Source organism: Cupressus sempervirens, chromosome 7 (assembly GCF_028749045.1).
Source record: "Cupressus sempervirens isolate cs-2001-9-10 chromosome 7, ASM2874904v1, whole genome shotgun sequence".
Classification (NCBI taxonomy): domain Eukaryota; kingdom Viridiplantae; phylum Streptophyta; class Pinopsida; order Cupressales; family Cupressaceae; genus Cupressus; species Cupressus sempervirens.
Window position 1 is genome coordinate 834,792,916 of NC_143124.1, and position 260,157 is coordinate 835,053,072.

Here is a 260,157-nt window from a genome sequence, read left to right on the forward strand (position 1 = left end):
GACATATTCGAATTATTCATATGGGTCAAAGGGGGTCATAGGGTGCCCTATGACCCTCTTTGACACATTAAATGATGACATATGTCTCTAAGGGTCCTAAGGACATATTCAAATGGGCCATATGGGCCAAAGAGGGTCATAGGGTGACCTATGACCCCTTTTGACCCATTAAACGACGACATATGTTCCTAGGGGTCTTAAGACCGCTAAAAACATATTCGAATCGTTCATATGGGTCACAGAGGGTCATAGGGTGTCTTATGACACCCTTTGACCAATTAAACGATAACATATGTCCCTAGGGGTCCTACGACCCATAGGGACATATTTGAATCATTCATATGGGTCAAATGGGGTCATAGGGTGACCTATGACCCCCTTTCACCCATTAAATGACAACATATGTCTCTAAGGGTTCTAAGACCCCTAGCGACATATTCAAATGGGTAATATGGGTCAAAGGGGGTCATAAGGTGACCTATGACTCTCTTTGACCCATTAAACAATAACATATGTCTCTAGGGGTCCTAAAACCCCTAGGGACATATTCGAATGGGCAATATGGGTCAAAGGGGGTCATAGGGTGACCAATGACTCTCTTTGACCCATTAAACGATAACATATGTCATTAGAGGTCCTCAAACCCCTAAAAACATATTCGAATGAGTCATATGGGTCAAAGGGGATCATAGGGTGACCTATGACCCCCTTTGACCCATTGAACGATGACATATGTCTCTAGGGGTCCTAGAAACCCTAGAGACATATTCAAATTGTTCATATGGGTCAAAGGGGGTCATAGGGTGACCTATGACCCCCTTTGACCTATTAAACGATGACTTCTGTCCCAAGGGGTCTTGGGACTCCTACGAACATATTCAAATCGTTCATATGGTTCAAAGGGGGTCATAGGGTGACCTATGACCCCCTTTGACCCATTAAACGATGACTTATGTCCCTAGAAGTTTTAGGACCCCTATGGACATATTTGAATGGGTAATATGGGTCAAAGGGGGTCATAGGGTGACCTATGACTCTCTTTGACCCATTAAACGACAACATATGTCTCTAGGGGTCCTAGAACCCATAGGGACATATTCAATGGGTAATATGGATCAAATGGGGTCATAGGGTGACCTATGACCCTCTTTGACCCATTAAACAAAGACATATGTCGCTAGGGGTCCTCGGACCCCTAAGAACATATTCGAATGGGTCATATGGGTCAAAGGGGGTCATAGGGTGACCTATGACCCCTTTTGACCCATTAAACGATGACAGATGCCACTAGAGGTCCTCGGACCCTTAGGAACATATTTGAATGGGTCATATCGGTCAATGGGGGTCATAGGGTGACCTATGACCCCCATTGACCAATTAAATGATGACATATGTCTCTAGTGGTCCTATAACCCCTAAGGACATATTCGAATTGTTCATATGGGTCAAAGGGGGTCATATGGTGACCTATGACCTCTTTTGATCCATTAAATGATGACATATCTTAGGGATATATTCAAATCATTCATATGGGTCAAAGGGGGTCATAGAGTGACCTATGACCCCCTTTGACCCATTAAACAATGACATATGTCGCTAGAGGTTCTCGGAACCCTAGGAACATATTCGAATAGGTCATATGGGTCAAAGGAGGTCATAGGGTGACCTATGACCCCCTTTGACCCATTAAATGATGACATATGTCTCTAGGGGTCCTAGAACCCCTAGGGACATATTCGAATTGTTCATATAGGTCAAAGGGGGTCATAAGGTGACCTATGACCCCCTTTGACCTATTAAACGATGACATATGTCTCTAGCGGTCCTATAACTCCTAGGGACATATTCAAATCGTTCGTATGTATATGGGTTTAAAAATGAAAAGATATATATATAGTATTTATACTATTTTATGATAATAGAAATAGACATTAAATATTAATATTATCATATCTATAGTAATAATAATAATACTATTATAGCTATAATAATAATATATATATTGATACTATATTGTAGCATAATAATAGTAATAATATAAATAAACACTAAATATCTATACTATTATATCTATAGTAATAATATTAATACTATTATGGGTATAATAATATTGATACTATTCCTATATTACTACTATATATTAATATTACTATATATTAATACTATTATATATTAATACTATTGATACTTTATATTAATACTATTATACTATTAATACTATTATATATTAATACTACTATACTATTAGATTAGTAATAAACCAAAGTCAAAAATTTATAACAAGTTTTAATTTTGATAATATTAATATAATTATGGTAAAAGAGGGAAACTATAGCAAGTTTTCCCTCCAAAAATTCACTTTGCTATATCAGATATTCGATTTCAAATCGGATATCCAATTTTACTGACACCAATTCCCAATAATTCCCTGTCCCTGCAGACCCGACAATATCACTTTTCCACTTTTTTTTCACGAGTTTTGAAAAAAGTCACGTTTTGGGGCCCAACTAATCAAAAAAATTACGAAAATATAACTTTAGGTGTTCGAATTTGTCATCTGAATGGGGAGCAGCAGTCGTCGAAAGGATAAACGAAAAAGGAAGATATCCAATGAAGACATTGCGACATATAGAGAAAGGGACAAAATGGAACACCGAAGAAAAAGATAAGGTATGCTAAATATCAGTCAAGTTGACAATGAATTAATCAAAGGTGAAATCATAGAATCAGATAATGAATATGTACAGTTGGGGAATGAAAATGTACCTATTGAAAATGATAATGCCGAAATTGAAAATTTGGTAAATGAAAATTTTGAAGAAGAAATGCCACCAAGTCATAACCCAAATTGCATAATTGACCATGTCGAAGATGACAATGCATAAGAACCTAATGCACAAGAACCTTACATATCTCCTAATTATAATTGGCATGAAGGTTCTAAAACACCAAAATGGATAATTGAAATTGAGGAAACGATTATTGCTAGTTTGGATGGAAAAAAATCAGAAAGAACCATTCAGTTATGGGCTTCAAGACTATATCAGATATTTTTTGGCAACAAGACAGTGGTAGAGCAATGTCATCTTTTCATGCACTTATTAAAGATGCAAAAGATGAGACCTATGCTTTCCAAATTGAAGATTCATGTCAATAAAAAGTTGGAAAGAAATTCCATTATCGTGAAGAATCTTTTCAATGCTCTCAATAACATTGGAAAAAATGTAAGGAAACTTGGCAATAAAGAATATAACCGTTTCCACATTACCCATAATAGATTTGAAATAAAAATAGAATTAAAATCCACATGCAAGAGAATAGACAACATACCCACAAAATGTGACACAAGATATACCCTGGAAAACCCTTATTGAGAGAGAAACCCAGCCTCCAAAAGCATCCATCACCATGTATTATTCAGCAAAAAATACCATTGTCATACAACCATGGAAGCCTTCATGGCCATAGCCACAACCGAGAAAACTATGCGAACAAGCATGAATCCACACATCCCATGCCATGCTTTCAACCTTCACAAATGCTCCCTTGGCTAACCTGTCAAGCCTTGTCCCGCTCGACTCTTGCCTTTTGTCTTCTCCTTGTCACTCTTACTCTCTACAACAACTACCCTTGTGGCTGCTTATATAGTAGCAAGTCCCACAAAACCACTAAGTGGTATTACATAAACCATGTGCTAAAACCATGTGCTACCTAACCCACTGACCCCACATTTAATATTGAGAATTTAATTCTTTTCTCCAATATTAAATAATTACATAAAATATTATCACAATATTACAATACAACTCATCAAGAATATCCCATGGGAATCTTTACAAGTTACACGTCCATCTAGGCACAACATTACATAATAAAATAAAATAATAAAATAAAAATATTAAGCAATGTGTGCAACACCCATTATCTCAACAAAAAATAGCAGAGAGAAGGATAATAGAGCTGCTCAAAGGGTCATTACAACCTCTTTGGTAAGTCATCATTTGAGAAAGGGTAGATATATGAGACAAACTTGTATTGATTTGAATCTAAATAGTACTACTATGAGAAGAGCACTTAGTCGACGAGAGAAAATTGATGATCCTCTTCAAAATGAAACATGGGCATTTGCTGGAAAACTTGCACGTTTTGATAAGAAGCTATCCGACGATGTGAAAGAAGAAATTACACAATATTGGCACTCTAACTCACGAGTATCACCCAATGCTAAAGACGTCTTAAAGTTGAGAATTGGCATCCGAGATCGCACGCCACATCCTAAACACCATTTAGAAGTAAGTCAAACTATGTTGTTCAAACAATTTAGAGAGAGTCATCCAAGTCTTAATATACCACAAAGGGCTTTTGAATCTTTGAAGCCATTTTATTGTGTTCCACTCAAAATTCAAAATACATGTTGTTGCAAATATCATGTTGAGTTTTCTATGCACCATGAACTATTATGCTCCATCCGTTCTACTTTGCATAGTAAAGAAATGTTGGAGGATTGTGGGGCTAGTGGGCTTCCACAATCATCAAGAGACTTGCTAGATCAACTCTTATGTCGTAGAGTTGATGGTTGTTCCTTTTATAGAAATTCTTGCTTAAATGAGAAGTGTTCAAAATGTGGTGGCTTATCCAAGTTTGACACATGTTTCCATGAGGGGTGCGAACAAGATCTTGGAAAGACAATACTAAAAAAATAGGTATATGAAATGGTGAAATACACATTGAAGAGTGGGAGTGAGAGCTCTAGATGTGAATTGGTTGGAAAAGATATCAGTGTGGCTAATTTTATTTCAAATTTCAAGGCAAATCTTTTTTACAAGTATGCAAGACATAGTCACAGGTCTCAGTGGTTGGATCAACAATTTAGAACGTGTAAGGAGACTTTCCCCATTGGCACTATTATATCAATTGTTGATTTTGCTAAGAACTAAACATTGCAACCTCAAAATGAGACACAATCTCAGTATTACAACTCCATTCAGATTGCAATTTTTGTTCACATAACATATAGACATGCCCCTGATAGTGCGGAAGATAATTGAAATATTATTAGAGAGTATCATTTTTATATGAGTGATGATAGATCTCACTCTCACGAGTTTGTGCAACATTTTTTTGAAAAAAAATTTGACTTCTTACATGAGCATGCAATTACTATGGATAGACATATCATTTGGTCAGATAACTGTACAGGTCAATTCAAGAATGCTCGCATGTTTTATTGGTTGTGTAGGATGCACGTAGAGAGAGGGGTGCCTCATATTTGGAGTTTTTTTGAGTCCAGCCATGGAAAAGGGGAACATGATGGAGTAGGGGCATGTGTGAAGAGAGCTCTAGTTAATGAGCAACTAGAGATTTCAACAACAGAGCTTCTTGATGCTCGTAGCATTGTTGATTAGTGTAGTTTAGCATTATCACAGGGGGGGACTCTTGATTCAGTGGTATGCAGGTTCTTTTGGTTGGTTGAGGAAGGGTCCATAGGTGATAAATCAGATTGTGCTACAGTGAGAGACTCATCAAAAATGCATTCATTTCGGAGCTCTAATTCTAGTACATGGACCATTTGGACATGACAACTAGCTTGTTTTTGTCGTACTTGTTTTTAGTGTGATTGGGATCACTGTGAGTCAAGTGAGTGGGTGGACACATGGGCTCCACATTATCTTACTCCATTGTCTATCATACCCTCTATCAAAAATGATGACATGGAAAGTTCACTTGAGCATAACCATCTATCAGATCTACTTCAGCCAGGACATGTCTTTGCATTGTTTGCACCATAGGGGAATGATGAGAAATTCGATTATTGGTTAGCACGTTGTGTAAGAGGCAAACAAAAACTTGCACAACCGATCACAAATGATGATGGATTCACGTATCCTACTGGTTCAGTGGTTGTTGCTGGAATGTGGCTACGGACATACATGCTTAGAAGGAACAGAATTCCTGCATTCGAAGACTATCAAAAGTACAAAGTAATTCTCATATATTCACATCTTATTATAGCAACAAATGTAAAGTTATTGAAGCATCAAGGAAGACCAAAAGTAAAAGAACTTTTTACTATTGCTAATGTTGATCATCAAGCCCTGTTGGAGACCCTAAAATAGAGAGAGGACCCTATTGGAATACTCAACTAGGTATATATACTTCTTATGTTATTTTTTTCATAATGATTTAATGAATTGATGATTATCTTGTTTAATACAATAAGTTACTAATTTTTTTATGATATTGGAATGTAGGTACATCATGAAGAGTTGGAGGAGGGTGGTATTGGGGAGAATTTCTAAAATTTATGATGTATTATGATGTAAAATGTGTAGTTTTTTGTATATGGTTTTTGTATTTTGGTAGGTTCTTTGTAAGGAATTATAAGAGGAAGATATTGAACAAGTTCTTCCAAATCATATTTGCATGTGATACAAGGCTATAACGATAATTTTAAGAGCATTTATAACTATATGAAAGATAATTGCATGTGGATATCTTATTACAAATTTGGTTTTTTATTTATTTGACATAAAGCTGACATTATGATTATTAAAACTATTTTTATCGAACTAATCAAATAAGAAAAATTTAGAAAGTACGGATGAACAATTAGAATACTTGATTTCTTCCATTTTGCAACCAATCATAGCATTTGAAAGCATAAAGAGTCATAATATTGTATAATGTTTTGAAAGACTTTCATATTGAAAAGTTGTATGAAGCACATTTGGGATAAGCCATGAAATCCATGAAAGAAGATAGCATGAAGGATAAGAAATTAAAGCCAATAAGCAAGATAGCACATGCATAATGACATGATATGAAGTTGGATATGAAGGCTATGAGTGGATGAGAAAGTAAAATAGGGTACGCATGGTTAGCTTGATTTTCTTTTAGTTGTAACCCTTAAGGGTACGCATGGTCTATATGGAAAGAATTAGGTTCCTTGTTTGGTGGAGGCATTTTTGAAAGCTTTGACACTTTAGGAGCTTCATTAGTGTTATAAGAGGTGAAGGTGTCAAGGAAATCATCACTTGACATAGGTTCATCAGCATGATCTTCTGACACATGAGTCATTAGAGGTATCAACAATCCCATCATAAATGAGATCTTGGATTTTATGTTTCAACACTATGGAATCTTTAGTTTTATGAAATTTTCTTCCATGGAGATTAATTTAAGAATGCCCTGTGTGTATGTAAAGGTCTTAAGGGAGATTAATTTAAGAATGCAATATTCTCTTGTAACCTTTTCTCAAGTTTAGAATTGATTTCTATCATGTTCTAAGAGAGATGAAGGTAAGAAAGATTATTTGTCTCTTCTAGCTCTTTGTATTGAACATAAAGAAAGAGAGATGACAAGTGAACAAATTTAAGTGTAGTCAATAGATCAAGGAAACCATTTAGTGAAATAAATTCTTAGTATGCATATCATAGACCATGAAGTTAGAAAATACCAATAGCTCTAAGACCAAAGAACCATTTTAAGCATGTTCAAGCACTAGAGACATAGAAAATCAAAGTCAATTTATGAAACTCCCCTTAGCAAAAAATGCAAACAAATATTTGCATTTGACGTGTTGACTTGGTTGAAAAAGTTTGACAATAATTGATAATATTGCAAGCTTGATGTTCAAAAGCAATTTTTTTTCCAAGAAAGATAGTGACACATGGAGTAGTCTTCAAATAATCAAGCAAGGCACAAAGCAACCTTTCTTGACAACTTTTCAAAATCAAACTCCTAACGGCTACAAGTTAGTGCCATTAGCTCTGAGTGGGTGGGTGAACCATAGTGAGACCCTTGTTCCAACCATGTAGACCATCTATCGTCCGTGGCCACCCCGTACCGAGGAGTCTCCAAGGTGCTCTAAGTGCATTTTGAGGTCAATCTTTCGAGGGTCATAACTCAGAGCTCGTGAGGGCTATCGATGAACTATTGAATGCTATAGGACAGTGATACTGAGGCCTTAAATAACCTATCTCATTTTTGAGAGATCACATTCTGTTTGGATTCAGCACAACGATCTCGCTCGATGCCAAAACTCACAGTGTGCCTCAGTTCATAGGTGCACCACAGCATAACTTTGAAACCACTAATCTTGGCATCGAATTGTCAATGCCATTAGCTTCGGATGGGCTGGTGAACCCTATTCACACCCTTGTTCTAGCCACGAAGACCATCCATCATTTGCGGCCACCCCGTACCGAGGAGTCTCCAAGGTGCTCTAAGTGCATTTTGAGGTCGATCTTTCGAGGGTCATAACTTAGAGCTCGTGAGGGCTATCGATGAACTGTCAAATGCTACAGGACGGTGATACTGAGGCCTAAAATAAACTATCTCATTTTTGAGAGATCACATTTCATTTGGATTCAACACAGCGATCTCACTTGATGCCAAAACTCGCAGTGTACCTCAGTTCATAGGTGCGCCACAGCATAACTTTGAAATCGCTGATCTTAGCATCGAATCATCAGTGCCATTAGCTCCAAATGGGTGGGTGAACCCTAGTCACACCCTTGTTCTGTCCACAAATACCATCCATCATTTGCGGCCACCTTGTACCGAGGAGTCTCCAAGGTGCTCTAAGTGCATTTTGAGGTCGATCTTTCGAGGGTCATAACTCAGAGCTCGTGAGGGCTATCAATGAACTATTAAATGCTACAGGACAGTGATACTGAGGCCTAAAATAACCTATCTCATTTTCAAGAGATCACATTCCGTTTGGATTCAGCACAGCGATCTCACTTGATGCCAAAACTCATAGTGTGCCTCAGTTCATAAGTGCACCACAGCGTAACTTTGAAACCGTTGATCTTGGCATCGAATCGTTAGTGCCATTAGCTCCAAATGGGCAAGTGAACCCTAGTCACACCCTTTTTTTGGCCACGATCCATCATTTGTGGCCACCCCGTACCGAGGAGTCTCCAAGGTGCTCTAAGTGCATTTTGAGGTCGATCTTTTGAGGGTCATAACTCAAAGCTCGTGAGGGCTATCGATGAACTATCAAATTTTACAGGATGGTGATACTGAGGCCTAAAATAACCTATCTCATTTTTGAGATATCACATTCTGTTTGGATTTGGCACAGCGATCTCGCTCGATGCCAAAACTCGCATTGTGCCTTAGTTCATAGGTGCACCATAGCGTAACTTTGAAATCGTTGATCTTGGCATTGAATCGTCAGTGCCATTAGCTTCGGATGGGTGGGTGAACCCTAGTCACACCCTTGTTCTGGCCACGAAGACCATCCATCATTTGCGGGCACCCCGTACCGAGGAGTCTTCAAGGTGCTCTAAGTGCATTTTGAGGTCGATCCTTCGAGGGTCATAACTCAGAGCTCATGAGGGTTATCAATGAACAATTAGAGTTTTTGCTAAAATAAGTTAGTGGGAAGGCTTTATTAGAGGGTCTTGGCCAAACTAGTGGGGTGTTTGCCCACTCTCTAATTTTAGAGACAGGTAGGTTTTGGAGGGAGATTAGGGGAGCTCTACTACAACTATCCTTACCCTAGCTTGGACCAAGGTTGGTATCTCAAACTTGCTTCTTTTCCATTTCTTTCTTTTAGCATGGTTAAGAAAATATGCAAGTGTGGAGTTTATCAATGGAGTATGAATTGCATTGCAATGTGGAGTAGCATTCATGTGAGTGCTTGAATGGTGTTCATTCCATGTAGATTAGTGTGACACCATTGTGCATCTTGTTGTATTGTGTGGAGTATTGTGAGTATGAGGTTTGGATTTTGTCTATTTCCTTGTTGTATTATGGGTGTTGATATTGTGTTGTAAAAATGTGATGTGCTCTTGAAAATTTCTTGTTTTATTTCTACTTGGTTTTGTTTTCTTGTTTTGTGCTTGAGTATTCTTATGGGCGTGGGACTTACACTCACCCTTGTGGGAAGGGAAGAGAAGTCCAAGGTGAAGGGCTTAAGTTGGGTTCGAAAAATGTATTGAGAACCTTGGAGTATGGGCTCCATTGTATGCCATAACATTTCATATCTTGTTGGGGGTGATAAGGAAAGTATGGTGTAGAAAGGAAGTTTGAGGAGTTACAGCTAATGGTAGTGGGTTTGGAGGAGGAAATGTGGAGGCCCTGAGAGGGCATTAAATGGTTCATTTATGATAGCCCCGAGAGGGCATGAAATTTTCTAAATTATGATAGCCCCAAGAGGGCATGAAAATTGTTTATTGCAAATATGGTTTGGTATGGCAAGTCTCCATTTTAGAACACACCTTCACCCTATGTTTATGGTTCCATCTATGAAGCCATTGTGAAATAGTCTTGGGGGGAAATTGTTCAAGTTTGAAATGTAATGTTTATGCATTGAAAGATTGTATGTGTATCCCAGTTTGAGCCTTGTTCCCTAGCGTGGGGGTAGTCTCTTTGAGGCCTATGGTTGGGTGGAAAGCACCCATGGTCCTTGTTATTTTTTGTGTTGAATATGCAAATTTGTGTCCAAGGGAGCAATGGAAATGGCTTGGAATGATCATCTTGCAGATTGATGTTGGATGAGAAAACTTGACATTGTGCCCTCATTTGTGAAGGAGGATTCACGAGCTTGTTCATGTTCTCAACGATCATGTTGGACAATGTTCATGCTACTCATTGTCCATATCTTTCAATGTCCATGTTCCTTATGATTTTGAAAAGTCCCTTATGTTGACCCATTGTGATGGAAGGAGATTGTATCATTGTTACCTAATGTACGTGTAGAAGAAATAATTGATAAGGTTGTATATGCATGTTTCATTTGGAGTTTATATTGTTATGAAAGCATTGGTACGAGTCACAGATTTGCTTTGACATCATTGTTATCATTTGAAAATGTGAAAGAAAGTTTTCTTCTTGTGGTATTGTAAATGACTAGTTGATAATAACAATCCATAGATGTTATGTGATACCATTGATTGTATAAATTTAAAACTTAGTAGACTGCTTACAATCTTGTTGTGCACTCAATAATTTAGAAGGAAAATTTTATGTTCATATCACATGCATGGATAACATTGATTTTAATTACCAAGCTTAATGCAATTCTAAGCAAGGAAATCATCAAATTAATTTTATGATATAACAAAATGAGGTTTGTTGTAAGAGAAGACATAATAAAATCTATGAGATACATTGCTATAGGCATGCGTTTTCCTCTCTAGAAAATGTATGGTAAAGGCAAATAAATCCCTTCCTTAATAGAAAGCAATAAAATATTAAAGAATATTCCCAAATTCTAGACTACTATCCAATAAAAATAAAAATAATAATAGCATATAGACACTAATGAGTGTCCTAGACTAATATATTTTCTAAGTGACAGAATGGTACACATTACAATCTTGTGACCTCTAAGTCACATCCAAAACTCAAATAATAAATTAGTAATTAAATAAATAAAGGCATATTAGTGTGCATGTTAGAGAATATGACAAATTTAAATATTTAACTCAAAAATAAAATAAAAGCCAAGATTGATTGGATGTACATATAATAGGGTTAATATGAAGTAAATTGTCGGGATGATGGGATTGAAGAATCAAGGATAAGGATGGATGGTGGATTAAAATAATAACTCAAATCTAGTTTTATCTAGTCAATAAAGCACATTGATACATTTATGTCAGAACGACAAGGTATGTTATATACAAACCTTATTTATATGCTTGCACCTAATCCTTGCATAAACAATTCATCTAACAAATTTGTCAATTTAGTTAAGTACTTTGAATTGGCCAATTATTGAGTTAAGTACTTTGAATTGGCCCTTAGACTTACTAAGAGTTCCTCATTTTATGTGCTTACTAATTCATACTATGAAACTACTTTGAATCTTAACATGCTTTGATAATAATAATATTGATAGTGAGAAAGTGAGCTTATGGTGAATAATTAGATTTAATTTAATGTAAAAAGTAAATGTAATAGTATAGTAATTATAGTAATTAAAATAGTAAATGTAAAAGCATGGCAATGTAGCTAGATTAGTTAGTAGTTGATGAGCTAGATAGTTAGGAATTGTCTTTTGTTAGAGTGAGTTTAATTTATGTATTGAAATAGTAATTTTTGTGTTTAGAAAACTATAGTGAGTGCTAGTTTGGTGAGCAAGTAATGTTGATAGAATGCATAAGGATGACTAAATAGAGTAAAGAGGCAGAAAATGACTCAGTATTGGTCCAATCTTCGAGAGGACCTGCAACCAGTAAGATATGGATGCAAGCACATGATACACGTTTGACACATAAAAAAAATTGTTTATTCCATAAGTTGTGTAACTAATGTGTTGAATGATGGATACTATCAATGCAAGTGGCGCTAACTTGAGTGTTGTATCTTGAACTTTCTCGTTTGACTCATGATGCTAACTTGAACTAGACTGTCATCCAATCTATTTGAAAACTACTTGTGACTAAAATGTTAACACCTTCACACTATTCACATGAGTCTTGAACTCCTATTCAATGATAACCTTGTTTTACAATATGTAATTTCTTATGCGACTTCATAAGCTACAAAAAAAATAAAAAATTGTTGTGTTTTTACTAGTAAAATTTAGGGTATGACACATGATCCATGATAAATTGAACAATACTAGATACTAAATTAATATGTATATCATTGTGCACGTAAATGACAAAAATATATATCAACATACATGTATCCATAGACAAAATTTTACACAAATATATATATCAAAGATCATGTATCCATAGATAAAGTACTCAAATATATATATATATCAAAATACATAGATCCATATACAAAATGTGGCTAATCCTGCCATCAGAATGTGTATGATATCAATGTTTCTGTATACAATGTGGCATATGCCATCTCAAAATGTCTCATGATGCATCTTACGAAAACTATACTATCCTAGGGTGCTGGTGGATGATCAAAATGCAACCTCTTCATTGCACTAGGTGGATCAGATGCCTCCTACATAAACAAAAAAGGAAAACCCAAAGTTAGACTACTAAATTTATATGATTCTACGTATCTAACATTGAATTACTCAAATGCATAATGATCTTTTCCATAATGGAGATTAATACTATCAAAATTTCATAATAAATACCTCTCTCGTCGACCTCCTGCACCGGTCAGGAGTCCTCTCGTATGCCCTCGGCAATGCTGGTACCTCTCTGATTGTGGGCTGTATATGTTCAAATACCTTTGTCAGATGAATCTACAATTTAAAATATAACATTATAATTCATAGCATGCTAAATTTATAACATATTTAATCATGAATTCAAACTACGACTTACTATTGTAGGCTCCTCCTCAGGAGTGAGTGGTCGCGTCATCAAATCTACATAACCGTCCCATCGAACCTCATGTGCACTAGGAGTCTCCTATGAGATACAAAACAGTAGTTGTTAATATCATGTAAATTAGTTTTGAATTTATTTATGAAGATAAGTGATGCAGGAGCATCATTACAGAGGTCATGGAACATCTCTTGAAGTCAATTGGGCAATCCTTGCACCAATTATGGCTCATGGAAGCATACAAAGTTATAATGTTGGACTCATATGTGGAAAAAAGTTGTAATTGGGCATGAGATAGGATTTTAGGATTTCATATGGTAGATGAGTCATTTTATAGGTTCATGTAGGTTGTCATGATCATATCTTGTCATTAGACAAGTCAAAATGTTCTAGAATTGAGTTTTGGGGTTTGAACAAGCAAGCCCTGGTTTTCAAGCCATTTTAAGGAGGGTTTTGAAGTTTGGGTGTTTAGGAGTGTGACCAAGACCTATAATCTTGAAAATCCTTAGTGTGTTGGTCCCTTTGTTGAAGCCTTGGCGTGTCTAATTCCTCCTTGTGTGTCCCAGAGTTGAAAGGTACATAAGTGGTGTCCGGAGATTTCTTGGTGAGGAAAGAAAGAGAATCAGTGAGTTGGCCCTTGGGAAGGAAGAAAACTTGTTATGAAAATGCCTCATAAAAATCAAATGGCTAGAGAACTTGAAGAATTGAGAGAAGAGTTGGAAAAAGAGAAAAGAGAGAGGAGAGAACTTGAAGCATCTAGAGTGAGGGAAGAAAGACAAATGAGAAGAGAGAGGCTGAAGCTTATTGCAAGGATAGAATCCTTAGAAAAGGAAAGGCAAGAACCTAGAGGAGAAGAGGTTAGAGGAAGAAATCATGGAGAGAACCATGAAGAAGAAGAGGTTGGTAATGCAAGGCAAGAGCATGAGACAATAGATGATCCTAAAGAAAGGAGATTTATGAGAATCATTAAGGCAGTACAAGGTAATGGTGGGAAGAACCATATTGATTTTCCAATATACCAGGGTAAAATGGATAGTGAATAAGTGCTAGGGTGGATAGAGGCCCTTGAGAACTACTTTGATCCTGAAGACATAGAGGTAGATAAGAAGGTAAAAGTAGCAACAACAAGACTGAGAGGAACATCACTCACTTGGTGGACTAGTATTCAGAATGAGAGAGAGGAAAGGTGGTGCAGGGCACCTAACCTATGTGGCAGGGGGGAACAAGTATCTATGTTGCCGGACACCTTGCCACTCCATGAAAGTGAGGATTCAAGTAGATTAGGAAGTTGGAATAAAGGTTTGGTCCATATTTTACAAGTTGGTCTACATTTTGTAATAAAGGCACATGTAAGGCCCACAAGAATTTTGGTGTGGTTATAAACCAAGTGACTCCATGGGACCAAAAGGCCTTAGAATAGGGTATTTAGAGTCTAAACAGTATTAGCAAAAAGTGGTTGTTTGTTTGTTTTATGGTTGGAAATGCCTATATGGTTATTCCAATGGTCATGTAGACCTTTATATATGTCATATGTGATCTCAGTTGAAAGGGGGAGATCAGAGTGTACGGTGGTTTGGAGAAAAAATAATAAAACTTCAATTTTCTAGAAATTTACTGGTAATCACTCAGCTGTTACACTGGTACAGATCCGTACGGAAATTTTATGATTTCTAAGTGTATGAAATAGTTGCAAGGGTGAGTTAGGAAACTTTTGGTTTTGGTTTGACTCAAAAAGGAGTTGGGGTTTAAAAGTTATCTGCATTTTAGTAGAAGGTGGTCTGAAAAGCCTTGTTTCCTAGACCCTTCCACAAATGCATCCCTAACTTGCATTCCCACCAATAGCACCCTCTAAAACTGAGGGATATGCAATTTAGGAGACTAGGCAACATAATTCCAGAGGTTGGAGGCCTGGGGAGAAGGGAAACTATTTTTCCAAGTCGGCCCTAGGTCAAGCAAGCCCATGTGCTTGACCGGTTTTTGCAAGGTAATTGGTGATAGTCATGGTTGCAAGCACTTCTGATCAGTTTGAGTATTGGAGTTGGATGCATTGACTATTTTGGATATTTCCTTAAGTGTTTTTGGTCTTGGGAACCCACCTTTCCCATTCTTCCTCGAAGCCCTAGCCTAACTTGATCAACTAGGCCTAGGTACCAAGAAGCAGTTTGGAGGGTGTTGGAGCAAGATCAGACCAAAAGCTTTTGGATTCTTAGTAAGTGCCAAGAAGGGTGTTTGGACCTATGAAAAAGTCCCTGTGCTATTACGAGATACTAGGAGAAAAGTGCAAAGAAGCTAATTGGAAGGCTACAAGGTTTGTAGGCCTAGAAGTGCAAAGGTGTGTTGGGAGTTTGGTGGAACCAAACAAATTGATGAGTTTGGGTTCAAATAGTATGTCCATGATTGTATCCATTTCTGGTGACAGTTGGTGAGGCTTTTGAAGTGGGATTTCCTTGTTTGGCTTGGAGGTTGAGTATACTCGGAGTGAGTAAGAGGACTTGTGAGAAGTCCTAGAATCCTAAGTTGGATTGTGACAGCCATTTATTGGCTTGTGGAAGGTAGTTGTTGCAGACACTGCATCAAAATGGGATTGAATAAGATTTCAAATTAGGAGAGAATGAAGACCATGGTGAGAAATCAATTCTTGCCATCTGATTTAGCAATCCAAATTTAAAGATAAGAAGGAACAATTTGAAACAGAGGGATATGGATGTCATGTCCTATACTGAGAAATTCCATATCCTGAGTATTAGGGGAGGATTGGAAGATGAAGATGAGAAGGTGGCTAGATAAATTAATGGCCTCAAGTACAATATTCAAGATGAAATAGGATTGAATGTACCAAGGACAGTTGGAGAATTTTTTCAGTTGGCAATCCGAGCAGAGGAGAAGTTGAAAAGAAAGAATGAGAGGCAAGCAAATCAGCGAGGAGGTGGAACAATGAGAGGAAGAGGTGTAAGAAGTTAGTTTGACACTTCAAACAATCAAGACAAAGATAAAGGAAAAGAGATTACATTTGAGACAAGAGGAAGTTTCAGGGGAGGAAGATTTGGAAGTGGAAGAGGTAATAGTGTTTTCACAGGTAAATGCTTCACATGTGGAGGAGTAGGCAATCAATCCTACAAGTACCCTGAGAAAGGTGTGGATTTCAGGAAGGAGGAGAGGAGAGTCACCTTGACCCAAGGAGAAGAGGAAGAAAATAAGTACGATAATGCAAACCCTGAACTTGAAGGAGAATCTTTGATGGTGAGAAGAGGACCACAAATGCAGTAGCAAAAGGAGACTAGACCATCCATTTTCAAGACAAATTGCATGAGCCATGGTAGGATTTGTAAGATGATAATAGACTCTAGTTCCTTTGATGATTTAGTGTCTTATGAAATGGTAAATAAACTAGGATTGAAGAAGTATCCTATTGATAGACCATATAGGGCATTTTGGGTCAGTGATGCACAAAATATTGTTGTAAGGGAGCAAGCAATAGTAGATTTCTCTATAGGAGAATATAAAAGATCAAGCTATATGTGATCACATTCTAATGACATGCTGCCATGTAATCCTTGGAAGGCCTTGGCAAGCCTCAAGGAACACTATTCATTTTGGCTCATCAAATGTTTATATAGTACACAAAGATGGTGTGCAGTTTAAGCTAAATCCTTTGACTGGTCATGATGAGGAAAGAGTTATTTGTTTTGGAAAGAAAGAGTTTGTGGACTTGTAGGAGCAGAGGGAGAGTAAACATGATATGACAGATCTGCCATTGAAGCCATCTCTTTTGGTTAAGAAGGATGAGATTGTTCATGACAAAACTCAGAATTCTGCTTACAAGCAGACAGTGACAGCAAAAGGAGTGATGATAGGAATAGTATGGTGTCCTTTGGTGATGAGAGTGAACAAAGAAGTGAACATATCCATGGAGGATAAGAGATAGGGTCAGCATGACCTCAGACAACAAGTTATTCAGCCTTTGTCAAGGATAAAACATGACTGTTCGCAATCAGCAGGCAGCAAGGTTACCATGAATGGTAACAAGGATCCAATACTTTTTGTTTCTAATGATTTGTATGCAGGTGTGCAGAGTAATACATTGCAGGTGCAAAGTTGCAAACATCCCTCTAGAAGGATGGGAGGAAAGAAGATAGTACCCCTTAACTCTTGGGACAAGAGTTGCTTTGAAGGTGGGGTGTTTGGTGTAGGGGCACCTATTAAATCATCTAAGAGAGCCTTGGTACCAGATGAAGATAGAGGATCAAAGACATCATTGATTGTTAATTGGGATATATTAAAACCAATAATAGAATTATGTAATAAACAATATACTTTGAAAGACAAAAGTCATAAAAGTCCTAGTAAGGACCTAAAGGCAACATGATGTAAAATGGCCAAAAGAGCCATATGGGGTAGTCTTAGGATAGTTTCATACTTAGTTGCATTTAATAAATCCATATGACCAATTTTGAGTCAATGGAATAGTTTAGAAAGTTAGGGAATGCATAAAAACTATAGTTTGAAATTTGAATTTCAAATTCAAACGGTCATATTAGTTTTGGAGGGAAAGTAGTAATTTGGTATTTGTTTGATTAAATAAACCTTTGTAACCAACTTGGTCGGTTGGACAGGTGCATATAAGCCTATTTAAGTTGTAATGAACATATGCAAGATATGAATCATTATTGGTACAGAAAAAATCACAGAAATTGTATAGAACAACAATCATACTTTCCTCTACATCAATTTAAAAAATAAAAAATAAATGATACTTATACATACAGTGGGGCTCTCTATGCGAATGAAAATCCCTAATGATCTAGGATGTCGAATCTATACAGGCTCATTGCCAATAGCCACACCCTATATACAATAAATAATGTAATTAAATGAGATTACCACAAACATTTTACAAGAATGCATCAATATTTAATCAATTAGAAAACATCTAATTACCTTTCCTTTGTCAATGCATGCTGGCTCACCCCCCGCACTTTGTCCCCCCAGGGCAGGTGGTATATGCAAGATAAAAGAAAGATTAGCAACCATATATGCTACAATATCAAATAGAAAAAAAAAAATGTGAACACAACATAATGTACCGTAGATGTCTCAAGGCAAAATGAAATGGCCGAGAGTGTAGCATCATCTATCTGTCTAAGCTCCTCCTCGGTCATCAACTAAACATGAATGAAGATCACATACATGTAAAAGTCAGTATGGATTAAAAATTAAAATTACTCTATTATAAAAATTAACTTTAAATCACATATGTCATAACAAAAAAATGTATACACGTACTGACACTGAAGGAGTCCATGCCTCTGCATTCCCCTCCTCTCTCGCATCAGGGTCTGTAGCCTCTATACGTGTGTCTGGTGTATCCTTGTCTAATACAAAATGATACTCAAGAAGATTACCTATGGGACCCAGAAAAATATATGCAAGTGTGAGGCACACAAAAGTGTGATGAGCCAGCCGATGATGAACTGGCACCAACATCATCAACACGAGGAGGCACGACTGACCTAGCCTAAGATATCATTAGGCTACTCAGCCTATGAATGGCTCTGATGGTCTGAGAGCTAGCCTTTGCCATAATATCTGGATGCTGCACTCAAAGAGGGGGGGAGATATCAAGGGGGGGTACAAAAGTGCCAAGTTTCTTCCGCTGGGAAGAGGGTCTATCCTGAGGAGCTCCTAGTCCTAAGCCCATGTTGGGCTTCATGCTCCAATAGTTCACTTTAAGTTTCAACACAAATTCTGCATATAATTTTCTAAGGAAATAAAATGGTATGTCTAAATTTCCATGTGGAGGGATATCAAAGACCATCCACCAACGGTCCCAAAAATTTGCACGTATGGCGTCATTTGTGCACCATTTAATCGATAGTTTGGTTTTTTTGGGTCAACTGGTATACCCGTCTTTGGGTTAGCAAAAAGGCTAGCCAAATCATCTTTGGTTATGTTGAGGGCCACGACCTCATCATAATCCAAACCATCATCAAACATCTGGTGCATTTCATCACGCCAACGAAGAGCAGCATTTTGTTGGTTTGTAAGGGTTTCAATGTTATCCACTATGGTGTTTAACGTGGATAACATAGGAGCCAGTGCAGGTACATTATTGTATGTTCTATGCAAACCTCTCAACTCAGTGAGATTTTCATTTATCAAATCCTCGATTCGAGGAGGGTTTTGAGGAGGTAGAGGATCATTTGGTGGAGGGTTTTGTGGGGATACTAGATCGTTTGGTGGTGGGTTACGAGGAATATTATTCCCTGCCTCAGTGTCATCATTTTGATCAGCCATTCCTATTGAATTGCAAAACATAATATATATTAAAAAAATCTAAATTTTAAACATTTTTGTCAAAAAAACCCTAGATTCAATTAAAACAAACAAAATCATGTTAAAATCTATTAAATGAGTCGGGGGGGGGAGGGGAACATACCTGATATCTGATATCCAATTTCGTATCTGATATATGATCCGTGATGGCAAACTGGCCCCAAATTCGCGTAAAATGAGGGCCCGCGAGTCTGTGATTTTATTTAATCCAATGTACAGGTATCGGATATCCGATACTATATCGAATATCCGATATAACATCGGATATCCGATATGACAGAATAACATAAAATGAGTCCAATATATATAATATAACATATAATATATAATATATATTACATTTTATATATTTTTATATTATATTTTATATTTATTATATTAATTTACTATATATTATAATATAAAATATTATATTATATAATAATATTATTATTATATTATATTATTATAATTTATAATATATTATACTTTTTTATTATATATTATATTCTAAGATATTACTTTTTATTATTATATTATATGTTATATATATATATATATATATATATATATATATATATATATATATATATATATATATATATATATATATTATTATATGTTATATATATATATATATATATATTATATTTCATTACTATATATTATAATATATAAAATATTATATTATATTATTATAATATAATACATTATAATATTATACGATTATAATATAATAATTATATTATTATTATATTATAGTATAATAATTATTATAATAATATTAAATAATAAAATTATTATTATAATATAATAGTATGATATATTATTTCATATTATTTTTATTATTTAATATGATATATTATTTAATATACTAATAATATTATTATTATTTAATATAATAATATTATTATTATTATTATTTAATAATAATATTATATTAAATAATAATATCATATTAAATAATAATAATATCATTAAGTAAATATTAATATTAAATAATATTATTATTATCAAATAATATATCATACTATTATATGATTATAATTATTAGTCGGATATTAGATTTAAAATTGGATATGCGATATTATCGGATATCCGATGTCAAATCGAATATTCGATATCATATCGGATATCCGATATTATCAGATATCCGATGTCAAATCGGATATCCGATATCGTATCGAATATCCGATAAGGCTCGGCTTAACCTTCCAGGTTTGGTTCCTGGATAGGTAAAAAAAAAAGTCAGAGCAGATTTTGAAGCACTTCAGGCATTTTCAAACTCTCTTTTTTTCACATCGCCACTTTTTGGCACACCATGATCCTGCACATACCCACATGTGTCCTAAAATTGGCAAGTTAAGTGAAATAGAAAGTTCAATATAATTAATTTTACAGACTCCTAATTTCATCCCCTTAAGACAAGTGGTGTTCGAATTTCTTTTCCTCAAGGTGCACATGTCAAGTAATTAGTGTACACACATACATATAAGTTCATAATTTCTATAATTAGTTACTTTATGACAATTTGAATTCAAGACATTGAGTTAAAAATGAAAGAGTAAAAGTTCAATTTAGAAAATTAGTTATTCCACCAAATTTCAAAATTGATCAAATGATTGTTCACCCAAATTTTAAATAGTTTGAACCAAATTTCAAATTGATCAAATGATTGTTCAACCAAATTTCAAATTATTCTTGAATTACATTTCAAATTAGGAGTTGTTTCTATCTCATATCAAGTGGATCAGCTCGTTCTTGGATAACATTTAATATTTTCTGATGATCATCAATATGGAGCCTCCACTTACGTATTCTAGGTCCTTTGACTGGATGAAGAGTTAGACCAATGGCAATAACATGGTTACTATATTGATATACTTTATTGTTAGGTTGATAATCGGTGAAATGAATCTCATTTTTAAGTACTTTTCTTTGCTTCAAATATGTTCCCTATACAACAACAGAACCTACACATGTACACATTTAAAAAATACATCAATCTTGAATTTAAGTCAAAGAATTTGAATTCATAAAAAACATAGATACTTGACATACATGTACATAATTCAACTATATACTAACATGTGGGAAAAATAATTTCATCAATTATTTCAGTCTTTGTTAGCTTCTCTCTTTCCATGGTGCAACATAATAAATAATAGCTAACACCTTCTACATTTTCTGATTCTGCCATGACTGCAAAAATATTTCCTACACAAACTTATATATGTCAAAATTCTGGATACATGTCATGTACATAAGTACATACATATAATAAAAATCAACCAAAATTATGAAAAAATTATACATGTACATGATCCAAGTATATATATAGTTCATACATACCAACTCTAATCAATCCTGAAATATGGTTATAATCACTAGAAATCAATGGAATATCATCATAGTTTTCATCCTCAAACTCATTCATATTAATAACATCTAGTGGCACCAAAGTCCATTCACCCACATATCCATGTTCTTGATTAATGCAAACATCATAGTCTTCATCAATACAATCAGGACAAAAACATGAGTATTCTCTTGTGTACAATGACCACACATTACTATTTGTACTCATAACTGAATGCAAAGACCGTGTCTTCTCTACCCTCTTACATGCATGCATTGATCTTCTATCAACACCTGAGTGTACACAAGGTCCATAATCTAGTTAGAGATCATCTAAGGTAACATATTAAATATAAATTTAAGATTCAATTTAAAAATATGAACAAATTAATTTATATATACCTGATACATCCCAAAACACTCTAAATGGTATGACTTGATCTGCTTGTGATGATGTGTTATCTATATTTGTTAGCACCGAAAAATGTGTTTTGCACCACTCAACCACATCATGAGCATTAATAATGTGATATCCTTTATAGTCCATTTGATACTTTCTTAAAGCACATTTGATACAAGCTCCTGCACTATCATGCTCACCCTTTCCATGTCCACTCTCAAAAAAACTCCAAATGTGTGGTATATTAAGGTATCGATGATATCTACATAATGCATAAAATGGTCTAGCTAATTTAAATTGTGAGGCACATCCATCTAACCATACAAAATGTTTTTCTATTTTAATGTTTTTGTTTTTCAAATATTCAAAGTCTTAAAACAATGTTCCACAAAATGTGTGTCATGTTCTTTGTCATCACTAATGTAAAAGTGATACTCTTTTTTAATGACTCGTGCTTGATCTATACTTTCCACACCATCCAGATCAATTTGTGCATGTCGATAAGACACTTGAACCATAATAGTAACCTACTCTGTATAGTAGTATTCTGCTTGAAGTTGTTTTTGAGATTTGAAAGAGCAATTCTTTGCAAAGTCAACAACAGATAGAATTGTTCTGAGTGGAAAAGTTTCTCTTAGTGTTTGAAATTTTTCTGCTTGCCACTTAGCAAAAAATGCATGGCATATATATGGTTGAATCAATTTATAAAAATTTGACATAAATTCTCCAACCGATATCTCATCCTCTACATATTCTAACCTTGTTGATTCTTTTCTAGCTCTTGTTTCTGACTTTATGTACTTATATCTCTTACATTTTACCATCCTTTTCGTATTAGTATCTTCTTCTCTCAAAGGAAATTTAGTCAAGTTACCACATTTTTCACAAGTTCCTCCTATGCAATCTATTTCACCTATTGCACAATCATTTGGTTTGTCACATAAGATTGATATTATGAATTGACTCGGTCATTTAGGAAAAGTATTTTGAGAAGTTCCACCACTTTCTTCTATCATCTTTCAAAACCCTTCATAGTACAAATCAAATTCAACATGATATCGACAACAAAATGTTTCAAAAGATTTATTTATCTTTGCAAAATAGGGCTTCAATCTTTCAAACATTGTTTGTCCAATCTTTATGTTAGGATTTAAATTACAAAATGAGAGATACAATTCATGTTGAGTGACATCCAACCAATGTTTTTCATTTTGAATATATTCCTTAGGCCCAATCCTCTTCTTGATGATATCTCTTCTATTTGGTGAAGGACGATTTTTATCAATCCAAAATTGAATAACTAAGTTCTTAACTATTTCCCCAATCTTGTCAGATCGAGGAGCTCTACACATTAGTGCCCAATTGCCTTCTAATGTACTATCATTCAAATTATTTCTCTTTTTCAGATAATGTAGTACTATCTTTCGACTATACCTAAAATGAGATGATAATGAAGAGATTTGTCTATTTTGGGATGTTTTCTTATTTAAAATAGATGTCAGTATCACTCTTCATGCAATGGATTTATCTACAGATCTAGTTATTTTCCCAATGGAATGTAACTCTTCCTTAACACTTTCAACAATATCTTTTTCTAGTTTAGAAGTCCTCTTTTTTATACTTGTATCTATACCCAATAGTCTCAGTGGCTCTTTTAATTCATCTTTAAGAAGTGAAATTGATAATAGTTGAGTTTTCTCCACTGTTGATAGATTCTCAAATTGTGCAATTATGTCTTTAGACTTTTTATTCAATTTCCTCTTCGTAGTATGTGTAGGTTGATTAGCATATTCTCTCAATTTTTCGACATCCATTTCAATTAAATGATCTATGTTTCTATGATTATTTTTTCTCTTCAATCTTTGAGCTAGATTAACATTCTCATTTGTTGTTTGATCTCGGGCTGCACAAGAAAAAATGAAACAAAGTCATAATGCAATCTCTTTAGGGGACATATATACATTTTTAACTTGAGTGAAATATTATGTACTTGATTAAATTATCTAACCTTTAGATGGTCCTTCTTCAATATCCATTGCTTCATCTTCAATTTCCTCATGTCCAACATTTTCATCATCTACTAGAGTTGCATGTGCACGATATAAAAAATAAAATCAAGTAAGTTTATAAGGGGAAATTTCGCTCACTAAATTTAAAAATTAAAGATATAAAGTTTGATAGGGACCTAGAAATCTAGAGAGATCTATATTATATACTTGCAAGAGATGCACATGTACCTATTTGAACTTGGGATGAACCTTCTCCAATGTCGATAGGTTGTCCTGATTGACTACATCCTCAATAAATTCATTTATTTAAATTTAATCATAATCTAATAAACCTTAATGGACTATAAATTATTAACATAATTGAATAAACAAGGTAATACATGTGCTAAATAAATTCATAATTTAAATTTATTCATAATGTAATATTTACCCTAAGGACTATATATGGACATAATTGAATAAACCCTAATGGCCTAAATATGAACATAATTTCAAATAAACTCTTAATATTAAGTTAATAGTAATGCTAATTTAAGATAAATATCATATTCCTAATTGGATTTAAACCCTAATCCTAACTAAATAAACTAATTAAATACATTGAAAAAAAAATTGTGCATGTGTACCTGATCTAAGATAGTATCTTGCTAGCGTTTTTTGACAATTTTCATCTTCTTGTTCCTTAGTTCTTCTTCTTGCATATTTACTTTCTCTTTTATCTTTATTTCCCATGTCGTAAATTCTTCCTCCAAAATTTGAAAATAGGTTGAAGTTTGTCAAATATTTCTTTCTTCCCAATTCAAAAGCCAATAACTTGATTTCACATAAATGTAAATTGAAAAAAATGAAACACATATTTATATATTAAAAAAATTCTTTAAAAAAACCTCCTTATTAGTTGACTAGGGAAAAACCCCTAGGCGCCGACTAGAGGAACACCCCTAGGGGCAGACTAGGCAAGATCCCACACCATGTTTCCATAGTTTCGATCGAAACTAGAAAGCTAGTTTGTTAACTAGCCAGTTAAACTGCCCATAGTTTGAATAGAAACTAAGTGATTTAGTTTCTATCAAAACTTTGGAAAAAAAATTGATTGAAACTAGCTAGATAGAAGGCTACATGAATAGTTTGAAGTTTTTTCAGTGATTTCCTTTCTTCAAAGCTGAATTACCAGGCTCAAATGGAGCACTAAAGACCTGAAATTTTGCATGACTGAAGTACTCTAAACTAGCTTTCTAATGACTATGAATTTGTTGTTTTTCAAATTTTTAAGGTATATATTTTTTAACATGAATTGAATATAGGTTTATTATAAAAAATAAATTGAGATATTCGATGCTCATGGAAAAATAGTAAATAAAAAAATAAAAAAATTTGAAAAATAAGTATGGTCTTTGTATTTGAGTTACCTTTCAATCAATTTTTTTTTTTTGAAATAGGGTAAATATATAATAAGTTACATATGTCAAAAGCCACATATGTCTAAATTAGTGTTATGCCAACTTTAAACTACAATAAAATATGAAATACTAATGATAAAGGTATAAGACCAACTCTACGGTTTAGGTATGGATGTTAACAAACTAGATTTGAAAGAATCACATTGATATCTATTGTAGAAAAAAAAATTATGTGTGTCAAAAATAGTGTCACTCTTTAAAAATCAGGTTTTTGATATCATACCAATTTTCGTAGGAGAAAAAATAATTCAATAAATTAAATTTTTTTAAAATTAAAATAAATATATTTAGAATCTAGACACAAAATCCTAAAAGACTCTAGTTTAGTTCATCTTCAAATTCCTAACCGTTAAACAGGAATTTGCATTTGAGAGTGAAATTTTTCTTGAAAATTCAAAGTTCAGTGTCAATTTAGGCAAAAAAGTGTAACCATTCCCATAGTGGACAAATGATCTATTATGGTCTGCACCAAGCAAGGTGAGAAGAAGGAGATTTAAAATGTGTATTTTGCCTCCAGTATGAAGCACAACTTGATGAGTGTTGGACAACTCATTCAAAATGGTTACAAGGTACTGATGGAAAATGACAAATGTGTCATTCATGACAAGGATAGGAGTAATATATTACTTGTAGCAGTCCAAATTTGACAAAGAATCAAATGTTCCCGTTGAAGATAGAGACATGTTTCTCTTCTCAAGTCAATGTTGCACCTCCCAAGCATGCATGTACAGTAGTATATTAGCAATAATCTATTAGGAGCATGATTGAAGACCCCTCCAAGCTTTGGCATCTCAAGTACAGACATCTTGGCTTTGTTGGTTTAAATTTTTTGTTTAAGAAAAGAATGGTAGATGGTTTTCAAGCATAGTAGTTTCATATGACAAGTGTGAGGCATGCATTTTGCATAAGCAACATAGGCTTCCCTTTAATTCTAGAAATTCTAGAAGGGTTAAAGCACCATTAGAATTGGTGCATTTTGATTTAGTAGGCCCTATGCAAATTACTTCTATTGGAGGGAGTACTTATTTTATGACATTTATAGATGATTTCACTCATAGGACATTGGTGTATTTTTTGAAGAAAAAATCTAAGACATTTGAAAAATTTGTTGAATTCAAAGCCTTGGCTGAAAAAGAATTTGTACACTATGTAAAAATCCTTAGATTAGATAGAGGAGGGGAGTATACCTCCAATATGTTTGTAATTTTTTGCAGGCAGAAAGGCGTAGAGAAAGAGCTTACAACTAGTTATACTTCATAGCAAAATGGAGTGGCTGAGAGGAAAAATAGGACCATTATTAAAATGGCAAGAATCATGATGAAAGAAAATCCCTACTGAATATTGGGGAGAAGCTATAGCAGTTCAGCAATATATCTGATCAATAGGTGTCCTACAAAATCAGTTCGTGACAAGATTCCTCTTGAGGCTTGGTCAAGGAACAGATGGATAGTTGAATGATTGAGAGTGTTTGAATGTGTAGCATATGCACATGTGCCTAAGGGACAAAGGAAAAAGCTAGATGAAAAAGGTGTGAAGTGTATCTTCATAAGGTATAGCTCAGAATCAAAGGCTTATAGGCTATATGATCCAATTGACAAGAAGATCATAATTTCAAGAGACATGTAGTTTCTTGAAAATTAGTCATGGGATGGCTTGGTAGATGAATCCTCAAGCACTTCAAGTAGAGTTCCTATTATTGAAGAGGAAGAAGATGACATTGGTGATTAGCAAGAAGATGGAGTAGCAAACATGGATTGCAAACAAAGGCAAAAAGAAAAGCAACCTTCAACATGTCGAGAAACAGCTCCAAGCACATCAAGATAGTCTTGAGCTAGTATGTAAAACAATAGCAGCAACAATACTAAGAATTTAAATCCCACTCTCGCTTCCTATTACCAAGAAAGACTAAAAGTCTAAGGGAGATATACCAAGATGAAAGGTATGAGGAAGATTATGATGAGAGTGAACATTTTGCATTATTTTGTCATAGTGATCCAATCTATTTTGAGGAAGTTGTGAATGAATGAAAATGGTGTAATGCCATGGATGAGGAAATGGATGCCATTCAAAGAAATGAGACATAGGAGTTAACTACTTTGCCTCCCAAGAAACAAGTAATTGGAGTGAAATGGGTATACAAGACCAAGTGCAATGTTGAAGGAAAAATAGATAGACATAAGGCACGATTAGTGGTCAAGAGGTACAAGTAGTAGTATGGCAGAGATTATGACGGGACATATGTACCCCAATTGCAAGAATGGAAACCATGTGTGTTGTCATAGCAATTACAACCCAACACAAATTGAAGGTATATCAAATGGACGTGAAGTATGCCTTCTTGAATGGTGTATTGAAGAAAGAAGTTTATGTGGAGCAGCCACCTAGTTAAGAAGTTTTGGGTGAAGAACACAAAGTGTATAGATTGAAGAGAGCTCTTTATGAGCTCAAGAAAGCTCCACGGGCATGGTACAGTGGGATTGACTCATATTTGATGAGCAATGACTTTAGTAAAAGCAATGGTGAGCACACACTATACAACAAGGTAGAAAATTGAAATGTGTTGATTGTTGTCTTGTATGTAGATGACTTAATCTTCACTGGAAATGATAATTTCCTGATTGGTGAATTGAAAGAGGCCATGAAGAATGAATTTGAAATGACAGACTTAGGTCTCTTGAAGTATTTTTTAGGAATAGAAGTAAAACAAATGCATGATGGCATTTTCATCTCTCAAGAAAAATATGCAATGCAGATCTTGGAGAGATTCAAAATGTAGAATAGTAAGACAGACCTAAAACCAACAGCAGTAGGTCTGAGGTTGAGCAAGGAAGATTGTAGCAAAAGTGTAAATCTGGCACTATACAAGTTTATGGTTGGAGAGTGTGATGTATTTGATTGCAACTTGGCCAGGCATGATGCATGCAATAAGATTGATCTCTATATTTATTGAAACACCAAAGGATTCCCATTAGCAAGTGGGAAAGAGAATCCTAAGGTATGTGAATGATACCAAGTGATTTGGAATTTTATATACTATAGAAATTGATTTCAAGTTGGTGGGTTATACAGATAGTGATTGGGCTTGAAGTTTAGATGATAGGAAGAGCACTTCTGGATACATGTTTCATATGGGATCGGGTGTAATTTCATGGGCATCCAAAAAGCAACCTATTGTTTCTCAATCTATAGTAGAGGCTAAATACATAGCATTGAATGCAACAGCATGTCAAGCTATTTGGTTAAGGTGGATCTTGACATATTTGAATGAAAGGCAAGAGGATGGAACCATAATTTATTGTGACAACATCTCCTTCATTGCACTATCTAAGAATCCATTATTCCATTGGAGAAGCAAGCATATAGAGATCAATATCACTTCATCAAAGAGTTGGTGGAGAATGGGGATATCAAAATGAAATTTTGCAAGTCTAACCAACAGCTAGCAAACATACTTACTAAACCTTTAGGCATTAGAACATTTGTACACCTAAGAGAGTGTCTTGGTGTAGTTGATTTGGATTAGGAGTGATACTTTTTTGTTTGGCTCAGGATAAAGGGGGAGTGTCAAAAATTTAATGCAGTAGGTTGGTTTTCCCTGGAGCCAAATGCCCACCTACCCGCCTGACAGCATTCAACACAGTAGGTTAGTTCAAATTTGAAATAAGAGGGAAAACATCTTTTGCTAGAAGACAAAAAGGAATGAATGTGTTTCATTCGATTAGAGTAGAGCAGAAGAGTTGGATCAGTTGTAGAGCAGAGTCTAGGGTAGAGAAGAGGGATTGGATTAGTTGCAGAGTAGAGCACAAAGCAAAAAAGGAAGTTGATTAGCGGATCAAGTTAGAATTTAGAAGATAGAAGGAAGTTTTGGTTTTGTGTTTGCAATTGCATGTGTTGGACTTTTTTTGTCATTTTATAAGTTCATGTTTTATTTGTCCTATGAAGTAGTGATTGCTCTAGGCATTGTTGTATGCAGCTATTAGTGTTGTAAGTTTTAAGTTTTAAGTTTTATCAGTTTGAAGATTTTAGGATTTTTTGGTTGAAGCCAAATGCTCCCAAATTTTGTAATAGTTTTATCTTATTTAAATAGAAAGAAAGCAAGAAAGAAGCCATACAAATCCTTGTTGTCCCATTCTATTCATCATTGCATGGTATTTTTCATTTTAGAAGTTCATATTTGAAAGCTTCATCCTTTAGCTCTCTACATTTTAATGGTGGAAATATCCAGGTTGTAATTTTGGTCTATAGCCCACTCAGTTTAAGTCTTAACCAAGTTCTCTCTCTGTTTTTCTCATTGAGTTCATTTCATATCTTTTGTTGATTGAGTTTACTTGACAACCATTCTACTAAGCTCCACCTTGCAATGGTGACTGAGCTCACTCGACATCCCTTGCTGCCAAGCACACTCAACATAAATTGTGTCGAGTTTCCCTTAGTGTCGAGTTACTTGGATCCTTCATGTGCCAAGTCCACTCAGCACCTACTGCCTATCACTCAACATCCATTGTGTGCCAAGCAAACTATTACTTGGCATCTTCCTGTGTCGAGGGAAATTATTAAAGGTTGTGATTTATTTTTCACAAAGATTCCAAGCTAATTGATTTTTCCAATTAACCATATCCAGTTACGCTAAATAAGATGGATGTATTACACTTATTTTGAAATCTATTCACTATTCTTCGCATATGAGTATCCTTTTAAAAGTTTTGGCTTTTATATGGTAACTTGATCCAAGTTTTGCTCAAAATTTACTTAGCCAATAAACAACACACCCATCTAGATGTAAGAAACATGTCCTATTAAATAAATACCACATCAAAGAAATGCCACATCACATAAATATGAAAAAAATGTGGAAAATAACCAATAAGAATAGAGTTGAAAAATCAAGTAAATCATTCATTATCAAGAAACTAAATTTAAACAATAATCATTAGTTTGTCATCTATTATAAAAAAACAATGTCTTTGGTGTTGATCTACACATCCAACATCCATTGAATTCCCATCACAAGTATGATAAAACATACATCACAATCTTTATGATTACACTATCCATTTATCAAAATTACATCAATTGTACATCACCATATTCATCATCAAGATGAAGGTACAAAGCCATGAGATAAGTTACTCAATCTTGGCATCTATTCTTCAGTGCATTTGGTCTTCAAAGTCATTGGATGTCGTCCATCTGCTATCTGAGACAAGAGTATGGCTCAGGCACTTTTACCTTGCCAACCACAAAGTATTTACTCCCCCGGGATTCTTCTTGACACAAAGAATGCACTGACACTGGTACGAGAAGCCTAGCTTCTCGGAACAAGATGGATCAGATGGATCTAGTACAGCCGTGAAACATACTACCTACAATCATGTGCATAATAGCCTAATCACAAAATGTGATAGGGAAAAGGAAAGAACTCTACACATCTACTCATATGTAGTGAAAGAAAACCAGTAACATATATACCCACATGTACATTTCTTTAAATTAAAGCATATATACTCATATGCAAGATAAAAATAAGCATAGTCACACACATATGCTTTATGTCAGAAACAACATTACCTAAATGCAATGATAAATGGCTTAGCCAAGCACTAAATTCGTCAACATTACTGAGATAGAGACAAAACATAATGAATCATATCTTCAAAATCTAACAGGTTGAAAGAAGAAAAACAAAATGCATCCATCCTCACCCTCTCATTTTCCACATTATACCCAACCATTGAGGAGATAAACACCTAACACTTAAGGCCAGCATTAAGAATTTACAATTAATATTGTCAATCAACATACAACAACCTCAATTGCTTTAAATAAGTTTTACCTTTCCTAGTTAAGGTAATATCACTCAAATCAACACATAGATCTATGAGAAACACCATAATTTCAGAGTGTTGGATCTGATTAAACAATAGTAAGGTAAATGACATAGTTTCTTTTAAAGAGAAAATATACAAACCCAAGAAATTTGACTGTTGATAAGAAAACTTGGTCGTGTTTCTGATCATGATTTCACATCTCATATACACCAAAACCAAAAGAGTTTACTTGATAATGTACACCTCTGAAATAGAGCTCACCATAAAACAATTCCATCATTATGTATCTATGAGGAGTTTTTCATTAGTAAGGTTTTTATTTTGCTATAAAATCCATATAAGTTTATCCACAGATTACTCTAATGTGTTAAGAACCAAGCTTGATCTTTCTTGAATTTGCATTGCTTATACTACTACCTGACATAATGTCAAAAAGGAGTGGAATAATGATGGTTGCTCTTAGGTAGTCAAAGATGCTCAAAGCCAACAGAACGGTTAACACAGCTGAACATTCTAATTTTCACTTATTTGTGACACCCAATAACAACCCAACAAAAAATAAGCAACTTAATGTATACATTCATATTAAGAACAATGTTTTTCCTAAGAATCCTATCAGAACTTGTCTCCCAAGTTTTAGACTTGACACTGAAAATGTAAGCAATAAATTGAACATTAGTGGTTAAGCCAAATATCTGATGTTCATCTCAAACTACCAGCTTCTATTGTTTGGAATGGAGGTGCAAACAATCACAAGCAATCAAACAAGTGCATTCCTAAGTGAGATAGAGGAAAATTAATGCAAACCACATGGCATCCATTGGATGGGACATTACCAAGAGTGATGCAAACAACCAGTCATTCTTTGTTTCTATTGTTCATGCCTACAATTAACTCCTATAGTTCGGTTCACTTGTTTATCAAACGGCTTAGGAAGAACCCACATAATACTCGAAAGAATGTGATTAGTTCAAGTTTTAGTTTTTAATTAGTCTCAAAAACTATTGTGGATGCCATCACATTCGGAAACCTCTAAATCTCAATGCTTCAAATGTTTCAAAGGCATCCGCATTTACAGAAGGTTTTTTATCCTATTCCTATAGGCTTCTTGTTTGCTACATGTTTAGCCTAGGCTTCGCAAAGAACAATGAAAGCATTTATCCTATTTCAAAGAAGTAGATTAGAGAGACCAAAGTAGATTAGAAGCATTTATCCTGCGGGAATAGGAATAACTATTCTGGAATACGTATTCTGGAATAGAAAATGGGGCTATGTATTCCTATTCTCTATTTGGTTCAGCCAATATTTGATGGGGAATTTGTGGACCCCAAAATTTATGTTTTCTAAAATAAATAAAAATGGAATAGGAATACATATTCCAATAACACCTATTTAGATGGAATTGCAAAACCTCATTGTTGGGCCAAAATTGGAATACGTATTCCTATTTTAATTCGTATTCCAATATTGATTTGGTGCATCCAAACGAAGAATTCAAAATTTTAGGAATTTATATATGCCTATTCCTATTCCGCTTGTATTCTCGTTGCCAAACAGGCCCATAGGCTTCTTGTTTGCTACATGTTTAGCCTAGGCTTCGCAGAAAACAATGAAAGCATTTATCCTATTTCAAAGAAGTAGATTAGAGAGACTAGATGTGCGATTTCAGGAGTAGACTTGCACACCATAAATTACAAACTTTTCCTTATAAACAAAGATATGCATAGAAATTTAGAAGGAAAAGGAAAGAGAACCTGGAGAATGAAACTCTCAACTAAAAGAGCACCTTCCCCAAACCCTGGTCATTGTTGTCTCCTCCCCTTTCTTCCTTAGTTGAAATGGTTATATCCCTTCGAATCCGTAACTGACCCAATTGAAGGGTTCATTTTCTCTCTCTTTTTTTAATTAAAAAAATTGACACTTTTCAAGACACGCCAATTCTTATAATGCTATATAAAGAAAAGCGGAAAACATGTTTTTAACAAGTTGACATCTTATTTTACCTTCATGTCGTGTTTCATTAAAACAATTAGTAGGAAAGATAAAGCAATACACAAATGAAAAATTGAATTCGAACTCACCATACACAGGATTTTTATTCAAGGGATTTGATAAAACTTCAAATGTCAATACTAGGTAATATATTTTTATTTCTTATTTCCATAGCATTTTATCATTAAGAGTAGTAAAGTGGAACGAAAGTATAACTAAATTAGATCATCATGTCTATTATATTTGATGAAACATGATGGAAAAGAACTTGGAATTCAACCAAATGATATTCCTAATTCCCTATTAAACATCTATGTGGTGTGTGTGTGGGGTTGCTCGGATATCTGTCTGTCCCCTTCTAGAAGGCTAACCCTCTCTTTCATCTCGTCGATCCTACATCCACTCAAACACTTGCAACAATTTCATGAGTCAGTAACATGAGCATATATCATAACATTTAAATCATTAAATCAACGTACTCAAAGATGATATATCCAAATTTTATCCACATTAACAACATAGTTTCTTGTAACGTCATCATAACATGATTATTATGAAACACATCAAAATCATACATTTATGCTTGGAGTAAAACATATAGTTTTGTATATGAACTAGGATAATGAGCTTTATTTAACCTTAATCAAAGTTCAAAAAAAAATTGACTAAGTCAACAGTGGCTAATCGCCACATAAGCAATAAACTAGATAAGTCAAAGAGTGAGACAACACTAGATCATGCCCTAATTTTCTATTTCGAAGGCTCATCCTGAATTCCACTGCAAAGTCACGAAATTAGTAAGCACTATAAAATATATGTATTGGGACCCATCGAATGAAAAAATCATAAGATATTATAATGAAATTAGTATTGCAAATGCACACTTAATGAGAGATCAATAATAATATATATAGATATACAAAGAATCCTATTTGAAGAAAAGCATATTGCTTTTAATTTAAAAAGGATAGAGCATGAAAACTTTAAAATGGATCTTGCTATATCGAATTTTTGCATTTGATAAACATGTCCCCTTTCAAATTTGAAAGTTGTATTACTTTCAAATTCAAATGTTCTTAATCTTCAATAGCCCTACTAATAATATATAATTATTATGAAGAACATTAAAATGCATTGTTGGTAAAAGAATTCAATTTTATAAATGCATATAAAATGTTGACATTCCACTTCCCTTTGGATGGTGCAAGAATTTGATGAACTTGCTGCTCAAGATAAAGCTCCTTGTTGTATTTCTTTCTATCTTAATAAATTTTTACCCCTCTTTTTCCAAAAAAAAAAATGTTGACATTCTATCTATTAATATTAGGGAAATAAAATACAATGAAATTTTCAAAGAAAGCATTTGCATATTAAAGATACTTCTTTGTTTGGGTTTGCAAAAACCATTGTGAAGCAAGATCATACTGAAAATGTCATACACATCTTCACTTGATGCAGCCACAAATAATGGACAGAAGATATTGTGATGGTCACTTCAGTAAAACTTTCATTCTAAAACTAAAAGCTATGATCAAATAAAATAACAATGTATTTGATTACACCCAAATTGTACTGAGATAAATTAATCATGTATTTCAAATTTAAGGAATTATGTATACCTGAGATGATATATGTGCATAGTTACATACTTGGAAATGTATCACGAAGCTTTTCATAGTTGATGTAAAAGCTTGCTTCTCAATCATTGTTAAAAACTTAGAATTTGTGAAAAAAAAATTAGGGTTCCACCAACAGTGATGCAAACTAGGTAGGTAATGTAGAAGACTAGAAAAACACTTCAAGGTATTGCGTTAACATTGGATTAGGGATTGTCCCTTGGTACAAAGGGAAGAAAAAGTTTGTTGCATGAAACTTTGCAGAATTACAATACATAGCAATGGGCATGGCTACATGTAAGGCCATGTGGCTTCAAAAGATACTAGGTTGATTGATCAATGGAAGAAATCAATTGTTATTAACTAAGATATTTAGAATTACATCAAGCTATCTAAAAATCAAATATTCCATGATAGGTCAAATCATATTGACATTAGATACTATTTTATTAGGGATTGTGTATAACACGGATCAATTCAATTTACAATGTATATCTACATATCAACAAGTAGCATATATTCTAGCAAAGGTCGTGAATAAAGATTCTGTTGTAGAGAACAATTTTCTTGCTTAGAGCTTGAGGATTAAATTATATATATCTTGTCAATTGTTCTAGACTTGAGAGGCATTGTGTGGGGCATGAACACAAAGGAATGTGAATTGATATCAGTTGGGAGTCTAAGTTGTTGCCATTAGTGGCTCATCAATTCTTGAATGAGAAAGTATATGTAATGAATTAATGAGCTATATTGATACAAAAAATTATTGGAATTAATTGAGTTTTCAATTAGATAGAGAAGAGACTTTTAGTAGTGTAAGGAGAAAATTTCATCTTCTAAGTTCCAATAAGGGGTTCAACAAGTGGCAGAGGGAAATTGATTATTAATATTTCCAATATAGAAAAATTGTTGCAACAATTCCTTAATAGCAAGTTTGCTACTCCTATTAATAAAACACTTCAATCTTGAAAAACAATTTTCCCCATATTAAGCTTTTTCCAAAGACATTTGTCTAGATTATTTGTGTTATCTATGAATTTGATTTCTCTTCATTTTCTGCTGTAGTTTTTTGTTAGTGCTAACTCACTTTATGCAACTCATACCCACTTCAGCTAGTTAAAATATATATATATAATCTCAACTTCCTAACCTCTCCCACTAAATTATTTTATAGTCTACCACCTTTTTGTTTGAACAAAATGTTGTCCCTATAAACATTTTCTCAGAAGAAAAAGGAAGAAAGAAGCTGAATCAATGTGAATTGATTCAAAGAATATTTCTTGCCACTACTAACAACAACGATAATATATCAAAATTAATAATTATAGTTCAGATTTTTTAATCAATTAATCAAAACAAACTTGAACATCAAATTCAAGCACTCAAAACCTCTTTTTTAAATTTATTATTTTTTGATGAATAGTCCTTTTCAATTAATAAAATTTACCAAGATTACAATTCACAAAAAAAAACCAGAAAATATAAGATAAATTTATTATTTTATAAATGACTTTTCCCTCTTTTGCTCACGTGGGAAGACGTGCACTTTGTACATAAATTTGTCTTCATTCTTGTTCAGCTGCTCAAATATACTAGTGTCTCCTTCCTTTACATCGTTGTCATCTGTGAATAATTTCCACCCCCCACTAAATGTAGGGTACATGTTCTTAATAATAAATTTTACTTTCCACACCTTCCACTCTCCATTCAAAAGTAGTACTTCACATCTTTGAGTTGGAAATTGTATTGGGTAATCCCGTATTAGTCCTTTGTTAAACATCTGAATTACCAAACCATCACAAACAAAATCCGAATTACTTAATACATTCTTCTTAAGCTCCACAATTCACACAGATGCAGAAATACATCGTAGACCATTAGAGATCTAGCAGAAAAATGAATAACAAGAACAAATTGGCACTTTGTTAGATCTTTAATGTCGTTTTTCTATACCCTTTACTCCTATTTGAAATATATGCATATATGAACAAAGAAAGCAGAAAAATTGATCTTACTATATAATATTGTCGATTTACATTCCATGATTTCATAACCATTCTGCAAAATGGTTTATCTGATTTGAAAGAAGCCGCAGATTCCACAGGCGGGTCTTTCTGTTTTAAATCAGCAGATTCCATAGGGAGATCTTTCTGAGAGGAGAAACAATGCCCAGGGTTCCGGGATGAATGACCTGCGGAAAAAATTTGCTTTATTGTTACACAGATTTTCCTAAATGCAACTTACAGATTAAACAAATTCTATAAATTTTTGACAAAACTACTGCTTACCAAGAAAAGAGGACTTCCTTTTTCTTTTCTGAATTTTAGCCAGAGCTTCAGACTCGTGGTTATTTTCCTCATCAGAAACCAAGTCAATCGGCGATGTTTTATCTGCAGCTTTAGGAAAAATATGTACTTTGAAGATAAATTTGTTTTCATTGTTGTTCATCTGCTCAAAAACACAAGTGTCTCCTTCCTTCACATTGTTATCATGTATGAAATTTCTCCACCCCCCACTAAATGTAGGGTTATTGTGCTTCCTAACACAATTTATTTTCCACTCCTTACAGTCTCCATTCAAAAGTAATACTTCACTTTTCTGGTTTGGAAGTCGAATCATATAATCCTGTATTAAACTATTGGTGAACATCTGCATTACCAAACCATCGCAAAATCTGAGCTATTAAATACACTCTCTTAAGGTCCCCAATTCACATAAATGCATACATAAATGAAAAACAATTTAGTACTTTGTTAACTTGTTAGTGCGTCTTTCTACACCCTTGATTCCTAATTTAAATTTGAATATATATACACATATATACAATCAAAGAAAGCAGAGTATTTGATCTTACTAGATAACTATTTACATTCCATGATCTGATAACCATTCTGCAAAATGGTTTATCTGATTTTAAAGGAGGAACAGATTCCATAGGCGCGTCCTTCTGACAGGAGAAACAATTTCCAGGGTTATGGGACGAATGACCTGCAAAAAGAATTCGCTTTATTGTTAATACCAGTTCTTCTAAATGTTGCAAATTTAACAAGTTCCATATAGTTTTGACAAATATACTGCTTACCTCGAAATGAGGACTTCCTTCTTTTCTGTTTGTCAACCACGGCTTGAGGCTCATGGTTACTTTCCTCATCAGAAACAGAGTCAATCGACATTGTTTTTCCCGGTGTTTCATTTAAACTGCACATCTTGTTAGGAGCGGATTTCTTATTTGAATCGATGTTTGGTTTTTCAAAATCAACAACACTGGCACTTTTTGCACACCCGGACCTTCCAAACATGTGAACCTCCATGTACAACCTCGCTGTGTAGTAAAACACAACAAAATCTCCCATTTGCAGGCTGTGGTAATGGACGAATTTTTTCCACCCATCTCCTCGAAATTCCAGTTTACTATTTATATTCGATAATTCGATCTTCCACTCCCGTCCATCTGGGCCTTGCAATACCATATGTTTGTCTTTTTCATTTATGAGTTCAGAAGCAAATGCAGGAGGAACGCACTGCAAGAAACATACACTACAGAGTTTGTAAAAGAGACCTAAAAGGAAAAAATGATTGTAGAAGTAACCATACAAAACTCACCAGTTTTTCTTCAAAGTCCCCAAGAAGAACTTTGAAAAAGGAAGCAGAGCCATCAAAGCACCGTTTATCATGGTATTTTCCATGTCTTTTAAAACACTTTTGACTGCATTCTCTGCATGGTATAAACAGTTCCCCTGTTTCTTCATCCTCCATGGCAAACGTACATGCAAAAGCCTATAAGAATCAAGGCAGACGAGGACAGGGTGAACGAGACCTTTACACTGAATGTTGAATGACACCAAGATCATAGAGTCAAACTTCTATGGTGCAGCTACTGGCTGAGCGTTCATGTGTATGGTTTTCACAATGTTGGGTGGGAACAAAACCCCCTCTCACATCAATGAATATACTGTCTGAAACGGCTGATGTGCACTTGAGTTTGGTAGATGTGAAGTTTGAACAAATGAATATACATCAATGTTGATTGGGACTAATACCTGCTCTGACCTGAAGAAAACAGATTGCAGTCAACGATGATGTATTTTCTCGTAATCATGAAGAAAGTTACCTCATGAACACACAAGGTCAAGAAACCAATATTAAACATATTTCCCAACACTCGCAATAAGCGCAGACAGAGCATATGGCAGAGGACGGGAAGAAAAAAACTAGCTGAATATTTATTAACACCAAGTAAAATGTACCTGTAATGCCATACACCCTTCCACAATCAAGTAATGTCCAGCCCTTCCACTTGGAGACTTGGCTAGTTTCTATACTTCAAGAGAAACAATTTTAAACCAGAAAAGAACTTTGAAGTAGAAAAGGCAGATACCAAGAAATTTGCTAAATGTCAGAAACATATAGAAAGGGTTCAAATTTTTGGAAAGGAGAAATGCTTCCAGGAGATAGAAAAGGATTTCTGACCTAACAGAACATGTTTCTAATTGTCTAGATTTGTTTAACTTTGTGTTCAAATTACCATTCTGCATTTGCAAAATCCATTCAGAGAATTAGCATGAAAAAAGAGGAGCTGAAGGTATATATGGAATAAGAATCAGAAGATTGAAAGCTGATATGTTCATTCTATTGTAGGCTTTAGAACGGAGCTACATATTGCTGTTTATTCATTGTAGTTTGTGGGGAAAATCATCATAGTTTTAGATTGCCACACGCTTGGTTACATAACTTGTCATTAATTATACATTATCTAATATCTCAACCTAGTTTAATTACTTATTTTATACCTTTTCTTGTACTGTATATATTTCCACCATAACATCTATGTTTTATAACCAATAATTCTGAATAAATTATGTTGCTGTCCTTCTGTCTTAAACAAGCATTGACCAATATTTATGAAACGAACATTCCATCTCAAGCCATTCAGAGATCAGCTGTGAAAAGTTGGACAACATTATTTCTCGGCTCAAAAAATCTGCTGTGAATGTAAGCATGATCTCTTGAACCATTGTATATCACAATTGATTGATTCTGAAAACCAATGTAGAGGATATGACATTTGTTGTCACAACCCACTCTCCCCTTACCCAAATAAATTAGTACCCCACTCCACGTGGAGGGAGAATGAATCGACTTCCTAAATTAAAAATTAAGATAATGTTAATAACACCTAAAATTAACCATAAAGAACCGTTAACAAAACAGAATAGGTCAGTTCCATCCGTACTGTTGGAAGAGTGGTGTTAAAATAGGGTTTGGGAATAATGAAACACACATATACATAGCCAAGCAAAGGAAGGAGAACGGCAAGAAGGTGAAAGTGAGGGGATTGGCAGTTGGGGAAACACAGTGACAAGGGCGGCATTCAACGAAAGAGGACTGTAGGAGGAAACGACAGCAATCAGGGGTCTTCAGATTTCAGGTTCTTTCTAGTTAATGTCTTCCTCTGTCTATATCTGCATTTGCTTGTGAATCTCTTGAGAAAGAATTGCTTAGTGAATGCAATTTCTTAACTTATATGCCCTGTTCTCTTAAATCGTTTTTGGAAATCTGCACATATTTAACGTCTGGCTTGAAATTTAGAAGAGACCCCAATTTTTGCTAGGGCTCGGGTACGGATCAATGGGAAATATTTTTTAAAATAACAATATTAACTTGGAACGTTACTACCATTCTTGCATTGTTTTTAAACCCTTACGCTGTCACAGTACATGATGATGCTTTTGAACATGGTGTCTGCCTCCATTGTTGGCGTTGCTTTAAACAAGGTGTCGAGACTGTCAAGGCTTAGGAAGACAAGACAGTTACCTTTCAATGAATGTCACTACTATGTTCCTGCTTAAAAATGTTAATGCTGCTACATTGGAAATCTTATTGCCGTGCTGTTGACAACCTTAATGCTGTTAATCTTGAAACGTTATGCTGGAACTGTAACTACTGTATACATCAACACTGTTACCCTTATTTCGTTCAGTTCATATTAAATTGCTGTTCTTTAAAATGGTATGGTGATACTTTTCCTTTTAACATTGGAGGCTTTATGTTGTTTTTGATGTTGAACAGTTGTCACAAGTTATTTAACATTCAAACTTTTTTGCTGCCACTTGGTAAACATTAAAATGTCATGGCAGATAATGAATGCCTGTTGATGATGTATCTTTAAAATGATTTTTGTCTTTACCTGTGGAGAACCCACACTGACATTTCACTGTAGATATAATTATAAAATGGGTTCTAAAAGTACATTGCTATTACTGTAACGTTGTTACCATAAACTGGATGGCATTAAATTGTTATGAGATAGGAGATTTGGACACAGAGTTTTGTACTATTCACTCTTCTTAGAATAAAATGTTACTTCACTGTACCTCAAAACCACTTAATGATTTTGAATTCTCTTGGTACCCCCCTGTTTTTTCGTAAGGTGTTGCAAGTTATCTTGTCTGTTACCAGCGTGTCAAGCTATGTAACACAGATAAATATATTAAGCTTAAGGCAACCATAATGGTTATTTTCTGAATATATAGATTCAGCAACTAAACCATGGCTGAATCTTACTTATAGATGATAAATCCTGGACTTTTGTTTAGTTGGGCTGATCTATAACATAGAAATCGGAAGTGTAATTTTCTATAATTCATTTCAGTAGTATTGTGATATGCTGATATTGAGCTATAACTTTTGAACCAGGACCTTATTGCAAGAAAACTTCCTAAGACTTGATGTAATTGTGTTGTTGAGAGTTACATGAAAATGTTGCTTTTGCCAAACTTATTTAAACTCAATCTATTATACCTGCAGTAGTGATAGGATTAGGCAATCTATTTTATATAAACTGCAGTAATAATGTGATCCACAATTACTTGATGGGAGTTTAATTAAGGGTTGTACTAGTTTTCTCTTGTGTAAATTGATTGAACATGAAAACTTAAAGAGCTGTGTTGCTCCTTCCAGAGCTCTAAGTACAAAATGGGCTTTATACAGAAATATATTAAGAAAAGTAAATTATGGAGCTTTTGATATCTTCAGTAACTAAACCTCGCTACAAGAATAGTATTGCTATGATCAATTGAACTATCTGACAATTAAAACTTGTGGATTCCAATGTTCATCATTCTAGTAATTCTATGTTTAGTTATAGTTTGATTTTTCCACTTTTATGTTATTGGCTCTTTTCCACATTTTCCGGTTGATGATGATGTAGCACAGTTAGTCTAGAATTGGTAATATATGATGTGTGCACCGTGAGCATTATAGATGCATAATCATATTAGTTAGTTGGCTTGTTTCATGTGAAATAAATAATTGGATTAAGAGCATTGCCTACATTGGATTAGATATCTGGTAATATTGAACATAGAGATAAGTTAAGTGTTGATATGGAAATATTTAGAGGTGAAGTCCTTTATTTTTTGAAAGAGTTTTCCTTACAAGGTGTGATATGCCTTCCTGATGGAATTATGAGAAGACACCTATCAAGCTTTATAAATTTTCCTATATAATTAAATGTAGACTATGTGTTGCACAATTCCATTACTCTTCTAAGTTTTACTTGTTTAGACTATCTCGTTGCCAAGCTGGGTATCTTTCATGTCAGGAAAGATTCCAGGGAAACTTGACAGCTTCGTGGTAGGGTGGAAAAGCACTCCTACAATATTCTCGCCCTTGTGTTCTTAGACAGGTTTTGGAGCTCTTTTCAACTTGGTTGTCATGGTTAGACCACCTGGTGTCTGGTATTTGGTAATCTGGTAACGAATTTATAGTTTCTTTTTAACTTGAATATATATATGTATATGTATCAATTTAATTAAACTTAATGATAGTTAATCAACAAATGCTGACTAGTCAATATTCAAAAGACTTCGACTCTCATTGATTTTTCCGAAATTTATGGAGATGGCTGATGTGGCATTGGTTTTGCAGGGGCAGTCCTTACATTTGTATGCACGATTGGAGCATCTGATTTGTACTATTTGATCTCATACGTGTGAGCTATTATTATTCAAAATTAAAACTGAGTGATCCATTTCATAATCAAAATGCTTGCACTTTCTCTGAAAATCTAGACTCTCAGTCATTTATTTGGTAAACAATTATATAACTTGGCACAAAAATAGTCCTCCGTTCTCAAATCTTCTTTTTACTCAGTATCTCCTAGCAGGACTTGAGATATTGCGTTTGTCCTTTTTTAATCTATACTCCCTTTTCTACTTCGTCTACCCTAATATCATTAGAATGGGATTTAATCTTATGAATGTAAGTATTTCCAAGCCCTAGGGAGGTGTATGTGACCCATAACAAGTTAAGGCCAGAGAATTAGATTTCATAGAGGGCAGTTTTAACCTCTTATCATGTCCATGCCAAAACACTGGACAATAAGGTTGATTTTATACTTCGATATTATGTAAGCCCTTTTATATTTCAGAATCTATATGCTAGAATTGTTTTATTTCTATTGCTCTGCCCACTCCCTCCTTTCTATCCATTTTTTCTTTTTAAAAATGGACTACATGTTGTGACCGCCAATCACCATTGCCCCAGCCGGGGGCCCCCCCTTTCTGTTTTTTAAAAATTTTGTTGCCAGCTTTTTTTTCCTTCTTCCACGGAGCACAGTTTTGAAGAAGTCACGGAAAAAGCTAAATCCCTCATTCCTTGAAAATTCCGCTTTCTATAAAGCATGGAGCGCAAATCCAAAGAAGTCAAGGAAAAAACGAAATCCCTCATTCCTTGAAAACCCCGACGCGAAAATCGTGGAGCACAATCTTAGTGAGGCATGGGAATAATATCATTGAAGCAATGGATATCCAATGAAGCCAGAATAGTGGAAAATTTTGAAGCTTGCAGGTCAAATCGGGGTGATCATGAGTACCGACTAAAGATTTTTGAAAGACGCCAAACAATCCCTACCTGTCATTGCTTTGGAGTCAGTGTTTGAAGTCTCCACTCTTGTCAACAGCACACTCACCTCTACTGTGCTACCTCAGATAAAGGTGTCCTCCAAGTATGGAGGAGTCATGCTATGGGCTAAGTACAATGACGAGCAAACCGGTTATAGCTCAGGATTAAAGCTTCTATCTGATCAACTTTGTTTCAGTTCCCACACCAAATAGTAATGAGGCGACTCATCACACAATATTTTCAGTTAGTATATCAATGGCTTCTTCTTTTGCTTCCCAGATTGAATATGTGTTGAGCCTGCATCTTTGCCTAAACAATGCTAGTCCAGCGCGAAGGTGGGCTTGATTGTGTGGCAGACTTTTCAGAGGATAATCTATATTGTAGTCTGCCCAAAGTTAAATGCATTTCTAACACAAAGAGCTGCCATTGCTACTCTATACATGTTTATTATGGTGAATGGAAGGTTCAGAAGGAGGCGGAAGAGAAAAACTTGATCCTTATACACACGATTACTCTATTTTGGGATTCAGGATTCTCGAAAATCATGGAGCGCAGGTCAGCGGAACCAAGGGAATGGTCAACTAATGAAAATCTCCAATAATTTTAAAATTGCATATCCCTCATTCCTTGAAAAAGCCAATCCCTAAAATTTTGGAGCACAATCGTGAGGAAATGAAGAAATGTTTTGATGAAAGAATTTATCCTTCATTCCATAGAAACCTCGTTCTTGCATTCAGAAAAAGCCAATTCCACAATTTGAAAAAATGCAAATCCAAGGAAGTCGGGGAAAGAATAAAATCCTCCACTCCTTCAAAATCCCGACCAGCAAATCATGGAAAAGATCGCTTTGGACTACGGAATGCAGTTGTGGCAGAGAAATATTATCATTGAAGCAATAGACATCCAATAAAAAACCGGAATATTGAAAATTTTGAGGAAAAATCCAAACTTTAAAGCAAGAGAGTGAAAATTCTTATGAAGTGAAAATTGGATTCAGAGGAGAAAAGCGAAAAAATAATTTTTCCTTCAGAAAAAGTTTTTTGGATTTACATTTAGAAAATTAAATATTAGTTTTACTAATATTTAATTTGATTTCTTTTTAAAAATGGAGAAAAAGTTGCAAAAGAATTTGATTTTTTTTCATTTAAAAATGGAAATTAATTGAATATTGATTTTTTTTTTAAATTGATATTTAATTAATAAAACTATAAAAAAAAAATCAAAATAGAAGAGTACTTAGCTTCATCATGAAGCTAAGAGCATAAAAAATAGCAACTTTTTTAATCAAACAGCAAAAAGTGACAAGTGGCACAAAAAATGGAAACCTTAATGGTTAAGTAAAGCAGCTGCTTAATTTTAGTCTGCAGCTTTAAAGGCATTTTTTTTTAAGGATGATTTATATAAGAAACCCTCTCATTCATTCAGGCTCACACAGAAATTTGAAAAGCAAATCAAGAATAGGAGTAAGATTTGAGGAGTTCAAGGGAACAGATTTTTTGAGAAATTTTCTGAAATTGTTGAGGAATTTTCTAAGAATTCACGACAGAAGATTTTGAATCCCATCAGAAAGGAATTTTTTTTGTAGAGAGTGAATCTTGAAAGGAGTATGGAAATTTTGGCGAAAATCCAAAATCTTTGTCTTATGGACAAGTTGTATCTGTTGTTTTAAAATACTTTCCTTGCATAGTCTTATGTATGTACATTTTCTATTTTGCAGGAAAGGAAAATGGCAGAGCCCAGGGGAACAAGAGAAACGCGAGGACAACTGATAAAGAATGAAAGGAGAGGATTCTATCCTGAATCCAAAATTGTGTCAAAGTGGGCAGAAATCGGAGATACAAGCCTCGGCGGCCTTGATTTGAAAGATTTCAACCGGAGAATGCTCGGATACAATGACCATCAACCGACACACCTAGCCACAAGAATTGTGAGAAGTGGAATTTTTGCTGCAGCTGCTTTCCCCCCTCCTTTCCTTCTTTTCAGCATCTAGAATTGATCGTAGAATGTACTAAGCACTACAGTCCTAGAGACAGAACCATCCGGGATTCTGAACGAAATATTCTGGCAGATTTTTCTCCGGCATCCATTTTTGAAGCATTTGGAATTCCTTCAAATCCAAGGATGGTCACAAAAACACAAGAGCAAGCACTGAGAATCTATACATCTGGAATCAATTTTTGTGAAGAAATAATCAACAAAAAATGGCTGAAAAAGAATAGACCGCATCAGTCCAAGATTCCTAAAGAAATAGTATGGCTTGACTTGCAGAGGGAATATAGTGATATGGTCATGATGTTGAGTCGCATATTTGGCATGCCTTATTCTTATAGGTTTGAATCTTGGATGTGGTATTTTGTTGAGCAGGTAATGGAGGAAGGTGACAGAATAGATTGGGCTGGGCTCATAAGTGATAACCTAAATGAACAGTTGATGAATCTAGAGCATACAAAGAAATTTTACATGAGCTCCTATGTCATCTACATGCTAGCACGAAGGACAAGTTATGATGGACTACGATGCAAAGGACCAATTGGAAGCGGAAGCCAACACCTCAAAGTCCACGAATGTTACTCGCAGTTGCATTTGTATTCAAAGGATGATTACATGAGGGTTAATGATATATTTTCCATGCGCATGGTAAGAACACTACAAAAGAGGCCACATGTAAGAATGTCAATAGGTGCAATGAAGTTGGTTGAAGAATATGGTGCCTGGTTCATTCAGTTTCCTACCTTTTCATACATCCGAGTTCAAGGATTCTCCACGGAGCCATACAAACTTCTCAGGTATCCAACAGATAAGATGGTCTTGTTAGAGCTTACTCGACAACTTACTGCCTATGACAAGATTCAGAAAGGGAAGAAGAAGTTGGGATTGCAATTTCCAATTTCCATAGGAGAAGGAAAAACTGAGGTATGCCCATGTCTAAAAGCTGTAGAGAAATCATCAGATGAGCTCCACTTCTTTCGCCTTCCGCTTTATCCAAAGAGGAACGATTTTGATCCTTTCAACAAGATCTCATCAGTAGGAGGGTCAAAGTACCAACACAAAGTTCACCTTGAAGACTTTTGGGCAAATGCAGTAGATGAGAACAAGATTAGAAAAAGACTGCATTCAAGACTACCATTGAACATTATTAGAACATGCAACATATTCAAGGTTCCTGATCAAATGGAGGAGGACCCAAATGTGATGCGAAAAGGATTCAATCCAGAAAAGACAGCTCAACCATTTGATTGGAAGAAGAAAGAAATTACAGATCTCGAAGCCCTTTCAAAACCAGTCTTAGATTTTACAAAGTGGTGGATTGAGTGTAAGCTTGAAAAACTAGTTGCACCAGTAAATGGATTCACATATAGGTTGCTTGGCCACAGACCACTTAGGGATGAAAGATCAAGACAAATATCTGAAGGGACTGTTGAAGAAAGGGGAACTCCATCTGAAGATGTAGGAACCAAGAAAGGGAAGGAGGTACCTCGAGAAAAGCATCCTAGGATTGAGGAAGTCATCCAAGAATCTCAAAATAAGAAGCAGAAACACGGAGATGCTCCCTCTTCTCCAAGTCGAACTCCAAGTGTCCAAGAGATAGAAACCTTTGAAAGGCAGGATGTGGGGACAAGTATAAGGAGATTTGAGCAAGAAGAGAATTTGGATAGGCCAATTCATGATAGGTTGAGTATAAATGCTTATGAAAAATCCATGCAAGAAAGAGGGAGAGATCAAGATATTGATATAGAAGAAAGTCTTGCCATGATCTTAGAGCGAGAAATGATTAATGATGGAGATGGTCCACTAGAGGAAGAAACTCCAGGGGTAGCAATACATCTTTCAAGTGTCGAAGCTATAGTTCCTGAGGTTACAATGGATAGTCCAGGAGGTGAAGAAGAGATTGACATTCGAGCGGTCCAAAGGAAAGAACAATTGGTAATTCCGGGGGACCAAAGTATACCCATTCTGGAATGGTTGAGACAACGAATTCAATTGCATCAACAAAAGGAGATTGATCCAGCAATTGAATTACAGGAAATTTTGGACCGATCAAAAGAACAAGGGAAAGCAAAAAGATATACTAAATTCATTAGAGGAGAATCAGGATCCAGAATCTTGCAGATTGCGACTCCCATAGTTGACAAAGGGAAAAATCAGATTACTCCAGATGAATATCATGTTACAGAAGTAAATCTTGGTCGGGCCTCCCGAGAGCAAATATTAGAAGAATTTGATGACTCCACATAGGCTTTGAAGGATAGGCTAAAGAAAGCAGAAGAAGGGTATGAAAAGCAAAAAAGAGAAATTCGGGCCTTATGTCAGTACATAAATAACTTGCCTCATCCAGTAAGAGAGGAAGGTCCATCATTTGTCCCTCCAACAGGTGTTTCCAGTGAAGTGGTAAGTGATATTGATAGAATCAAGCAGATTGCTCAAGGTGCAAAGGTTTGGATCGAAGGAATTCAAGAGTTAGCCTTCAAACATGCAGAAGAATTAGTGCAAGTGCACAATAGGGCATTGGCTGCAGTCTCTAGGATTCAGTGCATGGAGGAATCATGGGTGGATAAGCATATTTACCAAGAAGAGGTGATTGCCGACATTCAAAGTCTGATGGATACCCCAAAGCAAGAATTGATTGATGGTCGAGTTATTAGCAAGGGGGATTTCTATGATTTTATTCGATGGTACAGTGCAGTGATCATGGCTAAGGAAATGTTCGAGAGCTTTACCAGGGAATCCAGTCAATGGAAAAAGATTGTTGATAACATCAAGCAAGGAATATCAAATGCAGTTTCATCCTTGTTATCACAAAGATTAGGGGAAGAGGAAATGACAACTGATAATCTAAAAGTCAAGCTAGAGGAATTCTTTCAGCTAAACGTATATGGAAGAGATGATTTTGAGAACTTCTCCATCTTCTCAAATACAATGCACACTACTAAGGACTTACCACCAGATTGGGATGAAAGCTTGGGAAAAGCAGAAAGAGCAATTGCAGTTCTAGAATTCAAGCAAGAATCTGCACCAAGCATCAGAACAGAGGAGTTGGAAATAGTATTAGATCAATTTCGATCTTTCAGGTGAAAAAATCAAGGATAGATGCATTAAATGCAGAGTGGGTATGCATAGGGATCATTTATTACACCCACTCCTTAAATTAGCATGCATGGTGGGCATTTATTACCCACTACAGTAGTGGATTCCTTATGGCATTAATGTAGATTCCTTTCCATTGCCCTAACCCTAATTAGGGCTGATGTGGTATGATCTCGGCCATCAGTTATTGTGATCATTCGGGCCAACCATTGTAATCAAGGACCTATATAAAGGCCTCATTTCTCATTTGTAAAGGGGGAGATTTTTATGAGATTGTTGCTATGAGTTACTGAGATAATAAAGTTTTCATTGGAGTTTGGTGAATACTTGACGTATCTTAGTTCTTGCTTATTCTCCTAAAATTTCTTCAAGTAGATTAAGTTTAGCATAGTCAATGTGTGGTGATTACAATGGAGAATATGATGGTGTATTGATGAATTCCTTTGGTTCATATTTTTGGTGTTTTAGTGATTCTAATTCGTTGTGTAAAGTTAGCCTGAACCTCTTTCATGCATATGCTCAACTTCTATCATTTGTATACATTGTTCTTTATGATGGTGTATGCGGTGATATGAAAATCTTTGGCATAACCCTTGAAGATTGCACTGGTTCATGCTTAGTTGTAGTATAACTTGGCGAAGCTGAATTCAGTAAATTGAGGAATTTGTCCACTAGAATACTATTTGTTGTTATCACTACCCTTAGGATTAGAATAGAATTCCTGAACCCCATCCTATTTAATTTCTACATATTCTGTGAAAAATATAAAAAAAAAAGCGTTTCATTGCAAAACTTTAAGATAGCTCCCACATCCAGTATGGCTTGAAATGAATATGAATAAACACGTAAAGCCCCTTGTGATCATCAGCAAATCACATCAACCACCGATCTTATCCACAGTCAAGACCTGGCATTAAAGGAACCTTGAAGTCATTGTATGATCTTCTAGCAATCTTAGCATACACAAGACTTTATTCAAGAGAGGATAAGATATTTCGGTATTTTGTTCTACTGTTTGGTGAGTCATAAAACACACATCAACACTACACTCATCCATTAAATTTCTGAAAGAAGAGAAAAAAGAGAGAAGAGATCTATCTTCGATTGGCTGAGCTAAGAGATTCTAAGCCATTTTTAAATTCCATTTTTTATGCCTCCTCTACCATCTGATGTGTGAGATTAATTCTGTGGGGAAATTGCTAACAGTAACAAGGTTTACATAAGATAGTATGTGAACTCAGCTTGTTCACTGGGGTTGTTAGATTGAAAGGAATGGATAAAGAATGAGAACGGCTGGATTGATCACACTTTCGTGTTTGCTACAATCAATGCTAGATGGCATTGAGATATTGATCACTGTTTATATAATCTATCGTTGAGATGTACCAAGATGAAGTGTGTTATCAAAAAAAAGTTGTAGAGGTATGATTCTGAGTACAGAGACAATGGAGAAAGATATTAAAGCTGTGAAATGCACAGGCTAGATGCTTGCACTTGGGACACCTCATTCTTCTGCTTTCCATTTCTTATTGATTTTTGAAGTTCTGAGCTGAAGGGTATTTTTTTGAGGGAGCGTTAGTGAGGCACAAGTGTCATGTATACAGGTAACAGTATGAAAGCGCCTCCGAGTTAGTTTAATTGCTTTTTCAATCTCGTTTCCCTAAAGATAATTGCATTTGGCAATCAGAGGCACACATCTCCAAGGCTAATGTCAAGTCTTCTCATCTTTGCAATAAAAGCTTATGTGGGATTGAATGGATAAATGACATGGTGGAAGCAGTCTATGGGATATACTAAATAGCACACACTTCATAATATTTTCTTAAAATCACAAGACAATTGAAACTTCTTCGAGTCTTTTTTTCTAAATTTTGATCAATAAGTTTATTAGACTGTTTATCTGTATTTCTTTAAATAAGGCACCTAAATTGTCAGCTTCCAAAATATCTTCATAGCTAGAGTGGATGTTTTTGTATGTTAGACACTACGATAAAATGTTGCTCTATCTCTAGCACTCCTATATTGCAAAATAGACATATTTTGTATTTTCAATCTTCCTTAGGTATCATGCATCTACCCTATGTCATTCCTCAAAGGGTAAGAACTTTTCCTAAGTTGCGATATAAGTAGTTTTACTCCCCATTTAATATTTGTTCTAACGTACGCTTTCTTCTTATGATCCTTATGAGTTAAATTCTTTGATGCTGTAATTTTATGTACACCCATTTATTTTCACTATGTAACATTCCTGAATTTTTCCGTCACAAACTTCTCTATTTCTTCATTTGTCCAGAGTCTCTAGACATTCATGCTTATTAAAATTCTATTTTTTCATCCATTTGAAATTTGTTTCATCCACATATCCTTTCTTCTATTTAGTCTTTGATCCCTAATCTATTTAAATTTTAGTCCAATGACTTTTTTCCATACCTTAAGTTTTTTTTAAAAATAATTTAACCATACTTATCTATTATTATCATATTCTTTCCTTTATATCAATAGGATTTGGGGTGTCACTTGCGCTAAGTAGACTACCTGAGGTTGTTTAGCTTATTTGGTTGCACAAATTTTATTGCTTATATGCAACTTTGATAGACAATGTTAAATAACAAACTAAACCAATGTATTTGCATCCATAACATATTCATATTCATATTATTATTATTAAAAATACTACCCAAATTATATTCATTAATACAACTTGTGGTCATATGTTATTGATAATATTCAACTAATTTATTAACAATATAAGAATATGCAAGAATAAGCAAATAGTGTTAATAAATTGTTTGAAATTTTGAATCACTCGTCAAATTTTGAATTACTCATTCCCAATCTTTGGCAGACAGAAGGGAAATGAACTAAAACACATATCTTACCAAAGGGGCACATGGCTGTTTTTTCATTCCTCTTTATATTACTAGGGTGTAGTTTCCTATTTAGCCACTACTAGGGATATGTTGACAGAGGTTGGCTTATTCAAAAAAGACAAAGTTGGAATTGTCTTGTGAAAAAAATTTTAAATTAAATTCAATAATTAATTGAAAAACAGAATACAATAGTATTTGAAAGAATGCAGTTATTCTCCCAACAATATGCACTTTTCACTAAAATTTTAAAATTGGAAAACACAAGATATTTTAATGGTTTTTAACATTTTCTTCACCAACTTGCAATAAATTGTGAAGTTCTTCAATATGAGTGTGGAGAGTTGATACTTCCCTCTTCCTCTGACGTGGCTAGAAGCATTCTGCATACGTGGTGGTTAGGTGGCACGTTTCAAAATTTCTGTGGCACCTCTCGATTGTTCCACGTGTTACATATCGACTGCTCTGCGTGTTACATAGATAGGCATCAAATCTGATACGGCAATAGATTGTTTTGGATAGTTGTTGAGGTCCATTTCATACATAAACCCCAATTCAAATCGAAATATCCTTCAAGTCCGCGCGTTGTTAAAAATACCCAAATTTTCCCCTGCTACAACAGTTTACCTCATTCTTGCCAATGATCCGTTTGTACTTGTGATAATTTCCCCATTTCATAGCGGTTTACTTAACCCTCGTCATACACTCGTCTATTTATCTTAGTTAGCAACACAACGAAAGGAAACGACGGTTTATTCGTTTCTATTTTATTTTATGTTATGTTTTTTTTTCAGATTCTGAGATTTCTGTGTTTTCTGGAAACCACAGAGAGATATGGGTTTATCACCCAGCCAGATACATCAACGAGTTGGGCATTTGTCAAAACTGGGTATCCTTGGTGTAAGAATATGTATGTATATTATCTCTGGCTGGAATAACATGCCATAATAAATAATAAATGGTTCATGGGGTTTGTACACTCGAACCCTACCAGAAAGAGAAGAGAAATCCTGATGGGCAAACAAGTAACCGTGGTTGATAAATTTTTCATACAAACTATTCCATCAACATTGTTTCCTTGTATTCTTCTGTTTGATTTTATAAATATACGCATATACAGCACTGACAAGAATGAAGAATCTAGGAGGATGACCACCCTGCAATATGACATCATGGATTCCTTTAAGATCACTGCACAATCCTGATAGTCTAGGAATACTAAAAACGTGTATAAACCATTACAAGTTTTACACATATTGGAAGGGCACCCCAAAGTTCCTATTTAAAATCTTACTATGAATGACACATGACGGTACCAACTAGGAAACAAAGAGCAGAGAAGGAACTTATTTAGCCAAATAAATATTTGCACTCAACTAATTTTTGGTAAAAGAGTGAAGAAAAAGAGCCTACCTCTCAAACGCTAGTCTCGCATGGGGAAAACTCTGGCCGCAAACGTGGAATAAAAAATCAGCTGAATTCTTTTATCATATTTTTTCCTTGCCAACCAATTAGGCCTCGTTCAAAATAAGTGAAATCACTTTTTAAATATGTTCCACAATGCCTTAACCCTAAATACTTGGGTTGGGTTAAGATTTTGAAAATGGTCTAATGTGTTACATTTTGACTTTTGTTGATGGCTCTCAAGCTGACTTAGACGTTACAATTATTTAAAACACATTTGCTTTTAAAAGCGATAACTCGTGACAGCTTAAACTCGGCAACCGCTATGCTACCAACACTCACTCCGTGTTTCAATTAATTCCAAGGCATTAGAAATGCTAAACACAAGAGAAGAAGTATAAGAGAAATTAACGACGAAACTGAGACCTTTTTTTGAACTACTACGAAAGGAAATTAACTTGAACATTGCATAAAGAAATCATAGTTGTTTGCTTATCATTAGATTAAAATAATTACATGCTAATATATTATTATTTTACATACATAAGTCACATACTAATTTTAGAGCACTTAAGATTATATAGATAAATTGTATGCAAATTAATATCAAGTAAATATGAATAAAACCTGCAGCATAACTAAAAAATAATTTAAAATTAGTGTGACAAAATTCAAAATTCAAATAATTTGAAATTAGTGGGACATAATTCAAATTGGAGAGGGATGAAGAAATATATATATATAGAGAGAGAGAGAGAAATGTAAGGATTTAAAGGTACATGAGGGGAGTGATGTAGAGAGATGGATGGATAGAGAGTAGGAGATGTGTTTAGATAGGGAGGGGTGAGAAGAGGAAGATAGAGATAAAGATGAATATGGAGTGAGAGACTAGGGGAAAAATAGATCGAGAGTAGAGGTAGGTCAAGGTATAAAGATAGAAATAGATCTAGGAATATAGAAAGGGAGACATGGAGAGGATGAGATGACAAGGAAGATCTTAAATTGCAAAATAGATTAAAAGATAGGTAAGAGGATGTAGGGTGGTATCATAGAGAGGCTTAAACATCCATTCTCAAGGTAGATGAGATCCCATGAAGAAGAGAACTAATTATTAGAGGATCATTTCGAAAAAAAATTAGCAAAATGAGAACTCCTATTGTTAAGGGCAATATAATTTAGCACAAAAAAATGGTGGGGCTAGAATTTGCTACACCATCTTGAAATAGGTATAGATGTTTAGGAAGAGAGGGGGGGAGAGGGAGGGAGGAACGAATAGAAAGAGGGTGACATGTTTAAATATAAAGAGGGAGAAATAAGGTAAAATAAAAATGTCGATCAATGGTCCCATCTTTCCAATAGCTCTTGGACTACAAAATATTAAATATAATTGCAGCCCACTTTATAGCCTGGTCTTCCAAATAACTAATTTGTCTAATTAAACATTATGTCAACAAATTATTTATGATAGAAAGAGATTATTTCAATTTTCATCACATCGGTTAGATCTTAAGGGAGAGGATCAAGTTTAAAATATTTGAAAAAATGTTTACAACGCCCCTTCAACTTTTTTAGGCATACCCCCTCCATAGCACCTCATCTATAGTAAGGATGAGAGGGAGAGACAAATAAAACAACAAATACTTTGTTGATCCTCCATAACTATACAACATACCTATTGCACACTAAGATGCATTGCTTATTACAATACATATGAATTATCAACTAAACAAGGCTAAAATCCCAAGCTAACTCTAAGATCTCCCCATAGTGAGTTCATCAGGTACAATTAGGAAAGCTAAGCCATAAGAAGATCGAGAGTTGGAATCTGTTTGGAAGGTGAATGTCGTGTGGAATGAGGTGTGAGTTTTTGTGTCGGTTCCAACATTCAGTCAAATTGAACCATTACCTTCATTCTAGAGGGAATAATTGCATAAAAAATGCTAAGTATGATATAAATATAACCGAACCGAAAAAATACATCAAAAATATGTCACCATTTTCAAAAGCATGTATTATCTATAAAAATATACTCTATATGATCTTGAATCCAACTTTTTTTATGGAACCAAGTACAAACTAAATGAATAATATTTAGCTGAAATAAGGAATACTAAACTGAACACCCTTTCCCCTCAATTAATTTATTTTAACCGATAAACAATTGCAATTATATTTTGGAAGTACAAAAAGAAAAAAGTTTTGCTTACACAGAAACTTGTTCAAAATTAAATGGAAAGAAAAGTTTTGTACAACACCTTCAAGTTAGCCACACCAATGCACTTGCAATTCTCAGAAATAACCCTATGGTGGTAACTAGAAAGAGAATCTAGAAGTGGCGCATAGGTGTAACCCAAGGTAATGATGGTAACTAGAATTAGAAACTAGAAATCAATGAAATGATGGTATATGTGCCTAAGATGGGTATTGCATTGGTTTGTATATGAGAAACCTCGCACATTATGCCTAACTAGGGGTTTGCTTGAGGCAAATGTGATACCAAATTTACCCTCTTTGAATCGCCATCTGACCTACTAAAAACTCTCAGGGTAAAGGCTTAATTCCTAGACTAAAAGTGTTAAATAGTCAAAGTTGACTTATTTTTCCAACCTTAATTTCTTCCTTAGTATATGATGTCAGGCATTTTTTATTGTTTAACACTCATCATTTTGTAGTCAATCACAAAAAAGTATTTGGGAATAAATCATTGTAGAATACTATATTTGATGTGGGCCATTTGACTGTAGCAATTTGGTTCGACGTTGGTTTTGGCTCTGACTATACTAATTGTTAGTTAGCCTCTTCTTATGTTCACCTAGTATGACATTATTTACTTGGTTCTAATGATCAACCCATAGAAAATTGTGGTCCAAGTGTTAGAGGGGTTTCCCATGAGACAATACATGTATGGTTGGGAGTCCCCTTCCAAGGAAAAGCCTATTGCCTTAACTAGCACTGACACTAAAAAATAAAAATTGAAGAGATGTAAATTAAAATAAGGATTTCAAATTGATAGTATAGAATCAATTCTTTATATAGAATTGAAGCATAAAGACATACCTCTTTGGAGGTTTAGAAATCGTACAACTTTAATATATCATTTAATGTAATTTTTTAACTATAAATACAAAACAAATTGGAATCATATCTATGGCAAGAAACAAAAATATGTACATAAAAAGGAAAATAAGATTGATTGATAAGAGGAAGTACATATGAGTCATTTTTATAAAATTTAGAATTAGCAAAATTTTAAAAGCATTGAAAAAGTATTGATCTAAAATGGGAGTTAAAATGGGAATTAACTTTTCAACTGTTAATCAAATTAAATATCATAAAACAAGCATGGACTCTTTGTCTTCAAAAAATAATAACAAAAAATTATGTAAGGTAATATTTATAATAGTTATCATAAAATGATTTCTAAACTATAATAAAGTACAAATGATAAACAAGAAACGTAAGGCATAGTAAAATTTGAATATTTAGATTAATATATAATAACATTTTTATTTTATAAATATATTCTTAATTTTTAAAGTATATATTTATTAATATTAATATATATCTTCCCCGTGGTGAATGAACCTTTAATACTTAAGCTATCACATTTATTCTCCTTAATTCAATCCTCTTTTAGTGAGGATCCCATAATATAACTATTAATTCATTTACTTCCTCCATTCATATACATAATATTAAATCATTAAATCCTTGGTCACTTCAATTTATCTTTGCTACATGATAGTTGGTTTGGAATAGGTTTTTACTTATGCTCCCTTCAATAATTCAGAGGGTCTATTTCAGAAACTATAGCACTTTATGTCAGACCCCTCTCTGATAAGTTCTAGTCTAGAGGCTCAAGAATATATTTATTGGCCAGGTACTTAACTATCCAATATTGTGAAGAAATAAACTTATATATTAGGATTAGATACTCTTGAAAGAATTTGACAAGCATTAATTGTTTAACTATAGTTATATTCAATAAGAAATTGTGGCCAATTGCCACAACTTATTCAGAGAGTTGTGTGCATGTTGTGTTGGCTATTTGTTAAAAAAAGTTGTAGACAAGCAGTTAGATGTATTAGTTTATATAAAACAATGTCTTTGTAATGCATTTTTTTATGGGCATACTTGTTCTTCAATATAGCATAATTTTGTCATTTCTCATAATTCACAACAATGGTTGGAAGGCATCTCCAAGAAGTTGTTAAAGAGGTGCTGATCACTTATGTAAAGGGTGAATTTGAGAACATGGCTAATATGGTAATAATAGGCCTAACCAATAAATATTCTCTGTATATCCATAATTTAAAGAGCCCATCTAATGCTTTTTTATCTATCCCTTGCATTTTGATTAAGTAAAACCAGGTTTTAAAGGACCCAAAACCTTACATCAGCAGACTATTAAAAAAGTATCATGAAAAGAGAACAAACAAACAACATGAAATAGACCTCAGAAAACATAAAGAGGTCACAGACAACATTGCTGGAAAAGACAGCAAAAGACCAGCAAAGGAATAGTAATCGACTAGCTAAGGAGTATTAATTAGATGCACAGCTTGGTCCACCAGAGAATGCATAATCTCAACAGCAGCATTCACCTCATCCTTCTTAATGGTTTCCTCCATCTTCTTTGAATTGGCTCGAGTACGCTTGCTAGGACCTTGAGAGTCTACCCCTAGGGGAGAAACCTGACCTTTATCTACCTCATTCTTTTTCAGGAAGTTGGTCATGTTATCCCCCAATTGTCTGAGTTGTTTATCCATGTTACCCAGCCTGGTTTCAAATTTAGATACCTACCCCTGGATACTGCTAATGTCCTTGTCCATCACCTTCTGCTTGGCTTCCAACACAAGGATCTTATGCATCAAATTTTTCACTTCTTTCGCATTACCTATGACCTCCGAGAGCTTGTCAATATGTTGACCTAATGTTCTTTCCCCTCTGGCCGTCTTGCTAAGATGCTCCATTTCTTTGTTCAACAGCACCATTTTATGTTTAAGAATGTCAATGTCCTTATTTATAGAACCAGGGTTACCAAATAAGCCTTTAGAGGGCCCGATTCCACCACCAACACAATCACCTCCATCAGATTTGGACCCCTATTCACCATCATCAGTAAAGTTGAAAGCCTCAATCCTTGTTTTCACATTTTTGTTTTCCTGTCGCCGTAAAGACTTTCCTTTTCTTTCCAAACATTTAGCAAGGGGCTCATCATCCAACAAAGGAGAAGCCCTCTCATCAATACAACCTTTGCCCTTCCCTTTGCTACATCCCCTATTTTTTGCATGTTCTCTAACAATTTCATCAACAAAATCACTCTCCCTCTCTCAATCAGAATCATCCTTCTCAACACTCTATTTTTTTTTTCAGTGCTACCACCCAAACCTCTTTTAGGACTAACCAGACCCCCTTCTGCCTCATCTTGTGTCTCAGAGTCATAGCCCTTTTCCTGAATACTTCCCTCAGTATCTTGATCTTCCCCTTTAAAATTTCTAGGTTTCGAGATTTTTTTAGATTTCAGCGCATTCATAATCAAAACCATTAATCCTTCATGACAAACATGTTCACCAATCGGGTCACGCTGAATAGCTAGGGTAGAATTGGAGAGAGATTCCAACAAGTATGAAGGAAATTTTACCCTAATGTCATTACAAAAATGATTTTCTAACACAAAATGGTAACCATACAATTTTGTATATCTTCCATCCAAATTCAAATATTCCATAATAACATAGAACACAAACTGCCACGGACGAGACATAGAAGCTGGGTTAAAATAAGAAGTACCTATTTTAACTAGTTGATTTCTTTCCTATTCGGTCTTGGCAAAGTCATCAATCACCTTATCTGAGATCTTCCTTTCCCTATAGAAATTCATCCCATCCAACTCCAAACCCATAGCCTCCACAATGATTTCTTTCGTAACCTCGAGCCTCTGGTTCCCAACCATAACAGAACCATCCTTCCAAGATTTCACAAACTGGTGCGTAATAGATGGATTGTTACCTTTGAGTCTCTCGATGTAACCAGTAAAATTTCCACGCCTAAGGATATCCCACACCTCGGTTTTCTTCTTCCAATCCACGTAGCTAGGTGATTCGACCCGTTTCCTCTTATCTCCCATGATCTCTGCAACAAAAGTACTGGTTTGCACGCTGAAAGCCCCCAAAAACTCTGTGAATACCACTACCTAAGCACAGATAGAAAGAGGCAACCCATAAACCATGCGTTCTGCCCACATTTCTAAAAATAATTGCCCACCTCACTCCAAAGGAGTTAAAATCATAATTCTCTAACAACATCATAATTAAAGGATTTTTGTTGGGATTTCCATTTGTCCTGCTTAACATGCTTGCGGCCATCCCTTGCGTTTATTGCTATAGAAATACACATTTTCATAACTCAAAATTTCTCAACAATAAACACAAGAAAAATGTGAACTTGAGGCTACGATAAGTTGAGGTTGATCATGGATACTGCAGAAATGGTGGATATAATTTGAGGTTAATTGTGGATACTGTAGAAATGGTGGATACTTGAAATATGCTCACTATTTAAAGACCCAATATGCATCCCAAATTCATGTTTTAACAATAATGATGATTGATTCATGTAAAACTAAATCTCTTCAAATCATTCCAATCTAACAACCCTAGTGAACAAGATGATTTCATAGAAGAGTTACTATTGATATCCATCAAATAGTAGATTTGAGAGTAAATGGAAGAGTTAATGTGTATGCCTCTGATCGTAGGAAATAATGGGTAACATGTATGAGGATGAATAGAGATTTTCTGAAATGATGTGAAATTAATATAAAATATAGTCGAGAAATAGTTTGTTGATAGTTGTTTTGGGTCAGTAAATGGTATCCTGATAGTTGTTTTAAGATGCAAGAAAACCTATCGACTAAATATACCAAATTCATTTATGGATAGCCTCTATCCATAAACTCACCTCATCCCATCGATACCCGTATGTTTCATACTTGCCTAATTAAGATTTAGTGATTTCTTGTCTTTCCATTGGACAATCACTTAATTGCACACTTAGTATTGTTAATTTGTATAACTAAAATAATGTTAATAATGTAGAAAAAAAAAACTATGTTGAAATTGTAAAATTGCTTACCTCATAATTTCTTTAGCACATATCTTTGGTTTCATGTAGCAACTTGTACATTTAAGCAATTCTTAGTACTTATCAATAATTATTCTTATACATTCAAATTAATGAAAAATATTAGAACTCTTATCAATGTCATATTAAAATTAAAAATAAATTTGGACATAATTTAAAGTGTACCACACTCTCAATAACTCTAATTTTATTCATTAATCAAGGCACTATTCCTCCTACATTCAACTTGAGTAATCCACATACGTTAGTTTAACCCACAACTATCATTCCCATTTTCACACAGTATAAAATGGAAAAAATAATTTTTAATTCAGAATATATCAACAATAATGATCACTAAATTTCATGTACAAGCTAAATAAAAATAAATATCATTTCAAACATTAAAACATATTCATCTATTAAATACCTTTTTTTTTTCCTAAAAAAATCTTCTATCCAAATCTTTAAATACATATTTAAATTTCCTTTAAAATATTTTCTACATTATCTTCAACTTAAATGAAGAGACATTAATTTTGTGTGTGTGTGTGTGTGTGTGTGTGTGTGTGTGTGTGTGTGTGTGTGTGTGTGTGAATAAAAATATAAATTTTTATTTTTATTTTGAAACATTTCATTTGACTTATTAGATGAATGTTTGACTTTCAATATCTCTTCCATTTAATTTATTAGATATATGTTTTGTTGATCTCAGATTGGTTTTAACAATTGAGTGTCAACATACTTAATGCATTCACTAAGTTCATATTGAACTAGTAATGCATGTCGAGTATAATATGTAAATACAAACAATGTCGAGTTGCAATGAGTGTCGAGTCACTCAAGTGCCGAGCAGATAGACCATGCCAAGTGATTCAAGTGTTGAGCAAGATAGTTGATGTCGAGCACTTCAGGTGTCGAGCTAGAAACAAAATTATAGTATGTGCTGAGCATCAATAACATTAAGCGTCGAGTAACACAGATTGGACATAGTTGTTTATGATGGCACAAACAACTATATAAACCACTTTTATGCCAATTTATGGATAGATCTCAAAGCTTTAAAGATAAGGATGAATCTATTTGAATTCCCTATGCAATCACATGTAGCCAATCATAAAATAGGAAGAGTTAAGCGACAAAATGGATGAATCTCAGCCATAGATTCATACCTAACCCTAAGCCACCAAAGTCTTTATAAAGAAGACGATGCCCCAACATTTTAGACGATTGAGAGAGTAGAAATATCAAAGGGGTGAATGACTGAATTATTGAGAAAGCATTCGAGGTGACTTAGTAGTGTGAAAGAATTGCAAAATCAGTTTATAGAATAGAAGATCAAAGACATAGCATTGATATATCAGATCAGAGAGGATCAAGAAGGACATAATTGTGAACTGAAATTAGCAAGATAAAATTGTAAGTTGTATTAGATCAAAAGCTCTACTATTACTTTCTAACAACTGTCTCAGTTAGGGTAAATCCATTAGACTAAGGTTGACTTAATAGTCATTATCAAATCCTTTAAAAGGGTGACATTCCAAGTGAATGTTCTAAAGTCCTTTAAATAGGCAAACATCTAACAAGGTGTTAAAATCGTCTAACAAGGTGGGACTTAATAGTACTTGTAAGCCTTTAACAAGGCATGCCTTTCACAGGGAAAATCATGTATCATGATCAAACTTATTGTAACCATAATTGGTGACACTTTATTGTTGTAGGAGTAAATTTTTGTGGGTGTCATCCCCACCCCAGTTTTACCTTCTCATTTGGAGGGTTTCTAGGTAATCATGTTTGGTGTCAAGTGTATATGTCTTACATGTTTTGATGCATTTATTTTACATGTTATTTTAGTTTATTTATTGAATGCATCTAATAAAAGGTAAAAGGTTTTAGTTTTTGAAGTTTGAACTTCTGATTCACCCCCTCTTCTCAGAAATATATGGTTTTCATTTGTAATTTCAACATGTTTGACTTTCAATATCTATTACTTCAAATCTTGATCAATACTTTGATAAATAAATATTTGTAGCCAATGCATCAAGATAAATATTGCCTTATAAGTCAACTTGCATCTTGGAAAATACTCATAAACCACACTAAAACAAGGATAATAAAATGTCATTAAAATTCAAAGTCAAATAAATCATTAAAATTCAAAGTCAACAACATGAAAAAAATCATTTAAATATATGCAAATTGTTGAAGACTTTGATTCCATATTGCCATTTCAAAGCCATTGAGGCTATAATATATTGCCAATTCGATGGGTGATGAACTAGTTCTTAAACAACAATACAATTTATCAAATTAATAAAAACCCAACAAAATTAAGCTTTGAAATTTCTTGTAATCCTTGGGATCAGTTGAAATGTATGCTTGACCTATATAAATGAATGACACATTTTGTGAAGAGAATTGTGGTTGGACGATTCTCCTACCAATTTATATAAGGCTACTATTGGAAACTACAATTGAAAGAATTGTTATGTTGTCATTGATGTCTAATCTACTAATGAGACATGTTGTTATCTTTTCTAAATGTCATATCTATTTGATTGATGGAGAGGATTTGGGAAGTTGCTCATAAGAAAAGTACCTAGATGAAAGGTTGAGTTATGTAAAGGAAGTTACAATGGGTGTTTGATTAGTTACAACTTGACAAGATAAATTAATTGTTTACATTATGAAGACATGAGAAGAGATTGACAGATTGCATAAGCTTGACCAAGGAATACAACAAAAGATTAAGGAACTTGAAGTTTATGCTGAGGGATGCTAGTGTCGACCAAGCACCAAAATAGAGCAAGTCGAGTGCCAGTACAAGCTAAGTGAAACTTAGTGTTGACCAAGCACCAATATCAACTAAGTAAACAATGTAAGTGTCGAGTAAGTGATCCAATGATGACTGAGTGCTAGAACCTAGTGATGACAGAGTGTTAGAACCCAATAATGACCGAGCGACAGTATTTTGAATGCGTATGAGAAATCATGATTTCCAACCAACTCAGTTGATTTCTTGGGATATGGAAAGCATGTTGAAGATAAGGATTGATGCATTGGATCATTTAATTCAATGAGAGGATTAGGTAAGATACCTAATGAATAGATTCCATGAGAAGTTTCTAGAAGAGAAGGAGATGAACAGATACAATGAATCTGTTGGATCAATTCAAAAACCCTAAGATCTATGGTGATTATACAAAATGATAGAGGACTAGAATTATCTATTTAAGGACGCATAGAGGTGAACTTTAAAACAAAAGAAGGGGATATATACGAAGAAGAGAAGAGAGCAGAGAAGTTGTGCACATTTGAAAGATTTCTAGTGAGATGGAACAAAGTTGCTAAGGTTGATAAGAAAATCTAAGCAGAAGGATTAAGTTTGTTATGAAGAGAAGGGTGATTTCTTGAAGGATTGCCAAGAAAATCAAGGACAAAGGTGACAAGGAAGGCTTATCAAGGAATCAACACATGAACTGAACAAAGATCAAAAACTACAAAGTGAGTTATAATCATACATATCAAACCCTACTATTTTCTTTTTAATTATCGTAAACATTTTGTCTTCAAATCCTTTTAATTAGTGATTGACCCAACAATTATTAAGGACTTAATAGTTTGTGTAAATCCTTTAACTGGGTGACATTATAAAGGAATGTTTTGAAGTCCTCTAACAAGACCACTCTTAAGAGGTTGATTAAATCTTTTAACCAAGTCACATTTAACAATGTGTATTGTAACCTTTAACAGGGTTGGCTCCTAACATGGCTCACTTCAGAAGAGTGAAAATGTGGTCACATATTGCTGATGGTTTTTCTCAAATTGTATTTCCATGTTAAATCTAGTGTTAAATATTTTTATGGTGTTTTAAATTTCAAATGTTTACATTCTGCAAGATTGCTATCTAAAAATCAAATATTCCATGATAGGTCAAATCATATTGACATTAGATACTATTTTATTAGGGATTGTGTATAACAAGAATCAATTCAATTTACAATGTATATCTACATATCAACAAGTAGCATATATTCTAGCAAAGGTCATGAATAAAGATTGTGTTGTAGAGAACAATTTTCCTGCTTAGAGCTTGAGGATTAAATTATATATATCTTGTCAATTGTTCTAGACTTCAAAGGCGTTGTGGGGGGCATGAACACAAAGGAATGTGAATTGATATCAATTGGGAGTCTAAGTTGTTGCCATTAGTGGCCCATCAATTCTTGAATGAGAAAGTATATGTAATGAATTAATGAGCTATATTGATACAAAAACTTATTGGAATTAATTGAGTTTTCAATTAGATAGAGGAGAGTGTTTTAGTAGTGTAAGGAGAAACTTTCATCTTCTAAATTCTAATAAGGGGTTCAACAAGTGACAGAGGGAAAATTGATTATTAATATTTCCAATATAAAAAAATTGTTGCAACGATTCCTTAATAGCAAGTTTGCTACTCCTATTAATAAAACACTTCAATCTTGAAAAACAATTTTCCCCGTATTAAGCTTTTTCCAAAGACATTTGTCTAGATTATTTGTGTTATCTATGAATTTGATTTCTCTTCACTTTCTGTTGTAGTTTTTTGTTAGCGCTAACTCACTTTATGCAACTCATACCCACTTTTACTAAAAGAGGGGTAAAAAATTTATTGAATACCAAAGAGAGTAGAACAACACAAAAAACAAAGAGAACTACAAAGCTTTATCTTGGTCCACAAGTTGAACCAACATCTAAGATAAATCAAGGGGAAGCATCCTATGATCAATAATGTTCCGATCCGGTCCATGCTCAGAGGCCCATTTAGCCAGACAATTAGCACACTGTTCCACTCACAAGGGATATGCATAAAAGACATAGAATCCAAAGATTTGTATAACTGAATGATTTGTTGAATAACTAGAGCCAAATGCCAATCCACACACACAAGGTTCTGACTATTCAATAAATTCATAACCACCTGCGAATCAGTCTCACATATACTTTTCCAGCCATTTTGACAGCACAGTTCCACTGTAACCAAGATAGCTAGGGCTTCCATGAGGTTATTAGTATGGTGGCCCTTCTATATAGAAAACAGAAATTGAATATCACCAGAACTATCACACCCAACTCCCCCAATACTAGTCAAACTAGGATTTCCCTAAGAAGAACCATTAGTGTTGATTTTAAGAATGCCTGCCTCAGGGGGAGACCAATCCCCCTCATGATTAACATGCTGAGAGTGTTGCCTAACTCTATTCCCAAAGTGGTTGTGGGGGACCGAGGGAGTGTTGCCCTGAACAGGAAAGGAAAGGTGTGAGTAAATATCAACATCTCTAGGATCCATACCTCCACCAATCTCACATTCAGCTAGGAGTATTTCATGAAGAGAATTAACAATTTTCCCCCACAGGTGCTTGATCTCAAACTGCATATCGTGAAAGATCCTCCTATTCCTCTCAAGCCAAACATGCCATAATATAAGGGAAGGGCCAATAGTCCAAGAAAATTGAAGAAAAGAAGTCTTGGAAGGGGGATGGCCCAAGCAGTCGAAGAATTCAAACAAAGAGGAAACACCCCAGCACGTACATCCCCACGCACTCCAGTAGAAGTGCCAAATCTGTTTGGCAAAGGGGATCTAGAAAAAAAGGTAAGAAACAGTCTCTTTACTTTTGTGGCATAAAACATAGATGGAAGGCCCCTGGAAGCCTCACTTGCAGAGATTCTCCCAAGTAAGACAATGATTGTAAACTAGAATCCAGAGGAAAAAGTTACCCTTAGGCCATGAAAAACTATTCCAAACTTTCTTCCACCAAGAGACCTCCACCTCAACAAAAAGTTGCTTCGTCAGCGCAAGGTAACCTAAAGAAATAGAATACTTACTAGAAGAAGCACCTCCCCAACCCAAAATATCATGTTCCTACAGAGAGCTGCACTCCCTAAAAGCCAATATTTGAGATAGTTCCAACCAATCCCCCAAAGAGCCACCGAGCGGCCAATCAAAAGAATTCTTCCATTTGTAACCCACAACAAGGCCCAGATTATAAACCTTCTTATAATGAGCCACCTTATTCCATACAACAAAAAGGAAAAAATGACAAAGAGACTACAAGTGTGGATGAGAGGATAAGAGAGGAGGATGCCCATTCCAAGAATCACTCCAAAATAGAGCCTCAATGCCTCTGTTAGAGATCCAAAATAAACTTCTCTTCACCAGGTGAGCACCAATCTTGAGGGTATTCCACACCATAGAACCTCTTCCCTCAAGAGAAAACTTGGAAATATCTAAAGGTTCAACACTAGGTAAATAATTGTGTGATAAGATATGAGCCCAAAGCTGAGACTGACTAGAACACTAGCGCTAATAGAGCTTGGCAACAAGAGCTTGACAACACAAGATAGAAAAATGAAGGCCAAGGCCTCCTTCCTTTTTTGTCTTGTAAATGGTATCCCAATTGATGAGGCTCCATTTGGTATTTTGCAAATTGCCACTCCAAAGAAATTGGTGAGAGAGAGCATCAAATTCCTTAAGAAAATAGATCAGGGCAGCCTGAACCATGCTTCTATATATGGGAAGGGCTTGAATGATTGATTGAAGGAGTGTCACCCTACCAGCAATAGAGAGCCACCTATGAGTCCAATGATTGACTTTTTGTTGAAGTTTGTTGAGCAAGCTTTGCTAGAAAAGCCTAGGCTGTCTACCCACAACAATAGGGACCCCCAAGTAAGTTAGAGGGAGAGACTTAATCTAAAATCTCAGGACATTAGCAATCCTCCACTGGATAGGCTCAGGAGTGTTGAAGAAAAAAATAGAGGACTTGTGGTCATTAATTCTCTACCCAAAGGTAGCCAAATAAGTATCCAAGGTGAGCCGAAAGGCTTTAGCTTCCTGAATCTGAGCTCACCCAGCAAGGGTCGTATCATCAACAAACTAGAGGTGGGAAAGAGTGGGCAAACCATTTTCACATTGCCATCCTTGAATCAAATTTTGGGAAACATGAAACTTGATAAGTCTGTCAAGTCCCTTAGCCATAATGATAAACAAATAAGGAGAGAGGGGATCTCCCTAGCAAGGACCTCTAGATGCCCCAAAAAGCTCCATTGGTTCACCATTGAGAAGGATCGAGAAGGAAGGAGTAGTAACATAGCTAAGAACCCATCTAACCCATTCCTGACTGGAGCCAAAAACCAGAAGAACTTTTTGTAAGAAATCCCAATTGACTCTGTCATAAGCCTTAGCCATATCAAGCTTAATGAACATGGCTTGTTCCCTGGAAGTACACATAGAGTGAATAGCTCCAGAAGTAATAACTGTTCCATCCAAAATTTGTTTTCCTACCATAAAACCCCCTTTTTCCTTAGAGATAACCATGGGAAGCAAAACTTTAAGCCTCTCTTCTAGGAGCTTAGTAATGATTTTATAGACCACATTACAAAGAGCAATGGGCCTAAAGAAGTCCAATTGATTAACTTCTTCCTTCTTCGGAATAAGGACTAAGAAAGTAGAATTTAAGGCTTGAAGCATTTCTTGGTTGGAATAGGACTCCTGAACACATCCAAAAGGTCATGATTGATAATATCCCAAAATTCTTGAAAGAATTCAACAGGGAAGCCATCAGGCTCCAGAGCTTTGGCTTTCCACAAGGTGAAGACCACCCCGTCCAAGTCAAACATACTAATAGGCCTCATAAGAGAGTCATTCGTCTCCCTAGTCACAACAGAGGGAATGCAAGACAAGGTTGTATTCTCCTCAATCTCTGCTAGAGGTAAATCATCTAAAAAGATAGCAAAGTAAAACTGAATAGCTTCCTTGGATACAGCTTGAGAGGAGGTCAAACACATCCCATCAAAAGTAACAAGAGAAGAAATGTAACTCCTATTACGTCAAGCTTGCAAAGATTTATGGAAAAAAGTGGTGTTCTTGTCCCCTTCCTGAAGCCAGTCAACTCAAGCCTTCTATTTCCAATAAATTTCTTCTTTAATATCCCACTTAGCTAAATCAGTAGAAGCTCAAGAATCTGCTATGCCAAGAGCTTCAGAAAAACCCAGATCCTAAATCTGCCTGGTAATAACATCAAGACGATCCTGAGCCCTCTTCTTCATAATGTGGAGATTACCAAAACAATTTCTGTTCCAATGCTTCAACTTCCTTTTAACATAGTGAAGCTTTTTAGAGAAGGAAAACATAGCAGTGCCATAAGTAGGGCCTCCCTGTCTCCATCAATGAGCCATTAAGTCATGAAGAGAAGAGTCTCGAAGCCACATCAGGCTGAACTCAAAGGGAGGCTTCTTGGGGACAGCAACATAACTAGCTATAAGCTTAATAGGCCAATGGTTAGAACCTCTCCAATCAGGAATTTCAGAAGAGAGAGAAAGAGATCCACAATTCCAAAAGCAAGAAAAAAGGAACCTATCCAAGCATTTTGAGATGGCATCAGTTCCAACCCTTCAATTGTTCCAAGTAAAGAGCCCATTGAGAGGTTTGACATTAGAGAGATGTAAAAGGTCAATATTTTTTCGAAGAAGCTTAGAAAAAGGACCCAAGCAAGCCAGCCCACCCCTCTTCTTCTCCAGACTAAGAACAAAATTGAAATCTCCAGTCACAATCCAAGGCAAGAAAGGATGATAGCTTCTAACATGCCTAATATGTTCCCAGAGCTTATGCTTGCCAGGGAGATTAATAGGAGCATACACATTAGTAACAAGAATAATCTCTCTAGTTTCTAGAGAGGATGCAACCATTGAGAGAGTTGAGAGGCAAGAGACCTAGTAAAGTGGTGTAACTTTCCTAGGATCCTAGCAAATGGCAAGACCATCAGAGCTCCCCAAAGCACCAACACACAGAAATTGGCCTAGAAACCAAATTTTAGGAGCACATCTAAACATGGAGTCCACTGAAAGCTTGGTCTCCTAGATACAAAAGATATCCAGAGAATGATCAACCACCAGCTCATGAATAGCTTTCTGTCTAGGGATACTATTCAACCCCCTCACATTCCATGAGAGAATAATCATTGAGTAGAGTGGGGAAAATGCTCATCCAAGGTCCTGACAACCCTAGACTCTACTAGTAAATTTCCTCTAAGTTTAATTTTTTCTTGATCCTGCTTTTGCCCAACTCTTGAGGGAGTAGCAAAAGAGACTTTCTTAAATGGTCTTTTCATCAAGCCCAAAGCAAGAGAAGATCCCTTTCCTTTACCAGAAACAAACACATCTTTAACCAAATTTTCTTAAAGAACATCCTTTTCCTGTGGAGTAGGAGAAACCACAAGGGCACCAGACTTAGGGCCAATAGAAGTCTCTGACAACTATTGAACTACAACATCATGGTTGCCACTAAGAATAGAACTCCTCCCCTCTGAGCCAATAGCTGCACACTAAACCTCTACAGGAATACCTTCTTCTATGACCATGTTGTTAAGAACCTCAAAATGATTGAACCCTGAGTCCACTTGCCGATCTAGATGAGATCACTTCTGACCCCACCCCTTAGCACAGTTTTGAGCTAGGATAAAACCATCCTTATCAGGGCTAGTATTACTGGATGGCCCTTGCCCCTAACTTGAAGTGTTCATTTGAGCTTTCCCTTTACTTGTACTATTAGTATGAACATTTCCTTTTCCAGTACTAACAATTTGACCATTCCCCTTACCATCATTGGCCATCCTTGGGCCAGAGAACCCACCAGGGGTACCATTGCCTTTGGAGGCTTGAGGGAATTGACACTGTAAATGACCATATGCATGAAAAATGCGGCAATAGAAGGGAATAGATTCATACTCTAGCTGTTGGATCCAAGAAGAAGAGCTTAGGCAAATTTCTAAAGAATCTGGCATAGGATTATTTAAATCAATTCAAGAATTTTGGGATATACAATTGATTGATTCTGAAATCGAATGTAGAAGATATGACATTTGTATGCATGATTGGAGCATATGATTTGTACTATTTGATTTCATACGTGTGAACTATTTTTATTCAAAATTAAAACTAAGTGATCCATTTCATAATCAAAATGCTTGTACTTTCTCTAAAAATCTAGACTCTCAGTCATTTTTGGTAAGCAATTATATAACTTGTCACAAAAACAATCCTCCATTCTCAAATCTTCCTTTTACTCAGTATCTCTTAGTAGGACTTGAGATATTGAGTTTGTCCTTTTTAAAACTATACTCCCTTTTCTACTTCTTCTACTTGAATATCATTAGAATGGGATTTAATCTTATGAATGTAAGTATTTCCAAACCTTAGGAAGGTGTATGTGACCCATAACAAGCCAAGGCCAGAGAATTAGATTTCACAGAGAGCAATTTTAACCTCTTATCATGTCCATGCCAAAACACTGGACAATAAGGTTGACTTTATACTTTGATATTATGTAAACCCTTTTTATATTTCAGAATCTATATGCTAGAATGGTTTTATTTCTATTGCTCTACCCAATCCCTCCTCTCTATCCATGTTTTCTTTTTAAAAATGGACTACACTCATCCATTAAATTTCTGAAAGAAGAGAAGAAAGAAGAGATCTATCTTTGATTGGCTAAGCTAAGAGATTCTAAGCCATTTTTAAATTCCATTTTTTATGCCTCCTCTACTATCTGATATGTGAGATTAACTCTATGGGGAAATTGTGAACAATGAGAAGGTTTAGATAAGATAGTATGTGAACTTAGCTTGTTCACTGGGGTTGCTAGATTGAAAGAAATGGAAAAAGAATGAGAACAACTGAATTGATCACACTTTTGTGTTTGCTACAATCAATACTAGATGGCATTGGGATATTGATTATTGTTTCATATAATCTACCATTGAGATGTACCAAGATGAGTCTCATCTATAACATAGATTAAGTGTGATTTCAAAAAAAAGTTGTAGAAGTATGATTCTGAGTCCAAAGACAATGGAGAAAGATATTAAAGCTATGAAATGCACAGGGTAGATACTTGCACTTGGGACACCTCATTCTTCTGCTTTCCATTTCTCATTGAGTTTTGAGGTTCTGAGCTGAAGGGTATTCTTTGAGGGAGCATTAGTGAGACACAAGTGCTATGTATACAGGTAAAAGTATGAAAGCTCCTCTGGGTTTGTATAATTACTTTTTCAATCATGTTTCCCTAAAGATAATTGCATTTGGCAATCAGATGCACACATCTCCAAGGCTAATGTCAAGGCTTCTCATCTTTGCAATAAAAGCCTATGTGGGATTGAATGGATAAGTGATATGGTGGAAGCAGTCTATGGGATACTCTAAATAGCACACACTTCATAATAGTTTCCTGAAATCACATGACAATTGACACTTCTTCGAGTCTTTTCTTCTAAATTTTGATCAATAGGTTTATTAGACTGTTTATTTGTGTTTCCTTAAATAAGGCACCTAAATTGTGAGCTTCATAAATATCTTCATCGCTAGAGTGGATGCTTTTGTATGTTGGACACTATGATAAAATGTTGCTCTATCTCTAACACTCCTATATTGCAAAATAGACATATTTTGTATTTTCAATCTTCCTTAGGTATCATGCATCTACCCTCTGTTATTCCTCAAAAGGTAAGAACTTTTCCTAAGTTTTTATATAAGTACCCATTTAATATTTGTGCTAATATATGCTTTCTTCTTATGATCCTCATGAGTTAAATTATTTGATATTGTAATGTTTTGTATGCCCATTTATTTTCACTATGTGATATTCCTGAATTTTTCCCTCACAAATTTTTCTATTTCTTCATTTGTCTAGAGTCTCCAGACATTCATGCTTATTAAAATTCCATTTTTTCATCAATTTGAAATTTTCTTCATCCACATATCCTTTCTTCTATTTAGTCTTTGGTCCCTAATCTATTAAAAATTTTGTCCAATGACTTTTTTCAATCCTTTAATTTTTTTAAAATAATTTAACCATACTCACCTATTATAATATCATGTTCTTTCCTTTTTATCAATAGGATTTGGGATGTCACCTATGCAAAAGTGTGAGGTCAACTCAGAGTAAGAGTAGACTACCTGAGGTTGTTTAGCTTATTTGGTTGCACAAATTTTACTGCTTATGTGCAACTTTGGTAGACAATGTTAAACAACAAACTAGACTAATGTATTTACATCCATAACATATTCATATTCATATTATTATTACTAAAAATACTACCCAAATTATATTCATTAATAAAACTTGTGGTCATATTTTATTGATAATATTCAACTAATTTATCAATAATATAGGAATATGCAAGAATAAGCAAATAGTGTTAATAAATTGTTTGAAATTTTGAATTACTCATTCCCAATCTTTGGCATAGCAGAAGGGATATGAATTAAAACACATATCTTACCAAGGGGGCGCATGGTTTTTTTTAATTCTTCTTTATATTACTAGGGTTTAGTTTGTTATTTAGCCCGTACTAGGGATATGTTGGCAGGTTGTCTTATTCAAATAAGATAAAGTTGAAATTGTCTCTAGTGACATCAAATGCATGTAAAAAGAATTTTAAATTAAATTCAATAATTAATTGAAAAATCGAATGCAATAGTATTTGAAAGGATGCAGTTATTCTCCAACAATATGCACTTTTCACTAAAATTTTCAAAATGGAAAACACCAGATATTTTAATGAAAATTTTAACATTTTCTTCAAGGCATCAACTAACTTGTAATGAATTGTGAAGTTCTTCAATATGAGTGTGGAGAGTTCATTCTTCCCTCTTCCTCTGACGTGGCTAGAAGAATTTTGCATACGTGGTGGTTAGGTGGCACGTTTGAGCTTCAATACGATGCACACTTCTCAAAAATTTTGTGGCACCTCTCGATTGTTCCATGTGTTACATAATTGACTGCTCTGCGTGTTACATACATAGGCATCAAATCTGATACGATAATAGATTGTTTTGGATAGTTGTTGAGGTCCATTTCAGATATAAACCCCAATTCAAATCAAAATATCCTTCAAGTCCGTGTGTTGTTAAAAATACCCAAAATTTCCCCTGCTACAACAGTTAATCTCATTCTTACTACTGATCTGTTTGTACTTGTGATAATTTCCCCATTTCATATCGGGTTGCTTAACCCTTGTCATACACGCCTCATCTATTTATCTTATTTAGCAACACAGGGAAAGGAAATGAAGGTTTCTTTATTTGTTTCTATTTTATTTTATATTATGTTTTTTTTTTCTTCAAGATTCTGAGATTTCTATTTTTTTGGAAACCACAGAGAGATACAGCAACGAGTTTGGTATTTGTCAAAATTGGGTATCCTTGGTGTACAAATATGTATGTATATTATCTTTGGTTGGAATAACATGCCATAATAAATAATAAATGGTTCATGGGATTTGTACACTCAAACCCTACTAGAAAGAGAAGAGAAATCCTGATGGGCAAAAAAATAATCGTGGTTAATAAATTTTTCATACAAACTATTCCATCAACATTGTTTCCCAGTATTCTTTTGTTTGATTTTATAAATATACGCATATACAACACTGACAAGAATGAAGAATCTAGGAGGATGACTACCTTGCAATATGACAGCATGGATTCCTTTGAGATCACTGCACAATCTTGATAGTCTAGGAATACTAAAATCGTGTATAAACCATTACAAGTTTTACACATATTGGAAGGGCACCCCAAAGTTCCTTTTTAAAATCTTACTATGAATGACACATGATGGTACCAACTAGGAAACAAAGAGCAGAGAAGGCACTTATTTAGCCAAATTAATATTTGCACTTAAGTAGTTTTTGGTAAAAGAGTGAAGAAAAAGAGCCTACCTCTCAAACGCTAGTCTCGCATGGGGAAAACTCTAGCCGCAAACGTGGAATAAAAAATTAGTTGAATTCTCTTATCATATTTTCCTTCTCTTCTCTTCCTACCAACCAATTAGGCCTCGCTCAAAATAAGTGAAATCACTTTTTAAATATGTTCCACAAGTGCCTTAACCCTAAATACTTGGGTTGGGTTAAGATTTTGAAAATGGTCTAATGTGTTACATTTTGACTTTTCTTGATGGCTCTCAAGCTGACTTAGATGTTACAATTATTTAAAACACATTTTCTTTTAAAAGTGATAACTCATGACAGCTTAAACTCGGCAACCGCCAGGCTACCAACACTCACTCAGTGTTTCAATTAATTTCAAGGCATTAGAAATGCTAAACACAATGAGAAGAATAAGAGAAATTAGCGAGGAAACTAAGACCATTATTTGAACAACTATGAAAGGAAATTAACTTGAACTTTGCACAGAGAAATCATAGTTGTTTGGATATCATTAGATTAAAATAATTATATGCTAATATTGAAGGGAAATGAGAGCATCCCAAAAATTCATCTAAGATCAGTATGCACATCCTGTATCCAATAGTTCATTGAACAACTTCTAATAAGCAAATACAAGTGCATACCACTATGCCATAAAAGCAGAAACAGATATAGTTGATTTTCCATAATTAAAACCTTAAAGGAAAGTGATTGCAATTTACCAATCTAAATAAATTTCAACAGCATTTCAACATACAGATTATTATTCTACAATCATGAAACTAGAAGAATGGGATAGAATAGAGAACATAGATGTATGTGGGGAAAACCTTTCTAGGTAAAAAACCCACCCTCTAAACCATCAAGCTAATATATTATTTAGCAACAAGTTACAATAGATTTTCAGCCTTCACATGGAGATTTATATCTTGCTCCATTCTAGAGAAAATCTGGTAGCATAACCTTGTGCAAATAACTTCTCATTTCTCTATCTTAATTCTTTACAATAATGCTTTGTACTTATAGAGTTTTCATGCAAGAGGAAACAGTTTCTAAAGTGTCTACATTCAATGCATCTACAAATTATTTTAGAAACTTCCTTATGCATAACCCTTGCATAAAAATAAAACATAAGAGAATAAATTACCAAAAAATAGAAGCTTTCTATTTTTCTACTCCAAGTATTTTCTTGTGGAAGAATCTAGCTTCATTTAGCAGCTTTCCAAGAAAACATGTAAATAAATCAATAAATCATCTTAAGGCTGAGTCACCTTATCCCAACAATCTCCCACTTGATGAAGACCTTACAAGATTCAAACTGATGAAACTATATCATCACAGCCATCCATGAAACAACATAAATCATAACATATGCTCTTGTGCTCTAACTAAACACATGTCCAAATAACACAAGCATAAGATCCATGTGATAACAAAGGCTACACATGCTGCTACCACTCCACTATGCTCATGAGCTACACAGAAGCATTAGAAACATCAACTTCTTCGCCCAACAAAATAGTGAAGTCATCCTCTAGAAAATAAGATAAAACATCAGCCAGAACAACAACCAATCTAATTGGTCCAATCCAACTGATAAACCCATCAAATTGAAAATAACATCCACAGTAAATGCTAACTCATCCAATCACCCATACCTCAAAGGTATCCAACACCAGAAAACTCATGCCAACAACATAACCAACCCATAAATTGCAACCTCAATCTTTATGTGGAAACCAATCGATGAAGATCAAACACATACAAAAACTCCCACTACATGGGTAATGTCAAATCTAAAAAATCAAAAGCATACTGAGTCTATTGATAACAATACAAAGAAAGTATAACCATGCAGTACCAAGGACCATCCACAAAGATATGCAAATCCTATAGGAAAACCACTGCAAGAAACATCTCTCTCATCCAATCTCCACAACTCTCCCATGTTGTCCACATCCAACAAAGAAAAGAGATAAAGGAACCACCTTGTCATCACAAAAACAATGAAGAACAAGTGATAACAAATGACCACAAAAGAGTGATCACCACCATAGCTCCAACATATCTAAAAAATAATGTTATGTGAACCAAAACATCCAAGAAGATAACCAAGACCAAAGAAAGAAATTGTAAATCATAAGCATGCAACATGTCCTTCTACAAACACTTCTAAATGTCAATTGTGCCAAGTATGATCTCCTTCACAACCCCAAGAGAAAAGCCACAACAACATCCAAAATTGTCCAACCTCAAGAGATAAAACATAACATGATATCATGAATCTACATGGATGTAAGCCTCTCAAAGAAGATCAAACAACTTCATTCCCATTTTAGGAAATCAGCCCACTACCATCTCCTATTTTCATCATAAATGAAAGTACACCTCAAGGAGATAATCATGTTATCCATCTCTCACAATGAGTCCTCCAGAACCATCTAACTACAGCTCAAGATCCACAAATATGAAAAAAAAGATAAAGCACCTAAAAGTAACATTGGGCAATACCCTTCAAGTGATAAACTGCCAAGTAGACCAAGAGTGGGGAAGGAGAATGATCCTCCAAGATATGCAAGTCATCATGTGACTTATCCAAGGACAGTCTCCTCATAGGTCTATATTGAACTTGCATCCAACAAAGGTGTAGGCTCCTCAGACTTTCTATTGAAATCTCATCAAGAGTATACATCTCAACAACATGTCTCTCATTTCAAGAGAAGTCTAGCCTCACCTAAGTCTCCAAGTATCCATAAGCACCTATAATCAATCAATCCATGCAAAACTCCACTGCAACATAGCACTGTCATGAAGTATCAAGAAAGTGATCAAAGTACTTAATACCAAGAAAGTTAAACAAGATCAATGTCAAAGTTCCAACCATGGAATCAGGAACATAAACATGACATCATGATCTAAACCATCTCCTCCAAAGAGATAACATGCTTCATCTGATCATATCAAATAATAGCATAAACAACATCTCTACCAAGGACCCCTTGGATCCTAAAGATGTCAACATCTCCAATCACAAGAAGGTACCATCTCCAACTAGTGAACCAACATATGTGAAAGACCCTTCTGCAGCAACAGGATCTAAGGCATCCTCCAACAAATGTGAAAGACCCTTCTATAGCAACAAGATCTAAGGCATCCTCCAACATTTGCAACACTAAAGAAGATCATCCATCACCATATGATGGAAAAATACAGCCACTACTAAAGTTCCTGTTGAAGCATGATACCAAGCTCTCCAAGCATATGACACACCATCCTCTAAATCTAAAAATCATCCAGGCCCACACATCACACTAGGTGAAACCAAGATCTCCACACTAAGGAAATTCACCATGCTTTAGGACTCCATAACTGACTATCCAAGTACTCAAATATCATCCATCCTCTCATCTTAAAGGAACCACGCAAATGTACAAGTGGCCATAAACAAGGCCAGCTAACTATGTCTACATCAAGCACCATAGTCTAGGAATCCAACAAAGCATAGCCATAGAAATGCTGAGTGATTGATCACATACCAACATCTCCATGTAGAGAAAGAAAAACACCTCCTCTCACCATGCACAAAGAATGCATGCATGTAGAACTACAACTATCTCATTTGGCACCACTCTAAAGGAACAAGTGTTCAGAAAATAGCTCTTTAGTAGATCCACAAAAAACTACAAGTTTTTACTTCAGCATGCAAAACCTAAAAAATATTGTGTTTAAGAATAACCATGCACATCCACACCCACTTCTCATCTTCAAGACTCAAAGTTTGAATAAAATACCAAACAGGTGAATCCAAAATAATGGATTATCATAGATGAACATTGCCATAGATGTTTTTTTAAGAAAAATCTATAAACCCCTCAGATCCAATGAACAAGAATCCAAGCCATGCATGTAGAAACATCCAAGAGGAAAACATAGTACTGGAACGCCAGACTCACTTGTAGACCAATTCCACAACCACTACTAGTACATGCATCTAAGAGAGATATGTTATCTAGAAGCTTCCAGATCATCCAATGATCAACTCCATAGCCTAAATGCATTCTAGGTAACAAAAGAGACACCTCCAAATACCCATGCATCAAGAGTTATTTTGTTGTCAACCAAGAGCTCCAGATCAATGTCATTTCAACATGACCAACTCTATTTTCTCTATCTTCACCATCCTTCAAGAAATGTCTGTTGTCTCCTGAAAGAATAAATCAACTGCAAGACTTCCACTCATCAAAGGATTAATTATCAGTTAATTTCTTCAAAAAAACCTTCTTCAAGCTCTACAAGCTAAGAAATCTTAATAGAAGAAATACCTAGAACCATAAAATCTATGAATCTTCACATGCAAATGCAATTCACAAAAATGGGCTCTGATACCAATTGAAGAGAAATGAAAGCATCCCAAAAATTCATCTAAGATCAATATGCACATCCCATATCCAATAGTTCATTGAATGACTTCTAATAAGCAAATACAACTACATACTACTATGTCATAAAAGCAGAAACATACATAGTTGATTTCCCATAATTAAAACCTTAAAGGAAAATGATTGCAATTTACTGATCTAAATAAATTTTAGCAACATTACGACATACAAATTATTATTCTACAATCATGAAACTAGAAGAATGAGACATAATAGAGAACATAGATATACGTAGGGAAAACCTTTCTAGGTAAAAACCCCACCCACCAAACCATCAAGCTAATGTATTATTCAGCAACAAGTTACAATACATTTTCAGCCTTCACATGGAGATTTACATCTTGCTCCATTCTAGAGAAAATTCGGTAGCATAACCTTGTGCAAATAACTTCTCATTTCTCTATCTTAATTCTCTACAACAATGCTTTGTACTTATAGAGTTTTCATGCAAGAGGAAACGATTTCTAAAGCATCAAGCTTCCTTATGCACAAGCCTTGCATAAAAACAAAGCATAAGAGAATAAATCACCGAAAAATAGAAGCTTTCTATTTTTCTATTCCAAGTCTTTTCTTGTGGAAGAATCTAGCTTGATTTAACAACTTTCCAAGAAAGAACAAATAAAGCAATAAATTGTCTTAAGGCTGAGTCACCTTATCCCAACAAATATATTATCATTTTACATGAATAAGCCACATACTAATTTTAGAGAACTTAAGATTATATACATAAATTGTATCCAAATTAATATCAAATAAATGTGAATCAAACTTGCAGCATAACTAAAAAATAATTTGAAATTAGTATGGCAAAATTCAAAATTCAAAAAATTTGAAATTAGTTGTGGCATAATTCATATTGGAGAGGGATGAAGATATATGTGTCTATGTGTGTGTGTGTGTGTGTGTGTGTGTGTGTGTGTGTGTATGGAGAGAGAGAGAGTGTGTGTGTGTGTAAATATACTATGAGGATTTAAAGGTAATGAAGGACTATCTTTATCAGAAGGATTTATGGAAGCTTGGAAGGAAAAATCAAGAATTAGGTGTTGATCTCAAATTGGTTTTGACAATTGAGTGTCAACACACTTAAGACATTTACTTAGTTCATGCCAAACTAGTAATGCATGTCGAGTAAAACATGTAAATATAAGACCATGCAGAGTTGCAATGAGTGTCAAATCACTCATGTGTCAAGTCACTCAAGTGCCAAGCAGATAAACCATGTTGAGTGATTTAAGTTCCAAGTGAAAAGTAGATGCCAAGCAATTCGGGTGTCGAGTCAGAAGCAAAATTGTAGTATATGCCAAGCATTAGTAACAACATATGCCAAGTAACACAGATCAAACATATTTTTTTCTTATGACACAAATAATTATGTAAACCATTTTTCAACTGACCTAAGGATAGTTTATTATCTTTAGAGATAAGGACGAATCTACATGCAGATTCCCTATGCAATTACATGTAGCCTATTAGAAAATTGGAAGGATTAAGTGGCAAAATGGATGAATCTTAGCCGTAGATTCATACCTAACCCTAAGCCATCTCAGTCTTCTTAAAGAGGATGAAGCCCTAAATTTTCAAGAGAGTTGAGAGCATTGTAAAGGGGTGAATGATCGAATTGGAGGAGCGAACAAAACAATTTGCAAAACATTCAATGTGACTTAGCAATAAGAGTGAATTATAGAATCAGTTAAGTAAAGAACAGAGGATAAAGGATACAACATTGATACATCAGATCATGAAGGATTAATCAAAGATTGGATAGAGATGATATGTTATTAGGAAAGCAAGTGCCAACCACAAGATCTATGCTGAGACATTTTGATAGGTGATTTCAGTTAAATCTCCTAGGTGGATTAGTCCTAACATGCTTTACCAAATCCTTTAACAGGGTGACATTCCAAGTGAATGACTTAAAGTCCTTTAACCAGGCACACTTCTAATAGGGTGTTGAAATCCTCTAACAAAGTGAGACTTAATAGTCTTTGTAAGATTTTAATAGGGCAGGCCTTTTACAAGGCATATTATGATTCATGGTCAAACCATTATAACCTTAATTGGCTATACTTTATTATTGCAGTAGTGAAGATTTGTGGGTGTCATCCCCACCCTAGTTTTACCTTCGCATTTGGAGGGTTTTTGGGTAATCATATTTGGTATTAAGTGTGTGTGTTAGATTATATGTTACATGATTGATGCATATACTTTATATGTTATTTTCAATTTATTATGCATGTGATGTATGAAAGGTGAAAGATTTATGGGTCCAAGTTTAAACTCCTGATTCACTACCCCCACCCCCCTCCCCCCCCCGCCTTTTAGAAGTTTACCTTTCCCACTTGTAATTCCAACAATTGGTATTAGAGTCCAATTCTCATAACAATGTTGGAGATTGCTTCATCGCTAAGCTATAATAAGTTTGATGACATAAAAGAATGCAAGAATGCAAAGAAAATGTGGGATAAAATGAAGACCATATATGGAGGAGATGAAAATGTCATGAGAGCCAAGTCAAAAAGATTGAGAGGAAAATTTGATGAAATAAGAATGATAGAAGGTGAGAATATAGGTCAATGTTGTGCAAGAATCAAAGAGTTTAGTAGTTCTATTAAAGGTGCAAATGGAAAGATTGAGGAGGAAACAATAATAAGAAAGGTGTTGAGAACTGGACTTCCTATTTATGCTATTAGGGTTTTTGCAATGCAAGAATTGAGATGTACACTAGGTAATGACCTAACTCTAAAAGGTGTGATTGAGAGGCTTACTACTTTTGAGATGTCTAATTTTGATTATTATACTCCTTCTACAATTGAATCTATGTTTAAATCGCAACTGGTTCTTAGCAAGAAAGGAAAAGGAAAACATGTGAAAAGTGACAATGGTACTTTTGATGATGAGCTTGAGGCACTGATAGCTAGAAGACTTGAAAGAGACAAAAGAAAATACAAACTTCCTATAATCTATTTTTCATGTAAATAAGTTGGTCATATTGCTACAAGATGTCTTGATATAGAAGACAAGGATGATAGAAAGAAGAAGATATGACTTAGACAACAAGATGAACAAGGACTACAAAGACAAAGGTAATAGATCTTTTTATATTGATGAACAATAAACTAATACTGAATCTAAAAGTAATGATGAAGTAGCCTATGATGCTATGAAAGAAAATTTTGATGAAGATGAGAAAATTACATTAATCTCTTATGTGAATAAAAGTGATTATTCCATGATGTGGATCTTGGTTATGTGTTAGATTTAATATTAATAAAACTTAAATGTGATTCAACATCATGGGACCCTTAGGAGATGTAACCTAGCTATGATGGTTGTATGTATATGAGTTATTGCTTCCATTATTTTATCTCTTGATGTTATTGCTTCCGCTATATATTTATCTTTTATTTTTAGTTTATTATTATTAAAAAAAAATTGACAAACTTAGTGAAACTTTAGGTTAATTTATTTTGGGTTCCTTGGCGAGGCGTTAAAATTGAGGGGAAGTTTTTCAAAAGAAAACAAAGCAAATAAGTAATAATTGTAATGTATCTAATTGAGAAAGGAATGGAAAGGATGCAATTCCAAAAAAAAAACTTTTTTATTCAGGGTACTAGCAGTAATGAAATATTTTAGGTAGACAAACAAGCAGGATGAAAGAAATTTGGAGGTAGAGACAACAAAATAAAAGAAACACCAACATATTCTGTAACTGCACACTCACTTGAGCTTCTAAATATTGAGGCCAAAAGTGATACATGTACGAAAAGTCAATCTTTTGAAAGCTCTTTTTATTACTAATGGCCTATTTGTACATCACTATTGAGACATTTTTCTGCCATCATTTTTAAGTGAAGGACTAATTGTACATATTTGAATGAGTATCACAAACAAATGGTTACTTTTTGACTCTTGATACTTTACAATCCCTACGAGGAGTTTTTCTGATACCAAGAAGCCATAAACTATATTATAAGATATGAAATCACAAGCCTAACTTAACCGGCACACTCAAAGCTTTGACTTTGAGTGTGGCTGGCTAGTGTGACTTCAAGTGTGGTTGACTAGTCAATCCCTATTAACTTAACCTCATTCTAGTACATTCGTGTAGCATTTTCTTTTATACTGTTTGTTTGAAATATTTTATTCATAATTACATTAACACAATTTTTGATGTGAAAATCCAACACACCCCAAACATTTTAATGATATGCATACTACCCACATTGTTTTCAGATATAAAACTATTTTATACGGTGCTAATAAATAATAGCAATATGTTCTAATATAATATTTTATATATTAATAATATAATAAATATAACTACCCCTTATAATATAAGATTTATTTAGTTGCCCCTTCTTGCTTTACTAACATAACTTTAATTGCATCAACTAGTAAACTAATTAAAGATATTTACTTGGTTTTGGTTTTAGATATGGATGGAAACATTAAGACAAGAAGTTCTAAATTTCAAAGAGAATTATATTCAAATTCAAGTGTCCAAAATATGAATAAATAAATTCAAATTTGAATGAAAAAAATTATTCAATATAATAATTAAAAAATTCAAAGATAATTATATTGACATTTTAAGAATTGAAGTTTAATATTAAAAAATTAGTTAGCTTTTTAATTAATTAATTTAAAATTTTAAAAATACATTATCCAAAATTCTAAGCAATCTAAAATATTAATTATTGTATCTTCAATTTTTTAAACATATATTCATTTGATAAGTAGGATATACCAATGAAGTCTTTAATTATTAAATATACTAATTCATATATTAGTTAGATATTTTATTTTATATTAAACATATATTAATTCATATATAATGTAAAATGTTTATAAATGTTTATTTTATCAAAAATAGAATAGTTTATTAACTCTTTTTTTGTTCATCGGTAAAAGGCCAAAACCCTATAGACTATAAAAATAATTGAAAACATCTCTACTCAAACATGCATTGTTAGGAAAGAACGGAGAAGAAAACCTCTAATCTTGCTCGAGACTAAAGTCCTTCACAAATTTATAGATGTGAATGGGGCATACCCTAGTTTCTAAAGTCTAATGATGGACATTGCTTTTAAAAAATTGCAACCTTACTTATTTAATTTTTTAAATTTTTTTTTAAAATTAGGCACATGTACCCTTGTCCTTTAATGATTTTGGAAAAAGTTTTCTAACCTTTCATTTAATGCTATTAATAGTATAAAAGAACATATTTGTGTCACCTTTTAGGACCTCCAAATGTGTTTTGGTCAAATCTCATTTCTCTATGAAAACTCAATTTTTTTTCAAAAACTAAAAAATGTCCTTTATAGATCTCAATGTCAATATCATCATTATATCAATTTTATAGTGTTTTCATGAGTTATAATGTGTATAATTTCAAAATATTATTAGTAGGTATTTTAACATTTTAACCTTACTCATTTGATTTTATATTATTAAGGTTGAGGGTATCGATTACTCCGAGACCTTTTCTCTTATTGCCAAGATGAATTTTATTCACCTTGTACTCTCTCTTGTAGCTTCACAGGGATGGACAGTTTTTTAGGTTGACATGAAAAGTGTCTTTTTGCATGGAGACCTTCATGATCAGATCTATATGGAGCAGCCTCATGGTTTTGTGCAAAACTCTTCATTGGTATATAGGCTTCAAAGGTCTTTATATAGTCTCAAATAGGCCCCTCGGGCTTGGTATGAGAAGATGGATTCCTTCTTGCTTGCTTCACAATTCACTTAGTGTCATTCTGATCCTATTGTTTGCATTCAGTGTCATGGAGCTGATTTATTGATACTTGTGCTTTATGTAGATGATTGCATCATTATAGGTGGCTCATCCTCCATGATACAAAGAGTTCAACGAGCCTTAAGAGAATAGTCTGAGATGATGGACCTTGGACTTATGCTCTATTTTTTCGACCTATAAGTTGTTCAATCTTTGGATGGGATAGCCATATTCCAACAAAAGTATGCTCTTGATATGATTCAGAGATTCAACATGCTTGATTGCAAGCCTACTCCCACACCTTTTCAATCAGGTGTTGTTTTATCTACCACCTGCACTACTCCTATAGTGGATTCCACTTTATACAGACAACTTGTGGGTTGTTTTTTGTACTTGACACACACACATGTCCTAATGTTTCCTTTCTGGTTGGACTTGTCTGTTGAATCTCCCATGATATAATATAGGTGTATCTTTCCTCTATACCACAGTTCCTTTAGAAGGGAAAAAATTTTGTATATAGAAGAATAAATAGGTTAAAAGAGAACCAAACTTACACGAATTATTCTTGGAGACTTGAATACTTTCCATGTTTTTTCACAATTGACTCAATAATAGCTCGGCAAGGTCAAAAGGCAAATTGGTTTTCACCACTTTCAATGCTAGGTCAACTACTTCATAGGAAACATTGTTCAGTCTATATATCTTGTGAGCGATCACATGTATCCCAAAATTGATTTCCATGTCTATCACTCCGTTAAGTTTCATTCCTCTGCCATCCCACTCGGCAAGAGTTCTCTTCACTAATTAAACCCGACCTAGCGTTTTTTGTATTCTTAGCTTTATTCCACGTTGGCAACCCGATAATCCTGTGTATCATCTTCTTTGTGATCTGGACAAGGTGATCCAACCACAAATGCATCTTATGAACTCTGATTAAGATGTATCTGATCCATTTCCCTTGGAAATCTCATGGGATATGCATAATATGTGTCAAACCCTTTGTCTCCAAATGTTTATGCTCAAATTTTAAAGAACTATCCACACATAGTTCATTGAATGTCTGGTTCATTTCTAGGGTTTCAATCTCTTGAATTGAACAATGATAAAATGACCTGATATTGTTTATAAGAAGTACCTTTGTAGGGATTTGATAGAGTGCTCCAACTATGTCAAGTGCATCTGTAATTGCTAGTGTCAGTTTGAATGCAAGAGCCTTGCAATCCACTCCACGAATCAATATCTTTGAACACTTTTCCGCTTTTTTGCTTGAAGACACCATTTTCTTGATTAATTCTTGAGCACAAAAATAATCTTCACCAAATATTGCTTCAAGTCGTTCAAGGGCTCTGAAATTTCTCTTTACTCTTAGCTTTGGAAAATTCACAGTGAAATGATTCAATGAATTTTCTCCTTTTAACAAAATTTTGTCTTTACAATCACCATTAATGCTTTGTACAAATGTTTGCTTGGTGATAGGCTATCATCCACTCTGTTTGGTCTTTATTGCTCGGAAGACGCCTTCAACTCGGTAAGGTTACCACCACTCGATTTGAACCTAGTACTCGGCAGAGTCACCAACACGACATCTTCATCTACATCCATAACTTGATAGGTCTAGTGCATCCTGACCTTGTTCGGTAAGGTCTTGAATTTTCATCATCACTTGGTGATCCTTGTGCATCTTAAATGCTGATATGGATCTTTTTGCTTGTTGGCTGGAACTGATGTTAGATGACTTCTTCCGAATCACAATTCCAATAACCTCCATAGAAACTAAGTTAAAATGGTTGAGTCACCCAACTCATTGACATGGGTGTCAACAATTTCAGAACTTTCGCTTGCATTCTTTGGAGATTTTTGCACCCAGTTTTGCCTTATTTGTTTTCTGATATTGTCAGCCTTGATTTTCTTTTCATCTTTGACTCTACCTTGATTCATATAGTTCTTGGCAATATGTCCAAGTTTTGTACATACACAACATCTTTTGGTAGTGTCTCTTTTCCTCATGTGATGTTTTACACGATTTTCTCCAATGTGCCCAAACTCACCACAATAGTGACATCTACACCATGTCTTGTAATCCCAACCAAATATTTCTTTCACAATTTTCTCTGTTGGGTTCCACTTCGTGGTCTTGCACTTTGAAGATTTGTGTCCTTGTTTGTTGTAATTGTGGCACTTTCCTTCAAACTTAGAGTTCTCTATGCATTCACTTTCTTTATTTCCATGCTTATTACAGTTGTATGTGCTTTCCATTGAATTTTGCTTTACCAGGGCTCCGACACTTATTTGATGTGTGACCTATCTTACCATAATGATTGCAAGTAGGTCTTTCATTCTTTTAACCTCCTTGCTGAAATGATTCACCTTCATCTGTATACCCTAATCTAGCTTTTCCTTTGTGTCTATAGTGATTTTGCTCATTCAATTGATTCATGCTTTTTTGAGGTTTCATCATTCTCTCATTGGTTTGATTTTCAATGTTGAGATCATTCTGTAGTCTTTCATTCCCTGTCCTCAGAGTGATCATTTCTTGATTTGCATCATTGATTTGATCAATAAAGTCTGTTTGCTGAAGAGATAGTTGATTGATTTCATTGTCTTTTTTTTGTATCTCTTCTTTGGCTTTGTCCTTCTGTTCCATGACTTCACACATCCCGACTGATTGGATTTCTTGCTCTCTTTTCAGCTTTCTGACTTCTTCTTGAAGATTGAGATTCCTCTCAAGTAGGTCTTTGATTGCTATATCAGCATCACAATTCCCAATTGAATACTGTGACAATCAGTCTATCATCCATGGATTAGAATGTGTATAGATCAATCTGAGAAATAGTCCCTAAAAGGACAGAGGTAGACTGTTTGACAAAATGTCAACATAGTTTAGATGTCCAATGATGCAACATGATACCATTCATAATCAAATAATAAGTGAATTGCAGGATCTCTGTGTGTAGTCGTTCACTGTGATAGTCACGCAACCAAGCACGAGCTCAGTCATGGTGGAAAGAGACACATAATGAATTGTTCAAAAATCCACTATGGTCATAAACCTAATGACAAGCATGGAACCAAAGGAAGATCAGTAGTCAAAATAGCAAATCTTCAAAGGCTTGAATTGTAGTTAAAAAGTGATGAACCCAAATCATGGATTGGAGTACCAGAAAATATTCACATGGAGGATCAATGAATCAAAGCCTTCGATAATGGTAGATGACCATTGAAATCATCTAGCTCATTCAAATGATTGTTGTTCACCATATTTTTTTTAGAAATGTGTAGATTGGCAACTGTCAAGACAACTTGTTGATTACTATTCACGATATCCATTGGAGAAGCAAAACCAAGAGGCATCCTCGCTATGACAATTAAATGAGATGCCCAGACACTCAATAGAAGTTGGTAATGTCCATACTCAAAAGTTCATTGTGATGTGTTGTATTGCAATGGAATTTGAAGGGGAAGGGACGGAATTGGATTCAGATGACAAAACACCCTTCTGCGTGCAAAAAATGTGGCAAGTGGAGATCAGAGGAGAAAATGTAAAATAAGATTGATATAAGAAAGGAGTTGGGTACTAAGTAAATGTGGAAGCATCTGTAAATGGTGTTTTGGGAGACTATGGACATGTTCATCACAAGGACGTGCAAAACAACAACGCATTTCTTGCTTCTCCCCAAAATACAAAGAGATGAGATGAAACCCATCTAAGTGCCATTGATTGTGGAGTTGGTGTTGTAAGTGTCTCCAAAATTAAAATAGAAGAATGGGGTTGCCACAGGATGTTGTTAAAGGATCCAATGAGAATGGAACTCGCTTTGTAACACCTACCACAAATGTTTCCAATGGACGATTTCTTATGTGGAAATAGCGTAGGAATGCACTAGAAGTTACTAAACTAGCAAAAGTGGCTAGCAAATGTGTAGAGGATATATCAAGGGGCCAATCAGTGTAAATGAACGGTCATGAGCTTCATAATTCCCTGATATTGAAGATCACATGCCATCGATTTTAATTCTAGAGATCCCCAAAACCTCCTATCAAGGTGCATCTTCTTCTCATTCATTTTTCATGAGGTCAACCTAGTTGAGCCACTTTCACACTTTCTAGAGAGTCATTGGGAAAACTTGAAAATTGACAAGCATTCCAAAATAGAGGCACAAAGGGCAATAAATTTTTATTTACATTCTTGAAGCAGGCAAGTATGATTATATATGGATCCAATGGTGTATTGACCATCTTATAAATACCAATTTAGTGGAATTTTTCAAGGGAGTCAAAAAAGGTTTGAAACTTGAGGTTTCTATGTATTAAAGGAGAATATTGCAAGACATGATGCATACTTTTGGATGCTTTTCAACCAAGCAGGTTAAGATTTGAACCAAATGAAAGCAGAAAAGGTATTTCATCAGAAGCTACTTCTAGTTCATGAAGGCAATATCAATTATTATCTTTATGATGATATTAATATTGGGTTTGCTGCATTTGCATACTTTTATTTTACCTAGCAGAGCAAAAGTGTATCTACATGTAATTTTCATGTGATTTGTCATTTAAGGCATTATTGGATTTTAGATTTTCTATTAGATATTTTCACAACCATTTGGAGATTTCTCTTCATTTTGTTTGCTCAGAGAACTAAGTTCATTGTAATAATTTGTTGTTGTAATTTAGGGTTATCTTTTTGAATTCTTTTTTAAATGAATCTTTGAATCCAATTTTATATAATATAATTATATAGTGGATGTAAGATGTTTATTATGTTGTAACAATGATATGTATAATAAATATATATATTTGGTAGGTAAGAATATGAATGGATATAAAAGAGAGGGATATGGGGAGAAGAAAAGAATGATAAAGAGAGGGGTAAGGGTTGAAGAGAGGTAGTAGAGAGAAAAAGATGAAAATAGAGATGGAAAGTGATATATATAAATGGAGATAGAGAGGGAGGGTTATAGGGACCAAGAAAGATGGTATAGATTGTGTGTGTGTGTGTGTGTGTGTGTGTGTGTGAGAGAGAGAGAGAGAGAGAGAGAGGGAGGGAGGGAGGGACGGATAGTGAGATATATTGGTAGAACGAGGGGGAGGTGTAAAGGGAAGAGTAGAAGAGAGTAAGGAGATCAAGATTGAGAATAAGAGTGATATGAAAGGGAGAAAGAGTTAGATAGTGGGAGTGTAGATGTAAATACAAACATATAAAGAAGAGAGAATGAGAAAGGTAGAAAGTAATATAGAGAAATGTAGAAAGGGGGAGAAATATAGGAGTAGAGAGGGATAGGTAACAAGATATAGAAAGAGATGGATATTGGGAGAAGAAGATAGAGATATAGATGAATATAGTGGGATGGGAGAAAACTATATAGAGAGATATAGATATATTGAGAGGTGAAGATAGAAATATATGTAGGGAGATATAGAGGGTGACATAGAGAGGGAGAGATGGTGACAAAGAGATATAGATGGTAAGATATATTGATAAAGAGATAATGAAATATAAAGAGTAGGGCAAGAAGAGACTTGAAAAGGGAGAAATACTTGAATGGTCTTCCCTACCTCTATGGCGTACCTAGTTATAAAATATTTATATTTGATATATTTCTTTAAAATACAATATATTTCTTTAATTAATATTTTTTAATTAATTAATCAAAACAAACTTCAACATCAAATTGAACTACTCAAAACCTTTTTATAAATTTATTTTTCATCAAGTGACTTTTCCCTTTTTCATCAAAAGGAAAGATATGCACTCTGTACATAAATTTGTTTTCATTGTTGTTCAGCTGCTCAAAAATACAATTGTCTCCTTCCTTCACATTGTTGTCATCTGTGAAAAATTTCCACCCCCCACAGAATGTAGGGTACATATCCTTAATAATAAATTTTACTTTCCACGCCTTACTCTCTCCATTCAAAAGTAGTACTTCACATTTTTTAGTTGGAAGTTGAATTGGATAATCCCGTATTAATCCTTTGTTGAAAATCTGCATTACCAAACCATCACAAAATCCGAAATATTTAATACATTCTTCCTAAGCTTCACAGTTAACGCAAATGCAGAATTACATCGTAGACCATTAGAGATCCAGCAGAAAAATGAATAAAAAGAAAGCATTGGCGCTTTGTTAGATTTTGAATGCGTCTTTCTATACATTTCACTCATATTTTAAATTTCAAATATATATATATGAGCAAAGAAAGCAGAAAATTTGATCTTACTATATAAGATTGTCGATTTACATTCAATGATTTCATAATCATTCTGCAAAATGGTTTATCTGATTTGAAAGAAGCTGCAGATTCTGTAGGCGGGCTTTTCTGTTTCAAATCAGCAGATTCCGTAGGTAGATCTTTCTGACAGGAGAAACAATGTCCAAGGTTCGGGGATGAATGACCTGCGAAAAAATTCGCTTTATTGTTACACAGATTTTCCTAAATGCAACTTACAGATTAAACAGATTCTATAAATTTTTGACAAAACTACTGCTTACCAAGAAAAGAGGACTTCCTTTTTCTTTTCTGAATTTTAGCGAGGGCTTCGGACTCATGGTTTTTTTCCTCATCAGAAACCAAGTCAGTCGACGATGTTTTGTCCGGAGCTTTAGGAAAGATATGCACTTTGAAGATAAATTTGTTTTCGTTGTTGTTCAGCTGCTCAAAAACACAAGTGTCTCCTTCCTCCACATTGTTATCATGTATGAAATTTCTCCACCCGCCACTAAATGTAGGGTTATTGTGCTTCATAACACAATTTATTTTCCATTCGTTACACTCTCCATTCAAAAGTAATACTTCACTTTTCTGGTTTGGAAGTTGAATTGGATAATCCTGTATTAAACTGTTGGTGAACACCTGCATTACCAAACCATCGCAAAATCTGAGCTATTTAATACACTCTTCTTAAGGTCCTCAATTCACATAAATGAGAAACAATTTAGTACTTTGTTAGCTTGTTAGTGCGTCTTTCTAAACCCTTTATTCCTAATTTAAATTTGAATATATATGCGTATATACATAACCAAAGCAAGCAGAGTATCTCATCTTACTAGATGACGATTTACATTCCATGATCTGATAACCATTCTGCAAAATGGTTTATCTGATTTGAAAGAAGTAGCAGATTCCATAGGCGCGTCCTTCTGAGAGGAGAAACAATGTCCAGGGTTATGGGATGAATTACCTGTAAAAAGAATTCGCTTTATCGTCAATACCAATTCTTCTAAATGTTGCAAATTTAACAGGTTCCATATATTTTTGACAAATATGGTGCTTACCTCGAAATGAGGACTTCCTTTTTCTTTTCTGTTTGCCAACCACGGCTTGAGACTCATGGTTACTTTCGTCATCAGAAACAGAGTCAATCGACATTGTTTTTCCCGGTGTTTCATTTAAACTGCACATCTTGTTAGGAGGGGATTTCTTATTTGAATCGATGTTTGGTTTTTCAAAATCAACAACACTGGTACTTTTTGCACACCCGGACCTTCCAAACATATGAACTTCCATGTGCAACCTAGCTGTGTAGTAAAACACCGCAAAATCTCCCATTTGCAGGCTGTGGTAATGGACGAATTTTTTCCACCCATCTCGAAATTCCAGTTTTTCATTTATATTCGTTAACTCCACCTTCCACTCCCGTCCATCTGGGCCTTGCTATACCATATGTTTGTCTTTTTCATTTATGAGTTCAGAAGCAAATGCAGGAGGAACGCACTGCAAGAAACATTCACTACAGAATTTGTAAAACAGAACTCAAAGCAAAGAAAGATGGTACAAGTAACCATACAAAACTCACCAGTTTTTCTTCAAAGTCCCCAAGAAGAACTTTGAAGAAGGAAGCAGAGCCATCAAAGCACTGTTTATCATGGTCGTTTCCATGTCTTTTAAAACACTTTTGACTGCATTCTCTGCATGGTATAAACAGTTCCCCTGTTTCTTCATCCTCCATGGCAAACGTACATGCAAAAACCTACAAGAATCAAGGCAGACGAGGACAGGGTGAACGAGACTTTTACACTGAATGTTGAATGGCACCAAGATCATAGAATCAAACGCTACTGGTTGAGCGTTCATGTATATGTTATTCACAATGTTGGGTGGGAATAAAACCCCCTATCACATCAATGAATATACTGTCTGAAACGGGTGATTTGCACTTGAGTTTGGTGGATGCGAAGTTTGAACAAATACCTGCTCTGGCCTGAAGAAAACAGATTGCAGTAAACGATGATGTATTGCCTCATAATCATGAAGAAAGTTACGTCATCGACACACAAGGTCAAGAAACCAATATTATTAAACATATTTCCCAACACTCGCAGTAAGCGCAGACAGAGCATATGACAGAGGATGGGAAGAGAAAAACTAGCTGAATATTTATCAACACCAAGTAAAATGTACTTGTAATGCCATACACCCTTCCACAATCAAGTAATGTCCAGCCCTTCCACTTGGAGACTTGGACTAGTTTCTACACTTCAAGAGAAACAATTTTAAACCAGTAAAGAACTTTGCAGTAGAATTCTTATAGAAAAGGCAGATACCAAGAAAATTGCTAAATGTTAGAAACATATAGAAAGGGTACAAATTTTTGGTAAGGAGAAATGCATCCAGGAGATAGAAAAGGATTTCTGGCCTAACAGAACATGTTTCTAATTTTCTAGATTTGTTGAACTTTGTGTTCAAATTACCATTCTGCATTCGCAAAATGCATTCAGAAAATAAGCATGAAAAAAGAGGAGCTGAAGGTATATAGGGAATAAGAATCAGAAGATTGAAAGCTGATACGTTCATTCTATTGTAGGCTTTATAACGGAGCAACATATTGCTGTTTATTCATTGTAGTTTGTGGGGAAATTCATCATAGTTTTAGATTGCCACACGCTTGGTTACATAACTTGTCATTTAATTATACATTATCTAATATCTCAACCTAGTTTAATTACTTACTTTATACCTGTTCTTGTACTGTATTTTTTTTTTTTGACTAAAAGAAGTAAAATTTTTATTGAATAACAAAGAGAGCTAAACAACACAAGAAACAAGGAGAACTACATAGCTTTATCCTGGTCCACAAGTTGATCCAGCATCTGAGATAAATCAAGGGGAAGCATCCTAGGATCAAGAATGTTCCAAGCCGACCCCTGCTCAGAGGCCCATTTAGCCAGACAATCAGCCACACCGTTCCACTCACAAGGGATATGCATAAAGGACACAGAATCCAGAGAATTGCATAACTGAATGATCTGCTGAATAACCAGAGCCAAATGCCAATCCACATGCACAAAGTTCCTATTATGCAACAAGTTCACAACCACTTGCGAGTCAGTCTCACAGATGATTCTTTTCCAGCCACGTAGACAACACTGTTCCACTGCAACCAAGATAGCCAGGGCTTCCATGAGGTTATTAGTATGGTAACCCTTGTATATAGAAAACAAAAACTGGATATCACCAGAACTATCACGCCCAACTCCCCCAATACCAGTCGGACCAGGATTTCTACGAGAAGAACCATCAGTGTTGATTTTAAGAGTGCCCGCTGTAGGAGGAGACCAACGTCCCTGACAATTAACATGCTAAGGGTGTTTCTTAGCTCTATTCCGAGAGCGGGTGTGGGGGATCGCTGGAGAGCAACCCTGAAGAGGAAAGGAGAGGCAAGAGTAAATACTAGCATCAATAGGATCCAAACCCCCACCAATGTCACATTTAGCAAGGAGTGTTTCCTGAAGAGAATTAACAATTTTCCCCCACAGGTACCTGATCTCAAACTGCAAATCATGAAAGATCCTTCTATTCCTCTCAAGCCAAACATGCCATAAAATAAGGGACGGGCCGATAGTCCAAGCAACTTGAAGAAAAGAAGTCTTGGAAGGAGAATGGCCCAAACGGTCCCAGAATTCAGACAAAGAGGACACATGCCAGCATGTGCATCCCCACACACTCCACCAGAGGTGCCAAATCTGTTTGACAAAGGGGCACTGGAAAAAAAAGTGAGATATAGTCTCTTCACTATTGCAGCAAAGAACACAGATGGAAGGCCCCTGGAAGCCTCGCTTGCAGAGATTATCCCAAGTGAGACAACAATTCTAAACCAAAATCCAGAGGAAAAAGTTACACTTAGGCCATGAAAAACTATTCCAAACTTTCTTCCACCAAGAGACCTCCACCTCACCAAAAAGTTGCTTTGTCAGCGCAAGGTACCTAGAAGAAACATAATACTTGCAAGAAGAAGCACCTCCCCAAGCCAAAACATCAGGTCCTTGCAACGAGCTGCACTCCCTAGAAGCCAATATCTGAGATAGTTCCAGCCAATCTCCCAGTGAGCCACCCAGAGGCCAATCAGAAGAAATCTTCCATCTATAACCCACAACAAGGCCCAGGTTAAAAGCCTCCTTATAATGAGCCACCTTATTCCATCCTGCAGAGAGGAAAGAATCACAAAGAGCCTGCAAGTGAGGATGAGACGAAAGGAGGAGGATACCCATTCCAAGAATCACTCCAAAATAGAGCCTCATTGCCCCTATTGCAGATCCAAAATAAACTTCGCTTCACCGGGTGAGCACCAATCTTGAGGGTATTCCACACCATAGAGCCTCTTCCCTCAAGAGAAAACCGAGAAACTTCTGAAGGTTCAACACCAGGTAAATACTTGTGTGACAGGATACGGGCCCAAAGCTGAGATTGACTAGTACACCAATGCCAATAGAGCTTGGCAGCAAGAGCTTGACTGCACAAGATAGCAGACCGAAGGCCAAGGCCTCCTTCCTTTTTTGGCCGACAAACAGTATCCCAATTGACGAGGCTCCATTTGGTATGTTGCAAATTGCCACTCCAAAGAAATTGGCGAGAGAGGACATCAAATTCTTTAAGAAAGTACACCAAGGCAGCCTGAACCATGCTTCTGTATATGGGAAGAGCTTGAATTACAGATTGAAGGAGTGTCACCCTACTAGCAGTAGAGAGCCACCTGTGAGTCCAATTATTGACCCATTGTCGAAGTTTGTCTAGCAAGCTTTGCCAAAAAAGCCTAGGCTGTCTACCCACCACAATAGGGACCCCCAAGTAAGTCAGAGGGAGAGAGGCAATCCGAAATCTCAAGATATTAGCAATCCTCCGCTGGATCGGCTTAGGAGTGTTGAAGAAAAAAATAGAGGACTTGTGGTCATTAATTTTCTGCCCAGAGATAGCCAGATAAGTATCCAAGGTGAGCCGAAAGGCTTTAGCTTCCCGAATCCGAGCTCTCCCAGCAAGGGCAGTATCATCAACAAACTGAAGGTGAGAAAGAGCAGGCAAACCATTTCCCCATTGCTATCCTTGAATTAAATTTTGGGAAACATGAAACTTGATAAGTCTACCAAGTCCCTCATCCATAATGATAAACAAATAAGGCGAGATGGGATCTCCCTGACGAAGACCTCTAGAAGCCCCAAAAAGCTCTGTCGGTTCACCATTAAGAAGGATTGAGAAGGAAGGAGTAGTAACACAGCTAAGAACCCATCTAACTCAATCTTGACTGAAGCCAAAAGCAAGAAGAACTTTTCGCAAGAAATCCCAATTGACTCTGTCATAAGCCTTAGCCATATCAAGCTTAATAAACATAGCACGTTCCCCGGAAGTACACATAGAGTGAATATCTTCAGAAGCAATAACCACCCCATCCAAAATTTGTTTTCTTGCCACAAAACCCCCTTGTTCCTTAGAGATAACCATAGGAAGGCAAACTTTAAGCCTCTCTGCTAGGAGCTTAGTGATGATTTTATAGACCACATTACAAAGAGCAATGGGCCTAAAAAAGTCCAGCTGATTAGCCTCTTCCTTCTTCGGAATAAGGACTAAGAAAGTAGCATTCAAGGCCCAAAGCATTTCTTTGTTGGAAAAGGACTCTGAACCACATCCAAAAGGCCATGATTGATAATATCCCAAAATTCTTGAAAGAATTCAACAGGGAAACCATCCGGCCCCAGAGCTTTGCCCTTCCGCAAGTTGAAAACCACCCCTTCCAAGTTAGACATACTAATTGGCCTCATAAGAGAATCATTCATCTCCCTGGTCACAACAGAGGGAATACAAGACAAGATAGCATTCTCCTCAATCTCTGTTGGAGGTAAATCATCTAAAAAAAGAGTAGAGTAAAACTAAATAGCTTCCCTGGAAATAGCTTGAGAAGAAGTCAGACGCATCCCATCAAAAGTAACAAGAGAAGAAATGTAACGCCTGTTACGTCGAGCCTGCACAGATTTATGGAAAAATGCAGTGTTCTTGTCCCCTTCTTGAAGCCTGTCAACTCGAGCCTTCTGTTTCCAATAGATTTCTTCTCTAAGATCCCACTCAGCTAAATTAGCAGAAGCTCAAGATTTTGCAATGCCAAGAGCTTCTGAAAAACCCAGATCCCAAATCTGCCTAGTAATAACATCAAGACGATCCTGAGCCCTCTTCTTCATAATATGGAGATTATCAAAACAATTCCTGTCCCAATGCTTCAACTTCCTTTTAACAAATTGAAGTTTTTTAGAGGAGTATATAGCAGTGTCATAGGCAGGTCCTCCCTGTCTCCACCAGTGAGCCATTAAGTCATGAAGAGAAGAGTCTCGAAGCCACATCAGCTGGAACTTAAAGGGAGGGTTCTTGGGGACAGCAACATAACTAGCTATGAGCTTAATAGGCTAGTGTCAGAATCTCTCCAATCAAGAATTTCAGAAGAGAGTGAAAGAGAACTAGAATTCCAAAAGCAGGAAACAAGGAACCTGTCCAAGCGTTCTGAGATAGCATCATTTCCAACTCTTCGATTGTTCCAAGTGAAGAGCCCATTGAGAGGTTTGACATCAGAGAGATGTAAACGATCAATATTTTGTTGAAGAAGCTCAGAAGAAGGACGCAAGCGAGCTAGCCCACCCCTCTTCTCCTCTAAACTGAGAACAGAGTTGAAGTCTCCAGCCACAATCCAAGGCAAGAAAGGATGACGGCTTCTGACATGCTGAATATGATCCCAGAGCTTAGACTTGCCAGGGAGATCAATAGGAGCATACACATTAGTAAGAAGAATCATCTCGCCAGTCTCTAGAGAGGAAGCAACCATGGAAAGAGCCGAGAGGCAAGAGACCCAGTAAAGTGGCGTAACTTTCCTAGGATCCTAGCAAATGGGAAGACCACTAGAGCTCCCCAAAGCACCAACACACAGACATTGGCCTAGAAACCAAATTTTAGGAGCACATCTAAACATGGAGTCCACTGAAAGCTTGGTCTCCTGGATACAAAGGATATCCAGAGAATGATCGACCACCAGCTCATGAATAGCTTTCTGTCTGGGAATGCTATTCAACCCCCTCACATTCCATGAGAGAATAATCATTGAGTAGAGTGGGGAAAATGCTCATCCAAGGTCCTGACAACCCTAGACTCTACTAGTAAATCTCCTCTAAGTTTAATTTTTCCTTGATCCTGCTTTTGCCCAACTCTTGAGGGAGTAGCAAAAGAGACTTTCTTAAATGGTCTTTTCATCAAGCCCAAAGCAAGAGAAGATCCCTTTCCTTTACTAGAGGCAAACACATCTTTAACCAAATCTACTAGAAGAATATCGTCCTTTCCCTGTGGAGCAGGAGAAACCACAAGGGCACCAGACTCAGGGCCAATAGAAGTCTTTGGCATATGCTGAACTACAACATCCTGGTTGCCACTAAGAGTAGAACTCTTCCCCTCTAAACCAGTAGCTGCACCCTGAGCCTCTGTAGGAATACCTTCTTCTGTAACCATATTGTCAAGAACCTCAAAATGATTAAACCCTGAGTCCACTTGCCGATCTAGATGAGATCGTTTTTGACCCCGCCCCTTAGCACGGTTTCGAGCCGGGATAAAACCATCCTTATCAGGACCAGTAGAACTGGATGGCCCTGGACCCTGACTTGAAGTGTTCATATGAGCTTTCCCTTTACCTGCACTATTAGACTGAGCATTTCCTTTACCACTAACATTTTGACCATTCCCCTTTCCATCATTAGCCATCCTTGGGCCAGAAAACCCAATAGGGGTACCATTGCCTTTGGAGGCTTGAGGGAATTGATGCTGTAAATGACCATACACATGACAAAGGAGGCAACGAAAGGGAATAGATTCATAGTCTAGCTGTTGGATCCAAGAAGAAGAACTAAGAGAAATTTCTAGAGAATCTGGCAAAGGATTATTTAAATCAATTTCAACACAAATACAAGCATAGGAAATAACCTTTTTGTCCAGAGATTGGTGGGCTATAGCAGTCTGCTTTCCAAGCACAGCGGCAATCTGTTGCAAGATATCCTCATGCCAGAACTCCAAAGGAAGTCGCAGCAGGCGGACCCAAATAGGAACTCTCGAAGGAAGATCCTTAGCAGAATTGAACCCCGGATGCCAGGGTTTGACAAAAAGACCTACTTTGTCATAAAAATATGGGCCTCCCTCAAAGACCCGATTTCGATTTGAGATGCAAGAGAAATTCACCAAAAAGTAGCTATTCCCAGCCAACATAATGTCCATATCACCTTCCACCTGCCATGAACGGTGAATCCAAGCTTCCAGAGCTGCTAGGGAAATCCGAATACCAAGAAACTTGCATATCAATGCATGTGTGGCCAAATAGTCCACATCCTCCATTATTGCTTCTGGAGGAATAACCAGCACATGCCGATCCTGGCTACGCGGAAAACAACCATTAACTTTATTTAACTTTTGATGCTCGCTAACATAAAATGGCTCCTTCTCCTGTGACTGCACCCCAGGAGAAGATCCATCACAACCAGAGGCTCCAGCAAGAATGAGACTTGTGGAAACCCACCTCGCAGCCATAATAGCCAGGCAGACAAACTTTGAAAAAAAGCTCTTAAAATTTGTTTTCCACAAAAAACACAAACCCTGCACAACAATAATCGTCCAATATTGAATCTACAAAAGGTCTCACCAGATAGAAGAGAAATGGGGCGCTCTCCCTATGCATGCACAGCCCAGCGGCAGCAAAACAAGCTTCTGAAACCCTCACACACAGCCGCTTCCAGTTCCTATCCTCCCTTCACCCTTCCTCATCACATCCTTCTTGTATTGTATATATTTCCACAATAACATCTATGTTTTATAACCAGTAATTCTGAATAAATTATGTTGTTGTCCTTTTGTCTCAAACAAGCATTGACCAATATTTATGAAAAGAACATTCCATCTCAAGCCATTCAGAGATCAGCTGTGAAAAGTTCGACAACATTATTTCTCGGCTCAAAAAATCTGCTTTGAATGTAAGCATGATCTCTTGAACCATTGTATATCACAATTGATTGATTCTGAAACCCAATGTAGAAGATATGACATTTGTATGCACGATTGGAGCATCTGATTTGCACTCTTTGATTTCATACGTGTGAGCTATTGTTATTCAAAATTAAAACTGAGTGATCCATTTCATAATCAGAATGCTTGCACTTTCTCTGAAAATCTAGACTCTCAGTCATTTTTTTGGTAAGCAATTATATAACTTGGCACAAAAACAGTCCTCCGTTCTCAAATCTTCCTTTAACTCGGTATCTCCTAGCAGGACTTGAGATATTGAGTTTGTCATTTTTAAAACTATACTCCCTTTTCTACTTCTTCTACCCGAATATCATTAGAATGGGATTTAATCTTATGAATGTAAGTATTTCCAAGCCTTAGGTAGGTGTATGTGACCCATAACAAGTTAAGGCCAGAGAATTAGATTTCATAGAGGGCAGATTTAACCTCTTATCATGTCCATGCCAAAACACTGGACGATAAGGTTGATTTTATACTTCGATATTATGTAAACCCTTTTATTTCTTTTGCTCTGCCCACTCCCTCCTTTCTATCCATTTTTCCTTTTTTAAAATGGACTACACTCATTCATTAAATTTCTGAAAGAAGAGAAGAAAGAGAGAAGAGATCTATCTTCGATAATTGCATTTGGCAATCAGAGGCACACATCTCCAAGGCTAATGTCAAGTCTTCTCATCTTTGCAATAAAAGCTCATGCGGGATTGAATGGATAAGTGACATGGTGGAAGCAATGTATGGGATATTCTAAATAGCACACACTTCATAATAGTTTTCTAAAATCACATGACAATTGAAATTTGTTCGAGTCTTTTCTTCTAAATTTCTATCAATAGGTTTATTAGACTGTTTATCTGTGTTTCTTTAAATAAGGCACTTAAATTGTCAGCTTCCAAAATATCCTCATAGCTAGAGTGGATGCTTTTGTATGTTGGACACTATGATAAAATGTTGCTCTATCTCTAGCACTCCCATATTGCAAAATAGATATATTTTGTATTTTCAATTTTCCTCAGGTATCATGCATGTACCCTGTGTCATTCCTCAAAGGGTAAGAACTTTTTCTAAGTTGTGATTTAAGTAGTTTTACTCCACATTTAATATTTGTTCTAATGTATGCTTTCTTCTTATGATCCTCATGAGTTAAATTTTTTGATAATGCAATTTTTTGTACACCCATTTATTTTCACTATGTGATATTCCTTAATTTTCCCCTCACAAACTTTTCTATTTCTTCATTTGTTCAGAGTCTCCAGACATTCATGCTTATTAAAATTCCATTTTTTCATCATTTGAAATTTGCTTCATCCACATATCCTTTCTTTTATTTAGTCTTTCGCCCCTAATCTATTTAAATTTTCGTCCAATGACTCTTTTCCATACCTTAAGTTTTTTTAAAATAATTTAACCATACTTATCTATTATAATATCATATTCTTTCCTTTATATCAACAGAATTTGGGGTGTCACTTGTGCAATCCTGTGAGGTCAACTCAGAGTAAGATTAGACTACCTGAAGTTGTTTAGCTTATTTGATTGCACAAATTTTACCGCTTATGTGCAACTTTAGTAGACAATGTTAAACAACAAACTAAACTAATGTATTTGCATCCATAACATCTTCATATTCATATTATTATTATTAAAAATACTACCCAAATTATATTCATTAATAAAACTTGTCATCATATCATATTTTATTGATAATATACAACTAATTTATCAACAATATAATTTAATCTCACTCTTACTACTGATCCGTCTGTACTTGTGATAATTTCCCCATTTCATAGCGGGTTGCTTAACCCTTGTCATACACGCCTCGTCTATTTATCTTAGTTAGCAACACAGGGGAAGGAAACGAAAGTTTCTTTATTAGTTTCTATTTAATTTTATGTTAATGTATTTTTTTCAGTTTCTGAGATTTCTGTGTTTTCTGGAAACCACAGAGAGATATGAGTGTACAACCCAACCAGATACAGCAATGAGTTGGGTATTTGTCAAAACTGGGTATCCTTGGTGTATAAAAATTATGTATATTATCTCTAGCTGGAATAACATGGCATAATAAATAATAATAAATGGTGCGTGGGGTTTGTACACTCGAACCCTACCAGAAAGAGAAAAGAAATCTTGATGGGCAAACAAGTAACCGTGGTTAATAAATTTTTCATACAAACTATTCCATCAACATTGTTTCCCAGTATTCTTCTGTTTGATTTTATAAACATACGCATATACAGCACTGACAAGAATGAAGAATCTAGGAGGATGACCACCCTGCAATATGACATGATGGATTCCTTTGAGATGTCTGCACAATCCTGATAGCTTGAGGAATACTAAAAACATGTATAAAACCTTACAGCTTTTACACATTGGAAGGACACCCCAAAGTTCCTATAAACCCTTTCTTAAATCTTACTATGAATGACACATGACGATACCAACTAGGAAAGAAAGATCAGAGAAGGCAATGGCTAAATAGTCAGAATAAATATTTGAACCGGCTATTTAGCCAGTGCCCTGGCACCATCTATATTTACAAGTAGTTTTTGGGAAAAGATTGTGAAGATAAAGAGCCTACCTCTCAACCTCTGGTCTCCCATGTGGAAAACTGTGGCCGCAAACGAGGAAGACAAAATCAGCTGAATTCTTTTATCATATCTTTCCTTGCCAACCAATTAGGCCTCGTTCGAAATAAGTGAAATCACTTTTTAAATATGTTCCACAAGTGCCTTAATCCTATAAATACTTGGGTTGGGTTCAGATTTTGAAAACGGTCTAATGTGTTACATTTTGACTTTTCTTGATGGCTCTCAAGCTGACTTAGACGTTACAATTATTAGTTTCTGCCTAGAATATAAGACCAATTAATTCGACCGAGTATTTTTTAAACATATGAGTTGTTCCATAGTTTTGTATTTTTTTTATAAAAAAGTCAATTATCTGATTTTCTATTGGTTGTGGAGAAAAAAGGCAAGGAAGAAAATGAATTTATTAACCAAAAATAATAAAAATTAGAAGTATCAGGATGTGGCACTTCTCCATTACCCAAATCATCTATTTGTGAAGGTGTGATTGGGAGACCAATCACTGAGGGATCCATGGATCCAAAGAGATGACGAACTTTGCTAGATTGATAGAAGAAGAGTAATCATCAAAGAGACAAAAAATGAGTACCAACAGGAGCGACATAATCATCATGTTCATTCTTAATTTAGCCCACATAAACAACCGAAAAACATGTGAAATTTTATATACCAAGTTTGGTTCACTTATAAATTTCTCATACAAATAAAAGTATTTGTACGACATGGAGCGCACAAATAATAGTAGACCCTTTGACGTGGAGTGCACGGACAATAGTAGACGCTTTGAAAATAAAACTGTTACATTAGAAAAGGAAGAGAGATGCAAAAAATGTGGAAAATTAATATAATCTAACAATCAACACATGTTAAAACTTTTTCATATTTCAGATGCCTAAAACGTCTAAAACTTTTTCAGATTTCAGACCCATTTCATTGTGCAACACGGTGTATAAAATAATCACAAAGGCAATTTACATGAGATTACAAAATATCTTAACCAAAATTATATCTCCAGAGCAAGGAGGTTTTGTGCTAGGTAAAGAAGTAATGGAAGGGGCCATTATTGCACATGAGACTCTACACACAATTCACTCCAAACAATCTCCTGCTGTGATGATCAAGCTTGACATGACGAAAGCATATGATCAAGTGCAATGGCCCTTTTTGTTTAAAGTTCTTAGAAGTTGGGTTTCAACACAAAATGGTGTAAATGGATCAAATCATGTATCTCTAGTGCATTCTTTTTAGTCATTATAAATGGTGAGTTAGTTGGTTTTTTCAAATCCAGCCAAGGTGTACGACAAGGTGACCTGTTATCTCCAGCACTATTTATCATTATGGCTGAGACATTTAGTAGAATTATTAAAGCTAAACAAGTTCAGCAAAGATGGGTTGGTATTTAGATCGAAGGTACTCCTTTTGCAATTAGGGCATATGCACCGAGTTGTGGTGCCAAAAAGATGACAAGTTTTTTTTTTTTTTTTTTTTTTTTTCTAATTTTCAATAGCGCGTACGCCCTATAGCGTGTATGCGCTATGGCTTGGGTCACCCAAGCCATAGTGCGTACGCGCTATTCTAATGTCCAAAAAGTTATATGATGGGTTACAGACCCGCGGTCCATCATTTTCATTTTGTTTTTTGACTCTCCAACAGCGCGTATGCGGGTTTGACAGCAAAAATTCACCACCATTTGCCAAAATGCCTCCTCACCGACGAAATTTAAGACAACGAGCACACCCACGACGACAAGGTAAGTGATATAAACATAACTTTGCATTGTTTAATATGTTTTCCATATTGTTTTATTGGTTTTTGATATTCTTTTTTAGGGTTTTTACAAATTTCATTTAGATTTGTTTATTTAGTTGGATTTCAATTGATTTTTTATCAGGAAATGTCCATAATCAACTGAAAAATCCACAAAACCCTTAAGAACCTCAAAATCAAAACCATCCTCAAGAAGAACAACAAATTCCACAACCCGAACCAATTGCAAGACCTCCGCCAGGCACACAAGAAAATATAAGAAATGAAATACAGAGAGCCAAAACTGAATTAGAAAGACTCATTGCTCGGTTGAAAGAATCTGGACAAACCAATCCAATGAGGGCTCAATTGGCATCATCCCTTGAATCCATTAACACTCAGATAGCCTCAGTTAGTGGTCAGTTAGATATTTGGCGGGCTAAGAGGGATGAACAAAAAAGATTTTATGCAAATAAATTGTCATATGAAGATGTTAAAAAATATATATATATCAAAAGGTAGTATATGTGCATTATTTAGAAAACCAGGTGAGCCAAATACTGTTAGAGAGGGTACTAAACGATTCCCCATCCAGTGGTGCATACACGATGCTATTAGAAATAATTTTGAGGATAGATGGTGGATGGTTTTTGATGCCCCTCCTTGCAACAATCACGAGGTCCCCATGTATTTTTTGAAGAAATTATAATGTGAGTTTGTCCTTGGGGAGATCTCCAATTATTTTGATATGTTAGACTCCTAGGCTAGAGGTGGGGGGTCATCATTTGAGAGGCCAGGAGCACGTCATGACCCTAATGTAGTTAAGGCACCTGTGGTCCATCCACAACACGAGCATGTGATTATTCCTTCAGTTTTGAAGGAACATGTAGAGGCCAGCACTCTAGGGACCATTAATGCTTTGACGCAGACCCTCACCCATTCCACGAGCCCATTAGTTGAGGGGGAGCCTTCTATGCATCGTGGTCGCATGTGCACTTCATGCGGATCCCTATGCACATTTGGCACTCATGCCGAAGATGGTGTGGATGATGGGCTTGTCATCAATGAGTTCCTGAACGAGACATTTGGCATTGACATACAAGTAAATTACTAATTTGATCACATTTCATATGTATAGTGAATGATTAATTAATTAACATTTATTGACATTGTTCAAAATTTAGGGTCAAAGTGTTGTTGGGCCTAGCAGCGATCCTCCAGGCCCATTTTTTGTCCCTTTGACGAGTTCTGAGGTATGTATCAATTTAATCATTTTAATTAATACATATATTTATTACGTAATCATATTAACGATTGACAAAAAAAATTATGCATGTGCATCAGTTCTCCACAGGACCCTCAACCTATACCACAGAAACAGAGCAGAGACATCATACGAGCTTCACACAGGTACAGTTGTTTCATGTTAATTTAATTCATTTGATTATATTTATTCCATGTTTCATGTTAGATATAATGTGTATTGTATGACATGCAGCTCATGATGTCAGACACACCTCCTCATCTACGACAGTCTGTTGATAGTGGAGTGGCCGCAGCTGTGGCTAGCTCACAGCCACTGACGGAGGTATGAAATAATTTTCTTCGTTTTAGTTGTTGTTTATAATAGTTAATCTCAAAATTTCTAATGTTATTTATAAGTGATTATATTTATTGAATTGTTGTAGGGTCTTGTCATGCCTGATCGTCCACGAGCATTTGAGGTGGACTTACAGAGTGACTATTTGTTGGCGGTAAGAAAATAATTGATTTTGTGTGTACATATATTTGATTTCAACGTATAATAAATATTGATTCATATCTATTTTCTTTGTATCAGTTGGACCTGGAGAAGAGCCTCAACAAGAGGTCAAGTGAGCGTGTCAGGAGGGCCCCGTCATCTCCATTGTCTCCCTCCACATGATGGCAGAGGACATCGAGAGACTTTTTTCCTTCCCCTCGTGGGAAGGAAAAGATGTAGTTGAGATATTCGATACATATATATAGAGAGAGAGAGAGTTGTTTCCTTCCCCATGTATATATATAGGCATCAGAGAGACATATTCGACATAGATTTGATGTACATATGACATTCTATATTTGATGTATGACATTATTGGTTAATATATGATATGTTTGTTCATATACGATATTATTGGTTATCCTAATATATTATGTGTTTGTTAATGTATATGCCATTATTGGTTATAATTTTATATTATATGTTTGTTCATGTATGACGTTAAATTAGATATGTTCGTGTATGACATTAAATTAGATATGTGCATGTATGAAATTAAATTCAATTGCTAGAGAGTTGCCATTATGTCTACCAACTAGTAGATGTTATTTTTTACTTTATTAGTATTTCTCAAAAATTGCAAAGAAGTTGTTTCTGGTGAATAGTTGTAAACAATTGTGATCATCGACTTCATGTACTCATGGCTTTGGTTGCGAAAACTCATAACTTTGGCTATAAGCATCCATGGCTTTGGCTATGTGCACTAGTGGCTTTGGCTGTGAGCATTTATGGCTTTGGTTGTAGGCACAATATAGCCTTGGCTGTAGGTTGTCTTTCTTGTTGCATGTCAAAGTTATCTTCAAGAATATCATTAGTCTAAGATCATTACAATTAAAATACTATGACATAATACCTTGGAAATAATAGTCTTTAACCCATTACTTTATTTGTTAAAACATCATGTAGTATCTACTATAGTGCTTCTACTCAAATATGTTTTCAAAAATACTTAGTATGGCAAAGAAATGTCTATGGAAAGCTTGTCAAATAGGATATTGAAGAACTAAATGTGGACAATCATTAGTACCCATCAATAAGAACACAGACATCTTTCTCAAGCAAGCCATATGACATTAGCTTAATTTATAAATTTCCTTTGCAAATAACTAGAAGATGTTATGAATCTTAATACAGAGTTAATCACGAACTCATTATTCCATCCAAGAAGCATATATCACCCTAAGCCAATTAACCGACAGGATAAAAATTAATTCAATTTCAACAATATTTTGAGTATAACAAGCATCTTAGGGATTCTTACAAGAATTAACATGATGTTCACAAGAGCATTACAAGTTCTCGTTATGCTATTTCACATATTGTAATCATATTCAATTTTGAATGGGCATTTGTGTTACAAGCATAAATTTTCTTTAAGGTCTTTTAATTCTAGACATGAATTTTATTCTGAAGCTTTTCTATGACAACCCACTAAATGCATATATTGTTGTTCCACATTATGCTGATTTGACTTTCATTGGTTGATTTGGGTCTAGACATGACGTTATTCACTACCTTTTTTATATATTATTTTTTTGTAGTGAGGTTCTAGCCTGAATGAATGTATTAATCATCGAAGTTGTGAACCTTGGTCGAGATCTTTACAAATATATTTTCAAATTGGACCTCAAATAGTTTTCTCAGTCACCCCCTATACATAGATACTAAAATTGTAGTTAATTACAAAATTAATATTGAATTAACACAAGTTTAATTGAGAAGTATTATGTACCTCAATAGGCTAGATTATTATTGACTGGGAAGCTTTATCTTAGAGCAGTTGGTTTCCTAAATCTTTAGCGCAATGACACTCTTATGGAATGTGGAATTAGGTATGCTAGCTAAGGAACATTCTTTAAAAGGAAAAGGAAACCGAAGACTCACATGTTTCCAATCAATATAAATGTTTAAATCGCTTCTCTAATTTTTTCTATTTATGATCTTCTTAAAACTTAACTTTCTAAATGCATTGATGGGGAAATAAAGATCTTCTAGGAACTAAAGGCTAATCATGTTTAATACTTACAATTCTTTGTTTTTATCTAATAATTTAAAAAAATTGTACAAGTGTTTTCAAAGAGAAACACTTGTCACTAACATCATAAGAAGGAATATCCAAGGAGAATTACCATTGATCCCCCACCACCAAATTCAAGAGAAAACAAAAATCCACTACTAAAGACATAGTAACAATGATCATCCCTAGTCTCTCCCTTATCAAAAAATGATTACCATCAAAATTGCATTTCCAATTGTGTCATGTGCGTTGAAGCGATAGTAACATTTTCACTCTCTTACCTAATGTCTCCCATTTCTGAAACTCTTGGGGAAGGGCAAGGCCATCTTCTCAGTACTTCAAAATACAACGAGTTCCATTTTTTCCCATATTGAGAATCGTTGACTTAATGTATAGTCAAAGTATTGACAACCCATACGAACTCAACCTTTGAACATCCCATTTGTAAATGACCTCATAAAGAAAGTTCAATAAACCCACATGAAATAGTGAAACAAAAGTTGCATACTTGTGAAGATGATCAGACTGCAGGTGATCAATATGTGTCAAATCTATATTCAGTTCTTTTACTATGCATATAAATGGTTTGTTATATAAAAGAATTATATCCACTAGATAAATAATCATTTTCTTACTATGATATCCTTATCCTTGGCTGATCTCTGGTAGACCATTTCTTAACCATCCTCCTTCGATCTATAGGTCACTGTATTAATCTGGTTCATCTTGTCTCTACTCAAATTAATAAGAATTGGCAATCTCAGGGATTGCCAAAAGAGGAATGGGTCCAAGTGGAAGATAGGATTTAGAAGTGAGTTTAATTAAAACATAATAAATATTGTATTAAAAAAAGGAGAATGGTATGTTCTTCACAATCTACTCCCTTATATATTCTATCAATGTTTCACATTGAACCTGATAGAGAACATCACAACACATAACTAGCAACATAGAAGATACCTCCTAGCCACCTCAAGAACATAAAATTTCAAAAACCAAAGTGCACAAGTTTAAATTCAAAGCCTCAAAGGTCAAGAGCACAACAAAAAAAATAAAATAAATAAATACGAACAAAACCCACATTTGATGGAATCATAGAAAATCTAGTGGCTAGATAGTTACAAGATGATTCAAGCTAATCCTTCATCACCATTAAGCTTGAAAATAACATAGCCAATTGAAAACCAATTTACATATACAAAGTGACTAACATTACTCACAAAGAGGGAGTAGAAGCTACACACTACCTTGCATCCAAGGTGCGCTAAAGAACATAACCAAACTCTTGGAGATCATATAATCCTAAGTTTACATAATTTGGTAGTAACACATTTCATTAACTTATGAAACATTTACCAAGTTCCATGATTTGTCTTTCCAAAAATGACACGCTAGATACGCTTTTCAACAATATAATTAAGATACGCATCACCCGAGATGGCATTGTAGAATGAAAATGGAATGGGATCTCCAAAAAGAGAGAGAGGTTATTGTAGGTCTCTGCAACACGGTCCTGTAGGAACTAGAATCTCATCCATATCTCGCACGAGCTTCGAGATATGCCCCGTCAAAGATTGCAGCCCTGTGGCATTTAGTGACCCTTAGGGACATTCCGGTTGAGCGTGCCTGAGAACGTTCGAGAATTGAAGGGGAAAAGATGAGGTTGGGGATATGGTTTACCTGGCCACCGAGAGCTAATGGAGCAGACAGTTTGATCCCACGACGAAAGATGAGAGAGATTTGGCAGTTGGAAACTTTGTACTGGCCAACACCGCAAGTTTCATCATCACCCGAGATGGCATTGTAGAATGAAAATGGAATGTGATCTCCAAAAAGTGAGAGAGTTTATTGTAGGTCTTTGCAACATGGTCTTGTAGGAACTAGAATCTCATCCATATCTCGCACGAGCTCCGAGATATGCCCCATCAAAGATTGTAGCCCTGTGGCATGTAGTGACCCTTAGGGACATTCCAATTGAGCGTGCCTGAGAATGTTCGAGCATTGAAGGGGACAAGACAAGGTTGGGGATAGGGTTTACCTAGCCACCCAGAGCTAATGGAGCAAACAGTTTGATCCCACGACGAAAGATGAGAGAGATTTAGCAGTTGGCAACTTTGTACTGGCCAACACTGCAAGTTTCAGCATCACCCGAGATGGCATTGTAGAATGAAAATGGAATGCGATCTCCAAAAAGTGAGAGAGGTTATTGTAGGTCTCTGCAATACGGTCCTATAGGAATTGGAATCTCATCCATATCTTGCACAAGCTTTGAGATATGCCCCATCAAATATTGCAGCCCTGTGGCATTTAGTGACCCATAGGGACATTCTGGTTCAGCGTGCCTGAGAACGTTTGAGCACTGAAGGGGACAAGATGAGGTTGGGGATAGAGTTTACCCGGCCACTTGAAGCTAATGGAGTAGACAGTTTGATCCCATGATGAAAGATGAGAGAGATTTGGTAGTTGGCAACTTTGTACTGGCCAACACTGCAAGTTTCAACATAACTCGAGATGGCATTGTAGAATGAAAAAGGAATGCAATCTCCAAAAAGAAAGAGAGGTTATTGTAGGTCTCTACAACATGGTCCTATAGGAACTAGAATCTCATCCATATCTCGCACGAGCTCCGAGATATGCCTTGTCAAAGATTGCAGCCCTGTGGGATTTAGTGACCCTTAGGGACATTCCAGTTCAACGTGCTTGAGAATGTTCGAGCACTGAAGGGGACAAGATGAGGTTGGGGATAGGGTTTACCCGGCCACTCGGAGCTAATGGAGAAGACAGTTTGATCCCATGACGAAAGATGAGAGAGATTTGGCAGTTGGCAACCTTGTACTGGCCAACACTGCAAGTTTCAACATCACCCGAGATGGCATTGTAGAATGAAAATGGAATGCGATCTCCAAAAAGTGAGAGAGGTTATTGTAGGTCTCTGCAACATGGTCCTTTAGGAACTAGAATCTCATCCATATCTCACACGAGCTCTGAGATATACCCCATCAAAGATTGCAACCCTGTGGGATTTAGTGACCCTTAGGGACATTCCAGTTTAGTGTGCCTGAGAACGTTCGAGCACTGAAGGGGACAAGATGAGGTTGGGGATAGAGTTTACCCGACCACCTAGAGCTAATGGGGTAGACAGTTTGATCCCACGGCGAAAGATGAGAGAGATTTGGCAGTTGACAACTTTGTACTGGCCAACACTGCAAGTTTCAACATCACCCGAGATGGCGTTGTAGAATGAAAACAAAATGCAATCTCCAAAAAGTGAGAGAGGTTATTCTAGGTCTCTACAACACAGTCCTGTAGGAATTGGAATCTCATCCATATCTTGCACGAGCTCTGAGATATGCCCCATCAAATATTGTAGCCTTGTGGCATTTAGTGACCCTTAGGGACATTTCGGTTCAGTGTGCCTGAGAACGTTCAAGCATTGAAGGGGACAAGATGAGGTTGGGGATAGGGTTTACCTAGCCACCCAAAGCTAATGGAGTAGACAGTTTGATCCCACGACGAAAGATGAGAGAGATTTGGCAGTTGGCAACTTTGTACTGGCCAACACTGCAAGTTTCAGCATCACCCGAGATGGCGTTGTAGAATGAAAATGGAATGTGATCTCCAAAAAGTGAGAGAGCTTATTGTAGGTGTCTATAACACGGTCCTATAGGAACTAGAATCTCATCCATATCTTGCACAAGCTCCGAGATATGCCCCATCAAAGATTGCAGCCCTGTGGCATTTAGTGACCCTTAGAGACATTCTGGTTGAGCGTGCCTGAGAACGTTCAATCACTGAAGGGGACAAGACGAGGTTGGGGATAGGGTTTACCCAGCCACCCGGAGCTAATGGAGCAGACAGTTTGATCCCACGATGAAAGATGAGAGAGATTTGGTAGTTGGCAGCTTTGTACTGGCCAACAATGCAAGTTTCAGCATCACCCGAGATGGCGTTGTAGAATGAAAATGGAATGCGATCTCCAAAAAGTGAGAGAAGTTATTGTAGGTCTCTATAACATGGTCTTGTAGGAACTAGAATCTCATCCATATCTCGCACGAGCTCCGAGATATGCCCCGTCAAAGATTGTAGCCCTGTGGCATTTAGTGACCCTTAGGGACATTCCGGTTCAATGTGCCTGAGAACGTTCAAGCACTGAAGGGGACAAGATGAGGTTGGGCATAGGGTTTACCCAGCTACCCAAAGCTAATGGAGCAGACAGTTTGATCCCACGATGAAAGATGAGAGAGATTTGGCAGTTGGCAACTTTGTACTCGCCAACACTGCAAGTTTCAACATCACCCGAGATGGCGTTGTAGAATGAAAATGGAATGCGATCTCCAAAAAGTGAGAGAGGTTATTGTAGATCTCTGCAACACAGTCCTGTAGGAACTGGGACCTCATCGATATCTTGCACGAGCTCCGAGATATACCCCGTCAAAGATATTTGAATTCACAGTGTTTAATGAGAATATAGTTGAGGCTTGCTTTACTTTTCTATGTTAAGTTTGGCTTTCAATTTTGGTTTCCCTACTTATCTATGTGAAAGTTCCACTTTCATAAGTAACATGGATGCAATAATACTAAATTAAGTATAGGTCCATGGTTCTAGAAGCTTCACATAGCTTCTCTTCAACTATGGATCTTGTAAGCATTGTACCATGACTATTGGTGTTGTGAGAATATACAAAGCATATATATTGTTTGACCAAATGTCTTCAATGAACATGAACTATATGGAAGAAGAGAAGACATGTTGCAAAGTCTTTGAAAATTTTCTTCAAGAAATGTAAGGAGCCATGGGTGATTCATCCAAATTATTTGGTAAAATAAGAGGAGGAATGAATCAACCTTGATGATAGAGGTAAATGCTGAATAATATTTATTTAATCACATTGTTTGAAAAAACTTTAATGACCTTTAAATACAATTGAAAGAAATGGAATTGATCTCCCTTAGTCATGTAGATGAATAAAATTGGAATTTAAAAAAGAGAGGGACATCCACCATAAAACCATGCAATCATGCACTTCTTGATGGGAGTATCATAAGTTCATTGTTAGATGGATATGCCAAATGTGGAAGAATTAAAAGGAAAATATGTTGATTGATTGAATACAAGCATCAAACCAATGTGATAACAAAAAATCAAAGTTGATTCCATAAGGTCTAACAATATCATATAATTCATTTATCAATAATTCGAAACATCATAAGCATATGTCTAATAATGTCATACATGAAATATATGTAAAAAATGACATACACAGAAAAAATTATACAAAACATATGCCCAATAATGCCATATAGGTGTATAATGTACATCATTAGATATATACTCTTTCGAACTAGGGGAACAAAATAAATCCCTAATTGTCTTTAATTGCCAACAAGTGGGAGATGACCAGTGTATATAACGAGGTCTTCCTAACATGCTCACTAGTCCATTAGTCTAGAATCTTCTGTAACTCGACATGTTACAATCAAAATTATATATGAATAAATAACTATTTTATATAAAAAAAATATATATATTTACACATAAAACTTAATATTTTCTTACAGCTAGCTGATAATTCCTCTGTATATACACCTTAGGGATACACTGATGGTCAGGAATAATAAGACCCTACAAAAACCATCAAAGTTACCTAATAAGACCAACAACCAAGCTTTTATACCATTATAAAAATTACAAATTATAAGACTATGCCTTTCATGATAGTCGCATTTTCATATTGGCAAATGAAGAATGACTTTTGGAACAAACATAATAAATACTTCCAAATACAAATGAAGCCAATGTATTGTATTATAAGCTCGAATGGTAAAGACCAAGCCCAAACATTTATTAAGGTGTAGCATTTATAATTGTCAGGTTCATGTGAAGAAGTCATCGTTCATATTCTCATTGTTGTGTAATTTGATGATAAGAAGAATAGAATGATATAGAGGTTGATAGTGACTTAAAAATTTACAAAATCCAATCAATGATAATTTTACATTGAGGGGGGAGTAATAATCAATGTTTCATTCTCATTGTTTGAAAAACTCTTATATAAAGAGGGAGTAGACAGATGATATGGTTTAGTCTTCTTCCGAGAATCTTAGTCATATTGGTTCAGAAGGATTCATGATACAACTACTATACTTAGCGTGACCAATTGATGCTAAAAACCTTAGTGTTGATGCTACAAACCTTAGTATTGACATAATTTAACCTCTACAATTCCAGGCATAAGATGATTAGCATACAATGGTACTTGAACAAAGAACACTAATAAATATTGAGGATGTGAATTGATAATACCATTTTGCAGATGATTTTGGCATCTCACCCTTTATCACTTGTGCGTCAACTTTATTAGCCCTCTTTTTTGGTGACCTACAAATGAAGAATTAGCACAGTAACAAATCTAAGATAAGATTAAAAAAATGGGTCCTATTAAAGAATCTAATATAAATTCAAATAATGTATCTATATTCTAAACAAATCAAAACTAAATCTCATCACTTACACATCATAACAATACGGTCCACCTTAGTCATGTGATAGTCTTGGGGAAGAGGTTGTAACATTGTATTTGGATCCAATTGATCACTTTTTCTCTCTCTCGCAATTCAATCTAATGAGCCAACTGGATCTGCTCGACATTTTAATGTCTCAAGTATTGCCTCATGGTCTGACTTGCGAACTTTCCAAAGAATCTTATTATGTGGTTTTCCACCATATTTTATCAAGTGGATATTTGATGCGACAACAAGGTTTGAATAATGAAGAATCTTCCTCTCTGTTTACCAATCCTCGAATAACCACAAGTTAGGATTCTTCATAGGATATCGTTTAAGCCATGTGCCTGTTACAACCACTGCACCGACATGGTACTCTAAACCTTCACCCTCTATAACCGAGTGATCCAATTTTTTTTTGGCTTCAACACAATGACACAAATAATAATCTATCCCTTCTTCATTGTCTTCAGGTGCAATAACAACAAAAACATGGCCTGTAGTGACAAATGTACAAAATGCAGTCATTAATTCAGAAAATACTTGGGTAAAAGTTATAAAGTTACATATTGAAATTACAAAGATATATATATATATATATATATATATATATATATATATATATATATATATATATATATATATATATATATATATATATATATATATATATATATATATATATATATATATATATATATATTTATTACCAGGTTGCACTAAATCTGACAAGCAGTCAAAGTCAATAGATGAATCCATCACTACCATTTCTAGTGCTTGTGGGGGACGATAGGTGTCAATTGGGTCCAAAAGCCATATATCCCATTTATCCACCCATTCAGTTGACTCACAGTCATCCCAATTTTTCTCTGCATATGATGGACAATAGCATGCCATTTTTCGTGTGTGGATACTCCATGAACCTGCATCAGAGCTTCTAAAGGAGTGTAACTCACTAGATCATGTTAGTGTGCAACAATCTTGATATGGTGCAATGTTTGTATTATCTATCAACCAAAAAAATCTATGAACTGTAGACTCACCTTCCTTACCTAGACCCATTGTAGCGTTACACCATTGGATGATGGATTTTGCATCTATCAATATTTCTCCATCTTTGTACTTTAGTTCTTCACGAGCTAAGGCTCTTTTAATGCATGCGCCTGCACCATCGTGCTCTCCCTTACCATGACCAACCTCTGTGAAATTCCACATATAATGAATTCTACACAACCTGTGCATCCTGCTCAACCAATAGAACATCCGTGCATTCTTGAATTGAGATGCACAATTGTCTAACCAAATAATGTGTTGATGATATGATATGCCTCTGTTAGCCAAATCTCCATAAAATAGTTGAAAACAACCATGTACAAACTTCGTAGAATGTGATCAATCATCCCTGATTTAAAAATGGTACTCCCTCAAAATCTTCCTGTCATCCTTTGTACTTGTAGGTGAATGTATGAATGTTATGTGAACAAATATAGAAACCTGTTGAGATGTATAATACTTTGCTTGCACCTCATTTTGTGGTTGTAGTGTGTAGTTCTCTGCAAAATCTACAACCAAAACAATGGTATCCAATGGAAACGAATCCTTGCACAACTTGAATTGCAAATCCAACCATCGAGCTCTATGGGTATGCCTTGCATACTCGTACATAATCTTTTCACAAAAAATATTCATGAACTCATACATTGGAATCTTTTCAATAACTAGATCACATCTTTTACCATGTTTCCCATCTTTTAGAGCATATGTCACTGTCTTGAATTTTTCATAATCTACTATTTCATTTCTAGTTGCATGTGTACTATCCATATGTTGACAAGTTAATAAAAGTTGCAAAGAACCACAAAATAAGCACGTACCATCCAAGAATGATGTCTTGTAAAATTATTGGCCATCCCCTATTTCACATAAAATGTTGGACATGAATTCCCTTGAAGATCTTGGTGGCTCTTTTATGTCACAATCCTGCAAAACAAACTGAGAATGCAAAACTATGCATATGTGCCTCAAAACATCAAAATGGTTAGAAAATTCAATATGTATCCTACAACAACAAGCTGTGCGTGTGTGATTTATTTTCACATAAAAAGGTTTACCCATCTCAAAAAATCTTTGACATATTCAAATTTGAGGATACATACCAATAAATTTTGCAAAAAATTGTGTCTGAGTTGAGTCCAAAAAATGTTTCGCATGTGGCTCGCTATTTCGGCTACCAATCCTCCTTCTTACAACATCTCTTTGATTAGGAGAAACACGTGTGTTATTTTTCCAAAAATCTTCGATCAATGATTTCAAGGCTTCACTAATTTCTTTATCCTTTCGCAGTAGTTTACCGCTAAATGTCCATAACTCATTTTTTGTTGGATCTTCTAATCTCTCACACCTTAGCATGGCTCTCCTTAATGTACCTCTACCAATTTTTAATATTTTTCTTGTCTTTCTCATGAGTCGAGCTTTCTTCATTTGGCTACTTACTATTGTCGATGTGAGTACTCGTCTTGTGATATTACTATCTTTGGTGCGTGATTTAGAACCCACTTTGTCATAAGCGCTCATTACATTCTTTACAATATTTCTTTCATTTGAATCATCCATCGTTCTTAGCCAAAGAATCTTCATGATAGGCCTAAATTTCAAATTCCTCATCATTTCAAAAAATAGTTGGCATTGACCTGTAATATTTAATTCTTCAAAAAATAATCTCCACATATGATTAACTTTTCTTTGACAAGTACGCTTGCTAATCTTGTTAGGCATTGATTTCAAAATGTTAGTATCAATATCAATCAAATATTTTGGTTTTCTAAAACGAATTCTAGAAGGTGTTCTAATCTCTTCAATTCTCTCAACATTTTGAACATCAATATAAGGTTGAGTGTATTGCGTACCTTGAACTCAAGATGATGTGCCTTGGCAATAAGATGTAAAATATGGAATATCACCTACTTGATGTGTTGATGTTGTGCTTTCAACATGACATGATGGAGTGTGTATATCGTCAGATCTATAAATCAGTGTCTCTTCAACATGAGAGGATGATATGACTTCAACATTGGAAGATGGTGTAGTGGATGATATGACTCCAACATTCGAAGATGGTGTAGCGGACGATATGACTCCAACATTGGAGGATGGTTTAGCTTCACAATTCAATTGTCTTCTTGAGCGTAACAATCTCATTCATTCTCTTTGTCTTTCTAATTCTTCCTCCTTGTTTCTTTGTACTGGTGGTTCTTGATCCTCTTTGAAAGTTAATTCTTCATCATTGCTTTGCAATTTTCTTTGTTCACGTAGTAATTTTATTTTATCTCTTTTAATTGTCAAATCTCTCTCCCTATCTGCATTTGTTTGAATCTTTGGTTTCTTCCTTGGCATGATGATGATTTCTACATGTCAAATTATTCAAACATCCGAATTACTTAAAATGTCTAAATTACAAATTATTCAACATATAAAAATTATAATTATTTGAATGAATACACAATATATATCAAACGACTTGTCAAATTTCTAACCATTTCGAAATAACATTTCATTCAAACATACAATTTTTAATGAGTTCACTATATATTACATAACATATCAAATTATAATCAAATTTGTATCTATATATCGACAAACAATATTTAAAATGGATTGCACTAACCTTTTCTATTAAAAGAATATTCAAAAATTATTCAAATCACATATCCAATGATTGAATTTGGTGTTTGCTAGCTTCCAAAAGTGTTGAAATAGTGTTTGCTAGATGTTGAAACCCGTGTTTTCTGTCAGAATAACAGAGAGCATAATAGACCAAAAGTTAAAAATGGATGAAATGGGCCCCAAGGTTGGTTTTTGACCATTTTTTGGTGATTTGAGATAGTGCGTATGCACTATAGCGCATATGCACTATAAAGCACGTACGCACTATAGTGTGTACGCACTATCTTAAAACACATCACTCCCCATCCTCCCTACTCTCTATCCTCCCTTCTCTCTCTACCTCTCTCACCCCCTCTCCTCTCCCATCCTCGACTCTTTAGATCTCTCACACACTCTTATCCCACCTATCTCTCTCCCTCTCCCTCTCCCTCTCCTACCACCTAATTACTCTCCCCCATCCCCTACTCTCTCTCTTCTCTCCCATCCCCTACTTTGTCTCTCTTACACACATTCCCATTCCCCCTCTCTCTCTCTCTCCCGCCGCCTACTTTCTCTCCCCCATCATCGTACTCTCTCTAGCACCCCCTACTCTCTCTCACCCTCACACTACTACTACCTACTATCTCTCTCTCTCTCTCTCAAGTTCTCTCTCTCCCTCTTTACTCTCTCTCCCCCATCTTGTACAAGCTCTCTCTACCTCTCCCACTCTCTCTCCCATCGCCTACTTTCTCTCCCCCATCCCTTGCTCTCTCTCTCTTGTCTCCCATCGCCTACTCTCTCACACTCTCACACTCTCCCCCATCCCCTACTCTCTCTCTCCTCTCCCATCCCCTACTCTCTCACACTCTCACTCTCTCCCATCCCCTACTCTATCTCTCTTACACATACACCCCCATCCCCCCCTCTCTCTTTCCCTCTCCCACCAACTACTTTCTCTCCCCCATCGTCGTACTCTCTCTCTCTACCACCCCCTACTCTCACACTCTCACACTCTGTCCCATCCCCTGCTTTGTCTCTCTTACACACACACTCCCATCCCACCTCTCTCTTTTCCTCTCCCACTGCCTACTTTCTCTCCCTCGTCGTCATACTCTCTCTCTGCCACCCCTACTTTCTCAAAACACATCACTCCCCATCCTCCCTACTCTCTATCCTCCTTACTCTCTCTCCCATCCCCTCCCTCTCTCTCTTCCTACTCTCTCCCATACTTTACTCTTTCTCACTCTCCCTCTCCCACCACCTACTATCTCTACCTCTCTCAGCCCCTCTCCTCTCCGATCCTCGGCTCTTTAGATCTCTCACACACACTCTTATCCCCCCTATCTCTCTGCCTCTCCTACCACCTAATTTCTCTCCCCCATCCCCTACTGTCTCTCTTCTCTTCCATCCCCTAATTTGTCACTCTTACACACATTCCCATTCCCCCTCTGTCTCCCTCTCCCACTGCCTACTTTCTCTTTTCCATCGTCGTACTCTCTCTACCACCCCCTACTCTCTCTCACACTAACACTACTACTACTTACTATCTCTCTCTCTCAAGTTCTATCTCTCCCTCTCTACTCTCTCTCTCTCCCATCTTGTTCAAGCTCTCTCTGCCTCTCCCACTCTCTCTCCCACCGCCTAATTTCTCTCCCCCATCCCTTGCTCTCTCTCTTGTCTCCCATCCCCTACTCTCTCCCACTCTCACACTCTCCCCCATCCCCTACTCTCTCTCTCCTCTCCCATCCCCTACTCTCTCACACTCTCACTCTCTCCCACCCCCTACTCTATCTCTCTTACACATACACCCCCATCCCCCCTCTCTCTTTTCCTCTCCCATTGCCTACTTTCTCTCCCCCATCGTTGTACTCTCTCTCTCATCCACCCCCTACTCTCACACTCTCACACTTTCTCCCAGCCCTTGCTCTATCTCTCTTACACACACATACACACTCCCATCCCCCCTCTCTCTCTTTCCTCTCCCATCGCCTACTTTCGCTCCCCCATCATCGTACTCTCTCTCTGCCACACCCTACTTTCACACTTTACCACTCTCTCCCATCCCCTACTCTCTCACTTTCATAGATACACACACTCTTATCCCCCCAGTCTTCTTCTTCTCTCCCATCCCCTACTCTCTACATTTGTCACACACACTCCCATCCCCCCTATTTCTCTCCCTCTCCCTCTCCCTCTCCCACTCCCTCTCCTACTGCCTACTGTCTATCTCTCTCAAGTTATCTTTCTTCCTCTCTCTCTCTCTCTTTCTCTCTCTCTCTCTCTCTCTCCCATCCCTTACTCTCACTCTCTCTCCCATCCCCTACTACTTTCTCTCAAAATCTCACACTCTCTCCCATCCTTTACTCTATCTCTCTTATAAATAAATACACATTCCCATTCCCCCCCCCTCTCTCTCTCTCTCATAGTTCTTGTCCCACTACCTACTCTCTCCCATCCCCTACTCTATCTCTCTTAAATGTTTCCATTCCACCTCTCTCTCCGTCCCACTCCCTCTCTCACCACCTACTATCTCTCTCTCTCTCACTCTCTCCCTCTCTCTCCCATCCCTCTACCATTGCCTACTCTCTCTATCTCTCTCTCCCCTCTCTCATTCTTGACTCTCTCTCTTTCACACACACACACACACCCATCCCCCCTCTCTCCTCTTCCATCCCCTAATTTTTCTCTCACTTGATCTCCCTCTCCCACTCCCTCTCCCACTACCTACTCTCTCTCTCACTCTCACTCTTACTCTCTCCCTCTCCACACACTCTCTCTCTCTCTTTGCTACCCTCTAGTCTCTCTTAAATTTTCACACTCTCTCCTATCCCCTACTCTCTCTCTCTCTCTCTCACACACACACACACACACACACACACACACACACACACACATTTCTATTCCCCCCTATCTCCCCCTCTCCCACTCCCTCTCCCATCACCCATTCTCTCTTCCATCCCCTACTCTCTCTTGAGCTACTTTGTCTTCCTTCTCTCCCATTCCATACTCTCTCTCTTTCACACACATGCACTCCCATCCTCCTCTCTCTCAAGTTCTTCCTCTCTCACTTTGTCTCCCATCACCTACTCTCTATCTCCTCCATCCCCTACTCTTAATCTCTCTCCCAACCTGTACTCTCTCTCTCACACTTCCTCTCTCTCCCATCCCCTACTTTATATCTCTTTCCCCCATCCCAAACTCTCTCTTTTCTACCTATACTATCTCTCACACTTCCTCTCTTTGCCACCCCTACTCTCTCTCTCTCTCATCCTATACTCTCTTTGCCACCCCTACTCTTTCTCACTTTCTCTCTCCCATCTTGTACTCTCTCCCCTCTCCTATCCCCTACTTTCTCTCTGTCTCTTTCATGCACACACATAGCCATTCCCCTATCCCCCCCCCACCTAGTTCTCTTTTGCAACTTACATATTAATAGTGTGTGCGCACTATAGTGCTTGCGCCCTATAGCGCGTATGCACTATTTAGAATCGAGGTTTAAATAGCGCGTGCATGCTATAGTGCGTGCACGCTATAGGGTGCACGCACTATTTAAACCTTAATCAAAACCAAGCCTAAGGCTTGGTTTTTCCTTGGAGATCCAACCCAAAGGTTTGGATTTGATGAACAGGCCTAAGACATGTTTTCCAACAAACATACAAAAAATGATTGTTTTTTCTTCTGTGCTTCCCTTCAAGATTTCTCGTGGTTGGGTATCCATAAGATCAGGTCACATATCATTATAGGTCTCTGTGTTAGCTATCTAACCATATAATTTATTTTTAATTTGAACTATTTCAAACCTTTCATCTATAATTTCTTTTGAATGTATGTTCATTTTTTGTCAAAAACCACCACGTACTAATTGGGCTATAGATTTTAGTCGTTCATCGAATTTTGTAACAACTTAGTTTTTTAGAAACTAGACTCCATTCTACACACTTTGAAAAAAAAAGTTTTGAGTTTAGATTAGTTTTCAATTATTTCTAGGGGGAGCACACAGATATTTCACGTTTTTGGTATGTGTCTAGTTAAAAAATTCGTTAAAAAAAAAATAGACATTATAAAATTACTCGAAAAATCTGGGATAAACTACATAGTGTTAAGTAATTTTTGACCAGAGAGATTAAAAAATTTCAAAAAAAAAGTTAAAATTTTATGGGGGCCACACTTTGTACTGTGCTATGTTTTTTTGGAATAAGCAGTACCACTTTTTGTGGCCCCCTTTTTTGAGGACCTAAAACTAAACCATTTTGAAAAAAAATTAGTAGTTTAGAAACTAGATTCAAAGGACTATGACTTTTTTTTTGTCATATCTAAAAATTTTGAGTGTAACTATCTTCAAATTCTTGTTGAAGTTCAAAATTTGCAGATTTCAAGAAAAAGGTGTCCACTTATACCCCCCTTTCTACACCACAACTTTGTGCACTTACCCTTCACTCACTCATTTTTTGTTGACGATACATTGCTATTTGGGAAAGCCAATGCTTAGGAAGCTAAGGAAATTAAAAGAACTTTGGACTTATATCTTGAAGTCTAGAGACAAAGGGTAAATGTTCAAAAGTCAAAAGTATATATTTTGTTTACCAATCCAGCGATCTCGAGAAAATTGATCAATATTCTTGGTTTCTCTCAAGAACAACTACCATCATTATATCTTGATATCCCTTTATTTTTTGGTAATAATAAAGCTATTTTTTGGAAATCAATTATAAACAAGATCAAGAGTAAGATCTCTAATTGGAAATATCGACGGCTTTCTCTATTTGGGAAAATTATGCTAGTCAAATCTGTCTTAGCTTCTATTCCAAACTACTCTATGTCTCTCCTAAAAGCCCCAGCTGGTATTATCAGACAGATTGAAAAAATTATAAGGAATTTTATTTGGAACAACAATATGTCTGATGAGAAGAAAGTCCCTTTGATCTCATTAAAGGAAATGATTTATGACAAAGACAGCGGTGGTATTGGTTTACATGACATGAGCAAGAGAAACATCATTTTTGGTGCCACGCTCATTTGGAGGATGTTGAGGAATCCAAAAAGTAAATGGTGTAAGATTATGCAAGGAAAATATCTAAACTCTATGGATTCTAATAATAACTGTTGTTGATTCCCCAAATGGTTCAGCCATTTGGAACTTTCTGATATCTTCAAGGGATATCATTACAAACTTCATCTCCTGAGAGGTGCATAATGGTGAATCAGTAAAATTTTGGGAGAATTCCTAGCATGGTTTTCCTTCATTATCTTATGATAATGATTTGAGAGATTTTATTCACATAATCAAAGACAATTGGGGTGAATTTTCGATAAACTATGTCCTGGCTATTGAAAGATTCTCTGGTAAAGTCTTTTGGAAAGATCCCTTTATTTTACCAATTTCTTATAGTCACAAACAACATTTATTCAAAGTCATGATAGCAAGAAAGATATTCTTGAATAGTAAAAATGATGTCTTGATTTGAGCCCCTTCTCCAAATGGCGAATACTCCATTAAAGCTAGATACCGAGCTTTGAAACTGGTGGAGCAGCATGAGACAAAACAACGCGCATTTTCTTTTTGCTGGAATAATATAGTTTTGCCCAAGGCAGGTTGCTTTGCTTGGCTTGCACTTCAAAAAAGAATTTTAACCAGCAACAGGCTCCAAAAACTTAACATATCGAAGCCTTTTCAATGTGTCTTATGCAATGAAGATGTGGAAAATGTAGACCATTTATTTATTCAATGTTCTTTTGCCCAAAAATGTTGGAATTTTGTCATGCAAAAAATTAACCTTTCGATGCCCCTACCATACACATTGTGGGAATTGTTTCAATCTTGGCCGATCCTCTTCTCTAAATCCTTCTTTGCTTGCATTTGGAAATGTTCTCTTGCACTTGTCATTTGGGCAATTTGGTGGGAATGTAACAAATGAATATTTAGAAATGTTACCAATTCCTTAGATTTGGTCCTTAAGGGTTTAGAAAAGTCAATTTCAGAAGTGGTCAATGCTCACGTCAAAGATAAGATCAGCAACTATAGCTTCACCCAATGGGATAACTCCATCCTTAAAAGATGGAACCACATTTCTATCCCTCCATTTATGGCCTCCTCTTCTCCAAACAACCATGTTGACAAATCTCAAATCAAGTGGCTACCTCTGACCAATGGCTGTATTAAAATGAACTTCGATGGATCTTTGAGAGGCAATCCGGAAAAATTTGGTTGTGGCATGTGTTTACGAAACCATTTGGGTGAATTTCTTGCATTCAAATATCTCTCTTTACCCTCAAGCATGAACAATACAACAGAGGCACTCGGATTACTTTATGGTTTGGTTTTGGCCAAGAACTTGGAATTAAAAGTGATTCATTTTGAAGGTGATTCCACTCTCATCATCAATGCTTGCATCAAGAGACAAATCAATAATTGGAGAATCAAATATATCATGTCTAAAATTTGGTATTTGATCGACTCGTTTGATTCTTGCCTCATTTCACATACTTACAGAGAAGGAAATTCGGCTACCGATCTTTTAGCAAAATGGGGATCCAATGGCATTGATCTTGATTCCACAAGACTAAGTATCCATGTGAAAGATTTTCCAGATTTAGCACACATTATTGATGCGGATAAAGAGCTTTATGCTACTGCCTAGGAATCTTTCTTGTTAATGTAAATGTAATTGATATTGATCCGCTCTTTTGTATCGGCTATGAATTGGGGTTTTCTTTCCAGATTCTTTCCCTAATGAGCCCTTGAATCCGGTATATTTCTATTTATATATATTTATTTGGTGCCTCTACCACCTTTGCTTTAAAAAAAAAAAAAAAAAACACACACACATGTTCAATTTTTTTATTTTAAAAAATTTTACTACTGAAAAAATTGCTAATAACATTCAAAGACCACATATTCAAATACTACCACAATGTCGTCCAATTTCTCAAGTACCCACTCTAAGAGGCAAATTCAAATGCATTCTCTGGCGACTAGTGTAAAATTTTGACAGCTAGTCAAACCAAAAAATTGTTTGCCTACTACGACCTTTCTCCCACAATTCTGTCATACTTTAGGCAAGATTGTTATCAAAATTAGGTGTTAAATCAAAGTAAAACATAAATACCACATTTATATTGAATCAAATAATCTAAATCTACTCTATCACCCTACAAATATTGGGAAAAAATACAAATTAAAAATCTCATCACATATTGATCTCCATTCAATAAAATTAACTAAGCTAAAATCAAGCTTCGAACCACATAATTGTATCCACAGAACTATCCCCAAATAATAAAATGACAAATGGGTCAAAAATCAACAATGACCATAAAATTACATAACCAAGATCTACCCTAACTAGTTGTATTGGAAGAATGCTCCATAAATGCACATTTGCACTACCAATAACGGTAAAAAGAATGAAAGTGAATATGCTACAAATAATTTGAAGATTTAGGGTAAGGCAAGACCCATTGATAATTTTTTTGAATCTATTAGCAAGTGTTTATCTAGAGAATCTCATTCAAAATATACAACTACTAAAATAAACTTATTATAGAGCATAACTTAGTTCAATTTGGTTTAAGCTATCACAGAAAATGACATTTCATTCTAAATTTTCAATTGTACAAGCAAGTTCCTATTCACAGAGTTCCACTCCAGTAATATGGTAACACAATTACTATAATGAAACTAGAGATTCAACCCTATGAACATTTTATGCATGGTAATGTAGTTGTCAAAGTTCCCTACTAGCTTCATCTGCAAAAACTATTTTTCTTTTGCTTTTAATGATCAATTGCAAAAGTCAAGTTTCCTCAACAAAACATTGGTGCCAACAAAAATTGTTATCAAATGAAAGCTTCTCAACACTATGTTGGAGAAGATGCTACATGAAAAATCTTTTTGAAGCATCCAATAGATAAATTTAATTCTTTCAAACCCATATTCTGGACACCAAACTTTCACAAGGGGAATAAAGCTCTTTTTCATCACTCGGGCAGTTTCAATTTTTTGCACACAACATCCATTTCTGCACACAACATTCAATTTATTTTCATGGCTTACATTTGCATGATGGTAGATATGTGTAAAAAATTAGAAACACACACATGACAAGTGTAATGCATAAACTTAGATTCCATTCAAGAGATTTTAAAAACATTGAAGATAATGTGATTAACAAGTGTAGAGCCGATTTCTAAAAAACTATCTCAAAATGATACAAGGCTACATGCACCTATCAAAATATAACAAATTTATAAAGTTTCATATTATATTTAAGAACTTTATATTTTAGTGTTCTCCAATACTTTAGTACACCATTGTATGAGGTTATTACATTAAATGCTAAATATTATAAATATAGTATTTTATTTTAATTAAAAAATTGTGAATTCATTTGAGATTGGGCTTATCATCTAAGTCTAAGTGTTATTAAAATTTTGTAATGCCCTCTCTCTATTTTCATCTTCCATGCCCCATTTACTAAATGGATCTACTCTCTTGTTAAAAAGAGTAAGTTTTTCATTAATGTAACAATATTGGTCAATTAACAACAAGACACCTTTTTCATTAAAAAAGCAATTAACAAGAAGATATTTGACTTTAAATTTTGTTTGAATAATATATGTAATTATAAATGGGAATCATTTGAACAAATGAAATATAAGTAAGTTTGCAATGATTTTTCATAAAAAAATATATTGTACTCTATATCATTTTTCTATTTCACATTTTTATTAGAAACCTAGTTGTATGTAGAAATTCACTGTCCAACACTTTAAAAATTCATAAATATTTGTTTAACATCTATTTAAATGTGTCAAGACAACCTATTAATATTAATTATTGACTCCATAATCATTAAAATGTTTTTTTTATTAATTTTGAATTTTTAAAAATAAATTCACTTAATAAGAAAAAATTATATTATTATTAATCATTTTTAGGTTACAATTTTAAAGCTCACTAATATAATTATAATTATTACATAATAAAATAATTAGTATTAATATTATTCATTTAAAATGTTTATAGTATATTCTTTTGTATCAAAAAATTAATAAGTATTTAATTAAAAATAATAACCAACTCAACACATGATGATAAAATTAATATACATTGTACAATAATTTGTCAAAAAATAATGGATTAATATATATATGGATACATTTGAAAACATTGCTCTTGTAGCTAACTAATTGATATTCCCAAACACATGTGCATTGGATTTTACATGTAACAACTGCAATTATTGTATTGTATTGGTTTAGAATTTTATGTTAAAATTATTGTTCAACTATTTAAGTTATATTATTTTCTCAAAAAAAGGTCTTCCTATTTGTTCTTGAGACATAATTTTTGTTAGCATTCCTATAACATTTATATATGCCTCTAATTTTCCACTATCTTAAATCAAACAATTATTTTTAATTGGAAAGAGAAGAGATTTCCATGTGAATTTGCATTGGCAATGTGTGTGATTGAGAAATGAAAAATAGTGCAACAAAATAATCAAAGTCTAGATGAATGATATTCTTTACTCTTGATGGACACATTGTTGAAATTAAATGTCTTTGTAGATTTATTTATGGGTGCATTTTTAATTTTTTTGTCTTTAAGCTACCTTGCATCATATTTAACCATTTCACACTTTTACTAAGCATTTTCCAGTTAATATGCAAACTAAAAAAATTATTAACTTAAAATCAATATTCCCTATTCAATATAACTATATGGTTCCTACAACATTGTGATAGAGTTTTCTCATTTGATCTTAAACAGGCCATCATCTCATAGTAATTTACCCCTACATATATTACATTATAGGCATAAACTTTGACACTTGCATCTCTTGTTTAAAACACATTTTCTTTTAAAAGCGATAACTCATGATAGCTTAAACTCAGTAATCGCTTTGCTACCAACAATTAGTGGGTTTTTGAATTAATTCCAATGCATTCAAAATGATAAACACAATTAGAACAAGTATAAGAGAAATTGATGAGATTTTTTTTGTTTGAACAACTATGAAAGGAAATTAACTTGAGCATTACACAAAGAAATCATAGTTGTTTGCATATCATTAGATTAAACTAATTACATATTAATACATTATCATTTTACATAAATAAGCCACATACTAATTTTAGAGCACTTAAGATTATATAGATAAATTGCATGAAATTAATATCAAGTAAATATGAATAAAACTAGTAGCATAACTAAAAAATAAAATTCAAAAATCAAATAATTTGAAATTAATGTGGCATAATTCAAATTAGAGAGGGCAGGGGGGGATAGAGGGAGAGAGAGAGAGGGAGGGAGGGAGGGAGGGAGGGAGAGAGAGAGAGAGAGAGAGAGAGAGAGAGAGAGAGAGAGAGAGAGAGAGAGAGAGAGAGAGAGAGAGAGAGTAAATATAATGTAGAGTAAGAGATGTGTTTAGACTTGGGGGGAAAATAGATCAAGAGTAGAGGTAGGTCAAGGTATAAAGATATAAATATATCTAGGAATATAGAAAGGGAGACATAGAGAGGAAGATATGGCAAGGAAGATCTTAAATTGCAAAATAGATTGATAGATAGATAAGAGGATATAGGGTGGTATCATAAAGAGGCTTAAACATCCATTTTCAAGGAAGATGAGATCCCATGAAGAAGAGAACTAATTATTAGAGGATAATTTAAATTTTTTTTTAGGAAAATGAGAGCTCCCATTGTTCAGGGAAATATAATTTAGCACAAAAAAATGGTGGGGCTAGAATTTGCTACACCATCTTGAAATAGGTATAGATGTTTAGGAAGAGAGAGGGGGAGAGGGAGGGAGGAATTAATAGAAAGAGAGTGACATGTTTAAATATAAAGAGGGAGAAATAAGGGAAAATAAAAATGTTGATCAATGGTCCCATCTTCCTAAGAGCTCTTGGACTACAAAATATTAAATATAGTTACAATCCACTTTATAGCATGGTCTTCCAAATAACTAATTTGTCCAATTAAACACCATGTCAACACATTATTTATGATCGAAAGAGATTATTTTAATTTTCATCATATTGTTTAGATCTTAAGGGAGAGGATCAAGTTTAAAATATTTGAAAAATGTTTACAACGCCCATTCGACTTTCTTAGGAATACCCCCTCCCTAGCACCTCATCTATAGTAAGGATGAGAGGGAGAGACAAATAAAAGGACAAATACTTTGTTGACCTTCCATAACTATACAACATACCTATTATACACTAAAATGCATTGCTAGTTAGAATACATATGAATTATCAACAAAACAAGGCTAAAATTCCCAGCCAACTTTGAGGTCTCCCCATAGTGAGTTTATCAAGTGCAATTAGGAGAGCTAAGTCATAAGCAGATCGAGAGTTGGAATCTATTTAGAAGGTGAATGTTGTGGGGAATGAGCACGAGTGTCTATGTTGGTTCCAACACTCAGTCAAATTGAGCCATTACATTCATTCTAGAGGGAATAATTGCATAAAAAATGCTAAGTATGATATAAATATAACTAAACAGAAAAAATACATCAGAAATATGTCACTTATTTTAGAAGCATATATAAACAATCTATAAAAACATAGTTTATATGATCTTGAATCCAATTTTTTTCACAGAACCAAGTACAAACAACATGAATAATATTTAGTTGACAATAAGGAATCCTAAACTGAACACCCTTTCCCCTCAATTAATCTATTTGAACTTGTTGCCCAGATATAAAAATTGGTCTGAATTTTCAAAAAAATCCTAGTCATGTGTCAAATTGTGGTTATTCCTTGGACGCACCTCTTTTTAAAGGTTAAAATGACTTCTTCTCCTCAAACATTTTAAGCATTATTGTCTTTCAAATATCTTTGGCTTGTTCCTATTGTCATCCAACACTTCAACTTTTTGAAATTTGATTCCCAAGTCCCAAGTTATCAACGGTTAATGACACATCCCAAAACACATGTTTCATTTCAAAATCTTAACCTCTCCATCAAAAAGGTTAAGATAAGTTTCCAAAATACATGTTTTCATTTCAATCATTAACCATTAACCTCATCTAAAAAGGTTAGGGTTCGGGCTCCAAAACACGTAGTTCAATTTAAAATCTTAACCTCTCCACTTTTTTAAAAAAAAGGTTAAGATAAATTCCCAAAATTAACCTCTCATCCAAAAAGTTTAGGTTAGAGGTTTAGAATATGCATTTTTGGAGACAATTATTAACTTGGTGAAGGATTTTGTATGTGAATGGCTCATGATTAGTGATAATGAAAAATCATGTATATGTGAGCAAGGAGATATTTCTACAGAATTGAGCATGTCATTTCTCATGCATCCCAGAGTATGGAAGCAATGAAACAATGAAATTTGCAGGTCTTTACCTTCATTGAAGAGAAAGCATGCTATGACAGGTTGATAAGGCATGTAATTTGTTTAACCATAGAGAATGCATGTAATTTGTTTAACCAAGATTTTATTCTCTTCCAGCCTGGAGTATTCATAACGGTAGTAGACACAAATATAAATAGGCATGTTAATTGTTTGACATAATGTTTATTGATCAACCCAATCATATACAAGACATGATAAGTGAATGGAAAAGACAAAATGTATATGCAATGCAAAAAGCATGAAAACGAGTGCACAATTTCCTTAACATAATGCCTCTCTTAGATAACCATTATATGCGCAAGTGGAGAAATTGACAATCTCATCAAAACTATCTAATAAAATATGTCATTGAGTGATTTATAGAAATGTGTAACAGGCACTGTCTCATAATACCAAGGAAGAGTGATTTGTAAACAATTGTTCCATATTTTGAAAAGGTCAACAACTCAACACACATATCAAATATAAGGTTCTAATTTCTTGATCATGTAACAAGACGATCTCACACAATGTTGGCATGCTCAAGCATGAGCCATAAACCAATACTTTGGCATCTTCTAAAACAAAGCAAAGATTTGACTCCTTACTATGATTATGCAACATGGAAGCATAGACATGCATGCAAAATGTTTGATAAAACACTTTACCTCCAAGTTGTAGTGTGTTGAGCGGTGTTAGTGGATTGATCTCCCATGCTTGGTGCAAATAAAATGTTAAAAAAAACTATTAAGTTCTTGTGATGGTGAAGCATGCTTCAAATATGGAAATATTATTACATGCCATATTTGATGATACTCTAGATCTACACCCCATGACACATTCAATAGTGTTCAAATATTGAGTTCCAATGACTAGATCAATTGGTGTGACAATATATGTTGTAGCTACTATGATGAAAGAAGCATCAAGCATTGTTTGTTTGATACCATACCTAAAAAAACTCACATCTCATGAGCATTGAAGATGTTCAGATAAAATTTTCCATGTATGTGTATCAAGCGTTTGAAGAAATATCGTTAGGAGTGTGCCACATTTGATCAACAAAATGCCCAATTGGGGTGCTACACCATAGATCCTACTGAGATTAAATTGAAATCATCAAATTAAAATAATCCTCATATTGGGTTTCTCCTTTTCCAATATGAGAATTTAGAGGCATAAGTGATGTTCATACAAATCATCAGAGTAGTGCCTGGATTGATCTTCACACTACAACTCTAGTATCTAGCCAAGACAGTTATAGAAGACCCACTCCACTACCATTAAAAATGAGATAATGGGATCGATTTATCTGTGAGTATGAATGGAGTATGAGCACATTGCTTGATGATAATGTTTGAAGATTTAGATTCCAAGCTAAGGAGAGAGGAGGAGAAATGAGAGATAGCGCATCTCAGTTGGTGAGGTCTGATGAAGTGTGTCCATAATACTTACCATGTTGTTTAGACTTCACAACAACCTATTAGAAGTAGTTCAAAAGTACTTGGAAAGAGTGTTGGTCAAATAGAAAGGAGATGTTCTTCCCAAATAAAGAGTAATTTAATGGTGTTTCTCAGATATGCTTGTAAAAATGACCTGAATAGGGAAATGTGATTGAATATGTTGATCTATTTTATCAAATTCTTATGTAAAGTGTGCCATGGAAATCATTAAGGTTAAGATGGAAGTCTAGAGTGAGATGGGCATATGCATCGAGTTGTGGTGCCAAAAAGGTGACAAGTAGTTTGTTTTTCCTATTTTAAATAGTGCGTACGCGCTATAGCATGTACACATTATTTAAAAAATAAAAAGTATATATGATGGGCTGCAGACCCACAGCCCATCATTTTCATCAGTATTTGCTTCTACTCCTACAGTGAGCAACACGTACGTGAGTTGAAGACTTAACATTTTCACTACCATTTGCCAAAATGCCTCCTCGTCGATGAAATCCAAGACCACAAGCGCACCCACGATGACACCGTAAGTGATATAAACCTAACTTTGCATTGTTTGATATATTTTTTATATTGTTTTGTAAGTTTTTTATATTTTTTTGTAGGGTTTTTACAAATTTCATTTAGATTTGTTTATTTATTTTGATTTCAATTGATTTTTTATCAGGAAATGTTCATAATCAACCTGAAAATCCACAAGAACATCAAAACCCTCAAGAACCTCAAAACCAAAACCCTCCTCAAGAAGAACAACAAATTCCACAACTCGAATCAATTGCAAGACCTCCACCAGGCACACAAGAAAATATAATAAATGAAATAGTGAGAGGTAAAATTGAATTAGAAAGACTCATTGCTCGGTTGAAAGAATTCGAACAAACCAATCCAATGAGGGCTCAATTGGCATCATCCCTTGAATCCATTAACACCTAGATAGCCTCAGTTACTGGTCAGTTAGATATTTGGCAGGTTAAGAGGGATGAACAAAAAAGATTTTATGCAAATAAATTGTCATATGAAGATGTTAAAAAAAAAGAAATACCAAAAGGTAGTATATGTGCATTATTTAGAAAACCTGGTGAGCAAAATACTATTAGAGAGGGTACTAAATGATTCCCCATCCATTGGTGCATACACGATGCTATTAGAAATAATTTTTGGGATAGATGGTGGATGGTTTTTGATGCCCCTCCTTGCAACAATCATGAGGTCCCCATGTATTTTATGAAGAAATTATATTGTGAGTTTGTCCTTGGGGAGATCTCCAATTATTTTGATATATTAGACTCCCAAGGTAGAGGTGGGGGGTCATCATTTGAGAGGCCGGGAGCACGTCGTGACCCTAATGTAGTTAGGGCACCTGTGGTCAAGCCACAGTGCGAGCATGTGACTATTCCTTCAGTTGTGAAGGAAAATGTAGAGGCCAACACTCTAGGGACCATTAATGTTTTAATGCAAACCCTCATCCATTCCAGAAGCCCATTAGTTGAGAGGGAGCTTTCTATGCATCGTGGTCACATTTGCACTTCATGTGGATCCCTATGCACATTTGGCACTCATGTTGGAGATGGTGCAGATGATGGGCTTGTCACCGATCAGTTCCTAAACGACACATTTGGCATTGACACACAGGTAAATTACAATTATAATTTACTAATTTGATCAAATTTCATATGTATAGTGAATGATTAATTAATTAGCATCTATTGACATTGTTCAAAATTTAGGGTCAGAGTGTTGCTGGGCCTAGCAGCGATCCTCCAAGCCCATTTTTTGTCCCTTCTACGAGTCCTGAGGTATGTATCAATTTAATCATTTTTATTAATACATATATTTATTATGTAATCATATTAAGGATTGACAAAAAAAAATTATGCATGTGCATCAGTTCTCCACAGGACCCTCAACCTTTACCAGAGACTTAGAGCATAGACATCATACAAGCTTCACACAGGTATACTTGTTTCATGTTAATTTAATTCATTTGATTATATTTATTTTATGTTTCATGTTAGATGTAATGTGTATTGTATGACATGCAGCTCATGATGTTGGATACACCTCCTCATCTGCGACAGTCTGTTGATAGTGGAGTGGCCGCAACTGTGGCTAGCTCACAACCACTGACGGAGGTATGAAAGAATTTTCTTCATTTTAGTTGTTGTTTATGATTGTTAATCTCAAAATTTCTAATGTTAACCTTTATTTATATATTACTATAGCTTTTATGGTTTTTACACAAGCAGTATGTATGTTAGGCCTACTGATACTCTTTTAATTATGGATCAAAACCTTGTTTTTGTTTTACTAAGTGGTAAGGGGTAATTTTTTTTAATGGTTATCTGCTAATAGTAGGTTAGTTTGTTGTTAAAGGGTCAACCCCCTAGTTTTGGCTACTTTTAATTCCAAAATTAGGAGTGAAGGTAGAAGTGGCAGTGAAAGAATTAGATAAAGAAGAACTAGGAGCACATATTGAAGTTAGAAGTAGAGAAGAAGTAGGAAAATCAAATAAAGGTATGAGGACTAAGAGTAGGAGATAATGAAATTAAAAGTAAAGATAGGAATAGAATATTACTTGTATTCCAAGTTGATTGCAACTAGGAGTAGGACCTACAAGATGGAAGTTATATGTTTTCTATAAATAATAGTGAAGTTTAAAGATATAATTGGTGATTAGATATACTCACCTTGGTCTAGTAGAGTCATAAGTGTAGGAGAATTTGTGTTTTAAATTAATATTATTCATAGGCCAAAGTCAAATGTTGAACTTGATAATAGAACTAGGCATATCCTTATGATTCAAAGAAACTATAGTTTTTGGAATCAACACCATCAACTCTCCTTTGCTATTTCTTTGGGATGAATGGAACTAGCATAAAAAAATTCTACATTCTTTCATTCTCCTCCTCCTCCTCCTCTCATACAAAATAAACTTGGATAAGATAACTTACTAGACTTTTGGATTCATGGCCCTTCTCTCTTCTTTTCATACTCTTATAGCTATGCTAGTGGGATAAATCATTGAGTATTTTCTTATCTTTTATTTTTTCTCTTTCTTTTCTCAAGTGACTCCTTGAGCTTTTGCTATAGGTTATACAACACGATGCTTGAGATTGAGACATTTTCTTCAGTGACGTCTCTTCAACTAGTTGACTTGGAATCTTAGTAAGCTTTAGGATTTTTTTGTTCTTTTATGTATCCTTGCAAATGAATGTAATAGTTAATATTCTTGGTTTGGGAGCTTTTGTCCTTTAGCTTGGTGATATTTAATCTCCTTGTAGTTTTCCCAAAATCTTTACCTCTTTCTCTTTTTTTCTTCTACTTTATTGTGTGCATGAGGTGGAAACACGACTACATGTATCATTTGAAAAAGTAAGAACACTTATTTGGTATTATTTTTAGCCCCATTTTAATATACATTATGGGTTCCTACATTGATTTCACACTCTCCTTTAAACACTCATTGGACCTTCAAATTATTATTTAAGTCCTATATTGATTCATTTTCTTTAAAAACTCAAAGTTACCCTTATCTATAAGTGTGCTTCTCTATTTCAACTTCAATAAAATAATTCCTTTCATTTATTGGACCTTATCTTACCATTTATGACATTTATTTTCTCTCTAAACCCAAAAATAAGTTGTTAGATCAAATTTCACACGCTCTAAATATCTTGGACCCACAATCAGAACTTGGGTTGGAATTGGTAGGTATAAGATGACTTTGGTGATATTTACTTGGGTACAATATTTTTGTTGGTGATATGTGTATTTATAAGTGATTATATTTATTGAATTGTTGTAGGGTCTCGTCACGCCTGACCATCCGCGAGCATTTGAGGTGAACTTATAAAGTGACTATTTGTTGGTGGTAAGAAAATAATTGATTTTCTGCGTACATATATTTGATTTCAACGTATAATAAATATTTATTCATATCTACTTTCTTTGTATCAGTTGGAGCTGGAGAAGAGCCTCAACAAGAGGTCGAGTGAGCATGTCAGGAGGGCCCTGTCATGTCCACTATCTCCCTCCACATGACAGAAAAGGACGTCGAGAGACTTGTTTCCTTCCCCTCGTGGGAAGGAAAAGATGTAGTTGATCTAGACATGTATATATATAGGCATCAATGGACATATTCGATACACATTTGATGTATATGACATTCTATATTTGATGTATGACATTTATTCGATGTATGACATTATTCAACTTATGACATTATTGGTTAATATATGATATGTTTGTTCATATACGACATATGATATGATATGTTTGTTCATGTATGACATTAAATTAGATATGTTCGTGTATGACATTAAATTAGATATGTGCATGTATGAAATTAAATTCAATACCTAATCTAATCAAAAATTTGATAGAATATTGATTAACAATAAACTTTATCATTGTTTAAGCATAAGTTAAGCATTTGCAATATGTCATCGTCATATGATTTATGATCTTGTTAATGTTTAAAGTTTTCCTTCTCTATCATTTGTTTATCAAGTTTAATTCAATACCTAATTAGTTTGAATTTTTGATACAATATTGATTGGCAATAGACTTTATTAGGCAATATTCGTGGACCTCCTAGAAATTGGTCACCTAAATGAGAACCTTGAGATTTATTAGGAACTCCGTTAAAGAAATTAGTAGTTTGAAATTACTCTATCGAACAAAATAGTGGTCTACAAATATTAGACAGATAGACTTAATATTTATCAAGTGGCCATCCAATGCCAAGTGTTGTGGATGTATCTCCATTCAAAGTTCAATCACATGTTAAATAATAGACATTTTAGGAGTAAGAATAAGTTATCTAACCTTATTAACATTCTTTTGTATGAGTTCCAAGTAAGGTATCAAGAGTGCTTGAAATTCAAGGCTTTGTCTTCTCATCTTGTCCATGTCTTTACTTAAATCAACTTGGATTAACTAAGGTACCTCAATTAACTTAAAAACACTATTCTTTAAATCCTCATCAATATTTTTCAACTTTCTTCAAAATATATTGTGTCAAATGTAGTACATCACATAACTATTGGAGTAGGTGGATTATCCCCTTAAGAATATTTTCTAGCTCGGTTGTAATACCACCAAGTTTAACTTGTTGAGCAGTAATGGACTCATTTAGTTTCTCCATAATCTTCTTCTCTATTCTTTTCTCTTCTAATTGTATCAAATTTTCATTAACATCAACATCAGGTGCATTTACCTATTTTACAAGTAAACTTAATTGATTAGTCATTGGAGGTTTGTCATTGGCTGGCGCATCTAGAACAATTTGTAATAAGATGTCCTTCACATCTTATAATACTTGTTTGTACTTCACTTCCTATCTTTCTCTTTTGCATCTTTCCCCTTCAAAATTCTCCATAATTTATCATAGCATCATAATCCAATTTTGTATGATCATAGATTGAAAGTATGATAGCTTTGATCTAATATTACTTTATCTCTTCTACTCTTTTTCATCTTTTTCTTGTCTTGTAATGTGATTGATCTTGTACTTGGTGATATAATTGGTTGCACTAAAGCCATCTCCTCCTTAGATTTCTTATTTTTCTCATCAATTAAAGGTTTGTCTTACTTTACCCACTTTTTTTTGTGCAAATATTAGGCTATTTAGCTAGTGTCCCTATAACAACATTTGAAACAATAATTTTGTTTAGTTTTGGCTATGTGTATACAATAGTGTTCATTATTATTTAAGGGAATAGTGATAGTTACTAATCCATGTAACCCCAATAATGTTTCCTTTTATTCATTATAGTCATATAATAGTTGATAATTTCTATAAGGATTTAACTAATTCTGACTTGGTTGTGCATAAGGTACCTATTAGTAAGTCATATTTTGCGAATAAGGACTCTAAGAAGAATTTTGATCCTTTGCAAAGCTATTCTCCACATCAAACTCCCATGCTTGATTCAATTCAAGTGTCTACTTGTAAGAGACAACAAAGCAAACCTAATGCTTAAAAGATTAAGGAGAAAATTGACCTTGGTATTCAAGCTACTCTGCAAAAAAATTTTGATAGATAGAAAAAGGAAAAGGAGTGCAAAAGGCACTCCTTAGAAGAATGAGGAACCTTTCGTGAAGTGTCAGACAAAAGATGTGCTCTCTAATCTAACTTGATGTAGGTGGTGCTGATGTAATTTTGCTTCAAAAAACAAAATTGTCTCAACAATCATATTCTTCTATAATTGCAAAGTTGACTAAGTGGAAATCATTTCATGTTCATGTTGCAGGTGCTTCGGGTGGTTCATGTATTCTTTGGAACCATAAATCTTGCACTGCTATATATTAAGTCTTTTCCTAACTAGTGGCAAGTAGTTGTTACTAATTTTGGTATGTCATTCATAGTGCTCAATATATATGGCCCTACTTCTACATGTGATGATAAGACATAACTTTTGGATTCCTATTCTTAGGCTATTTCCAACATTTAAGATGATAAATTTATTGTGCCTAGGGATTTCAATGGCATTCTATCTCAAGATGAGAAAATTGAAGGTATATTCCCCCTCTTCATAAAATGATAAATTTTTTGATTTTTTGAATAATAACACCCTCATTGATATCCCTCCTTCTAAAGGGGCATTTACATGGACCAATAAGGGACAAGAATTTCACCAAATTACTAGAGACTTGATAGGTTTCTTATTTCTCATGATTGATTCCTTTCAAATATTAATATTAATTCAAAAATCCTCACTTTGGTTGTTTCAAATCATTTTTCCATTTCTCTATGTATTGAATCTAAGGGGAGTCCTAGTGGTAGTAAACCATTTTTTAAGTTTAAGCATATGTGGTTTAGGCACTTGGATTTCTTGTCACTACTCAACCAATGTTGTCTGCTCCTTTTGTCAAGGAATCTAGAATGTATCAACTTCATATGAAGCTTAGATAGGGTTTACCCAGCTACTTGGAGCTAATGGAGGAGACAGTTCGATCCCACGATGAAAGGTGAGAGAGATTTGGCAGTTCGAAACTTTATACTAGCCAACACTGCAAATTTTAGCATCACTCGAGATGGCGTTGTAAAATGAAAATAGAATGTGATCTTCAAAAAGTGAGAGAGATTATTGTAGGTCTCTACAACATGGTCCTATAGGAACTAGAATTGTATTCATACCTCGCACGAGCTCTGAGATATGCCCCATCAAAGATCGCAGCCCTATGGGATTTAGTGACCCTTGGGGACATTTTGGTTTGGCGTGCCCAAGAATGTTTGAGCATTGAAGGGGATAGGACAAGGTTGAGGATAGGGTTTACCTGGCCACCTGGAGCTAACAGAGTAGACAGTTCGATCCCACGATGAAAGTTGAGAGAGATTTGGCAGTTGGCAACTTTGTACTAGCCAACACTACAAGTTTCAGCATCACCCGAGATGGCATTGTAAAGTGAAAATAGAATGTGATTTCCAAAAAGTGAGAGAGGTTATTGTAGGTCTTTGCAACGCGGTCTTGTATGAACTAGAATCACATCCATACCTCGCATGAGCTCTGAGATATGCTTCGTCAAAGATTGCAGCCCTATGGGATTTATTGACCCTTGGGGACATTTTGGTTTGGCATGGCCGAGAATGTTTGAGCACTGAAGGGGGTAGGATGAGGTTGAGGATAGGGTTTATTCAACCACTAGGAGCTAATAGAGTAGACAGTTCGATCCCACGATGAAAGGTGAGAGAGATTTGGCAGTTGGCAACTTTGTACTAGCCAACACTGTAAGTTTCAGCATCACCCGAGATAGCATTGTAAAATGAAAATGGAATGTGATCTCCAAAAAGTGAGAGAGGTTATTGTAGGTCTCTAACACATGGTCCTGTAGGAACTAGAATTGCATCCATACCTCACATGAGCTCTAAGATATGCCCCATCAAAGATCGCAACCCTATGGGATTTAGTGACCCTTGGGGACATTTTGGTTCGGCATGCCTGAGAATGTTTGAGCGTTGAAGGGGGCAGGACGAGGTTGAGGAGAGGGTTTACCCAGCCAATCAGAGCTAATGGAGTAGACAGTTTGATCCCACGATGAAAGGTGAGAGAGATTTAGTAGTTGGCAACTTTGTACTAGCCAACAATGCAAGTTTCAACATCACCCGAGATGGCATTATAAAATGAAAATGGAATGTGATCTCCAAAAAGTGAGAGAGGTTTTTGTAGGTCTCTACAACATGGTCTTGTAGGAACTAGATTCGTATCCATACCTCACACGAGCTCTGAGATATGTCTTGTCAAAGATCACAGCCTTTGGGATTTAGTGACCCTTGGGGGCATTTTGGTTCGACGTTCCTGAGAATGTTCGAGCACTAAAGGGGGAAGGACGAGGTTGAAGATAGGGTTTACCTAGCCACTCAAAGCTAATGGAGTAGATAGTTTGATCTCGCGATGAAAGGTGAGAGAGATTTGGCAGTTGGCAACTTTGTACTAGCCAACATTGCAAGTTTCAGCATCACCCGAGATGGCGTTGTAAAATGAAAATGGAATGTGATCTCCAAAAAATGAGAGAGGTTATTGTAGGTCTCTGCAACATGGTCTTGTAGGAACTAGAATCGCATCCATACCTTGCACAAAATCCAAGATATGCCCCGTCAAAGATCGCAGCCCTATGGGATTTAGTGACCCTTGGGGACATTTTGGTTCAGTGTGCTCGAGAATGTTCGAGTGCTGAAGGGGGAAGGATGAGGTTGAGGATAGGGTTTACCCGGCCACCCAGAGCTAATGGAGCAGATAGTTCAATCCCACGACAAAAGGTGAGAGAGATTTGGTAGTTGGCAACTTTGTACTAGCCAACACTACAAGTTTCAGCATCACTCGAGATGGCATTGTAAAATGAAAACGGAATGTGATCTCCAAAAGGCGAGAGAATTTATTGTAGTTCTCTACAAAATGGTCTTGTAGGAACTAAAATTGCATCCATACCTTGCACGAGCTTCGAGATATGCCCCGTCAAAGATTGCAGCCCTATGGGATTTAGTGACCCTTGGGGACATTTTGGTTCGGCATGCCCGAGAATGTTTGAGCGCTGAAGGGAGTAGGACAAGGTTGAGGATAGGGTTTACCTGGCCACTTGGAGCTAATGGAGTAGACAGTTTGATCCCATGACAAAAGGTGAGAGAGATTTGGCAGTTGGCAACTTTGTACTAGCCAACACTGCAAATTTTAGCATCACCGGAGATGGTGTTGTAAAATGAAAATGAAATGTGATCTCCAAAAAGAGAGAGAGGTTATTGTAGGTCTCTGCAACACGGTCCTGTAGGAACTATAATCACATCCATACCTCGCACGAGCTCTGAGATATGCCCCGTCAAAGATCGTAACCCTATGGGATTTAGTGACCCTTGAGGACATTTTGGTTTAGCGTGGCTGAGAATGTTCAAGCGCTGAAGGGGGTAGGACAAGGTTGATGATAGGGTTTACCTAGCCAGTCGAAGCTAACGAAGTAGATAGTTTGATTCCATGACGAAAGGTGAGAGAGATTTGGTAGTTGGCAACTTTGTACTAGCCAATAATGCAAGTTTTAGCATCACCCGAGATGGCATTGTAAAATGAAAACAGAATGTGATCTCCAAAAAGTGAAAGAGGTTATTGTAGGTCTCTGCAACATGGTCCTGTATGAACTAGAATCACATCCATACCTTGCATGAGCTCCAAGATGTGCCCTATGAAAGATTGCAGCCCTATATGATTTAGTGACCCTTGGGGACATTTTGGTTCGGCGTGCCCGAGAATGTTTGAGTACTGAAGGGGGCAGGATGAGGTTGAGGATAGGGTTTACTCAGCCACCTGGAGCTAATGAAGTAGATAGTTCAATCCCACGATGAAAGGTGAGAGAGATTTGGCAGTTGGCAACTTTGTACTAGCCAACATTGCAAGTTTCAGAATCACCCGAGATGGCGTTGTAAAATAAAAACAGACTGTGATTTCCAAAAAGTGAGAGAGGTTATTGTAGGCCTTTGCAACACAATCTTTTAGGAATTGGAATTACATCCATACCTTCTACAAGCTCCAAGATATGCCCCGTCAAAGATCGCAGCCCTCTAGCATTTAGTGACCCTTGGGGATATTTTGGTTCAGCGTGCCCGAGAATGTTCGAGCACTGAAGTAGATAGGACAAGGTTGAGGATAGGGTTTACCTAGCCACCCGAACCTAACGGAGTAGACAGTTCAATCCCATGACCTTTTTTCCACTAAGTTGCAAATTTGAGCAACTTTTACAACTTTCAACAATGCAACTTTGCACAAAAAGTGCAATTTTTACATTTTTCACTTGATTCCAATTCTATGACTTAGAAAAGGTTTGGAAATAGTAAAACCTCAAAGGAATATAGGAATATAGATAGTTTTATGGTTATTTACTAAAAGTTGCTAAATTGTTGCAAAAGTTGCTAATGCAACTTTGCAATTTTTGCATTGACAACATTTGGGTGAATTATGCATTTTGGCTTGGAGGGTATGGAAACTGAAAGGTGTTGATGGAAATATGCTAGATAGGGTAGAAAAAACCTATTAAAGCCTAAAAACATCTTAGAGTTGACTGTTTGTGGGATTTTTCCATCAGGAACTAGAAGGGTCACTTGGCACATTGTTACAAATTTGCTCATTTTGGGTTGTTACTTGGGTCCATCACCCTATCCTCTACATTAGGATTGATCCTAGGTTAGGGGTGGATAGAAAAGACCTATAAAGGTATTAAATAATGTAATAAGGCTATCGAAGCCTCTAAAAGATGTAAAAGGCACTAAAAGTGCAATATTTTGTAAAATTGCCAACATTGGCAATATAAGCCAAAATGGGCTTAATCAAGTCATGCAAAGGATCCAAAGGGAGGTTTCATTTGGTTTTGAGCGTCTAAATGAGTTTAAAACCTCATTCCTACATGTGGGAGACAATTTTGGGTAGTCGAAATTGATTGCTCCAAAGGTGGATTTAGTGTTTTCTCTAAACAAGAGTTTCATTTTACATTGGAAGTCATCTAATACAACCAAAGTGAAGGTGTTTGAACCATTTTGGGATTCTAGAGACATTGCAAAGTAAAATTTCTAGAAAGCCCTAGGGTAAAGGGGCTAGAAAGGAGGGTATGCAAACTTGCCTAGGGCTAGATTTCTATGCTCCTTTCAAACACTTATTTGCTGATTTCATTGCCTAGCCGGGTATGCAAACTCGCCTAGGGCCTCTTGGGAAAAAAAAAAAACCTCTGAAAAATAAGACCAAAATACATATTTACATTTTTTATACAATCTATTACTTGATTCCAAAAGGCCATCATTGTTCCACCATTGGAATTCAAGTTATAGAGGTTTCTTTGCTGATTGCTTTGTACAGACTAGCAAACTGGCAACTTTAAAAAGATTTTTCAAACTAGTAAAGAAACTGATAAAAAAAACTCCTAATTTTTACCAAAGCATCTACATTCCATACAATATCAAACCACATGAAAATAGAAACCCTATCAATCCATTAAAGGTGTGGATGAAGGGTGAAATCATAAAATTGTCATCAAAATGCTTAGTTTGCTCTTCATTCCAATGCCCAAATTCGTACAAAAGCATGTGTCAACCCTCAAACTGACTTGAATTGGTCTTAAATACCTCTTACCCACATGAATCAATAGATCTCATAGGTTTCTAACTGATTCTTGAAGCCCTTATAAAGTTTAAGCACTTTTTGTTAATGTTGTCAAGCAACTTTGCAAACTTGCAAAGTTGCCAAGTACAACTTTTGCACTATTGTGCATTTAATGGCTCCATTACCTCAAACATGGTTAAATGAACCTATTTCCATGTAATTACAACTTTTAACATTTTTTCCATCTTTTCCATCCTCCTGGGGTCTTGGTGTGATGCCCCCATCGATAAGATCCATATAATTAAATACATAAATAATATTAATGATAGTGTAGTATATTAATATGGCAGTTACAAGTAAGCCACTCTATTTCATCAATTGTGCAGACTACTTCCTTTCAATTATACCTTCAATATGAATGACAATAATAGAAACTAAACACAATACACCTAAATCTAGTGAACCAATAAATTAGAGTCACAGAGAATAAGAGACCTACACAATACAACCTTTGTAGGTCACAGAACATGAGAACTTGGTTCAGCATAACTTTCAGCACAGACAACATATTGGAGCATGAATAATTATCTTCTTGGGAATTTCATTAATAGGCATACATCAAGCAGGGGTATCTGGCTGAGCAGAGAAAATCTCAAATGAGTGGCAGATAGAGGATCCAGGATATAGACCTGGAATCATTGGAGGAAAGAAATAGAGACACAATAGGAGAAGAGATTGAACATTTGGTACAATGAATTATGAGTTAGAATCCTATACTATTTACTATTTATTTAGGCAAACAGATTGGCAGCTATCAACCTCAGATATCCAACAAAGGAAAACTAATTAGATCATTGAAAAAGCAACAATTATTACATCTTTACCTGCTATGCTTATAATCAGATTCACATAGAATCACAACATATCAGAACTTCCAAATCAGGTCTTATCTTGGCAATCGAAAGAATCACCCCCACAATATTATCAATCAAAAAAATGTGGCAAAAAGAATACAAATAAAGAAAAAGTTGTAAATAAACAAATGATCCTAAAAAGGGGTCATTACACTTGGTCAATGTTTGACCATTCTAGGCTCTAACAAGCAATTTAAGCAATTTTGCCAACATAGAAGCAACTTGGGAACTCAAACACAACAAAAAACTATTTACAAACACAACTCACACACTTGGGGCTTTATCATATAGCCCTTATTCATGTGGTTTGGCCAAGACCACTACAAGCCAAAAATGATTTAGGAAACTTGGCATATTTCCTAGGTGCTCCTGCACCAACAAAGCTCAAAGCCAATGGGTAGAAGTCAATAGTAGGAAGAAGAAGTTGTCGACTACTAGCCCCTTTTTTAACATGGTTACTAAGAGAAAGTACAAACCTAATATGGAAGGTAAGAATTATTGTTTGGGTAGGAAGAATAATAAAGAAATAAGAGAATTGGCAAGTAAAGTTGATATAGTAAATGGGAGACAGTTCACCATCTAGGAGAGTTGTAACAAAAGTTATAAAGGAATATCATATCATAGAATATTAGAGGATTGAATGCTCCTCATAAGAAGGATATTTTGCAGAATGTGGTTTGGTAACCCAATTTGAACATTTGGAGGGAACCTTGTGGAGAAGGGTAGGTATTTAGTTTAATGGTTTGAATCTATTCTTGAAACAAGTCATTTGATGAATGTTTATTACTTCTTGGGGATCTAGTTTGACTCCTCAAATCATTGGTATCAAATCTAGTAGATCTATTGAGGGGTGCAAAATTAGTTACTTGTGTTGTAGATTGTTATATTGAGAAGATGCCTCCAAAAAAATATATAGAAGGAGATACAAGAGCTGATATAAGCTACTAAAATAATGGATAGAGAGTTGAGGAAACAAAGAGACTAAGATGTAATAAGGTAAAGAGAAGTGAGACAAGTAAGCAAGCAAAATGCAACCATCTCAAAAATCTTGGAAGCTTTGGAAAGGATTCCTACGAGGGATGTGCATGAAGAACAAGAAAGTGATGCTTAAGCACTTGAGAATCCTCATGGAGAGGATGGAGGGGACTTAGATATTGAAGAAAGAAGGATGATAAGGTTGTTAAAGATATTTCAATGTGGTAGAAGAAAGACAATAACCGATTTCCATATCTATCATGGCAAGATAGTGAAGAGGTCTTGCGGTTGATAGATTCCCAAGAGAACTATTATAATTATGGAGATATAAGTGAAGTAAAATAAGGTAAAGCTATACAAAACATAGCTAAGAGGGACAAAATTGACATGGTGGAGTAGTGTAATGGAAAAGAGGTTTTGTAAGGGTGGAACAAACATGACCAAATGGTGAAGAATGTGCCTCTTCCATCAAATAATATAATCCAAAAATAGAGGATAAGGAATAACTTGAAAGAAAAGGAGATGGGTTTGATGACCTACATAGAGGAATTTCACAAGTTGAGCATAAGAGTTGGATTAGAGCATAAAGATGAAAATGTTGCAAGGGATCTTAATGGGCTCATATAAAACTTGCAAAATGGGATTACCTTGATTTTTCCTAAGACGCTTAGAGATAATTTCCAATTGGCTATAAGTGCATAAGATATGGTCAATAGGAAGAAAGAGAGACAAGAAGGTGGTAGAGGAAATGCAAATAGAGGAAGGGGAAGAAAAACCAATAATATGGGAAGAAATGATAGTTTAGTTTCATATGAAATGGTGAAAAATTTATATTTGGAATGGTCACCACACAATAGGCCGTATAGAGCATCACATGTAAGTAGTGATGATTTTCTTAAAAGATAGATGAGTATGAGCATCACATGTATAGAGCATCTCCATTAAAATATGTTTGCTAGTGTAAACCTGTGAGGAATAGTTGGTCCCAATTCAGTTGTGTGTCAATATTAGGAATGTGACCAATTAATGCGACAACCTCATCATATGTCACCATAGTCGAAGTATTGACAGCCCATAGGAACTCAACCTTTGAACATCCCATCTGTAAATGACCTCATAAAGAAACTTCAATAAACCTGCATGAAATAGTGAAACAAAAGTTGCATACTTGTGAAGATGATTAGACTGCAGGTGATCAATATGTCTCAAATCTATATTCAGTTCTTTTACTATGCATATAAATGGTTTTTTATATAAAAGACTTATATCCACCAGATAAATAATCATTTTCTTACTATGCTATCCTTATCCTTGGTTGATCTCTGGTAGACCATTTCTTAACCATCCTCCTTCGATCTATAGGTCACTGTATTAATCGAGTTCATCTTGTCTCTACTCGAATTAATAAGAATTGGCAATCTCAGGGATTGCCAAAAGAGGAATGGGTCCAAGTGGAAGATAGGATTTAGAAGTGAGTTTAATTAAAACATAATCCTAAGTTTACATAATCTGGTAGTAACACATGTCATTAACTTATGAAACATTTACCAAGTTCCATGATTTGTCTTTCCAAAAATGACATGCTAGAGACGCTTTCCAACAATATAATTAAGATCCTTCCATTACACACTGCAAATTTCAGCATCACCCAAGATGGTATTGTAGAATGAAAATAGAATGTGATCTCCAAAAAGTGAGAGAGGTTATTTTAGGTCTCTGCAACACGGTCCTATAGGAATTGGAATCTCATCCATATCTAGCACAAGCTCTGAGATATGCCCCATCAAAAATTGCAGCCCTGTGGCATTTAGTGACCCTTAGGGACATTCTGGTTCAGCGTGCCTGAGAACATTTGAGCACTGAAGGGGACAAGATGAGGTTGGGGATAGGGTTTACCCAGAAACCCAGAGCTAATGGAGTAGATAGTTTGATCCCACAACAAAAGATGAGAGAGATTTGGCAGTTGGTAACTTTGTACTAGCCAACACTGCAAGTTTCAACATCACTTGAGATGGCATTGTAGAATGAAAACAGAATGCGATCTCCAAAAGGAGAGCGAGTTTATTGTAGGTCTCTACAACATGGTCTTGTAGGAACTAGGACATCATCCATATCTCGCACGAGCTTCGAGATATGCCTTGTCAAAGATATTTGAATTCACAGTGTTTAATGAGAATACAGTTGAGGCTTGCTTTACTTTTCTATGTTAAGTTTGGCTTTCAATTTTGGAGGAATGAATCAACCTTGATGATAGAGGTAAATGCTGAATAATATTTATTTAATCACATTGTTTGAAAAAACTTTAATGACCTTTAAAAATACAATTGAAAGAAATGGAATTGATCTCCCTTACTCAGGTAGATGAATAAAATTGGAATTTAAAAAAGAGAGGGACATCCACCATAAAACCATGCAATCATGCACTTCTTGATGAGAGTATCATAAGTTCATTGTTAGATGGATATGCCAAATGTGGAAGAATTAAAAGGAAAATATGTTGATTGATTGAATATAAAACCAAACATGTGGAATATTTAAAAATATATCATGGGGCTATTAATAAAATCAAACTAATAGAATCAAACTCTACAAACATGGGTATTCAAACTATGAACAAAAAAAACATCATTATTGAGGTTTTAGCATGTTGGGCAAGATAGGGTCTTATTGAAGCTAATACGAAGCATAATTGTATATAGTGTTTTATAGGCATAAAATTAAAGTGGCATAAAACCATTCCCATTCAAAAACATCTAGAACATGTGATAAAATCATATGTTCAAACCATTCATGTAGCCATAGTCACAAATTTCAACAAAGAATTCAACCAACATAAAGGTGCTAAACTTTGTAAGCTATGGATAAAATATTTTCTTTTGTCTCCATATCAAATAAAATATTTTGGTACCTCTGTGAATGTAGTATCACATCCTTCATTTTATAGTGTTGATCCCAAAGCTACAACACTTATGATTTATTACACATGTATGTAAATCTATTAAGCATCAAATTCAAGACCTTTGTGTGCAAAATAATGTACTATATGTTAGAGTAATAAATTCATTTTCTTATTAATTAAATTATATTGATATAATTACTAAGTTACTTATTATATTGATATAGTTTACTTATAATTCCTTTCGATTTGCAACTGATTGAAATGATTTCCCCAATTTTCCATCTAGTCACTAGGAAATTGGATTTGTTGTCTCTTTCTCTTAAAGAACCAGATCTACTAGTTCCTTTGGTCTAGAAGCCTTCCATTGAGATTGGGGTTTTGAAAGGTTCAAGGGTTGAGTAACTTTTTATAGAATATCTTGAAGAAGGAGAGGTCATGTATAATGGTTTTGAGGAAGGCTAGAGTTCCATCTAGATGGTGTTACAAAATGGCCAAGTGGAGGAGGAGGTAGAATAATAAATAGAATAAATGCATGAGAAGGAGGGTCATGAGGGCAATGGAAAATTTGGGGAGGGAAGAAATTAGGAGAATGGGTCAAATATGCTTCTCAACTAGAAGGAGAGTATTGCATTGGACACTGATACTAGTCCGCCTCGTAGCAAGATCACCAATGTTGGTGATGTCCTTGTTAAGGAGATCACTACCAACCAAAATTTTACCTATAAGCCTACAAGACATCATCCCTTGGTAGTGGTAATGGTGGTAATTATGGTTGAATGTGTTTGAAATAGAAAAAGAAATGAAGGGTGTTTTCCATGACACTATTCACTCATCATAGGTTGTATGGATTCAAACCCACAACCAAGCTTTTATACCATTATACAAATTACAAATTATAAGACTACGCCTTTCATGATAGTCACATTTTCATATTGGCTAATGAAGAAAGACTTTTGGAAAAAACATAATAAATACTTCCAAATACAAATGAAGCCAATGTATTGTATTATAAGCTCAAATGGTAAAGACCAAGCCCAAACATTTATTAACGTGTAGCATTTATAATTGTCAGGTTCATGTGAAGAAGTCATCGTTCATATTCTCATTGTTGTGTAATTTGATGATAAGAAGAATAGAATGATATAGAGGTTGATAGTGACTTAAAACTTTACAAAATGCAATCAATGAGAATTTTACGTTGAGGGGGGAGTAATAATCAATGTTTCATTCTCATTGTTTGACAAAATTTTATATAAAGAGGGAGTAGACAGATGATATGGTTTAGTCTTCTTCTAAGAATCTTAGTCATATTGGTTCAGAAGGATAGATGATACAACTACTATACTTCGCGTGACCAATTGATGCTAAAAACCTTAGTATTGATGCTACAAACCTTAGTATTGACATAATTTAACCTCTACAATTCCAAGCATAAGATGATTAGCATACAATGGTACTTGAACAAAGAACACTAATAACTATTGAGGATGTGAATTTATAATACCATTTTGCAAATGATTTTGGCATCTCACCCTTTATCACTTGTGCGTCAACTTTATTAGCCCTCTTCTTTTCTGACCTACAAATGAAGAATTAGCATAGTAAAAAATCTAAGATAAGATTAAAAAAAATGGGTCCCATTAAAGAATCTAATATAAATTCAAATAATGTATCTAGATTCTAAACAAATCAAAACTAAATCTCATCACTTACACATCATAACAATACCGTCCACCTTAGTCATGTGATAGTCTTGGGGAAGAGGTTGTAACATTGTATTTGGATCCAATTGATCACTTTTTCTCTCTCCCAATTCAATCTAATGAGCCAACTAGATCTGCTCGACATTTTAATATCTCAAGTATTGCCTCATGGTCTGACTCGCAAACTTTCCAAAGAATCTTATTATGTGGTTTTCCACCATATTTTATCAAGTGGACATTTGATGCGACAAAAAAGTTTGAATAATGAAGAATCTTCCTCTCTGTTTGCCAATCCTCAAATAACCACAAGTTAGGATTCTTCATAGGATATCGTCTAAGCCATGTGCCTATTATAACCAGCGCACTGACATGGTACTTTAAACCTTCACCATCTATAACTGAGTGATCCAATTTTTGTTTGGCTTCAACACAATGACACAAATAATAATCTGTCCCTTCTTCATTGTCTTTAGGTTTAATAACAGCAAAAACATGGCCTACTGTGACAAATATACAAAATGCGGTCATTAATTCAAAAAATACTTGGGTAAAAGTTATAAAGTTACATATTGAAATTACAAAGTATATATATATATATATATATATATATATATATATATATATATATATATATATATATATATATATATATATATATATATATATATATATATATATATATATTACCAAGTTGCACTAGATCTGACAAGCGGTCAAAGTCAATAGATGAATTAATCTCTACCATTTCCAGTGCTTGTGTGGGACTATAGTTGTCAATTGGGTCCAAAACTCGTATACCCCATTCATCCACCCATTTAGTTGACTCACAGTAATCCCAATTTTCCTTTACACATGATGGACAATAGCATGCCATTTTTTGTGTGTGGATACTCCATGAACCTGCATTAGAGCTTCTAAAAGAGTGTAACTCACTAGATCCTATTAGTGTGCAACAATCCTGATATGGTGCAATGTTAGTATTATCTATCAACCAAAAAAATCTATGAACTGTAGACTCACCTTCCTTACTTGGACCCATTGTAGTGTTACACCATTGGATGATGGATTTTGCATCTATCAATATTGCTCCATCTTTGTACTTTAGTTCTTCACGAGCCAAGGCTCTTTAAATGCATGCACCTGCACCATCGTGCTCTCCCTTACCATGACTACCCTCTGTGAAATTCCACATATATTGAATTCTACACAACCTATGCATCCTGCTTAACCAATAGAACATCCGTGCATTCTTGAATTGAGATGCACAATTGTCTGACCAAATAATGTGTTGATGATGTGATATGCCCATATTAGCCAAATCTATATAAAATAGTTGAAAATAACCATGTACAAACTTTGTAGAACATGATCTATCATCGCTGATGTAAAAATGGTACTCCCTCAAAATCTTCCTGTCATCCTCTATACTTGTAGGTGAATGCATGAATGCTATGTGAACAAATATGGAAACCTATTGAGATGTATAATACTTTGCTTGCACCTCATTTTGTGGTTGTAGTGTGTAGTTCTTAGAAAAATCTACAACCGAAACAATGTATCTAATGGAAACGTATCCTTGCACAACTTGAGTTGCAAATCCAACCATCGAGCTCTATGGGTATGCCTTGCATACTCGTAAATAATCTTTTCACAAAAAATATTCATGAACTCATACACTGGAATCTTTTCAATAACTAGATCACATCTTTTACCATGTTTCCCATTTTTTAGAGCATATGTCACTATCTTGAATTTTCCATAATCTACTATTTCATTTCCAATTGCATGTGTACTATCCATGTGTTGACAAGTTGATAAAAGTTGCAAAGAACCACAAAATAAGCATGTACCATCCAAGAATGATGTTTTGTAAAATTGTTGGCCATCCCCTATTTCACATAAAATGTTGGATATGAATTCCCTTGAAGATCTTGGTGGCTCTTTTATGTCACAATCCTGCAAAACAAACTGAGAATGCAAAACTACGCATATGTGCCTAAAAACATCAAAATGGTTAGAAAATTCAATATGTATCCTACAACAACAAGTTGTGTGTGTGTGATTTATTTTCACATAAAAAGGTTTACCCATCTCAAAAAATCTTTGACTTATTCGAATTTGAGGATACATACCAGTAAATTTTGCAAAAAATTGTGTCTAAGTTGAGTTCAAAAAATATTTTGCATGTGGCTCACGATTTCGGCTACCAATCCTCCTTCTTACAACATCTCTTTGATTAGGAGAAACACGTGTGTTATTTTTCCAAAAATATTTGATCAATGATTTCAAGGCTTCACTAATTTCTTTATCCTTTCGCGGTAGTCTACTGCTAAATATCCATAACTCATTTTTTGTTGGATCTTCTAATCTCTCACGCCTTAGCATGGCTCTCCTTATGGTACCTCTACCAATTTTTAATGTTTTTCTTGTCTTTCTCATGAGTCAAGCTTTATTCATTTGGCTACTTACTATTGTCAATGTGAGTACTCATCTTGTGATATTACTATCTTTGGTGCGTGATTTAGAACCCACTTTGTCATAAGCACTCATTAGATTCTTTACAATATTTCTTTCATTTGAATCATCTATCGTTCTTAGCCCAAGAATCTTCATGATAGGCCTAAATTTCAAATTCCTCATCATTTCAAAAAATAATTGGCATTGACCTGTAATATTTAATTCTTCAAAAAATAATGTCCACATATGATTAACTTTTCTTTGACCTGTACGCTTGCTAATCTTGTCAGGCATTGATTTCAAAATGTTAGTATCAATATCAATCAAATATTTTGGTTTTCGAAAATGAATTCTAGAAGGTGTTCTAATCTCTTCAATTCTCTCAACATTTTGAACATTAATATAAGGTTGAGTGTATTGCATACCTTGAACCGAAGATGATGTGCCTTAGCAATAAGATGTAAAAGATGGAATATCACCTACTTGATGTGTTGATGTTGTGCTTTCAACATGACATGATGGAGTGTGTATATCGTCGGATCTATAAATCAGTGTCTCTTCAACATGAGAGGATGATATAACTTCAACATTAGAAGATGGTGTAGTGGATGATATGACTCCAACATTCGAAGATGGTATAGTGGATGATATGACTTCAACATTGGAGGATGGTGTAGCTTCACAATTCAATTGTCTTCTTGAGTGTAACAATCTCATTCATTCTCTTTGTCTTCCTAATTCTTCCTCCTTGTTTCTTTGTACTGGTGGTTCTTGATCCTCTTTGAAAGTTGATTCTTCATCATTTCTTTGCAATTTTGTTTGTTCACCTAGTAATTTCATTTTATCTTTTTTAATTGTCAAATCTCTCTCCCTATCTGCATTTGTTTGAATCTTTGGTTTCTTCCTTGGCATGATGATGATTTCTACATGTCAAATTATTCAAACATTCAAATTACTTAAAATGTGTAAATTACAAATTATTCAATTACATATAAAAATTATAATTATTTGAACGAATACAAAATATATATCAAATGACATGTCAAAGTTCTAACCATTTCGAAATAACATTTCATTCAAACATACAATTTTTAAGGAATTCACTATATATTACATAACATATCAAATTATAATCAAATTTGTATCTATATATTGACAAAAAATATTTAAAATGGATTGCAATAACCTTTTCTATTAAAGGAATATTCAAAAATTCTTCAAATCACGTATCCAATGATTGAATTTGGTGTTTGCTAGCTTCCAAAAGTGTTGAAATAGTGTTTGCTATGTTGAAACCCATGTTTTCTGTCGGAATAATAGAGAGCATAACAAACCAAAAGTTAAAAATGGATGAAATGGGCCCCAAGGTTGGATTTTGACCTTTTTTTGGTGATTTGAGATAGTGCGCACACACTATAGCGCGTACGCACTATCTCAAAACACATCACTCCCCATCCTCCCTACTCTCTCTCCCATCCCCTCCCTCTCTCTCTTCCTACTCTCTCCCATCCTTTACTCTATCTCACTCTGCCTCTCCTACCACCTACTCTCTCTACCTCTCTCACCCCCTCTCCTCTCCCATCCTTGGCTCTTTAGATCTTTCACACAGACTCTTATCCCCCCTATCTCTCTCCCTCTCCCTCTCCTACCACCTAATTTCTCTCCCCCATCCCCTACTCTCTCTCTTCTCCTGCATCCCCTACTTTTTCTCTCTTACACACATTCCCATTCCCCCTCTCTCTCCCTCTCCCATCGCCTACTTTCTCTCCCCCCCATCGTCGTACTCTCTCTACCACCCCCTACTCTCTCTCACACTCACACTACTACCTACTATCTCTCACTCTCAAGTTCTCTCTCTTCCTCTCTACTCTCTCTCCCCCCCATCTTGTACAAGCTCTCTTTGCCTCTCCCTCTGTCTCTCTCTCCCACTACCTACTTTCTCTCTCCCATCCCCTTCTCTCTCTCTCTCGTCTCCCATACCCTACTCTCTCACACTCTCACACTCTCCCCCATCCCCTACTCTCTCTGTCCTCTCCCATCCCCTATTCTTTCTCTCTTACACATACGCTCCCATCCCCCCTCTCTCTTTCCCTCTCCCACCGCCTACTTTCTCTCTTCCATCATCGTACTCTCTCTCTGCCACCCCTTACTCTCACACTCTAATACTCTCTCCCATCCCTTTCTCTGTCTCTCTTACACACACACTCCCATCCCCTCTCTCTCTTTTCCTCTCCCACCGCCTACTTTCTCTCCCCCATCATTGTACTCTCTCTCTACCACCCCCTACTTTCACACTTTCACACTCTCTCCCATCCCCTACTCTCTCACTTTCATAGATACACACACTCTTTCCCCCCACTCTTCTTCTTCTCTCCCATCCCCTACTCTCTACATCTATCACACACACTCTCATCCCCCCTATTTCTCTCCCTCTCCCTCTCCCTCTCCCACTCCCTCTCCTACCACCTACTATCTCTCTCTCTCAAGTTCTCTTTATTCTTCTCTACTCTCTCTCTCTCTCCCATCCCTTACTCTCAATCTCTCTCCCATACCCTACTACTTTCTCTCAAACTCTCACACTCTCTCCCATCCTTTACTCTATCTCTCTTATAAATAAATACACATTCCCATTCCCCCCCCCCCCTCTCTCACATAGTCCTTGTCCCACTGCCTACTCTCTCCCATCCCCTACTCTATCTCTCTTAAATGCTTCCATTCCACCTCTCTCTCCCTCCCACTCCCTCTCCCATCACCTACTATCCCTCTCTCTCTCTCTCTCTCTCTCTCTCTCTCTCTCTCTCCCTCTCTCTCCCATCCCTCTACCATTTCCTACTCTCTCTATCTCTCTCTCCCCTCTCTCATTCTTGACTCTCTCTCTTTCACACACACACACCCATCCCCCCCCTCTCCTCTTCCATCCCCTACTTTGTCTCTCACTTGATCTCTCTCTCCCATTGCTTACTCTCTCTCTCACTCTCACTCTCTCCCTCTCCTCTCTCTCTCTCTCTCTCTCTCTCTCTCTCTCTGCTACCCTCTAGTCTCTCTTAAATTTTCACACTCTCTCTTATCCCCTATACTCTCTCTCTCACTCTCTCTCTCTCTCTCTCTATCTCTCTTTCTCTCTTACAAACATTTCTATTCCCCCCTCTCTCCCCCTCTCCCACTCCCTCTCCCATTGCCTACTCTCTCTTCCATCCCCTACTCTCTCTTGAGCTACTTTGTCCCCCCCCTCTCCCATTCCATACTCTCTCTCTTTCACACACATGCACTCCCATCCTCCTCTTTCTCAAGTTCTTCCTCTCCCACTCTGTCTCTCATCGCCTACTCTCTCTCTCCCCCATCCCCTACTCTCAATCTCTCTCTCTCAACCTGTACTCTCTCTCACACTTCCTTTCAAAACACATCACTCCCCATCCTCCCTACTCTCTATCCTCCCTACTCTCTCTCCCATCCCCTACCTCTCTCTCTTCCTACTCTCTCCCATCCTTTACTCTCTCTCACTCTCCCTCTCCCACCACCTACTCTCTCTACCTCTCTCACCCACTCTCCTCTCCCATCCGGGCCAGCTCTTTAGATCTCTCAAACACACTCTTATCCCCCTTATCTCTCTCCCTCTCCCTCTCCTACCACCTAATTTCTCTCCCCTATCCCCTACTCTCTCTCTTCTCTCCCATCCCCTACTTTGTCTCTCTTACACACATTCCCATTCCCCCTCTCTCTCCCTCTCCCACCACCTACTTTCTCTCCCCCATCATCATACTCTCTCTATCACCCCCTACTCTCTCTCACACTCACACTACTACTACCTACTATATCTATCTCTCAAGTTCTCTCTCTCCCTCTCTACTCTCTCTTTCTCCCCCATCTTGTACAAGCTCTCTCTGCCTCTCCCACTCTCTCTCCCACTGCCTACTTTCTCTCCCCCATCCGTTGCTCTCTCTCTCATCTCCCATCCCCTACTCTCTCACACTCTCACACTCTCCCCCATCCCATACTCTCTCTCTCCTCCCCCATCCCCTACTCTCTCACACTCTCACTCTCTCTGATACCCTACTCTATCTCTCTTACACATACACCCCCATCACCCCTCTCTCTTTCCCTCTCCCACTGCCTACTTTCTCTCTCCCATGATCGTACTCTCTCTCTCTACCACCCCCTACTCTCACACTCTCACACTCTCTCCCATCCCCTACTCTGTCTCTCTTAAACACACACTCCCATCCCCCCTCTCTCTTTTCCTCTCCCATCGCCTTCTTTCTCTCCCCCATCATTGTACTCTCTCTCTGCCACCCCCTACTTTCACACTTTCACACTCTCTCCCATCCCCTACTCTCTCACTTTCATAGATACACACACTCTTATCCCCCCCCTCTTCTTCTTCTCTACCATCCCCTACTCTCTACATCTATCACACACACTCCCATCCCCCCTATTTCTCTCCCTCTCCCTCTCCCTATCCCACTCCCTCTCCTACTGCCTACTATCTATCTCTCTCAAGTTCTCTTTCTTCCTCTCTACTCTCTCTCTCTCTCTCTCTCCCATCCCTTACTCTCACTCTCTCCCCCATCCCCTACTACTTTCTCTCAAACTCTCACACTCTCTCCCATCCTTTACTCTATCTCTCTTATAAAGAAATACACATTCTCATTCCCCCCCCCTCTCTCTCATAGTCCTTGGCCCACTGCCTACTCTCTCCCATCCCCTACTCTATCTCTCTTAAATGCTTCCATTCCACCTCTCTCTCCCTCCCACTCCCTCTTCCACTGCCTACTATCTCTCTCTCTCTCTCTCTCTCTCTCTCTCACTCTCTCTCTCACTCTCTCCCTCTCTCTCCCATCCCTCTACCATTGCCTACTCTCTCTATCTCTCTCTCCCCTCTCTAATTCTTGACTCTCTCTCTTTCACACACACACCCATCCCCCCTCTCTCCTCTTCCATCCCCTACTTTTTCTCTCACTTTCTCTCCCTCTCCCACTGCATACTCTCTCTCTCACTCTCACTCTCTCCCTCTCCACTCTCTCTCTCTCTCTGCTACCCTCTAGTCTCTCTTAAATTTTCACACTCTCTCCTATCCCTTACTCTCTCTCTCTCTCTCTCTCTCTCTCTCTCTCTCTCTCTCTCTCTCTTACACACATTTCTATTCCCCCCTCTCTCCCCCTCTCCCACTCCCTCTCCCACTCCCTCTCCCATCACCTACTCTCCCATCCCATACTCTCTCTTGATCTACTTTGTCTTCCCCCTCTCCCATTCCATACTCTCTCTCTTGCATACACATGCACTCCCATCCTCCTCTCTCTCAAGTTCTTCCTCTCCCACTTTGTCTCCCATCACCTACTCTCTCTCTCCCCCATCCCCTACTCTTAATCTCTCCCTCCCAACCTGTACTCTCTCTCACACTTCCTCTCTCTCCCATCTCCTACTTTAAATCTCTTTCCCCCATCTCACACTCTCTCTTGTCCACCCCTACTCTCTCTCACACTTCCTCTCTTTACCACCCCTACTCTCTCTCTCTCTCATCCTATACTCTCTTTGCCACCCCTACTCTTTCTCACTTTCTCTCTCCCATCCTGTACTCTCTCCCCTCTCCTATCCCCTACTTTCTCTCTATCTCTTTCACGCACACACATAGCCATTCCCCTATCCCCCTCCACCTAGTTATCTTTTGTAACTTAGATCTTAATAGTGCGTGCGCCCTATAGCGCGCACGTGCTATTTAGAATTGAGGTTTAAATAGCACGTGCGTGCTATAGGGTGCACACGCTATTTAAACCTTAATCAAACCCAAGCCTAAGGCTTGGTTTTTCCTTGGAGATCCAACCCAAAGGTTTGGATTTGATGAACAAGCCTAAGACGTGTTTTCCAACAAACATACAAAAAATGATTGTTTTTTCTTCTGTGCTCCCCTTCAAGATTTCTCATGGTTGGGTATCGATAAGATCAGGTTACATAGCATTATAGGTCTCTGTGTTAGCTATCTAACCATATAATTTATTTTTTGTTTGAACTATTTCAAGCCTTTCATCTATAATTTCTTTTGAATGTATCTTCAATTTTTGTCAAAAACCACCACATACTAATTGGGCTATAGATTTTAGCTCGTTCATCGAATTTTGTAATAACTTAATTTTTTAGAAATTAGACTCCATTCTACACACTTTGAAATTTTTTTTTTTTGATTTTAGATTAGTTTTCAAATATTTCTAGGGGGAGCACACAGATATTTCACGTTTTTGGGATGTGTCTAGTTAAAAAATTCATAAAAAATAAGTACACATTATAAAATTACCCAAAAAATCTAGGATAAACTACATAGTGTTAAGTAACTTTTAACCAGAGCGATTAAAGAATTTAAAAAAAAAAGTTAAAATTTAAGGGGGACCACACTTTGTACTGTGTTATGTTTTTTTGGAATAAACAGTACCACTTTTTGTGGCCCCCTTTTTTGAGGACCTAAAACTAAACCATTTTGAAAAAAAATTAGTTGTTTAGAAACTAGATTCAAAGGACTATGACTTTTGTTTTGTCATATCTGAAAATTTTGAGTGTAACTATCTTCAAATTCTTGTTGAAGTTCAAAATTTGCAGATTTCAAAAAAAAGGTGTCCACTTATACCCCCTTTTGGCACCACAACTTTGTGCACTTACCTAGATATCAACATACAATTAAGGCATAAATTAATTTTAGAAGGATATGGTCATATAAAGTGAAATGTTAAAATCAAGAATAGAAGGACATGCTCAATTTGATTCTTCTTCAACTTTTTAAGTTTAAGAGGACAAGATTAGATGGCTACCATCAAAGACCAATCATTCACATTCTATTCAAAATGTTTGAGTTTCAAGTCACATTTGTTAATTTTGTCAAGGTTAATTAACCTCTCATAAATCACATGTTTGGGAAGTAGTTATTAACCACGAGAGAGTAGTTCTTAACCTCTATCTCTATAAAAGGAATCATTTTGGCTTTGTAAAGGGATTTTTTTGACTTTTGAATAGGAGAAGACTTAGGTTAGAGTTTTCGTGATAAGATAATATTTGGCAAGTGTGTACAAATTTTATCTTTGTAATTGAAAATTCATCTTAGGTTCTTGGTGCAATAAAATAAGGGAAAATGTTATTTAAGTTCTCTTCTTTCAAAATCCAAATTGTTAAAAATGTTGATTCTCTTTGCAATGAATATTTTCATGGTATTGTGAAGATGTTTATGAATCTTTGGATCAACATTGTGCTAGTGGTAATTCTCAAGTGTAGATCTTGATTGTTGTTATTAGTGGTTTAAGTTAGTCTAGGAAAGCTTTGAAGTCGTGTGGTGCATTCATCATCAATGAATTTCTATTGATATTTTAAAGTTTGATTTCATCTTTATTTGAAAAACTTCAAAATAATATCATACGAGGGAGTCACCCCTCTAAATGCAGAGGAAAGCCACATATCAAGGACCTATCTAACTATTGTGAACAATTTTCCACATACACTCCATTGGACCTTTTTCAAGTGACAAATTTTTTTTTACCAATAGAACTAATAAATAATTGCAATTATATTTTGGAATTAATAAAAGCAGAAAGTGTTGCATACACAAAAACTTTTTTAGAATTAAATGGAAAGAAAAGTTTTTTACAACACCTTTAAGTTAGCCACACCAGTGCAATTGAGATTCTCTAAAGTAACCCCATGGTGGTAACTAGAAATAGAAACTAGAAGTGGTGTATAGATGTAACCCAAGGTAATGATTGTAACTAGAAGTAGAAACTAGAAATAAATGAAATGATGGTATATGTGCCTAAGATGGGTATTGCATTGGTTTGTATGCGAGAAACCTTGCATGTTATGACTAACTAGGGGTTTGCATGAGACAAATGTGATACCAGATTTACCCTCTTTGAATCTCTAGCTAACCTCCTTCTAGGGTAGCCATTATCTAAGGGATTAAGTGTCATACATTAAGGATTAATTCCTAGACTAAAAGTGTTAAATAGTCAAAATTACTTGTTTTTCCAAAATGAACTTCTTCCTTATGATGTCACACATTTTTTATTGCTTAACATTCATCATTAAGTAGTCAATCACAAAAAGAGTTGATCATTTTGTAGTCAATCACAAAAAAGGCTTTGGGAATAAATCAATGTAAAAGACTGTATTTGACGTGGGCCATTTGATTATGACAATTTGGTTCAACGCTGGTTTTGGTTCTAACTATATTGATTGTTAGTTAGCCTCTTCTTACGCTCACTTAGTGTAACATTATTTTCTTTGTTTTGCCAATGATCGACCCACCCAAAATCGGGGTCCAAGTGTGAGATGGGGCTTCCTGTGAGACAATACATGTACAGTTAGGAGTCCCCTTCCAATGAAAGGCCTATCGCCTTAACTAGCACTTCACGAAAAAACTAAAATAAAAATTGAAGAGATGCAAGTTAAAATAAGGATTTCAAATTGACAATGAAATTAATTCTTCATATAGAATTGGAGCATAACAACTTACTTCTTTAGAGGTTTAGAAATTATACAAGTTTAATATATTATTTAATATAAATATTTTAATTATAAATACAAAACTAATTGGAGTCATATTTTAGACAACAAAAATTTGTAGGTAAAAAAGAAAATGAGATTAATTGATAAGAGGAAGTACATATGAGTCATTTTTATAAAATTTAGAATTAGCAAAATTTTAAAAGCATTGAAAAAGTAGTGACCTAAAATGGGAATTAACTTTTTCAACTATTAATCAAATTAAATATCATAAAACAAGAGTAGACTCTTTGTAGGGCCCATTTGCCATTGCACCAAAAGCCATGACTGTTAGTGAACATGGAACACCACATAATTAACCACCTGTGGGCAGGGGAGCACGTCGCATCACCCAACAATCTCCCCCTCGACGTGCATACCAGGTACTTACGCGGGTCGGGAAGGCACCAGAGAGATTTGAACCCATGACCAGGCCAAAACCAGGCTCTGATACCAATTGTGGGGCCCATTTGCCATTGCACCAAAAGCCATGACTGTTAGTGAACATGGAACACCACATAATTAACCACCTGTGGGCAGGGGAGCGCGTCACATCACCCAACACTCTTTTCCTTCAAAAAATAATAACAAAAAAATTATGTAAGGTAATATTTATAGTTATCATAAAATGATTTCTAAACTATAATAAAGTACAAATGATAAAGGAGAAATGTAAGTAGTAGTAAAATTTGAATATTTAGATTAATATATAATAACATTTTTATTTTATACATATGTTCTTAGTTTTTAAAGTATCTATTTATTAATATATATCTTCCCCGTGGTGAATGATCCTTTAATATTTAAGCTATCACATTTATTCTCCTTAATTCAATCCTCTTTTAGTGATGATCACTTAATATAACTATTAATTCATTTACTTCCTCCATTCATATACATAATATTAAATCATTAAATCCTTGGTCAATCCAATTTGTCTTTTCTTACAGAATAGCTAGTTTGGAATAGGTTTTTACTTATGCTGCCTTCAATAATTCAGAGGGTCTATTTCATAAACTATAACACTTTAAGTTAGACCCCTCTCTAATTAGTTCCAGTCCAGAGGCTCAAGAATATGTTTATTGGCCAAGTAGTTGACTATCCAATATTGTGAAGAAATAAACTTATATCTTAGGATAGATACTCTTGAAAGCATTAATTGTTTTTAATTAGATAAACATGTTTTATAGGGATCCTGAAACCCAATAGTTAAAACATATAAGGCTGATAATAAGCTTGAAGGCCCAACCAAAAAAGTAAAAGTTCAGAGGCTGATAATAAGCATAAAGAGCCAAAAAGTAGAGTTCTGAGAAAAGACCAGGAAAAAAGACAAGTAAAACCACGATCTAAAGCATTAATTGTTTAACTATAGTTATATCCAAGAAGGGATTGCTGCCAATTGCCACAACTTATTTAGAGAGTTGTGTGCATGTTGTGTTGACTATTTGTTATAAAAATGTTTTAGACAAGAAGTTAGATGTATTAGTTTATATAAAACAATGCCTTTGTAATGCATTTTTTATGGGCATGCAAGTTCTTCAATATAGCATAATTTTGTCATTTCATAGAATTCACAACAATGGCTGGAAGGCATCTGTGAGAAGTTGTTAAAGAGGCATTGATCACTTATGTAAAGGGTGAATTTGTGAACCACAATAATATGGTAATAGCAGGCCCAACCAATACATAGTCTCAGTATATCCATCATTGAAAGAGCCCATCCGATGCTTTTTTATCTATCCCTTGTGTTTATTGCTATAGAAATACATGTTTTCCTAACTCAAAAATATTTAGCATTAAACACAAGGAAAATGTGAACCTGAAGCTGCCAAAAGTAGCTATGATAGATTGAGGTTGATCGTGGATACTACAAAAATGGTGGATATAAGTTGAGGTTGATTGTGGATATTGCAAAAATGGTGGATACTTGAAATATGAACAAAAATACTATCACTGTTTAACGACCCAATATGCATCTCAAATTCATGTTTTAACAATAATGATGATGGATTCATGTAAAACTAAATCTCTTCAAATCATTCCAATCTAACAACCGCAGTGAACAAGTTGAGTTCATAGAAGAGTTAACGTTGATATCCATCAAACAATAGATTTGAAAGTAAATGGAAGAGTTAATGTGTATGCCTCTGATCGTAGGAAATAATGGGTAACATGTATGAGGATGAATAGAGATTGTCTAAAATGATGTGATGATTATATTTATTAAAATCACTATAAAATATAGTGGGGAGATATTTTTTGATAGTTTTTTTGGGTCAATAAATAGTATTTTGATAGTTGTTTTAAGGTGTGAGACAATTCTCCATTGCAAGTAGCCTCAAAGGGAAATCTTGTTGACTAAATACACCAAATTCATTTATGGATAGCCTCTATTCATAAAATCATTCCATCCCATCGATACTCATGTGCTTTATACTTGACTAATTAAGGTTTGGTAATTTCTTGTCTTTGCATTGGCCAACCGTGTGCTTCATACTTAGACTAATTTTAGGTTTGGTGATTGCTTGTCTTTCCATTGGCCAATCACTTACTTGCACACTTAGTATTGTTAATTATCTATAACTAAAACAATGTTAATTGTGTAGAAAAATAATCTATAAAAAAAATCTATCTTGAAATTGTAAAATTACTTAGTCGACTTTCTTCAGCACATATCTTTGGTTTCATTTAGCAACTTGTAAATTTAAGGATTTCTTACTACTTATCAATAATTCTTCTTATTAAAACTATATAGGAATTCAGATTTTAGAAAATATAAAATGTCCTTTAATAATGTAAAAAAAGAAATATAAAAATTATAGATGATTATTATAATATTTTTTTAAATGAAAAGACAAGTAAAAAAATAAAAATCAATTGCATTCAAATTAATGAAAAATATTAGAACTCTTATCAATGTTATATTAAAATTATTAAAAAAATTGGACATAATATAAAGTGCACCACACTCAATAATTTTATTGATTAATCAAGGCACTATTCCTCCTACATTCAACTTGAGTAATCCACATATGTTAGTTTCATCCACAACTATCATTCCCATTTTCACAAAGTATAGAATGAAAAAAAAAATTCAGAATATATCAACAATAATAATCACTAAATTTCTCATACAAGCGAAATAAAAATAAATATCATTTCAAACATCAAAACATATTCATCTATTAAATACCTTGCATTTTTTTTCTAAAAAATTCTACACACACACACACACACACACACACACACACACACACACACACACACACACACACACACACACACACACACACACACACACACACACACGTGAATAAAAATATAAATTATTATTTTTATTTTGAAACATTCCATTTAACTTATTGGATGTATGTTTGACTTTCAATATCTATTACTTGAAATCTTGATCAATACTTTGATGAAAAAAATTGTAGTTAATGCATCAAGATAGATATTGCCTTATAAGTTAGCTTGCATCTTGGAAAATGCTCATAAACCACACTAAAACAAGGAGAATAAAATGTCATTGAAATTCAAAGTAAGATAATCATTGATTGAAAGTCAACAACATGAATAAAATATCATTTAAATATATGCAAATCACTAAAGACTTTGATTCCATATTGCCATTTCAAAGCCATTTAGGATATAATCTATTGTCAGTTCAATAGGTGACGAACTAGTTCTTAAACAACAATGCAATGCATCAAATTAGTAAAATCCCGACAAAATTAAGCTTTGAAATTTCTTGTAATCCTTGGGATTAGTTGAAATGTATGCTTGACCTATATAAATGAGGGATGTTTCATGAAGAAAATTGTTGTTAGAAGATTCTCCTACCAATTTATATGAGGCTACTGTTGGAAACTACAATTGAAACAATTTTTTTTTATTGTCATTGATGTCAAATCTACTAAGGAGACATTTGTCTATCTAATCTAAATGTCATATCTATTTGATTGATGAAGAGGATTTAGAATTTGCCAATAGAAAAGAACCTAAAGGAGAGGTTGATTTATGAAAAGGAAGCTATAATGGGTGTTTTATTAGTTAGAATTTGATAAGATAATATGATTGTTTACATTATGAAGAAGTGAGAAGAGACTGATAGATTGCATAAGCTTAACAGAGGAATGTAGATAAAGATTAAGGAACTTGAAGTTCATGTCGAGGGATGCTAGTGTCAACCGAGCATTAGAACAGAGCATGTCGAGTGCCAGTACAAGCTGAGTGAAACTTAGTGTTGACTGAGCATCAGTATCAATCGAGTAAATAGTGTAAGTACTAAGCAAGTGATCTAGTAATGATTGAGTGTTAGAACCCAGTGATGACCAAGTGTCAAATCCTAGTAATGACTAAGTGACAATATTTTGAATGCGTATGAAAAATCATGATTTCCAATCGACTCAATTAATTTCTTGGGATATGGAAAGCATGTTGAAGATAAGGATTGATGCATTGGATCATTTAATTCAAGGAGAGGATTAGATAAGATACCTAATGGACAGATTCCATAAGAAGCTTCTAGAAGAGAAGGAGATGAACTAATACAATAAGTTTGTTGGATCATATCACAAACCCTAATATCTATGGTGATTATGCAAATGAAAAAGGACTAGAATTATCTATTTAAGGAAGCAAAAAGGAAAACTTTTTAAAAAGGGGGGGATTTATGTGAAGAAGAGAAGAGAGAAAAAAAGTTGTGCATGTTTGAAATATTTCCAGTGACATGGAACAAAGGTACTAAGGTTGATAAGAAAATTTAAGCACAAGGATTAAGTTTGTTGTGAAGAGAAGGGTGATTGCTTGAAGGGTTGCCAAGCAAATCAAGGACAAAGGTGACAAGGAAGGCTTATCAGGGAATCAACACATGAACTGAACAAAGATCTAAAACTACAAAGTGAGTTGTAATCATAAACATCAAAATCTACTATTGTCTTTATAATCATTGTAAACAATTTGTCTTGAAATACTTTTAATCAATCATTAAGAACTTAATAGTCTATGTAAATCCTTTAATTAGGTGACATTCTAAATGAATATTCTAAAGTCCTCTATCAAGGCCACTCTTAAGAGGGTGATTAAATCCTTTAACTAGGTCACATTTAACAATGTTTATTGTAAACTTTTATAGGGCTAGCTCCTAGCAGTGCTCACTTTAGAAGAGTGAAAAGTGGTTACATGTTGCTGACGGTTTTTCCCAAATTTTATTTCTATGTTGAATCTAGTGTCAAATTTGTGTTGAATGATTTTATGGTGGTTTGCATTTCAAATGTTGACATTTTGTAAGACTATTATATTAGGATAGTAGGGAAAATGCACCAAGTTGTGGTGCCAAAAATATGACACATAACTAAAATTTTAAAAATTCTACAATCGTGCACGTGCTTAGGCTTGGCTTCTGGAGCCTAAGATAAAAGCACGTGTGCACTTAAAAAAAAATCTATATATGGGCTACAAACCCGCGACCCATTCCATTTTCTCCTTTCTTTTTGTTGTGCCTTCTTTCCCCTTAACAATGCACACACAGTTTGTAGAAGTTGAAGAATTTTCTCACTCTCCTCCTCAAAATGACACCTCATCGCTAGAGATCAAGATCAAGATAAGTATGTTTTCAACTCTTGATTTTGCATTATTTTCTATGTTTTTGCATTGTTTTGTACAATTTTTTAGTTTTGCTTCAAATTTGTTTATTTATTAAAAATGCAATTGGTTTTTTATTAGGAAATGTGAATAATCAACCACCAAATCCGCAGTTTGATCAACAAAATGAAAATGAAAACCCTCCACAAGATCAAAATCAAAACCCCCCACAAGATCACAATGAAAACTCTCTACAAGAAGAGAAAGAACTTCCACAACCTCCATTGATTGAAAAATCTCCTCCTAGCACCCAAGACAATATAATGAATGAAATAGAAAGGCAGAAAAATGTATTAGAATCAATCATTGGTAGGTTGAAAGCTTGCTGGAAAACTAATCCTATGAAAGAGTAATTGCCATCCTCCCTCGAGTTCATTATGAGTCATGTAACTTCTATTAGTGGTTAGTTGGATATTTGGCGATAAGAGAGAATAACAAAGAAGATATTATGCAAACAATTATCCAATATAGATGTAAGAAAAGAGGACATAACGAAAGGTAGCATATGTGCATTGTTTAAAAAGCCTACAAAACAAGATAGTGTTAAACATAGAACTAAAAGGTTCGCCATCCACCAGTGCATACATGATGATATTAGAAATAAATTTTGGGAAAGATGGTGGATGGTCTTTGATGCCCCTCCTTGCAATAATCATGAGGTTCCAATGTATTTCTTAAAGAAATTATATTGTGGATTTGTCCTTGGGGAGATCCACAATTATTTTGACATGTTAGATTCTCAGGGTAGAGGTGGGGGGTCATCATTTGAGAGGTTGGGGCACATTGTAACCCTAATGTAGTTAGGGCACCTATTGTCAAGCCACATGGTAGGCATGTCATTATTCCTTCAGTTGTGAAAGAACATGTAGAGACCAATACTCTAGAGAATATCAATGCTTTAACATACACCCACATTAATTGCGCTAGTCCATTAGTTGAGGATAGCCTTCTTTACATTGCAGTCACATGTGCATGTCATGTGGATCCTTATGCACATCTGGTAGTCATGATGGAGACACTATGGATGATGGGCTAGTCACTGATGAGTTCTTGATGACACATTTGACATTAACACATAGGTAAATTACAATTTTAATAAACTAATTTGATCACATTTTGTATTTATAGTGAATGGCTAATTATTTAGCATGTCTTGGCATTGTTCAAAATTTAGGGTAAGAGTGTTGATGACCCTAATATAGATTCCTCAGCCCCATTTTACGTCCTATCAACAAGTCAAGAGGTGTATATCAATTGAATCATTTAAATTAATACATTTATTTATTAAGTAATCATATAAAGGATTGATAAAAAAAAAAATCATCCATGTGCGTTAGTTCTCTACTAGACCATTGACATTCACAAGGGACTCTGAGCCTAGGCATGATACAAGCTTTGTAGAGGTACATTTGTTTCATGTTAATTTAATTCATTTGATTATATTATATTATATAAAAAAATATAAAGTGTATTATATGATTTGAATTTGTTGACGTTTGAGAATCCTCATCTTTGCTAGTCCATCAATCATGGAGTTGCTACCACAATGACCAGTTTAGAGCAATTAATTGAGGTATGAAAGAGTTTTCATAGTTTCAGTTGTTATTTATAATAGTTAGTATTGAGCTATCAAATGGTATTGATATGTAAGATTAAGTTATTATATTGATTAAATTTTTGTAGGGCCTTGTTACTCCTAATCATCCACAAGCCTTTGAGGTGGATGTATAGAGTGACTATTTGATGATGGTAAAAAAATAATTAATTTTGTGTGTACATATATTTGATTTCAATGTATAATATTTATTTATTTATATATATATATATTTTGTATCAGCTCTAGTTAGAGAGGAGCCTAAATAAGAGGACAATCGAGCATGTAAGGAAGACCCCATCATCCACATCATCTCCCTCCATGCAATGACCGAAGACCTCTAGGGATTTGTTTCCTTCCCATCATGGAAAGGATAATATATAGGGACAAAAATACATGTATAGGCATTAGTCCAGACATATATCTTGGATTTTATGTTAGTGGATATATTTGACATATATTTGATGTATGTATGACATTTTATATTTGATTTCTAACATATATTTGATGCATGAAATTATTAGACTTACAACTTTGATGCATTAGTTTGTTCATGTATGACATTATTGGTTATCATAATATATATCTTATTTTTCTTGTTTATGTTTTAAGTATTTCATGTATTTCATTTTAATGTAATTTTCATCCAAAATAAGGGTAGGAATCATTATAATAAGATTTGATAGTATCTTTTGACATGTGAATAAGGCTATGATATTAATTTGTATTTAAATTGTACAAGTCATGAGTACTTTTGATTATGAGTAATTTATTTGGAATTTTTGTTGGGATGAGAACAATGAAACTTGAATTCTTATTATTGTTATACAATTACCATTGAAGTTTGAGTCTTGAGTTGGCTACATTATGTAAATGTCTAAGCTTGAATCTTATTGTCATCATAAAAATTTGAAGAGTTTATATTAAATGCTTTACTTTCAAAACACGAGAAGACTTGAAATAAAGTTTTTATTTTACTCATGAAATTTTGATATCAATATTGCTTTCATATCAATCTCGTTGAGAGCTTCATTCATGGAAACACATTATACATGCTCTTCTTATGATTCCTATAGCTATAGTTGTTCCATTTTTTCTTGGATATATTTTATCTATCATTGTCATGGTGCAGGGCCCCTAACAACCCTTGTTTTGGCTTTGTTTGTGTTGTTGTTGCTTTGAGGCTTGATGTGACTCTAGCCAAGTTAAGGTGGTGTGTTGGTGTGCTTAGATCAAGTTGGTTTGACTAAGCCTTGTTTAGGTATGTGCAAGATAATAAACACTAGGAGGGACACAAGGTGGCAAAAGTAGGCCAAAGTCTATACAATGATGTTATGGAGAAAGACCCTTCAAACCTTGTTGCTCATGAGAAGAGAAAACCAAAAAATTGGGCAGACAATTAGATGGTTTCACTATTCTTCCACTAGGAAAGGGAGTATTTATAGGAGGAAAAGGAATCAAGCAACCCATGAAAGGGAAACTCGGTGGAGAGACTTTTGGAATATACTTGATGATGTGTGGAACATAATTTATTTGCAGTTGGAATGGAGCTAGGATAATATTGTATGATATCAGTGAGGTTGCATTCACTATTGGAGGGGCAATTGGGAAAGTGGATGGGTGTGGAAGGAGAGTCATGTATTATACTAAATGAGGAATAAATTCTTACACCCATGGATTCAAATTGGCAGCCATGACATTCTACAATTATTGTGCCTCCAATATTCCACAAAATATATCTTTGTAAGGGCAATGATAGAATGAGAAATCTGATTTTGAAAGTCATGGTAGGGAAAAATGTTTCTAAATGGCCTTTTGATAGTGGTCCTCTTTTTTTCATGTCAACCCCTCAATAAATTAATGCTGCACACAAAATATATGTTGAATCCATAGCTTCTAGCATGGAGAAATAATCACAATGTTGGGCTTATTATCCATAGTCATATAAAAAGGAAATGTAAATGCAACACTATCTTTGAAATGGTTGAATAGAAGTAGTATCAATTAGACAACATAGAAGAATGTCAAACACAATCTCTGTGAGAGTGGCCAAAGAGGAAACTACATTAAACATTGAAGTTTCACTTAGATTAAGTTAGTTCATGTTTTTATTCTACTTTTTGCTTCATTAAACTTTCCTTTAAGTGTCAAATTCTTATATCTTTTTCATTCTTCCAAGTATCGACACATAATATTTAGTGACTCTTAAGGTCAATTATGTTTGGTGTGCTTGAGAATGTTCAAGTGGTTGATGGGAGGGGACAATCTTGGGAATAGGGTTTACCTGACCACCTAGAGCTAACAAAATAGACAATTTGATCCCATGACAAATAGTTAGAGAGATTTATTAGTTGGTGACTTTGTACTAGCCAACACTATAATTTTTAGCATCACCCTAGATGGGGTTGCAAAATCAAAATAGAATCCAATCTCCAAAAAGTAGAGAGGTTGTTATAGGTGTTGACAACATGATCCTATAGCAATCAAAATTACATCCATACCTTGCACAAGCTCTAAGATATGCCCCTTTAAATATTATTTCCCTATGGTATTTAGTGACTCTCAGAGTCAATTCTATTCGGTGTGCCCAAGATCATTTGAGTAGTCAATGAGATAGGATGAGCTTGTGACTAGGGTTTACTTGGCCAATTAGAGCTAATAGAATAGACAATTCAATCTCATGATGAACAGTTAGAGAGATTCATTAGTTTGTGACTTTGTAGTGGCCAACACTACAAGTTTCAACATCACTTGAGATGGGTCCAAAAAATCAAAAGGGAATCCAATCTACAAAAAGTGAGAGAGTTTATTATAGGTGTCTTCAACATGATCCTATAGCACCTAGAATTGCATCCATACCTTGTACAAGCTCCGAAATATGCCCCATCAAATATCACTGCCCTATGGCATTTAGTGACTCCCGGGGTCAATTCCATTCAACAGGCCTGAGAATGTTTGAGAAATCAACAAGATGGGATGAGCTTGGGACTAGGGTTTAGTCAGTCACCCAGAGCTAACATAATAGATAGTTTTATCCCACAATGAATAGTTAGAGAGATTCACTAGTTGGCGACTTTGTACTAACAAACAGTACAAGTTATACAATCACTTGAGATGGAGCTGCAAAATCAAAATGGAATCCAATATCCAAAAAGAGAGAGAGGGTATTGTAGGGGTTAGTAATATGATCCTAAAGCACTCAGAATTGCATCTATTTATTGCATGAGCTCTAAGATATACATTGTCAAAGATCATTGCCCTATGGCATTTAGTGACTCTTAGGGTCAATTCTGTTCAACATACCCAAAAATGTTTGATCGGTCAATGCAATAGGATGAGCTTGGTAGTAGGGTTTATTTGGCCACCTAGAGTTAACATAATAGATAGTTTGATCCCATGATGGATAGTTAGAGAGATTCACCAGTTGGTGACTTTGTATTGGCCGATAGTACAGGTTTTAGCATCACCTGAGATGGGGCCACAAAATTAAAATGAAATCCATTCTCTGAAGAGAGAGAGAGAGAGAGAGAGAGAGAGAGAGAGAGAGAGAGAGAGAGAGAGAGAGAGAGAGAGAGAGAGAGAGAGAGAGAGAGAGAGAGATTATTGTAGGTGTTGGAAACATGATCCTATAGCACCTAGAATTGCATCCATATCTTGTACGAGCTCTGAGATATGCTCTGTCAAAGATCATTTCCCTATGACATTTAGTGACTCTTAGGGTCAATTCAGTTCAACATGCTTGAGATCATTCAAGTGATGAATGAGATGGGATGAGCTTGAGACTATGGTTTAACTTACCACTTAGAGCTAATAAAATAGATAGTTTGATCCCATGATGAATAGTTAGAGAGATTTACTAGTTGGCGACTTTGTATAGGCCAACACTACAAGTTTCAACATCACTCGAGATGGGGCCACAAAATCAAAATGAAATCCAATCTCCAAAAAGAGAGAGACGTTATTATAGCTATTGAAAGAATGATCTATTAGCATCCAAAATTGTATCCATACCTTTCATGAGTTTTGAGATATGCCTCGTTAAAGATCACTGCTCTATGGCATTTAGTGACTCTTATAGTCAATTATGTTTGATGTTCCCAAGAATGTTCAAGATGTCAACAGTATGGGAAGAGCTTGTAAAAAGGGTTTACCTAACCACTTAGAGCTAACATAATAGATAGTTTTATCCCACAAAAAATAGTTATAGAGATTCACTAGTTGGTGACTTTGTACTGGCCAATAAAATACAATTTTCAGCATCACCCGCGATGGGGCCGCAAAATTTCAAAAAAATACAATCTCCAAAAAGAAAGAGAGGATATTTTAAGTGTCAACAACATGATCCTACAGTACCCAAAATTACATCCATACCTCACACGAGCTTCAAGATATGCCCCGTCAAAGATCGCTTCCCTATGGCATTTAGTGACTCTTAAGGTCAATTTCGTCTGATTTGCCTTAGAACATTTGAGCGATCAACAAGATGGGACAAGATTGGGACTAGAGTTTACCTAGCCACCCAAAGATAATAGAATAGATAGTTCAATCCCACCGTGATTGGTTAGAGTGATTCACCAGTTGGAAACTTTGTACTGGCCAACAGTACACATTTCAACATCACCCAAGATGGGGCCACAAAATCAAAATGTAATCCATTATCCAAAAAGTAAGAGAGGTTATTGTAAGTGTTAGAAAAATGATCTTGTAGCACTCATAATTACATCCATACCTAGCATGAGCTCTGAGATATGCCTTGTCAAAGATCGCTACCCTATGGCATTTAGTAACTCTTATGGTCAATTTCATTTGGCGTGCCTGAGAACATTTGAGTGGTCAACAGGATATGATGAGCTGGAGACTAGGTTTTCCCTAACCACTCAAAGTTAACAAAGTAGATAGTTTGATCCCACAATGAACGGTGAGAGAGATATGAGCAAGATATGAATGCATAGGCCACTTTGTGCAAGATATGAGCAAAAGTTGCTAATTGGGAAAAATTGGGTCCTTTTGAGGTTTTGGTCAAGATAGCCCAGGATTATGTGTTTTTAGTTTTTTTCAAATAACTTGGAACCTTTTCTGAGTCCTAGAAGTGTAATTTAGTGAACTTTGCAAAAGTTACACTTTTTGTGCAAAATTGTAAAAGTTGTAAAAGTTGCTAAAAAATGCAACTTGGTTGGAAAGGAGTGTGAAATCTGATTGGAAACCTTCCAACCCTCCAAAATATGTTTCTCATGCTCATATACCCATGCATGAATAGTTACAACTTCCCAAACCTCCATTTGCAACTTTTTCTAAAAATTGCAAAAGTTGCTCAAGCAACCTTTTGAGCAACTTTGCAACTTTTGATTAATTTTTGCTCTTTACATCTTTTGGTCAAATGGATCCATCTAAGACTATTCTAGGACCCTAATTAAGATTCATAGTACATACTAGGTAACCAAATACCTTAGTTTCCCATCCCTAACAACTTTTAACCTATTGAGCAACTTTTGGCTTATTGAGCAACTTTTAACCAACTTAGGACCTAATTAGAAATTTTGTCTCTTTTACAAAAAACCTTGGGAGTAGTTTCTTATTAGACACACACAACCTATATTACTATGTAAATAATCCTTCTAAATTTTTTGGATAGGAGTTGCATGGTTGGAGGCCTCTAATGGAGTTTAGGTGCCTATAGGGGCATGAAATGCATGCCTAAGGAGCATCAGCAAGAGATCTATCCATTGGAGAGGGATATTTTATGGTAGATTATGTCTAAATATTCCTTGGAGATGGTGAATCAACCTTCAGTTGATTGAAGTTGGCTTGGAAAGTCACACATTGAGAAAGCCCTAGGTTGGAGGGTTTGTAAGAGACCAATTCAGGGATTTCTTACTTACAGAGGTTGGAGCATCAAATTGACCTAACATTCCTTTGATTGGGTCCATTTGAGGAGACTATTGATAGTCTAGAGCATTGGAATCAAGGGAAATAGGTAGTTTCTTTGGAAAAGCACCCTATTTTATGCTTTAAAAGGGTGCCTAGTTGGAGGATTTATTTGTTGGTCCAAAACAACCTGTACTGAGCTTGAGTTATAATGTTAAATAAGGATAAAATGAGTACCTAAAAACCTATTTTATTTTATAATTTCTTTGGAGAATTCGGGAGAGAAAATAACATCTTTCTTGTTGGAGACCTAGTTGGGGGTAATTAGGCCTACTAGACAATTTTGAGGAATTTGAGTGCTTCGCCATGCTGAAAACCTTCTAACCTTCCAAAATATGCTTCCCCATGCTCATGAGAATGGGTAGTTACAACTTTCCAAACTATCATTTGCAATTTTTTGCAAAAATTACAAAAGTTGCTCAAGCAACTTTACAACTTTTGAGCATTTTTTTCTCTTTACATACTTTGATCAAATGGGTCCATCAAAGACCATTCTAGGACCCTAGTTAGGATTCCTAGGACCTATTATTTAAACACATACCTTAGTTTCCCAACCCTAAAAATTTTTTATCTACTGAGTAACTTTTGGCTCATTGAGCGACTTTTGACCAACTTAAGACCTAATGAGCAATTTTGGTTCTTTTAAAAACATATTGGGACTAGTTGCATTTGAAGGACTCTTGGAACTTATTTGAAACACACGACCTCTTAACTAACCCTTAACAAACTTCAAAAACCAAAAAGAAGGGAGGTGCCCTAGACCAAAGAGTTGGAAAGTCCATTTGAAGCTACCTAGTTGTGCACTCTACATCCCAAAAAGAGAGAGGTCCATGTTTTTGTAATTATTTCCAATCTAATGAACCAACTGGACCTTCTCTACATTTTAATGTCTCAAGTATTGCCTCATGGTCTGACTTGCAAACCTTCTAAAGAGTTTTATTATGTAGTTTTTCACTATATTTTATCAAGTTAACATTTGAAATGATGATAAAGTTTGAATAATGAATAATCTTCCTCTCTATTTGTCAATCCTCAAATAAGCACAAGTTAGTGTTCTTCATAGAATATCATCTAAGTCATGTGCCAGTTACAACCACCACACCTATATGGTACTCTAAACCTTCACCATCTATAACCAAGTGATCCAATTTTTTTTGGCCTGGACATAATGACACAAATAATAATTTGTCCCTTATTCATTGTCTTCATGTGCAATAACATCAAAAACATGGCCTGCAATGATAAATGTACAAAATGTGGTCATTAATTCAACAAATACTTAGGTAAAAGCTATAGAGGTACATATTGTGTGTGTGTGTGTGTGTGTGTTTATATATATATATATATATGTATAAAACTAGGTTTCACTAGATCAAATAAGTGGTCAAAGTCAATGGATGAATCCATCTCTACCATTTCCAGTGCATGTGGAGAACAATAGGTGTCAATTGGGTTCAAAACTCGTATATCCCATTTGTCCACCGATTCAGTCGACTCACACTCATCCCAATTTTCCTCTGCACATGATGGACAAAAGCATGCTATTTTTTTGTGTGTGGATACTCCATGAACCTGCATTAGAGTTTCTAAAAGAATGAAACTCACTTGATCTTGTCAGTGTACAAAAATCCTCATATGGTGCAATGTTAGTAATATCTATCAACCAAAAAAATCTACAAACCATAGACTTACCTTCCTTACCCAGACCCATTGTAGCGTTACACCACTAGATGATAGATTTTGCATTTGTCAATGTTGATCCATCTTTGTCCTTTAATTTTTCATGAGCTAAGGCTCTTTTGATGTGTGTTTCTACACCATCGTGCTCTCCCTTTCCATGACCAACCTTTGTGAAATTCCACATATATTGAATTCTAGACAACCTATGCATCCTACTCAACCAATAGAACAACTATGCATTCTTGAATTAAGATGCACAATTATCTAACCACATAATGTGTTGTTGATATGCTATGCCCCTGTCAGCCAAATCTCCATAGAATAGTTGAAAACAACTATGTAAAAACTCTGAAGAATGTGATCAATCATCGCTGATGCAAAAATGGTACTCCCTCAATATCTTCCTATCATCCTCTGTACTTGTAGGTGAATGCATGAATGTTATGTAAAAAAATATGGAAACCTATTGGGAAGTATAATACTTTCCTTGTGCCTCATTTTGTGGTTATACTATGTAGTTCTCTGCAAAGTCTACAATCAAAACAATGGTATCCAGTGGAAATGTATCCTTACATAACTTGAATTGAAAATCTAGCCATTGAGCTCTATGTGTATGTCTAGCATATTTGTAAATAATCTTTTCATGAAAAATCTTCATGAACTTATACCTGGAATCTTTTCAATGACTAAATCACATCTTTTACCATGTTTCTCATCTTTTAGAGCATATGTCACTGTCTTCTATTTCTTGTAATCTACTATTTGCATGTGTACTATTCGTATGTTCACAATTTAATAAAAGCTGCAAAGAACCACGAAATAAGCATGAACTGTCCAAGCATGATATCTTGTAAAATTGTTGAACATCCCCTATTACACATAAAATGTTGGATATGAATTCCCTTGAAGATCTAGGTGGCTCATTCATGTCACAATGCTAAAATACAAACTTAGAATGAAAAAACACACATATATGCCTAAAAACATCAAAATGGTTAGAAAATTCATCCTCACATAAAAAGGTTTACCCATCTCAAAAAATCTTTGACTTATTTAAATTTGAGGATACATACCAATAAATTTTACAAAATATTGTGTCTGAGTTGAGTCCAAAAAATGTTTCACATGTGGATCACAATTTTGTATACCAATCCTCCTTCTTACAACATCTCTTTGATTAGGGGAAATGCACATGTTATTTGTCCAAAAATTTCAATCAATGATTTCAAAGCTTAACTAATTTCTTTATCCTTCCACGATAGTCCACCACTAATTGTCCATAACTCATTTTTTGTTGGATCTTCCACTCTCTCATGCCTTACCATGGCTCTCCTTAGAGTACTTCTATCAATTTTCAATATTTTTCTTGCTTTTATCATTAGTCAAGCTTTCTTCATTTGGGTACTTACTATTGTCGATGTAAGTATGCGTCTTGTGATTTTTGAAAGGAAACTTGCAACAAAGAATATAATTGTCTCCACATAACCCATAATAGATCTAAAATGAATACAATATTAAAATCCACATGCAAGAGAATAGACAACATACCCACAAAAATTATGACACAAGATATACCTTGGTAAACCCTCATTGAGAAAAAAAATCAGCCTCCAAAAGCATCTATCTTCATGTATTATTCAACAAAAAATACCATTGCAATACAATCATTGAAGCCTTTAAAGCCATAGCTATAACAGCCAAACAATCCATGTGAACATGCATGAATCAACACATCCCATGCCATGCTTCCAACCTTCACAAATGCTCCCTTGGCTAACTTGGCAAGCCTTGTCCAGCTCGACTCTTGCCTTTTGCCCTTCTATCTTCTCCCATCAACAACTACCCTTGTGGCTTCTTATATAGTAGAAAACCCCACAAAACCAGTAAGTGGTATTACATAAACCATGTGCTACGTAACCCATTGACCCCACATTTAATATTGGAAATTTAATTCTTTTCCCCAATATTAAATAACTATATCAAATATTATCACAATGTTACAATATAAATCATCAAGTATATCCCATGGGAATATTTACATGTTGCACATCCATCTGGGTGAAACATTACATAATAAAATAAAATAATACAATATACAATATTATGCAATGTGTGCAATACCCATTATATCAACAATCTCCCACTTGTTGTATACATTGCATAGGGTCAATCTATAGCCACATAAATGAACAAGGGAATAATCTCCTCCAACACATCCACCATAATGGATCAAAGTACACCATGTGCTCCATCTCGGTATCCACAAAAAAAAGAAGTATCTAACACCTCAAACATTAATGATCTCACCTCCTATTATGCCACTACCACCAAACATACATAGAAGCTGGATCCAAAGAGAGAGCCACCCAACCTATCACATTAGAAGATCATAAAATCTTGTACCAACTAAAATGTAAAGCACAAAAACCTGATCCAAAGGTAATCACATGTATTCATAGTTGTCAAAATATCCATAGCTGAAATAACACCCACAATAAGTGCTAAACCCATCCAACTATCTATACCTCCAAAGGTATACCAAGTGAATCTTACATCATCAACATATGCAATCTATAGCCTACAATCACAAGCCTCAAGAGTAATACCTATCACATATATACCAAGAAGCTCCCACTGCAAAAGATAATGCCAAAACCACAACCAATCCACTGACAACATCTCAAACAAGTGAATCCATGTAGTCTCAAAGACATCCACAATATATAAACCAATAACCTATAAGAATAACTCTCATAAAAAATCTCCAATAGTCTCCCAAGCTCTCCACAACCAATAGAGGAAAGAGATAAAAGAATAACCATGTCATCTCTGACATGACATACTTGAGCACAAACCAGTGATCACAATCTCTAACCAATCTCAAATCCAATCTAAGAAAGATTGAACATCTAGGAAGATAACTAAGACCAAAGAGAAACTATGCAAATCATAACCTATATCATATCCTTCTATACAAATCTCTAGATGTAAACTGTGTAAGTATGATATCCTCCATAAAACCCCAACCAAGAAGCCACAACGATACCCAAACCATACCATATAACTAATCATGGATGTAAGCCTCTCACAAGAAGATCAAACTCATAAACTATTCCTTATCCAAGAAATATGCCCAATATAAAACTATCTCTCAAGCTCAACCAACATAACAACATATGAAAATGGAGATAACCAATGCTAATCCACCTTTCAAATGAACCCTCCGAAACTAGCTCAAGATCCATATCCATGAAAGACAAGCATAAAAATAATGCACCTGAGAGAAACAATGGGCTATACCTCTCAAGTAACAAATTTGTGAGTAGGCCAAGAGTGGGGAATGAGAATTCTCATCAAGATATCCAAGTATTCATCCAAGACTCATCTAGGAACAATATCCTCTCAAGTCCATATTAGGTGAATGCCCCTCAAAATTTTTGTTGAAATCAAATAATTATCCCAACAAATAATTATCTAATCCAAGATAATTTAGCATCACCATTGTCTCTAAGTACTTGTAACCAATCAATCCATGCCAACTCCAAATATAACATAGTAATATTATGAAGTATTTAGCTTATGATCAATTTACTCAATACCAAGAAACTAAACCAAGATCAATGTCAAGGTTCTAACCATGGCCTCAAGAAAATAAACATAACAACATGATCTAACCATCTCAACCAAAGAGATAACATGCTCCATATGAACATAATATAACATGTCAAAACTCTAAATGTGTATCAAGAGTATACCATAACATAAAAATGAAACCATCCTAACACCAAAGATAACATGTCAAATGAAAGCATAAATAACACCTTTACCAAGAAACCCATTAGTCCTTAAGGTGAAACCATCTCCACACACCATGAAGATAATCAAGAACTTCATGGGTCCTTAAGATCTAACCATATTCACATGCCATGAAGATAACAAGTGTATCATGCAAATGTCAAAGATGCTTCTGCAGCAATAGGATTTAAGATAAACCTTCAACATTTGCAAACACTCAATAAATATATCAATGCAAAAAAACTTCCACTCAACCATGGTATCTAGTTACCCATGGCATCATAAAATCTATCTCCTACATGAAGATCATCTAGGTCTATACATACATAGCTAAAGTGTTAATACCAAGTGAAACCAAGATCTCTAAACCCAAGAAGATACAAACCAAACCATGAACTAATCATGCACTATCACCCATCATTGTCACAAGCTCCCACTAAACCATGTGTCCAAGCTATCCATGACATCATGATGAAAAAACCATCTTCTAACCCTGAGAATCAATCAAGGCACCGAACCATCAAAGAACTCAAAGTGTATATAATGAGGTACTCAAAAGAGACCAAACAACCATGATTCTCAACCAAGAAGATATACTACCATAACCAAATTAGGAATAAAAATCAATAAACATCAAAGATTTATTTTTATATCCAATCACGTCATTCCAAAATCCATGGCACCACAATCACATCCATGAACCCAGCCTCTGACTCTCAAATTTTTCAACCTATCAGCATAAAATAGTCAACCACAATCCTCCACCATGACTGTACTTGGCAACAACATTTAATCTGTTCTACATGAAGAAAATATTAACAAATCATGTGACTTAGGGCACAAATAATGAAAATCCAAGCCACCAATATGAATATACATCAACAATGAAATATCAATGGCCAAAGACAACCCATAACCAAGCTATAAATGTAACATGTAAGTATAAATCTCTTAAAATACTACACAACTTGTAGACCCAACAAGTTATCATACATATCCAAGCCAAACATTGATAACCATATCATCATGAGAGCAATTTGAAATATGAATTGAGTATACAATGACATAAAATATTAAATCTTCAAACATACAATGTCATAAACTCACAATGCTACCATAGTCAATGTATACCATAAATTGTTCAAATTAATATATCACTGAATAAACCTTGCCAAACCTATAACAAATTTGAACCAATGTATAGAGCTCTCTAAGAGCTTTCCTTTGACTACTTGAAGTCCAAAATCTGACTTTGTATGCCTAAGTTATGCCCTAATTTGTGCTCAAAATAAACAAAATTTAACTTTTAGGATTGTAAAACTGACAAAATGTCAAAATCACATAGCCAAACCTACACCAAGTTGTAGTTCTTTGAATTAGATTTCTAATGCCTCTAAGAAGTCTTAAATCTGATATCGTGAGAGAAAGTTATGGTCATTTTATGAAGACAATCTTTTTACCATTTTTCTTGCGATTTTTTTTTGTGATGAAAATTTTGACGAGATTAAATTTGACAACCATCATAGGCTGAAACTAAAACCTCTTTCATTTCCTTTGGACATGGCCAAACTGGGGCATATTATATATCCAGATTTATGGAAACATCAACTCTAATTTAATGGTGAGGTTTTTTTTTTTTTTTTTTTTTTACCTAGAAGGTCATTTTTGCAAGCTCTCCCTAAAACCCTCATTTAAATGAAACATCCAAAATAATTATTTGTCTAACAATTTTACATGCCCAAAATATACCAACATCTCATCATAACAACAAGCCTTAGATCTGCAATAAACAACTTACAAAATCTATATATCTTGCCCCTTTCTTTTATCCTCTCATGCATTCCCATGGATTCAATCTAGGGTTACAATAATAAAATCATAGCTCTGATACCACTTGTACTTGCAAAAGATAATATAACTATTTACACATAGCCCATAATAGATCTAAAATAAATACAAAATTAAAATCCACATGAAAGAGAATATATAACATACTCACAAAAATTGTGACACAAGATATACCTTGGGAAACCCTCATTGAAGGAAAAACTTAGCCTCCAAAAGCATTCATCTTCATGTATTATTCAAAAAAAAATACTATTGGAATACAACCATGGAAGCCTTCAAAGCCATAGGCACAATCAAACAATCTATGTGAACATGCATGACTCCACACATCCTATGTCATGCTTCCAACATTCACAAATGCTCCCTTGGCTAACCCGTCAAATCTTGTCCCACTCGACTCTTGTCTTTTGCCCTTCTTTGTTCTCCCCTCAACAACTACACTCGTAGCTTCTTATATAGTAACAAGCTCCACAAAACCACTAAGTGATATTACATAAACCATGTGCTACCTAACCCATTGACCCCACATTTAATATTGAAAATTTAATTCTTTTCCTCACTATTAAATAATTACATCAAATATTATCACAATGTTACAATATAGCTCATCAAGTATATCCCATGGGAATTTTTACATGTTGCACCTCCATCTAGGTGCAACATTACATAATAAAATAAAATAATAAAATATAAAAATATTATGCAATGTATGCAACACCCATTATATCAACAATATCACTATCTTTGGTGCATAATTTAGAACCCACTTTTTCATATGCACTCATTAGATTATTTATAATGCTTTTTTCATTTGAATCATCCATTTTTCTTAGTCCAAGAATCTTCATGATGGGCCTAAATTTCAAATTTATCATCATTTCAACAAATAATTGGCATTGACCTATCATATTTAATTTTTTCAAAGAATAATCTCCACATACGATTAACTTTTTTTTGACAAATACACTTGCTAATCTTGTTAGGCATTGATTTCAAATTGTTAGTATCATTATCAATCAAATATTTTGGTCTTCTAAAATGAATTCTAGAAGGGGTTATAATCTCTTCCATTCCCTCAATATTTTGAACATCAACATAATGTTGAGTGTTTTGTGTACCTTGAACTGAAGATGATGTTTCTTGGCAATAAGTTGCAAAAGATAGAATATCGCCTACTTGATATGTTGATGTTGTGACTTCAACATGACATGATGGAGTATGTACATTGTTGAATGTAGAAATTAGCATCTCTTCAACATGAGCTGATGACATGAATCTAACATTGGAAGATGGTGTAGCTTCACAATTCAATTGTCTTCTTGAGCATAAGAGTCTCATCCATTCTCTTTATCTTTCCAATTCTTCCTCTTTGTCTCTCTATATTGGTGGTTCGTGTTCCTCTTCAAAAGATAATTCTTCATTATTGCATTGTGATTTTCTTTGTTCATGTAGTAGTTTCATTTTATCTCTTTTAATTGCCAAATCTCTCTCCCTCTCTTCCATTGTTTGAGTTTTTGGTTTCTTCCTTGGCATGATGATGATTTCTATATGTCAAATTATTCAAACATTTGAATTACTTACAATTTTCAAATAAAAAACCATTCAAATACATATACAAATTAAAATTATTTCAATGAATACACAATATATATTAAACAACTTGTCAAATTTGTAACCATTTCCAAATAACAATTTATTCAACCATACAAATTTTAATGAATTTACTATATATTAAACAACTTGTCAAATTATAATGAAATTTGTCTCTAAAGCAACCAAGAATATTTAAAAAGGACTGCACTAACTTTTTCTATAGAAAAAATGTTCAAAAAGCCTTCAAATAGTGTATCCAATGATTGAATTTGGTGTTTTCTAGCTTCCAATAGCACGAAAGAATGTTCAAAAAGCCTTCAAATAGTGTATCTAATGATTGAATTTGGTGTTTTCTAGCTTCCAATAGCATGAAAGAATGTTCAAAAAGCCTTCAAATAGTTTGTCCAATGATTGAATTTAGTGTTTTCTAGCTTCCAACAACATGAGACTCATATTTTCTATTAGAACAACAAAATATACAACAAACAAAAAAGAGAATATGGGTTGGTAGGGACCCAAACTTTCATTATAATTAATTTTTGGTGTTTTCATATAGTTTTTATGCACTATAAAGTGTATACACACTATAGTGCATACACACTATGTGAAAAATCTCTCTCCCTATTCCACCCTCTCCCATTCCCCACTCTCTCTCTCTCTCTCTCTCCCCCTCCCATCCCCTACTCTCTCTATCCCTATCTCTCCCTCTCTCATTACCTCCATCTCCCTCTTTCTCCCTCTCCCATCCCCTACTCTCTCTCTACCCTATCCCACCCTCTCCCATCACCTACTCTCTCTCTCTCTCTCTCTCTCCCTCTCTCCCTCCCTCCCTATCTCTACCCCTCTCTCTCCCATCCCCTAGTCTCTCTTTCTCTCCATTTCTCCCTCCAGATCTCTCTCTATCCCACCCCCTCTCTCTATCCTACCTTCTCTCTCTATCCCACCCTCTCCCATCACCTACTCTCTCTCTCTCTCTCTCTCTCTCTCTCCCCCTTTCTCCCTCCCTCCCTATTTGGGTTCCCTATCTCACCCTCTCTCCCTATCCCACCCTCTCTTAGTATCTCTCTATCCCACCCTCTCTCATCCACTGCTCTCTCTCTCTCTCTCTCTCTCTCTCTCTCTCTCTCTCTCTCTCTCTATTCCACCCTCTCCAATCTCCTACTCGCTCCCCATCCTCTACTATCTCTCACTCTCTACCCTCTCTCCCTCTCTCCTTCCCTCTCTATTTAAATTTAGGATTACAAACTATGTGCACACTATAGCATGTATGCGCTATGTAAGCCTAAATTTAAAATATTTTAAATAGCGTGTGCGTGCTATAGCATGCACACACTATGGTGTACATGCACTATTTAAAGCTTTGGATTGTACCAAGCCTAAGACTAAGATTTACCTTTGGGATTCAACCCAAAGGTTTGGAGTCTCTAAACTAGTTTGAGGCATGTTTTGTAGCAAGGATACAAAAAATGATTGATTTTTCTTGTGTGCTCTCCTTCAAGTTTTCTCATGGTTGAGCATCGTTAAAATCAGGTTACATGACATTGTAGATCTTTGTGTTAGCTATATAACCATATAATTTATTTTAAATTTTAACTATTTCAATCCTTTCAAATATAATTTCTTTTGAATTTATGTCCATTTTCTCTCAAAAACCAATATGCACTAATTGGGGTGTACATTTTAGCTCATTCATCAAACTTTACAACAACTTAGTTTTTTAGAAACTAGACTCCATTCCACACACTTTGAAAAAAATAAGTTTTGATTTTAGGTTAGTTTTCAATCATTTCTAGGGGGAGCACATAGATATTTGATGATGATGATAGAAGGTGAGAAAATAGTGCAATATTACAAAAGAATCAAGGAAGTTCTCAATGCTATTTGAGGTGCAAATGGAATAATTAAAGATGAAACAATGATAAGCAAGGTATTGAGAACTCTACTTCCTATATATGCCATTAGAGTTTCTGCAATGATGCACTCTAGGTAACAATTTAACTTTGGAAGGTGTAATTGGTAGACTTACTACTTTTGAGATGTCTAATTTTGATAACTACCCACCTACTACCATTGAATCTTCTTCTAAGTCACAATTAGTTCTTAGCAAAAGAAAATGCAAACATATGAAGAGTGACAATGACAATAATTATGATGATTTGGATGAACTTGAAGCACTTATTGCAAAAATATTTGAAAGAGGAAGAGGTAAATGCAAAGTTAAATTACCTATAATTTGTTTCTCATGCAACAAGTTTGGTCATATTGATGCAAGATGTCCTGATAGAGAAGAAAATGATATAAAGGAAGGAGAGATGACTAAGACTACAAGAAGAACAAGGATGAAAAAGGTAAGAAATCCTATTACATTGCTGAAGAAGAAACTAACATTGAATCTAAAAGTAACGATGATGAAGTTGTCTATGTTTCTATGAAAGAGGATTCTAATGAAGATGAGAAAACTTCTTTAATTTAATATGTGAACAAAAGATACATATGGATAATTGATAGTGGATGCTCTAATCATATGACTAGTGATAGAAATAAATTTGAGGACATTGGACCATACAAGGGTGGCTGTGTTAAATTTGGCAATGATATTCCATTTATTGTGAAAGGCAAAGGGATTATTCAATTGACTAAAAAAATCAAGTGTGTCAATGTTTACTGGGTAGAAGGACTTAACTATAATCTATTTAATGTTTCAAAATTAAACAAATCTAGGTTTAGAGTTGAATTCCATTACAAAAAGGCTAGGATATATGATGTTGATGGCTAGCTGATTGGAAGTGGTGATTAGACAAGAGGTAACTTGTTCTATCTAGATTTATTTGATGAGACATGTTTGTTTTCACAACAAGAAGATGTTTGGTTATGGCATAAAATGTTACACAATGTAAATTTTAGAAAATTTGGGGAACATTAGTAAAATGAAGAAAGTAAAAGGGTTTCCAAAATTGAAGAATCCTAACAATGCTATGAGTAAACAATGTCGATTGAGAAAAATGACAAAGTCTAGTTTCAAGAGTAAAACGTACGTATCCAATGATATTTTGGAATTGGTTAATACTGACCTATGTGGACCTATTAATGTTCAAAGCTACTATGGAGATAAGTATTTCATTATGTTTGTTGATGATTACTTTAGGATGATGATTGTGATGATTCTCAAAGCTAAATCTGATGCTTTTCAGTTATTTAAGAGGTATTTGACTAGAGTTGAAAAAGAAATAGGGAAGATTTTGAAGTGTCTAATATCTGATAGAGGTGGTGAATTAATTTGGAATGAGTTCAACACATTTTGCAATGACAGAGGAATTAAAAGATAGATATTAGCACCGATGACCCCTCCTCAAATTAGGATAGTTGAAAGGAGAAATAGATCAATAATGGATTGTGCTAGAAAAGTTATGATGGAGAAGAATGTATCACATAAATATTGGATAGAAGTTGTTAGTATTGCTATCTAAACCTTGAATAGAGTGGAAGTCAAGAAAGATACAAATGCTACACCTTTTGAACTATGGTATGGATATGCTCCTAATGTGAAATATTTCAAAATATTTGGAAGAAAATACTATATATTTAAAGATAATTTAGAAATGTAAAAATTGATGCCAAGAGTGATGAAGGTACATTCCTAGGATATTCTACCAAGAGTAGAGCTTACAAGTGTTTAAAATCTAACACAAACAAAGTTGTGGAAAGTACTAATGTGAATGTTGATAAATTTATAGAAAGAAATAATGTTGAATGTAAGAAAGAACCTAAATATTATAGTACATTCATATATGTAGATGCTAGTGCTCCCAACCCTTCTACTGAATAAGTAAAAAAAGTCATAGTTTCCCAACAGATAGGGAATACCAAGGTGCAATAACCAATTTCTGAGTAATAGACAAAAGATGTCGAATCACTAGACAAATAATATCAACCAATAGATAAATAATGTTGATCATGTAGAGCCAGAACCAGAACCTAAACAAGAAAGAGATAATGAGCATGCAATTATTTTTCAAGATGAAACTGTTAAAGAACAAAGAAGGAGATCATCTATGCTAGCTAATTATGTAAGAAGACATCAAGACATCATAAACCTAAACAAATTATTAGAGATACATATTCTAGTGTTATGACAAAAAAGAGACTCATAATTTATACATGCTTATTTTGTGAATTTGAGCCCAAATAAGTGAAATATTCTCTAGATAATAAACATTGGATCTAGGAAACGAATGAAGAAATTGAATAGATTAAGAAGAACAACACCTAGACCCTAGTACCTAGACCAAAGGACAAAAATGTTACTGGAAAAAAGTGGGGTTTTCAGGAATAAGCTAAAAGAAAAAGGTGAAGTTACAAGGAATAAAGTTGGATTGGTATGCAAAGGATATGCTCAAGAAGGAGTAGACTATGGAGAAATTTTTTCTCCTATAGCAAGATTGGAGGCAGTTAGAACTCTACTTGCATAATCAGCTTACAAAAAATTTAAGGTATATTAGATGGATGTCAAATCTACATTTTTGAATGGTATACATGAGGAAGAAGTGTAAATAGAACAACTTGAAGAATTGGTGGACCCAAACAAGAAGAATATGGTTTGTAAACTACACAAATCTCTATATGGATTGAAACAAGCTCCAAGAGCATGGTATGAAAGATAGAACAATTACTTTGTGAAGATTGGTTTTGAAAGGACAAATGATAACAATAATCTATACTTGAAGACTAGTAAGAACAATAAGGTACTACTATCTAAATTTTTTGTTGATGAGATTATATTTGGAGTAAAAGAAGCATTATGAAAATCATTTGCTAATGAAATGAAGAAGGAATTTAAAATGTCAATGTTTGGTGAAATCAAAATATTTGTTGATTTGCAAGTATATCAAATGATGTTTAGTATTTTCATTACTCAGTCTAAATATATCAAAGAGATATTGAAATATTTTAGAATGGAAGAATCAAGACCAGTGAGCACACCTATGTGTACAGGACATAAGCTATCTAAAAGTGCTGAATATGTTGATGTGACCCAAACATTATACAGATCAATGATTGGAAAACTACAATATCTTATTCATAGTAGACCTGATGTTGCATTAGTTGTTGGGATAGTTGCTAGATTTTCAGCAAACCCTAAGGAGAACCATATGATGATAGTAAAAAGGATATTGAGATATAAGAAAGGTACATAAGACTATAGATTGTATCACAAGAAGAGTGATAGATTTGAACTAGAGGTATTCAAAAACTCTGATTAGACATGAAATATTGATGACAAAAAAAGTATTAGTGGAGGTGTATTCTTTCTAGGAAAAACATTGGTGTCATGGACAAGGAAGAAATAGAACTATATTTTTCAATCAATAGTTGAAGCCAAGTATGTGGCAGCCATAGTGAATTGTTCAAGCATCATGTGGATCAAGAAATTATTGAAAGGAATAAAGGATGAAATTAATAGGCAAGTTTAATAACCTAGGAGTGAAATTAAGCACAAAATGTTGAAAATTGCAAAGTTTCTCAAAAAGTTGCAACTTTGTAACAATGCCGCAAGATTGTAAGTTTGAGCTTGAAAATAAGTTATGGATGGACAATTTTTTTTCAACTTCTAGATAAAAGGCCTTGAAAAATAATTTTAGAGGTTGTTCATTGATCAAGGAAATATAATTAAGTTTAAATTGTTAGTATAATTCAAAATTTTCTTTGTTTTTCCTATTTTCTTGTCAACTCTTGTATTGAAATTTAGATTACATTGAATGTTTTGGGTTAGAATTCAAAATTTTCCTCAAGCCCAGTGACTTGGCTCAATGAATAATTTGGTTTGAATTTATAAAGTTGATTGAGTAGGAAGAGCCATTGTTTTGAAGCTCAAACATTCTTAAATCCTCATAGACATAGGGTTTCAAGATTATATAGGCATATCCTAGCATTCCATGGGTGGAAAACAAAATGCTTTGATGGAATGCTAGGATAGACTGTATATAATTCTTTCCTTTTATTTATGGCATTTCAAAAATTGATTTGTTATTTTTGTAATGATGCCCTAGGCTAATCATTGGGACATGCTAAGTTAGGAAGCCACCAAAGAAGCTCATTTACGGTAGATGGAAGATTGAAATGTTGAACCTAGTTATGGACTGGGGTTCCTTAGACAAGTCCAAACCTCATATGAATTCTCAAACTCAAAGATTAATTTTTTTGTGAATCATTTTAATATTTATTTTCAAACTTGGTTGTAAACTACCAATTATGCCTATGTCTACTCTATTTGGGTTGAGGGTGTTGCAAGCAAAACCAAGGTGTAGATTTTTGGATATTGTTTAGAAGTCCTAGAAAAATGTTTAAAACCATAATTTAATGTAGGAGTCATTCAATATTATTCAGAGATAAATTCAAAATACCCAATTAGAAGGGATGATTCTAGTAGGTCTCTTTTAGGTCTTCCTACAACACATTGTTTTGTGGGATACTTGAAGAAGAACCAAAGCATCTATGTTCTTGTGTTGAATGTGACTAACATACTTCATAGTCATTAGAAGTGATCAGTTGATCAGATCCAAGTTGGTAGAAGGTTATGGTAAGTAGTCCTTGGGATGGACAAGGGTTTAAGGTAAAATTGGTTGGATAATTTGTAATTCGACCAAGAATAGATGGATTTTCCTAGTAGAAACCATAAGAAGGTAAGGAGTAGTCCTTGGCAGAAACTTGGTAAGGAAACTTGTAAAAAGACCATTGGATGGTCATTAAGACCTTGCTAACAAATTGTGACTACTTTAACTAATACCTCAAAATCCCTCTACATCATATTGGTTTCAAAGACAATATTGTTGTGACCAGTTTGATGTATGTTAGACACCTACACAATAGTATTTGTAAACATATCAAAGTCTTGCACAATGCCTAAAAATCAATGAAACCAGAGGCTATCAAGTAGTCCATATAAGAAATGATAGTTGAAGCACAAGAATAAGGTAATAAGAAAGAGAATGAGAAAGGAAATATTATAGAATAAGAAGATATACTAGATAATGAAGAAGAATAAACTACAAGGGAAGCATATGAAAGGCTAGAGTCAGCTCAAGATCAAAAGGTATTTCTAGATGCTTTAAAATATCTTAGTAAAGATCATTTTGAATATTTTCTTATCTTTAATGGAACTTCAAATGAATAGAAAATAGTTACTAGACTAGATTGATGCCATAATAACCACTTTGACTACAAAGAAGTAGAAAAAGAGTAGAAAGTAGTGCTAAGAAAGCAAGGTTGAAAGGGTCAAACTTGGTGTGGTGGAATATCATTCTAGAAGAAAGAGTCGAAGCAGGAAAGAAAAATATTTCTTCTTGGGAGAGAAATCAATTAGATAGGATACTGAATTCTTTCCAATAGCCTACGAGGTGAAAATGCATAAAAGGTTGCAAAACCTTAAACAAAGAGAGTGGGATATAAATGCATATACTAAGGAGTTATACGAGCCTAGTCTAAAAACCAAGAATCAATAAAATGAAGTTGAGAAGTTTTTTAGGTGTCGAAATCGCCCAAGGAAAAACATACATGATGAGATAAGTATATTATCCCCTGACATAGTCCATAAGTGTTTCCAATTAGCACTAAGGGTAGAAGATAAAGTAAAAAGGAGAGAAGAGAAGAGTCAAAGAAGTAGAGGTGGAAGATGATTTAGGGGAAGAAGAACCTTTAGTAGAAGAAATGTGTTTGATAAAGGTGGAGCCAAAAATTTGACATAGAGCAATAGAGACAGTAGTGGAAGAGGAGGACCCTATAGTAGAAGCTTTAGAGGAAGAAGCAATAATAGAGGAAGATTTTAGAGGTATGGAAAAAAATCTACAATCTTTACTGGTAAATGGTATAACTATAATCAGGTGGCACATACCATGAAAAGATATCTGGAAAGAGCTTCTAGTTCTCATGTTTTAGAAAGGAGAACTCAATTAGTCTAAGGAAAAGATAGTTGCAATGTGACCTCACCAATAAGGAAAGTGTGACCTATCATGGAGGGATAAAAAATTATGCTCTAGAGAACATTATTAAATTCCACAAAAAAAAAACCCCTTGAAATGGAAGACTCTTTTTAGAACCACTTGTAAGTCACATGTTGAGATTCTCAAGATAATTATTGATTTTGGTTCTAACAAGAACATTGTTTCTTTGGCAATGGAAAAAAAGATAAAATTGTATAGGTTGCCTCATACAAGTCCTTAAAAGGTCTCATAGTTAAATAAAGGTCTTGAAAAGTGTTGATAGATGAAAAAACTTGGGTAGAATTTGAGATAAGGGATTATACTGGACAAGGTATTGTGTGATACCCTACCTATGGGTGTACTGCATTTTTTATTAGGATGCACTTGGTAGTTTAATGTCGAATCCATACATGCCTGAAAAACAACTATTATGTGATCACCAAGGAAAGTAGGAAGTATCAAATACATCCTTTTTTTGAAAAGGTAGAAGTCGAACATGTAGGGTCTAGTTCATGTTTCTTAGTGGAATGGAATTTATAAGGGTCTTGAAAATAGAGGGTGATTAGGGTTATGTCATGATGGTAAAACCTAAGGAAACAAACAAAACAAATGCCGAACTTAAGGTTTGTCTAGAAGATCAAGAGTTGTTGGACGAGTATAAAGATGTGTGGTGAATGAGATTCTTTATGCATTACCCCCTATAAGAGATATTAGTCATTAAATGGACTTGATACTAGGAGCTACTAGACCTAATAAAGATACCTATAAGATGATACCTTCCCAAAATGAAGAGATAGCTAAACACGTGCAAGAGTTGTTTACAAAGGGCTTATTAGAAAGACTTTAAGTCCTTATGCATTTCCTATAATGTTGGTGGCCAACAAGAATGGTAAATGGAGGATATGTACTAACTCAAGGGCCATAAACTATATCACCATTAGATACAAATTCCTATTCCAAAGATACAATACTTAATGAACTATTTGGGTGGAGAATGCTACTTCTCTAAGGTGGATTTAAAATCATGATATCATCAAATTAGAGTCAGACCAAGGGATGAAGGGAAGATAAAATTAAAAACTAATGAAGGAGTGTATTAATTGTTGGTGATCCCATTTGGGCTCACAATGCACCTAACACCTTTATGTTCTTTACGCATGAGGCCCTATTTAAATTTATAGGAACATTTGTCGTATATATGACATTTTGATCTTTAGCAAAAAAAAGGAGGAGAATCTCAAACATTTGGATATGGTTCTAAATAATTTAAATCAACATAAATTGATATCATCTTGGAGAAGAGTGGGCTCTTAAAAATTGAACTTGTTTATCTTGGTTTTGTGGTGTCACAAGGTTGTTTAAAGATGGATCCATCTGAGGTAGAAAACATACTTAATTGGTGAACTCCTAAATCAGTATGGGATGTGACAAGTTTTTGTGGACTAACCTCCTTTTATATTGAATTCATATGGAGTTTTAGTGAAATATGTGCTACTATCCTAATACCATCAAGGGTGGGCTAAAGTGTCAATTTTCCTACGCTAATAGAGACAATGATAGTTTTGAGTATTTTAAAAGGAAAGTTGAAAAATTTCCTTCTTTAAAGTAGCATGATTTTAACCAAGTCTTCACAGTGGAGTGTGATTCTAGTAAGATGGTTATAGGAGTAGGATTGAGTGAGGAAGACCATCCTGTGACATTCTTTTTAAATAAAATAAATGAGGCTAAGTAGAGGTATTCTACCTATGACCTAGAGTAGTAGGCTATGATTCAAGTGTTAAAAAAATAGAGGCATTATCTATTACTGAGAGAGTTTATTATTTACACTAATAACCATGCACTTAGCTTCTTAAATAAAAATGAGAATTTGAATCAAAGACAATTAAAGTGGTTTGAGCAGTTGTAGGCTTACACCTTTATTTTCAAACATAGAAAAAATGCTACTAATAAGGTGGTAGATTTCTTAATTATGAGAGTACTTACCATATAGGATATCAAGTTACAAAGTATAGGGTTAATGGATGCCTTGAAAGACCTGTATAAAGAAGATAGAGATTTTGCAAAAGCCTTATAATGTTTTATCATAGCTCACTAATGCTTATCGTATTGATTATTCTAACTATGTTTTGGAGGAAGTTTTCTTTTAAGGGGCACCTACTTTATATACCTTAGTGATCTTATGAGGGAAAATGTGATCAAGGAAGATCATCAAGGTCATATTGGTGGGCACTTTAGTCTCAATAAGACCTTAGAATAAGTGGAAAAGCCCTACTATTAAGCTAAGGATCAAAGTGATGTTTTTAGAATTGTTGAGCAGTATTCAATTTGTCAAAGGGAAAAATGTACTTCATCTAATGTAGGGCTCTATGAAAATTTGGCTAGACCCACCAGATCGTGGGAATTCCTTAGCGTGGACTTTTTCCTAGGCTTACCTAAAATTACTAGAGAATTTGACAACATGTACATGTGGTAGTGGATAGATTCGAAAAAATGTCACATTTCATTCCATATAAGTGCACCAATGATACCTCATATATTGCAAGGTTGTTTTTTAAGGAATTATCATAATCTACAAACTTTCCCTTAACATTATTAGTGATAGACTCGAATTTTTTAGGTCATTTATTGAGAACTTTGTGGAAAATATTGGTAACTAATATCTCATTCTCATCAGCCTATCATCCATAGTATGAAGGCCAAGCTAAAGTTGTCAACAAATCCTTAAGCAACTTGCTAAGATATCTCACTAAACAAAATGATCAATCATGGGACTTGATAATAAGTCAAGATGAATATGCTTACAATGACTCAATTAATAGAAGTAATGGTAAGATTCCCTCCAAAATTATGTATGGATCTCATATAGGAGGCATAATAGAAATCAAAGATCCTAGTACAATGGATAAGGGGAGTGCCCCAGGTGAAACATTTGTAGAGAACATGAAAAGATCCATGAATAGGCTAGAAAGAGTTTTCAAAAGAGCACAAAGAAGTACAAGTCTCAAGAAAATAGAATAAGAAGGGAAGCTCACTTCAAATTGGGTGATTTAGTGATGCCATATTTGAGAAAGTAAGGTTACCCAAAGGTAAACCTACAAAATTTCTTATGAAGAAGATATGAACACTCAAGGTAGTGCAAAAGTTTGGAAATAACACCTATGAGGAGGAATTTCCTCCTAACTTGGGAATTTCATCCATCTTCAACATTAGTGATCTCTATCTATTGAAGGGTGCCATGATAGATGTAACACAAGGTGACACTACCACATTTCATGAAACTAGCTAGGTCAAGGACCTTCCTCCTAGCCAACCTTTGCAATTGGAATACACTTTGGATTCCAAGATGATCAAGTAGACCAAGAAAGGGGACTATATATACTTGGTAAAGTGGGCCACTCTACCTGAATCAATGGCCACATGGATGACAAAAGAAGATATCCTAAAATGTGGAACTATTGTGCAAGTTCTATCAACTCAAGAGACTTGAGTTTTTTTCCATGCCTCAGAAGTAGGGTGAAAGAGCACCTCCAAATTTTTTGTGATGTATTGATAAGTGTTGTGATAAGGTCTAAGAATAGAAAACCATGTTTGGTTGATCCCAATTAGATCTATCTTGCTTGCAAACTTTGAATGCTGATCTTTATCAATTTTGGGGCTCTGAGCTATCATGGGTGATAATGGTGTAATTAGTTCTAAGAAAAGGTATTTAAAGGGTAATTGGTGGTTAGGAGAGGTTTAAATGTGAGTTGAATCACCTGGGAGTGAAATTAAGCACAAAATGTTGAAAATTGCAAAGTTGCAAAGATTGCAAGTTTGAGCCCAAAAATAGATATGTATCGGAAAAGCTAATCCAAGTTCTAGATAATTGGCCTTGAAAACTAATTTTAGAGTTTTTCCGTCAATCAAGGAAGTTAAACTAAGTTTTGTACACATATAGTCCATAATTTTCTCTAATTTTTGTATTTCCTTGTCGATTCTTGTATTGAAATTCAATTTGCATTGGTTGTTTTGGATCAACATTCAATTTAATCTTCAAGCCTAGTGATTTGGCATATTGAAGAAGTTGATTTTAAGTGTTGAGGTTGATTGAGTAGGAAGAGTCATTGATTTGAAGCTTAGATAGTCTTAAACCCTCACAGATCTATAATTTAGAGATTACATAGGCATATCCTAGCATTCTATGGTTGGAAATATAAATATTTTCATAGAATTATAGGATAAAATGTCTACAAAATTTTTGATTTTTATTTTGGGTGTTTCCATGATTAATTTGGTATAAATGCAATGATGTCATAGGTTGATCACTAGGATGTTGGTGAGTTAGAAAGGCATGAAAGAAACTCATTTATAGTATATAGAAGATTTAAGGGTAGAACTTAGTTGTGAATTAGGGTTCCTTGGATAAATATAAACCTCATAAAAATTGTAAGACTCAAAGGTGAGTTATCTGATGAATATTTTTAATGGTTTCTTGCAAGTTGGTCCTAAACTTTTAATTAGGCCTATATCTGCTCTGTTTGGGTTGACGGTTTTGGAAGCAAAAGCAAGGTGCAAATTTTTTCCTTCATTTAGAAATCTTGTGTTTGAAACTATAATTTTTTCTATTGGTGATTCAATATTTGTGGGAAATACATTCCAAATACTTGATTAGGATGGCTAATTCTAATAGTTCTATTTTAGGCCTTGCTATAGCATATTGCTTTTTGGGTTTACTTGAGAAGAACCAACACATCTATAGTTCCATGTTTAATGTAACCAACCTAATTCAAAGTCATGAGAAGTGAGTAGTTGATCATATCCAATTTGGTAGAGACTTGTGGTAAGTAGCCCTTAGGAAGGATTAGGGTTCAAGGTCAAATTGGTTGGAGATTTTATAATTCAACCAAGAATAGTTTGATTGTCCTCATAGAAACCTTGGGAAGGTAAGGGAAAGTCCTTGGTGGATCCTTGGGAAGGCCACTTGTAAGCAAACCATTAGATGGACATTAAGACCTTGTTAAAAAATTATGATTGGTTTATCTAAGACCATAAATCCCTCTACATCACCTTGTCATATTCGTAAGTTCTTTGTCTTCTTTATTCTTATATGGATTTCTACCTTTTCATTTTTTTCCCATTTAATGTACAACTTCAATAATCCTTTAAGATGTATAAATATAATCTAATTAAAATGAATATTATTAATTTTCCATTCTGAGAATTCCATAGACAGATTAAGGTTTGGGCATATACACCGAGTTGTAGTGCCAAGAAGGTGACAACGAATTTTTTTTTCCTATTTTAAACAGTGCGTACGCGCTATAGCACGCACACACTATAGCGCGCACGCGCTATAGCGTGTACGCGCTTTTAAAAAAAAAAAAAGTATGTATGATGGGCTGCAATCCTGCAGCCCATCATTTTCATTACCATTTTCTTTTACTCATACAACGAGCAGCATGTACGCGGGTTGAAGACTCAACATTTGCACCACCATTTGCCAAAATGCCTCCTCATTGACGAAATCCAAGACCACAAGCGCACCCACGACGATGTCGTAAGTGATATAAACCTAACTTTGCATTGTTTGATATATTTTTCATATTGTTTTGTAATTTTTTTATATTCTTTTGTAGGGTTTTTACAAATTTCATTTAGATTTGTTTATTTATTTGAATTTCAATTGATTTTTTATCAGGAAATGTTCATAATCAACCAGAAAATCCACAAGAACATCAAAACCCTCAAGAACCCCAAAACCAAAACCCTCCTCAAGAAGAAGAACAAATTCCACAACCCGAACCAATTGCAAGACCTCCACCAAGCACACAAGAAAATCTAAGAAATGAAATAGAGAGAGGCAAAACTGAATTAGAAGGAATCATTGCTCAGTTGAAAGAATCCGGACAAACCAATCCAATGAGGGATCAATTGGCATCATCCCTCGAATCCATTAACACTCAGATAGCCTCAGTTAGTGGTCAGTTAGATATTTGGCGGGCTAAGAGGGATGAACAAAAAAGATTTTATGCAAATAAATTATCATATGAAGATGTTAAAAAAAAGGAAATACCAAAAGGTAGTATATGTGCATTATTTAGAAAATCCGGTGAGCAAAATACTGTTAGAGAGGGTACTAAACGATTCCCCATCCATTGGTGCATACATGATGCTATTAGAAATAATTTTTGGGATAGATGGTGGATGGTTTTTGATGCCCCTCCTTGCAACAATCACGAGGTCCCCATGTATTTTTTGAAGAAATTATATTGTGAGTTTTTCCTTGGGGAGATCCCCAATTATTTTGATATGTTAGACTCCCAGGGTAGAGGTGGGGGGTCATCATTTGAGAGGCCCGGAGCACGTCGTGACCGTAATGTAGTTAGGGCACCTGTGGTCCATCCACAACGTGAGCATGTGATTATTCCTTCAGTTGTGAAGGAACATGTAGAGGCCAGCACTCAAGGGACCATTAATGCTTTGACACAGACCCTCATCCATTCCACGAGCCCATTAGTTGAGGGGGAGCCTTCTATACGTCATGGTCACATGTGCACTTCATGTGGATCCCTATGCACATTTGGCACTCATGTCGGAGATGGTGCAGATGATGGACTTGTCACCGATCAGTTCCTGAATGAGACATTTGGCATTGACACACAAGTAAATTACTAATTTGATCACATTTCATACATATAGTGAATGATTAATTAATTAGGATTTATTGACATTGTTCAAAATTTAGGGTCAAAGTGTTCTTGGGCCTAGTAGTGATCCTCCAGGCCCATTTTTTGTCCCTTCGACGAGTCTTGAGGTATGTATCAATTTAATCATTTTAATTAATACATATATTTATTATGTAATCATATTAAGGATTGACCAAAAAAAAATGCATGTGCATCAGTTCTCCACAGGATCCTCAACCTTTACCACAGACGCAGAGCAGAGACATCATACGAGCTTCACACAGGTACAATTGTTTCATGTTAATTTAATTCATTTGATTATATTTATTCCATGTTTCATGTTAGATATAACGTGCATTGTATGACGTGTAGCTCATGATGTTAGACACACCTCCTCATCTGCGACAGTCTGTTGATAGTGGAGTGGCCGCAGCTATGGCTAGCTCACAGCCACTGACGGAGGTATGAAAGAATTTTATTCATTTTAGTTGTTGTTTATAATAGTTAATCTCAAAATTTCTAATGTTATTTATAAGTGATTATATTTATTGAATTGTTGTAGTGTCTTGTTACGCCTGATCGTCCATGAGCATTTGAGGTGGACATACAGAGTGACTATTTGTTGGTGGTAAGAAAATAATTGATTTTGTGAGTACATATATTTGATTTCAATGTATAATAAATATTGATTCATATCTACTTTCTTTGTATTAGTTGGACCTGGAGAAGAGCCTCAATAAGAGGTCAAGTGAGCATGTCAGGAAGGCCCCATCATCTCCACTATCTCCCTCCACACGATGGCAGAGGACGTCGAGAGACTTGTTTCCTTCCCCTTGTGGGAAGGAAAAGATGTAGTTGAGATATTTGATACATATATATAGAGACTTGTTTCCTTCCCCATGTATATATATAGGCATCTAAGAGACATATTCGATACACATTTGATGTACATATGACATTCTATATTTGATGTATGACATATTTGATGTATGACATTATTGGTTAATATATGATATGTTTGTTCATATATGGCATTATTGGTTATCATAATATATTATGTGTTTGTTAATGTATATGACATTATTGGTTATCATTTTATATTATATGTTTGTTCATGTATGACGTTAAATTAGATATGTTCGTGTATGAAATTAAATTAGATATGTGCATGTATGAAATTAAATTCAATTGCTAGAGAGTTGCCATTATGTCTACCAACTAGTAGATGTTCTTTTTTGCTTTATTAGTATTTCTCAAAAACTGCAAAGAAGCTGTTTTTGGTAGTATCTACTATAGTCCTACTCAAATATGTTTTCAAAAATACTTAGTATGGAAAAGAAATGTCTATGGAAAGCTTGTCAAATAGGATATTAAAGAACTAAATGTGGATAGTCATTAGTACCCATCAATAAGAACACGAACATCTTTCTCAAGCAAGCCATATGACATTAGCAAGTAATTTATAAATTTCCTTTGCAAATAACTAGAAGATGCTATGAATCTTAATACAGAGTTAATCACAAACTCATTATTCCATCCAAGAAGCATATATCACCCTAAGCCAATTAACCGACAGGATAAAAATAAATTCAATTTCAACAAAATTTTGAGTATAACAAGCATCTTAGGTATTCTTGCAAGAATTAACATGATGTTCACAAGAGCATTACAAGTTCTTGTAATGCTATTTCACATATTGTAATCATATTCAGTTTTGAATGGCCATTTGTGTTACAAGCATAAATGTTCTTTAAGGTCTTTTAATTCTAGACATGAATTTTATTATGAAGCTTTTTTATGACAAGCCACTCAATGCATATATTTTTGTTCCACATTATGCTAATTTGACTTTCATTGGTTGATTTGGGTCTAGACATGACGTTATTCACTACCTTTTTTATATATTATTTTTTTGTAGTGAGGTTCTGGCCTGAATGAATGTATTAATCATCGAAGTTGTGAACCTTGGTCGAGATCCTTACAAATATATTTTCAAATTGGACCTCAAATAGTTTTCTCAGTCACCCCCTGTACACAGATACTGAAATTGTAGTTAATTACAAAATTAATACTAAATTAACACAAGTTTAATTGAGAAGTATTATGTACCTCAATAGGCTAGATTATTATTGACCGGGAAGCTTTATCTTAGAGCAGTTGATTTCCTAAATCTTTATCGCAATGACAGTCTTATGGAATGTGGAATTAGGTCTGCTAGCTAAGGAACATTCTTTAAAAGGTAGAGGAAATTCAAGACTCACATGTTTCCAATCAATATAAATGTTTAAATCGCTTCTCTAATTTTTTCTATTTATGATCTTCTTCAAACTTAACTTTCTAAATGCATTGATGGGGAAATAAAGATCTTCTAGGAACTAAAGGCTAATCATGTTTAATACTTACAATTCAATATTTTTATCTAATAATTTAAAAAATATTGTACAAGTGTTTTCAAAGAGCAACACTTGTCACTAACATCATAAGAAGGAATATCCAAGGAGTCTTACCATTGATCCCCCACCACCAAATTCAAGAGAAAACAAAATTCCACTACTAAAGAGATAGTAATAATGATCATCCCTAGTCTCCCCCTTATCACAAAATGATTACCATCAAAATTTGCATTTCCAATTGCGTCATGTGCATTGAAGTGATAGTAACATTTTTACTCTCTTACCTAATGTCTCCCATTTCTGAAACTCTTGGGGAAGGGCAAGGCCATCTTCTCAGTACTTCAAAATACAACGAGTTCCATTTTTTCACATATTGATAATCGTTGACTTAAAGTATAGTCAAAGTATTGACAGCCCATAGATATGCCCCATCAAAGATCGCAGCCCTGTGGCATTTAGTGACCCTGAGGGACATTCTGGTTCAGCGTGCCTGAGAACGTTCGAGCACTGAAGGGGATAGGAAGAGGTTGGGGATAGGGTTTACCCAGCCACTCGGAGCTAATGGAGTAGACAGTTTGATCCCATGACGAAAGATGAGAGAGATTTGGCAGTTGGCAACTTTGTACTGGCCAACACTACAAGTTTCAGCATCACCCGAGATGGCATTGTAGAATGAAAATGGAATGTGATTTCCAAAAAGTGAGAGAGGTTATTGTAGGTCTCTGCAACATAGTCCTGTAGGAATTAGAATCTCATCCATATCTTGCACGAGCTCCGAGATATGCCCCGTCAAAGATCGCAACCCTGTGGCATTTAGTGACCCTTAGGGACATTCTGGTTCGGCGTGCCTGAGAACATTCAAGCATTGAAGGGGAAAAGACAAGGTTGGGGATAGGGTTTACCTGGCCACCCGGAGCTAATGGAGCAGACAGTTTGATCCCATGATGAAAGATGAGAGAGATTTGGCAGTTGGCAACTTTGTACTGGCCAACACTATAAGTTTCAACATCACCCGAGATGGTGTTGTAAAATGAAAATAGAATGTGATCTCCAAAAAGTGAGAGAGGTTATTGTAGGTCTCCGCAACACGGTCTTGTAGGAACTAGAATTGCATCTATACCTTGCACGAGCTCCGAGATATGCCCTGTCAAAGATCGCAGGCCTATGGCATTTAGTGACCCTTGGGGACATTCTGGATTGGCATGCCTGAGAATGTTTGAGCACTAAAGGGGATAGGATGAGGTTGGGGATAGGGTTTACCCACCCACTCGGAGCTAACAGAGCAGACAGTTCAATCCCACGATGAAAGGTGAGAGAGATTTGGTAGTTGGCAACTTTGTACTGGCCCACACTGCAAGTTTCAGCATCACCCAAGATGGCATTGTAAAACAAAAATGAAGTGTGATCTCCAAAAAGTGAGAGAGCTTATTGTAGGTCTCTGCAACACGGTCTTGTAGGAAATAGAATCGCATCCATACCTCGCACGAGCTCTGAGATATACCCTATCAAAGATTGCAGCCCTATGGCATTTAGTGACCCTTAGGGACATTCTGGTTCAGCGTGCCTGAGAACGTTCAAGCACTGAAGGGGAAAAGAAGAGGTTGGGGATAAGGTTTACTCGGCCACCCGGAGCTAATGGAGCAGACAGTTTGATCCCACGATGAAAGATGAGAGAGATTTGGCAGTTGGCAACTTTGTACTGGCCAACACTACAAGTTTCAGCATCACCCGAGATTGCATTGTAGAATGAAAACAGAATGTGATCTCCAAAAAGTGAGAGAGGTTATTGTAGGTCTCTGCAACACAGTCCTATAGGAATTGGAATCTCATCCATATCTTGCACAAGCTCTGAGATATGCCCCGTCAAAGATTGCAGCCCTGTGGCATTTAGTGACCCTTAGGGACATTCTGGTTCGGTGTTCCTGAGAACATTCAAGCATTGAAGGGGACAAGACAAGGTTGGGGATAGGTTTTACCCGGCCACCCGAAGCTAATGGAGCAGACAGTTTGATCCCATGACGAAAGATGAGAGAGATTTGGCAGTTGGCAACTTTGTACTGGCCAACACTACAAGTTTCAGCATCACCCGACATGGTGTTGTAAAATGAAAACAGAATGTGATCTCCAAAAAGTGAGAGAAGTTATTGTAGGTCTCTGCAACATGGTCCTGTGGGAACTGGAATATCCATACCTCGCACGAGTTTCGAGATATGCCCCATCAAAGATTGCAGCCCTATGGCATTTACTGACCTTGGGGACATTCCGGATTGGCGTGCCTGAGAACGTTCAAGCACTAAAGGGGATAGGACAAGGTTGGGGATAGAGTTTACCCGGCCACTTGAAGCTAACGGAGTAGACAGTTCGATCCCACGATGAAAGGTGAGAGAGATTTGGCAGTTGGCAACTTTGTACTGGCCCACACTGCAAGTTTCAGCATCACCCGAGATGGCATTGTAAAAAAAAAATGGAGTGTGATCTCCAAAAAGTGAGAGAGGTTATTGCAGGTCTCCGCAACATGGTCCTATAGGAATTGGAATTTCATCCATACCTCACACGAGCTTCGAGATATTCCCCATCAAAGATCGCAGCCCTATGGCATTTAGTGACCCTTAGGGACATTCTGGTTCAACGTGCCTGAGAACGTTCAAGCACTGAAGGGGATAGGAAGAGGTTGGGGATAAGGTTTAACCGGCCACTCGGAGCTAATGGAGGAGATAGTTTAATCCCACGATGAAAGATGAGAGAGATTTGGCAGTTGGCAACTTTGTACTGGCCAACACTACAAGTTTCAGCATCACCCGAGATGGCGTTGTAAAATAAAAATAGAATGTGATTTCCAAAAAGTGAGAGAGGTTATTGTAGGTCTCTACAACATGGTCATGTAGGAACTAGAATCCCATCCATACCTTGCACGAGCTCTGAGATATGCCCCATCAAAGATCACAGCCCTATGGCATTTAGTGACCCTTGGGGACATTTCGGATTGGCGTGCCTGAGAACGTTCGAGCACTAAAGGGGATAGGACAAGGTTGGGGATAGGGTATACCTAGCCACTCGGAGCTAACGGAGCAGACAGTTTGATCCCACGATGAAAGGTGAGAGAGATTTGGCAGTTGGCAACTTTGTACTAGCCCACACTGCAAGTTTCAGCATCACCCGAGATGGCGTTGTAAAAAAAAAATGGAGTGTGATCTCCAAAAAGTGAGAGAGGTTATTGTAGGTCTTTGCAACACAGTCCTATAGGAACTAGAATTGAATCCATACCTTGCACGAGCTCCAAGATATGCCCCGTCAAATATCGCAGCCCTATGGCATTTAGTGACCCTTGGGGACATTCTGGATTGGCGTGCCTGAGAACATTCGAGCACTGATGCAAGATTCACAACCAGATTGGTTGTAGGAGGTTGTCACAAACCTTGGGTAACCAAATACTTGTGGGGATGAAAATTTTTCCCTTTTAATTCCATCCCCACCACATGTTGACCCCAAGGACGTCATCTAATGCTTTGCAAATGGTGGCAACCATGATGAAATAAATAGTTAACAATTTTTTGATACCCAGGCCCAAAATGACTATGATGGAGATGATGATTTTATATGTTACATGCCACTAGACAGAAAACAACATAGTGGTTTACCCAGTAGATTCCTATGGCTACCAAAGAAAAGGATACAAAATTCTAAGGAACAAGAGAGACTAAGAAGTTATTTGAGGCTAATGCACTTTACATGAAGGAGAAGATCAGGGATAGGAAAGATGGGAGAGAGGAAAAGATTGCAAGAAATGAGATCTTATATGATATAGAGAGGGGAAAATGAGTTGCGGAGAAGGTTGCACTAAAGGAATAGAAGAGGAAAGAAAGAGAGGATAATCTAAATGTTTGAAAGAGATATAGACCAAATATTGGAGGTGCACCTTCAATAACTATAGAAATTATATTTACAACACTAGTGGAAGGAGATGTAATTTCACTAGCCCTAGAACCAATTAGTATGCCCAACATACCTCTTCTCCCATAGCATAAATCACATTCTGATATGTTCAATGCTCTAATCCCTAGATTAGGAAATATTCTTACTTAATAAGTGTAACCCCAAGAATTGTCACCATAGTTGGCAACAAATGGTGAGAGTCCCAATCAACTAGTGAAAAAAATGACTAAGTTGATGGAGCTGAATCCTACATTACACACATCTCCTAGTAGTGGATAGGAGGATGTTGGGATTGGGAGCATAGCACCTATTCCCTTTCCCAGTTTTATGGACAATTGATGGGAACTCAAGTAGATGGGAGAAATTCCAATTTTTTTGAAGCAAAAAAGTTTTGTGATGTATTTAGAATATCTAAGATAGACTTATTTTTTATGTGAACTTAACCATTCTTACATTACTATTTAAATGTATTTGTATTGTTATAATAGTTTGATTGTTGGTCATGGCATAAAATATGTAAAGTTTAGAAATATAGATAGTTCATCATAGAGATATTATAGAATTAATTTATTTTAAATAATAGAAATAATCATAACAAATAGATAGAAATAAAAAATAATAATTTTATACAAAAAGTTTTAATTTATTTTAAATAATTAAATAATAGAAACATCGTAGAATTAATAATTCAGTATAATCATAACAAATAGACACTAAACAATCCCAAATTCAAACATACGAAGGTCCAACTAGAATAATGACTTTAAATAACCAAATACCAAAGCCAACCAAAGGAAATGATACTTTTACCTTAAATGAATAAATTACATGAAGAAGGGTGGCTGGCTGTTTGGAAATCTACTTATTTTTCTTCTCTCCCTCCTGTCATCCAAGAGAACATGCAATGAAAGAAAAATATCGTCACAATAAGAAAATATGAAAAATATTGTTCTAGCTTTAAAAAAATTGGAGACATCAAAACATAAAATCTATGATTTAAACTATATCTCATCACTTACGCATCATAACAATACGGTCCACCTTATTCATGTGGAAAGTCTTGGGGAAGAGGTTGCAACAATGTATTTGGATCTAGTTTATCACTCTTTCTCTCTCTCCCTCTCTCTGTATTCAATCTAATGAGCCAACTGGATTTGCTCAACATTTTAATGTCTCAAGTATTGCCTCGTGGTCTGACTTGCGAACTCTCCAAAGATTCTTATTATGTGGTTTTCCACCATATTTTATCAAGTGGACATTTGATGCGACAACAAGATTTGAATAATGAAGAATCTTCCTCTCTGTTTGCTAATCCTCGAATAACCACAAGTTAGGGTTATTCATAGAATATCATCTAAGCCATGTGTCGGTTACAACCACCGCACCGACATGGTACTCTAAACCTTCACCATCTATAACTGAGTGATCCAATTTTTGTTTGGCTTGAACACAACGACACAAATAATAATCTGTCCCTTCTTCATTGTCTTCAAGTGCAATAACAACAAAAACATGGCCTGCAGTGACAAATGTACAAAATGCAATCATTAATTCAGAAAATACTTGCATAAAAGTTATAAAGTTACATATTGAAATTACAAAGATATATAAATATATATATTACCAAGTTGCACTAGATCAGACAAGCGGTCAAAGTCAATAGACGATTCCATCTATACCATTTCCAATGCTTGTGGGGGACAATAGGTGTCAATTGGGTCCAAAACTCGTATATCCCATTTGTCCACCCATTCAGTCGACTCACAGTCATCCCAATTTTCCTCTGCACATGATGGACAATAGCATGCCATTTTTCGTGTGTGGATACTCCATGAACCTGCATTAGAGCTTCTAAAAGAGTGCAACTCACTGGATCCTGTTAGTGTGCAACAATCCTGATATGGCACAATGTTAGTATTATCTATCAACCAAAAAAATCTACAAACTGTAGACTCACCTTCCTTACCTGGACCCATTGTAGCATTACACCACTGGACGATGGATTTTGCATCTATCAATATTGCTCCATCTTTGTACTTTAGTTCTTCACGAGCTAAGGCTCTTTTGATGCATGCGCCTGCACCATCGTGCTCTCCCTTTCCATGACCAGCCTCTGTGAAATTCCACATGTATTGAATTCTACACAACTTGTGCATCCTGCTCAACCAATAGAACATCCGTGCATTCTTGAATTGAGATGCACAATTGTCTGAACAAATAATGTGCTGACGATATGTGATGCCCCTGTTAGCCAAATCTCCATAAAATAGTTGAAAACAACCATGTACGAACTCCGTAGAATGTGATCAATCATCGCTGATATAAAAATGGTACTCCCTCAAAATCTTCCTGTCATCCTCTGTACTTGTACGTGAATGCATGAATGTTATGTGAACAAATATGGAAACCTGTTGAGAAGTATAATACTTTGCTTGCACCTCATTTTGTGGTTGTAGTGTGTAGTTCTCTGTGAAATCTACAACCAAAACAATGGTATCCAGTGGAAACGTATCCTTGCACAACTTGAATTGCAAATCTAGCCATCGAGCTCTATGGGTATGCCTTGCATACTCGTAAATAATGTTTTCATGAAAAATCTTCATGAACTCATACACTGGAATCTTTTCAATGACTAAATCACATCTTTTACCATGTTTCCCATCTTTTAGAGCATATGTCACTTTCTTAAATTTTTCATAATCTACTATTTCATTTCCAATTGCATGTGTACTATCCATATGTTGACAAGTTGATAAAAGTTGCAAAGAACCACAAAATAAGCACGTACCATCCAAGCATGATGTCTTGTAAAATTGTTGGCCGTCCCTTATTTCACATAAAATGTTGGATATGAATTCCCTTGAAGATCTTGGTGGCTCATTTATGTCACATTCCTACAAAACAAACTGAGAATGCAAAATTATGCATATACGCCTAAAAACATCAAAATGGTTAGAAAATTCAATATGTATCCTACAACAACAAGTTATGCGTGTGTGATTTATCTTCACATAAAAAGGTTTACCCATCTCAAAAAATCTTTGAATTATTCGAATTTGAGGATACATACCAATAAATTTTGCAAAAAATTGTGTCTAAGTTGTGTCCAAAAAATGTTTTGCATGTGGCTCGCGATTTTGGCTACCAATCCTCCTTCTTACAACATCTCTTTGATTAGGGGAAATACGTGTGTTATTTTTCCAAAAATCTTCGATCAATGATTTCAAGGCTTCACTAATTTCTTTATCTTTTTGCGGTAGTCTACCGCTAAATGTCTATAACTCATTTTTTGTTGGATCTTCCAATCTCTCATGCCTTAGCATGGCTCTCCTTAGAGTACCTCTACGAATTTTTAATGTTTTGTTTGTCTTTCTCATGAGTCGAGCTTTCTTCATTTGGCTACTTACTATTGTCGATGTAAGTACTCGTCTTGCGATATTACTATCTTTGGTGCATGATTTAGAACCCACTTTGTCATAAGCATTCATTAGATTTTTTACAATGTTTTTTCATTTGAATCATCCATCGTTCTTAGCCCAAGAATCTTCATGATAGGCCTAAATTTTAAATTCTCATCATTTCAAAAAATAATTGGCATTGACCTGTAATGTTTAATTCATCAAAAAATAATTTCCACATATGATTAACTTTTCTTTGACAAGTACGCTTGCTAATCTTGTCAGGCATTGATTTCAAAATGTTACTATCAATATCAATCAAATATTTTGGTCTTCTAAAATGAATTCTAGAAGGTGTTATAATCTCTTCAATTCTCTCAACATTTTGAACATCAACATAAGGTTGAGTGTATTGTGTACCTTGAACCGAAGATGATGTGCCTTGGCAATAAGATGCAAAAGATGGAATATCACCTACTTGATGTGTTGATGTTGTGCCTTCAACATGACATGATGGAGTGTGTATATCGTCAGATCTACAAATCGGTGTCTCTTCAACATGAGAGGACGATATGACTTCAACATTGGAAGATGGTGTAGCGGACGATATGACTCCAACATTAGAAGATGGTGTAGCTTCACAATTCAATTGTCTTCTTGAGCGTAACAGTCTCATTCGTTCTCTTTGTCTTTCCAATTCTTCCTCTTTGTTTCTTGGTACCGGTGGTTCTTGATCCTCTTCGAAAGTCAATTCTTCATTATTGCTTTGCAATTTTCTTTGCTCACGTAGTAATTTCATTTTATCTCTTTTAATTGCCAAATCTCTCTCCTATCTTCATTTGTTTGATTTTTTGGTTTCTTCCTTGGCATGATGATGATTTCTACATGTCAAATTATTCAAACATTTGAATTACTTAAAATGTGTAAATTAAAAATTATTCAAATACATATAAAAATTATAATTATTTGAATGAATACACAATATATATATAAAACGACTTGTCAAATTTCTAACCATTTCGAAATAAAATTTCATTGAAACATACAAATTTCAATGAATTCACTATATATTAAACAACATGTCAAATTATAATCAAATTTGTATCTATATATCAAAAAACAATATTTAAAATAGATTGCACTAACCTTTTCTATACAAGGAATATTCAAAAAGTCTTCAAATCGTGTATCCAATGATTGAATTTGGTGTTTGTTAGCTTCCAAAAGTGTTTGCCACCTTGAAATAGTGTTTGTTAGCTTGAAATAGTGTTTGCCACTTTGAAAGAATGTTTGCTGTGTTGAAACCCACAATTTCTGTTGGGATAACAGAGTGCAGAATAGAACAAAAGCAGAGAATGAATGAAACGGGCCCCAAAGTTGCTTTTTGACCATTTTTAGGTGATTTCACATAGTGCGTACGCGCTATATATTAGAGCACATCACTCTCCACCCTCCCTACTCTCTCTCTCTCCCTACTCTCTCTCTCTTCCTACTCTCTCTCCCCTCTCCCATCCCCTACACTCTCTCTCTCTCCCCTCTCCCATCCTTTACTCTTTAGATCTCTAACACACATTCCCATCCTCCCTCTCCCACTTCTTACTCTCTCTCTCTCTGCCACCTCCTACTCTCTCTCACACTCTCTCCCATCCCCTAGTCTCTCTTACACACACTCCCATCCGCTACTCTCTCTCTCCCCTCTCCCATCCCCTAAACTCTCTCTTTTGCAGATACACACTCCCATCCCCCTCTCTCTCTCCCCTCTCCCATCCCTTACTCTCTAGATCACTCACACACACTCCCATCCCTCTCTCTCCTCCTCTCCCACTCCCTCTCCCACCACCTACTATCTCTCTCTCTCCCTCTCTACTCTCTCTCTCTCTCTCTCCCATCCCCTACTCTTACTCTCTCTCTCTCTCTCTCTCTCTCCAATCCCCAACTCTCTCTCACACTCTCTCCCATCCCCTACTCTCTCTGACACTCTCTCTCATCCTTTCACTCTGTCTCTCCCATCTCGTACTCTCTCTCTCTCTCTCACCTCCTACTCTCTCTCACATGCTTTCCCAACCTTTCACTCTGCCTCTCCCATCTCATACTCTCTCTTTGCCACCCCCTACTCTCTCTCACACTCTCACACTCTCTCCTATCCCCTACTCTCTCTCTTTCACAGACACACACACACACTCACACTCCCATCCCCCCTCTCTCTTCTCTCCCATCCCCTACTCTCTAGATTTGTCACACACACTCCCATCCATCTCTCTCCTCCTCTCCCACTCCCTCTCCCAGGTCACCTACTATTTCTCTCTCTCAAGTTCTCTCTCTCCCTCTCTACTCTCTCTCTCCCATCCCCTACTCTTACTCTCTCTCTCTCTCCCATTCCCAACTCTCTCTCACACTCTCTCCCATCCCCTACTCTCTCTCACACTCTCTCCCATCCTTTCACTCTGTCTCTCCCATCTCATACTCTCTCTTTGCCACCCCGTACTCTCTCTCACACTCTCACACTCTCTCCTATCCCCTACTCTCTCTCTTTCACAGACACACACACACAAACTCACACTCCCATCCCCCATCTCTCTTCTCTCCCATCCCCTACTCTCTAGATTTGTCACATGCACTCCCATCCCTCTCTCTCCTCCTCTCTCACTCCCTCTCCCAGGTCACCTACTATTTCTCTCTCTCAAGTTCTCTCTGTCCCTCTCTACTCTCTCTCTCCCATCCCCTACTCTTACTCTCTCTCTCTCTCCCATTCCCAACTCTCTCTCACACTCTCTCCCATCCCCTACTCTCTCTCACACTCTCTCCCATCCTTTCACTCTATCTCTCCCATCTCGTACTCTCTCTTTGCCACCCCCTACTCTCTCTCACACTCTCACACTCTCTCCTATCCCCTACTCTCTCTCTTTCACAGACACACACACACACTCACACTCCCATCCCCCTCTCTCTTCTCTCCCATCCCATACTCTCTAGATTTGTCACACGCACTCCCATCCCTCTCTCTCCTCCTCTCCCACTCCCTCTCCCAGGTCACCTACTATTTCTCTCTCTCCCTCTCTACTCTCTCTCTCCCATCCCCTACTCTTACTCTCTCTCTCTCTCCCATTCCCAACTCTCTCTCACACTCTCTCCCATCCCCTACTCTCTCTCACACTCTCTCCCATCCTTTCACTCTGTCTCTCCCATCCCGTACTCTCTCTCTCTCTCTCTGCCGCCCCCTACTCTCACTCTCACTCTCTCCCATCCTTTCACTCTATCTCTCCCATCCTTTCACTCTGTCTCTCCCATCTCGTACTCTCTCTCTACCACCCCCTACTCTCTCTCACACTCTCACACTCTCTCCCATCCCCTACTCTCTCTCTTTCACAGACAAACACACTCTTATCCCCCCACTCTCTTCTCTCCCATCCCCTACTCTCTACATCTATCATGCACACTCCCATCCCCCCTATCTCTCTCCCTCTCCCTCTCCTACCGCCTACTAGATCTCTCTCTCTCAAGTTCTCTCTCTCTCCCTCTCTACTCTCTCTCTCTCTCTCTCCCATCCCATCCCTTACTCTCACTCTCTCTTTCCCATCCCCTACTCTCTCTCTCACACTCCCATCCCCTAATCTCACTCTCTCTCTCCCATCCCATACGAGCTCTCTCTGCCACCACCTACTCTCTCTCACACTCTCACACTCTCTCCCATCCCCTACTCTGTCTCTCTTACACACATTCCCATTCCCCCCCTCTCTCTCTCCCTCTCCCACTCCCTCTCCCCCATCCCCTACTCTCTCTCCCCTCTCCCATCCCCTACTCTCTCTCTTTCATAGACATGCACTCCCATCGCCCCCTCTCTCTCTCCTCTCCCATCCCCTACTCTCTAGATTTGTCACACACACTCCCATCCCCCATCTCTCTCCCTCTCCCACTCCCTCTTGCACCACCTACTATCTCTCTCTCTCTCTCTCTCTCAAGTACTCTCTTTCCCTCTCCCATCCCCTACTCTCACTCTCTCTCTTCCATCCCCTACTCTCTCTCATACTCTCTCTCTCTCTCACCCCCATCCTGTACAAGCTCTCTCTACCACCCCCTACTCTCTCTCAAACTCTCACACTCTCTCCCATCCCCTACTCTATCTCTCTTATACACATTCCCATTCAGCCCCTCTCTCTCTCTCACTCCCTCTCCCATTGCCTACTCTCTCCCATCCCCAACTCTATCTCTCTTACACACTTCCATTCCCCCTCTCCCTCTCCCTCCCACTCCCTCTCCCATCGCCTACTATCTCTCTCACTCTCTCCCTCTCTCTCCCATCCCCTACTCTCACTCTCTCTCTTTTCCACCCCTACTCTCTCTCACACTCTCTCCCATCCCCTACTTTCTCTCTTACACACACTTCCATCCCCCCTCTCTCTCCCTCTCCCACTCCCTCTACCATTGCCTAATCTCTTTCTCTTCCATCCACCCTCTCTCTCCCTCTCCCACTCCCTCTGCCATTGCCTACTCTCTTTCTATCCCATCCCCTACTCTCTCTATCTCTCTCTCCCCTCTCTCATTCCCTACTCTCTCTCTTTCACACACACCCATCCCCCCTCTCTCCTCTCCCATCCTCTACTTTTTCTCTCACTCGCTCTCCCTCTCCCACTGCCTACTCTCACTCTCTCTCACTCTCTCTCTCTCTCTCACTCTCTCCCTCTCTACTCTCTCTCTACTACCCCCTACCCTCTCTCACATTTTCACACTCTCTCTCTTTCTCTCTTACACACATTTCCATCCCCCCTCTCTCTCTCCCTCTCCCACTCCCTCTCCCATTTCCTACTATCTCTTCCATCCCCTACTCTCTCTTTCATCCCCTACTCTCTCTCAAGCTACTCTATCTTCCCCCTCTCCCATTCCATACTCTCTCTCTTTCACACACATGCACTCCCATCCTCCTCTCTCTCGCTCTTCCTCTCCCACTCTGTCTCCCACCACCTACTCTCTCTCTCCCCCATCCCCTACTCTCAATCTCTCTCTCCCAACTTGTACTCTCTCTCACACTTCCTCTCTCTCCCATCCCCTACTTTCAATCTCTCTCCCCCATCCAATACTCTCTCTTTGCCACCTCTACTCTCTCTCTCACACTTCCTCTCTCTTGCATCTTGTACTCTCTTTGCCACCCCTACTCTCTCACATTTCCTCTATCTCCTATCCTATACTCTCTCTGCCACCCCTACTCTTTCTGACTTCCTCTCTCCCCTCTCCCATCCCCTACTTTCTCTCTATCTCTCTCTCACACACACAAATAGCCATTCCCTCGCCCCACCCGCCCAGCTCTCTCTTGGTTTTGGTTTGCAATTTAGGTCTCAATAGTGCGTGTGCACTATAGCGCGTGCGCACTACCTCGAATTCAATAGTGTTTTAATAGGGCGTGCGCGCTATTCAAAGCTTTGCATTAAAACCAAGACTAAGGCTTGGTTTTTGCCTTGGAGATCCAACCCAAAGGTTTGGAGTTTATAAACAGGTCTGAGACATGTTTTCCAACAAACATACAAAAAATGATTGATTTTTCTTGTATGCTCCCCTTCAAGATTCTTCGTGGTTGGGTATCGATAAGATCAGGTTACATAACATTATAGGTCTCTGTGTTAGCTATCTAACCATATAATTTATTTTTAATTTGAACAATTTTAAGTCTTTTATCTATAATTTCTTTTGAATGTATGTTCATTTTTTGTCAAAAACCACCATGTACTAATTGGGCTATAGATTTTAGCTCATTCATCGAATTTTGTAACAAAGTTTTTTAGAAACTAGACTCCATTCTACACTTTGAAAAAAAGAAGTTTTGATTTTAGATTAGTTTTGAATCATTTCTAGGGGAAGCACATAGATATTTCACGTTTTTGGGATGGGTCTAATTTAAAAATTCATTAAAAAAAAAATACACATTATAAAATTACCCAAAAAATTTGGGATAAACTACATAGTGTTAGGTAACTTTTGACCAGAGTGATTAAAGAATTTCAAAAAAAAGTTAAAATTTTAGGGGGGCCACACTTTGTACTATGTTATGTTTTTTTGGAATAAACAGTACCACTTTCTGTGGCCCCCTTTTTTGAGGACCTAAAACTAAACCATTTTGAAAAAAAAATAGTAGTTTAGAAACTAGATTCAAAGGTGTACGACTTTTGTTTTTTTCATATCTTAAAATTTTGAGCATAACTATCTTCAAATTCTTGTTGAAGTCAAGAATTTGCTGATTTCAGGAAAAAGGTGTCCACTTATACCCCCTTTTGGCACCACAACTTTGTGCACTTACCCGTTTCTAGTTAAATATCCCTATACTATTTTTATATAGTTAATCATATTAATAAGTTTCATTATGTTAAGATTTTAGAAATCTTATAATAAATATCATTAATGGATTCCTATTGTTGATGTCTTGGTAGCTTTTGTCAGATAAACCAATATATAACTATATATATGAGATATAATTTATATATAAGTTTATTGTTATCTATATGTGTGTGTGTGCATGTACACACACCCACACACACACATGGGAAAATTTTAATTTCTATTGGAATTTTTTTTTTCAACCTAGGAAAAATATTAATTTTATTGGCAATTTTATTTCTGTCTCATGAAAATTATATAAAACCTTGGTAAATTTTTAATTATCAAAGAAACTCATGACTATAACTACATATACCTAGAAACCATAATTTTATATCATCTAAACACATTAAAACTATTTAGTAACTGTTAGGTGAACCTAAATCAATGGTATAAATCCTATTGCTGGCCAAAATGTTAAAGGAGAACAATTTTTAAAGAAAGTCTCTAGAATAATGACACTAGTCCATAATCAAACCTATTTTAGACCAAAGATTAATAGGATAAAAACTTACTTGGAATGTCTTTGGAATATAAATACATGTCAAGTATATGTACATAACATATAACCTAACTCAAGGATTTACCACATATTGGCGAATGTGTCCACTAAATAAGACAAGCCTTTGAAATTGTAGGCACAAATATTTGATTTACCAAGTGGAAAGATTAAATTCCATTGGTGAAGTTATCATCAAAATAAAAATAATTATGTATCATTATTGGTGATTGGTCTAAGCATGAGACCCAATTTTCATAAAGTGCGAGTGACATGGCCACCTTAGAAGTGTAAATTTTATTGCCAAATACATATATACATATATATATATATATACATATGTATGTATATACATATGTATGTATATACATATATATATATATACATATGTATGTATATACATATGTATGTATATACATATATATATATATGTATATACATATGTATGTATATACATATATACATATATATACATATATATGTATAGACATATATACATATATATATGTATATACATACATATGTATATACATATATATGTACATACATACATACATACATACATACATACATACATACATACATACATACATACATATATATATATATATATATATATATAGATATCAATGATTGAGATTTTATTATATTAATTATCTAACTAAAAAATAGACATGTCTCCTTCATGGGACATATCTCTTCTCGGCTTGTTCTCAATTTAAATAAGAAGTCATTGCCATTTGGAAAACATATTCTAGACATTATGGCAGTAATATTACATTTGCAATGGTCTAGAAAACCTTACATGGTATCAGAGCTAGGTCATTTGACACTATAAACTTGTTCTAATAAATCTGGTTTTATTCAAAAGATGTTTGAAATAATTTTTGAGAGAAAATTATTTCATGTTAAGATGATACAATGAATTATATGGAAAATGTTTTCTGTAGTGTTAGTGAACAGATTGTCCTCCAAATAAAAATATACAAATTAACCCCAAAGCCTGAACAAGAAGACTAAATATACACTAATAGTTGGGTCATTTTTCTATTGAAAAGTGTAAATGCCCTCTGAATTTATCTGGGTACAACTCCCCATACATGATTTGCAATGAATTCAAATACAGATGCTTTTAACTAGAAAGCACAAAAGGTTTACAAACATCTACCTGTAAACACAAAATAGATGCAGAAACTAAGTAACTGAAAAGAAAAGAACAACAAATGACACAAAGTTCATTTTCTTGGATGCTTCATTAAAAAGAGAATGAGATCAAAGAATGAATCTTCCATGCCCCTGAGAAAGTGAAGAATTAAAGCTTTTAAAGATATCTTGAAATGATAACATAATGAAAAAGTAGTGACATAAAATGCATTTTAGAGAAAACTGAAAGCTATGTAAAGATCATGATCAGTGGAAAGAAATTGCCCCAAACGTGAAGTTTTGATGTGCAATTATCTTTTAATCTCCCTTCTCTAAAGTGTAAAAGATAACACAGACTTGATTACATATATGCATCTAAATCATTGTTTAGTAGAAAACATAAATTTCTTCTCTTACATTACATTAAAATTCAAAATTTCTTCCTTTCCCTAACACACAGTTCAGAAAAACACAAGCTCTGCTTTCCTACAGCCCTAAAGTCTACTGTCTCTCCCTTAGAAGAACTAAAAAATCTGAAAAACTGTCCCTTTTTGCTGTAGCACAAAGTCTATAATTAGGAAAGAAAAAAGTGGAACCCTTGCTCCCTCGAGGCTTACTCAATATACAGGAATAAAGGAATGGTATTCAATTTTCATAACTAAATCTTGAAAAAAAACTCCCTCACATTCATTAGCGATCCCTATTCTTTATTATGTTTTCCTCTTTGAATAATCATTCAAGAGAGTAAAATAACTCGAGATTACCTTATGTTGATAGGACTCCTTTCACATGTCCCCTTTGAGATTAATCACCCTTGCTCAAAAATACCACATGCGAAAGGAATGGAGATTGACTCAGGCTCTTTTATATTTCCCCTTGAATCACCTTTGACATATTCACATTGGAATATTGTGGTGTGTGAATAATTACCTACAATATCTTTCAACTTAAATTTCAACAAAGTCGATATGATTACACAAAATGTCTCATTATATGGTTTGAGCTTTATTAAAAAAATCATCAAAGATAAGTTTGGGGCAGAAAATCAGATGCCATTCCTTAGATGATCAAGAAAATAGAGCTTCCTTGGCATGATTCAGGGAACATGGCTATCCCAATGATTTACCATATCCACATATGGCTTAGTGTATGAAATGAAGTGTATTCACTCTGTGACTTTTAGTTATGATTCACATGTAGCCTCAACACCATCTTGGAAAAATTCTTACTCACTATCTACCTTCCATGGGCACAATCACATACATTCCTTTATCACTTAGGTTTGGTTGGAGACATTTTAGCACATAGTTCATATACACTGTTGATGGTGACATAAAATTTCTATGCTGTGTAGAGTGAAATACGTGTCCCTCTTTGAGAATATGATAATAACACATCTTCATCACCAATGTGTATTATGCACATTCTCTTCTATGTAGTAGAGCCGTGTGAGAATAAGCCAAAGGATAGGTTATGACTATTTCAATGAATGCTTGGGCAATGGCCACCATAACACAAACCCACAACATATGCTAGAGTATTTACCATAGGCTAATGTATTTTTGATACATGACGCTCCATTTCATGACAACTCATTCGCCTTCAATTTGAATGTCATGGTTTCAACACACTTCTCAATGATGTGACCCGATTGTTGCCATAGTTGTAATCTTGCATATATATATATATACATATATATATATATATATATATACACATATATATATATACATATATATATATGTATGTATATATATATATATGTATATATATGTATGTATATATATACATACATACATATACATATATATATGTATATATATATGTATAGATATATATATATATGTATATATATGTATGTATAGATATATATATATATATATATGTATAGATATATATGTATATACATATATATATATGTATATATATATATGTATATATATATATATGTATATGTATATATACATATATATATATACATATATAATAAATACACACACACACATATGTATAGATATATATATATGTATATATATATGTATATATATATATTAATATATATACATATATATACACATATATATATATATGTATATATATATATATATATATATATATATATATATATATATATATATATATATATATATATATATATATATATATATATATATATATATATATAATAAATACACACACACACACACACACATTTGAGATCTTTCACATATTCTTCCCCACATTGGACATACGTGGTGACATTTTGTAGAGATTTGGATCACTGAAACCCAATATCTCTATAATATTATCTGCTCATAGGAAGACAAGATAGATAAGTTTGATCATATGTAACAACTTTTGAAGACTTTGTCTTGGACATCATTTTCATTGTATACAGGCCCAAACCACTGGCCACTATATGAAGAGAACCCGATAAGATGGATTAAGTTGCTATCTTCCATATTTATATACCTGAGATTGAGTTTGATACAATTTATAATAACTCCATTGTGACTCACAAGTGCATGACTTCAGCCTAATGCTTTAGTCAATCTATTAAACAACATGCACATGCAATTTGTAGGATCTCTGAGTGCACTTTCCTTAGTACATGGGATGTCATTAAGAGACTTATATTAAGTTTTAGATCATATGTCAGATCTATGGTTCTTGAATCCATGGGAGACTCCATGAACTAATAAAATCCACTAGCTTATGCATGGTGGGTATGTCTTAAAAAGCTTATGGAGAATGACGAGCCCCTATGCAAATCACCTTCCTTATGATCCATAGAAGTTGATGCTATTTTCATAAGGGATGTTATCAAACATGTAATGTGGTAACCTGCATTTAAAACTTTCTTGCTCAACTTGTGTCACTAGATTAGTGAGAATAGGCCATTGAAGCTACATTGAACCACCAAGAACCATCTTGAATTGCACCTTACTTGAGTGAGTCTTATTAACCAATTTGAACTGGAAAGGATTAAGTGAACCTGAGAATTTTGAGTGAAAGCCACCAAGCTACCCCCATTATAGAACTTTGTCGAATGACATGAACTGTGCTGAACCACTTTGAATTGCTTTGAACCTTAGTTCAAAGAGGTTCTAAACTCCATGCTTAAAGTTTTAAAACTATGTCTATATTGAGTACCAATAGGGGTTATAACTATGGGACTAATTTTGATATAGAATCAGAGAACTTTAGCAATATCTGGCAAAAGACAAGTGTCTTATCCATTGGGAAAATAGAGTCACCAAGAAAAAGAAAACTAGGAGTTGCTTGTAGAGATGGTGGAGGGGAGTAGGGAAAAACAAACTAACCAAAACACCAACAAGCACAACGCTCACACATTATTTAGGCTAACACTATGCACACAAATAGAATATTTACAAAATATATACATATGTAGGAAGCAAAACCTACCACAAAACCAACAGTAAGAAGGGAATCACATGAATCCATTTTTTGGCTGGGAAAAGTAGGAACCTTTTTGCATCAGAAAACCATGCCTCATTTGAGCAGCTCCACACCATTGCTGGCTAGCAACTTCTTCAATGCCAAACCTCAAACTAAAAGCATACATGAATAAATTGACCCAACACTTCTTCCCAAATAGCCATACCTCATCATAGCACTCTATTTCACTCGAGAATTGATCTTTCACATTCATCGGATCTGATTTCATTTCAAATTGAAAAAAAGAAAAGTAGAAACCTCATCATGAAATGGTGCACAATATTTGAAAATGTTTCCCTCAAGAGTCACCTTTTGCATATGACATTTGATATCATGACCAACTTGCAAGCCAAGAGATGCCTCGTCCAACATAGGATCAATCCTCAAGTACATGTTTTCCTCAACCCTTTCCAGAATCAAATCACCATCAAGTAAGCAATGTATGCTGTCCTTTCTCTTTCCCATAATTTCATTACTTTCACAATCCAAATCAGCAAAGCCATGCATGGATGAATGAAAAGAAAATTTATCAATGAATGGTTCATTGTCAAATTTATTTGAATGAATACCCAAGTCATCGTGGAAGAGATAATCCAAATTGAGGTATGATAGAAATTCATATATAATTTCTTCTCCTTCATTAAGAAGAGTGCCTTTCAACATTCTGGTTGAATCACCAAGTTTTTCAAAAATAATTTCATCATGAGAAGTTCCAACCAGAGACATCTTTGCCTCATCACAAACATCACTTTCATTTTTAGATTGATAAGACTTTTCAATGGGCTGACCACCATTTTCACAATAGGACATATCACTCTAAACCTTCTCATTAAAAACAAAAGATTCAAACTCTAGTAACACATCATTGGAAACTTTTGCACAAATAGGAATATTTACAACAAGGTGATCATCATTAATTTCAAACACAAAGCTTTCTAAAACTAGAGAGGAAAAGAACTCAAGATCACCTTCATCAATGTTTTCGTGAGTGTCACCATGATCAGCAATAGCATAATGGTTGTGAGGAGTGAAGAAAGATGATGTTACCAAAGATTCTTCCCTCTTAACTGGCAACCCTCTTTACCTTCAATGTCATTGGTGCTATGGTTTTCACTTTAAGCTTGAAAGTCTTTATCTACCCCTATCTGATTTTTGTGAGGTTGTAATATTTCTTGAAGTAAGAAAGCCTCTTGCTATGATTTTGTTTCCAGATTCAGCCCTTTGGTCAAATATTCAATCACAGTAGAATCTCTTTCAAGACACATTTTAGTGTCATTTTAAAAATAAGCATTAACAATTATATCTGCTACTGCATTATTTTCAAAGTGAAAGGATTCTAGAATGGGGCCTTTTACAACATTCACATACAAAGAGCCACTAATCTCACAATTTCTTATTATATTTAAAGATTCATCTTCTAATAAGGCATTTCTAGAAGGCATTTCAATGGAATCTTTAAGAAAATAATGATCATTATGATCCTTAACTGAAAAACTTTCTACATGAGGTGAAGAAAAAACTTGAGGCAAGATTTCATTATTAGTGCTTACCCTTTCCCCATTGTCAGTTGTTTGGAATCCTTTGTCACTTAGGACTGAATAATTCCATGAGATGAAATGTGAAGATATAACTGGGGCTTCATCATCATCCACCTCCAAATGTTTCTTCAATTGAGACACTTTCTCTCGAGATCTTGCAAGTCTTTTAACTTGTGAAATCTCGTGCAAAGGCTTTTCCATAGCAGCCAAGATGAGGCATCATCTTTGAGGCTTATATTATTCCTGATAGCATGAGAAAGACTTTCTTTATAGCTATCCACAAATTCACATATCACGTTATCATCAATTTGACAAAGTTCTAGGAGAGAGGGGTTTGGCCTTGATCTTCTCATGAATTTAATATCTGGCATGGTCTTCATTGAGTTGCCAATCTCCTACACATGGAGATAATCATAAAATTGAGGAAACAAATATTAGGCACTAAATCTTCATTTCCAAAATTCCCCAATAGAGTCACCAAAAATCTGTTAGTGAACAGATTTTCCTCCAAAGAAAAATATACAAATTAACCCCAAAGCTAGAATAGGAAGACTAGATATACACTAACAGTTGGGTCATTTCGCTATTGAAAATCATAAATGCCCCCTGAATTTATCTAGGTATAGCTCCCTGTACATGATTTAAAATGAATTCAAATATGGATTCTTTTAACCATAAAGCATAAAAGGTTTACAAACATCTATCCATAAACATGAAATAGATGAATAAACTATGTAACTAAAAAAGAAAAGAATAGAAAATGACACAAAGTTCATTTGCCCAAATGTTGCATTAAAAAGAGAATGAAATAAAAGAATGAATCTTCCATCCCCTCAAGAAAGTGAAGAAGCAGAGCTTTTAAAGATATCTTGAAATGATAGCATAATAAAAAATCAGTGACATTAAAATGCATTTTAGATAAAATTAAAAGCTATGCAAAGATCACGATCAGTAGAAAGAAACTGTCCCAAACTCAAAGTTTTGATTTGCAATTATCTTCCAATATCCCTTCTATAAAATGTAAAAGATAACATAGACCTAATTACACATATGCATCTAAATCATTGTCTAGAAGAAAACATAAATTTCTTCTCTTACATTATATTAAAATTCAAAATTTCTTCCTTTCCCTAACACATAGTTCAGAAAAACACAAGCTCTACTCTCCTATAGCCCTAAAGTTTGCTTTCTCTCCCTTAGAAGAACTGAAAAATCTGAAAAACTCTCCCTTCCTATTGTAGCACAAAGTCTGTAATCAGGAAAGAAAAAAGTGGAACCCTTGCTTCCTCGAGGCTTACTCAATATAAAGGAATAAAGGAATGGTATTTAGTTTTCATAACTGAATCTTGAAAAAAAACTCCTTCGTGCTCATTAGTGATCCCTATTCTTTATTATGTTTTCCTCTTTGAATAATCATTCAAGAGAGTAAAATAACTCGAGATTACCTTATATCGACATGACTCCTTTCACATCTCCCCTTTGAGATTAATCACCCTTGCTCAAAAATACCGCACATGGAAGGAATGGGGATTGAGTCGGGCTCTTTTATATTCCCCCTTGAATCACCTCCAACATATTCACATTGGAATATTGCGGTGTGTAAATAATTACCTACAATATCTTTCAGCTCAAATTTCAACAAAATCAATATGATTACACAATATGTCTCATTATATGGTTCTAGCTTTATTAGAAAAATGATCAAAGATAAATTTTGGGGCAGAAAATCAAATGTCATTCCTTAGATGATCATGAAAATAGAGCTTCCTTGGCATGATTCGGGGAACATGACTATCCCAATGATTTACCATATCCACATATGGTTCAGTGTATGAAATGAGGTGTATTCTGTCTATGACTTTCAGTTATGATTCACATGTACCCTTAGCACCTTCCTACAAAAATGCATACCCATTGTGTACCTTCCACGAGGGCAATCACATACATTCCTCTATCACTTAGGTTTGGTTGGAGACATTTTAGCACACAGTTCATATACACTATCGATGGTGATATGAACTTTCTATGTTGTGTACAGTGAAATGCGTGTCCCTCTTTTAGAATACGATAATAACACATCTTTATCACTAATGTGTATTATACACATTCTCTTCGATGTAGCAGAGTCGTGTGAGAATAAGGTGAAGTATAGGTTATGACCATTTGAATGAATGCTCAAGTGATGGCCACCATAACACAAACCCACGACATATGCTTAAGTAATTACCATGGGCTTGGGTATTTTTGATACATGGTGCTCCATTTTGTGACAACTCATTCACCTTCAATTCAAATGTCATGGTTTCAACACAGTTCTCCATGATGGGACCCGATTGTTGCCATAGTTGTAGTCTTGCGCGCGCGCGCACACACACACACACACACACATTTGGGATCTTCCACGTATTCTCCCCCACATTGGGCATATGTGGTGACATTTTGCAGAGATTTGGATCACTGAAACCCGATATCTCTATAATTATTAATTTATTAATGATTATAATTACCTTATTAATAACTTATTAATAAAATAACTATTAATCTATTAATAAAAAATATACTAACATTAATAACAATTAAATAAATAAATTATATTAATTAAATGAATTAACCACAAATATAATGAAACTTTTATTAAATTATTTAAAATTTAAAAATTTTAAATATATTAAATTATATATAAAAATACTATTAAAATTTAATAACAATAATTTTTAAAAAAAAATACATAACAAAATGATATAGCACTTAAGGTCTGCACAACCAACATAAATGCTACTGTAGCTCAGGGTACTGGTACATCAGTAGTACCTGCTATCACAACAGTAAATTGATGTGACGTTGGGGGGGGATAGAAGGTAAAGGGGGTGGGTGTTGGCCTCGCCCACCCAAACATTCATAATTAATTAATTTTTATATTTTAATAAAATTTGTTTCCTAAAACAAATCCTATCCCAAATAAAAATCTATATATATATATATATATATATATATATATATATATATATATATATATATATATATATATATATAGGGAAAATATGACCAACTAGCCAAATTTATATTCTAAAATTTCCATTTCTTTCAAAAACTCTTCTTGATTTAATTAACAACCTCTAAATCTATAGAACAAGGGTTTTATTGATATTTTCAGTCCTCACATAGATAGAAGCAATCAGTATGAATACCAATAATTTTAAAATGAAATATTGAAAGATTCGTCACAATGATATTTGGAAAAACAATTCAGAGAGACATAATTCACTAGGTGAATAAAACATGAGGCTCTACCTGGTTCTAATGCTAATCGCAATCACTCGAAGGTCGTGAGACAATTGTCTTCTCACAACATCTTCTCTCTAAAAAATCCCTTCTCTAAAATTCTTGGTCCCTACAAAAAGAACTCTCAATCTCTGATATGGAGTTCTTCCCTAAATTCGGGGCACTGATTGTGCGATCACGTGAGGGAACTCATTGATCACAATCCTTTAACTCCTTATTAACTTTTTCGAATATTCATGCACACTTTATGCAAATTAGAATATCTTTAATAAATTAATTTCGCTTTCACTCTTTAATTTATTTTCAAAGCATTTTTTGATAAAATATATATTAAGTAATAATAATATTTAGCATTTATTTAAAAATGATCTCCTAAATATATTATTATTAAATTAAATTAATATTATTATGCTCTAAAATTATACCATAAATTTCTCTTTAAATTTAATTATTTTTATTTAATTAATTTCCTCATTAATTAAATATAATTAAATATTGAAAATATCATAACAATTTTCCATTAAATTAAATCATTAATTAATCTTTTAATTTGACTTAATTAATAGAAAAATCACTAAAGACCTACAAGACGAAATATGAAAACTGTAAGGAAACTTGGCAATAAAGAATATAACTGTTTCCACATAACCCATAATAGATCTAAAATAAACACGGAATTAAAATCCACATGCAAGAGAATAGACAACATACCCATAAAATTGTGACACAAGATATACCCTGGGAAACCCTCATCGAGGGAAAAACCCAGCCTCCAAAAGCATCCATCATCATGTATTATTCAGCAAAAAATTACCATTGCCATACAACCATGGAAGCCTTCATGGCCATAGCCACAACCGAGCAAACTATGTGAACAAGCATGAATCCACACATCCCATGCCATGCTTTCAACCTTCACAAATGCTCCCTTGGCTAACCTGTCAAGCCTTGTCCCGCTTGACTCTTGCCTTTTGTCCTTCTTGTCACTCTTTTTCTCTCACCTTTCAACAACTACCCTTGTGGCTGCTTATATAGTAGCAAGTCCCACAAAACCACCAAGTGGTATTACATAAACCATGTGCTACCTAACCCACTGACCCCACATTTAATATTGGGCATTTAATTCTTTTCCCCCAATATTAAATAATTACATAAAATATTATCACAATGTTACAATACAATTCATCAAGAATATTCCATGGGAATCTTTACATGTTGCACGTCCATCTAGATGCAACATTACATAATAAAATAAAATAACAATATTATGCAATGTGTGCAACACCCATTATCTCAACAATCTCCCACTTGTTGTATACATTGCATAGGGTCAATCCGTAGCCACATAAATGAACAAGGGAACAATCCCTCCCAGCACATCCACCATCATGGATCAAAATACACCAAGTGCTCCATCCTGGTACCCGCAACAAAATCAAAGTATCCAGCATCTCAAACATGAATGATCTCACCTCCTATTATGCCACTCCCACTGGACATACATAGAAGCCATCCAAAGAGAAAACCACCCAACCTGTTGCATTAGAAGATCATAAAATCTTGTACCAACTAAAATTCCAAGCACAAAAAACCTGATCCAAAGGTAATCACATGTATTCGTAGTTGTCAAAATATCCATAGCTGAAATAGCACCCACAGCAAAGTGCCAAACCCATCCAACTATCCATACCTCAAAGGTATAACAAGTGAATCGTATATCACTGACATATCCAATCTACAACCTGCAATCACAAGCCTCAAGAGCAATACCTGCCACATATATACCAAGAAGCTCCCACTGCAAAAGATAATGTCAAATCTTTAACCAATCCACTCACAACATCTCAAAGAAGTGAATCCATGTAGTATCAAGGACATCCACAATACATAATCCAATATCCTGCAAAAATAACTCTCATAACAAGTCTCCAATAGTCTCTCAAATTCTTCACAACCAACAGAGGAAAGAGATAAAGAAATAACCATGTCATCTCTCACATGACATACATGAGCACAAACCAGTGATCACAATCTCCAACCAATCTCAAATCCAATGTAAGCAAAACTGAACATCCAGGAAGATAACCAAGACCAGAGAAACCATGCAAATCATAACCTGTATCATGTCCTTCTACACACACCTCTAGATGTAAACTGTGCAAGTATGATCTCCTCCATAAAACCCCAACAAGAAGCCTCAACAACACCCAAACCATACCATATAACTCATCATGGATGTAAGCCTCTCACAAGAAGATCAAACTCAATAAAACCATTCCTAAATCAAGGAATAAGCCCAATATAAAACCATCTCCCAAACTCAACCAGCATAACAGCATATGCACATGGAGATAACCAATGCTTAACCATCTCTCAAATGAACCCTCCAGAACTAACTCATGTACCGTAGCTCAAGATCCATATCCATGAAAGACAAGCATAAATATAATGCAACTGAGAGAAACAATGGGCTATACCTCTCAAGTAGCAAACCGCCGAGTAGACCAAGAGTGGGGAATGAGAATGCTCATCAAGATACCCAAGTCTCCAACCAAGACTCATCTAAGAACAATCTCCTCTCAAGTCCATATCAGGTGACTGCCCCTCGGACTTCCTGCTGAAACCATCAACTGTCCCAACAAATACTTCTCTAATCCAAGAGAAATCAGCATCACCACCGTCTCTAAGTATCCATGAGCACCTGTAACCAATCAATCCATGCCAACTTCAAATGCAACATAGCAATATCATGAAGTATTCAGCTTATGATTAGTGTACTCAATACCAAGAAACTAAATCAAGATCAATGTCAAAGTTCCAACCATGGCCTCAGGAACATAAACATGACAACATGATCTTACCATCTCAACTAAAGAGATAACATGCTCCATATGAACACACCATAACATGTCACAACTCTAAACGCGTATCAAGAGTATACCATGACATAATAATGAAATCATCCTCATACCAAGGATAACATGCCAAATAAAAGCATAAACCACACCTTTGCCAAGAACCCTGTGAGTCCTCAAGATGCAACCATCTCCACACACCATGAAGAAAACCATCTCCACATACCAGGAAGAACCATCTCCATACACCATGAAGATAACCAAGAACTCCATGAGTCCTCAAGATCTAACCATCTTCAAACACCATGAAAATAACAAGTGCACCATGCAAATGTCAAAGACGCTTCTGCAGCAACAGGATCTAAGACAAACCTCCAACATCTGCAAACACTCAATAAATATATCAATGCCAAAAAAAACTCCCACTCAACCGTGGTACCAAGTCACCTATGGCATCATAAAATCCATCCTCTCCAAACCAAGAAGATATAAACCAAACCAGGAACTAATCCTGCACTGTCACCCCATCACTGTCACAAGCTCCCACTAAACTGTGTATCCAAGCTATCCATGACATAATGATGAAAAACCATCTTCTAACCATGAGAATCAACCATGGCATCAAACTATCAAAGAACTCAAAGTGCACATCATGAGCTCCTCAAAAGAAATCAAATAACCATGATCCTTTACCAAGAAGATATACCACCATAACCAAATCAGAAATCCAAGCTAATGAATATCAAGGATGTACCTGTATATCCAATCATGTCATGCCAAAATCCATGACACCATGATCACATCCATGAACCGAGCATCTGGCTCTCAATATGTCCAACCCGTCAGCATAGTCAACCACAATCCTCCACCATGACTGTACCTGGTAACAACATCTCATCCCTTCTACATGAAGAAAATAGTAAATCATGTGACTTAGGGCATAGACAACCCAAATCCAAGCCACCAATATGAATATGCATCAATAATGAAATATCAATGGGCAAAGACAACCCATAACCAAGCTATAAATGCAACCTGTAAGTATAGACCGCTTACAACACTGCACAACTTGTAGATCCAGCAAGTCATTATGCATATCCAAACCAAACACTGATAACCATATCATCATGAGACCAAACTTGAGTATACAATGACATCAAATCTTAAATCTCTAATGCCATAAACTCACAAGTTACCATAGTCAAAATATACCTATAAACTGTTCAGATCAATATATCAACAAATAAATCATGCCAAACTTGCACCAAATCTGAACCAATGTGTAGAGCTCTCCAAGAGCTTTCCGTTGACTACTCAAAGTCCAAAATCCGACTCTGTATGCCCAAGTTATGCCCTAATCTGTGCTCAAAATAAATAACATCTGACTTTAGGGCTCTTAAAACCTGACAAAATCTCAAAATCACAGAACCAAACCTACACCATCTTGTAGTGCTCTGAATTAGCTTTCCAACGCCTGTAAGAACTCTGAAATCCGATATTCTGAGAGAAAGTTATGGCCATTTTACTAAGACAGTCTTTTTACCATTTTCAGTACGATTTTTCATTTTTAATTTTTTCAGTGACGAAAATTCCGACGGGATTAAATTTGACGGCCATCATGGGCTGAAACCAAAAAACTCTTTCATTTCCTCTGAACATGGCCAAACTAGGGCATATTATATATCAAAATTTATGGAAATGTCGACCCGGATCCAATGGTGAGGTCTTTTTTTTTTTTACCCAAGAGGTCATTTCTGCAAGCTACCCCCCAAAACCCTCATTTAAATGAAACATCCGAGAAAATATTTTTGTCCAACAATTTCCCATGCCCAAATATTTTAACATCCCATCATAACAGCAAATCCAAAAACCCTTAGATCTGCAATAAATCATTCATATATCTTGCCCTTTTTTCTTTTTTTTTTCTCTCTCATGCATTCCCATGGATTCAATCTAGGGTTACAAATAATAAAACAACCATAGCTCTGATACCACTTGTAAGGAAACTTGGCAATAAAGAATATAACTGTTTCCACATAACCCATAATAGATCTAAAATAAACACGGAATTAAAATCCACATGCAAGAGAATAGACAACATACCCATAAAATTGTGACACAAGATATACCCTGGGAAACCCTCATCGAGGGAAAAACCCAGCCTCCAAAAGCATCCATCATCATGTATTATTCAGCAAAAAATTACCATTGCCATACAACCATGGAAGCCTTCATGGCCATAGCCACAACCGAGCAAACTATGTGAACAAGCATGAATCCACACATCCCATGCCATGCTTTCAACCTTCACAAATGCTCCCTTGGCTAACCTGTCAAGCCTTGTCCCGCTTGACTCTTGCCTTTTGTCCTTCTTGTCACTCTTTTTCTCTCACCTTTCAACAACTACCCTTGTGGCTGCTTATATAGTAGCAAGTCCCACAAAACCACCAAGTGGTATTACATAAACCATGTGCTACCTAACCCACTGACCCCACATTTAATATTGGGCATTTAATTCTTTTCCCCCAATATTAAATAATTACATAAAATATTATCACAATGTTACAATACAATTCATCAAGAATATTCCATGGGAATCTTTACATGTTGCACGTCCATCTAGATGCAACATTACATAATAAAATAAAATAACAATATTATGCAATGTGTGCAACACCCATTATCTCAACAAAAACTCATCATAAAATACCACTTACAAGATCAAACTCAAGGGTTATAATCATGAATTTACTTTATATGACAAATTTAGAAGGGTAATCATCTCAGACACTTGTCCTAATTTTCTAAGACAATTGATTTAAATGTTAGGATTTGGACTCAAGAATTTATCTCCCCTCTCTTACCATTGAGATATTGTGATAGGGTATGCTCATCTTGCCAATTCAGGGAAGTTGATACCTGGTACCTAGAATCTACATAAAATCCACACCTGTACAGACACATATATTCTAAACTAAATAGGCAATGGCAGGAAGGGGTGCATCATATAGATCCCAACTAGAAAATGACTATGACTCCCTTCCTTAACCACATCAAAAATGTCATACATAAAGAAAACATACACGCACACCATACACACAATATGGGGTAAGTATCCATAAGAAATCATGTATAAAAATCTATCTAACTAACATCATCAAATAACTAAAATCACTATAATAATCATTATCAAGGTATAATCATGCATACATGAAGTAACTAGTACCAAGTAGTCTCATCATATAATCAACTGAGTATGAAAATAATATCCAATAATTTGAAAGATAATGCTAATAATCATCAAGCATAAACATAAACCGGCTTAAAAGAGTTTGGCTATAATAACTGAATATAAACTAGGGGCAAACACTATACATATAATTATGGGTACCACCCTTGATCAATGCCTTACATTGCATCTACAATGACAATCCTCCATCCATGCTATAATTTTCCATTACAATGATTAATTATGATAGTCCCATAAAGATGATAATAGAAAGACTAGCATCTATCATGAGTCATCCTCTTTAATGCACCCCTCCCTCTACCTTGACATTGGGAAGCATCCACTTCCACATCCCACCTCCAAAGAAGTGCATTTCGTATATTAGATTAAAAGTGATGAGAAGATTTGAAACAACAATACAACATAGTCAAAAAGGTGAATGGTCAGACACTTGAAAATTAAAGGCTGAAAAGAAAACAAATGAACATATCTTTTTAATCTCGTAGTATGTATGACAATATTTTTTGAGTCAATAGGACTCATCCCAATTAGCGAATTGGGGCTCATTGAAGTTGCAAGTAAGTAGAATATATGTGGGCGTAAAAAGGATACAAGGTCCCACAAGGTAATTAGAATATGGTGATATGACATACAGTGGCATTTGAAGTAGAAATCATGAGAAACACCCATCTTAATAATGATGGTTTAATAAGAGACATGAATGAAAGAGAAATCTCTCTCAAATCGGGACGAAGTTTACTTATTAATAATAAACATTGCCTAGTATATAATTCATTGATTCATTCCACAATATTGGAGTATGGAAGCCAAGTTATTACCTCAAGGTATCTTGAGTCAAAAATAAGGGAAGGATTTATGCAGAGTTAAGGAGCATGACATAATTGATTCTAATAGAGATTACGCTTAGCTGAAAATAAATATTTTGAGCATTGAAGCTATATGTTACATCACACATATATAACATAAAAATGTTACTAATAAACTAGATGTCCAAACAAAAGGGAAGCATGATAAGGTGAGAGAAATTTAATATTATATATAAAATCACCACATCAGCAATGACGAGGAGAATCAAGGATGTTGGTGTATAGATAAGTATTTATTTTTCATCGAGTATTACAATTATCTATTCATTGAAGTCTTTCTCCTACATGCCTTGATTGTTTCCTTTGAGAATGTTATTGTGAGAAAATGAGGGAGATTGAGAAGAAACCTAAAATTTCATTAGAGGAAAACTTGAAAGAGGGGAAGGAGGAAGAGGATGTGATCCAGTCAACCTCCAGTGATCTCAATCTTATTGATTCAGAGGGAGTAAACCATGTTGTGATGGATTCTCCATTGATCAATGAATTGTCGTAGTCAAGAGGATTGTGATTCATGAATTTACCTTGTGACTATGTGATTCTAAAGAGTCTACCCCTTGTGTACATCATGAGCAAGTGATGACTTCCAAATGATGTCAATTGTCTTTGTAGAAGTTATTGAAAGGTGAAAATCTTAGAGTAACTTAATTTTCTATTATGATGGACATCTTATGATATTTGTGCATATCATAATAGAGTATACTTTTCATGGTGGATGTCTATATGATAACCATTATGAGAATGCGTGTACACAAACCTTATAAATATTTTTTGAGTACATGGTAAATGTTATGAAAATTAATTTTCTAGAGGCCATTACATAGAGTACATGGTGACTGTCATTCAACTTGATGTTCTCAAGACCATTACTCACTGTATTTGGTGAATATCTTGCATCTCATTGTGGAGGGAATTACTCAAGAGTATTTGGTGAATATCATATGTTGATATGTTGTAGAACAATACTCAAAATGGTGAATATCATATGTTGATATTCTGCATACCATTACTTTATTGAGTACATGATGGGTATCAAGTGTTGATACTCTTGAGACTGCTACTCAAAATATTTGATGAATATCATATGTTCTGAAGGCCAATACTCATGATATCAATTGTGATATCAAAATGATGGATATCTTTTGATCAAGATATCCTTAATATTTCTAACTTCATATTACTTTGAGGTAATATGTGTGTTTATCATCCCTAGCTAAGAGGGAGTGTTGATGTTTTGGTATCTTCTTTTGGATAAACCAATTTATAATTATATATTAAAGATATAACTTATATATAGGTTTATTGTCATATGAGATAAATTATTATATGGGACATGTCTCTTCTTGGCTTGTTCTCAATTTAAATAGGAGGTCACTACCATTTTGGAAAACATATACTATAGACATTATGACAATATTATTACATTTGTAGGGATCTAGAAAACCTAATACCTATTCTATTAAAAAAAAAAATCATTGATAGATTAAATTTTCCAAAAGGAATAAATCACTTAGGTCTCATAGTGAAGCCCCTATTTTATTCCAATCCTAAATATTAAACTTTAATTATGATTTAAGTTTTGGATGAATATACCTTTTCTATTAATTAAATACCAAAGATACATATCCACAAAAGGGGTCGGGGGAAACAAGATCACCCTACAAGTTCACTTGACACATAGCGAAATAAGAAAATTATTCATTAAAAAAAAAAAAAAAAAAATTGCATAGTAAAAAGAAAGCCCTTAAGATGCAAGAGTAGTGCCAATCGAAGGAGGGTCTTTATCATTAGAACCCAAAAGTCCTTGGGGTTGGCAGTGTCTGTATTTAACCAAAAACAAGAAATAACAATTACATGCAAATATAAACAATATCCAAAAAAAATAGATCACATAGAAAAGAACACAAGACACCAAGATTTAACGTGGTTCACCCAAACCCTGGGCTACATCCACCAAACAACAAGTCAAATATTATTACGATCCAGTGATTACAACCTGATTACAATCCATAATCCCTTATAGCTCAATACCACTGCAAGAACCAATTTTTGCATCACACCTTATCAAACAATCCCTAACCCTAAGCCCTTTTATACAAGTATTTTAGTCACTTTAGGGTTAGAAATAGTTACAACATGTCGACCACAAACTAACAATCTCCCACTTGGGGACTGATTAGACACCACACTAGACAACAATCTCCCACTTGAAGACTGATCCTATAGCAATACCACTACCACATGGGGCTCCCACTGGATCAAACCACCCTGGACTGTGTTGTTCTTTTATTCCTATTCTGTCTAGAAGACCAACCAAAGCTGAAGATGAATTTAAATTCTCCCTTGTCACTACCTTTGTAAACACATCTATTGGATTTTCATTTGTATATATCTTATCTAGCTTTAATTAGTCATCATCCAAAATTGATCGAATGAAATGGTACCACAACTATATGTGTTTGGTCTTTGAGTGCATAACAAAATTCTTTGCAAGATGAATGGCACTCTGACTATCTATAAACAAATAATTATCCCTCTAAGGGTTTCCCAATTTTTACAAAAATAATTGAAGCCATAGCATCTCCTTGGCTACCTCTGTAGAAACAACATACTCAGCCTCTATAGTGGATAAATCATTAACCTTTTGTAACCTAGAAACCCAGCTCACTGTGGCCCCACCAACAGTAAATACATGACCTATAATACTCTGCCTGGTATTAATATCCCCTACCAAATCCGAGTCACCATAGCACTGTAAATTAGTAGTAGAGCCCCCAAAATGTAAAAACAACTCTATAAATCACTAGTAGAACCTCCAAAATGTAAACACTTACTAGATGTTCCTCTCAAATATCTGAGAATCCATTTGACTGCATTCCAATGCTCAATGCTTGGATGACTCATATACCTACTAACAACTCCCACTGCATGTGCAAAATATGACCTTGTACATATCATAGCATACATCAAGCTTCCTACAGTTGAAGCATAGGGTACCTTGGACATCTTATCCTCCTCTTCTTGTGTCTTTGGATAAATCTCCTTAGTTAACTTCAAATGACTAGGTAAAGGTGTGTTGACAGCTTTAGCATTCTCCATAAAGAAACATTGCAACACCTTCTCAACATAATTAGCCCAAGATAGCGTCAATTTCTTGTTCTTCCTATCTCTACAAATCTTCATACCAAGGATTTGTTTTTTTGCTCCCAAATCCTTCATAGAAAATGCATGTGCTAACTGGAATTATCACCCCTTAATATGATCCATATTAAACCTAGCTACAAGCATATCATCAAAATATAAACATAAAATAATGTAGCTATCACCATCCAATTTCTTAACATAAACATAATGATCTGAATGACACCTATTGTATCCATGCTCATGTATAGACCTGTCAAATTTTAGAGACCATTGTCAAGGTTCTTGCTTCAAGCCATATAAAATTTTCTTCAATCTGCACACTATGTTTTCCTTACCCTTGACCTCAAATCCCTATGGTTGTGCCATATATATCTCTTCATCCAAATCACCATGAAGGAAGGTTGTTTTAACATCAAGCTGCTCTAAATGCAAATCTTCAATAGCCACAATACTTAAAATAGAGTGAATAGAACTCATTTTAACAAAAAGAGAGAATATCTCATCAAAAGCAATGCCTTTTTTCTATGAAAATCCTTTTACAACTAACCTGGCTTTAAATCTTTTCTTATCTCCATCATCTTCGTTCAACCTGCAAACCCACTTATTCTGTAAAACCCTTTTACCTGTAGGTAACTTGCATAAATCCCATGTCTTTATTTTCAACAAAGAGTCCATTTCATCTTTCATTATAGACTCCCACTAAATCTTGGTATCCACCTAGACAACTTCATCATAGCATTCAAGTTCATCGACATTAGTAAGTAAAATAGAATACAAAGAGGGAGAAAATCTTTCTGGAGGTCTAATTAGCCTTGTTGACCACTTAACATTCACTAGCATGTGTGGTATTTGTTGTTACAGTTGTTGCACATCATGAGGAATGGCTGGAACATAATCTTTTGGAGTATCATCCAACACTACATAATCCTCTTCTTTCTTCTCATGTTACTGCAACATATCTTTCTACAACACTTTGTCATTGAATATGACATCCCTACTTCTTACAATTTTATGATTTTCAAAATCCCAAAGCCTATAACCAAATTCATTAATGCCATATCCAAAAAATGCACATTTTTTTAACTTAGCTTTCAGCTTGGTTTTATTTTTAGAATCTATATGAGCAAATGCTTCACAACCAAAGGTTCTAAGAAAAGAACAACTCACCTTCTTACCAGTCCATGCTTCCTCTAGAATACCACAACCCAAAGGGGTAGAGGGACCTCTATTAATAAAATATACAATAGTATTGATAGCCTCCACCCACATGTGTAAGGATAACCCAACATGCAACCTCATGCTCCTTGCATCCTCCATTTTTTTGTGGAGTCCTTGGAATAGTTTTTAATCTACCAATACCATTAGTGGAGCAATAATCTTCATTCATGACTACAAATACTCACTACCATTATCAGATCTGAGACATTTTAATTTCTTACCATTCTCATTTTCAACCAAGCATTTCCATTTCTTAAAAGTTTGATATACATCAAATTTATGTCTAAGGAAATAAACCCATACTTTTCTAGTTGCATCATTAATAAATGTAACATAATAATGAGAGCCACCAAGGGAAGACACTTGATCCGGTCCCCATACATATGTATGTACAAGCTCTAATTTCTCCCTTTTATTTTCCTTCCTAGTCTTCACAAAACTCACTCTCTTTTGTTTTCCATACACACAAATTTCATAGAAATCCATATTAACACATAATTTTAGACATGGTAAAACTTTCTTTGATTGAAGTACTTTCATACCTTTCTACTCATGTGCCCAAGTCTATTGTGCCACAATGCTGTATCGAAATCTACAATAACTATTTGTTCTCCCTTCTTACTTGTAGCAACTATTGCTAAACATTAATTTTTCTTTGAAACAATTAAAGTAGAAGGAACAATATGACCTATACAAAGATATATGGTGCCTACTTTCACAGCTTTTGCTACTCCAAAAAAACCTTCCATTTTTTATCATTAAAGGTAACTACACAACCCTAATCAATGAGTTTCCCTGCTAAAATTAAATTACTACTCAGCCTTGGAACATGTCTTACTTCATGTAGTATCCAACGATTCCCGTTCTGCAACTTAATCTTAAATTTTCCCTTTCCAACAATCTGACAGGGTTCATTATCCCCTAAATAAACAAGTCCAAAATCCCCTTGGACATAATCAATGAAATAACCTCTATGAGTTGTAGCATGAAATGAGGCACCAAAATCTAAAACCCATGAATCATCAACACTTTCTAAAGATAGAAGCAAAGCATCCTCTTTAGATTTTTTACTTACCACATTTTCCTCCTTGTCTCCATCTTGCTTTTCCCATTCATTTTTCTTTTGAGTCCAGCAATCTTTCTTTTTATACCCTAATTTCCCACAGTACCAATAGTCATTCTATCCTCTCGATTGAGACCTCTTCCCTTTTAACTTTCCTCTCGATTTACCACAAATTTTGGAATTACTTCCTCTCACAGTCGTTTTGCCTCAACTTTGTGTGTTCAAAGAACTTCCTGATCTAGATCCACTTGAGGTTTTCCTATGAGTTTTCTCACTCAAAATAACATCAATCACATCATCATATTTTAGGGTACTAGATCCACAAACAATTTTTTTCACAGCCATTACCAAGCTATTCCAGCTTTCAGGAAAAGAACAAAAAATCAAGAGAGCCCTAATTTTTTCATCAAAATTAATACCCATAGAAGATAACTAACTAGTAACAATATTAAACTCATTTAAATGATCCACAGTAGATCCACCTTCTGTCACTTTCATATTAAATAAACACTTCATGAGAAATACCTTGTTTGAAGTGGAGGGCTTCTCATACAATTTCTTTAAGGTTTCCATCAACTCTTCCATTGTCTTCACTTTTATAATATTAAATGCCACTGATGGTGCTAGGCATAATCGAATGCTTCCAAGTGCCTTTCTATCTAAAAGATCCCAATCATCATTTTTCATAGATCCCTGATTCTTGATTTTTCCTTCCAATGGGTTCTATAAATCCTTTTGATAAAGATCGTCCTCCAGTTGCATTTTCCATAACTGAAAGTTCTGCCCATTAAACTTGTCAACCCTTAGCTTATGCTCATCTGCCATTGCTTCCACTCAACTGTGACACTCCCACTCAACCGTGAGACTCTCCTATAGAAGATAATTGAAAAACAACCTTGCTCTGATACCTCTTGTTAGGATTTAACCATGGACAAAAAAATCAGTTATATGAAAATATAAATAATATCATAAAATAATAAATCACACATAAAAGAACACAAGAAACCAAGATTTAATGTGGTTCACCCTAACCCTAGGCTACGTCCACCAAAAAATAAATCTAATATTATTACAATATAGTGATTACAACCTGATCACAATCTGTAATCCTTTATAGCTCAATACCACTGCAAGAACCAATTTTTGCATCACACCTTATGAAACAATCCATAACCCTAAGCTCTTTTATACAAGTAATTTTGCCACTTTATGTTTAAAACTAGTTACAACATGTTGGCCATAAATTGGCGAATATAAGCAACAACTAATTGGCAAATATTAGCCATTGGCAAATAATAGCCCACCATTGGTGAATGGTAGCCCAAAAGAGTTTATGAATTATGTATAGTATTTCCTTGATCAATCACGACAAACTAATAGGAAGATTTCTTAGGGGGAGCCCAACCATTAGTAGAGGAGGCAACAACATCATTTATTTCTTTCTCTCCCTCTACCTTGGGTGTAGAGATAGCTAAATCTAGTTGAGGGAAAGCCCATTTAGGGTCTCTACGAGCAAAAAGCTAGCCTACATCATGGGCAGTAGGAGGAGCCACTGGGGACCAACCTAAACCCATCCTCTATGGAGGTAAGGCTGAGTGACTTTGACCAACAAAACCACTACTAGGAGAGTGATGAGAAGGGTGTGACCTAGGAGTATGTGAGTGGCATGCATAACTATTCCAATGTCCTTGGCAACCGTGAGGAGGAGTATGATCATTGATAAAAGTATCTAATGGTACTTAGGCGACTGCACAAGGGGCATTACCCTAGTGTGCCAATAGCTCCTGTAGGTGAGCAACTTCCAACGCCACCTTATCTATCTGTACTTGAATCTACATTATGACATTATTAAAAATACATGCTTTAGCATACATAGAAACATGTATAACAACAAAGTTGTGAGAGAATAAAATAACATTGTGTTCTTTCCAGATAGTAAATAAAATCTCCATTTTGAGAGAATGCGATATCTGGGAATACTAAAAAGGAGGTGTCATTGAATCTCCTAGAAAAACCATATGCCTAGAAAATGCCTCTACGCAGAAAGGCTTAAAAAAAAAAGAATCTAGAGCCAATAATTCTAAGCTCGCCTATAGAACCAAAAAATATGTAGGAAGCTTTCCAACTAGCCACAAAAAGGACATCTAGGGTTCGGGACACCCAGATGTTAGTGCTGAGGGCCAAATGGCAACCTTGGAAATGGAGACACCAGGAAAAGTAAGCAATTTTGGACTCTGTGATAGTTTACAAACCATGAAAAATCTAAGACTCCAAGTCCTATGAGAGGACTACAAATGCCACTGCTCGTTGAGAGTTTCAACCATCAGAAGATGGGGAACTAGGCATCGATAGCCCGACTTAGGTTTGTAATTGGTTAACGGAGTAGAAGGATACCACTTCCAATATTTTCACCATGGGAGAGATGAATGAATATCAATCTTGTGCAACATGTGGGGGGCAACACAAAAACTAGAAGATCAATCGTTTGTTTCTCTAGATGGATAAGCTTGAACTGCACTTGCAAGTCCTCCCATGAGTGAAGGCTCATAGTAACCTTGGAAAAGAGATCTTTGGGTGTCTTGATTCCCTCTTTAAATAAGCGCAACATGCTAGCTCCTTGAATTTTAGCCAATGGAACACCTTGAACAACAAACAAATGAGACCGCCACAAATTTTGATGGTTCATAGAGAGCCCATCTTTGAACTCTTTCCTGCCTAGCAAAGCCAAGGTTTGATGGCTTCCCAGGCTTTCCAAATGCTTTTAGCAACAAAGGTGCCCTGAATTTGCACTGATTTAGTGATCACGAGAAGGGTTTGAAATCTAATCCCCTTCTAGGCTGGCCAGTTAACCAGAAAGCCTAAAGAAATGCATGGTCACAACAATATTTTCTAGGCCTCATCGCTAGTGAGAGGTTGAATGATCCACTTAGCATAGAGGGTAATCCCATATTTGCGACTGGATAACAATCCAAGACCACTAGAGTCTTTGGAAAAACAACAAAAATCCCATGAAACTCTGTGAAAGCCGTGAGACACAACATCAGAGGCCTAGAGGAAATCCCTTAAGAGGCGTTCAAGCTTGAGGTATGAAGCTTTGAAAGGGGCCCACATGAGGAATAATAAACATGCATAACAACCAACACTTTGGAACAAATCTAAAATTTTCCTGCAAGGGAGAGGGGTTTGGTGATCTGATAGTCCAATTTCTTCTCAATCTATGCCAAGACAACATTCCACAGCTCCACAGGGGAAGCTTGAAAAGAAAATGAAATTCCCAAAAACTGAAAGATTTCTCCATGTTGAACACATTTTCACCCGTAGTGCTGCAGCCATTAAGAGCCTAGAAAGAATGATTTCCTATAGAAATGGGTCTTGTGTCACTGAATAGCAAACCTAGAAGCAAGGTAAAAAGATCCAAGCATTGTAAGACATTGACAATATTGCCTTCATCCTCCAGAAGGGTGAGAAATGAGTCATCAGAAAAATGGTGATTCACAAGTTGCATAGTGGAATCTGGGAGAGTTATGCCCCATAGAAGACCCTGAGAGATAGCATGGGCAAGAAGATAACCAAACCCTTCAGTAGTCAAAAACATAAAGAGAAGGCACTAAAGGACAGCCTTGATGGATAGATCTGTAAAGCCCGAAAGCTTCAAATTGCCGAGGATTTATGGTAATAGAAGCAGAGGCATCAACAAAGAGCATTTGAACTGATTGCAGAAAGACAACTCCAAACCCCAGGGCTTGAAGTATGGCCAAAATAAAAGGCCATTCAATCTGATCATAGGCTTTGGCAAAATCAATCTTAAGAAACAAGGCCCGTTGTTTGGACTGACGAGCCCACTCCATACCTTCCCAAATAGAAACAATATTATCTAGAATGTATTTGGATTTAATGAAACATCTTTTTTCAAGATGGACAATCTGTAGGAGCAAATACTAGATTTTAAGGGAGAGAGCCTTGACAATAATCTTGTAGGAGACATTCAACAGAGTGATAGGCCTCCAATTGCATATGTCTTCAGGACCACTGACTTTAGGTATGAATTTGATATTACCCTTATTAATAATGCTGCCTAGGGAATGATTATTGTATGCTTCTTGATAAAAAGTCAAGCTACATTTAATTGACCTTTTTATTTTCAATTATTTTCCGATAATCTATAACTAATATATACATAATAAAAAATAAAAAAATAAATAACTTCATATATTTTTTAAGGTTTCTATATCAACCATGCTTTATATGTATCTTGTAAAATTCTAAATTTAAGTTATAATATTTTTTTCATTCGAATCAATAGATGTTGGAATGCATCCAAACACGTGTCAGTGCAATGTCTTTCTATACTAACTTGTCGCTCAGAGCAATTACCACATGTTTCGTATCCGTATTTCAATCCTCCATTATTGCATGTAATGGAAATTCATGTAATAGTTTATAATTCTTGTGTTTTTGTGTATTACAACTCACGCCATGATTACGATAACATGCTCTGTTTTCTTCAGGCTGGAATAATTCTACCTGGACATCATTATACATTGCTCTCACCGTGTTGTGGATTTATTTCAGGATTTTTAATGTGCTTTTGAGCTTTACCTCGTTAAGTTTTTCATCTGGTTTTTCCATGGAAGATGAAGAAAATGGTAATCTTTTCATACCATGCAGAATGTGCTGTCAGAAATGCTTTACAATTCATGGTAAACACCATTACCATGAGAAAAATCACTTTGATGGGTGTGTCTCCTTCTTCAAGGTTATGGTGGGAGACTTTGCAAAAAAACTGGTAAATTCTGTACTCCATACTTTGATTTCATGTAAGAATTTTCAAGAACTTTTACAAACAGATTGTGTAATGTGTTTTCTGCAGAGCATCCCCCCTGCATTTGCTTCACAGTTTGTAAATGAGTGGGAGGAACATATTGTGTTGCAAGGCCCAAGTGGGCATCAGTGGAATGTACAATTATTTGGTATCAACAATAATCTGGAATTCCGACATGGTTGGGAAAAATTTGTCAATCATCATGGGCTGCAATTGGGAGATTTTGTTGTGTTCAAGTATATATCTAATCTGTGTTTTGAGGTTGAGATTTTTGAAAAAAATGGATGTGTGAAAGCTATCAGTGCTCTTCATCTTGAGAAAAAGAACTTTCATTTACATGAGAGCTGCCCTGATCAACAGCCAAAGTTGTTGATTGATTTGGTTTTTGATGAGGAAAACAATTATATAGCTGAAATGGCTGCTCAAAATCAGAGGAGGAAAATAAAATCCTATTTTCCTAGTAAGTAAACCTTTTGTCCTGAAATACGCTCCACAATTTATTAGGCATATGGATTTTATTTCTACGGTACAATTTCTTGTTTTACATGAGAGATGCCGTGAGCAATCAAAGTGTTGATTGATTTGGGTTTTGATGAAGAAAACAATTATACAGGTGAAATGGCTCTTCAAAAGAAGAGGAGGAAAAGGAAATCATGTTTTCCTGGTAAGTAAAAGTTTTCTCCTGCAATATAGAGCTTATTACACTGTAAACTCTACAATTTATTTGAACTTTTTGAACTAGGCATATGTATTTTATTTCTTTGTAGGAGAATTGGTACATGAGCAAAGTTAAATTTGTTGCAGGGCATTCATCCAAGAAGCACATGGCTATAGAGTCTGCTGCACCTTTTAAGTCAGATAAACCCTTTTGTATAATGGTTATGAAATCATGGAATGTCAATGAACCGTACATGCTTGTGAGATCAAATTCTTTTCTGTATTTGGTTATATGTGTTTTCAGATTTATAATTGGGAGCAGAGGGTTAAAATAGAGGCTATTTACCAGCTACAAACATGCAAAGCATAATAATATGGACATAATATTTCTGAACTTTGAAAGTTTAATAAAAATGAGCACTAAATTAATGATAATTTGTGTCAAATAACTTGGTTTTTGTTATGGTTTTGGAATGCAGGAATTCAGAAAATTGTCGGATTACCAAATTCAACTTCCAAAGCAAAGAAGTGACGTTGTTCTTTTGGTTGGAGAGTGTGAAAAATGGAAAGTAAAATGCATTATTAAGCATGATAGGCCAACTTTCAGTGGGGGGTGGAGATTTTTTACACGTAGCAATAATCTTAAGGAAGGAGACATTTGTATTTTTGAGCAGCTGAACAATAGTCAAAATAAGTTTATGTTCAAAGTTCATATCTTTCCTCGTTCAAAGAAAGATCAGCTTCAACAAATGGAGGAGGAAAAGAAGGCTAGAAATGAGGAATACAATTATGCAAATACAAAATAGAACACATGCTAGTTTTATTTACCGAAACCTTTAAAAAAAAAATCTAGTTTGGAGGCTTTTCATTGTATTGGTAAGAAGCTAATTGAACCTTATATACTTTATGTTTTAGTTCACAGTTTGCAAGGGCCTTGTGAGCTTGAGAAAATTAAAAAAATTCATGAGTACAATTTTATTTTTATGGAGCAGAAGAGCAGTTTTTGAATTTGCAATCGTATGAAAGCTATGAATTGGGTAAATGGATGATATGAAATTTACATAATATGTTAAATTGTATACTTTGTATTAATTGAGGTTGGATTATCAAATTTTAGTTTTAAATTTGGTTGGATAAGAAGAGCGTTTTCCAGGTAACCAGAAATTGCAGCTTTCTTTTTTGTGCTTTTGTTTTGAAATTTATGAAGGATAAAAAGGTTGGTATTGGTGTTTTTTTTAATTTTATGATTTTTCATGAATTTTATTTATAAAATGTAGATTGATATCAATGTTCAATATTCTCTTATAAAATGTGCAAGATGATATAATCCAGATCGTTGGCAGATCTAAGGTAAGTTACCCCCTATCTACAATATTTCAATCCCAAGAATTATCAGATGCCCAAGAATTATCAGATGCCCATTTGGTCAAACAATCAGCAAACAATCAGCAGCTCTATTCCACTATCAAGGAATCTAATTAAAACTAATAGACTCTAGAGAAGTACAAAGGAGAAGAGTTTGATTAACAATTGAAGCTAATTTTAATTAATAGACTCTAGAGAAGTACAAAGGAGAAGAGTTTGATTAACAATTGAAGCTAATTGCCAACTAACATCTTCCAACAACTGTGAAGTAAGTATATTCACTACCACTTGAGAGTCAAATTCACAGATAATTTTGTGCCATCCTCTCAAACAACATTGCTCCATAACATGTAAAATGGCCAGAGCCTCCATTAGATTATTAGTATGACAACCCTTATGCACTGAAAAAAGAAATTGAACTTCTCGAGATATAGTTCTCGAGAGCTATATCGGGCCACACTCGCAATGCTAGCAGGACTTGGACTCCCCTGAGAAGAGCCATCAATGTTGACTTTGAGAAATTTGAGTGGAGGAGGTGACTAATGAACCACACAATTTACCCATCTCTTCCCTTTACGTTTAGGATGGTTTGGAACTTTATAATACCAATGGTCTGTAGCCCTTGAGAACCCATCTTTAAAATGAAAGTTAAGGCATATGCTAATAGCAAGATCACTAGGATCCATACTTCCATCTAATTCACACTTTGCCTTAATAGTTTCTTAAAGAGAGTGGGAAATCTTCCACCAAAGATGCATGGCACCAATCAGGACATCCTAAAAGATTTGTCAATTCCTTTCCAACCAGATATGCCAAAGAATAAAAGAGGGACCAACAATCCATGCAGCCTGAAGATGAGAAGCCTTGGAGGAGGCATTCCCCAAGTGACCCCAAAACTTAGGCAAGTAGGAAGTATGCCGACAAGAGCAACCCCAAGCACTCCACTAGAGATGCCATAACTAGGTAAAAAAGGAACAATGTAAGAAGAGATGAGAGATAGACTCCTCTCCATTACCACATAACACACAAAAAGATGGGCCCTAAAACCCACGTTTAAAAAGTTTAAAAAGATTAGCCATGTAAGACACTAGTTGTGAGCCACCAACCACATGAAGAAATTACATTTGGATCAAGAAAACTTATTTGAAACTTGCTTTCACCAAGGGACCTGAACATCCCCTAATAGTTGTCTAGTAATCTCTTGGTAACCAATAGAAACATAATATTTATCAGATAGGGTACCACCCCAAGCCAAAACATTTGGCCTTAGCAAAGAACAACACTCGCTAGAAGCCAAAATCCTAGATATATCTTGGTAGTCTGCCTTTGAGCTCCAAGGAGGCCAATTTGAAGAGCACTTCCATCTATATTTTACAATAAGACCCAACTAATAAGGAGTCTTATAATGAGCCAATTTATCCCATCAACTAGCAAGAAAAGAATCAAAGAGTCTAAAGATGAGGGTAAATGTATAAGATGGTAGGGTTGCCATCCCAACCATCAGACCAAAACAAAGCCTCAGAGCCACCCTTACAAATCTAGAAAAGGTCCCTCTTAACAATTGAGCACCAATCTTGAGATTATTCGACACCATCAAGTCGTGACCTTCAAGAGGAAGCGTGCAAATAGACAAGGGATCGACACCTTTAAAATACTTATGAGTAATTATATGTGTCCAAAGATGATTTTGTCCAGAGCATCATTGCCAATAAAGCCTAGCAGCCAAAGCTTTGCTACCTAAGATAGTAGTTCAGAGGCCAAGGCCACCCTCCTTCTTAGGCCTACAAATAGTCTCCCAACTAATCAAACTCCATTTAGAGTTACACAAATTACCACTCCAAAGGAATTGTCATGACAGAGCATCAAATTCCTTAAGAAAGTAAATAGGAGCAAGTTGAACCATGCTGCTATAAATAGAAAGAGCCTAGATAACAGATTGAAGAAGGGTAACACAAGCTGCAGTAGAGAGCCATCTATGGGTCCAATTATTTACCTTCTCCTGAAGCTTGTTAGTCAAATTCTACTAGAAGAGTCATGGCTACCTAGAAACAACAATAGGAATGCCAAGATAAGTCAAAGGGAGCAAAACAATCTAATACCTAGGGATATTAGTAATCCTTTGTTGAAGAGGATCACGAGTGTTAATGAAATATATAGAAGATTTGTGCTCACTAACTTTTTGGCCTATCACTGCCAAATAAATATCCAAAGTATGCAGGAAAGCTTCAACTTCCTTGACTCAAGCAATTCCCAAAAGAATAGAGTCATCAACAAATTGAAGATGAGAAAGAGAAGGTAAACCATTCCCCCAACACCACCCCTGGATAGAGTTCTAGGACACTTAATAATTAATGAATCTACCCAAGCCCTAAGCCATAATAATGAAAAGATAGGGGGAAAGAGGACTACCCTAGTACAAACCTCAAGAAGCACCAAATAACTAGGAAGGTTGGCCATTAAGAAGAACAAAGAAAGAGGAAGAAGTGACACAACTCATAGTCCAACTCACCCACTCTGAGCTAAAGCCAAAGGCAAGAAGAATATTCCTTAAAAAGCTCCATTTGACTCTATCAGAGGCCTTAGTCATATCCAAATTAATAAACATAGATCACTCCCTTAAGCTTGTCATAGAGTGGTTAGCTTCAGTAGCAATAACCACCTTATCTAAGATTTGTCTTCCTGCAACAAAACCTCCTTGTTCTTATAAGACAATAGTAGGCAACCACTTTGTAAGTCTCTCAACAATAAACTTAGTAATAACTTTGTAAGCCACATTACATAGAGAAATAGGTCGAAAAATTCTAATTGATTAGCCCCATATTTTTTCAGAACAAGAACTAAGAAAGTAGAATTCAATGCCCAAAGCATCTACTTGATAGAATAAGATTCCTTAACAACTTCTAACAAATCGTAATTAATGATGTCCCAAAATTCCTGAAAGAATTCAATAGGAGAGCCATCGAGGCCAAGAGCTTTTCCTTTAGGCATACCAAAGACCACTTCCTCTAACCCATCCATAGAGATTTGGTGCATATAATCATTCATTTCTTGAGAAATAAGGGTGGGAATAAAAGATAAAATAATATGCTCTTCATTATCAGCAAGAGGAGAGTCCTTAGAGAAAAAGTTAGAAAAGCACCAAGTAGCCTCCTGAAACACAACTAGAAAGGAAGATAACTATATACCTTCAAAATTAATCAAAGAAGAAATATAGCTTTGATTCTAACAAGATTACAAAGTTTTTTGGAAAAATTCAATGTTCCTATCACCTTCTTAGAGTCAATGAACCTTGGCCTTTTCTTCCAGAATATTTCCTCCTGAAGTTCTCATTCTTCTACATCTCTCTAGAAGTAAGGGATTCAACGTTATCCAGATCCTCTAAGAAACCAAGATCCCAATTTTGTCTAGTAATGATATCCAGACACTCCTGAGTGAGCCTCTTCATGGAATGAAGGTTACCAAAACAATCTCTATTCCATCTCTTGAGTTTCCTTTTGACATATTGAATTTTTTTAGAAAGAAAAAAAATAGCATTACCAAAAGTAGGGACACCATCCCTCCACCAGCTAGAAATAAGATCATGAAGGGAGGAGTCCCAAAGCCACATGCCATGAAACTTAAAAGGAAGACTCTTAGGAATAATTACCCAAGAAGCAAAAAATTTAATTGGCCAATAACAAAACCCCTCCAGTCCAGAATTTTAGAAGAGATAGCGAGGGCACCACTAACCCAAAAGAAAGAGACTAGAAATCTATCAAGGCATTCTGAGATAGCATCAACTCAAGGACAATCCTTCTATTATTCCAAGTAAAGAGACCATTAGTAGGCTTAATATCATAAAGATGCAAGAGATCTATATTCTAAGGAAAGAGATCAGATGAAGGCCTTAATTGAGTCAATCCACCCTGCTTCTCTTCTAGACTTAAAACTAAATTGAAATCTCCTTCTAACACCTAAGGATGGTATGGATGAAAGTTTCTAACATGACAAATATCCATCTAGAGTTTCACCTTTCCCACAAAATCAACATGTGCATACACTTTAGTAATTAGGGTCACCTCACCAAAATCCATAGAAGAATCCACCATAGATAGAGCTGAACAAGAAGACACCCAGCGAACGGGAGAAATTTTTTGAGGGTCCCATAAGATAGCTAAACCACCAGCCATCCCCATAGCCCCAAGGCACTAGCACTTCCCATGGGGCCAAATACTAAAGTCAATTTGGTCTATAGACTCCACTAAATTCGTAGTCTCGTAGACACCAAAAATGTCTGGAGAATGATCAATCACCAAACTATGAATAGCCTTTTTTCTAGGGGTGCTATTCAACTCCTAAATATCCCATGAGAGGATGATCATCAATGACTAGGATGGGGGAAATGAGAATCCAAGGGCTTCATAGCTCAAAACTCTATCAACATATTTCTTGTAAATCTAAGCTTCTCTTGGTCTTTTTTACACCCACTCTTTAAAGGAGAGGTAAATGAAACCCTCTTAAAAGGTCTTTGTAGAAAACCCAAAGGGAGGGGAGATCCCTTACCCTTACAAGATGATAGTACATCCTAAGCTAAGTCCATCAGAACACCAACATTATTTAGAGGCACTACAAAAGTCACCTAAGCTCTAGACTCAGGAGTAATAGGGAGCTCATTTGGCCAATAAACCACAACTTTAGATGCTTAAGAGGAATCATGAGGTAGAGCTTCCCCATCGCAAACTAGATCAGATGAGATACAAGGAGGAATACCATCCTCTAAAACCATACTTTTCAGCACCTCAAATTGATTAAAACCCAAATTTGACTATCAGTCTTTGAAGGGCCTTTTATGACCACACCCCTTAACTCGTGGGTGAATAGGAATAAAGCCATCTTTATCTTGACCAATATCATTCAATTGAGTCTTCCCCTATCCTGCATTATCTTCTCATGCTTTCCCCTTAGGTATGTTATTGGCCATCTGAGATTTGCCTTTTCTTGTAGTGTTTCATTGACCACCAACATTGCTAGTAGAAAAGCCATCTATCCCTTTAGAAGATGAGACCCGAGGGCATTGATGTTGCAAATGACCATACTAATGACATATCCAACATTGGAAAGGAAGGGATTCATAATCCAATTGCTACACCTAGGAAGAAGACCCAAGACAAATTCCATAGAATTTGGTAATGGGTTCTTCAAATCAATTTCAACATAGATTCTGGTATAAGAGAGAACCTTTTATCAAGGGATTGATGCGCAATCGTAGTCAACTTTCCAAGCAAAGAAAAAATTTGAAAAAGAATGTCTTCTCACCATAATTCAAGAGGAAGATGTTGTAGGTGAACCCACACTAGCACATTTGAGGGAGATCCTCAACCAAATTAAATCTTGAATGCCAAGGTTTAACATATAACCACATATGGTTGTAAAAATAAGGACCCCCTTCAAAAACATGATCCCGATCAGACATGCAAGAGAAAACAACAAAGAAATAACTATTCCTAACCAACACGATCTTCATATCTCCTTCCACCTACCATGAATGACAAATCCATGCCTCAAGAGATGATAACGATATCCAAATACCAAGAAATTTACATATCAAAGCATGCTTAGTCCAGTACTCAATGTCCTCCATCATTGTCTCTAGAGGAATAACTAGAATAGGGTGATCATGGCTTCATGGAAAACAATTGCTAACTTTGTTAATAACTATTTTGATTGTTACAAAATAGATGGGAAGTGGAGTGTACTACATGCATTTGTGGCAATCCACTGAAAGGTTTCTTAAATGCAAATGCTGGCACATGTACTTTATAATTGGTCTATATAATATTTTATCGTACAAATCGTAGACTAATACTTCTAGTGCTCAAATTTGTGCACATCTATTCAAATCAATCAATTTAAATAGTGGCCAAATAAAGTTCACCTCCTTTAAAATGAAAATAAAGATAGGATTAAATATTTCTCTAGACATTTTTATTAATTTGATTTGATTTTTGTTGATTTATACATAATGATTAAATCATGTTTTAAGAGTCTCACCTTAGAAAATGAATTTAATGGTTTTTCTTAGTTTTTTATTTTTTTGAAAACTAAATAATTAAAAAAATACAATGAACCATGTAAAATAAGTAATTTCATATAAAATGTTATTAGATTTAAATATTTTGAAAAATAATATTGCATATATATTTATTTGTGCAAATTATATATGATCAAATATAGTATAATAAAGATAATATAAAATGTAATGAATTAAATATTTATTAAAATTTTTTATCTAGTATAAAATAAGAATAATATAATTATTTTTTATAAGCGTAGTTTTTTTTAAATTATATTTTTGAAGTATTATTTTTAAAATAGGGTGCAATAAGTGATATTTGGTCTATTTTAAAATAAAATTGGGGAACCACACAAACTATTTAGTTATAATGTTTAGTTATCTAAATTTACTTATTCAAAAAATTCATTATTATATTTAACTTAAAGATTGTAAAAATATTTTATTTGTTAATATTTATTAATATTACTGTAGTTACTCGTAGGCTAGTATTATTGTATTCACTTGAACAGATTAGTGCATTAGTTTATAATATATCAACCAATAAGAATGAATAAATTAACTATTTATAAAGTTTATATATTAATTTATAAATATAAATTATTATTGAAACTATTTATCTTAATAACAATTGGCTAATTTCATTTGGTCTTATAAGACCCTTTTTTCTGATGCTCCTCCATATTGATTTATTCTCGGCTATATTTTAGAAAATATATTTTATTACTATATCATATTTCTAATTCTTGACAAAACTATTTATAAATTTACCTTATCATTACTTCTACTATTACTATTTAAATTTCATTTTTTATTAAGATTCAATTTATGATATTTTTAGTATAACCTATATTATATTATATTGTAATATATTTTATAATACTAAAATTATACAATGTATAATTAAAAATAATAGTGTACATCTATTTAAAAATAAAAAATAAAATAAAAAAAAATAAATAAAAAAAATAAAAAATAAATAAATAAATAAATATATGTATATATGTATATACATATATATATCTATATATGTATATACATATATATATATATATACATACATATATATATATACACATATATATACATATATATATATATATATATATATATATATGTATATATATATATATCTGTATATACATGTATATATGTATATACATATATATATATGTACATATGTATATACATATATACATATATATATATATATGTATATACATATATATATGTATATACATATATCTATGTATATATATATATACATATATATATGTATATACATATATATATGTATATACATATATATATATATGTACACACACACACACACACACACACAAACACACACACATATATGTATATATGTATTGTTACCCAGACATTTTACAGAGAATTTTAATTTAATTAATTAATCAAAGAGAGAGAGAGAGAAATTAGTCATAAAGAAAAATCAAACTTTCTCTCTCCCCATACCTTTCTATCTCCACGTACTAAAACTTTTAGAGAGAAGTACGGGGTTTGAGTTAGAGTTTGACTCCCCTTTTCACAATCCTCTCTCTCCACGTACTTTTCTCCCTCCACGTACTCCAACTTTTAGAGAGAAGTACGAGTTTTGGTTTTCACTCTCTCTCTTCAACTTTTCTCTCTCCACGTACTAGCCATACTCTCTCTCCCCGTACTCCAACTTTTTAACCTAATCCTAACCCGAACCTCCCAACCCAAACTTGAACTTGAAAACAACTACCGGCTAGAAATAAAAGTTCATAGATATAATCTGAAGACTGGTTTTATTCATAGGGAAGGCATTCATAGGTCAGTCATGGTGATTTGCAGGTGATGTGGCTTGCATTCATTATCAATGCACATTTCCTCTAATGCTTGAAACTTCACGGCTGTGTGATGGGAAAGTGAAAGCATTCAAAATGTTGCCAGAGAGTTTTCTGAAATTAGAATGGCCATATCAGATAAAATCGCAGAAGAAAATGACTTCAAATTGACATCTTTCATGTAAGAATTAATTGGGTCGGATACACCTTTCATGTTGGATGAGATAGATTGCAGCAAAGATTATCTATACGGCTAGAAGGAGTAGAGGAACAAGGGCAGTAAAAGAGATGATTAAATCATTTCAAAGAAGTCAAGATTCGGCAAGTACTTTTGTGTGACATCATAGAAGAAATGTTAACTGGTGGTGTAAACCCTTCGTTGGCTATAATGAAGAGGAGGCTATCTGGTGTGAGCCATCAAATTATTGCCCTCTTTGCAGATCTGTAGCATTGATCAAACATAGACCAAGCACGTAAGTTTCTTGAAGAAATGACAAATGTGAGAAGCGTGGAGAGATTTTGAATGATAATGGATACATTGTTTGAAATATATAATACTCAGTCAACCACGCAAGATAAGGCATATGAACTTTTAAGTTAAATATCTTCAAGTCATAAAAATCACAGACATAGGCCAGGCACAGGGGCTGTTTAGTCCCGTTTACATTCTTGGCTTTATCGTAACCAATGCACATATAAATCGTATGCAAAAATGTGTCATCTCAAGCGGTAAAGAGTCAATCACATGTAAGCAGCCAATCAAGATGAAATAATATTCTCCTAACTCTCCCACGAAGGTGATTGTGAATCATAGGGACTGGTAAATGAAGTGCAATATCTGTTTGATGAATGAATTACATCGGATGATGACGAGCAGAGTTCAATATCATCCAAATGCATGTTGTGGAATGAGAAGAAGATAGTAAAACGAACTCAAACATTTTGAAATGGCTTGCAAACTAAGTTTTCAATTCCACATATGAGTCCATTGCTCAAATATCAACATCGTTGCTGCGGATTGAACCCAACTATTCAACAAAATGTCATATTCATTCCATGAATCTATGATCAATGGGCTCGGTTGGATTTCTCATTACACGTTTGACAAAATGAGCATGGTAAAGTTTGAATGACCACTCATCAAGCATCCAACAAAATTTGGCAGATCAAAGATATTCAGAAAACATTTACTTAAAATAAAATGGACATCATTGCAAAGCCGAGCTTGATGGAATGATTACATCAGTTGAAGAGTATGAATGTGCCAAGCAAAGGAGGCTATAGATATAGAATGAATGAGATCTAATCTGTCAACCTCTCGAGCTCACAATATCTTAGTATGAGAAGTGTGTGATCTACACATAGAAGTTCCATATAATCTTGTAATTCTCTGATCAATTTGTATGCAAGAAATGGTTAAACCCTAGATTCCTTCATATAGAAATGAACTTGTTCAACTACCCAATAGAATGGGAATAAGAACTCAGTAGCATGGTAACGACAAGGTGCACAGAAAGTTGATTCATCAACTTATTTAGTATTCTTTTGCGAGTTTGTAAAGTGAGAACCTCAAAGGAACATAGAGATTATTGGATCGATGCATGGTTGGAAGTACAGCTGCAGAGAAATTCATTAAACAAGTTGTCATTTCTTGAGACCATTATTAATGATATTGGCATGGTACCTCTTCTTCAAGTGGTTGCATATTAACCTATCTGTTTGGGCAGCAATGGGAAATTATATTGGAGATTGTCATAAAGTTGCTCAAGTGGATCGAAGGATCCTCATGAAAGGGTCATGCAATTTTATATTAGTGCATTTCGAAAGAGGTTGGTTGTGGGTGACTTTACAATATTTTGTATTGAAAGATGAAGTGTGCGATTTAGCATAAATCAACTCTTCTATTTCTGCGCAAGATGCATGGTCATATGCTACTTATTATGTAAAAGTGAACATGTCACTTATTGTAACTAGAGTTAGGATCTAGAGTTTTCCTACATATGAGTTGGAGTTAGAGTAAATTTTCAAATGCATGCCTAATTCCAAACTCTAACTTTTGAGGTAGTTACGAACCAGAAAAGTTGGTTAATCTAGAATAGCTATAAATTCCTAAATCTCAATGTGATAGGGGACTTTTTGGGACTTGGATACGGGGGAACACTTATGCTCTGAGAACAAAGTAATTATTGGAAAGTGTGTACAATTGTTGTTTTTGTAATCAGTTATTTCTTACTTTCTTGGTGCAAGGAAATAAAGGAATAACATTTGGCGTTCTCTTTCTAAAGGTCTGAATTGTTGAGTGTTGATTCATTTTATGAGTATTTCCATGGTATGGTGTGAGTATTCATGAATGGTTGAATTAGCATTGTGTTGGTGAAAGTTCTCAAGCGTAGTCCTTGATTGCTCTCATTAGTGGTTACATCATTTTTATGAAAACGTTGAAGGCGTGTGGTGCATTCGCTATCAATGGTTTTCCTTTCTCTTTTCTAAGTTTTATTTATCTGTATTGAAAAATCTAAAATTTTATCTTACGAGGGAGCTACCCCTCTAAATGCAGAGGAAGGTCGGATACCAAGGGCCTATCCAATTGTTGTGAACAGTTTGTCACACACTCCGTTGGGAAAATTCTACTGTGACAAATCTATGTACCAACAGATTTTTGGCGACTCCGCTGGGGAGACTGAATAGAAAGATTGACAGTCACCTGTAATGAAGCACAATGGTGCTTCCGCATGAGAAGATTTTTCTTGTTCTCCAACCAAACCTCAGCTTTCAAGACAACTAGGAGGATATCATCTCAGACTTGAATACTCTAGCTTGGAGGTGTAGACGAAGTGCACAACAATATCATCAAGTAAACCAAGTTCTTGAAGAAGAGGAAGAGTTCAGGGAAATCTTGCGAAGGGCTCCTATTGGTCAGAACATTGTAGTTGTTGAAAGGATAGTGGTCATTCCAAGAAAGAACAGGCAAAATCTTGGTCACATCCAAGGTCAAGTAAATAACAATCAGTAACTCAACTGATGAAGGTACCTTCCCTTGAAAGAAGGTTGGCGACTCTATTTAGAAGATTGAATATTGGCAACTCTATCGAAGGTTCAAATTTAAAGCATGGTTTGGTACAAAGGGAAAGTGGAAAGTGATAGTGACAATGACTCTAATGAGGAATATTTTTCCTATCCAAAGAAACCAATTCCTAATGAGCCTTTGCAGGTAGATTTCTTGAAGAATTTTTATGGTGGCAGAAAGCTAGATCCAAGAATGGTTCATCCTTACTTGTTGCAACTTTTTCAAAAGATCGAAGAAGATGATACAAAAGAATATGGGTTTCTTTCTCATTATCAAGAATCCTTCTTGGAAAGAGATTCAGCATATAAAGATAAAGAAGGCCTTGCTGAAAAATGTGCTTCATCTAAATTGGCAATGAAAAATAATGGGAATGTCTCTCATTCACCTATCTCCCAACAAAATCAGATTTTCATTGATCCTAAGTAGGCTAGCTTCTTGAAGAGTTTCTATGGTGGGTGAAAAATAGATCTAGGAAAGATCCATCCATCTTTGTTCCAAACTTTGTAGAAGAAGATGGTAAAGATTATCAATTTTTCTCTCACAAGACAAATTCATCTTTAGAAAGAAGTTCCATATGTGAGCATAACGAAGAACTTGATCAGAAAAATAATTCATGTGAATCGAGAATGAATAATGGTTGTTGGAAGAGTAGCCCAAAGCTTGCCCCTATTGATCATCAAAATCATGCTTCCATTGATCCTAATCAAGTTGATTTTTTAAAAAGCTTCTACAACAATGCATGCTTAGATCCTGACAAAGTACATCCTTCTTTACTTCAAAAACTGCGAGAACTTGAGAAAGAAGACCCATGCAAGAATTATTTTCTTTATGAGAGAACATCACTAGATCCAAATGTCTCAGCTAAATCTTCATGCATGAAAGAAGATGAGGATTCTATGTCTAATCAAGGAAATGGTGTCTATGGAAGAAGGGTCTAGTAATGTAAAACAAGAGAACATATTCAATCATTTCAATGAGAAGGGAAAAGAAATATCAAATATTTCTCAAGGAATTACATAAGATATGATTAAAGATGGGGGAAATGTGGATCAAGGTGAATTTCATACTACTTTTATTCCTACTTGGTGCCTAAATGCTTCAGATGATGACTTTCTCTGTGGAGAAGACCTTCCTATTAATTCACCCCTAATCATTAATAATGAGGACTCTATTGATGAAGTCAACTCTTTAGAATATTTTTCACAATCTTCTACCACCACTAGTGAAGAAATAACCTCAAGTGAAATCTTGCAGACATCTCCATTAACTCCTGAGATTGAAGTCTTTACTTTTGTGGATGTTGAGGAGTTTTTAGAAAGTGGAATTATCATCACAAGAGTAGAAGATCATTTTCAAGAGAAAGATGATGAGCTGTCAATAGACCCCCTTCCAAGTTACATGCAAGTGGAATACGAAGTTTTCCCATTTTGTGAAGACGGTCATCAAGAAAAATTAATGCACCAAGCTTGTGTAAACATTGATGAATATTTAATGACAAGTACAATAGACATGGAAATAAAAGATAAGTTTCAAGTAAGAGGAGATGACACATCAAAATCTCACTCTTCCTCATGCATGAAACCTAAATTTGAAGCATTTAAGTTCACAAGTGAAAACTAGAATGAAGAAAACATTGGGATGGTACCTCAAACTAGAGAAGTGCTTAGCCTTGAAGAAATATGTTGTGATATAATGATTGAAAAATGTGGAGACAACGTTATAGATGATGATTCTCTTTTAAAAGAATTTCCCTTACATCAATATCAATTGATGATCAATTCTCCTAATCGGATAGATTCATTAGAGGATGTGTGTACCAAAATGGAAAGGATGATTGTTTCTCCTTTGAGCAATCTAATGGGAGAAAAGGAAGAAATACATCATGGGAAGATTCAATGTGACAAGGATGTGTGTTCATATTGGAGTAATTTCATAGAGAATACAAACAAAATCATTCCCATGGAAAAGGAAGAGTGTCTGGTGCCAGAAATAAGTTCAGGAATTCATGATGACCAATCACTAGAATTTCAAGTACAGGGCTTGTCAAATAGAGAAAAAGATCATAAATACATTCACGAACTGAAGAGCCTTATCCTCCAATTCTTTGAAAATGAAGTCATCAATGACATGCAACATGAAGCTAAGTTGATTCCGAAGTTAGAGATTTTTGATGAGACATGGTTATTTGGATACATTCCTTTATCGAGTGATGTGAGGCATCCTAAGAATCTCAGAATTGGAATTCAAAGAGAGAACTTATACTTGAGTACACAAGAACTTGAAAGTTGCCACATGTTAGCACGCCATGCTATCTATTTTCCCTAGCCAGTGAATGGATTTGCATGATTATACTTTGAGTCAGTGGAGGTAGGGACACCTGCCTTGTACATATCTTAGCCAAGAGTTTTTGTTGTGCCTTCTTTTCTTTTTGGTTTGGTTGTGTTCCTATTTTTGTTGTGCTTAGTCCCTTTTTCCTAGATTTATCTCCTTTTGGTGTGACTCTATAGCCCTTGTGATAAAGCACTGTCATATCTTAACTCTGGGTTCATTTAGCGTCCTACATAGTCCTTGTCCCCAGATAGAGCCAACTGTTACCTAGACATTTTATAGAGAATTTTAATTTAATTAATTAATCAGAGAGAGAGAGAGAGAAATTAGTCATAAAGAAAAATCAAACTTTCTCTCTCCCCCTACCTTTATCTCTCCACGTACTAAAACTTTTAGAGAGAAGTACGGGGTTTGAGTTAGAGTTTCACTCCCCTTTTCACAATCCTCTCTCTCCATGTACTTTTCTCTCTTCACGTACTCCAACTTTTAGAGAGAAGTACGGGTTTTGGTTTTGGGTTTGGTTTTCACTCTCTCTTTCTTCAAATTTTCTCTCTTCACATACTAGCCATACTCTCTCTCCCCGTACTCAAACTTTTTAACCTAATCCTAAGCCGAACCTCCCAACCCAAACCTCAACTTGAAAAAAACTATCGGCTGGAAATAAAAGTTCATAGATATAATCTTAAGACTGGTTTTATTCATAGGGAAGGCACTCGCAGGTTAGTATGTGCTGATTTGTAGGTGATGCGTCTTGCATTCATTATCAACGCACATTTCCACTAATGCTTGAAACTTCACGGCTGTGTGATGGGAGAGTGAAAGCATTCAAAATGTTGCCAGAGAGTTTTCTGAAATTAGAACGGCCATGCCAGATAAAATTGCAGAAGAAAATGATGTCAAATTGACATCTTTCATGTCAAAATTAATTGGTTCGGATACACCTTTCATGTTGGATGAGATAGATTGTAGCAAAGATTATCTATACGGCTAGAAGGAGTAGAGGAACAAGGGCAGTAAAAGAGTTGATTAAATCATTTCAAAGAAGTCAAGATTTGGCAAGTACTTTTGTGTGACATCATAGAAGAAATGTTAACTGGTGGTGTAAACCCTTCATTGGCTATAATGAAGAGGAGGCTATCTGGCGTGAGCCATCAAATTATTGCCCTCTTTGCAGATCTACAACGTTGATCAAACATAGACCAAGCATGTAAGTTTCTTGAAGAAATGACAACTGTGAGAAGTGTGGAGAGATTTTGAATGATAATGGATACGTTGTTAGAAATATATAATACTCAGTCAACCACATAAGGTAAGGCATATGAAATTTTAAGTTAAATATCTTCAAGTCATAAAAATCGTAGACATAGGCAAGGCACAGGGGCTGTTTAGTCCAGTTTACATTCTTGGCTTTATCGTAACCAATGCACATATAAATCGTATGCAAAAATGTGTCATCTCAAGCGGTAAAGAGTCAATCACATGTAAGCAGACAATCAAGATGAAATAATGTTTTCCTAACTCTCCCACGAAGGTGATTGTGATTCATAAGGATTGGTAAATGAAGTGCAATATCTGTTTGATGAATGAATTACACTGGATGATGACGAGCAGAGTTCAATATCATCCAAATGCATGTTGTGGAATGAGAAGAAGATGTTGAGATAATGGGTGTTGCACACATTGCATAATATTGTTATTTTATTATTTTATTTTATTATGTAATGTTGTTCCTAGATGGACGTGCAACATGTAAAGATTCCCATGGAATATTCTTGATGAGTTGTTTTGTAACATTGTGAAAGTATTTCATGTAGTTATTTAATATTGGGGAAAAGAATTAAATGCCCAATATTAAATGTGGGGTCAGTGGGTTAGGTAGCACATGGTTTTAGCACATGGTTTATGTAATACCACTTAGTGGTTTTGTGGGACTTGCTACTATATAAGCAGCCACAAGAGTAGTTGTTGTAGAGATAGAGAGTGACAAGGAGAAGACAAAAGGCAAGAGTCGAGCAGGACAAGGCTTGACAGGTTAGCCAAAGGAGCATTTGTGAAGGTTGAAAGCATGGCATGGGATCTGTGGATTCATGCTTGTTCACATAGTTTGCTCGGTTGTGGCTATGGCCATGAAGGCTTCCATGGTTGTATGGCAATGGTATTTTTGTTGAATAATACATGATGATGGATGCTTTTGGAGCCTGGGTTTTTCCCTCAATGAGGGTTTCCCAGGGTATATCTTGTGTCACAATTTTGTGGGTATGTTGTCTATTCTCTTGCATGTGGATTTTAATTCCATGTTTATTTTAGATCTATTATGGGTTATGTGGAAATGGTTATATTCTTTGTTGCCAAGTTTCCTTATAGAAGATAGTAAAACGAACTCAAAATTTTTGAAATGGCTTGCAAACTAAGTTTTCAATTCCACGTATGAGTCCATTGCTCAAATATCGACATCATTGCTGCGGATTGAACCCAACTATTCAACAAAATGTCATATTTATTCCATGAATCTATGATCAATGGGCTCGGTTGGATTTCTCATTACATGTTTGACAAAATGAGCATGGTAAAGTTTGAATGACCACTCATCAAGCATCCAACGAAATCTGGCAGATCAAAGATATTCAGAAAACATTTACTTAAAATAAAATGGACATCATTGCAAAGCTGAGCTTGATGGAATGATTACATCAGTTGAAGAGTATGAATGTGCCAAGCAAAGGAGGCTATAGATATAGAATGAATGAGATCTAATCTGTCAACCTCTCGAGCTCACAATATCTTAGTATGAGAAGTGTGTGATCTACACATAGAAGTTCCATATAATCTTGTAATTCTTTGATCAATTTGTATGCAAGAAATGGTTAAACCCTAGATCCCTTCATATAGAAATGAACTTGTTCAACTACCCAATAGAATGGGAATATGAACTCAGTAGCATGGTAACGACAAGGTGCATAGAAAGTTGATTCATCAACTTATTTAGTACTCTTTTGCGAGTTTGTAAAGTGAGAACCTCAAAGGAACATAGAGATTATTGGATCGATGCATGGTTGGAAGTACAGCTGCAGAGAAATTCATTAAACAAGTTGTCATTTCTTGAGACCATTATTAATGATATTGGCACGATACCTCTTCTTCAAGTGGTTGCATATTAACCTATATGTTTGGGCAGCAATGGGAAATTATATTGGAGATTGTCATAAAGTTGCTCAAGTGGATCGAAGGATCCTCATGAAAGGGTCATGCAATTTTGTATTAGTGCATTTCTAAAGAGGTTGGTTGTGGGTGAATTTACAATATTTTGTATTGAGAGATGAATTGTGCGATTTAGCATAAATCAACTCTTCTATTTCTGTGCAAGATGTGTGGTCATATGTTACTTATTATGTAAAAGTGAACATATCACTTATTGTTATTAGAGTTAGGATCTAGAGTTTTGCTACATATGAGTTGGAGTTAGAGTCAGTTTTCAAATGCATGCCAAATTCCAAACTCTAACTTTTGAGGTAGTTACGAACCTGAAAAGTTGGTTAATCTAGAAGAGCTATAAATTCCTAAATCTCAATGTAATAGGGGACTTTTTGGGACTTGGATACGGGGGAACACTTATGCTCTGAGAACAAAGCAATTATTGGAAAGTGTGTACAATTGTTGTTTTTGTAATCAGTTATTTCTTACTTTCTTGGTGCAAGGAAATAAAGGAAGTACATTTGGCGTTCTCTTTCTAAAGGTCTGAATTGTTGAGTGTTTATTCATTTTATGAGTATTTCCATGGTATGGTGTGAGTATTCATGAATGGTTGAATTAGCATTGTGTTGGTGAAAGTTTTCAAGCGTAGTCCTTGATTGCTCTCATTAGTGGTTACATCATTTTTATGAAAATGTTGAAGGCGTGTGGTGCATTCGCTATCGATGG

At 35.4% G+C, this 260,157-nt stretch overlaps 3 protein-coding genes across 3 annotated transcripts; 1 reads left to right on the plus strand and 2 right to left on the minus strand.

The window, feature by feature from the left end:
• Window positions 1–36,732: 36,732 nt before the first annotated feature.
• On the minus strand, window positions 36,733–53,606 carry LOC149549975 (B3 domain-containing transcription factor VRN1-like). Its single transcript, XM_089794407.1, has 8 exons — window positions 53,507–53,606; window positions 39,485–39,553; window positions 38,841–39,287; window positions 38,320–38,758; window positions 38,092–38,225; window positions 37,526–37,886; window positions 37,253–37,428; window positions 36,733–37,017 (listed from the first exon to the last, which is right to left on the minus strand). Exons 3-8 carry the CDS (start codon window positions 38,991–38,993, stop codon window positions 36,733–36,735), a joined length of 1,548 nt encoding a protein of 515 aa, XP_089650533.1. The 5' UTR covers window positions 38,994–39,287; window positions 39,485–39,553; window positions 53,507–53,606.
• A 36,690-nt stretch (window positions 53,607–90,296) lies between these two features.
• Window positions 90,297–102,571, minus strand: LOC149549976 (putative B3 domain-containing protein Os03g0621600). Its single transcript, XM_089794994.1, has 6 exons — window positions 102,434–102,571; window positions 92,336–92,509; window positions 91,815–92,253; window positions 91,587–91,720; window positions 91,032–91,392; window positions 90,297–90,935 (listed from the first exon to the last, which is right to left on the minus strand). The coding sequence occupies exons 3-6, from the start codon at window positions 92,086–92,088 to the stop codon at window positions 90,700–90,702; spliced, it is 1,005 nt and encodes a 334-aa protein (XP_089651120.1). The 5' UTR covers window positions 92,089–92,253; window positions 92,336–92,509; window positions 102,434–102,571; the 3' UTR covers window positions 90,297–90,699.
• LOC149549977 (putative B3 domain-containing protein Os03g0621600) lies at window positions 99,484–242,606 on the plus strand. The gene is made up of 6 exons (XM_089794408.1): window positions 99,484–99,562; window positions 240,628–240,905; window positions 240,990–241,401; window positions 241,540–241,605; window positions 241,746–241,858; window positions 242,078–242,606. The coding sequence occupies exons 1-6, from the start codon at window positions 99,484–99,486 to the stop codon at window positions 242,402–242,404; spliced, it is 1,275 nt and encodes a 424-aa protein (XP_089650534.1). The 3' UTR covers window positions 242,405–242,606.
• Window positions 242,607–260,157: the final 17,551 nt, after the last annotated feature.

Coding starts and splice junctions, on each gene's coding strand:
- LOC149549977 (XM_089794408.1), top strand. CDS start 99,484: ATGGGGCGCTCTCCCTATGCATGCACAGCCCAGCGGCAGCAAAACAAG. Junction 241,606..241,745: donor AAGGAAATCATGTTTTCCTG/GTAAGTAAAAGT, acceptor AATTTGTTGCAG/GGCATTCATCCAAGAAGCAC. Junction 241,859..242,077: donor TCAATGAACCGTACATGCTT/GTGAGATCAAAT, acceptor TTTGGAATGCAG/GAATTCAGAAAATTGTCGGA.
- LOC149549975 (XM_089794407.1), bottom strand. CDS start 38,993: ATGGAGGATGAAGAAACAGGGGAACTGTTTATACCATGCAGAGAATGC. Junction 37,887..38,091: donor GGAATGTAAATAGTTATCTA/GTAAGATCAAAT, acceptor TTGGTAATGCAG/ATGTTCACCAATAGTTTAAT. Junction 37,018..37,252: donor TAAATCGACAATATTATATA/GTAAGATCAATT, acceptor TTGGTAATTCAG/ATGTTTAACAAAGGACTAAT.
- LOC149549976 (XM_089794994.1), bottom strand. CDS start 92,088: ATGGGAGATTTTGCGGTGTTTTACTACACAGCTAGGTTGCACATGGAA. Junction 91,393..91,586: donor GGAATGTAAATCGTCATCTA/GTAAGATGAGAT, acceptor TTGGTAATGCAG/GTGTTCACCAACAGTTTAAT. Junction 90,936..91,031: donor AAGGAAGTCCTCTTTTCTTG/GTAAGCAGTAGT, acceptor ATTTTTTCGCAG/GTCATTCATCCCCGAACCTT.